The sequence below is a fragment of the Sprattus sprattus genome (genome assembly GCF_963457725.1).
Source record: "Sprattus sprattus genome assembly, chromosome: 1".
In the NCBI taxonomy this organism is placed as follows: Eukaryota; Metazoa; Chordata; class Actinopteri; order Clupeiformes; family Clupeidae; genus Sprattus; species Sprattus sprattus.
Genome location: NC_137920.1, coordinates 54,128,186 through 54,338,185, shown reverse-complemented (window position 1 = coordinate 54,338,185; position 210,000 = coordinate 54,128,186). Strand labels below are relative to the sequence as shown.

Sequence of the window (210,000 nt, the reverse complement as noted above, 5' to 3'; positions counted from 1 at the left end):
AATACAACACTTCAACCCACACACAGCTCTTGCTAATGGTCTGGGAGCCTAAAGTCCATTATGGAACTGGTTTACAGAATGCCTTGCTCTGTGAGCCGTGGATGGGGTCACACTTTACCTGCAATGCCTCTCCCTTTTTCATCTCATATTCTCAGGAAAGTGAGAATGTGTGTGTGTTTGTCTGATTATGCGCCACACTCTTAACCCTTGTATTGAAAACACGACCCACATACCGAAACAACACACAGATGATGTAAACAAACATGTTGTTACCTAGGAGTGACAGTACAATGTCAGACACAGTGCTGGGGTAGGCACAGAAAGTCTGCCACCACACATCTCCCTAAGTCTTGCATGGGAGACCAAACCCTGCCATACATCTCCTCAGAAAATGCCAACTCAACAGTCTCACCCAAAGATTGACAGAGGAATGACAGAAAGACAGAGAAAAAGATGAAATGAATAGAAGTGAGAGAGTGAAAAGAGAATGGAGGGCAGAATGGTCACTGACAGATGCTACAACGCTGTGGCCACACTTGACGATTGGTATGTAGCGAGGACACACACACACACACACACATCTCCACAGAGACTGACTTTAAATCCTGTAATTAGTTCAGACGCACAGAGTGAGTAAAATATAGATAAGGTTGCGCAGACGCAGCACAGGCTCCCACAGCAACGCTTCAGAGCAGCGGCGGATCTCTCCCCATCCTGTCACAGTACACCCACAGTCTGACCACACGCACCACTGTCAGTGCTACTATACACACTCTGTCAGCCTCGCACTGCTCCTACACCCTGCCTTCCATCCCCTAATAGGGCCTGACACAGAGTTATCGCCATCCAGAACTAGGCCATTTACTACGGTGGCACAAAATCAAACAGCACGAGCCCAAAAATAACAGTGGAAAGAGGGTGTTACTCATTCATGAGTTCAACCGTCTTTTCTACATCACTCGGAGGGCTGAGCACGGTGGTGCGTTTTTCCCTTCATGGACTTGGACTGTGTGATAGTCCAGAAATAACAGCATGAAAAACAATGAATGTACAGCTTCAGTATGATGTTAAAGTTGGGAATTTAAAAGCCCTTTTGATCTGGGTAAAATAAAACACATACACTGAACAGCCTAAATACGTGCTGAATTTCTGAATGGTAAAGTGCGGAAATTAAAAATTCTTGAAGCATAAAATGCCACTAAGCAAAACATTTATGACAGTGCTGTTCTTACCTTTGCCTTCATTCCTGCTATTCTGGTGAACTCTGAGCTCCTCTGACTTGTAGAAGTCAATGCTGGCATAGGTGTTGATGCTGGAGCTTGCACTGCCCCCCACAGACCCTCCCCCAAGGACTGAGGAAAACAGAGAGTGGGTGGGAGTGGACCCGTCCAGGCCTGTCTGCGCACAGTCCTTGGTGGCTAGGTCCAGGTCTATGTAGTTGAGTCCTTGTTCAAGGGAGCCTGAAGGAGCCGGGGTAGAAGGTACAGTGCACACCCCAGTACTGACACACTGCGGGATGGTCGCCTGGCTCCCGCTCCACGGGGAGCCCTCCAATCCCACACAGTGAGATGGCACGACCTGGCTGCTCTCATAGTACGCGGAGGACAAGGAGAGGGGCAGCGAGGGAGATGCGATGAAGGTTTCGGAGCGGTGACGCCGCCTCCCAAGGGGGTCTGCCCTGACCAGCCTGGTCCCCTGGTCTGGACTAGAAAAGGGCTTGGCGGATAAGTTCAAAGCCTCGTCTTGGGACATGGATGACGATGACTGGGCAGTGTGTGTAAGGGGCTGGGATGTGTTGGTACACCTAGCTGAGGGATCAACGAAGACCATTTCAGAGTATTCTGCTGGTATCTCTGCCTGCACCAGGGCCAGAGGGCCAGTCTTTCGGTGGCCCAGCTCCACGTCCTGCACCACCTGGGGTGCAATGACACGATCCTCTCGGGCCTTGGGTGCCACAGCCGGCGTCAGGGCATGAGCCGGGGAGAAGGAGGAGAGGGGCGTGTGGGATAGAGGAGAAGGGGAGTTTCCCAGGTCCATGTTTACGTATTCGGAGGACACAGAGGAGGACAGGGGTGCCGAGAAACTGCGGGGGAGGTTGTTGGCGCTGCTTGGGCAGGGAGGTGGTCTGTGCAAGGGTCGCGGAGGTCCCGGGGCTACCGACAGTCCTGAGTCTTTCCTCCTCTGGCCTCTCCCTCTCCCACCACACTCTCTACCGTAGGCTATGCTCACATACTCCCCAGGGCTCTGGGGCACGGTTGGGAGAAGGTTCTCCCTCACCCTGGGCAGGGTGTTGGCTTTGGACATGTCCACAAAGAGGCTGGATGGACGACCCTTTCTCTGCTGAGAGTAACTCTGCTTCTGAGACCCTGGCCCTGCGCGCCTTTGATTTTGATGGTGGGTCACCTCTTTGGCACGTGCTCCCCCGACCGAGAATCCCCCTGCACCCCCCATTCTGGCCATCCTCCCACCCCCTGCCATGGACAACGACATGGGCCTGTCCTCCAAGCTCTCGCTGCTGGCCGAACTGGAGGAGAAGGAGGAGGAGGAGAGAGAGAGCTGGCAGCCTCCAGTATGTCCCACTGAAGCGTCCCCTTGGGTGCTGGGGTATCCCCTCCGCCCTCCTCTCCTTCCAGTCCCACAGTCTCCCCCATTACCACCCCCTACTCCCTCGGGTCTTTTCCCCTGGCCCAGGTCATCCTCGAAGCGGGTGGAGAGCGCGTGTTTGTAGGAGCGCGGCAGTGAGAAGTATGAGTACACCATCTTGGGTTGAAGCGGGTGCTGGTCGTGATGGGATGGGGGCGTGCTACAGGCCGAGCGGGCGCTGATTGGGGACATGTTCATGTAGTCACTGCCCGCCCTGCTCTCCATGCTGCCCCGGCTGCCCCACAGGCTGCTGCCTGCCAGGCCGTGCAGGTCAGGGGAACAGCTGCTGTTTGGAGACATCATCATGTAGCCCTCGGAGCTGGGCAGGCGGCCATGCTGTGGGGGTGAGATGCTGCTGTTGGGAGTCATGGCCATGTACTCGTCTGCTCCCACTCCATCGTTCCCCTTGGAGCTGGAGTCCGACATGGGAACAGAGAGCGACAGCAAAACTGGAGTGGCTTTGACTCCTGGCAACATCGACATGTAGCCACCCTCCAAAGATGCCTCGCTTTCGTCTTTGGCTCCGATTACCCCACTCTGGACTTTCACGGACAAAACATCACCTCCCTGCCCCATCAATGCTGTGGTCGTGCCTCCTGAACCTCGACGAGATGCAAACGACTCCCTGCTAACGCTCCGCGACATCACTGCATAGTCTTCGTCCTCATCTTCCTCTTCCTCTCTACGCCTCGGGACTAACCGGTCCTGGGTGTTGGAGGATGGGAGGGATGCCCTCTTGCTGAGTAGCCTTCGCTCGGCCTCGCACTCACGGCTGGAGGATCTTCGCAGCATCCTTCGCCCGTGCGAGCGGTGGCCAGAGCCAGATTTGCCGTCCCGGTGCCCCATGACAATGTAGCTTGCAGAGCCACCCTGGAGTCCCATACCCACCGCAGACATTGAAGGAAGTCCAGAGCTGAGCAGAGAATTCTCCCCCGGGCTGGAGCCGTACTCGTCCGAGGAGCCGTAATCGCTGGGAGAGCCCGACACAGAGACTCTCTGAGGGATGCGGGTGTAAGTGGACATGGCGACACTTCCAAATCCACCAGCAGCCGCAATGATGCCACATTCGGAGCCGTGCCCTGAGCTGGAGGATAGGCTGGGAGCTGGTGAGGGAGCAGGGTTGGGTGTGTACCTGGCCAGGCTGAGGGTGATCTTGGCTGGGGTGGGAGCTCGGGTGGGCTTGGGCCTCAGCGTGGGGGTTGTGGAACAGGAAGAACCATTCAGGCTTGGGCTGGTGCTAGTAACTGTGCTTCTTGCAATGCTCGACCCGCTGTCATCCATGCGAGCGCCAATGCTAGCTGTTCGCGAGCGTGAGATACCATGCCTGGGAGTAGGGGAGGTGTTGGTGCTGCTCAGTCCACTTGCCCCGGGGGTCTCCGTGCGGGCACGTCTGGAAAAGCCCACCTGGGACGGTGGCAGATTTGGGTGGTGCCGGCGGGAGGGGACACTGATTGGATTTGAGGCGGTGCCCCCGCCGGCAGTGGCCCCCACAGACTGGGTCTTGGTGCGCTGGCGAAACTCCTCGCTCAGAGCCTTCATGGCCTCAAGCAGGGTCTCATGCATGTTCTGTGCCACAACCGAGTCTTCCACCTGCATCCAGAACTCACCAGGGCCCGTCATGGCCGAACGGCCCACCTCGATGAAGAAGAAGTTCTCTGAGTGCCCACAGCGGCGCACGTTCATCAGCTGCAGGACCACGGCAGCCACGTCAGAGTTGAGCTTGACGAAGTTGACCGTCTTGTCAGTCAGGCAAAGGCGGTAGATACCCACCAAGTTCCTGGCCTGACCTAAGCCTTTAGGCCACACCTTTACCTGCCATACCTCCTTGAAAGCAGAACTTGGAGAGGGGAGGCTACACTCGCCCCCACTTCCACTGTCCTCTGGGGTCTTACCTAAGGAGAGGGGGGGTAAAAAACAGCTTCTGAGACCAGGGAAACTGGACTATTCACTGCAAACCAGAACCCCTTAATTTACACCTTAAATTATCCTTAAAATTAATCCTGATTTTTCAGTGGGAAAATTAAGTGGATTTGTGCACAGATTAAAAAAATGAAGAGGTTTTTGAAGGGGCAAAACCACTTAAAAATTATAAAAAACAGGGAAAGTTGAGTGCATAAATAACATCTGAAAAGGCTCTTCTTCTCTACCTTAATTTAAATATTGCATTACGGTACTCTTTTACATACTGTACAAAATTCCTTAATGTATAATATGCAGTGCAAGTTCACAGCTCCTGTTTTAAGCGTTTATATAGGTAAAACATACAAAACTTACTACTTTAAATGCATGTAAAAACCCTGCAAGTACTACCAACACCAAAGGTGGCACTGATAAAAGCTGACTAACTTGCTAACTGGAGTCATCAATTTCCAACCACACTCTTGCTCGAGTGTTCACTCTTATGTTTGTATAAATACATTTACATATTCAAAAACACGCACACACATATATACAGTATATATTCAAAACAAATGTCACACTTAGTAGGCAATGCATAGTCAACAAAGACATTTGGAGTAGGGCCTCAAAAAACATTTAACATTTAAGATATCGGTTGAAAGGATAAGGATCATTCAGAGATTGCCTTCAATCTGTTTACATGTAACTCCTTATTAATCCCTTGAGTTTTGATGAATTTAGTAAAAGACCTCAACAGTTGTATCACATATCTCTGGACATTGTTTTTAAGGCGTCACTAAGGGCTTGGCTAAATTCAAGGTAAAATTAAAGGAGCATGCTCACAAATTAAGAACCCCTTAATAAAAATGAGGACCTTTCGAGTAGTTTGAGGGGCAAAGCAAGGGGAGTGTAAGTGCATTTGAGTTTATAAACTATAATAATAAGTATAAATACAAAGTAAATACAAGTGAGATGCAAAAGTTTGTTAGATACTATGCAATCTGAGGATGCACTAGAAGGGGTGGAGAATATTGTGAGGTGAACACCATGTAAAGTGTTCTGTGTTGGTTTTAAAACTTATTTTACGTAGGCCTCTATTTCATTTTATTTTTTATTCAGGTATGTATTTATTTCACCAGGATAAATGTGTGGCGCAATAAACTGAATGGAAGAAACAAATAAAATCTAAATACTATCATAATATTTTATAAAGTAAATATATATACATATATATATATATATATATATATATTTACATATAAGCGTAATGAATGGGAGACGGCAGTCCCTCAGAAAAAAAATACTTAATGAAATAAAAACGCCATGCTGTGTTTAAAGCATTTGCTCAAAAAACTAGATGCCAAATATCACCAAACATGCTAAATGGGACGATGTCTTTAAAATTCTCAGTATTCCGTTAGGGACTGTACGTTCAGCAGCAAGCACTGCCTTCTTCAAGTGACCTCGCGGTTGTGCTTCCCTTCTAATTAACTGAAAGGGAAACGTGATGTTTGCATTGAAACTGCACATGTATGCTACGGTGGTCAGTTCGCAGGGCGGGGGCGCCAGTCATTACAAACTAAATAGGAAGGATCCAGCAACAAACCCGTTTTCCAATTAAAACACGCGGTCGCTGCAGCAGCGCTATAGCACAGAAATGTAGGTTACACGCACACAGCACGCACAAATGTGTAGAAAAACAAAAACAGAGTGCCGTGTGCTGCTGCTGCTGCAGACAGGCGCTGCACAATGCGCCACCCACGATAACGAGAAGCGTAGTAATACTGCCCAGCCACTATTAAACCCAGTAATAGGACTGTGCATTTCTCAAATCATCGATGTAAATGATTAAAATAGCCAAATAGCCTATATAGCCTATGATTTAGGCCAGTCATACAATTGTACATGCCTTACGCTGGCTCTGCAGCTCGGCTCATGCTGCAACACTCCATCCCATGTTGCTGTAGAATAGTGTACGCTGTTTCAAGCCGATGTGCATTAATCACTATTAGTGCACCACCCCAATAGTATTATTGTAAGCCTGTACAGCATTGCAATCATACATTTGGATGAATAATGCATTATCGTATAGTACACAGGCTTCATGTTTTTGGACCGAAGTAACCACGCCAGGTCTGTCAACCACATTGGGAGCACAGTGTAAATAACGGTAATGATGGTTTGCTTACTTCTGCACTGAAGGTCCAACATGGCCTGGTACCATTCGTTCTGAACCTCTTCAGTATCTGCTGCAATGGCAAAGCTCTCTCCGCGCGTATAGAGCACTATCATGTGCTTATTCTTGGAATCCGCCCGCTTGTTGATGTTGAAGCAAGACTCCAGGTTAACCATTTTTTTCGGGACGGGTGACTTGCTACGGAATTTCTTCTCATTCTCGTAATACTCAAGGCGGGCAGGGCCGTGGTCCGAATCCGCACGGAGAACGAAAAATCGCCGGTGCATAGATTTTTGCTTGCGGAGATACCCGCTTTTCCGGACGTCATCATAGCATTGATGTTCAACCACTGCCTGGGTCTCCATGGCTAGCCAGGTTTCTTATTCTTCCTCCTGTGCGTGCGATTATGGTGTGCACTTGATCATGTTAACATCCCGACCTCCTCTTGCTACCAAACGGAAACAAGTGCACCCTAACACAGACAAGCTAATTTCAACATAATTCTTGCAACCGAATCTGCCTCTCATATGCCCGCCTGCGTACACACACACACAGCCTTCCCCACACACGCTCTCTGGCGTTCTCCCCCACAGCCCCCCTTTTCTCTCTCTCTCTCTTTCTCTCTCTCTCACACACGCACACACACTTAGCTGATCAGACATCGAACTGTCGTAGTTGTAATTGCTAGAGTAGGCCTACCTCGAATATATTTACTCTGTATACAGATGCCCACCACCCGGCTTACCCCTATGTGCAAGTCAAACATAAAATGCCTTCAGTAGCCATGAGTCGACTATAAGGAACGATAACGACAGGAGTTCTGTGTACATGAACAGTGTTACAGGATAATGTTTAAAAGCAGTGCTTAGTAAAACATTATAATATTGTGGACAGACCTGCGTGAATTCTGAAACTGTCATTAAGAGACTATTAGCCATGTCAAATAAGGCCATTGCGTTTAATCCTTTCTGTTTGAGAGTGCAGGAACTGCAAACATGTTAGCCAAGGTGAAGGAAGCATATCTCTTTCTCTCACTGGGTGTCAGTATGTATGCGTGTGTGCAACACGCGTGTGTCCAGTATTTATTAATTATTAAATGCGGAATCCCCATATTGGATCCCCTTTCACGCCAATAGACTCCTTGTGACACCTGTTGGTCACGGGTTGCATGGATACTATGCCGTGTCTGCAGTTGCACCACAGAAGAAGAAATACAACGACAAAGAAATACAAACAGAATACAAATACAGTCCTTTTTTGAAAATGTATAATAATAATATACTAACTAATATCTTGATGCAATAAAAAAAAATCATGCAACGACTGCGATTCATACAATCAGTGTTTTCATACAATTATTTTCTTAAAGGTAAACAAAGATTATATACATGAATACAATGAATATTTTACTACTTAACGTCATGTCTTTTGTGAATTTATTTGAACTGGATTTATTGATTGGTTGGTTAAAGGGCCTCTCTTTGGCCTCCTGCTGTTTATTGAAGAACCACACGCAGGAAGTAACCAATTAGGAACTGAGACAGAAGGCAGGGAAGGCAGACCATCGACATATCTATATATGTCTATGAGGCATACAGTCTGACCCAACAAAGTGGGCAACTTTGCTAACAGAGAATCACATACACTCAATTGCGCATGGTACCCAGACTCAAAATGGAACATTAAGTACAGAATTAAACTACCATTCTAACGGGAACACACACACAGCATTATGGGGCAAACACATCACACACACACCAGGCCATGCACCACTCCCCTTACATGCTAGATAGCCCCCACAGAGCCGGTAAAATGTCCCCAGATTGCGGTTAAACCATTGCACAAGTCCATTAGTCTGTGGGTGCAACTGGGTAGCCTAGTCCGGATTTTTCTGATGGGGAATCTTCAGGCAATGCAATGATTTGTATTTGATGTTCTTACAACCAGAGCTACAGTGTTATGCTTAAGTCCATCACAATTCCGAAACAGCAAACATAGTCTAGAAGAGGGGTTTTATCGTTTTGTCCCAGGTACCACCATTCTGACATGAAAGTACCTGTGGCCGACTGAAATGCCTGCACCACGTGCGTGTTTGTAACAGCTGCCGTGACGCCCCCTCCCCCTGCACAGATATTCTGCCTGTAAAACGATATTTTCACGATATTCGAGAGTAATCTTGAAATGTGTTGAAATATTAAAGCAAATTTATATAAAAAAAAAATGAAATGGTGAAATTATCAACATAGGGTCATGTCACGCTATTCAATGCCGTCGCGGACCCCGGTTAAAAACCCCTGGTCTAGAGATCGAAACAATATTCTACCTTCTATCTTTCACCTGGGATATTTCCATTAACCTTGTGTTTGGACTTGTTTCGTACCCTCTTTGCATTAGGATCACTAACTTCACCATTGATCAATTTTTCTCTTTGCTTTCCAATTCCTAACCGCATTACCTCTGTCTCCCTGAGAGTTAGCTCCCAGCGTTTTCGCTATGTTTTCATTGTTATTCTGATTCAGCTTTTTAGAAATATATCCAGAATTAGCCAGTAATGAAACATATTTTTCCAATGTAATGCATACTGATTCCAGTGTATAACCATGATGTCAAAGCAGAAAAAAATCCACTGCTTTTCAGGTTGTACAGTTTTTGTTTTGTAACGTTAGCTTATCTTGTAACGTTAGCTTATCTTGTAACGCCACTAGGAGGCACTGCAGATAATGAAGTTTGTGATCTGTGTTAAGACGGGCTGAAGAAGAATATGATAACAAGATGGCCATGCATGCTGAAGCTTAATTTTCGCACTTCACAGTTAACAAGGTTAGTGTTTATTCATAATAATTAAGGATAATGTATTGTCCAGCGGTCATTATCCAAAAAGAAATCCAGACGGGACGAACAGGACCCCGACATGCAGCGGAGGGTCTTGTTATGTCCTGAAGGGATTTATTTTTGGATGATGGCCGACTGTTTATTGCCAAAACGATACAAGACATTCCTCCAAAATACTTACTGACTTCAAGTTACAATGACTATCTGTTACGTTAAATGACTGGACTATTGAGGAATTATATGGAAGATGTGAATTAGAAGCACAAAACCCATTGGCAATGACAGCAGTCATTAACTTTTCAAAGCGGGGAATATCAAGAAATGACAGACCTGCGAACGTTGGGGTGGCCCATTCAAATCAACTGAACTTTTAAGAACATTCTGAAGAGCCGTATAATAAAACTGCATATTTATAGGCTATATAAAAATCGACCTATTGTTTTTATGAATCCCTCTCCCATAGACTTTTGTTGAATGATGATGAATAGTGAATTTCAGGCTCTAGTCTAAAGCTACACCCTTCATAGGTGCCACCGGATACTGTGCATGAGAGCACAGGGTTGGCCGCTTTTTGGCCGTGCAGAACACTGGTGGACATACAGCCCCATGTCCTAGTGACAGTAAAAGCTGGACCAGAGCCAACAAAGCGTATTGGCCATTCCTGAGAGCCCATCCTGGATGGTGAAACAGGGCCACTGCAAGTGGAGTCATTGGATCCAGCACTAAGACAGCAGCCTGATGTGGTCGTGTAATAGTAGGAAGCAAGGACAGTGCTGTGCAGCGAGTAAACCTCACTCCCTGAAATCCTAAGAGATGTGCTAGTGACAGACACCCGTGGGTTTTAGCCTCCTTGCTAGCACGCCCTCCTTCCCTTCCCGAGGTTGCTAGTTTGAGTCCGGTGTGGGACTGCACTTGAGGCTTCGAGAGTGGCTAACATAAGCAATGAGTGACCTGCTTCCCCTGCTCCCCCTCTTGCGACAGCACTGGTATTGGTGTCCAGCCTGAGAGTCTGGGAATGCCAGCATGGGAACCGTAATGAACAGAGTCTGGAGTCGATCGAAGGCGGCAGGCCGGCAGCCCAGGCCTCCACTGGAACGGTTGTCCTTTCTGTGTCAGTCGCTGCAGAAACTTTGCAGTTTATCAGAACAGGTGAAGCTTCATTGGGTACAGCCAGCGAGAGCAGGGTGAATGGGGAGTTCATCTCCAGTGTTGATGTTGGACTGGATAAGGCTGGTGTGTGTGCGGTCTCCGTTTCTGGCTGCAAATATGTTGGTGAACTGCTCCAGGAGATCTCAACTGACGTCTCTGGCTCGACTCCAGCCACTCACAACTCCGCTGGCAGAGATCTTTGACGGCCTGTCTGGTCTTAGCTGTCGGTTGTGGTCTCGGCATGTTGGTCTCTGGCAGCTGTGCAGGTGATTCTCGATGTGGCAGCTGATGTCTATAAAGGTGGCTGCTGGGATCCGTTAGCAGGGCTCATTGGCGATAAGGTGGACTTTGTCTTGGCTGATGATAGTGGTGGTGTGAAGACCCTCTGGACTGGCGTGGAGGTGACGAGCTCTGGTTCTTGCGGCATGGCAAGCCCCTGAGCAGTTGGTAACAAAGTGACAGCTCCCCTCAGCTTGCAACATCTCCGGCGAGGCCAAGGCGATGGTTTCTCTCCAGCTGGCTACAGTTCTTCTTTGGTAGATGGTGCCAAAGCTCTCAGGATTGGCGACATGGTTGTGGCAGCCCCTCTGGTCTATGGGTGGTCTTCACCAGCAGCATGAAGGGCCACAGCTTCAGTGCTCAGGAGTAGTTGAGCTCTGGACACATCCACCGCAGCCCCCCACTTGGCCTGCTGATCCAGCCTAATGATGCATGGGTCCTGGATGCTGGCCAACCAGAACGGGTAAAGGACCGCTCAGCCAACGACAGTCACCTGCAGCGTTCTCTTCCCTTTCATCTGTGCCTGCTCTTCGGTAACGGTGGCAACAGGGAGCTTGGTGGCTGCCCAGCCTGGCACAATTTAGGGAATGAGACTACTTGGAATGAAGCTTTACAAGACGGAAAATAATAGAATTTATGAAAGATTCTAACCAGGGGCACCCTTAGTATTCTCGTCCATGATACACACACTCAAGAAAGTTGCACCACCACTGAGTGTGCCAAGCAGCTCATTTTTGGTAAACATAGAGAAACCATCCCGGGTATCGTTGACAGAAAATCGGCAAACAGAAAAAAAAAAAAAAACAGAAAAAAAACTCCGCTCTCCCGCAAATGTCGACTGAGGCTAATGTCTTTCTTGGTTGCTAGCTCATTGGGTGCAACAGTGACCCAATCCTGTTTTTATTACAAAGCCACGTTCTGTCTCTATGATACTTAAGTCTATCTGCCAACATTTTTGTTATTATGACCGCCGATTTTCTGTCAACGATTCCCGGGACACTGAAACACCGAGGTGCATGAAATTTGGTGGGCATGTAGGCCCACTAGATGAGCGTGGAACCTTTGATTTTCGTTTTGATCCGTTGCACCCCCGTCGGACTGGACCCGTTTTGGAGAGGGTGGGGTGATTCAGTTTTCTGTGAATAAGTCGAAAACCGTAGGGCTTAGGAGGACCACATTTTTTTTGTAGGTTGGTCTTAAGAGGCCACGTCAACCATTCCACTACCACTTATTTCATGTTTAGCGCCACCTACTTATAAATGAAAAAGCAAAAATTGAGTGTTGTAAAACATTTTAATTGTAAGTTGACAAGGTCAGAACTGCACGAAATCGGAGGTGTGGAATCATTATGACACCTTCTGACTGCACGTTAAGTTTTGTGGAATTCCGTTCACGGGGGGCATGCAATAAATTGATTTATATGGTTGTACACCAACTGGCCTGTAGGTGGCGCGACACAGTTTTCTTCGAATATCCCGAGAACCGTAGGGCCTTGGAGGGCAAAATTGTTCTTGTATGTTTGTGTTAAGGGGCCATGTCAACCCATACCATAACCAGTCATTACATGTATAGCGCCACCTAGATAAAAATTAAAAAGCAAAAATGAGGTGTTTTAATCGAATATATGACAAAGTGCTCGGAATTACCAAATTTGCCAGGGACATCAAGCATGTAACTGTCCATCTTCGGTAGGGTTTTTGTCCATGGATGAAGCAAAATGGCTCTGTAGCGCCCCCTAGAACATTGCAAAAAACCCTGCGCATTGGGGTTATTTTGGCGTAGCTTGACGGAATTCAGTACACGTCTACATCATGCTTGGACGCACCAAAAAGTCTCTTGACGCCATGGTGGCAGGTCCACAGGAAGTCGGCCATTTTGAGTGGAAGATGCATTTTGACGGCGTTTGCACACCTCGCATCTGATCGAACTCCTCCGACAGCTTTAATGGTAACGCCTTGAAATGTGGTCCGGCTACTCTTCAGCCATGGGCGACTAAAAGTTATATTGGATTTTCTCATTAGTCGGAAGGTGTGGGCGTGGCAGACCCTCAAACTTTGCCAACTTGTTAGTGCTTGCCACAAAACACAAAGTCTCTTATAACTCTTGCGAACATTGTTTGATCCAGAGAAAATGTCTTAGGCTAGCTTTACACGACAACGATCTGAACACAAACCGCAAATGGGCGTTGCGTTACCACTTTTAATTTCGCGTTTAGACGAGAGTCTTTGGGTGGAAATCTGCATGCAGACGGTGACGCAAAAGTGTGTGAAATTGAACTTAACCGATGCAGACGTGGAGGTACTGCAGGATGTATATGTGTCCGTTCTATTCCACTATGGCTATTTTAACGCGATTGGGTGCTTATTTATTTATTCCTTCACTTACATTTGCAGTGTCCGTGTACATTTACATTTAGTCATTTAGCAGACACCTTTGTCCAAAGCGACGTAGGCTACAAGGGATAGAACAGTCAAGCTACGAGACCTAGTGTAATTAATGCGCCTTCTCTGTTCTGTTTTATCTGTGATTACTTGGCTTATTTGCTGAAATGACTCCTGGATAGATATCAAGGCAGCTTGAATCTCCGACTGATGGAAATAATCCGACATGTTTGTTGTTGTTTGGCTGTACTGCACATGGATATGATGTCAACGCGTATGCAAGGATAGCCAGCGTGAGCAGCTTAGAGCACACTTTTGCGTTTACAGCCCTTTAGACAGGAACGCAATGGCGGAGCGTTTTTAAGATTTCCACTCTGTGACCTGTTATAACAAACTACATTGCAAAAGAAGAATATACCAAAACAATCCACAAAAAAGTAGTACACAAAACATTACATTACCAAATCATCAAAATCTATCACAAATAATTCCTTTAATACATAAAAAATAAACAAAAACCAATTTACACACACAAAACACATAAAAACACAAAAACACACTGACAACCATGACTCATTCTGTGTTAAAACCTACTGAACAGTTCGGCGGTCATATTTTGTAACGCTTTGCGTTACGTCTAGTTTTTTGTTACTGTTATATATTGATATAAATCTCAATATATTTATACAATATATACAATACAAAACACAGGAACACAGGCAGACTCAGGCTGTGGTTGGATAGTCCATGCTATCGTTTTTTCTGAACCCCTATTCCTTGACCTCGAAGGAAAACGTCATGAGGACACAAGGACAACCGTGGTGATGAGAAAATCCGACAGCACTTACACTAGATTATGCAAAAGCGGATGGGCCACAAGGAATTGTGGGGCGTTATTATCGCCTTGCCTGTTTTAAAGTATAGTCCAGTGTACCCCTTTGGTAAAGGAGATACGAAAGGAAGCTCTGAGGCTCCATTCCAAAGCATTTAGAGCACATGTGTCAAACTCAAGGCCCGGGGGCCTGATCAGACCCGACAAGCCATTTAATCTGGCCCGCCAGCTCCTCAGAATGTTGCAAAAAGTTCCATTGATTTGAATGAGCAACGGTGACATTTTATTTGGTTTGCCTAATTTTCCCTCAGGATTAATGAAGTATCCATCTTTTTATCTATCAGAGCTTGTCTGCCGCGGCCACTGGTATGTCGAACGCACCACAAATACTGTAAGTCCCACAATGCACTGTCCCCGCGTTGGTAGCATACGTTGATTTAGGGAGCGCTTGCCCTACTGTCTGGCCCTGGACTTACACCCATTTTTTTTACTTCGGCCCTCTGTGTTTTCAGTTTGACAACCCTGATTTAGAGAATTCGACCAGCTCTTATTATGGCTGCCAGTTTGATACAGGTTATTTCACTCAGTTAGAAACCCTTTCTAAGCTTCCTGAAGACTATTCAAATGGGGTCTGGAATATAACTCTTCAATGAGGTCTTCAGTCATTGCAGGCTCCATCCCAATTTTGACAGCAGTGTAGCAACAGAACAAACTGGAGAACCAGTTCATGTTCAACATTAACAATATATTCCAGTGGGAATTAGAACCATTGGATTAACATGTTTGAGAAAGGCAAAGAGGAGGGGGGGATTTCTCCCCCTTCATTCACTATTGACATCAGAGTAAGCCATTGCCCCATTGATTTCTTATTATTTCTCTTAGGATTGTTTAATGTCAATATGAAGCCATTTAACATGATCAACAAGTGGTTGTGATGGCTATGAACCCAACGCTGCCCTTTTTCGGTGAGCTGATTTTGAGAAAATAAACATCTTCAGGCTATGCAGCAAACAGTGTTTCCTGCATGCTATAGTGCCTGGTTATTATGCTGGCTAGCTAGCTAGCTAAGGACACTTATTAGGATAACTTTACATTGTTAAAGTGGCAGAGTTATAATGAAAATTATAAATTATAACTATTTATATAAATTACATTATAGTCTCCTCAATTTAACTAATAAAATGACAATAGGAAAAGGTAGAAACCCTAACTATACTTTGGGATTTAACCTGGGCCCTGTTTTTTAGTTTGTTCCAAATTAGTCAATCGAAGGGAGGTGCTCTCCTTTGAGTACCCACTCCATCACCACCTGGCAGCCCAATCGACTACAGGCACGTCATGGGGTGTAATGTCAGAGACCGGAAGAAGAGACGGGTGCAAACAGTCATTTTCTACATGTAAACAGAGGGGCATCTCTGCATCTCTTGCCATGATGTCAGACCCTTATAATAATATTTTATTTTGACATGCATGCTTGCTCCATAGGATTCCAATCTAAAGCGATTTGGCAGTTGCCCGATTTTAGCATTCTAACTCAAAACAGCACCAATTTCAATCTTTTTTTGTCCCTTGAAAGAATTTGGAACCAAAATTAACTACAAATTGGGCCCATCTGGCCCAGAATGAAAAATCCCTACGTTTCCCTTTAAGATGGTTCCATAAGATAGAGAAAATTCATAGGTAGGTTAACTGGCATGAGACCTCATGTTTCCACGAGGTGGAGGTTCTTGCACTGTAGCATCCCATTAAATACAGTCTGGTGGGAATACATGACACCCCTGACTTTATCATTATGGAATACTGATTAGGAATGAACATTTGTTATATATCCCGTGTTGTTTTTATCTGATACTTATATAGGTTTTTTTTCTTACATGAAAGAGGCTTTACTTGACTGAACATTTTTTTGGGGCAAAAAATGTCAGAATGCAGGGCTCATTGAAGTGAATGGTTTTGTAATGTCCAATTGAAGGTTCAAGGAGCTGTTAAAAATATAGTGTAAAAATACCCTACAAGATTAACTGATGGACAAGTGTGAAAGATTCACATCATATCATTTTTGTTAGTGTTTGAATTCAGCATCCAAGTGTCCACCTCTACAAATAGGCCAATAGCAATGACTTCAACTATTTTCAGTCAATTCCTTTTAAACATTGTTTTACAATAGGCCTCATACATTTTGTAATTTTATTAGTGTCCTGTGCTCAAGGGTCTTTTGACCCTGCTGCTCTGAGACAACCTCTGCTCTCGGAAAACCACCACATACACTAATCATCTTACAGTTCTTGTATTCACACACACTCCAATACGTTTCAGCAAAAACGTAAAATTTGCAAGCGCTATTTTCCCCTCTCCAGATTGATTTATATTTTCTCTAACTATATCAAAGCATAATTTATTAACTGTCAGGATATAGAAATATTTTCTTGTTTCCTGTGCTCTTGGTAAATGTATCCATTAATTGAATTGTACAGCATCCATTCAGTCTCCAAATGCCATGCGTCACTTCAGTAATTTCTATATTAAATACATTAATTTATGTTTCATTAAGGTGCCAATTACGTTTTTACTTAACAAGTCAATCTTTTATGTCTATGCTGTTTAATCTGTACCAAGTCAATCTAAATTAGACTATGAATGTATGGTTTGTTGTTCAATTACAAGCCTATGAGCAAGATTACCCCACAAGTAATTCGCCTATTACATTTTCAGAAATAGAAGCTGATAACATATGCATTAAAAACATTGAGTATGCACTGCAAATGGGTAATGCAGAAAGTTGAGAAAACTGTGCCATGTTGGTGGGACCCATGAATATATGTATTATACTAATTCACAACTGCTATGCAATAAACAGTTAGTAAAGGTTGTGTTTTTGATGAACCGGAGTGAATGAGGGGAAACAGACGAGGGTGTTGATTCTCAATTAATAGGACAATCCATACCTCAATGGGTAAAATAATCTGTTGTTAAATAATTTGTTACAGTCTGTATAAACAGATTTGACCACAGAAATACGTAGACTTATTTATCTGTATAAAGTTAACATTTTAGAGGCAAGAATTTCTGGGCCCTACTGAACCCAATTAATCATTATTTACGTAATTTGGGTCCTACCAACATGGCCGACATGGATCACAATTTGCCTAGAGACTTTCTATTTCTGGCTTAATTTTCAGACCAATGATATAGATGCACACATCCGGGCTTATCCTGAGTTCAGTGTTTAGCCTAAAAGATTCACACTTTTGAAGATGGGAGAAGTAGCCTATGTATTGAAGTTACTTTAGCTTTTGTCAAAAAAAAATATTTTTTACATTTTAAGGTTTAAGGTTAAACCAATTCTTTAACTCAGAGGACATACAGCAGAAACCAGTGTTTCCTAACATTCCTTTGCATTCTGTATGTGTTCTTGTGTCTCATTTCATCTCAATTTTCTGTTGCATTTGTTTATATTCTTGAGCCAATTACAAATGTAAAGATTGGCATGAGAAACATCTGAAACCAAGAGCCTAGATTCATAAAATGCCACAAAGACATTGAAAACGGCCACGGTTACATTACATTTCAGAGTTTTATTCGTACAGCAGAATTGTAATTCTTGACAACAACAACAAAAAAAAAATACTTGTGCTACACCGCGCCTTAGGGGCGGGTGCCTTCAAAAATGACAAGAATGACGAATTTGCGTAAACATTTTGGCCAAATGAAAGGTATTCCAGGGTTTTGGGAATAGAAATATGTGCACACAGCCATGTATACTTCATTTCTATATCCAATGAAGACATTACCGCGTAAACGTTTTTATGATGCCCAATATTAAAAACTGTTTCATAATGGTATTTCTAAAGGAATATTTTTACGAATTTGGAATGTATGCCAAGATGCCCGCTTTAATTGTCCCACTTGACAAACAGGAAGTCAGTTACCAGTCAACCAGCATCGGCACTGTAAACTTTCCTTAAAAACGTCAAAGGTATTTGTGGTAGTACATTAATGTCTTATTGAGCGAATAATTCTTGTTAAAATTGTCAACATTGATGAAGGAAAGCACTAACGTTTGACCGTTGACATAGATGAGAAGCGTCTGTGATATCTGACGCTATGTCCAGGTAGACAACGTTAGCTAACTTCTTACAACACGGTATCTATATTAGCTGCTAAATAACATTCGCTAACTCGATAAAGCTAGTTAGCACCAAGGAAATAGCTTAATCCAACAAACGCTAGCCGCGATACGCTATATATCATGGGTCACTGTGAAAACTGCTTTGGATACGTTATGATGTCGACCTAACCAAATAAAGAGTAAGAACTTCGTGTGACTGTGAGCTGGCTAGTTAGGCAACGTTAACGGTTTCACGTTAGTAGAGTAGCCAGCCTAGTAAACTACCTACGTGGCTTAGAAGCAGCAGTGCGCTTCCCAGCTGTGTATCAGTTGGGGTGAACGTTAGTTGAAGTTTGATCGTTTGGAAAAAACGATTATGACAAATATGTCAGCGAATGATGGTACCAGCTCCTCTCTAGTCGCAGAGCTGTCCTTCTCTTTTCAGGACGAGTTGACTGCAACCATTCAAAATGCACTTGGGGTGGCTGTGGAGATAGCTGTTGTAGAAATAACCAAACTGGTCAGCCAGGTGTTGAGAGGCGTGAGAGACCAAATGCACGAAACGTTAAGGGATAATAAATCCCTGAAGTTTAGATTACAGGCAGCAGAACTTGAACTCAGCACAGTGCAAGATCGCCTGGAGGAACATCGCCACACGGGTGGTGGGAGTAAAGGAGATGTCATTAGTTGTAGCATTGGCATCCAGCAGGTTCATGACCAACTCACTTCCTTAAGCACCGGTCGTGAACAAACAACAGTTAACATAAGAACACAGGACTGTGAGAGCAATGGAGAATTACTTTCTAATCAACGTGTCGACGGCCCATCTGATGTAAAGGAAATGTTTGGAATTCTGGATGACCCGCCCGAAACAAACCCCTACTCTGCTGAAACCTTTTGTGAGATCCGAGAGGATGGACGTGTGTGCACCCAAGACATTAAACATGACGTGTCCGAGGAGCCTCAGCTACAACATGAATCTCAGGAAAGGCCTGGTATGTTCTTCTTGTATTGTAAATCTATACTTTTATTTGCACAAAATATATTAAGTAGGGTAAGACATCATCTAGAAATCAACCCTGATCAAAAATGATTCTGATTTCTTCTGTTCACTAGTGACCAAGGAGGAGCAGTCCGGACTGCGTTCCTGTATCCAGGAAAAGACTTCACATTTCAATGATGAATGCTTAGCCCCAGCTCACAGTGTCGCACAGGCCTTGTCTGATGGCCAGAGCAAACTCTCTGAAGCTGAGGTGAAAGTCGAGGCATCAGCCCTTAACTGCAGCTCAAACACCGACGCTTATGGAGCACGGGGAGATGAGGACTTTGGAGCAGACAGTATGTCTCTCGCCCAGTCCCAACTTTTGGAGGACTGGCGGCCAGACCCTTTGCAGCTCCAGAGTTGTGATTCAGACACTTTCACTCCATCCACCAGCCATTCTCTAGGTAGGTGGGGTGAGGCAACATTGGGAGTGTTCTGTTTCCTGTATTTTCCCATATTTTAAGACGAATGGAATTAGCCTTTTCCATTAGTCATGCATTTCATGTGTGTTTGTCTTTATTTCTGTGTGTAAATAAATGCTGAAACATTTGCTGTGTTTGATTTCTAGCCGACTCGCCCATCTTCTCAGCAGACATCCCTGACCTGGCCCTGTTGCCTCCAGCTGGGTCAGGGCATTCTGTGCCTTTCTCCAAACCCTATCAGCACAGGAACCCTTTAGCCCCCCCGACGTCCAGCTCAGCCCAGAATCAACCATATCCCTCTCATTCGCGAAATAACCACGTATGCAAGGTGTGTGGCCAAACCTTCCGTCTGTCTGAGGAGCTGCGCCGGCACCGCAAAAACCACATCCGTAGCCCCAAGAAGAGCCTCTTCCCACCAGGCCGCAGCCCCTACCACTGCTCCCTGTGCGGCCGCGACTTCAACCGCATGGAGCACCTGAAGATCCATCAGCGCATCCACACGGGCGAGAGGCCCTACGGCTGCACCGTCTGCAACGCCCGCTTCCGCCACTCCTGGGCTCTAACGCGACACTTCCGCATCCACACGGGCGAGAAGCCGTACACCTGCGGCATCTGCGGAAAGACTTTTCGGAACTGCGGGGGTTTGCGCTTCCACCAGCGGTCTCATGGAGTAGGGGCCGTGGGTGGAGTTTCTTGATGGCAGACTGTTACTCTGAAGACTGGGAACCAGTCGTGGGATTCGAAGCTTTGTATTTGGACTTGAAGGGCAAATACTCCTCAGCTGGTAAAGTTGCTCCAGAGAAGACATTTTTCATTTAACAACTCTGTCGTATTACACACATGATCTTGTTTTCATGTGTGTAAAATGAAGACATGAAGACTTTTACTGGTTGACAGACAGGTTTTTGCGACTTGTTTAAAAAATTGCAGAATCTGTTGCCTACATGATGACTCAATAAAGGAACGTCTCCTAGTCAGCATCACAGAAGAAATCCAGCATACGGTCCAAACAGCTACTTTGAGAAGCTGTTCGTTTTGCAGTCATCCTACTGCGAAATCAGGAAGAGAAAAGAAAGTATATATTTTAGGCAAAGTGGATGCTGCTATTTTATTTTTACCACAGTCAAGAAAGGGCCCTATGACTATGTTATTGTTTTTTTAGCTAAAGCTGAATATTCCGCTTTTTTCCTTCAGGACCTTGAATCCCTTTTGGCTGCTGTGGGGTGCAGTCTTGTAAATGAGCCTGACTGTTTCATTTCAGGGCCACTACGCTTGGACAGTGGATGGCTTCATACCCAGCTGACACTGGACGTGTGTTAGTGTAACTTGTGTTACGTGACTGGCTGGTTGGCTTCAGACGGACAAGACTGTGGCCTTGTCGGTTTTAATAATGTGTTATGCCCCCTTGCCAGCCTCACATTTTAAAAAGATATGTTGAGGATCATGCTTTTAGTCTTTGTGACATTTGTGACATTTTTTGTAGTAAGTGTGAAGGGCCCAAACGTAATGATTCTGTCTGGATTATGTTTTTCTGAAGAGTTGTGAGCATTCTATACAGTTGTGTTAACCTAATTTCATACTTGACTATTTGTAACCATAGATTTCAGACCGTTAAACAGCTGGATCATGTCAGCATGTGCCTCCTTTGTTGTGTTGACAATTTTATGAAAATGGTACAATGAAGGCAGCTGGAAGCGTCATAATCATTTACATTTTTAAAATGTATTTATTTAACATTTAATCTGGAGAGTTGTTCATTGAGGTTACAAACGTCTGATGCCGAAGATATTTGCAGTATTCGTAGCAGGTCAATAAACCATAGTCAACAACTAAATGTATTAATATGATCATCAGTGCATAAGTCTGGTTGTGTTTAGACCAGTTTAGTCCTTTTGTGAAAAACTGCTACACAGGGCTTTACAGTAAGTGCCCCCTTGTTTATCATCAGCCAGATTGGTTATATAAATAGATCAGGAATGAAGCTTACTGGTAAGAGCAAGGTAATCTAAAAATGCTCATTTTGTGTTTCCATTGGAAATTAGAATGCTGTCCACGTTTTCCTCCCCCTTCTTGTAAAATGTAAGCCTTATTATAATTTATTTCTTCCCCACCAAAAACCAGTCGATTTTGGGATCTGGATACCTTGAAGAATTGTTTACATAATAACATCATGAAATCTACCCTGAGGTGTTTGCTTTCTCTCTCGGGGTTTCCCTATGCTGCACTAAGAATAAAAATACAGGTGGATTTCTATCACTGTTTGAATCATCATTAATAATAGCCCTGCATACCTGAATGTAAGAAAATCTTCGTTGAAGCACACGCTATACTGATTTAATATGGTTTCATATGGTGCAGTAGCAGGATTGATAGTCTCAGTGAAAGTGCTGCATATTGCCTGTTCAGGTTAGACTTTTACAGCAGTATTACCCTCTTTCATGGCATGTATGTGGAAGCAAAGTGAATACATCATACAACACACAGAGCCTTCTACATACATACAAACATACATGCATACATACATACATAAATCACTTTCTTGAGTGTTGGCATTTTCCATCTAGTAAGTTACCAACACACCCATCTTGTAATGTCACAATCAGATCTACGCCATGTTGATTTTAGGGAATGCAGCTAATTAGGTGCACAAGAAGTCATTCAATCTCATCCACAACTTGGAATGCGCTTTAGTCTGCTTGGGCAGCAGCGCTGTGTGTCTTGATGGTTTGGAGGAAAGAAACAAGAACACATACGTTTTAGAATTTTAGATTGATGATTAGATATGCTGAAGGCCAGAGCAAATGTCTGTTTATGTATAGATTATACACAACATGTGCGAATTGATTACTCTCTTCTGGTGGTGCTGCAGATATGAAAATAAATATTACTGCCACCTAGTGAACTATGAACTTCTGCTGGCATCCCCATAAAATGAAATCATCAGTATGAATATAAAAAAATGTCATAGCAGCTTGTGTTCTATAGCACAGGGGTTCTCAAACTTTATGGGGCCAGGGACCCTTTAAAGGGCAGAAAATATTCCGAGGACCCCCTCATAATAGCATCCCAAATTAAACCATATAGGCTTATAGCTATTTGTAATGTTATATGCTTTTGGACTCTTTTACTCTAAAATCGTATACTAATATCAGAAGAGTTTTAGATAGTCATTTAATTACATTTGGCATTATGTAGGATAGATTTTTAAATTATCTTTTTGTAAAATGTGCTAAATAATGTTTACCTTACATAAAACATATTGATGGAAACATTTTCTTTTTATCAAAGCAGATTGTAGGGTTTTCCAATACAACTCAGATTGTAGGGTTTTCCAACGGAGATGATTTATATTTAACAAAGACATTAACAAATAGGAAATATCCACCAAATGTTATCAAAAACGTGTATCCCCGACTCCATCTCCGTACAAATCTGTTTACAAAAAACATGATTAACTCTTATCTGTGGTGGTATGGTTAGTATTAGCATCCAGCAAGATATTAATGAAAACTACATGGTGACATCATAGAATTGATTATACACGTAGGCTATAGCCTTTTCTTTCTAGAGTTTAATTTTGACGGTGAACAGGGCTACGTTCTTGCAGCCAAACTGAAAGCTGGATCAACGTCTTAAACGAGAATACATGCAATATGGCCATCCGATATGCCTTCGGCAAACCTATCTTTAATAAAAGGGCCTTCTGCAACGATAAACACGACCCGTATTGATGGAAGAATAAATGCATCACTTGCCAGTTAACATTACTAGCGTGAAAATCCGCTTTAGTTATGTTAGCCATTGTAATACGCATCGTCAACATTCTGTGATGGGTAAAATCGCTTGTCGCTAAACTAAGGCAACTCCTGTTAGGCTGTATATGGGTGACCTTGGGGGTGTTCATGTTTATAATCACATTTGCTAACCTGTCGTTCTGAGAACTCTCTGAAAAGTTCATATGTCTGTTTGAGACGTGCTTAGCCATATTTTACGTGTTACCTCCCTTTGCCTGAGTGGCTTTGAAGGATGTTTTACAGACGGGTCTCTGTGTGTCGATAGACTTTCCTTCAGTCTGCTTCCTCCGAAGTACTTCCAGATCTCACTTTTTTTGTTGTTTTCAAAAAAGCAGAGGACGTCGGTAAGAGCTCCTGCACATGAGGCCATGTCTCCCCTGAGATGACTCGTTGTGAGTTGCATGTGTGAGAGCTGGGCAGCCCTTGCAGGCAAGACGTGCAGGCAGCACTGAGGGAGCGGAACAGTGAGGGCGCTCTGATTGCTTGCTACTACCTACACTGAAAATATGCAAAATCGTATCGTTTTTTACGTTAGGTTTCCGCGGTACATTTCTAGTACCGGTACATCGTGTAACAGTAGCCTATATGTTTGTATACTGTATCGCAATACATAAAAAAAAATTAAAAACTTTTTTTTTTTTTTTTTAAGCCTTTGGAAGCCAGACTTTTTCGCGGACCCCCAGGCAAGGCGTCGCGGACCGGCACCGGTCCGCGGCCCATAGTTTGAGAAACGCTGCTATAGCACATATTCTTTAAAACATTTAGTCTATGTAATTTTCAACACCAGATGAAACTAAGATGAAACTCAACAATCTATTATCTGGGTATTGAGGAGGGCTTACAAATCAACACCTCTCAAACTATTTGATAATATAGATTAATTTTACTGGCTTGTCTTCATTGAATCCGGCATATCAGTGGAGCAGTCAGTTGCTCCTCATGTACTTAACTGCTGTCTCCCAGCTGTAGGCTGAGAGCAGCTCAGGGCCCAGTATGAGCTCTTCTCCATGCACTTTGCCCCGTCACGCAAGCAGATGTAGCAGAAAGCATGGCAGCACTGCTGGCAGGTGACATACTTGCAGCCTGTGTGGTGCATGAGGAGACTGTGGCACTTGGGGCAAGCGCGGAACAATGGGCAACCCTTGACTTTGCTGTTAGGGTCGGTGATCAGCTCACAGTTAAGGAGGGTCCCCACCACTGCACACATGTTGTTGGCACAGTGGCCCTTACCAGCCTCTGGAGGACCGTGCCAGGGAGAGAGGCAGGTCCCACAGATGAAGGGGCGGACAGGGCAGATGAGGCATTGGGCCACTGGACTGGACTGGCTCTCTGTGCATTGGACGAGGTGAAGGACTGAGGAGCAGGTCAGGCACTAAGGAACAGAGATGGCGGGGTGAGTTAACTGTTTGCCTCCTGAGTAAAGTCCTTGCAGTGTTGAGTTTTGATATTTGTATTATTTAGTTGTGTGAGTTCAGAGAGGGTGAGTTACCCTGGTTTGCTTACTGGGAAAATAAAAAAAACTTAAGCTTAGATTAAATAATAATTTTTCAGCTTATGGAGTGATATGGATGAGACTGAGCTATTAACTGTCATTGCGGTCTCTTACGCTGCTTACCTTTTTGACATGAGCATCCCGCGCTATCAGTTTAATCTGCTCAGCTGGCTGTGTGTGACAAAGATTGATTCATTCATTCAGAGATATGCTTTTGTATTAATTTTAATTGGGGACATTTTTTATGTTTATTTGGCATTTTGATCTTTCATTTTTAAAGCCAACATCATTCCAATGTTTTAGTCATCAGAACTTTTTTTGAAATCAAGATTAGGCCTAAACTAAAATAAAGAGGTAGACATATTTTACACGTCTTTCAAATAGAAAATCCGCACATACAGTATTCTTGATTATTCTGACGAGAAGTGATGGCATCAATCTCCCTATAGGTTAGAAATGTAAATCTCTTGTTTATTAGCCTGGTTTACTTCATTATCCAAATCTGTTCCTAAACCTGACTTAGGCTGTCAATCCTGAAGAGAGGATGAGGGGTCTCCACGTCATGACACATTAATATTATTAGTATTAATTAATAATAATATATATATAGTGTTGCTTGTTGTAATATAAATCATATTAATAAATAGAAGTATCTTACCCACTGTAATTTGTCTTCTACTTTGCAGGGAGTTGCAATGAGCTCATTATTTGATTTGCTCTGACCTGTGAGTGAGGTCAATATTCAGTGCCTATAATAAGTCATATGAATGTAAACTTCTCCTAGAAAAGGGTACTTCCCAATTAGAGTGAAAGTGAAATTAGTTCAGTTGATTTGTTATGTTATTCTAGTTATAACATCGGAAACATTTGTTTTAGTGCAATGCCATGTACATGTTTTTAAACAGTATTAGACAATGTCAGATATAGACCGCAGATTAAAACAAACAGATTTACAACACGGTTACCAATCAATGAGTCGATTGTTCTTCGCAGCTACGTTACCTGTTCCCATGGCATCAATGAGTAACTTTTTGACAGCTGTTTGTGGTACCACCAGCCGAGTCTTCTCAAGTAAATTGTCTTCTATTCTTGCTCTCTGTCTTGTTAACATAACTTGTCTGTGCAAATATTCCACAAGACACTGTTAGAAAGCTTTTAGTGTATTGTTTGTAATGAAAGTGAAACCTGATTTGCTACAGGAATGCCCCTGTCCTCTCGGAAACTCCCTACCAGTGTGTGTTTGGGTGCAAATGATTGGGTGATTTATGTGTAATATGTCTTTGATGTTACCGTGGTTATAACCAGGTCCTCTGGCTGAGTCAGGTAATGATAAACAAAGCTGCAACTCCAGGTCATAGGTCATCATGTAACATGGACCGAATGAAAAAAGAGCTCCATCTGTCGACTTCATCACTTTTTTATCTTGCAGTTTCATTCTCATGACAGCCTCTCAGGTGGTAAAACATACAAAGTGTGGCTATTAAATAATGACACTAAAGCTGTTATTCAATTGTAAAGAATAAAACCTGTTATACTTGTCTAATTTATATATACTTGTATAAAAAATCTTGTTATTTAATAACCATACTTTGTACAATCCTGCCATCTTCAGGCTTCAGAAAGGTATAGTGCTGCAGTTTTGAACGCCATCGACAGGTCATCTAGAGTTCTATCCTGTTTGATTTGATTTTTTCGGTGACCAGAAAGAGACTTCACATTTAAATTATGAATGCTCAGCCACAGCTCACCGTGCAGCCTTGTCTGATGATGTGTCAGTGATGTGTTCCCACACTGTTTACTGTGCATCTTCCAAGCAGTTTTTGGGAGAATTTCATTGGTGATTTGATTGAAGTTCAATGCTATCACATTTGTCTTAATTTGCCTTCATTCAATAGATACAGGCAATACACAACCTAAGTGCAAATTAGTTACTATGTTTCAGAACTGTTCTGGACGATCACTGCCACCTAGAGATGGGAAACTATGAATTTGTATTGATATCCCCATGCCCATCTCAAAGAAATATTTTCTCAGAATGAAATCAATGCAGATATTGGACATTTGACAGTAGACTGTCTTCTTTACTGCTATTATTTACCAATAATTTGTCTTCAGTCTACTTGTATTTCATGATTTATCAGACGTGTTCCTTTACGTGTTCCTGCATTGTTATCAGGTCTTCTGGGTGGATATCTTGGAGGGCTAACAACTTAATACTTGTCTGGGAAGTCCCGCCCCTCTTCTTCCGGCAAATTAGATTTTGCCTGAGAAGTGGGTCTGGCAAAGTTTGCACAGCAGTTCATTACAGCATTCTCAGGATCTCTGGGACCAATCACAAACTGGCTTTTGGCTACCTTGCGCGCCATTGGCGGATTTAAAATAACCACGTCTACGTAACAAAAGCGAAAGCAAGGAGAAAAGCACAGCAAAACTATATACTGCTCTCGCGGCTGTCTTGGATGATTTCATAGGCAAGTTTTCTTTGAAAATAGAACAGAAACCTGCTCTGGAACAATTCATACAGAAAAAAGATGTGTTTGCTTTATTACCGATCGTTGTATCGTTGTATAGTATCGTTGGTCTGATTGGTTAAAGGCGTGTCCAATAACGTGACTGAAGTGGACCTCCATTTAGTACTTCGCCAGACTAACTGAGCAAATGAAATGCAGTGAAGGGGCGGGGAATACCCAGACAAACTTAATACCCCTCCAAAAAACAATCTGGTTATGTAGATTGATTGAACCTGCGTGTCCTGGTTTTACCCCGTGTTGCTGTTGTCCTTTAACTCTGGTAAACACTGTTTTGACTTGGGCTTCTGTAGCTGCCCTGAATCTGACTTCATGACATTCATTCATGTTGGGGCGGACTGATTTATCTTTTTCAAGAGGATGGATTCAAACAGTACCGTTGATGTGACCTGAGATGTGTGATGTAGGGATCTAGTTGATTATGCGCAGCTATACAACATACATGGGATCTATGTCATAGATATACAGTACTGTGCAAAAGTTTTAGGCAGGTGTGAAAAAATGCTATGAACTAAGAATGCTTTGAAAAATGTAAACAATAAATGTTTATTTTTTATCCATTTACATGGTAAGACTGAGCACAGCAACAAGACACAACGTAGTTATACTGCATCAGCAGGGTCTCTCCCAGACAAAGATTTCAAAGCAGACAGGGGTTTCAAAATGTGCAGTTCCAGCTCTTTTGAAGAAGACGTTGAGGATCGTAGACGCAGTGTTCAGCCAAGGAAACTTAATGCAGCTGATGAAAAACACATCAAGCTTATTTACCTTCGAAATCGGAAGATTTCAAGCAGTGGCATCAGCTCAGAACTGGCAGAAACCAGTGGTACCCAGGTACAGACATTTACTGTCCGGGGAAGTCTGGCCAGAAGTGGTCTTCATGGAAGAGTTGCAGCCAAAAAGCTCTACCCCGACAAGGAAACAAGGCCGAGTGACTGAACTAAGCACGTAAACATAGAAACTAGGGTGCAGAAACATGGCAGAAGGTGCTCTGGACTGATGAGTCAAAATTAGAAATATTTAGCTGTAGAAGAAGGCAGTTTGTTCGCTGGAGGCTGGAGAGAGGTACAATAATGAGAGTCTGCAGGCAACAGTGAAGCATGGTAGAGGTTCCTTTCCAGTTTGGGGCTGCATTTCTGCAAGTGGAGTTGGAGATTTGGTCAGGATCAATGGTGTCCTCAATGCTGAGAAATACAGGCAGATACTAATCCATCATGCAATACCATCAGGGAGGCGTATGATTGGCACCAAATGTATTCTCCAGCAGGAACATAACCCCAAACATGCAGCCAATGTCATTAACAACTATCTTCAGCTTAAAGAAGAACAGAAAGTCCTGCAAGTGATGGTATGACCCCCACAGAGCCCTAATCTCTACATCATCGAGTCTGTCTGGGTTTACATGAAGAGACAGAAGAATTTTAGGAAGCCTACATCCACAGAAGATCTGTGGTTAGTTCTCTAAGATGTTTGGAACAATTTACCAGCCGTGTTCCTTCAAAAACTGCGCAAGTGTATCTGGAAGAATTGATGCTATTTTGAAGGCAAAGGGTGGTCACACCAAATATTGATTTAATTTAGAATTTTCTTCTGTTCCTTCACTGCATTTTGTTAATTTATGAAGAATTGATGAAAATAAACTGTTAACACTTCCATTTTTCAAAGCATTCTTAGTTCATAGCATTTTTTCACACCTGCCTAAAACTTTTGCACAGTACTGTATGTGTGATCAGTATCCATCCGCTGGAGTAGATCTGAATGCTGTGTGTACTGTATTCCGAAGTTCAGTAAAGACCGTCAAAGATATACTTCTCCTCCAGTTCATTAACTTCACAAGATGCAGTCCTTTCTTAAGCTTGGTCTTAAGCTCAATGCTGTTTTCCACGATGGCCAGACGTCCCCGGATTTGATTATCTCTCCCCAGCTGGCCCTGTCCCTGGAAATACCCCCAGATTACCCTCTACAAAATGGGATTTTATTTAAATAAGAATACTCTTTCAGGCCTTCATTCAAGACATTTTCCATCTCTGAAGAAGACGGGGAATGTGTTTTACTCACTGCACAGCACTGTTATACTAGCAGGCAGTCGCAGAACTGTGCTTACTTATCTTCCTCAGAGTGCAGTGGCTATGGAATAGCCTTATGTTCTCTTTCGTCAAATCGGTCCACACAGACGTGACTATGGGAGTAGTCCTATTAACAACCCCCCGAATGCCCAGAGCCCTGTCAACATGGAAATATAGTTGAAACTACACAAAAAGCGTTCCCTTAAGGCTCAAATGGTGCACTGCAGTGCGTTTAACACCATTCAGTTTCCGTGTAGCCTGTACTTGCACGCAGTTGTGGCCACTCGATGGCAAGACGCTGGGCTGCACTGGTACAGACCGATAGTAACAGCTGAACAACAGTGTGAACCACAGAGTGTTGTTCCTTAGCGACTAAAGCAGAAGTGGAGGCTGGTGTGATCGCAGGCCACAATTTCGTTTATCTTTCTGTCCTCAGAGGATCCGTCCTGTGAGCCGGGACTGGTGTTGGCTGAGGAAGGGTCTTAGTCCCCCATCCATCGTCCTCAATCATAATAAGCTTGGAGAGCAGGGAGTCTGAGTAATCAGGAGACGGGGGTATGAGACTCAACCTGAAACTATCAAAGCGTTGCTGCAATATTCTGAGACCAAAACGAAAGCAGTCGGCACACCCCTGTGGGGTCTCCATAGCATTTAAGGAATGCTGGAGTCCCGGACAGAAGGTACAAACATGGTGAGTCCTTTCTGTTGATGGTGGGTCTGCACACATTGGGGCAAGGTTGTATCTTGAGATGTGTCATTGTGGGACGCACAGCTGGGGTGAAAGGGTTGAATACTGAGCTAGCTATCCAGTAGGCCAGATGGGTAAGGGCTAAACTGGGACTGTGTTCTGTGCACATAGCCTAAACAGTGGTCCCCGTTCGGTTTAGGGAATATTGGTTAACTTAGGAATACCTTGCAGCCTCCTTAATGTAGCCATCACTTATTACAATGGTAACGTTAACACCTTGAATGGTTGTTGTTAATTTTACAGTAGCTTACTGAAATAAATAGTAAAACTGATACCATCACACACAAAAAACTAATATTGAAATGTCTGTTACTTGTGGATGAATATGAATATGATTTGATTTTGAATATGATTTGAATTCACACAATGTACGCAATGACTGATATCTTGCTTGTCAACTTCTGGCGAACAGATAAACCGTTGTTCAGTTATTCCCCAGGTCCCTTTGAACTGAGCATGTTTGCCCCCTACAGTTGAAATCTTACTTAACATGGCTGAACGCTCTTTGCAATCTCTAGGCTATCCGAACGCAGCTTAGATGTTAGCTAGCGCAGATGGTAGCCAAACACAATAGCAGGTCAATATAGCTAATGAATGTATGAAACAACAACTACTTCCAATTTTCAACAAAACAAGTCAACCAACCTAGTTAGTTGGCTAACCTAGGAAAAACTACCTAACTAAGTAGGGTTGGCAGGAAACCATGGCTAGCCGAGGCGGCTGATGATCTGTAAAGGTCAAAACAACCTGGCTCACCTGGCCAATGTCGGGTCGTTGTTTTTGGGTTGTGTCCCGCACGGTTGGCACTGGTCTGACCCCTGTTCAGCCAGTTGAGCATGTTGAACCACCGGCGGAACGCGTCAGTGAGAAAGATCACTCTGGACTGATAAGTTCCTTCAACATGTGGAACTGAACAGGAAAGAGCCAAGCTAATTTTTTTATTATCATAAAATGAAAAATAATATTAAAAAATATCTATCTCCAGATCTCTTTGGGGAAGCCCCTTAAACCTGGTAGTTAGATCTCAAGTGGCTTCAACAAGACTTGAAGAGCAAAAATGCTCAAATTCACTCAAGCCGATCGAAAGAGAAGTTCTTTATGCCCAAAGTCCCTAAAAGTTGTGAGTGCTCCTGATCCAGAGATTGGAAAGTCCCTAAAAGTTGTGAGTGCTCCTGATCCAGAGATTAAATTATGTGTAAATGTTAGACACTGCAGGAGGTCATAGCCAGTTCTCTGCAATTGTACACATACTATATACTGTCCAAAGGTGAAAAAAGTAGTACTTTATCCGTCTATTTATTTCGCAGATCAACTCTCAACTCTCTCTCTCTCTCAACTCTCTCTCTCAAGGCCTCTTGTGAGAACAAATAAGTACATCTCTGTCTGTTCGTGGTGTTATCTTTTAGTGGTAGGCCTCAAATGAAACAGGTTGTGAAAGACATAGTTCTGCACGCACTGTTTGGTCAGCAGATTATGCTGCCATCTCCAGGCTTCAAACAGATATGGTAATATGGTCTCATGGTGCTCCAGTTTTGAAGCTAATCAGCGGTTTCACTAACATTGGATCACAAGGCGTGTGTCGTCCCTATAAGAACATTTAACTTTTTCTGAACACAGAAAAACTCAAGATTGAAGCAATTGTACAAAATCTTTAATGCAACCACAAGTTAACATTTTTAGATATTTGAAAACATAATAAAAAAAAGGTTTTAATAAATTCTAGACTAGAAGCAACAGCAGTCAATTTAAGTATTTATAAAACATTACAATACAAAGAGTAAAAAGATCATACAACAAATTATAAAGAGGACCTTTTTTTTCTCGCTCCAGCAGCATTTGCAATAGCCACAGGGTTTAGAGGCACCCAAGCCCACTCAACACATAGCCACCCCCAGTGCATCGAGCCGCACATCATTCACTAGTAATACTGCTGCCACGAACCCTCACTCAACCCACATCAGCATGTAAACAAGCAAAACACTGCCATCCCTTTCAAGAAGAAACATTAAAGCTAAAGTTTATCCTGTGCCCACTGCAAAAAAATAATGTGCACACTCTTTCACACTCAGGCATATTATTCCTTAAGTTAATAAAAAGCACAACATTACACACGTTCATTGTCGGAATCCTGTTATCTAGTGCCAATAAGTAACAGATCGAATTACTTGTCATTTGAACAATGTAGAAATTCTTTCAAGACAGTTTGTATCTTCAGCCCAAGGGAAAGCGATGTGCTCAGCATTGCCAAAGCTCCACCTCACTCTAGCCCAGCGAAACAGAGTTCTGTGCTGATGTGGTGCTCTTCTGCTGACGGAGGATCACACAGCGGATCAGTAGCTTTGAGGGCATCTCCAACACTGATGGAGGAAATACTCAGAGGGTTCTCTGAAAAGACATACATAACAACAATATTTTCATCTGCACAGATATTGAATTCATGTTAGTTTTGTGTCTTGTAAATATTGTATAATGATCAATAGTGAGTTTTTTTGTTTATGTCATTCACCTGCAATACTCTTAAGAAGTAACATCTGGACCCCCTTTGACTTAGTGGTTTTCTTGATGCTCTCTAAGCTCCTCTGGACAGGCAAACATCTTTTGGCAAAGGGGGCAGACTGACTCTGACCAGGAACTCCCAGCCACCTGCTGAAAGTCTGGACAGCCTGCCGGTGGGCCCTGAGGACGCTTCAACAGCGTCTCCTTTCCTGGGTGCAAACTGATCACAGATGGCCGAGTACCCTTCAGACCGAACCCGGATGACGTTTGATCTGTGTCTGAGCACGCCACTGGTCCAGAGTAATAATCTGTCGTCGCGGACAGTGACGGGCCCTGATCGAAAGAGCCTTTCAGAAGCCTTGTTTTTGTTCCGGTTGATGAAAGTATGTGTGGTGGAGCAGTTTTTTGTGGATTGTTTGAGGGTGCGTTAGGTCCTGGGTTCGATCGCTCTGCCAGGTCACCGGTGAGAGAAGGCATAGCCAAGCTCCCTTCCTGCTTGTGAGCTACGTCTGACGTGTCGCTTGGAGCTGTTTGCGTGGTCTGGTCCTCCCTCGCCGTGATGATCCGAGAGAGGTTCCCCACCACAGTCCTGGCCCTGCCGCCATCACCGCTCCTGGGCTGAGGTAGCGTGGAGCTCCAGCTCTCCAGAGGGGGCACGGACAGCTGCTGGATGCAGTGGTAGAGCGAGGGGTAATCCATGTACTTGAACTTGGGCGCCCTCTCCTTGGGGCCTTCTGGGGCGAGCCCAGGAGTGGGCCTGCCCATGCGGCAACCGGACAGCCAGCTGTCAAGCGGCGGTACGCTCATCTGCTGGATGCACTGGTGCAGAGAGGGAAAGTCCACGTACTGGAACCTGGGCACCTTGCATGGAACGCCAGACGCCTCGTCACGTCTCTCTCTGTCCGGCGTGGAGCTCACAGCATCACTCTGCTCCCTGGCCCTGACCCTCCGCCGCTCACGTTCCCGCTCTGGTTGGATGGTTGAGGGCGTGACCTTTGACCCTCTGCCTCCCTCTGGTTGGATGGTTGAGGGCGTGCGCTTCATTCCTCTGCCCCCATGCAGAGGGCACTGACTCTTCTCTTCCATGACCAAATACTGAGGCGATCAGCTTCTACAAACAAAAAGTGACATTGACATTTGTTACAGCTTTCTAGCCCAGTTGTAAAGAGGTCATCCCATGAACAGATAAACCAGTGCCCAAACGTGAAATACATAGCCTATGTAGCCTTACAAGGGAAAAACTGCCCCCCCACAATTCATCTCTTTTGAGCAGATGATCTTTCCCCTACTCAAGAGTTTGCAGACTTAGTTGAAATAGACAAATTGTTCTATTCCAACAGTCCCCCTCTCCTTTTCTGAGCAAGTACATAATATGACAGACCGGAATGGCCACTGAACGTATTCCTGCGAGGATTTCCATCTGCGTGAAAGGAAAAGGAGGCGATAGCCCAGGGTGGGTTTGGCCTCTCAGCGGACCATAATGGCTTGTTGATAATAAGGGGGAAACTGAGCCGAGCGTGAGATGCTGTGAGCTGCTCCCACAGCCCTGTGTCAGGGATATAAATAGTGTTGCAGGTATGAAGTAAAGAAGGAAAGTAGGTCAGAGCCCAACTGATTGCATTCACCAAGGGCCCCAAAACAAAATATCTGTCCCACTCCACAACCTATGATTAAGCAACACGTGACAAACTAAATTAAGGAAAATCTGAAATCACTCACCCAGAACCCCAAGCTCTGTCTACCTAGTGAATTCAAAATACTATGGATAAATTGAAAGAATATTTGAGAAGAGATCACAAGTTTTGCAATTTTAAGGTAAAGCCTTGTTAGTTAAAGCCTTTTAGCCTTGGGTGAAAGTAACTTCTAAAATTGTTTCAATATTTGATTAGGATATGTCAACATTGTGAGTAAGTACCTCAAACTTCAATGCCAACAGCAGATGAACTGAACACTCCTTGTTGAAAAAAAAATAGGTCACTTTGTAAATTTTTTTGACATATTGTGTTTAAAGGCCTGGTAGCTAGCAAAAGGGGAACTAAACTTTTTTTCAACTGTTAATCCCACCATAGAAAATAAAGTTATCTTGCAATGGTTTGACATAGACAGTGGCTATTAGTGGGTCACGGCTTTACATTTTTTTGAACCTTGTGAAGATTGCCTGACAGTGTTTAAACACCCACAAGAACTAACCCTGGAACAGCGCCGAGCTATGAAGAGGGGAGGGGGAAACTGCTCTACATTTACACTCGTTGTGTTGTGTATGAGGAATTGGGTCACGCGCGGTGGCCTACATTTCGAGGGTTTGTTGTCTTCGGTTTTCCCTCCCCACATTTATTTCGGCTGGCCCCGCCTTCGATGCTCGCACTGCGCGAACTGCGCGGTAGTAATGAGGATACTGCAACCAGCTCACAGTATTCTGCCAAGTGAACCCCTAGAATCAAAAGATCCAAAACTACATAATGCTCTAACCAATAATTTCAGAATCCCTTTGAAGCCTGATCACTGTCACAATCGTAGCCCTGGTCTGAAGAAGTTGAGAGCGCATACATTTTTTAACGCGCACGGACAGACAACAATTGCGTCTAGTAAAGCATTTATTATATGTCATGATAGTGAGGGACCTTGTCAAAAATATCAACTTTACAACTGAACAAATACCATAGATAGATCACCCGCACAAGATTACAAATATGTCAATATAAACATTCAAAACAATCTACAGCACCATCTAAACTAACCTTTCCACACAAATCATAGAATCTTTCGTCATTTATTTTATTGTGTTCAGAAACCTTACCTTATGCTATCGTTGTTCCTGGAAGTCCGTAGTGCACGTGATGGTTCTTGTCAGTGATAGTGATATGCTCTGCATCGTGTGAGATTCAAGTGCGAATAGTTAGTGTTAAATCAACTAGTGATAAGCCATACGCTTCCATTTAAGCATTGAAATGACAAATAAAGTAAACGTGAACACGAATACAATTGACAAGGCGCCTGGTTTCTGTACAAATCTCTGTTAGACTATTTAAAATATAATTTTATGGAGATAGCAGCATCATTGCAGTTTGTTAGTATGTTACTAGTCACTGCTCTACTTGCAAAAGAAACAGTTGCTTGATGTGTTAAATGTGGTTTAGCCCTGAAAGCCGCCACTCTAAGTGTGACTGACAGGAGCAAAGGCCAATCGCAATTTGGTCACGTTTCATACCACTCTAATAAAATCCGCCTTCTCACTAGACAACAATCCAATCATTGAGCTATCAGTGGGCATATGGGCGGAGCGTCCCTGCCCTACTTCCCCTGAAAATGCGATTCAGGTCGTTTGTAGTTTATCCTACGTATCTTATGGATCCCGACCAATCCCACTACACGTTACCAACTGTGGCCCAAATAATAAGGTGACAGCATTAAGGGAAGATTGATGATTTCAGTGGAGTCAGATATTACCTCAGGATAATTACACATATCCGTTAAAAATCACTCTTGCTGTACATTTACCCCATAAACCGATTGAACATCCCCCCAGTGACATCACCCAAATACATCCAATGTTTCCTCACACATAATCCACTTGCGACTTGCCTTTGGAGGAGGGGTGGGTACATCCTTTGGATTGAGTCCATGGTTCAGTCCACCATTTAAAACATCATGGTTGGTGACATATTATACCACTTCTGAATTAGTTTGTTTTTATTGCATTATTTTAATACATTTTACCTCGACATTGCCATATACTTACCTAGTAAACAGCAACCAACCATTTGAGAATGAAGGTGGGCTGAGCACATAAAGGCACCCAGTGCAACTTTCGAGGCTTAAAAATAAACATTCAATTTCTAGTCTTTTTTACACGTAGTAAGTTTCAATAACTCCATACCATTACATATCGACATTCAAGGAGCAAAGATGAGACGTCGTTGTGTGGTGAGAACTGATATAAAATCGTAAACAACAACAATCGCCGCCATTTTTTCCCCAAATCTTTATTTATTGGTGCCACCAATAAATAAAGCAGGATTCCAGTCAATGGAAAAATGGCCTCTCCCCACCGGCGATTGTTGTTGTGTACGATTTTCTATCAGTTCTCACCACACAACAACGTCTCATCTTTGCTCCTTGAATGTCGATATGTAATGGCATGGAGTTATTGAAACTTACTACGTGTAAAAAAGACTAGAAATTGAATGTTTATTTTTTGAGTCTCAAGCCTATAAAGTTGCACTGGGTGCCTTTAAAGGTGACACCAGTTAAAAACTGAAACCCCAAATTCAGCATCCATTCGACACATGAGCATGGGTCTAACAAACATAGCTGGGAAACGGTCACAGACTAAAACCAGAGAGCTATATAGCAGAACAGGTGGTTTGGGGTGATGGATGTAAGTTCATGGAGAAAAAAAATACATTGGGGCAGTTTCTGTGAGAATGTACAGTATGGACGCTTGACAGGCTGTGGTGGGACCCAGTTGGGAGCCAACACTTGGATCTATCTGGCTCTGATCTGAAAGATCCAGAATTGAATAGGACGAGACCCATTGTCAAGATCAGAAGATCAGTATCAACTAAGTATTAACCTTCTGTAATGTTTTGCGGAGCATTTCAATGGCATACTGCTTGGTGTGGGGGTGGGGAGCAGAGGAGATAGCAGACCATGGGTGAAACACTTGACTCAAGCTATTTATCAGTAAGAATCTCTCACTAGAACGAATAAGGGCTGTGTAATGCTCATATGTATTCCGTATTCCATGTCGGTGGGTGTTTTTGCAATGATTTATTAATTGTTTGTGGTCCTTTATTGTTAGTAGATATAATCAATAAGGAAGCAAAATCACACATTTTTACTAAACCAAATGTTTATTTACACAAGCACAGAAATGACACAACAATTTTAAACGGGGATGTAGTTAATACCAATCCAAGAAAATGCCCTTGTATATGAGGTCCAAGCAGGACAATCTCCTGAGATGCCTATGCTGTGCTGATGGTGCCCTGTGCAACAGGATAGACCTGGAACTTTAGCTCAAGGATATCAAAGACTTCAACACAATGTTGAATTGTATAGTTACACAGTTTAGTGGCAGCTATGCTTCACATCTTTCTGCCATTGTAACAGAAAAATGTGTTTTCCAACCTTTTGCTCTTAAAAAAATGAAGTTCATGTACATAAATGTATTAAACAAACCCATCTATAGCATGGTCAGCTAACACAATATTAACAAGAGGTGAGAGTAAACTGCATCAATTGACCTTTCTCGGCAGGACAAAAATAACACTTGTTTTAAAGTTTCACAAATGTCTTATAATGTATGATTGTGAAATGTATGCAAACATTTTTAGGTAATCAGGTGTGAGTTGTCTTGTAGTGGTCCACAGACAAGTTGACCTCTATAGACAATGTAATTAGCCATCACATAAAGGGATCTGGCATTCAAACAACTGCAATGCAAACGATGTTTCACTGCCCTCTGTGGAATTGTGTACACATGTATTGGGACTTAAAAGCGTTTAGGATTATGGTTAGATTGACGCAATTGGTTCATCTCGTCAATGTTCATTTTAAGGGCTGAAATAGGAGGGAGCAGAAAATGACTATTGCTGGTCCGAGACCAACTAAGTATTTCTACTATTTAATTTGAAGATACTAGTAAGCCTTTAAGACTACAACTGAAACACATTTCAGTATATATTTTTAAATGCAGCCTATACATGTTAACTTTATAACCTTGTTGTTTTCTATAAAAGCACTTTTTGGGTCATTTGATGGAGGATATATCTATGTCATGCCTAGAGAGTATCCAGAACTGCATGCAGTGTTTATCACAAAATATATGCACCCAGATGCCTCTCGTTTCTCCGCTTGCTCCGCAAGGAGTTTGTCTCAAGCAAAGTGTAGTTGATTGTATTTCAAAAGTCTTTGTGTAATCTCTATGAAACCCATCTGTCCGTGCTCTTCAGTCTCATCACGTTACATTGCTGGACCGTGCAATGCTTTCCTCTATTGTCTCGACTGCAGGTGTAATTCTGTTGTTGTCTGCAGTAGACTTAGACTGTTTTTGTGCGTCGAAAGAAAGAGAAAGAAAAAGATCAGTCAAGGGCCAGGGCAGCGGGGGCATTTCAGCAAAGCCCCATCAACCCCTCACTCCCAGGCGCCTCCTCTGTCCTACTTTCCCAGCAGCGGTCACTTCAGGAAGGAGGGCGCCACCACCTGGAGAAAGCACAGCACAACAAGAGCTCAAGCAGGTGTTCTTTCTGGGCCAATCAGATGTCAGTGTGGGGTGTCTTTGAACATTTGGATTGTTTCTTGGCTTTAGATGGTGTATATGTTTCAACTTCATAATGTTAAAGAAGGAAGTGGATAGAGAGAAATTACCCAGCTGGATTTTAGGTTTGTTTCTTCTGTCGGTCCAGGAACCTCTGCTTTCTTTCTGGTGGAAGCTCGTCTAGACTGATGCCGAGGTTAGTAGCCCTGGATGTACAAAAACAAACAGGAGCATTAAAGGATGTTCTGCTGAGGATGCAGTGTGTACAGTAGTTTATGCACACACAGAAAATGTTTCTGATATGAATGGAGGATGCATCTTTTACTCCATATCTACGCATTGAGAAGAGGTCTTTTGTTTAACTGTTTCAGGACCCCTTTAGAATTTTTATGTTTATTATATTATGTTAAGAATATTTAGTTTTACAGCAAACAGTGTTTGAACTCCATTTATGTGGAGTACTCAAATAGAAGCTTCCTTTCGGCAACCGTTACACACAAAGGACCCTTTGCCAGAAACAAGCAGAACATTTAAGCATTCTTCAGAGCTAAACTGCATTCCAGATAGATCTTTGAGGGGACAAAGGACTCTTTCATCCCATAAACGTATTCCTGAGCACAGTATTGCTGATTCCTGAAGGATGTTTAGCTTACCCTGGGTTGGTAAGGTCTGGAGGTATGGGCAGTGCCTTGGTGAAACTCTCTTTACCCATCAACCAGAATGTCTCTTCCACCCCTTTACCCTGAATGAGAAACCAGAGGAAATGGGGTCAGTGGAGCAAAAGGACAGAGGGAGAGAGAGAGAGAGAGAGAGAGAGAGAGAGAGATGATGTTGAAAGATGGAGGAGTGAATAAGTGCTTGTGCATATTTTGGCCATACCTTCAGTTCTGTCAAGCCTCTGGATTCTATTTTAAAGCCCATTTTCAAACTCAAGAGGAGGTCAACTGTGCTCCTATTGACATGGACTCTGTAAGCTATACAGGTGACATTACGAAAGGAAACAAACAAACCAAAGACAAGGATAAGTTCCATTTCAACCAGCTTCACACATAGGTTAATATAACAAACATTGATTACTGAATAAATTAATCACACACACACTCTATATCCCTGTCTCCCCTCTCTCCCCCCCCCCCCCCCCCCCTCTCTCTTTCTCACTCCATTGCCCTCTCCTTATAGCCTGGCCATTACCAGCCTGTGACTCCATTTCATTCCGTCTTTCAGTCTGGGCCAACCCAATGCATTTTGGTTTCCGAGATCGGCGGGTGCTTATCTTGAGGTTTAAAATCATTGGAGTTCCCTTAACCAATCAGCAACGTTTAGTAAGCATTCGGTAGATTAAACTCTTCCCAAAGCCAGTTGGGAGAAGAGCTACGACGTCCTTTCCAATCATAAAACTTACAAGAAAATACTCTTGTTCTCCTTTTAATTTTCTGATGTTCTCGAGAGTTGAGATAACTTTTCCGATAGCTTTTCGTGTCTTTTCCTCCAAGGCGAGTATTGCGTCACAGCTCTGAACTGTTCGCTGATTGGTCCTGCAAAATTTTGAGTTCTGGAGACGATTGTCAATGGGGTTGGGCCAGACTGAGTATGAGCTTGAAATCAATTCAGGCGGAAATACGTAGGCTGGTGTCACCAGGCTACTCTCCTTACCCCCCTAGACTTAGAATCGGAATGTATGAGGAGTTAAGCTATGTCATTACAAATTCTCAACACTAGATGGCAATGTTCCAAATCTCTTGTGTGTCAGGAAGTTGTTTCAAGTTAACTTAAAGGTACATGTATAGCAGGGGTCTCAAACTCAGGCCCAAGTGACTTTATCCGGCTCGCAAAGTTCCATTGATTTAAAAAAAAAAAAAAAAAAGTTCCATTGATTTAAAGGGCCACCCCAGCCTTAACCGTAAAATCTGGCCCCCCAATGACCAGACTGGACGCTCATCGGTCCCCGGGTAATTTTAGTTTGAAACCCCTGATTCGGTTTCTGTGGGGTTAGAACAATGTAAAGTCAAATAACCCATAATTGTTAAAAGGTTGAAGACAAGCTCTTTCTTACCCTTTTTAATGCAATTTGTTTACGATGACAAGTTTAAATGATGTCCTGGTTTATGTCAGAAATTAATGTAGCCTCATTTACATTTGTTTAAAAACAACTATTCAGTCCAACATCTTTATTCATTGCCGTTTTAGACTGAGGTGAGGTGAGAAGGGCCAAGTCTTGGAGGACGTTGGACATTAAACCTTGAGTTGTCTTACTAATTCTGCTGATAGCCTTAAAGGCTTATTGAACGCTGCTCACCTTAAAGCTCTCTAAGCCTCTCGCTACCATGCGCTCAGACACATGCATGCTTGACTTTCCATCGACACGCACGCAGGCAGACACGACACACATAAGGACGTACATACTGTGAACGCACTCAGAGCCTGAGAAATACACATATTAGCTCATCCCCACTACACAACACAAGGCCTCTAAATGACCATAACAGACGATAGATGGTGTGTTTTGTTTTTAATCAAATATCACAATATAGGTCCAGTCAGAAACTATTTTGTAATAAAAAGAACAGTCACATTTAGCTAAAACCATTCACTGATTTTTCCAGTTTGAAAGTCTTTTCGACTGAAGTTGTCTTGAAAAAGTAGAAATATTGAAATGTCCACATCACAATAGTTTGCATGTCCAAAGTCCATTTTAGATGTTAAGATGAAAGTTATCTATTGACTTTCCCAGAAATAATGCTGGAAATAACTATTACCTACTTAGATTTCACATTCATTTATGGAAGGCTATTTATTTTCAGAATGTCCACATCACAACCATTTATCTTCATCCATTCATTAAAATATGTGATGAATCATTTCTATGTCAAGCGTTATCTTTCTGAAATTAAAGTAGGCTAAGGTTTTATCAGTTACATTTGAATAAAAATAAAAAACCTTATCTATGGGGCTATACATTAAAGCAGTATATGCACAAACATGGAGTGTGATTTGGTTCTGTACTCACGCAACGATGTGGATTCCATTCGAGAGGCTGTGTTGACAGTGTCCCCGAATAGACAGTACCTAGGCATAGTGAGGCCTACCACTCCGGCGACGACAGGGCCTAACAAACACAACAACACACACATAGCTTTTTTTAAATATTGTCTTCTCGTCATAACAAGGTCTGAAAGATTCCCCTCAGTTCAACCCCATTGTGCACCTTAACATAATATGACAACCAGCATGTTTATAATGTATCTTTTACTTTATCTGTTATTATTATTGGAAAAGAAGTCTGTTCACCCCGAGAAAGATGTCCATTGCCTAAGTTAACGGTGAGTAATACTATAGCTTAGGGTAAAGTTAAAGATAAATATTTAAAGGGATGTATGGATATAAATTATGGAGAGTGTTCATCACACAGGTAAATAATATATGTCTATGCAAGAAAGTCAGAAATAGGTTGATGTGACCGAGCTGAGCGTCCATGAGACACTAGGACAAAAGGGGCCGCTGCCTGTAATTGAATAAGACGGGCTAATAGGATGATTGGAATATGCTTTAGGTTGACATCTCACTTCTTTTTGGAATGGCTACCCCGCACCAAGAGTCATAAGGGGTTATGGAAAATTGTTGTAAAAATAAAATGTTGTCATAGAAGTGAGTTAGAATCCATGCACTAAAATTAAATCATACTTGTCACTTGATGCAATCTCTGTCATCTGTACTTGTACTAATCGCCTGCGTTAAAGATTTGAACAGGGAAGGACTTTCCCAGGATTTTCTCTACTGTAATCTGGTTCAGGCTAGGCTGTTCAGCTTTTCTGTGTGCCCTAATGTTTCGGTAGTACACTGCGAACAAGAATCTGCATGTTATTTTAAACCTGCTATCGACCTGACAAAATTGCATTTCTTATTGGATATGCTGCTTTGTTTAAAAAGACTGATGCATTTCAACTGTTGTCTTTATTTTTTTAAATAAAGCAGCATATTGAAAAATAACTCATGGGAGTGCAATTATGCCAGTTTGGTGGCGGGTTTAAAGTATAGAGTGATCTTATTAAGCATTTAGCAGTCATTTGATTGGATGTTGAGCTCCATGTGAAGGTTTGAGACAACTGCCTTACCTGAATGCAGGCCAATGCGAATCTTGACCTTGACAGTAGGCATGTGTCTCATTTTGAAGGTCCCAATACTGTGTAGAATGTCCAGACACATGTTGCACATTTCAGATGCATGTCGGTTTTCATTGCGGTTGGGTACACCTGATGCCACCATGTAGGCATCACCAATGGTTTCGACCTGTGTAAACACATAAGCCAAAACACGCTAAGAAAAAGTCTTAAGGCACTAAACATACATTTGAACATCAAAGTCCTCTAATTGACAAAATGACACCCATACTTTTAGCATTTGACAGACTACTAGACTACTTTGATCAGTAAAAGCTCGCCCTATTCATTGCACATGGTTCATGAGGGTCGGTCACCTTGTACACATCGTGCATGGCGATGATGGCATCAAAGCATGTGTAAAGGTCATTGAGCAGGTCGACCACCTCGATAGGCTCGCTAATGGCCGAGATGGTGGTGAAGCCCACTATGTCACTGAAGTACAGCGTCACACAGGCAAAGTGCTCTGGTTTCACAGGCTTCCCTGTCTTCAGGGCCTGGGCTACAGACCTGAAGGCAGAGAGGGGAACACACAAGCAGAGAGAAGACAAAAAACACAATGGTGAGTGGCACTTGTTCTGATGGAAGGTAAACAGATAGATGGTAGCGGTGGAATCATTTGTTGATGATCATCAGTGCTAATGTCAGAGATGTGAATGAGAGGGACTCACTTGGGCAACATCTGAGCCAGGAGTAAATCTGTCTTCTGTCTCTCCACCTCCAGCTCTTCCGTTCGCTCTCTGATCAGATCCTCCAGGTTAGAGGAGTACTGCTCCAACATGCGCAGCATAGAGTCAATGATGTTTGTCTTCTTGCCTTTGCTCACGCTCTTAAACTGCAGGGGGGAGCCAATGAGTCACTGTCATTGGATGGCACTTTGGCAAGTAAACCATTGTCATGTGAAGGGCGAACTAGTGAGGATGGGAGGGGGTATTGGAAGGAGCCCTTACATGCCGGAAGATCTCCTCAAACGTTGGCCTCTTCTCTGGCTCCTCGCTCCAGGCCTGCTTCATGATCTGGAGGATCTCCAGGGGGGCCTCGTCCAAAGACACCTCAGGCCGACACAGTGGAGGGGGGGACTTCACCTTGCTTATAATCTCTGTTCATCAGACATAAATCCTTTGATTCATTCATTCATTTGGGTGATTGTTTTACTTCTGCTAAAATAATTGCAATAATTGGAGTATTTTGGGAGGTTTCACAAACACAATACCATTATGCATTTGGAAAAAACACTTGGAAAATTGTCCACACAGTTATTTCTGTCTTTTCTTCTATATTTGTCCCTCTCCCATCTTCTCCTACCTTTTGGAGGCATATCCAGCATGCAGAAGGGGGCGCAGCGGGAGATGACCTCCTGCATGATGATGGCAAAGCTGTAGACATCTCCCGGGTACGTCCCGGGGCACGCCAAGCTGGGGTCCCGCAAGATCTCTGGTGCAGTCCACAACTGCTCTGTAAGAACAAATAGATGGACAAAGAGAGCTATCAGTAAACCAGTATCAGTAATCAGTATAAGTTCTATTTGATATTGAAGTCATTTAGCAGTACATGGGGATTCAACCCATGACCTGGGTTCTTTGGGCACCTTACTCTATCAGATGAGCTGGTAGGAACACATTACAGAGTACAGTCACTGCCCGAACAGATTGAGATTCACAATGTTGTGGTGGCATCGCTGGAGCTGCAAATGCCATGTTAAGCCATCTGCCCTGATGGTCTCCTACTCACCCTCTGGTGACTCCTCGTCCAGCGTGACGCTCTGGCCCCTGAGGATTTCTGTGAAGCTGTAGTCTGTCACCTTTAGCACAAAGCGCCCATCCACAACACAGTTCCGAGACTTCAGCCGTCCATGGATGATGCAATGGTTGTGCAGATACTTCATCCCCTGTTGAAATGAAAACAGCGTGTGAGAAAGAAAGGGGTAGGAAAGATAAGAGACGGGTTGTCTAAAGGCTGTGTCTCCTTGTAATTATCTCTCTCTCTCTCTCTCTTTCTCTCTCTCTCTCTTTCTTACCCTGATAAGGTCCAACAGTAAGGAGGACTTGAACATCCAGTCCAGGCGCATCTCCTCACTGTTGATGAGGTCTTCCAGGCTTCCCCTGGTGCAGTGTTCTGTTACGATGCCAAAGATCCCACAATCCAAGAACAGCCCCAGGAATAGATTCAAGTTCTCATGCCTAATGTCCGTAAACTAAAACCAGAAACAGAGGGCAACTCAGGAAAAGAAGGCTCAGGCTAATGACGACACTATCAATTCTATATCATTAATATTCTCAAACATCTCAACAAATGCACAGAACTTACCCTTGAAAAAACACTCAGAGTACTATCACTAACACTAGACACTGGTCCAACACTGGGGCATTTTTTCAACCACACCCAGTCACCCTAGAAAGAAACAAGAAAATAAAGTTTTGACAAGTTTGTAACAATGTTCTTTCCGGTACAGAGTGAACAGGTGGAAAATATTTCTCTATTTCTTTGACAAAGCGTCAAGGTCCCACCACACATCTCACACATTAAAATGCATTCTAGTTCTTCTTCACTTAGCAATTTTTACCTGTACATTTCTACTGACAGCTTTTGTGTGAGTAACATTGTTTTTGTCTTTATCTACTGACGAACAAGGAAATAGACCTAGAGTGCTGGTGCTGTTGTTTGTCAGCATCGGTTATTTATTTCAAGTAAAGAAACCAAACCTATCCTCCTACTTATATCTCCAGCTACACCATTACACACACACACACACACACACGCATGCACGCACGCACGCACGCACGCACGCACGCACGCACGCACGCACGCACACACACACACACACACACACACAGGAAGAACACACTTGCCCACCTCTAAAACAGCTACATTGGAGCTGTCAGGGGTTGAGGTGATGTAGCTTCGGCCAGATACAGAGTGACGAGGAGTCTTTACATCCAGCTGACTCTTCACCATGCTGTCCTGGTTCAGGTTCTACGTAAGGAGATCATGGAGAGAAAGAGAAATGATGACACAAAGGATAGGAGGACCTGACACAGAGAGATATTTCGAGATGTGTTCATCAGTTCATAATGCGTGTTAGTGGAGATGGAGAGGAGATGGAATACTGTGAATGTGTTGATGTGTGTTTGAGCTATGTTGGAGTGTGTTTGTGTGTAGTGTGCTATGTGTGCCATTGAGGCTTTGTGTGGATATGTTTTGATGGGGATTGGGTGGAGGCGTAAAGACAGAGAGAGAAATCACTGACCCTTCGGCTGAGCCGTGTGTTGATGAAGACCAGGTCGTCCAGATTGAGAATTGTCTTTCCGTTTCCTCCGCCTCCACCAAAACCCAAGCCTGGAAACCCACCCCCTCTCCTGTAAAAACAACAACATGCGGACTTATCACGTCAGCTACATGCACTGCAGTACACACAAACACACCCTAACTTGTCTCCTAATCAACACATGGGTTTAGAGAAATGTTTTGAAAATATATTCAAAAAATCTTTCAGGTTTGAGTCTTTATTGTGCCTTACTTCACATAGGCAAATACTCCTCCTCCCACAGCAACCAGAAAGAGGAACAGGAATAAAACGGTTGCTCCGCTGATACCTGGTGGAGAAGGAGAGAGACTACGGTCAATCCTTTCACCCCTAGACACACGCAACACGCACGCATAGACATCCCTCGTCATGTCTCTTACCTCCTGTGCAGGTGATGTAGGGGCTGAACCAGCAGTTGGAGTCGCTGCTGGGGGTGGACCCGGCAAAGTGAATGGAGCGGCCCAGGGACTTCAGCCCGCCAAACTTGCCGGCGGTGTGCGATGCTTCCAGGATGTGCGTGGACTGCAGCTTGCCGCTTTTGCCGTCGGTGTCCAACACAACGTACTTCACCTGCATGCCTTCGCCCCCGGTGCCACCGTACACGGGCTGGTTGAAGCCGTCGAACTCAAAGCCACCCTCACCCTCCGACAACACGGTGCCCGACACCCAGCGCCCGGTAGCTTCCCTCTGCTGCTCGGCTGCCATGGCGGTGTAGTAGAGCATGTTGTAGATGGTGCCGAAGAAAGGAGAAATCTGATGATGGGAAAAGAGTTTCAGCTGAATGGGATGGAGTCTGAAACTCACAACCCCCAAAACACGCTTCTTCAAAACCAGACCTTTCAGATCATTTGTATATTTATTAAAGAGTATTAATGTATAATATTCATTATTCAACACAATCTGTTGCATAAAACCTCAATCTTTAACTGAGATGTTGCAAGCATTACATTGGCCATACTTTATAAATTCTCATTTGCAATTAGAGAGACAGTTTTGCCACCAGGTTTCATGTAATCAATTCTAAGATCCATGAAATTAGTAGCAGATGGATTAATTGGAGTGTTAGAATCTAAACGTAGCAGATCACTGTCTGGTCTGACACAGTCTGAAACAGTCTGTTTGATATCTATATGTATTGATGCCTGCAGTACTGACTGTAACTCACCTGTTCACCCTGTCATATGTATTGATCCCTGCAGAACTAAATGTAACTCACCTGTTCACCCTGTCATATGTATTGATCCCTGCAGAACTGACTGTAACTCACCTGTTCACCTTTTCATATGTATTGATGCCTGCAGAACTGACTGTAACTCACCTGTTCTGCTGGTGTGCTAGTCTTGACCTCGTTGTTGGTCTGGGCCTCTTTGAAGGCCTCAAAGAAGCTGTTCTCTCCCTGGTCCATGGTGATGGTGAGCACTCCATCATAGGCGCGCCGCAGCTTGACATCGTCGTTGAGGATGGGATACTCTGCGTTCTTATAGGGCAGAGAGTAGAGCAGGGTGTCGTAGGGGATGAAGATGTAGCCCCGGTCGATCAACCTCAAGTCCATCGCTGTGGTCAGCAGCTTGTACTGAGCATCCCCTCCGATCAGTACTGAATGCATGCACATGATGATCACTAGGTGAAGAGAGAGAGAAAGAGAGGGAAAGAAACACACATAAGACACATTTCCAGTGCCTTGACCATCTGATGAGTGTTGTTAAAGAAGAGAGAACTTCATAGACATTTTCCCGCTGCTGTAACTCTTGTTGTTTGAGGTAACATTGCATTTCCTTAGATTAGAATTAAACGTATGTTGTGTACAGACGGAGTATAGTAAGACATATACACGACAACAAACATTCTCTATTTTGGTGTCTGTTCTGTATTTTTGTCTCTGTTCAGACACACATACCTTTGGAGTGATCTGACTCTTTGATCTTCAGCAGTGCCCTGCGAGGGCCGTCCTGGTCAAGCTCCATGATGGACACAGTGCCCACTGGCAGGCCCAGGTCCCGTAGGGATGACGCCAGCTCATACCCCGTCGCCTCCCACAGATCCGTTTCCTCTGCGATGATGCTGACGTGCGCCCACTTGAAGAAGCGCAGGACTGAAAAGAGCACCTGAGACGTGAGGGGCATCGGGCGCAGGAAGCCGGGGTACGTCCCCTCGCTCATACCCGGCTTTAGACACCCCCACGACAGGATCCCCTTATCCCAGTTCTTTGTCATTAGGGCAGCCGATAAGCAGTAGCCGGGGTTTGCCGGACCCAGGAAGGCCGACCCTGAACCTTCCAGGTCAGCGAAGCGTGCTATTGCCCGCGATGTCTGGCAGTCTTCGTTCAACAGTGCGTAGTCGTACCAGTAGCCTTTGCTTAAATGTGGGTCCTTGTTGATACGGGTCATGGCCATGCGGGCAGCCAGGTCGGGCAGGGCTTTTGAGTACATGGGATCACATGTCCAAGGCCCCACCAGGGCTATCTTGAAAGTGGTGCCCCAGGCTTCACAGGGCAGGCAGGAGATCATTATCAGCGGCATCAGCAGCCAGGAGCTCCAAGAGCTGTGGCTGCGGATCGCCATGGTGGTTTGGGTTTCAATGGGATGGGAGTTGTTCGCATTCACTTTCACTTTTGCTTTCGGTCTGCCAGATCTGGTTTTGGTTCGGTGCCTCTGTGTCTTCTGTTCTCTGAATGGGTGTTCTGGTTGCCATCGTGGATGGTGTGAGAGACTGAACATGTGGCTAGAGTCTGTTTGGGTTGCCATTCAGCTCCCTATGGTTGCAGCTGTTGACAGACAAGGAGAAATAGGAGATGGAAGGGCAGAGGGAGTGAGGGGAGGCTCCGGGATGAGGAAAGAGTTTAACCGGCTGGAGGGTGACAAGCACCCTGATTCTTCCCTGGACACTGTTAGGGGCTCTAGCCCAAAGCCACCAGAGAATCCACCAATCCCCCAGCCATCACTACAGGAGGTCAGAGGTTGGAGAGGGATGGAACGCAAGGGAGATAAGGGGAAGGAAAAGTGGGTAAGGGTAAGAAAAAAAGCATTAAACAATTATTCATCAAAGAAAAAGATACTTGCAGCATGACTTTCTAGTATCTAAAGATGTTGTGTGAGGCCATCATAAATGCTGAGCAATAACTGTTAAACCCATGAACCCATGAACACCTGAGTCCGATCAACTTAAGGGGGGTTTAGATGCCCATTGGGTTCATCTGCCCATGGGGTCCAACCTCACCCAAACATGTCTGATGCCCGTCTGCCCATGGGGTCCAACCTCGCCCAAACATGCCTGATGCCCATCTGCCCATGGGGTCCAACCTCATCCAAATATGTCTGACTCATCCAAGAAGCTTGAGATCACATCACCAACAGACCAGAGAGCTCACGATTTCAAGGAAAAATCCAACCAGATTCAGTCAACAACTTCCCGGCAGAATCAGGTGATCCTCTCTGCCCATCTGTCGGTGTCCGCGGTGGTGAAGGTGCCATGGTATGACAGCGGTACATGCACCTTGGACAGGTTCCATGCTCCTGCTAGCTGGCTCCCACAGTGTACATTTGGAAAGCTGATTAGCAGGACTTAGCACGTTGGGTCAATTAACTTAATTAAATTAACATGAGGAGAAACCTTTTTTATCTGTCCTTCTCTTTTCTTTTTTTTTTTTAGCAATTCCCTCACTGTTTCTCACACTGTCTGACTCTGACTCAACCATTTGTTTCTCTGTGCTATGCGTTAATCAGGCCAGAGCGAATTTGTATAAATCATGGTTGTGCAGTAATCTTTATCATTGAGGAAAAATAAACTGCAAAGAAACGGTTACCTGTCCGTGTACCCCTCAACCACTAACTCTTTTGAAGTCTCTGATTGTTTCAGTAAACCAGTGGTGTTTTCCGTAAAGGTTTGTTTAGTCAGACTGTTTAGCCCACTGGGAAATAATTTAAGATTACCTCAAGGTTGGAAAGAACCATTTGCCCTAGCTGATATTCCCTTGAATGTATTGTTGGAATGAGGTACATTTTGTTCAACTCTATACATTAGGTCACACCTTTTAGCGAGGTCTTCATAGCCTTGTCTATTTTAATGTTGATCATTTTTTTATGTTTGCATTGCATGTTTTTTTTTTTTTTAAATAACTATTTTTGAATAGACATCTATGCCTATTCGTGTCAATTTTGGAGGCAGAATTGTCTCAGAATCTCAGAATCTCATTAGCCAATGGATTCACGGCTTCAGAAGCACAGTGTTAAAAGGTCAGTGCTCGGGCCGGGATTATACAGGTGCTAATGGTGGTTAGCACATTGTAACCTATTATATGACCTTGGACATTTGTCCTATTATATAACCTTGGACATTTGGCTTTTCATTAAATGTTCAGGTAAGTTGGTGATTGTATGAAATACTTTTGGAACAGAATTTTTTTTTTATTTCAAATTTAATTGCGTTTCATTTCATGTCAAGTGCTCTGTCATAAAAATGAACTTAATTGCATCAAAGAGACCATGGATTTAACTACACATATCGTACTTATTATATATGTATGCATACAAGGCTACAATTATAGTATATAATGTATTATGTATTTGCCATCATTTAATTTATGGCAGAATAACGATTTAAACTAAAAGGGAACATATTAAAACTTGTACCCATTAGTACAACACCCGTAAACCTTGTGAACTTGTAAACATCTAAATCATCTTGGCATTTCAGGTCTCTCATCCTGCTTGACCTCATGCATTGTCTTCAGTCAACATGCTAAACACATTTAGCCAGAGATGGCAAAGGTCATAGGGACCTTCTAACACCCCAAATATAAGATCTGACATGAAGATTTGAGTTACTGCGCTTATTCGTTGTAATGCAGTGTTTGAGTATTTTAGTTCCCATATCAAGATTGGTTGTATGTTTTGGGTAAGTGGAATATTATTCAGATGCTGTCTGCCTGTTTGATGTCTTACTGTGTTTATGAACACATGGTATTAGTGTTCACATTTAAACTGGATTAACCATAAGCATTTAATGACAGATATTGTTATCAACATAAATTGATAAACTATTCTGTCATTTAGGTGTAATAGAATATATGTCCCTGAACTTTAACAAATAAGATTATGGAAATTGCAGGACATCAGATTAAGTGACACACTGCCCTTCACATCTGGAGGTGTCCAAGTAGGCACATATCCTTCAGCTTATCATATTGTTGCATTATGTGGTACAATTTAGCTCATGTTACTTAGGTATACGAGTATTTGTCTTTGTAAATTTAAGAAACGATTTAAAACCATACCCCCAGCTCTCTACCCTGACCCAGTCTTGCAGGTTTATGAAACATATTTGGCCATTTGAAGCCCTCATGGTCTGAATATTAGATAGTCAGATTAATTTAAGTTGCGTATCAATTTAAGAAATCAATGTATGATCAACTATCTTTAAAAATACAACTATTCAACCTTTGAAAATATGACTTCCTATATGTTTTGATTAAGTGTAACAGTAACATACAGGCTGTGAAGAATTAATTTGTGGCCTATTTGACTACATACACTCTGGTAGGCAGGACAGCACTTAGCTTCTTCCTAACCTGTTTAGCACTCAGATGGTCTTGACATCATGGCTTTGGGGAAACTTTGCCCTGATAGGTCAAAGAAAGTTGACACTGAAGCTGCAGGGAGCATTAACAATACGTTCAGAAATGTGTATCAATTCCCCACAGCTCTCTATATCTAACTGATTAAAAGCTGTACAAACAACTAGTGATTTAGAGCATGTTTGTCCCTGTTGTGGAAAGACATCATCTCTAATCTTGAGAGTCTCAACCATGTGGTGTCTTCACCCACTCACAGTGCAAAACAAACCATTTCCTTTATTTTTGAGTGTAGTTATGGGGCTCTCTCATCTACAGTACGGCCTCAGTGCAAATAGGTAGTTTTGGATAATTACATGAATCACCTGTTATTTTACTCAACCTTGCTGTGTATACTGTACCTGTTGTGTCAGACCCAGTTTCCCATGAGGATGGTTGACTCAGCTGTACACCTGACTGCGTTTCTTGATAGCCTCTCTGTCCTTTGACTAGTGCACTTGTGTCTAGTGGACCACTATTGCACCACTATAGTCACAACTATGGTGCACTACCATAGTCTCAACTATACGGGACAACCATAGTCACAATTGTCCTGGACAACCACCAGAGGCAGGATACGTGTAGACTGAACCCAAAAGAAGGAGTTGTTTGGCCAGGTGCAGTTAGCATGTACAACAAATGCATGTACACAAAAACATTGTGGACTAATGGCAGTATGGACAGACATCTGCATGGCTCTTTGATGAAGCAATGCTCTCTCTGCTTCATAAACCACAGCATACTTTTTCCAAGATCTTTTGCTTACTGTGCCTTTGAAGTTGCATCCCATCATACCTCTCCTAACAGCGTGCCCCCTACGTAAATTCACAAGGGTGTTAGTTGCAAAACTGTCATAATCAGTGTTTAGACCTTTTTAGTTGTTAGGTATTCATAGTAATTTAAATAGTAAATGCAATTTACTTTTGAAGATTAGTAAGTATTCTGAAGATGTGCTTGGGATTAGGATTATCAATGAGAAGTAACATGTCCTTATAAGAGAAGTACATACTATTATGTGTTAGTTATTCTGGTATATTATAATGAGGACACTATAGAGCCGTATGTTTTAACTCTTTATAGTATGTTTTATCCAATGTGATTTTTATGTGGAGATATGGCCTCAGTGAGAGGAACATAATTTCTTCCTGTTACCTTACTTCCTCCCTCAACAAAAATAGCTTCTTCTTGCAGTCCAACCTCACTTTGTTAATGTACCATCCTAAGCCTGAGTAGACATTTATGTCTAGAGTGAGAAATTGTTTATTGTTAATGCTCACTTGTTAAAAGGGCAATGTGCTTATTATATGATGAATTTTACGGATTGTGTTTTGTGTGATAAACATTGTTAAAGTTTCATCTTGAATATGCTAACAAATATTTCCGTTTAAAGATATTCACTACAAATGGAAATCTGGAAAATGAAGTTTGTGTTCCTCTCAGAAGTCTATCCTATAGTTATATAGCAATTTTGCAGTCATGGGAATCATGTATCTCACTAGCCCTATGGAAGGTGAAAGTAGTCACAGGCCCAATACTGTCCTGATCGTCATCAGTCATGGGAATCATGTATCTCACTGGCTCATGGAAAGCAAAATAGTCACAGGCCCATTACAGTCGACATCGTCATCAGTCATGGGAATCATGTATCTCACTGGCTAATGGAAAGTGAAAGTAGTCACAGGCCCATTGCAGTCCTCATTGTCATCAGTCATGCTACACTGTTAGTCTGACATGTAATATCTTAAAAGCTAAACACACAGTAAGTTAACCAAACACCTTTTATCTCACCTTGGGAACTTTTGGTTGACCTTCATTGTGAAGACATCGTAGCTGGTCTAGATCAACAGCCTACATATGCAAGGCCTGAACTAACCATTCGAACTGAATGACAATTTAATATGTGTACACTAACCAGGCAAAATCTACTTAGCCTAACTCTTGATACCTGATCCCTTATCCTTTTGTGTAATGTACTCTGCAATAGTGTATGTGTGTATGTGTCTGCATTTCATTTTATGTAATAGGTTATTTTCTTATCTTATAATTGCCACAATACAAATGTGACAGTTTTTGCTAGTGGTTTTAAACATTTGAAGCATTGTGCATAGCAGGGCCATGAGGATTACTAGAGGACACGTCACCATGCATTAGGCAGGTAACACTGGAAAGGTCACATCAGAAAGAGATCATAAAAAGAACCAGATTCTCACCTGCATAGATCCAGTTGCTGTACCCAATTGAGCTCCAGATTATCCAGATTCCAGAATAAATACAGTATCAGAAGTAGAAAAAAATAAATATCCCAGATCCGTCCCCTTGGTACGTATGTCTTTGTAGCAGTTAAATAAAAAGGAAATGTACAGGTTTTCCAGTTGAGAAATTGCCGTGGTTCTGATTTTCTTTTGGTCCTAGGAGGTTTGTGGCCTTGTGATGGACTGGGACTTTCCCCAAACCAAGGCACCCAGATCTGAGGGAGGAAAACTGGAGAGAAAGGTGACCTCTCCAATGCTCTGATCTGCCAGGTGAAAGACAGCTTTTCGAACTGGAGGGAGGAGCTTCATGATAGGGGGGAGGAGAGAGGAGCTATGCGGGGGTGCGCCGACACCCAGGACCTGACCTGACTTCTCAACCTTCTTGAGCCTTTAATCCACACTCTCCTAACAGGGAGCCTAAGCAAGTGAGCGAGAGTGTGTGTGTGTGTGTGTGTGTGTGTGTGTGTGTGTGTTTGTGTGTGTGTGTGTGTGTGTGTGTGTGTGTGTGTGTGTGTGTGTGTGTGTGTGTGTGTGTGTGTGTATGTGTGTGTGTATATGAGGTGAGTGGGTGGGCTCTCGGGTGACAGAGTATGACACAACCAACCAAGTGCTTTGAAGCTCCAAGCACACATAATTCACCTGCTCTTCATCCCAAAGGCTTATGACAAAGAGTCTCTGAAGCCATTTATGAGGAAGATGGGAATACCAAATCTGGACTGACATATACTACAGGCTTCTATCATATTGGGCAGAGATGTCAAAATGGGCACGCAATGCCTCTCGGTACCGGGATAAAAACCTTTTTCTGGCAGCCGGGTGAGATTTGGTTTCCCAGGAATGGCTAAGCCCAACAGCCTTTGTCATTCACAACCACCTACATAACCAATTACTCTGAGCAGTTGGACAGTCGTGGCACAGTTCCTCCTGGAAGCCCAGTGCTTCAATGACAACCCATCATTGTTATGATACAGAGGCAAAATGAGAGAAAAAAAAAAGAGAAGAGGTCATAGTGGGTAGAATCACCACCAAAGCACAACGAAAGGAGGGAACATGAATACGCATACACATTCCCAGCACAAGTGCAGATGACCTACACAGCGTTATAGTTTGACCATGCAACTGAGCCACCCCAGCTTACATCAATGCCCTACTTGTGCCTACACACGCCACGGAGGTCGGCGATCCCTGGTGACAGATGATGCCCGCTGGAGACTGGAGCAGTAGTGGCAAGAGCCATGGCAGACACAGCAGGGGTGGCGAGGGCACAGAGGCTTACTGGGCACAGAGCAGGCTGCGCCTCACAGTAGTCCTATCGCATAGGTCCCACAGACACGCATACTCACACAAGCACACACGCAAGCCACATTTTACATTCACACATACAGAAGCATATGCACATGATCAGAAGTATATTCAGAAAGGCTTAATAACCCACATCACATAACTTTACATGTACTGTGCAATGTTATGATCTGTGTGTGTGTGGGGGGGGGGGGCTGGGTTGGTGTGTGTGTGTGTGTGTGGGTGCTTGTAGGTGTGTGAGTGTGTGTGTGGGGGTGCGTGAGAAAGAGTCTGATAAGAGGTTGAGCAAGCAAACCTATGTATATGTTTGATCAATCTTGTTGTCTTGCAATTGAGTCAGCCTAGTTGGACTAATCAGATTAGCGAGATGTGGCTAAACTGAGCGGCTACCTTCAAGCCTCTTTGCTCCATGAGTTGGGGAGTGGCAGCTTGGAAGCAGAGTGCAGATTCATGCTACCTGTGACAATGGTACACACAGGTTGGACTCAAGTTAGCCCAGTGAGCTTTACTGGGCCGGAGAGAATGGAATATTGGTGAGGAATCCAGAGTGATATAAGTCTAAAACATCAATTCGACAAGCACAACTTAACTGGCTAAACACAACTCTAAATAAACCGTTTGAGCACATTATACCGCCTGAGTGTTTGATAAAGAACTCTTTACAGACTTTCTTTCTGCTTCTCTCAGCATTCTGTGCTGTTTTCTTCTCCTGTCTTTCCTCCTTGTTCTGCCATACTGTTCATCAATCCCTAGCTTTCTTTCTTCTAGTCTTACTTTTAAGCTCCAAGTCAAAGTGAATTAGTTTCTGTGCACATCGCTAAGAAGTCCAGAGGGCAGTTAATGAAATCAGCTTTAAAAGGGGCCTGGCTTTCCCCCTCCATGGCTTCACCTGTATTAGTTGACTAAAGGAGCTGTAACCATGGACAACCTCCTAGCGAGTCCTCCCAGTGAGCTGTTCCCAACATAGAGCAGTGGCCTAGATGCACTCACTCGTGAATTTATTAGCATGCACAGCACAGTAGACAAAACGTGACAGAATAATTAGATGAACAAGGTAGTGATTAACCCTTAAAACTGACAGACAGACGGAAAGATAGCCTGGTTCCAAAATGGACAATAGAAGAATCAAAATAGCAGAACGCTGAATAGAGGCTGTGGATGCCGAGAAAGACGGATCTTTCTGTCAAACTGATGAAGGATCTACACGTTTTTACAGTTTGCCTGCTTAAGTTAACATGCACCCCAACACATTCATAGACCAACAACTTTTCTTCATAAGCCAATGAGCTGATGAACATTTTGCAAAACTATGCAGAATCACGTGTTGGGTACATCATTACATTTACATGGATATGAAAGTAGGCTAGCTAGCTAGATGCATAGCAAGTTAAAGAGATAGACAGATGGAGATCAGTAGTCAGAAGTATTAGGGTCATCATAAAGAGTGCATTGGGACAGTGGATATAAGTAGCGTGCCGAGGTTCCCCCAAAATAAGTCTGTTTCCTGAAATAGACGGTGGATTAGTGCAACTATCTTTAAACACAGCAGAAATAACCGTTTATAGTGATAGGGGTTGCCTTCTCTGGATCTGGCTGTCCACAGATTGTATAACACAACCCCCTTTGCTCTCCACCCCTCCCCGCTGGTGCCCTTAAGAGACCTGTGCAGGCAAACTCGGACACTGGAATGCATTGAATCCATCAGAAGTTCCAGGTACTGGGCCGCTGCTTCATGTACTGGGAAGACTGTGCATGTCAGTGAGCTTTGTAGGAGTTGCTATGTGTGGAAGGTTCACTGTAACAGACCACTGCTGGCCTTAGACAGTAATGCCAAGCAAAGATGTTGTTCTCTGCTCTTGGCTAATGATTCTCTGATCTACGTGGTTGTGTTTGCCTGTCATGGTGTCAGTTTGTCCAAGTAATTGCTATGGTATAATCTCTCCATAGCAGTTTGATTCAAGTGTTACGACTTGTGCCAGAAAGGGGAACCTGGAGATGCTTAGCAAGTAATCCTGCTGGCCTAGGAGATGGCGAGACATCTCTGGGCTAGGTCTATATTTACCACAGTTCTCCGTGCTCTCTGCTTACGTAAGGTGTGTGATCTCTCGCAGAGCTGAGACAGCGGCTGTGAGGGCTGACCGACTTTTACGTTGTGCTCGTTTTATCAGAGAGCAGAGGGTTCAAGGCTTTCATCAGCATGCTGTACAAAGATGCCTGAGTCAGGCGTTTTTTATTTCATTTTGGATCTCAGTAAGTCTTAATAAAAAGGGAGGATAATAAAATATACAAATCAGGTAAGATGGAAGAAGACAGGATATGTGATGTGATCACCAGGTTATAGTCCTTCTACAAATAATGAGATTCAGAGACACTCATCCTTTTTCCATGTTCAAAATTGTTAGATCGCTTGGGAAGCAAAACGATTTCACAAAAGGCACATTCTATTACTCTAACTCTATAACAGGCTCAGGACTGCTGCACTGTTATCAACTATGCCACAGGGGCCATCATCATCATCTTCATCATCATCATTAAGGCTAATGTCATATTCATACTCTTCCTCAGGATAGCACTCATCACGGAGGCAGCGGAAGCAGAAGCCCCTGGTGCAGTTGGGGCAGGTGATGTTACTGCACCCCACCCCGTCATGGGTGAGTAGGGCTTTGCAGCCGGGGCAGGCCCGGAAGAAGGGGCAGCCGAACGCGGCACTGTTGGGGTCCATGATTTTCTCCGCAGAGAGCAGGGCTGCGCGCAGGGCACACTGCGGGAGGGAGCAGCTGGGGCCCTGGGACAGGGAGCCCGTTCTGGGCCACTCGCGCCGGCAGGCCCAGCAGAACTGAAAGACCCGGCGCAGGGACTTGCTGCACAGGCAGCACACGGAGCGATGGCCCTCCACAACACGGCCGTCAGACTGGAGACAACGGGGGCACTAGGGATGAGGAAGGGGCAAGAGGAGAGGGATGATAAGAGGAAGTGAGGGTATATATATACACACACAAAAGCATACTAACACTGACAAAGCATCTCAAACTTGAATGAAAAGACTTCATGGAAAATAAGTCGAAGTGCAACCAAACAAATACTACATTTGCTTTTTTTTTATTATTATTTCGAAGCAATTTAAAGTATAAAGTATTTCTAAAGGATATGGATATCAAACTATAACCTACATACAACCTCAAATCATGACATGCTTAACAAAGCTTTTTTGATTTAATTCACTGCATCACATTCCCCTGCGGTCCATGTTCATTATACACTGTGAATTTGGGGCAATAATGGCACATTAGTGTCCCTCCGGCAATAGAACAAATAATGCATTTAACCTAGTCACTTCACACGGTAAATGCAGGACCAAATCGTCACTACGTAAGTCCCTCCAATGCTTCGGCTCTGACCCACTGCCTAAAATACCACCCGTGCGCCACTGCTGACGTCATTCCGGGTCGGTTGGTGACATCTTTTACCTGTATCTTCCTGGATGGGACACTAATTGTCTGTTTGTTTCCAGGCCAAGCGGAAGCCATGGCGTTGGGACCGGAAGGAGTGAAAAACTGAGGGATAAGACAGCACAGGAGAGACAGTCAGGTGAGGACAGAGAGGGGCGGAGAGCTGCTACAGTCACTTTCAGTTTAGCTAATGACTGAAGACCACAGTCCAGTTTCCTAATGTCAGGCTACTGATTGACAACTGATATTTTTTATTCCTAACGAGTTACACATGAGGAAATATGGTTAAAGAAAAATAATTCCACAATATTCAAGTGATTATCCATGGCCTCTACTTTCTATTAGTTCTTTTTTTTAACAATATATTTATTTACCTGAACATTGTTTAGTCAGTCAAATGTTCAATGAACTTTGAGATGAGGTGCTTTGAGGAATGAACAAATAAACAAAACTAAGTGAACCTCAGCTTGCCAACACCGTCCTGTTACCTTTCATAATTTAAAGTAATAATATATTAATTTCTTTTCACCAATGCAGCTTAGGGCACTGAAGAAACTAGAGCATCATAAGGTAAAAGCAATCACAGTGATTCAAAGTTCCATACTATGAAACTGGACACGTTAGAGCCTCCTTTTACCGCTTAGGCTGAAATATGATAACCTCGTGTTTTATGTTTCCTCGTTAAGATAGGTCTATCGTAATTCAGTTTTTCCGTACGTCTCATTGACATCATCAGTTGTCTTCATCAACGTGCTTGCGATAGTGTGCCATAAAGAATATCCAAACAGTTCATGGAGGCATTTAACTGAAAATGGGTTAATTGCTGTACAATCAGGACATATAGAAACTATGTATAATTGTGTGAATTTAGAATATGGTTCAGTGCTTCATGTATGACTAACTCAATTGCAAAATTGTGATGGGTTCTGTTCTCATCTGCTGTTCTGAATTAGTTTTGGCTGTATGAAGGTCCACGAACATGAGAACAGACTCATGGGAACTCACTAGGAACAACAAAGATTAACCAATCTACTTCCAGTCCATGAGTCATATGGTCGGATCAGCTTCATTTGATTGCAACTGTGTTGTCTCATGGGGACTTGGATCACTGTTTGGGTCATTCAGGGATTCTCTCATCTGAGCTTCCCTAACACTTGAGAACAATGCTGTTCCTCTGTTGATTATTGTAAGCGTGTGAATAAAGACACAACAAGTCACTCATTTTGCAGTCTATCTATTACCTTAAAGATTAGTCTTCAGTTGAATGTGTCTGTGACAAGGTGTGGTCCCCATGGATGTCTGAAGGCGACACCTTGAGCCTCATTGATGCATGCATTTCATGTATTTTTAGGACAAAATAGCTAGCCGACAAGAACAAATATGTATTCATGGTTATGAAATGACAAGGATCTTTGGTAAAGTTCAACAGCCCCACACAGATAAGTGAAGACAACACCTGAGATCCTAATCTGCGCAGCATTTTCTCTCTCACGTAGCTACCGTACATGCATAGTGTCTGGCTAGGAGTTTAAAGTGAAATTCGTTACCTTTTAGTCAGAAGATTCCTTTGAAAGAAGATCTTTCACTTAACCCTTTCTCTTTTAATTTCTTAACTAAAAGAGAAAGTTAATTTGTTGTTTGGTTTGGGGGAAATCCACACCAGTAATCGTTATATAGTTTCGTTATCTCTTATAAATTAATGTCACAATAAAAGCACAATAGCAAGTAAGACTTAGTGTGCCGTGTTGATTCAGAGAGCTGCAGTACTGTAGCGTTTGGTGCTTTTAGTGTGAATCTTAATGCAGTGGTGCTCAATTATCTTTAGCAGTATAAAACTAATTATTGTTGACAATTTTGTAGAGATGAGAATATCATTTCCCGTGGTAGATGTTCTTATACATGCCTACAAATAATTTAGTAACTAGCTCCCTCTGTTGGTTATTTTCATGTAGTGTTTCTTCTAGTTAAAGTCAAGGAGTCCAAGGCACTTTGGAGATACAGATGGCTGTTTGATTTTTATTGTTGTTGAGAGAATAGCAGAGATTACATACCCAAGATGCCATTCTCAAGGCATAATTGAATGGCAAATTTTATTATGACCGCCGCGCGACAGTCATATAGGTTTAGTCGGAGTTTTTTTTCTGGTTATTTTTTTAATTTTTTTTTCTGTTTGCAGATTTTCTGTCAACGATTCCCGATTCCCGGGACACTGAAACCCTTTTAAAGAGGGTGGTGCGATTCAGTTTTCTGTGAATAAGTCGAAAACCGTAGGGTTTAGGAGGACCACATTTTTTTTGTATGTTGGTCTTAAGAGGCCACGTCAACCATTCCACTACCACTTATTTCATGTATAGCGCCACCTAGTTACAAATGAAAAGGCAAAAATGGAGTGTTACATTTTAATGTTAAACATTTTAAAGGCACCCAGTGCAACTTCCGAGGCTTAAAAATAAACATTCAATTTCTAGTCTTTTTTACACGTAGTAAGTTTCAATAACTCCATACCATTACATACCGACATTCAAGCAGCAAAGATGACACGTCGTTGTGTGGTGAGAACTGATAGAAAATCGATAACAACAACAATCGCCGCCATTTTCTTTATTTTTTGTAACCTACAATAAATAAAGCAGGCTTCCAGTCAATGGAAAAATGGCTTCTCCCCACCGGCGATTGTTGTTGTTTACGATCAGTTCTCACCACACAACGACGTCTCATCTTTGCTCCTTGAATGTCGATATGTAATGGTATGGAGTTATTGAAACTTACTACGTGTAAAAAAGACTAGGAATTGAATGTTTATTTTTCATTGAATGTTTACATAAAGTTGCACTGGGTGCCTTTAATTGTAAGTTGACAAGGTCAGAACTGCACGAAATCGGAGGTGTGGGATCATTATGACACCTTCTGACTGCACGTTAAGTTTTGTGGAATTCCGTTCACGGGGAGGGCATGCAATACATTGATTTATATGATTGTACACCAACTGGCCTGTAGGTGGCGCGACACAGTTTTCTTCGAATATCCTGAGAACCGTGGGGCTTTGGAGGGCCAAATTGTTCTTGTATGTTTGTGTTAAGGGGCCATGCCAACCCATACTATAACCAGTCATTACATTTATAGCGCCACCTAGTTAAAAATTAAGAGGCAAAAATTTGGTGTTTTAATCGAATATGTCAAAGTGCTCGAAAAATTACCAAATTTGCCAGGGACATCAAGCATGTAACCGTCCATCTTCGGTAGAGTTTTTGGATGAAGCAAAATGGCTCTGTAGCGCCTCCTAGAACATTGCAAAAACCCCTGCACATTGGGGTTATTTTGGCGTACCTTGACGGAATTCGGTACACGTCTTCATCATGCTTGGACGCACCAAAAAGTCTCTTGATGCCATGGTGGCAGGTCCACAGGAAGTCGGCCATTTTGAGTGGAAGATGCGTTTTGACGCCTTTTGCCAGCTCGCATCTGATCGAACTCCTCCGACAGATTTAATGGTAACGCCTTGAAATGTGGTCAAAAATGACACACAAACCAATTTACACACACAAAACACATAAAAACACACAAACACACTGACAACCATGACTCATTCTGTGCCAAAACCTACTGAACAGTTCGGCGGTCATATTTTGTAACGCTTTGCGTTACATCTAGTTAATCTCATTGTTGATTCTTTCTGTAGTTTCTTAGAATATCCTCACTGATGTTGATCAAGAGAAATATCTTAATGGTTTGACAAAAAGAATGGCATATGCTCTCACCCTAATGGTACAAATATAATTATAAACTGAACAGAATACTAGTTATAATAAAATACAATATTGGCTACATGTGATTCTGCTAATTTCTTCAAAATGGCTGCATGACTGTTCATTTTCAATTGATTTAAGATGGTTGAACAATTGCATGTTTGGGCCCCTCTCCGAGGTCCCCAGGGGGCACGTGCAGCAGGGGGTCCCCAGCAGACATCCATACCTGCATATGTGAGCTTACACCACGAATGCTCCTGTGATCAGATGCTGGGACCTCGTTCATTTGATCAAAATGCTCTGGGCTGTGAGTGTAACAGGGATGGACACAAACTGACTACAGCAGGCATATTGAATGCTTGCATTTTATCTTCATTTAGTCTTACACCAGCACCTACACTGCTTGGACAAGAGAAGGGTAGGTGCCGGTATAAGACTACACAAATGCAGCGGTGTGTATTTCAGCAAGGTTTAAGCTTGTGTGCTAATGCGTTCTACTATGGCAACAGAAGGAAATCATCTCACTGCAGAACCAAGTATCAGTACCAGTCCCAAGCAACATAATTGATTCTAAGGACACAAATAATGCCTATGTATTATCAAGTGAAAAAAATTACATTTACATTACAATAACAAATAGTGGATATTATACAGTTATGATAATGTTCACATCTCTTTAAAGATTCAAACTGCAATGAGAAGTCCTTTTGTTGGCTTACAGATGCGAATGAATATCTCCACCTAGATAGACAGAGGTGTGTACTTTGGACACACTCTGAGTGGCACAGCAACATAAGATCACTACCGTGGTGTTTCATATAGGATCATGTATTTTCATTGCTATTCTAATATTAACATGTAGGTTTTTGCAATCCAATCTACTTCACCCATTTTTCCAAATGCCTTCAGTTCACTCCCACAACATCAAAAATCTGGAAGGACCACATTTTTCCTCAAATCCATCGCAATACTATTGAAGCTGTGCTCACTGGCACAGGATCAACATCCTTCCCGTCCCCACTACTTAGCTGTTTAGCCATGTACATTAAAACAAATCAATGATAACGTTATTGTCCTTTCCAGTCAACAGCGACTGACCTAAAACCCCTGTCAATGGGTGCATTCTTTCTAAATCACAGATCACATTCAAAAACTATGAGGGACTTTTTCTATTTGTTTGAAAGGCTTAACTGTACCCCCCCATAGGAGATTTCACATTTGATAAACCTGAAAGGTTTGTTTTACAGCAGAGCAACATTTTTTTTTGCCAGTATTGTTTTAATTCTTGATGTTAACTCCCCAGGGTGTAATGACCTTCTCACGCACTACCTTTGACAATGCAGAGATGTATGCACAGGCAGACAATTCATTGCAGCCCCTGTTGTGAGTGGGCATTATGTTGCCCCAGCCCTGATGTGTGTAAGAATAAAGGAAGTTTATTTTGTGATTGATGCAGCAATCTGTCTTTATTCCAGTAAAGTGCAGTAACGAAGCACGTTTAAATATGAATGGGCCAAAATTGTTATAGAACGTCATAGCATGAATCTTCTTTTAATCTGTCTGTGTGTGTGTTCCGTGTTTCAGCTCTGGCATATTGTGTATCTCTGTGTGTGTGTTCCATTCTGTGGGTTAGGGTGTGCACTCCAGTGGTGGTTATGCATATTTGTCTCTGGGGAAATCATTTCCCAAATTCCAGAGAAGTCACTCACTGATTCTCTCTTGGTCTTTCTTGTCCATTAGGTTGCTCCCTCTGTGGCCATTAGGGAGTCTTTGGACACGTCATTGGACTCATCACCCTTGCGTACACTGGCCATCTCCCAGTCTCAATATATAATTTATCATGGGGTCAGACTGTAATTTGATACTAGTGGTCATTAGGTAACTAAACAAAACTGAATTGAGTCAAACCTGTGCTTTGTGCTAGAGTCATGATTTGTTTAGTTTCTCCATCTATTATCTTGTGATCATGTGAGTTGCAATGCAGTCAGTAAATGTTTTATTTGGCCATGTGTTAAAAGTTGACCTTCGTATTGATCACTGGTATGCCTGGATGCATGTTGATTGTCCAAGTCATTACTCCTCCCTCTGAGATATAAGCATTTTATCACATTAAGAGTTCCCAATACATTTACTTGACTTCAATATTTCTTCATTTGGCAGGCACCTTTATCCAAAACAACCTACACATGAGGATCGGCAGTAAGTCAGGAGACCCGATGAGAGTAAACACAAAGTACTGCAGGGATCTGGCCCAGAAGAATGCGGACTGACGCAGAGATATCAGGTTCTAATGCGGTTCCTGAGCCCCCATACACCCCATAACTCCGGAAGTGCCATTTACAGGCCAAAGAACACACACGGAACCTGGAAACAGGATGCATGTCTGAGACTGATACGTTAACCTAAAACAGGCCTGGACTAAAGCCTCAAACAGTTATTCACAAAAGGGAAGGCACAATCAAATTTTTCCAAGATAGAAAGCTGAATTACCAAATGTAAATTACTTAATGTAATGTAAATGTAAACAGGCCCTCGCCCGCATGGCATGCTGGGAGCTGTCTTGCCCCCTCACCCACAGAGCTACAACCGCATTGCACACCACATACCCCTCAGTCGGTTACAGCGATGCAGAAGACCCCTGGGCTGTCAGTGGCAATGCTGCAGTCCTTCTGGCCGGCAACAACCATGCAGAGGACCCCCCTTCTTTGGGGACAACGCCATTGGTGGTGGGAAGTGGAAGACCAGGCCAGGCCCTCCAAGTTGTGCTCGATGGTCTGCTCTGCTCTAGTTCCTTTATCTCTCCATTCCTCATCCCACTTCTGACTTCTGAAGCAAGCTGGCCCAAAAGACTGCAGACTGCACCGCATGACTCCAGAAGTGCCATTTACTGGCTGAAGAACACACACAGAACCAGGAAACATGAAACAGGGCTAAACGAAGGCCTCAAACACCAATGAAACATGGATGAAATTCCAACAGTTACACACGCTAAGACAAAACACAAAAGCGAAGGCACAATATTATTATTCCAAGATAGCACGCTGAATTACCAAACACGCAGTTCCTTGTTTGCAGGGCATGCTGGGAGCTTTCCTGCCCACACACACATGGAGGCGTGCAGCCTCCCTTGCATGCTACAGTACTAATTATAATCAATCTGACAAATAGGCCTCATCAGGAGCAGAGAGAAGTTAGTGTGAGAGTATTAGAAGTGTTACGGGTGTTAGGAAGGAAGATGATCTCAGCAGAGATGAATAAATATCATCATCATCAATAAAATTCATCCAGCATTGATCTGTCCTTCATTTGCCCTTTAGGATAGACCACACAGCAGTGCCATGAAGGGGCGAGGATGATCGGGTCTGAAGGTGAACAGGAGTTCTCAATCATGTTTATAGAATTTAGAAGATGAACCTACTTTACTGTAAACATTTTTGCATTGACCAGAAATGACTCTATTGTAAACTGTCGTAAACTCTATTGTTCTCTAATAAATGGATCATTTTTTGCCTCCAATGCCTCTCCAATGCTTTTTTCTTTCTGGATCAATTAAGTATCTGTCTATCTATTTATCCTGAGTGCCTCCTGAGTGACATTTACTGCTTTGGGAGGAAACGCCCCTACTACAAAGCTGAGGCATCATTTTTGTGGTCACTGTTCTAACAGATGTAGCTGATATAACTAAACATTTACAGAACAACTTGTACTCATAATCATATAGGGATTTCTGATGCATGAGACTGCTCCGAGCGTTGGTGTGCGCTCTCATTTATGCACGAAGGAACATAATGTGCGCGCGTGCTTGATACACCAGGGACCCAGAGACCATGAGGAAATAATCCGACTACCATGATTGTAAACTTCCGTCATACACTTCTTGCCAACATACAGGCAAATGCTAGAAAAAAATGCCTTCAAAGGATATCTTGTTTAAAAGGGTAGTACACTCATTTCTAGTCAGTGAACGCGTTATCTGTTCCAGTCACTTGTGTGATTCGTAAATATCGGACTTCATAACTAAAGGCTGATATGGATGAATGTGTTGACTGTTAGTAATAATTTCAGCTGTCCGACTGGAACGTCATGGTACACAGATATGATGACACATGCATTTTAAAAACTGAGTGCACGTTGATGGTATTTATTGTTGATGATATAACATGTGAATTGAATAGTATGATTCAAGTACTTCACTGTTGACACGCAAGACATAACATACGTCAAAAAGAATCAAATGAGAAGGTGGCGTTATATTAGGCAACAGCAACCAATGAAAGAAAATGAGAAAGTTCTGAGGGGGCGGTGTTAGGTACAATTCAGTCACTAAACCCAACCCTCAGTCCACCTACCTCACCGTGTATTTAAGTGTTGATGTCACAAAGGACCAACACTTAAAAACACGGTCAGACACTATCCTTACAGACATGGATTTAACAGCCAACGTTGGGCTCTCAGTAGAGAGCTTGGTGCTCGTCGTCGGATATATCACGCTTTTGTATTACCTGTTGAACTGGTCGTGGAAATGTTGGTGCGGATTCAAGGTCTACATCCAATCAGAATTTTGGCAGGTTGACTTGAGAGCGTACGGACAGTGGGCTGGTAAGATTATATTGCTGAAATGCAAAAGTAACTCATTCATCACCAACACAATTGTGTTGTGTGGTAAGATAAATATATTGCTCTGACCTCAACAGTGACATTTTGAATAACTGAAGAAATTGATGAGTAGGTTACACACATAACAGACCAGACAGACAAGAAAAAAGTGAAGTCAAGCCAGCCTTTTGGCCATTATTTCCCCCCGCATATATTCTTTATGAATATGAGGCGTTTGCGTTTGTGAGGGAAAATATATCGGCTTACAAATGATCTGTTCCCTTTACATCAAAACAATGCTTTTCCTGCTGGATTAAATCACATACCCTAACCTTTGCAACAGCTATTTGGACATGCATCATCTTGGCCAGGGCTTTATGACCTCATACAAGTTTAGGTGATGTTTGAATGGAACATCAACTTCAGTAGAAACTGCATCAGTTGGGAGAATATCGCCTTGACACTGTGGTTCAATGTAAATGTAAATGTCGGGTTGTGTACGTTTTATGTCCACCATGAATGTTTTTTACGTTGGTTTTAAACTCACATCCGATGACAAAACATAGTGGGCTCCTGTTTTTGCGATGGTGTCCTCAATCCCTTCTATAGGCTCTGTTAACCTTGTTAAGCCCAAATATAGAAAAACATCGGCAAACCATTTGGTCACCTTCCAGATGTGGTTGTGCTCTGATACAGAAATCTCATAATAATATTAATAATAATAGTAAAAGGGATATTATTGTATTTACAAAACAGAATTTCATCTTAGTCCCAGTGTTCAGCCATATTCATCTGCATTGCCACAAAGACATACAGTTGCAGTTACAGTTATCATACAGTTACTGTTATTATACAGTTACAGTTACATGTATTATACAGTAACAGTTATCATACAGTGGCAGTTACAGTTACAGTTATTATACAGTTACAGATATCATACAGTTACAGTTACAGTTATCATACAGTTGCTACATAGTGTGTTGGTGTATTCATTTGCAATGACAATTTCCAGAGCTTGTTCCAATAACTTGTCAGAGCTTGCCTTCTGACAAAAACTCCTTGCATTACAACAGTGGTGTGTGGAGGGAAAAGGAATCATCAGTGTATTGTATTTGGACTGATATGATACTTTTTCAGCCAGTGATACCCGTCACATGGTGCGGTCTCAGCCAGTGATACCCGTCACAAGGTGTGGTCTCAGCCAGTGATACCCGTCACAAGGTGTGGTCTCAGCCAGTGATACCCGTCACATGGTGTGGTCTGCTTGTTTGTTTGGGGCCACATAATCACTGGGAAGTGGGTTGTTGGTTTATTTTGTCCACTTCACGGCCGCTTCAAGTGCCTCGTCATCACTTGCATCAGTATCATCAGATCTCCAGACCACTCTGCATCCATTTTAGATGGCATCAATCACATCTTGCACCCTGTATAGAAGACCTTTGCTGGTAGCATTCTGAAATGGAAAAGTATGAAATATTTTCCTGGTTTAATTATTTCAACACAAATTAATCCTATTTGCAGTTTTATTTGCTAACCTAATTCTAAATGTCCCTCAACAAAGCGATAACCATCCCCCAGAAAATTCCAGAACATTCTAAACCTGTTTCTGCCTGATGCAACAAGCAGCTAGAAGCCCATAAAAAAGCCCAGGATCAGTTAAAGGCATTTGTTTAACTGATAAGAAACAGTTTAAAATCCTGAAAAAAAATGTAATGGTCTCAACTCATACTTTTAACAGAGAAAACACATTTAGAACTTAGTTCCTAAAAAGACATCATCGGTTATATATAATAACATAATATTTCTATTCATATTTTTTTCCCTATGTGAACATGTGAGAAGTGCAATGACCCCATGTAATGTGGAAGGTGCACATGCTATTTGACTACCAACCCCACACAGGTGTTGTAACATTGCAACTCAGACATAACAAGCTTGAAATTGAATTGACTAAGTATCTACGAGTTCAAGGCATCATAATAATTTCTTGAGGCATTTTACTTACTTGAATCATTAAGCCAGTTGCATTGCGAGGGTGAACAATCGGACCCATTGTTTGTATAAATGTGGTCCTGAATTTAGTCTTTTTAGGATAGCTAAACGTGATTGTTGTAATTTTTCAACTGTGGGCCTTACAGGGTTAAGCAGCCTTCGGCATGTTGGGCCATTTTCAGCTTTGTACTATGTTATTCAATCTTGGAGTTTATCTATCATGTTGGCCAAGTGAGACTGTTGTTTATTCTGAGATAATTATTTCCTGTTCGTGTGGGAAAGAAAACGAGCAGCGCATCATTATACAATCAGTGCTCAGACATGATGTTGTTTCTGTGAGCTCTTGAGCTGCCTGAGGTAAATCTGTGGCTAAAAGTTCAGAGCTAATTACCTTTCCACTGTGCTGAGGACACCGACCTAAGGATCTCTTCAGGGGCAAGTCAGTTGACAAAATAAAAAAAATATTAAGCAGAAACCGCTGAAGTTGATCAATTATTGAACCTGGATTTGCACACATGCAGTAGGTCAGGGAGTGAATCTCTCAAACCTCTGGAATGGCAGGGTAAAAGACGGTAGTATGCCTGCAAAAAGCATGCAAACCAGCAAATGGTATAACGGCACATCCACTGATCACAGGGGCTTGTGCTATGGGCGAGGATGAGGAGGAGGAGGAGAATAGGGTTGATCATTTAGGGTGAAAATTCTGGAACAGTGTTATGATTCTACTTTACAGTACAACATATTTATTGATGAATTTTATATCATACCTTACAACACTGTGACATGTCTTCCATGTTGTTTGATTATTACAGTTGTTACCGGAGCCACTTCTGGAATTGGTCTAGCTTATGCCAACGAGGTGAGTTATTGATCAATAATCCATACAGACAATACTCATATACCCCAGCCAAAGCACTGTCTGCTTATTCATCAGTTATCTTAAACGTCACAATGTGTTCAAATACAAACATTGTCACCATAAGGATGGGAAAGATGGCTCATTTGATTGAACCACTCTAAATCATGATATCATACGGATAATGCGCAAGTCAGGGAATGGGTTCTGGGTGTGGAACTCTTTGGTGATCCTTATTGTATTTAAAATCACCTATTAAAGGTACTATTCAAATATATGACAGTTAAAAATTGAAAAAAATACTTGACTTGCACATGTGTGCTATGTATATGGTAGTCACTTATTATAGTAGTATTACTGTACAATTGAGAAGAGTGGGGTATTACAGTAGATCACCAAGACAGCTAGGCTACGGTCATAGGAATGAGCTTTACAGATATTGGCTATCATATCATTTTTTGGTTTTGCATTGTCAATGACACATTGAGAACTGATATTTCTGTGTCTGTGCACTTGTAGTTAGCAAGAAGAGGCTTGGACATTGTCCTGATTAGTCGGTCGATGAAGAAGCTTCAGAGTGTAGCAGCAGAAATAGGTGAGTTATTGAGATTTTATCCCCAAAGAATGAGTTTGTTATATAATGACATTTACCTGTATTTTGAATTTGAAAAAAATAATTGATTCTCAAAATTGTGTGTTAGTTTGTAAGATGTGTTTATTGTCTGATGTTTGATGGTGGATAAGACAGGCATATGATGAACATGATGACCTTCACATGGAAATTAGAGTTCAGTGGATGAGATTATTTGAGGTAATTTCCTGTGGTTGTGTTTCAGAGAGTCGGTTTGGCCGTCAGACCCGTGTCATTCAGACAGACTTCACAGAAGGTCACCAGATTTACCCGGCAATAGCAGAGGATCTGAAAGACTTGGAGATTGGCATTCTGGGTAACTTGAGTTATAACAGAAGATGTGTGCTGTCAAACACATTTTACCAGATGGTTATGCCTTGGTGTCTTTTTTAATTCCTGTTTATGGTCTTGTAGTGAACAATGTCGGCATGAACTATAGTGGAGTGTTGACCAACTTTTTGGACGTCCCTAACTGTGAACAGGTATGGTGTGCTAAAACTAACTCCCAGACTTACAATAAGAAACATATGAGCCCTGTGTTGCACTGTGCTTTGTCATCATTTGAGGCTTATTCTTTCTAGCTATTAACTCTGTGTTCACACCAACAAAAAAAAGTAATTTTAAACTTATCAATGCTATAATTACAATCCCTTCTACTGTGCTCCGATTTACTTTGTTTTTGGACTGTATATGAGGGCATTAAGGAGCAAGTAGACTTTTAATACAGGAAGTTTGTATGTCGTCCTTTTCTTGGACCTTAAAGGTAATCCTTATGCTTTGGCTTCCCTTTAGAGAATAACCAACATGATCAACTGCAATGTCCTCTCCGTCACTCAGGTCTCTGCACACATATTACCTCACTGATTGTCAGTCTGTCTGCATAAGCTGAAGAGAGACCCCACATTAGTTAGTGTCTGTGAATGTATGTTTTCAGTAGGGGAGAGCGGAGTAAGCGCTCACACTGGGGATTTCTCCCAAACTAGGGGCACAATCTCAAAATTGAAAAGTAAAGTCAAACTAGGATATTACATTTCTTAGAGTGTCCTAGTTGAGTTTAGGAAAGTGTCCTAGTTGAGTTTAGGAAAGAAATCGGGGCAACAAAGAATCAGGTTAAATATTTAATTATATTAAACCTACAAACGACTCGTCATCAGATGAGAACAAGTGTTTCGCATTGTCTTTGTGGAACTATTTTCAAACAGCCGGCCCAAGGAGGCTTGGGTTCACTGCGTGAAGGCCCATGCTGCATGTAGGCCACTTCAGGAGATGTCTTTTTTTTACTGATGGGGCATGATTCTGCATTTTTTTATTTTTTATAATAGGTTACTTTTATGTCCACTTTAACTGACAGCATGCAACATTTTGCCAAAGACGTAGGTCTTTCATTTGTAACAACATTTTCACCATTTTGATGCATTGTGAAAAAAGCTGAAAAGTTTGACAACATGCCCCATTCTCCCCTACACCATTTTAAAAAAGATCTTTATTTGCAAATTCAAATAAAACCATGCGGCATTACAGACCTTCTTGAGAATGACGGTGGTGGTGCCATGCAGGTTAAATGCTGTCAGGGTACATAGACAATAAATGCACACCCCAATAATGTGAGCATGTTGTTTTCAGTCACTCTTGTCGTCATTATAAAACTGTGATTACAGGGTGTCATTTATCAACCACTGTCTGAAAATCAATCAAAATTGTTCTATTATTCAAAATGAATCTACTCTTAATGTATTGGTGCAAATATCAGTTATTTGATATATATAATAACCATCCTCAATTCATTCCCTCCCCAGATGACCAGGATACTTCTGCCACGCATGGTTGAAAGGTTCGAGTCCTAATGATTTTGATAACAGGATTACACTTCAATACATACGAAAAAAAATCAGGTTCCTGTTAAAATTCATATGTATGTCTCTGTGTATGTTTCCCAGGAGGAAAGGACTTGTGATTAACATGTCCTCAGAAGCTGGCTTCCAGCCACAGCCCATGCTGACTTTGTACTCTTCTACTAAGGTGAGAGTGCATCAAACTCAGACACACTCATTACACATGTTGTGTTTACCTGTTGCGGTATCCAGTGTACTGGTAGGTCTAATGTCAAACATGCATAACTTGTTTACGTTCATATTTTGTCTTAAAAATAAGTTGTGTCCTTGAAACTCACTAAACATTGATTCCTACCTCATAAGATGCCTGCCAAGACTGTTATCATACGCTGTTAATGTCCAAAGGACAAAGACAACAGACATACACACCACCTGATAATGGTTACATAATGGTTACATCTCTCTACCCAGACCTAGTGGTCAAATCCAAATATGTGTGTGAGTAGTTTAGTTCATGCTCCTTTCATTTCCTTTCAGATTTTTGTGACCTATTTCTCAAGATGTCTAAATGCTGAGTACAGATCAAGCGGGATCACAGTTCAGGTAAATCCAAGATATAGTGCTTGTTGCTATTCCTTTAATATTTTCCTAAAGGATTTATTCCATAATCACTTGTTTCTAACTCCCTATTAATTTACTCATGTATGCATTGATTAATTCATGCACTCCCTTCTCTCTCTCTCTCAGTGTGTTGCTCCCTTCCTGGTGCACACAAACATGACTCGGCACATTGGTGTGAATCCTCTGGTGAAGAGCGCCCCAGAGTTTGCCCGTGAGGCCCTCAACACAGTTGGCTATTCCACATACACCAGTGGCTGCGTGGCACATGCTCTGCAGGTCAGATGCTCCCACTTCTCTTCACGCACGTATAGATAATAGTAATAAGACATAGTAATTATAAAAATTTATATTTTATATATTTTTTTTAAACACGGAGGACCTGTCTTGCAGCTAAGCTGCATTGTCAATAGGTACATGTAAGCTCGTTGTTGCCAAAAGGCCTCCATTCATAATCTAAAATTAATGCAAAACAGCATCATCCTTTAATCCTAACACACTTGTCCTATGAGATGGGGATGATTTGAGAGAAGGTCCTAAGGGTACGTGGATGAGTGCGTGCCCAAATGAGAGGTCACATGTCTGTTGCTCCTGCCGCCCGGTGGCGGTTTAGCAGACTCTCAATGTGGCAACGCTGACGGAGGACACGGCAGGTGTCGGCTCCGGCTGTGCCTGTCCTAATTGTGAGCTTTGAATGCCAGGACTGTTCTTTTAACCAATTAGCCACAGGCAGTGACATCACTGAAGCGCTGCCTCAACACTCAGTGCTTTCCCTACCTCTGCTGGCATATACCCACAGACCCACACACACACACACACATCTCAAGTGACCCGTGGCATATCCATGCGCAAACTGAGCTCAAATCCCATGACAATGACGTGCTTTTCTCTTCCCTTCAGCACATTGCTCTGTCTACCTTCTTTCCGGACTGGGTGCGTCTCTCCTCCTTCTGCGTGAGGCACCTAGAGGACTACGCGGTGGGTGTTCGCCAGCAGCTGAAGGAGGCCATGGCTGAGCACTCCTACAAGGACAACTAAAAGACAGAGGAGAACACGTGTGCAGAGGGACGTTCATTCAGTGCAACTCTGAACTACAGCAGGCTTTAAAGTTTGCGCTTGAGTTTGAAGGTGCTGTATGTACAGTGTGTGATTGTCTACGGGCTAAGCGCTGTGTAAAACATCAGTCACTACTGTTTGATTCTCTCCATAGGAAAAGCACAGCAAGGGGTTACTGCCAACTTCTGGCCTTACTGTTACATGAATCACTTTGCATAGGACAGTGTTTATGACATTTATACAAAGTATACGTCAGGTAATCACGTATGGCAACTGTGTGAGAATGTTCATTTAACATATGAAACCTGAGATGTTGTCTGACCTTGTGAGACTAATGTATGTACATTAACCAAAGCATAAAACTGACACATAGTGTATGAGATCGTCACTGGACTGTATGATCATATCATGACTGAACTCCAATGCACAATGTAGATTTATGTGATTTAATAGGATATTGAAATATTATATGTAAAATAAGATACATATTCTATCAAACATTTTCTCAGGATAATTTCAGAGACAAGTGAAGTTTAAACTAATATCCCTGTCTTGCTCTGCAATGTATACAGTTGTTCCTAGTTTCTCACAGTTCTGTCTCAGTTTTCAAATAAATTAAAACACCAAGTCACCATTGTACCTTATAAACCACATCATGACCAACTAAAAAAGATAAAGTATTATATTAACACTTTCTTTGCAGCTTAATGAAACTCAAACAAAAAAAGTATTTTACATTCCATGTAACATGCATTATATCAAAAGCTTACTTTAAACCTTTTTGCAAAAAAAATCTTTGGTCATAGTAACACTAACCTAGTAACAATAGTTATTTATCTCCATTTTCAAACTATCCATTTCATACTTTAGTACCACTCAATCAAAATATATTTCCATATTCCTTTAGCTTTCCTCTTTCTTGACAACGTCAAAATGCAGTAGTACGTTGGTCCCTGAAAGCCTGATTGTCACTGCCCACCCATTAGTTTTCTATTTCAAGCTCCTCTCTGACATGATCAAAGAAGGACAGGAGACGAGGGGAGAGGAGAGGAGAGGACAGAAGGGAGGAGAAGGGAGCAAGGAGCAGGTCATTTTAAACAGGTCTTTGGAAGCATATGCTTTTGTGGGTTGAAAATCATTTTCAATGCTTCAAAAACTTTACGTGGCCCAAAAATCCTAGAAATATCTCAAACTGTCTGCTCCAATCTGGATAATCTCTGTCTGTGTCACATTTAACAGCAAACACATCAATAGTTTTGTCAATGCATAGAACTGTTTTTAAAGCACAGTTACATTCCGTCATGTCTTCCTGAATGAGTAACGCATTAACAAAACAGTAAGAAACACTGACCTGTCATTTAAAGAGACACATTACAGTAGTTCAAAGGCTGTTCTCCAGGTCCCGGTTTTGTGAGTAAAAAGATAAGTAGCTCCTACTTATAATCACAGCGATTAGAATCTTTGTTTTTATATTGTTCAAATACATCCTTGCATGTACACAGGTGAACAGAAGTGAAAAAAGCAACACATGAACTGAGGAACTGACCATAAAAATATCAAGTACTATCATGACAAGCAAAATGACACCTCTAGTGCCGGAATGAACAAGTAAGTGCAAAGACGTAATGTACTCAGTGGCCAGTGAACTTTCTGACTGGCCATTGTAGAACTTTTGCAAACGGCAGCATGAATTGCAGCTTTGGTAAGATGCCTTTTGCCAACAGCACACATCATGACAACCACACTCACTGTATACATACACACACACAAACAAACAGGAAGAATATGGTAACTTCTCACAGTTCAGTGCATGTAACAGGTGTAACTCCGTGAATCATCAGTGTGGGGCCCAGGTCCCGGGAGAGGGTATCCAGCTGGGCCAGGTACTGCTGGTACTGCCCAGACGCAGGAGGTGGGCGCGGCAGGTAAAGGAAGCGCACCGCTGCCTCTGCGCTGTTCTCTTTCAGCAGGCTATTGACCGCAGACAGGAACTCTTGGGAAATGGGCTGCGGCGCCTTGGTCAGGCCATCCAGGTCCCCCAGTTGGCTCGGGCTGCTCCCTGAGCTCCCGGTCCCCCGAAGCCTCACCACCACGTCCCAGGCCACAATCTTGATGTTGGCGCGGATGCGCAGCTTGCGGAGAAGCTCACGGAAGCGCTCCTCCTTCTCCATCCAGCCCTGGTCCTCCGACTGGGCCTCGGCGCACAGGAAGATGCGCATGCGCGCACGGCGCCACCCGCTGGCCATGTTGAGCACACAGGCCATCTGCAGCAGGAAGAGGCTGCAAACGTCGGCATAGCTGCTGCTGCCGGAACGCAGCAAGTTCAGGGGCCACACGTCGATGGTGACCCCTGCGCCATCGCCGCGCAGACCCCGGACGTCGGCCGCATGCAGCTGGTGGAAGTAGCGGCCCAGGCACACATTCTTGTTCATCTTGATTGCGTCGGAGACGATGCCCACATATTCCTCGGGCGAGAGCGACCGCGGGCTCACCTCGTCTCGCACCGGGCCGAAGTGCGCCTGCAGGGATGGCAGGTCAACCCCAAAATCGTCGTTTTCGTTGCTGGGGGCGCCATTTGGGTCCGGGCAAAATTTAGGGTCCTGCAGGAAGTAGTCGTCAGGATAAGAGTTGTCATAGAAGCCCATGGCTAGGGTATTGGGCTTCATGCCACCTGGAACAGGTAAGAGAAAAAAATGATATATAGCATGAAATCAAACAAAAGAGTTGACAGCATAACACAAACAATATTCTAGGGTCTTCTAAGTGTATCAAATCGAGGAATTATCACACATGCAGTATTTCACTGTGATTCAAACTGTATCCAAAATGGTGTCCAAATGTCATGCATTGTTAAAGCCGTATACCACACATCTGGTCCAACAGGCCAGTCTTGCTCACCCAGTCCGGTAATGCGCAGTAAGTGCTGGGTCCCCTGCCGAACAGAGTGGGACAAGGTGAGATCCACAAAGGCCTTCACCCCCAACTTATCAACCAGACTCAGCCAGAAGTTGTACTGCTGTTGGACAGGGTCTGAAGGCAGGAGGTCTGTGGAGGCAGAGGATGGGAGGAGATGAGAAAAGGAAAAACTGAAAAAAAAGCAAGTTAGGAAACTAACTAGAGTAACTTTTGGTATCTGCAGGGAAGCAAATAGTACCTTACCCTCTGAATAATACTGTTACCTTCTGAACATTGGGATCTAGTATTTTAATACTTAATAGGGATCATCATTTGGAATATTTGAATAAAAGCGAAAAAGAAGGTAGCGACTGAGAATACTAAACTACTGTAAAGCCGTGGTGAGTGCCTCTCTGCCTAAGGTTCTTGTTTGTGATCAGGAAGAGATTTCAAGGAAATGTGGGAGCAAAACATCCCGTTGTCCATTCCCCTTTAAATCTAGTTACATCACAGATGCTGATTTCCACCTCTTGTTCTCATTACCCATACTAATACAGGTACATTTACAAACAACCTTCTACACCATCAAATCTCTACATATCCTTGGGGATGTTGCCGTGGACACAAATGCCTCCAGCATTACCCAGGTCCCCCAGCTGCACATGGCCCAGCACATACAGGCCACCCTTCTTCAGCTGGTTGACGAAGTTGATAAGCTGGCTGGACGAACGAGGGTTGGCCACCATCAGCAGCACCTGGGGCCGCCAGAACTTCACATGGTCTTTCCGTACATCCAGCATCAACAGATACTTGCGCACCTGATAAGGGAAAATTAATAAATGAATAAAAAATAAACTGTCTCAGATTAACATGTGTAAAGAGCACCAGTAATCCTGAAATTTGACCACAAATAGACAGAAAGTCAAACGAATACTTCAATCACCCAACCATGCATTGTGTGTGTGTGTGTGTGTGTGTTTGCATGTGTGTGTATGTGTGCTCACTGTGTTGTTTTGGATGTGTACCTGATGAAAGATCAGTGCTTGGCTGATGTAGCCCCAGCTACTGGTCGGGGAGCGGTAATGCAGGAACAGCAGCAGCAGCAGGAGCATGGCAATACTGGCTGAGGAGTACACTGGGTTTATCACAAACATCATCACCAGACAGCTGACTATGCCCAGCAGACAGCTGTGCCAGGAGAAGAACTGGAACGTGGGCCTGTGAAACAGAGGCGAGAAACAGATGACGAGGCTGGCAAACAGAAAGAACACATCCATTAGATTATCAGTACCTATAAAAAAGGAATAAGCTTGAACTTGGATACAAGGGGTAGTGTGAATAATGCATGCATGGAGTATCAGACTGATGTCAAATGGGAACAGTACCAACACGCATGCACTGCTAGGGTAAAACATAGTAGAAATCATAGCCTGAGCATTAGCCTGGGGTTATGGGTTACATAAGCACCTGAAATTAGGGGCAGAGGCCCACTCCAGAGCAAGACACGCCAGGTCCACTGCTGCGTAGGCCAGCAGGTAGAACACAGTCACCAGGCCTGCAATCACGTTCAGCTCAGCAGCAAAGACTGTGCACTGCAGTAAATACAAATGTTTAGTGCCCATCAAAATCAGCCACAGAAGGAAGTCACACACACTCAGAACTCAGTTGTGATCAAACATCATATTATCATTATTAAGACACTAAACATTATATGGGGCATGTCACCAAAAAATGAGTCCAGTGACGCAATATCTTTCTCAGATATAGCGATTTGAAATGAGAGTCTGTTGAAAGATGTTTATCTAACGAAATATCGTTGTTCTAATTGAGCTGTAAAGACATTCCTTAATATAATGTATCAGTCACCAAAATATTGGAGGGAGATAGCATGGAGGAATGCTCCACAGATACAGGACTCTCAGTTTTAAGGCCTCTAGGAGCCACATGATCATAGCTCATACTGATTCATTTGTGGAGTGGCGCTACCTAGTGAATAGTGTTCAAAGTAGAAAACTAGTGCCTCACTAGCCAATATCTTGTGACAAAGGTTCAAAGTTCATAGGGGCACCACAACTGACACATTTCAATATCTCATGAAGTCCAATTTTGTTACATTTTATCCAAAGAAGATGCTGCAACTGGCACATTTAAATATCTCAGGAACCGAATGATTAATGAATGAATGAATGAATGTCAGGATCAGTTGCTATGCATACATTTCAATTTACACCAAGAGTTCACGGTTTCCCCAAACTTAAATTTTATGTTAAGATGATGTTACCTTCAACATTTTTGTTAATATCTCTCGATTGGCTGCAACAACTTTTTCAAAAGACCCCTTATTTTAAGGAGGAGTCACTGTAGAATTAAAAAACTGAACTGATGTTTTTGGGTCACGCCTCATATTATTCATAAACACCTTACTGACTCAAATCATCTATTCAGAAGCACAAACACATCCATCCGATACACATGCAGGAAAGCACACACATGCAGACATTCATACCTGAACCAGCCCCCAGGTGTACAGCACAGACACCCAGGGGTTTCCTGAGCTGGATGTGATGGTGGCTGGGGCCAGAGGCAAACCTGCAACAGCACAAAAAACATTAGTCACACCACCCAATAAGTATTCCTCGCTCAAGAGATAGTTAGTATAGTTGCTGTCCCAGACTTCATATGGGTTAGAAAAATAATTAACTTTAAAAATAGTAAGAGAAAGATAGTCTCTCTTGCTCTCTGTCGCCCTTCATCTGCTTGTACTGACCGAAGAGCTGATCCAAGGCCAGTGCGTGAAGGATGCGTGACGCTCCAATCAGAGAGCACATGGCAGCCGAGAGGGAAGCGAAGTACACGCCGATGAGCACAAATGGAGGCCACAAATTAATGCGCTGGAAGAAGCCGTAGTCCCCAATTAACAAAGCTCTGAAACAAGAATGAAGAAGTTATTGCAGTCTGCCTTTCATAATGTAGACCTTAACGTTAATGCTTCATGTCAATGTCTTCATGTATGCACTCATGTCAGGTTACCTTTCACACGTTGAGCCGACCAGCAGGAAGAGGATAACATACACAACGAAGGTGTAGAGAACAGCCAGGATCGTGCCTTTCGGAATCGACACGCTTGGGTTCTTCAACTCGCCTAAATTGAGAAACAATGGAGGATCGTTCAAACAACATTAGAGGTGCTATGCTATTGTTTTAATTTACATACAAGTTTAAAATCTAGATGCGGTGTGTGTGTGCGAACAGCAATACATAGGAGTAGGAATGTTGACGGCTAGCAAGAGTTTAGTTATCATATAACTTTTGATTATCAAAAAGAGGAAGAGAGAAAAGCTGAAGTAAAAATAACGTACCCGACATGTTAGCACCTGCCATGATTCCTGTGCAGCTGGTGAACATGACGGCAAAAACAGTGGCGAACGACATCTCCTTGTTTGTACTATAGTCGATTGAGTAGCCTGCTGAAAAGAGGAAGCAAGGAGGGTTTTCACTTTTAGATGCAGATGAAAGTACAAGAGAAGCCTCCTTCCTGTAAAATTCACGTGCTAAACTTCTCTCGGTCTCTGCACACAGCCTGTGGCCTCTGGTCTGCACTCAAAAGTTATACATGTCTTCACTCCACAATATTAGCTAAAAAGCATTTCACACAAATTGACCATCCTAGCTATTGCAAATTTGGTCACGAATCCACTTACTTAAATTTCTTTCTACGCCCCCCCCCCAAACACACACACACTCACTCACAGGCCAGGTTGTTCTGTAGTGTGGTGGCATTGAAGCCAGTGTAGGTGACATTGAAGCTCAGTGTCTGGCTGTTGTTGTCGCTGCTGGGGTGGCTGATGAGGAAGGTGCGCGGCCCCACCACCAGCGGACTGATGAGGATGGAGATGAGGGCGCCGGTGACCACTATCAGGATGAGGAGGGCGGCACGTGAGAAGATGTTGGCGCCAACCATGCACACCACCAGGCACAGCAGCAACGCCACAGAGGCGTACAGCACCGTGAACCAGTAGCCCATCGGCAGCACGCGCAGACCACCCACCAGTCCAGAGGCTTAAGAGACACCAGGAAAACAGATATCAGGGTGTGAGACCGCCCTAACTTAGCTGCATGGAACATTCAATTAAGTGACAGTTTGGTGGAGAGGTTGGGTTTGTTTTAGATTATCACTAACCTGGATCCTTGCCAAAAACGGCAAGGATGGCCTCCACCAGTCCGAGCACATAGACCCCACAGGCACAGACTTTAGCCAAGAAGAACATGAGGCCGATGCTGCCACCAAACTCTGGACCCAGTGACCTGCTGATCATGACTGACATGCCTCAGTTAAGGTGAAGTTCTCAATCACTCTTCTCAGTGGCTACAGGAACAAACAGACAGGGCACTGTACAACCAGTGTATGGGGGGGAGGGGAGGGGGGTGTTGACAACTGCATCCTATTCACACACAGGAGATGGATAGACTTAAAGGTGCATTTATCGACCTTGGGGAAAGGTTGTTGATATTTGAGCTCAACATACAATGAAATACCCCACCCCAGACACGCATCTGAAGTAGTGGAGCATGAAGCTGGAATAATGTATTTGTTAGTTACAACCACTCTGTTTATTTCCCATTTACAGAGCCAGGACTGTGTCCAAACACTGGACAGAAACTAAGTAGACAGCTAAAGAAAAGTAAAAGTATACTGAAGGACTGCACCTTTAACAGTCCTTCAGGAGAATGCTGGTGAAGTGTTGCAGAGGCTAGGGATGGTGGTGAAACAATAATGTCATTATCAACAGCTGGAGCAAAGGATACAGTATGCTCCCCCTCCCTCGATTGCTCCATTGGTGGAGATTGCACAGATGGACAGGACTGTCAATGAGATGATGAAATAGGCCACACCCAGCATCAAGAGGCCTTGTAGGAGACCAGCATGGCCAACAACAAAACCTTGAAAACACAAGAGAATGATTATGGACAACCATGCAGAATACACTATTAAAACAGACTCTCTGACCTTTTCACTATACCATGTCAACTGTTCATGTTAACCAATGGAGTGATTTTATTCATCTGTACAGAATATCCAACCTTTTACAAATAATGGTTCACTGACTGCATCAATGCAGGTCTCTGTAATCTTTCATTACCAAATCAACTTCTTGTACTTTCACTGTTTAATTTTCAGTTCCTCTACATGTTTTTCAGAGCCTGTGAAGTCCTGAAAAGAAAGTATTTTTTATTCTAGTCTGCACAATTTACCATCTTGAACAACCTTTCGCCAGAATCGAGGTCTTGCAGTTAATATATTCTTTTGCACAATCAAGTTGTATTTCTATTTTGAAATGTCTTACAAAGACGTTCTTGATGCTGTAGTCAGGCCTCATGACATTGTCATCAGCTTCAAGTTTCTTATTCCAGCAACAGACTTTCGGGGAGGTGCATGGGTATCTTGTTCGCGCCACATAATGATCTTGTGAGCACAAGAAAACTTTTGTGTGCTCACAAGAAGTGCATTTTGTACGCACGAGACAGCTTTCGTGTGCGAACAAGTCAACAAATAGTGGGAACAAGATGATAAATTGTGTGCACTAGATACTCTCTTCGGGACTTCAGGGGCTCCGTCCATTACACCACCAGGCTCTTGTCTAACCCCCGTGCTCACTGTTTTGTTCACTTACCAGTTCTTAGAAAGAGCACAATACTGAACATAGAGAGAACAGTGGGCACCATCACGCCAAAGAAAGTGTTAAGTTTGCGGTGAGGGGCGTTGGGGGACTTTGCATTGATATCTCCTCGTGATGAACGGCGTGGTGCTTTCTCTCCATCGCCAACCACACTGTACACCCCATGGCCAAGGAGCGGGGAGTTCTCACTGGCCATGACCTGCAACAAGAAAGTTCACAACAGGTCACGTCTCCCCAGCTTCACAATTCCTAATCTCTGACTAACATAGCTAGTATCATCATACAGATCAAAACTAAACTTTTTCAAAAACAGCGCTTAGCATTCACACATGGTGTAAGAAATCATACTATGCGCAGTTTGTGTTCCACTCACACAAATCTTAAATAACAAGGTGCAAATAGCGGAAGCGTTCAGTAGCCTACAGTCATGGAGGCAATTCACGATGAAACTATTGAAAACTACATTGAAAATTAATCATGTCGGAGTCCATCTACCCTTGACTAGGCTAGGTCATATACAGTGAAACAAACTGGGCCATTGAGGGCTACAAGAACAGAAACTGGGTGACAATACCAAGCAACAAGGTTTTTTCTCATTGCATGCAATCAGACTACATGGTACACTTATTTCAGGCCACTATACTGCGACATGTCCCCTGTCTCTCCAGCACACCTGGACATCAAATCAGCCTCTGAAATAGCGCGTGCCCAAATAACAACATCTGCACGTGAACAAGGCATAACAATGTTTGCTGTTAACTTACATGCAGCGAGAAAATAACTGCAACCCACCCACAAGAACAGAAAAGTTTCACAGTTTCGTAGCCTAGTTTACTGCCGTGCTGACTTCAAATGGTCAAAACCCACCCGAAGAGTTAAAAAGACCTACCTGTCTCTTGTGGGTGTCGAGCAGAGAAGAGCAGAAAAGACTGCTTTGGATCGCAAGTTACTTCCGCTCAGTTCAGTCACATACACAAGCCAGCAAAGAGTGAGGTCTGCAGACCAATAAAGGAAAAGTGTCTTTTATGTGGCAGTTAAAGTTAGATATGGAGGAAGTTTGAAAGGTAGATATAATAAAGCGAGGAGATAACAACGTCAGAATCAAAATTCGACCAATAAACGCTTGTCGTGAATATATTAGCTACAGCCGGGTGTGACATTCCTTCCTCTTTCTGAATAAACAGATAGCATACATTGCCACAGGGTGGTCAATACCCTGTCTTTTCCCCGTGACATCTGCTTGTGTGTATTGGCATAGTTTACTTCTCATGCATCAAGAGCTCTAGTATTACAACATTAAACGCTATTTTGCTGTCCCAAGTCACGGGACAGTAGGTTATTACCCATGTGACTTCAAAAGGGGAGGGGAGTTTAAAACTGATGGCCGGGCAGCATTGTTCCCCAAAAGGTTGTAGGTTGTATACTCTCAATAACCCCCTGGAAAGGATGAGGCACGTACACTGTTGCTTACGTAAGGATCCTTATGCTGCGTGAATAATGAGTTGTCTAGAAGTTGTAAAGGTTTATTAGTAGCCCGCTAATATGCGGAAGGTACAATGTCCATGTTTAGGCCTGTATGAGTAAATTATACTGTACTGTGTACCGTACTTTTGGTTCAACTCACGAAACATATTTCAAAGCAACGTAGCCTATGCATGTAAAAATCTTTTTCAGGATCACATCAGTTGGGTGGGTAAAAGGAGTTTTGTTGTTCTTATGTTTATTGCAGACTATGTCAATGTCCAGTATTTAGGCTTTATACAGAAAGAAGTGATGTGTTGATGGTGAAACTTGTAAGTTGTGGTGACCAATATAATTTGTATTGTGCAAAGAAGCAAGAGAGTGAGTCAGATGTATTGACATTCATCCTCAACCTTCCAGTCTTGTTTGCTAGTGTAACACATCCGATTGTGATCTATGAAGCTCTACCTTGTGTTTGCATTTCTTTCCAATTTCCACTAGACACAAAATAACCAGTGGTGAGGAGTGCCCAAATCTCGCAGCTTCTGAATGACCAACTAGACTGTGTTCACATTTCAGTTGCTGTTTACTGAGCGCTGTAAAAGTCCAGATGTTTTATTTTATGTTAGAGCATTCATTTGAAATGATTCTCATATAAGGTTGAATAATGTAATGTAATTATTTATAAGGTTTTGTGAAATATTATGCACACATTTTTTTGTAAGAAAATAGCTAGCATAAATGGCCAGATTAATAGTCAATTTGTTAAAAAGAACAAAGGCCAGAATACTTTTATGCCTGAAAAATATTGAAATGCAATGTTTGTAGTCTTAAATTCAACCCCACTCTCTGAAAACTTAGTACAATAGAACATATCACACATAACTCTAATATTGTGCCTTTCATTTTGAATAATTTCTAACCAATATGATTTTGTTTTGAGGACCATGTGACAGATAAGAGCAATAAATATAAGCAAGAAGCCCAAAATATCTGCTGGAGAAGTACTATGTTTGATAAAACTACTGAATTCAGTCATGGACCATGGTACACTGTAAAAACTGTATTCCTGGAAGGCGATTGGTCAGCATAGCTTTGTTATTAATAACTGTACAAAAAAGTTATCATTCCTCTGCACTGGTAACATTCAATGCAGGTGCTGAAGTTTGCGCGGTTAAGTCTGGGTGAGAGAAGACATACAGTACATCCACTATTTGTACCTTGTTATTTACAATTTGTGTGAGTGTATATGGAAAACAAACTGTGCATACTATGATTTCTCACACCACATGTAAATGCTAAGTGCTGTTATACTGTACACTAGTTTTTGATCTGTAGGATGATACTAGCTCTATTAGTCAGAGATTAGGAATTGTGAAGCTGGGAAGAGGTGACCTGTTGTGAACTTCCTTGTTGTAGGTCATGGCCAGCGAGAACTCCCCGCTCCTTGGCCATGGGGTGTACAGTGTGGTTGGCGATGGAGAGAAAGCACCACGCCGTTCATCACGAGGAGCCCTCGAAGATGACAATGCAAAGTCCCCCACGCCCCTCACCGCAAACTTAACACTTTCTTTGGCGTGATGGTGCCCACTGTTCTCTCTATGTTCAGTATTGTGCTCTTTCTAAGAACTGGTAAGTGAACAAAACAGTAGCTTTGTTACTAATAACTGTACAAAAAAGTTATATATAATTCCTCTGCACTAACATTCCATGCAGGTGCTGAAGTTTGTGCAGTTAAGTCCGGGTGAGAGAAGACATACAGTCCAAAAACATTTGAATTCTCAGTGTATTTGTGTCACCTGTTGTTCATTCTCACTGATGAGACAGAGGTTGTCATTCAGTGTGTATGAGGGGACAAGGGTTTTGCTGTGTAAAACTAAATAAAGAGGGACTTTAACTAAGGACCAAGAACTTCTTCCAGCTGCAATGCAGCACTGCACATGTCTGTGGTAAGTTTCCCATATCTCATACTGTATGTCTCTCTCAAACTTTGGTTTCCTTAGTGGAATTTAGTGGCAATTGTGAAATGAGTGTTTGATGCCCAGTGCCACCACATCACTCGCTAAACAATGTGGATGTGGATGGGAGTGGACAGAGTGTACTTTACACTGTTTACACTGTAAACATGTATTTCCTTAATGTCAAGTACACACTTTAAAATATGTCTTCAGTCTTCAGTTGTGTTTTTATTTCAGTTAGCTTGGGCATCTGAGTATTGTGGAATGAAAGTATTGTACACAAGCTCATCAGATACAAAGTCGGTTTGTCGTGATGACCTTTACACCTGTAAACACTGTATGTTCGTTCACCAATGCTGCCAAGTTAACCATTAGATACCTGGTCTCACAATCCTCCCATCAGCCAAATATAAATTGCCTGAATAAAACAACTTTTGTACAATCAACAATTAGTTTATATGAGACATTTTTATACAATACAATCAACAATCAGTTTATATGAGACATTTTTATACAATACAATTAACAATCAGTTTATATTAGACATTTTTGGGCTTCATTTATATATATATATATATATATTTGCCATCTAATTTTGGTCTTCAGGCATTTATGGAATGAGCCTGCAGTCCTTCACTATCCTTTTGTATGTCAAACCACCAGGATGGCTGCAAATAAGTCTTAGTCCATCTTGTTTCATCCTAGTCATATACTTAACCATTGAAGAGACTCGAGCTAGAATACAAATAGGCCGCCTCAGTATGAAAATGTAACATCTGTTCAAGGAAGCCACGGTGCAGAGAACAGACACGCCCTCTAGTGTTTAAATCACCATTGATTTCAAATGGGCATTCCCACTCAGTGTTCGACATTTGAAATCCATTCGACAGTGGATGTCAAAATAAATCCCATTTTTCTGGATGACTCTATGTTGTACTCTTGCCATGAGGACAACTGAGAGAAAAGTGTGGTGATTTTGATGTCTGTCATTTTTCCTTAGGCTCACTGTCAACACTGATTAGAGACTAGTTAGGTAAACAAAATGGTTGGACTGACACCTATTTCAAGACAAGTATAAGTGTGACAGGAACTCTTCTGTGAGCTTAATCACATACCTCAACACACACACAGACTATGCATATCTATTCAACCAAAGGCCGGTACTGTAGTGTGCTGTAGTGATTAGTACAGACTGTGCTCCTTAACACATGTCAGTATAGTCTACTACTCTTCATATCCTTCCCTTCCCATACGGTGCCCGCTCTAGCCCCTGCATATTCTGTTGCTAAGCAACCCTTCCTCAGCTACTACAGTCCCTGATGGGGCTTAAAGACAGGGTAGGTGGAGCAAACCATTTTGCAGACTCTGTGCAGGGGAGGAAATGCTCACATGTACTGCTCATACAGTAGAGCTCACATGTTCAGGAAATGGGTCCCTATAAAGACCCTTACATGAATTGATTACTCCCATCTGCCAAAATATGAATTGCTTTAATACAAAAACTTTTGAGCTTTAAAATGTGCAAATATGCAATGTTGGATACAATCTTTCATGTACTGATGTGCTCATTCATGGAAGTCTCCATCTCCACGTTTCCTCCCGAGGGACACTGTAGGTTGCATTATAAAATATTTTTAGATGATCAGTTCACATTTTGAGCTTTATTTCTCACTTTTCTGTGTCACAATCCTCTTGGCTAATATAAACCTGTATAACTGTAATTACACAACTCATTATCAAAGGACATCCTCTGAGTATTGGTCTAAGTCTCAGAAGAACAAAAGCTCAATGCAATCAACCAAGTGTGAAGCTTTAATTACTACTGCTTCTAATAATGAATTAAATGGAATAGAACTAACGTTGATTGTTGTTGGTTGCACATCTAGTCAGATCATTGGTGGAGTTCAAAGAGAACATAGACCTATGCATTTCTTCTTCTCCAGAGGCATTTTCATAGACAAAAAATATCAGGCTATATAAGGAAGCGCATGTCGCAGATAGCTGGTAGTTGTAGTATGAGCAAATTCTTTCTTTTGGAATGGTCTAAGGTCATCAAATTAATTCGACTTTTCTACCATTTGTTATAGCACACTGTGACTTTGAATGACTGCTGCTCGAATGGCCTGCGGCAATGATAAGTCATGTGACACAGAAGTGAAAACAAACTAGACGCTATCTTTTTTCAACTTGTTTGAGGGCGTGGAAGTAGGCCGCTGCCAATGATATTTTGTTGAAAGTTGTTCACAAACACGACAACCATTTTATAGCAGCAGCGTAGCCCTATTGTGTTACAAATACATTCAGCTTGATTTTGACAAAATGTCCCTCCCATGGCCAACTCACCATTGCTCTCGTGAGATGTGTAGCCAACTGAAGAACTTTAGTTCAGATTTCAGGAAAATTGCGTTTATAAGGGGAGTTTTGAAATGGTACAGTCTCAGGCAAGATGGGTGTGGTTGGTCGTGCATATTTGATATTACGTTACCGTATGATTTCATTTGGGACAAAACTGACATTTAAATGTGTCATCGACAAAACTGTATTGTAATCATAGCTTCATCAATGACATGGTGATTTGACTCTTGGCATTGTGGCACCGATGGGTGGGTTTTGTTCTAATCCAACGAGATAACTAAGTCGTTTTGCGTTATCATATTTGATTTATCCTTCAAGCCTCAAACCCAGAGTGGCTCGGTTTACTTAATAATTCATTTTTGAAGAAGGAGGCGACGGTCATATTGCAACCATAGAACGGGTAAAGAGGGAGGAGGAAGAGACCGTCAAGCTAGGGAGGAAGGAAGCGAGGATCACGAAAGCACAACTAGAGAGAAACAAATGCCTCGACATTTATTAATCTTTGTCCAGCTCTTGGGTGAAAAAAGACTGAAATGAAGTGTCAATTTGCGATTGTTTAGATCGCCGGTTCTAATAGTCAGGCTGGTAAGGCTTATTTTTTTTTCTAAGACGAACCCAACCTGAGGAGGAGGAAACGGGAAAGGCTACATCAGAAGCAAATTCATCTCGAGAAGGCGTCCAGTCAATAGGAGCAATGGTGGCCCTGCACTTATATTTGATATATTTCTGACATTTGGAAAGAAGCTACCAGGAGGAAAACAAGATAGGAAACAGCCAGCGGGGAGCTCTGAATACATTGTAATTTAATCAGTCTTTGTTTTTGTCAAGAAGATCAAGGGGAGACTTCGCTCGTCCCGTCTAAACAATCCAGCCCATAGTCATTCGACGTGGGAAACAGCTGCCTCCCCAGCAAGATAAAAAATACAGGTATCCATCCATCCATCCCTTGCATGTGCCATCAGGATGTGCATGGTTTTCAGTTTAACCTACAGATATTTGTTAAGTTCTCTCTGTACAATTGACACAAATGGTGACATTTGAAGCACTGTGTTTGGCTACTTGTTGGATTTCGATTTTAGATCTAGTCAAAATACCACATTGGACAATCACCAGTTTTGCGGTTTATGGATCGCTTGCCTACTGCATTTTCATTTGGATTGAATGCGGGCTATAGCACGGCGAGGGATGAGATTACACGGTCTTTCTGATTCAGTCATGTTATAGACTGTAGGCCTGTATGCTGTAGAAACGCATTCGTGTAAGCATTAACACAGTTTTATATTAACATTTAATCAGAAGCGCTTATATACATTTGCGGTTTATTGTTACATTGGAATCGAGAGCGATGGCCTCCGATTGGTCATACTAACGAAGCCTTGCACATTGACCATTGTTGTTCGTTTTGATACCTTTTTCATTGTTAAAGGTTCATTGTTGTAAGGCTATTGGTTTAAAACACATAATCGTGAAGACCTTTAATTTTTTTTTGCCATGAATCCGTCTCGGTAATTCACCTAACCACAACCCTACCATATATTTGATCTAGGACTTAACGAAAATATGAAATATAAATCTGTAATAGCCTACTATCGAATACATAGTGTAGCATAGTGAAAATAGAACACAATGAACTGAACATCGAGACAGAAACTGCCAGGTCAGGAGGACTTTAACTGGTGTAGTTACATTGCAGTCTTGTCATCCCTCTAGCGATGGTAGATGGGGAGGCTCAGATTCACAGGGCCTAAATTGTCCATATATTACACACTTTCATTACAGTGTCAAATACATGGCCCCACAAGTCCATTTTTTCAGTTTTGCAAATCATCTCGCATGATTTATTGGACGAGTAAATGTGGTTGAAGTGGGCCATGACCACCATTACCCTGCCTTTTAAGCTATAGGCGGAGGGAGGAAGTGCCTTGTGGTTGTTGGTGGATTCCAAATGGCCTATAATGGCTGCATACAGCAGAACTGTTGTTGTAACCAGTAAATCAGCAATGTACATAATTAGTGTCATAACAGCTTTGCGTTGTCCTTTTGAAAGACTATGTTGCTTTACAACACATGACCATTAAACTTCTCAGGAATGTCATATGCTTGTTCATTTGGCAGACTTTTTCCCAAGGCATCCCATCTTTACAGCCCCAATAAGCAAACACAATTAAAATGGAATGGCAGCATATCATTGTCTCTCCAAGGTTTCTCTTCAGTTTTTGAAATGTGGTTAATTATTGTTAGTTCCAAGTGATGTCTCTTGATGTGTTACTGAAATACCCATTATCAGCCCACATCCCCTATGTTCTCGAGGTCCAGCGATCTCAACTGTGTTGATGTAAAATATTCAGTGGTTATATATGGACGTAACATGGAAACACAATAAGGAATCCCCTTTTCATTCCAGAGTGACTGACAATGCATGACCCAGGAACTGGGGAGGGGGCTTAGTTGCCTTACTGTAATTGGAGACGCAGTGACAGCGTAAATCTGAAGCATGATGCAAAGGAAGTGTGGTCCTCATCCACAGTAGGTGATGAGGTCCTGTGTGAGTCTTCATGGTATCAGTGGACTGGGTGACGCGTCCCCTCCTTCTGTCTCTCTATTGGTAAAGTGAGCAGCTGGGAAGTGAGACTGGGACCCAGTCATTTCCCCTTGTCGCCTCCCATTAGTGCAGTGCGATCCATCTGTGTTGAGTTTCCCCCAGGGAACAATGACCCAGCTAATTCCTAACCGCTCTCTCTCTCTCTCTCTCTCTCTGTGTGTGTGTGTGTGTGTGTGTGAGGGAGTGTGAGATAGGGGTGGGCGATATGGACTCATATTTATATCACAGTATTTTCAACTGTATGGATGCTATCGGTAGGTTACCTCACTGCATTTACCGTTTAAATCATACACCTAATAGTATTGTAGCGTGCTTCCACATGTGTGTGTATGTGATGTCGTGATCCTACAGTGCTGTGCAAATGTAGCGAGAATGTTAATTGGGTTCGATTTGGAATGTACTTGTGTCTTCCTTCCTGTGTTGCTGTTAGCGTGTATTTCTGTTACCATTTTTAAGTGATATGTATAGAGGCCTGTGTGTTCGACCCTGTGTAGTTGGGTGTGTGTTTGCCCACCCTTTACCCAATGTGTAATGTAGCGATTAGACCTCCCTCATGGGTTTTTCCATTCAGTATCAGCGTTCATCACAATAAATGGCAGAGAAGCCAGAGAAACCACTGCATTGTTCCTGCTCGACATTACAGTGGTGCTGGAGGCAGGATCTGGGTTGACCACGCTGGAAGACATTGAAGATCTCATTGACTAGTTGCAGCAGGGTGTAGCACAGCTGAAAGGCTATATATTCGAAGAGCCTTAATGAGGCTGAACCCGGCTGTGTCCCTGCTGTGAGGATGGCAGGAAGGAGCAGCTGATGGAGCAAACGCCCCCAGCCCTGGATGATGAGGGGGTAGCAGCTGAGGACCACCAATGAGACAACGGGGGCAACGATAAAGCTGCCCCGCTATAGTGCAGAAGGCCCACTCAAGACCTACCTTGTCTAAATTCAGCTGACTGCTGAATGGGGAGGGGGGGGGGGTCCAGGTTGCATTCACCTTAGAGGGCAGGGAGGTTCATGTCCTGATAGATTTTGGATTGGTTCTGCTGGCTCGATGGATGTGTCTGGAGCTAATCTACTTCTGGGTACTGAAGCAACCTGAGACTGAGCCCACCTCAGGTGAGACTGAGACTGAAGGCTGCCCACACACCGTCTCAGTCACAGAGGTTGTCGAAAGCTGAGGAGATCTACTGCCTTTGCCGCCGCCAGTCCACAAGTCCTCGCATCGCCACCATCAGCTGAGCCAGAGGCCACTGCACCGCCATGGCACCCTCCGGAGAAGCCCACACATCATAGAGGCACCGCACCACTGCCAGAACTGACCACACTGAGACCATTGGCAAGAGTGGAGACCAGACTGGCGGTCAATGACTTGTACCAGTGGAGCTGTGAGGGGCTGAAGACAAGCCAGAGAGACCAGCTGTGAGGGTCCCTGGAGCAATTCACCGGCATCTACGTGGTCACTACACACACTAGCCTGGTCCAGCACGACACTGGAGCCAAAACCCCACTCGCCTTTGTGTTTGTGAAGCTGAGCAGAAGATTCAAGAGATGGTGGAGACAGGAGCCATCGAGCATCAGTCCTAGTGAATATGAAAAATGGTACCTGGCAATTCTGTGTCGACTACTGCCACCTCAACAAAGTCACCTGCAAAGACTGCTACCTGCTGCCACATATCGATGATGACCTCGACTACGTTGTGGTACTACGTACACTGGTTCAGCTCCATCAATCTCTGCAGTGGCCACTGGCAGGTGGAGCTGACACCAGAGGCATGCCTAAGGAAAGGCTCTGGCAGTTCAGAGTGTCTCCTTTTGGGCTCTGCAGTGGACCAGCCATTTTTAAGTGCCTATTGGAGAGAGTCCTGGCTGGTGATCCTCGAAACCGCTGTGTGGTCTACCTAGATGACCTTCTTGTCCAAGCTGCAGACTTCAAGAACGCCATGGCTAACCTGAGTGAAGTCTTCTATACTATTTACCAAGCTGGTCTGCATCTGTACCTTAAGAAGTGTAATCTGTTCTGGCGAGAGACCGCAATCCTGGGCTATGTCATCAGCTCTGGAGGGGTAGCCACTGATCCAGCAAGAGTAGCAGTGGGCCTCGGGCCTCTGGCCTCTGGCCTCTCCCTGCAACAATGGAGAGCTGTGGAGCTTCCTGGGGCTGGTGTCATACTACCGACGCTTCATCAGAGACTTTTCATCATCGCCAGTCCACTGCACCAACTGACGCAGAAGCTTTCGGTGCCTGTGTGTTGGATCCTGTGTAGTTAGCATACTTGTCCACCCTTTACAGTGCATGTGTGTTGGATCCTGGGTAGATAGCGGATTTGTCCACCCTTTACCCACTGTGTTATGTTGCGATTAGACCTCCATCGTGTGTTTCTTGTGTCACAGTAGATGGCAGAGAAGTCAGGGAAACCTGGAGGTAATTCCTGCTCAACTTACACTATCTTATCTTTCAAGTAGCAAGTTTCCTTGGTCCATACTACACCTTTCCACCAAGTTTCATGAAAATCGGAGAGATCGTTTTTGCGTAATCCTGCTTACAGACAACACAAACGGCACCGAAAACATAACCTCTTTGGTGGAGGTAACAATAATGACGAGGCCCCTAATTACTAGAGCAATTTACTCTCTATGACTGAAATAACATAAACCAGAAAACTAAAACTTAAATAAAAAATTATAAAAATAGACATCGACCAGGAACACAAGCCTGTAGACATTTTCCAGCTTGATGTCTTGGGGTATGTTACGGCATTCACTTATTATTACTATTTAGGAGACATAGTTAGGCTACTGCGTGGGGGTGTTTTGCTAGGAATTTTATCGAGCTTCCCATTGTTTACAGACGGCAAACTCAGAACAGCATCAAAATTTTGGACATTGTTCTTAATTAATCAAATTATTTCAGTTTGATGGTTACCTAGCTATCTCACTTGGTAATTGGTGGTAGGAGATTTAAGAAGACTACCTACAACTGATGTGGAACTCTCTGACAGACGAAATTGTCGAAGAATTCGAATGCGTTAATTCACGCTTTTAAAAAATTTCCCGGTAGTGACATTATTGCGAAATGAATGCGGTGGCGTAATAATACAGACAACTATTAAACCGAAATACCGCCCACCTGTGTTTGTTTGTGTGTGTGTGTGTGTGTGTGTGTGTGTGTGTGTGTGTGTGTGTGTGTGTGTGCGTGTGTGTGTTAGAGAGAGAGAGAGAGAGAGAGTATAGGTTTGATAACTAAACATCCATTCCACATCCATTGCCATCTCTCGTGATGTAAGGTCCTGAGCAAGTACGACGTTTCCTCACAGGAGGCAGCCTCCAGGTGGTTTTAGTTTCACATTCCTCCTTCGTAAGAGGCCTCCTTATAGTTGCAAAGTCCCTATGCAAACTCGAATGCGACCTTCACTAGATATAACTGTCCAAGGGATGCAAATACCCACTGTCCGTGTCAGGGCAGCCTGTCATGGGTCTTAAATGAGGTTATGGCCTATTTGAATACGCCCACAAATGTGAAAAAAAAAATTCTATTTATGTAACACAATTTGAATGTGTTCTTTCCCTTCAACTAGCACTGCAGGGTTCTTCGTGGAGTTGTACAATACTTTAATGCTATCTACTCCGCCTTCATTTTTCCTAATTTGCTGTATTGCATTATGTTTATCTGCCTTTTTCTTTATTGCAATGATCTGAAAATCCTATTTCGACTCAGTGGAGATGATCATGTTCAATTAATGAGGTTTAAATAATGCATTCAAAAGACAAACACACACACACACACACACACACACACACACACACACGGAAGCCACAAGCAAAAACACCCTTTTGATTGCTACTTGCCATAATCCTAATCTTGTTTCTCTGTAAAGTGCAGTGGGTCATGGACCACAAAACCCATTACATGATGCTCTCCACCCAGATTACATGGTATTACAGATTATGTACCACAGATACTAAGACTAATACAATTTTCTGATGCATAATACAGATAGGAGCAATTTGAGACTGAAAACAGTATGGGCTGATCACATAATCTTATGTTTACTGTTGCTTAACTATTGTCTAAAATATTTGAAAGTATTTACCTACAAATGTTTTAGTTCACAGAATAGTGGAAAATAGGTTTGTTTGTCTTTGGGTAATTTGAAGAGAACGCAAAGAATAAGACAATAATAATAATAATAATAATAATATGTGGTTGAGTATGCTGACCTTTTCTGTGTCCTGCACTTGTGTGGGACTTTTGAACAATGAAGCGGCAGTGGCTTGCTATGAATGCAAGCATAAATAAGGCATTAGCTAAGCTCCCTGGAGTACTCCCTCATGCCTTCTGCTGTACATCAAGACCATAGCTCCTGCTCTCCAGCAAATTAGTCTGTTTCTGAGCTCATTGATTGAGGAACTGCCTACAATAAATGCTCATGAAATTAATATCAATTCTTAATATTCAAATAGTGGTCATTCAGTGAGGCGTGGTCGCTCAGGCTATCTTGTCTCGAGGTTCACTTTTATTGGTTCTCACCCTGAAGGTGATACTCAACCCAATGATGTTCGGCTGTGCATGTACTAGGCTGAGACAGAGAGAGAGAGAGAGGGTTCTCACTGGTGTGGTTGGTGTGTCGTGCTCTGTGTCTCTTGCAGGTGGCCGAGAGGCAGAGGGTGAGTGAGAGGGCCGGGGGAATCCACCATGAGCGAGCTGGAGCAGCTACGGCAGGAGGCAGAGCAACTGAGGAATCAGATCAGAGTGAGATGGCTGTGTTTATACATGTATTGACAGTGTATTTGTTTGTTTATTTCTTTCTTTTAACGGTATCTCTTAAAGTTAATTTGTGGTGTTGGACAGACACTAGGCACAAGCTGTCAATGTCTGAGGTTCTATTTTGATCTGTTTCTGTGTCAGGATGCAAGGAAAGCATGCGGAGACTCCACCCTTACTCAGGTAAGTTGCAGATATAGCACTGGAGCTCACATTCACCCTCCCCACACAGAACCCCCACCAATAAGGTTCTCACAAAGAAGAACTGTGCTTAAACTGTAAGGCCCAAAATAAATGTTTTTTTTTTTGTTACAAGGTCTAAATCTGATCCAGTTAGTCTGTTGATAGCCAGTTCCATCATTCTCATCCAGCACGTGGAAACCTGACTTCTCAGTTTAGAATGCATAATACCCAAATGTCAATCATGATCACACTATGCTTGATCTAATGTTGATCACTTAAGTACACTAATGACTTTGAGTGGTGTCAACTACACATTGACAAGATGCCCTCCCATCTGTCAGCAGTATATATTTGACTATCACGACATGGATGTATGGAGTTTTGAAAGCTATTAGCACCTTGAAGTGAGGTGGGATAGCCATCAGTGAAGCATCTCTCACTGCTAGTTGCTTTCCTCCTTTCCTTGTTGGTGTGTAGTGTAGTAACTATGACGATTGTTTGCTTGGTTACTGCTCAAGTAGTTTATGTGTGCATGCTTGTGTGTGTGTGTGTGCGCATCGCTTCGACAGATAACGGCAGGTCTGGACCCTGTTGGGCGCATTCAGATGCGGACGAGGCGTACTCTCCGTGGGCACCTGGCTAAGATCTATGCCATGCACTGGGGCACGGACTCAAGGTGAGCACACACAGGCTTCGACCTTCTTTTTTACGACGCTCTCGACTCAAAACAGGCTGTGCATGTATTTCTCTGAAAATGTGCAGCAAGGGTACTCCCCCTGTGTTAGTCATCCATATACACAGGCATACATGCATTTGTGTATATACTATGTGGATAACGAGTGGCAAGTAATATCCAGGCCTCGTATACAAATGTTTTATTTGAATGACTCACCGTAAATAAACAGACAATGTGTAGGCTCTGTTTGCAGTGTGTGTTATTAATGCAAATACATTTAGATTTGGAATTACAGTCAGGGTCATGTTAAAGTGTCGGTTAGATGATGGGTTGGCCTTGAGATTACATGTTTGTGTGATGGTTTGTCAATCATAGCGAATTATATATTTTTACCTATCCCAAATGGCCCATTCTTATGCTGGTAATTCTATCAACACATCTGTGTACCTCACAGATCTTTCCTACCAGATGTAAAATGTAGTTGTTGCTGTGGTTTCCTATCAGAATTAGGGCTTGATGTGAAGGTCCCTAATTGTTGTTTTTGTGGCTATGTTGCATGTTAGACCAATTTAGACCAGGAAGCATGTTTATAGTTCATGACATTTCTTTTTTATAGGTGCTGTGATGTGTAGGCCTGTGGTAATGTGCTCTGGTCAGTAATGTGACAATTCCTAAAAATGGCGGATAAGGCGTGTCAACCCTTATCCTGCCACTGATACTGTCTGCAAGACCTCTCAAATACAGAAAGCAGAGTTTAGGTCTGAAAAGGACACAACAACCTTCAGCTCCCTCTTCAGAAGCACATCCCCATTTTAGGTGTAACTGATATAATGGGAAGACATTGAAGCCATTGCATGTGCTTCATGTGGCCACTAGGGGGAGAGCTTGTCTTCACACGGCTGATGTAAATGTTTCCTCTGTCCCTAAGGCTCCTGGTCAGTGCATCTCAAGATGGCAAACTGATAATCTGGGACAGCTACACCACTAATAAGGTAATTTCATTCACTAGGAACACTGTGCTGTCCCAGCATTTGGAAAGTGAGTATTCTGAGATTTAAAAACCTAAGATTCTTTAAAAAAATAAACTAATTGTAAATATTGTATAATAAAATACTTACGCCCTACACATTTGGTGTATGATATGATGGCATGAGCAGTTTTCTAATTTCAATTTTCTATAGCTTCCTGTTCTCACACGTCCTATGGTCTATCAAAATCACCCTGTTGTAGAGTAACCTTTGCAGACTGCATATATTGTTGTGAAGTTGGAGAGTGGCAATTCATTAGAGCTGTCCTGTTGGCATCACTTTTGCCAATAACCTGAGATTATGGTGCCTGATCCCACTCCGCGTCTCCTTTATATGTGTATGGTCATCAAAGCTCTCACTCTCTCTCTCGTCGTCCCCCTCCTCCCTCAGATGCATGCCATCCCCCTGCGTTCCTCCTGGGTGATGACGTGCGCCTACGCTCCCTCTGGGAACTTCGTAGCTTGCGGGGGGCTGGACAACATCTGCTCCATCTACAGCCTGAAGACCCGTGAGGGCAATGTCCGCGTCAGCCGAGAACTACCCGGTCACACAGGTAACCTGCACCTGCATTATTGTCACTTATTGCCATCAAGAGTATAATCGGAACTTCTCGTCATCTTTTGTACAGTGCAGGGGGTTAGCGAAGCTTCCGCATTATGGAAGTGATGGACTGTGGGTAGCTCCCAGCATGCAGTGAACGTTGAACTGCATTAATTCTGTGTAAATGAGTAGCTCATGTCTCCCTTTTGTGTCTAATGTCAGCACATGTGCCTGTTGGCATCAGTTCCCTGTGTTAGTTTAGCATTATCTGTCACCATCTGTCAAATGTCAAAGACCTGCTCTTGCTTTCCCTATTAATCATTCATCAATCTGCCTGCCTTTGTTTCCAGGTTACCTATCCTGCTGTCGTTTCATTGATGACAATCAAATCATCACAAGTTCAGGAGATACAACCTGGTCAGTCCACTATTTTACCATAAACAACTCTCATATATCATATCATTATTTTATTGCTTTTTATATAAAACATGTATTACTTTGATAACACTTAAACCCAGTATCCATAAAGCATTATAAAGACTTTCATAAAGGGTTATGAGGTATTCATACTGTCACTTATTATACGGCTCTTCAGAACGTTCCAAAAAGCCCCGTTGATTTGAATGGGCCATCCCCAACGTTCGCAGGTACTTATTTTCATATAATGACCTGCATATAATGACCGCTGTGCTGTCAATGGCAACGGGTTTTGTGCTTCTGATATAGGTCTTTCGTATCATTCCGCAAGTATTCCACACTAACTTATCAATGGAGTTTCAGCGGACGGTTGAGCAGCTGTGTTCTAAAGAATGTTCAACGTCTTTGGCGAACTATTTCTCTGCTTTTTAACACTACGTATAGTAAATACATTGTAAAAAGACACACTGTGTTAAGTGTATTTGTTTTTTTGTTTTGTTGTGGCAAGTAACCGTATAATAAGCGGGATAATGTATAGAACCCAGGTCCTTATCGGAAAATAAGTCCCTTCAGGGCGAAGCAAGACACCTCCGCTTCGCGTCGGTGTCCGGTTCACCCTGTTGGGACTTATTTTCCGATAAGGACCTGCGTTCTATACATTATCCCTTACATAATGATTGACATAAGTAAGGGATAATGTATAGAACGCAGGTCATTGTCAGGAAAATAAGCCCTGACAGGGCGAACAGCATCCCGACGCGAGGCGGAGGGGTGTTGCTTCACCCTGAAGGGGCTTATTTTCCCGACAATGACCGGCGTTCTATACATTATCCCGCTTATTATAAGGCTACTTGCCAAAACAAAACAAAAACTTAACACAGTGTCTTTTTACAATGTATTTGTTACTATACGTAGTGTTAAAAAGCAGAGAAATAGTTCGCCAAAGACGTTGAACTTCAAAGACGTTGAACATTCTTTAGAACACAGCTGCTCGACCGTCCGCTGAAACTCCATTGATGGAGCATTCTACAGCATTAAAAAGAGCCGTGTAATAAACCCGTTACCATTGACAGCACAGCGGTCATTATATGCAGTTCATTATTTAAGCAATATAGCACGAGTGGGAGTGGGGTAGGTAAGGGATAATCCCACGGGTGGTGTTCGGCCGTAGCCACCGAGGCCGCCAGGCGTCGTCCCCCTCCTCCCATCCATGCCGTGGATTCCATCTACCCGTGTTATAATTCCATCTACCCGTGTTATAATTCCATCTACCCGTGTTATAATTTCATTTATAAAACAATTGGGTTCTAGCGCGTAATTTAGCTGTTTCTGATTGGACGAGAGACGTTCCATGCTATAGGTTATTCTTAGACTAAGATCAGTTCTGTGCGTAAGTACGTTTAATAAATGAGGCCCTTTGTGTGTAAGGGGCATGTTCCTCAGTTGTACCTGCTTCAATAGGCTTTTGGACTAAACACAGTGTTGTAAAGTATAAAGAGAAGGGTGTGTTTATATTTTCAATTAACGTATTTAGTAGTTACAATAGTCTGTTTGGAGTTTACTAATATCTGTCTTTAATGATTCCTTTTATTCTATTTATACTATAAAGGAAACTTACAAATGATATTCCTATACAATTAAATATCAATAGTAAAGGGATTCAATCAAATATAATAATATATAATGCACCCTTACTAATTCAACATGTAACTATATTAATAGCAATTAATACAGTATTTCATCACACACATTCTATATTCTCAATTCAAATTATGATTTTATTATTGAATGAAAATTGGGATGATGCTAGCTAATGAGTTCAATCAATTTCTAATTAACTCAATAAGCCCAACTGAGAGTACTATCAAGACAAGAATAGGAAAAAGTGGAAAAATCCAAATGTCTGACGTAACTAAAAAACTAAACTCCCAGCTTGGAAAAAGAATCACCATCTAATCTTAATGTTGTAAGGGCTCTTTGAAACATCTTTGAAGTCTCAAGTCTTTTTTTATAGAGCATAAGAAACCTGGTAAAAAAAAAAATCAATACATTAGTAAGGGTCCATAGGGGGTAGGATATTCTTGATTATTGATTCATTTATCTTTAGTTCTTGTGGTTCTATACTTATCTGAAATAACTGTGCGTTTTTGAGGAGATGGGAGAAACTTCCTGTTTACATTCAAATATGTATTAACAAATATTTGTTTGTTAATTTGTTTGCTGACTTTCAATACTTATCCAATGTAAAGTAATTGAAACATTTCAGTTGGTTACAACTCCATACAAGCTATCATAATCATGTTGTATGGGGCTTACTATATTATAACACTTTATAAGCAAAGTCATATCTATTTATAAAATATTATATAGACTTATGTCAGTCGCTACAATGCATTATGCATATTTCATAAACATTTCTATATTGTTTATAATGCGTTATGGATACTGGATTTAAAGTGTTACCATTACATCTGTATAAAAAAAGCATGGTGCCATACTTCTTTGAGAATAATCTACAACATACAATTTCTCATGAGTAAATCTTATTCCTGTGTGTATAAGATTAATGTGTAGTCGTGCTATAGATGTAACTATACTAACATGCGTGTGCAGCTAGAGACGTCTTCCTGATATGTGTTTTGCAGTGCATTGTGGGATATAGAGACAGGGCAGCAGACTACCGTGTTCTCCGGTCATAGCGGCGACGTCATGAGTCTGTCCCTGGCACCGGACTCCCGCTTGTTTATCTCGGGCGCATGCGATGCCTCCATCAAGCTCTGGGACATCCGGGACAGCATGTGCAGGCAGACGTTCACCGGCCACGAGTCTGACATCAACGCCGTCTGTGTGAGTGTGGCTGCCATCACCTTAGCACCTAAACACTTGAATGTAGAGATGCAAAAATGTGACTTAATCTGTGTTTGCCGATTGCCTACCTTTTTCCACTTATTTCTCTTGCTCTCTTTTAAAATCCCATCCATCTCTCTATCCCTTCCACTTCCTCTGGGTCTCCCAGTTCTTCCCGAGCGGCAGTGCGTTCGCCACAGGATCAGACGACGCCACCTGTCGTCTGTTCGACTTGCGGGCCGACCAGGAGCTCGGCCTCTACTCCCACGACAACATCATCTGCGGCATCACCTCGGTGGCCTTCTCCCGCTCCGGACGTCTGCTGCTTGCCGGCTACGACGATTTCAACTGCAACATCTGGGACGCGATGAAGGGCGACCGAGCAGGTTTGGTGGCGTCACTCAAAGAAAGAAGATTGAAATGATTTGAGCTTTTGTTAATCTTTTTTTTTTAGAAAGCTAAAGCTAAAGCTAATGCTAATCCAACCATATCTATTGTTCTCCCTGCCAGGTGTTTTGGCCGGTCACGACAATCGTGTCAGTTGTCTGGGTGTTACAGAAGATGGCATGGCGGTGAGCACTGGATCTTGGGATAGCTTCCTCAAGATTTGGAACTGACCACACACAAACTACACTCACAGACATAGACACAGACACACATTTACTATTTCACCCCGTCTGTCTCTCCATTTCTCTCTTTGTCCTTTCAACACCCACACACACACACACACACACGCCCGCATGCAAGTACACACACACCCCCTCTCAAAATTTTCCTTCAGTATTCATACTTAACACTTCAGTGCACACATTGCACTCTGTATGCACACTGTATTGTATATAAGGTGTACACACACATGCACACACACACAAACATACAGAAGGTCATTGTAAATATTAATTCCATTTAGGTATGAGTTTACATACCTGTTAGTATACATGTCATAAGCAATTCTTCTCCATACCAATCAGAATGTATGCAGGTTTGCCCACTTGAAGTATACAGAAGTGTTCACATATTAGTACTCTGTAAATGTCTATACTGACGACAACACTTTACAATGCATACTACATCTTACACTGCATACTACTTCTTACACTGAATCACAAAGTGACCAAAACAACTTCTTCATGAATGGAAGTATTTGGTTGGCTGGTAGATGCTTTACAAACTCCTGGTATGACCAGTATTTCTTTCTCTTTCTAGTTTGCGTTCTCTTTCTCTTTCTCTCACACACAAACACAGATATTCACACCCAAACACAGACACACACATACACACACACACACAAAACACCTGCTTGTTTAAAGGACACCATCTCGGAAGCTCGCCGAGACCTTGAGGGACTAGTTGACAGTCCCTCGTCATGTCTTGATTTTGTGGCATATCCCCACCACTATGTAAACACAGTGACCCGAAGCAAAGCGAGCAGGAGGATGGCAGGCGTCTACTGTCTCTACTGAAGCCGAGGGCAAAGGTCAAAAACACAAAAAACACTGCCAAATATGTCAGCCGGCTCACATGGCCATTTCTGTTGTAAACGTTTTTATAGATATGTACACCTGCATATATATAAGTAATATATGATAGTTTTGTTTCAATGTTTTTTTTTTTTTTTTTTTTTTTAAGCTTATTTTATTCATTTTCCTGTGTGCCTCATATACATTGTTAAGGTAAGAATGGTAACTAGAAAATAATTAAAACACCAAATATCTGAAGTAACGCAGAACCTTGTCACACTGACTGAATGGCATGGTAATAACATAAGAACTCCATGTACTGACACACATTTTTGGCAACCCAGTACAACCATTAATAGTTCATAATATATTGAATGTCACAGCTCTAAGGGAACTGTTGAAATGGTTGGCCATGTTATATTTCAGAATGTACTACATTTTCAAATTGTTTTCATTTGCAACACTTCAGTAACAATTCACTGCACTGTCTTTATTAAAAATGTATATCAATGGTCATTTCTTTGATATTTACAATTCACTGCTGAAAAGGCGTGCTTATAGCATATTTATATGCCCGACACCACTCCACTTAGACTGGATCTTGGCTCACTATCCAGGACTCCATTTCCCAAAAGCATTGCTCAGCAACCACTGTGGTAACCATGGAGAGGGTTCAAAATGAGAAAGAGACGATCATTTAATAATGGAAGTTGTTCAACAATGCTTTTGGGAAATGAACACCAGGTGTGTTTGCATAGGGTTAGGTAAATTGTAGTTTGGAACAAAAAACACATGACACTGAGGATGAACTAAGATCAAAGTATTTTTATTTTACCATCCAGTCCTGTGTTACGACACGATAAGACCCCAACACAATATTTTAAGACTTTAATCTCATCTGTTCGTGAAGTACAATCTGAAGTTCCCACTCTTTAAACATGAACACTAAAATACAGTTCAAACATCTACTTATCCAAAAAACTATTTTTTTATAAATGAAAATAAAACACAAAACATGAAATAAAAAGCTAAACGTAATGAACCCATCACAGAGGATATCAACTTAAACCGCTTCAGACTCCACCTCTCCTGGTTACCATGACAACACACTACCAAGTTAAAATTCTTCCAAACCTTGTGAATACTAAGTCCATGTATGGTAATGATTTATTTATCTTCTTTATTATAGAGGAAATGCTGTTTGCTAAGTACTGATTACAGCAGGTTAAATAGATCAATATCTAAAAACAGCAGTCAAAAGGCCTTCTTGATTAAGACGCATCACTAAAATTACCATCTTGACAATAATGACTTCTGGCAATCTGAGCCATGCTACTAAACATCCAATTCCACCATCTAGGTTTTTTTCCGCAAATATAAACATATTAATAAGCTCCACCATTGTTTTAATTTTTGTTCATTTTACAAGATCAGTACATTAAGACGGGGGTGACACAAAGAACAAAGGTTTTGCATGTGTACCCATGTGGGTGAGGAGCGCAGTGGATGGACATTCAGAAGGCCACAGAAGGCCACAATGACCCTTTACATTGGATCCAGTCACACTAACACAGGTACAAACATTGGGGCCAACAAGAGTTTAACAAAAGTTTATCAAGGCATACAATTGACACAATATTGCTCTGAAATGAAAGCAGTATTTGGACCTCGACTAAGTCAACATTTTATTGCAATGTGGTAATGACTACGACACACTGATAATAAACTGACTGGTGAAATTGTTGTTGTACATGTGAAACTGTGAGTGCAAACCAAGATGACGTTGAAATTAATTCAATAATTTTTACCTTTCTATAATGACAATTAAGACTTTGCTAAGGTTGCTGGCTTAGAAAGCCATGTTTGAGATATGCATCTAATTTTTCAGGGCAAAAAAACAAACAAAAAACATTTATTCAAACTTGTGAAGTGACCAAGATTTTTCATCGATTCAAACCACCTTTCTTTAAAGAAGAGTGCCAGGCCCCTTGTCCTCTGCCTACTACTCCAAAAAGAGGGAGTGCTTAGCGTGACACACCTTGATCGGAAAAAAAGCTCTTACACCTGCCAAAAGCTACGGACACACCCGCACACGTTATTTTAAAACGTTTTAAAACGCAAAAACAAAAGAAAGAAAGAGAAGAGAGAAGGGAACTCATTCTAAAGCTAAAAAAAAAAATTATATTGTGTATATAGCCACATGTACAGCTACAGTATCATATTGAAGTCAGAAATGTATTGTGCTTAGATTGCTAATATATTGGTAAAAATATGTTACAAAGAAATCTCTTCAGTGGAGGTACATTCGTTAAATTCTTTCAATATAATTTACATATCTATGTAATAAAAATATCCTCATCCTTATATGTGTTATATATTAATTTTCTCCCTGCCCCCTCCCCATTATAGCTAAATGATCTCTTAGTCCTCTCAAAAGTCTTTCCAAGTATTTCTTATAGTTTGCCTGAAATCAGATAAATCAGAACACAGTTTTTTAGTATCTCCTCTCAACTATGATCATCCTCTGGTTCACACAATCTGCAGTAATGTGTAAGAAGTTGATGGCTTCTCTTACTCTTGCTAATTTCACACACAAGTCTAAACAGAGTGGTGCAACATGGTGGTGGATCTCTCGGCTGGCCAGGATGCGGGAACAACAACAACAACAAAATAATCAGTCAGATCTGCATCGCAATGCAGCGAGCCAGTCCCCTCTCCATTGGCAACCAACTTCACCAGTGAGTGGCAAGCATGGAAGTTGGAGGAATACGTTCGCAGGCACTATGTTATCACAAACACACAGAGCTGGAATACTAGTGCCCACAATGAGAAAATACACGGTCAGCCATCCAACCCCATCCTCTCCCGCTTCACAGCTCTCTTCCCTGGCCAGATGGTTTGAGAAAGCACGGCCCATGCTCAGGTGAGGTGACATACATGCCAGGACACCGATGCCTTTTGCCTGACTAAAACAACCTTCCTAATTTCATGGCTTTATGTTTGAATGGGTTCAAAAGGTGGAAACCAAGGGGTCAGTTCTGGCTTTGAATGTTTTAAGTGCACTTTGCTGGCACATGACACCTTTTTTTAAGAACAAGGGGGTATGGGGGCTGCCATTTTATTTCAGTGTTTATCTGTAAGCCCTGATGTTCCTTGGCTGATGTGACAGAGGAGAGGTGCTCGGCTAAAGCACCGATTCAAAGACACCCCTGCCTCCCTCCCCATCTCTCTCTCTCTCTCTATCAGTCACACTTCTCTTTCAGTCACACACAAACACAGTCACACATGTACAGACCACCTATCCCACTCCAAGGCACGGCAATTGTGGTAAACATGGCAGTTTGGCTTCGTAAGCAAAAGACTGATTGTATCACTAATGAAGTTTGCCTGTCTATTTTTTCTATATTTGAATGTGATGGCAATGGCATTGTTGCTCATACGTGCCATACTTGTTTCAGGTCCAGGGTTGAAATGTAAAGATGTGCATTGTAAAGTCATTCAGACACAATATGTAATGGCTATCAATCAGGGCCACATTTTGGATGCACATTAATTAAAGCTACCTTGTATTTGTGACAGTCATAGTCATTTAATGATATGTAATCATACCATATGGAACAAAAGAATTTGGCTAATTCTGACTTGTCCATAAATTGGACCATTTCAGATATACAGGGCAATGTCATACTTTTACAATTTTAAATGAATGAATGAATTAAACTCTGAAGCAAAATAATACATAAATGCTTACATATCAGGGAGAGATCAAAGTGCTATATCATTTTGAAATATAATCTTCATTGCTCTGTGCTATCAGCAAGCTATGCATCGCTGTATATATACACATATCTTTAAACGTAATTATATAACTTCTAATTCAGTAAAAAAAATCATTATAATTTTGTTGAATAGCTTAGACATTTTCTTAGAACTGTTTCATATTCTTAAACTCTTTCCAGTTGCTTTTCTCACACACAAACATTCAAACCAGCAAAAACACACACACACACACACACACACTCACCCTAATATCACTGTTACAAGCCGAAAATAAGTACATCAAGAGTTCTGATCTGTTATTAAAATGGTCTGTAGTATGACCGATCTGACTGGTATTCCACATATCCTTCAAGCTCATTGTAAAGGATACATCTCCCATAAGTAATCGCATTATTCTATTCCAGATCCTCTGTAAATGCCCCCCCACCCCCACCCCAAAAGCCTCTCTCCCACTGTAAAAACTGAAGAGGTCCCCTCTAAGAACTTCAAACGAGAACGGCACTGGAACGGCACGTATTGCAATAGAACAGCAATAAAACAGTAGAGAATAAAAAGAGGAATAATATCAAGTACGGATACAGTACGGAGAATATCAAGTCGCTGTAGATATAGAGGAACTGAGGACACAGGGAAAAAATAAGAAAGACTGCCTTTAAAGAAAGAAAAAAGAAAAGGGAATTGGATCGACTGCTTCACTTTTACCCGGACAGACAAATTTGGAGTTTGGTAGGATTTGGTAATGCACAGCGGAGCGAGAAGCGAGGCAGAGGCCGAGCAGCAGTCTGGTGGCACAGTGGCGCTCCGCTGCGGTTAGCTTATCTGTGTTCAAACACCCATAGTGTGTTCACTAGCGCTCCACGAAGCGGATTCACTCAGAGTTCTGGTACTGCAAGGGCGTCTCCAATTAGAGGCCAACAGGTGAAAAGTATTGTCAGCATTCTTTAAAAGTGTTTTTTTTGTCTCCCCTCTTTTCCAAATGAAAATTCAACCACGAATGATTTTTTTTTCTTCACCTACATGAAAACAGTCTACTCTACAAGACTCCAAAGTGATGAATGGTAAATTACAGGCGTTGCAATGCCACTCCAAAACACAAGAGTGTGCTGTTGCAGTACATTTCAGGCAAAGAGCTCTGCAAAGGCGTTACCCCGACAGGAAGCTTAATACATTAGACAGGCCTGCCAGTCTTTAATATGCTAGCTCTGGTTAAATAATAATGACAGACTGCTTGTTATTTTTGTTTGTTTTTGCACACCGCGCCCCCCAAAAAATCTTTATCTTCACTATATTTCAAAATCAATTTCTATACAGTTGATCGTTATTTCTGTTGCTCAGGAGAGGAAGGAAGGAATGTTGTTCGACCCCAAAGTGGTGTGTTAATACAGGGCTATGTACAGAGGCCACTGGAGTCTGTTCTGGATAGTGAGTTTCTGGAGTGCACCATGGACGAGACGGGGTTGCCTCTCAGGAAAACCAAGGGGGAGAGAAGAAGGGAAAAACACCCAGATGCAACACCAGGGAATCTCACCATGGTGTGGATGCCAGAACAGAACTCCAACCAGTACCTCAGGTGCACGTGGCTGTGTGTGTGTGTGTGTGTGTGTGTGTACACTTCTATAAGAACTGTGAGGATACTGACAACATATTTTAGTTGGGTCTACATGTGGGTCTGTTAAACAGCAGTGGCTGCACCCATTGGTTTTGAGCATATGCAAGCAACATTGTTTAACATTATGTGTGTGTGTGTATAAAGGCGTATGAAAAGAGGGCTTGTTTAGGAGTATAGGATAACCTCGAGGTTAAACACAGACAGCAGAGGGGAATGGCAGCGTCAGCTCCTTCCTGTTCACCAGTTCATGATGCAGTTCCTGTTCAGGGTCATGAAGTACACCTGACTACTGCCCCCGGAGCGCACGGAGGCGAAAAACACCTAGGAGGAGGGGGCAAGAAGACCTGTCAGTCACTCACGTATCCAGCACAGATCAGTCATCCTAATGGAGTGTGGGGGTCTTGCGCTATATATTGTATACACTGAACATATATACACATACAGCAGTTCTGTTAATTTGGCTGTATGGGAGTAGAAGCGTGTGTGTACGTGTGTGTGTGTGTGTGTGTGTGTGTGTGTGTGTGTGTGTGTGTGGAACAGGTCTGTGTGTGTTAGGTGTACTCGGCTCACCTTGTCGTTCCTCTCGCACAGGAACTTGAGCCTCTGCGCTCGCTTGTGCATGAAGACCCCGTCGAGGTGGCCCGTCTCCACGGCGCGGATCTCGATGGCCTTCTCTCCCCAGCCCATAATCTGGTTGGAGCAGATGTGAGCTATGGGAAAGAAAGATGGGGAAAGTTGCTCAACTCATGCCCGCATGCGTATGTGAGTGTACGTGTGTGTTCGTGTGTGTGTGTGTGTGTGTGTGTGTGTGTAAGTGTGTGTGTGTGTGTGTGTGTGTGTGTGAGAACAGTTTGTGTGTGTGTGTGTGTGTGTGAAGGACTCACCCACTAAGGTGAGCATCTCTCCCCACTGCAGCACCACATCCTTGAAGATCCTGCCGTAGGTGTGTATGTGCGTGTGTGTACGGTGTGTGTGTGTGTGTGTGTGTACAGTCTGGGTGTGTGTACGGTGTGTGGGTGTGTAGGACTCACCCACAGAGGTGGGCATCTCTCCCCACTGCAGCACCACATCCTTGATGATCCTGCCGTAGGTGTTGACGTAGACGCCTTCGTCCTCGTAGCAGAGCAGCATCTCCATCCCGTCAGAGCTGGGCAGGAACACGATGGCGTGAGGAGTCACCTGACTCTGAATCTAAGGGAGAGAGAGAGAGAGAGAGAGAGAGAGAGAGAAGGAGGAGGAGGAGAGAGAGAGAAGAGGAGAGAGAGAGTGTGTGTTATGGTATGGAATGACACAACTGGGTTTACACATTCAGTCTTGGAAAAGAAACAACACAACATGTACTTAGATTTTCTAATAGTGATCCAGGAATGATCTGCAATTAAATAAAAAAGCCTTACTATGGAACCACTGCTAACCGTAACTATGGTTTACAGACTCCTAACAGTGACAAAGGGGTGCACATTGGCACTGCATGAAATGTGGGATTTACGACAATCTTCGACCCTGTGTATTGCCGTAGAAGCCCACATTGGTGTGAACCCCCCCCCCCCATACCACCATAAACATGTGCAGGGGCAGACTGGCCATCGGGAATACCGGGGACATCCCCGGTGGGCCGATGGCCCAAAACACCAGCCCATTATCATCATCAACCGGCCCACCGCCATCAGGCCCACTCTTAGCGCATATCAGTATTATATATTTAAGTTTATTAATTTAGTTTCCTCTAAAAAACATATATTTAAAGCAGCACTGACTGATATTTATAGTCCTACTTGCAATCTGTCTTCACACCTATGGTGACTATTTTTCTTTTTTTTTTTTACGTTACTTATGTGTTTTACGGACTTCGGAAGTTCAACGTAAGAACATATCTCTATGTTATTAATGAACACCTGAAAATTGGTTCTTACACAGCCGAAGTGTTCTCAGCTGTGCCGATTGAGGTAGGCCTAGAGGATTCTGGGATTCTTACATTTGGATTTGCATACATACAAGCAACACGCCCAGCCAGGGCAAGCAACCGTATTGACGTGTGCAGTCAGCCCTAGCCCTTAACACGGATGAGGCACAGCTTGCTGCTGCCTCTGTCAATCTCTTCCGTCAGTCTGATTTAGTTTGAGATGTTATTAAATGTCAATTACTCTAGCCTACATTTTATTTGGAAAACCACTGACTGGTGACATTGTGATAAGGTAAGATGTGGCGTTGACCTTGCCAAATGTTAGCTTGCTATTCACAGATGAGGTAACGTTCCCTACAGCAAGCCTAGCTAACGGTATGTCTTAAATTGAGACCGTTATGATCTGGTAAAATAAGCAAGCTGTTGTCAACATCGAGATTATCTATTTTAACATGTGAGCTGTAGTCACTTGTTTACAATCGATGAGCAAGCTATCCATGGTGGTAGTTGTAAATAGGGCAATCTTATCATTCCTAATACTGTAACTTGTGTCAAATAAGTTAACCAGCTAGTTTGTTATGCTAAAATCACTGTGTTACACCAACACTTACATTATAAACAATGTTATCTAGATTGTTAATATGTTATCTAAAGGTGTTGAATTGGCCAAGTAAAGCTTGCGTTTCACAACACTTACATTATAAACAATGTTAATATGTTATCTAGATAGATGATTCTGGAATAAAACATGGATAAATGGATACAAAATAAATGAAGGGACATTTATAATTGACAAAAAATTGCGATTAAATATTGTAATAGTTTGACAGCACTAATTTCAAGTATATTTATCTAATACGCTTTGAGTGTACTAACCAATAGGCTTTGTAGTTATACGTATAACCATCTGATCTGATAACCATCTGATCTGATCTGATACTATTCATCTTGCAAACTGTACCTTGGAGTGTTACAATAGCCAGTATCATTTTATTCCATGTGTCCATCCAGGCAAATTGGTGGATCCGAATGTTATTAAAAAACAAGCATATATGATGTAATTTCTTTGTAATTAACCAAAATAATGTTAAGTGTATGGGTATTTTTCCCAGTAGGCCACTGACCGATACGTGCGATCCATTGAGTGGGCAATGCGGTGTGTAGGCCTACTGAGTGGGCAGTGCGCTGTGTACTTAGTGGGCAGCGCGCCGTGTATTGAGTGGGCCGGTCTGACAGTAACTCCCGGGCCACTTTTTCCCCCCAGTCCGCCCCTGAACATGTGAGATAATTCGACAAGAGATATTGAAAGACAGCTAACTCACTGCTTCGTCAAATAAGACAGATCAACTATATCTGGAAACCACTTACAGATTCTGATTAGCTAAATTTGCGTCTGGATGGAAAGGTGTTATCTTTCCCCATCCCACCCATGCTAAGCCATTTCTAGCATAACCTGCGATCTACCGTGCTCCTTGAATGTCGATATGTAATAGTATGGTGTTATTAAAACTTATTACGTGTAAAAAAGACTAGAAATTGAACGTTTATTATTCGAGTCTAAAGTTTCTAATGTTGCCTAGGGCGCCTTTAAGTGAACATAGGCTAATTAAAACTTCACATAAGTCCACTAAACAATTCCGAATTCCCATGCTCCAGTAACAGAAGAGAAATACACCAGAGGAGGGAGGAATGATAAACCAGTTACTTGGTCGCACCGTTGACTTAAATCCTTACCAGCAACGTGGCTAAGCGGTTAGACACAGGTACACACTACCATTAACCTGAAGAGCGCAGGTTCGAAGCTCGCGCAAGATTTCAAAATCTACCTGAAAATACACAGGTTAGATATTCACGAGTGGCAAACATGTCCCAAGTTGCGAAATGACTATCTCAATATCAGAGTAAGCCCGACTCTGTATAATTACATGCCAAAAGTGAATCTCAAGAACATTACAAAGAGGAAGCTCCGGAATATGAGTGGAACAGCCTCGAAAGTGACATTGCAACTCTGAAAATGAAAGGCAAAGCAAAAATCGTGATAACCCCAAAATCAAAACCCTAAAGATAGAACTCTGAAAACGGAAGGCAAATCAAGAAATGGCATAACCCCGGAGCAAAACCCTAAAGACAGAATATTAATTAAATTATTATCTAGAACATTTTAATTTCGTTTTTATGGGGCAATAGCTGTAAATGGGAGGGGATACGTTTTGTAAGTTAAAAGCTGACCAATAGACAGAATCTCATTCCGTCTCATCACAAGACGTTTTAATTCAATTCCTTGTCGTTTTCAACCAATGGCTGCAGCAGGGTGTGTATGGCTAGACTGCTGACAGTCAATATGCTAATAAGAGCATTTCACACCTCTGGCAGCTCTCAGACTTCAGTGCAATTGAAAGAACATTTGTAGGAAAGTTCACTTCATACAGAAAGAGACAATAATATGTTATAAAATTAGAGATGGTGGCAAAAAAAGAAAGAAGAGGAGAGGCATTAGACTTGCTCTGAATCGGCCTTTAATTAGTTTAAGAGCTCCAGAACTTCATCACTGTGCTACTGTTCAATCGGTTGAGTCAGTTCAGTCAGCTCTTTATCAAGTTGAGTTTACCAGTTAACTCATGTGCAAACAAGATCTGTGATTCATCTGTCAAATTCCTTCACTGGGCGTAGAATCTCACTCTCACCACATTAAAAGTAGACACTAATAATCCAAATCAAAATATCATTAATGGGAAGGGAAACCCATAAATCTACTTTGTTACTATATTGCTTATTTAAATTGAAATGACTCCTCGTTTAACTGTTTCTAGATCAGATTGGACCTTTTTTGAAGGCTGAAGGGTGTGTGTTCGCATGTGCTGAAATTCATGACATTTCATCACATCAGGGCTAGTTAATGAGGGGTAAATTCAATCTGAAGGCCACCACCATTTTACCATCATGTTTAAGTGTACTTTGACGATGTGAGTGAAGACTTACATGCACAGGGATGTAAATGTCGTAGTTGTTCCCAGAGTCCACGTCGATGGCATGAAAGCCGGCAGTGGATCCGTAGATGACCTTAAGCCTCTGCCCCTCCTCCACAGTCAGGTCCACCAACACGGGTCTGTGGGGCAGGTCACCAAAAGACTGGAGGAAGATGAGGAGAAAGGGGGATAAAAGGAGGGGAGAGCGAGAGAGAGGTGGGCGGGATGGTCAGAAGGAGAAGGGGGTGAGAGAGAGAGATAGAGAGAGAGACAGAAGGAGAAATATTGAGAAATTGAGAGAGGGAGAAGGAGCGTGATCAAAGGAGAGAGTGAAAAAGAATTAAAAAGTGAGAGGATGGAAAGAAAGCGTGGATTAGGATTTTAGTGTTCAGTCAACTCTCTTTTAAAACTTGCCACTAAAACTATGAAATGAGCAAGCAGGTAACTCAAAACCATTCTGATGAAATGTATGCCACACAGAGCCAAGTGCAGACAGACAGGGTGAACATCATCAAAAGCAGAGACAGTTCGGGGTGAAACTCATCCCAACCTTGAAAGCCATGAATTTGTGATAAGGCTTGGGCGCCCAGGCGTACACCTCCACTGCATTCTTCATAGCGATGACCAGAAACTTGATTCGCTCATACTTCACTGTGGACAGAAGCACACAGGCACGTATCAGCTGTCATCTTCTACATTCCAACGCTCCTTCCAAACTTTAACGGCCACAAAGGCCACTTCTAAGCGTGTGGCAGAAAACCAGTGGGTAGAATAACACCCAGAAACAGATGCCCACTCAAGGGCAGGAGCAAGGGCAATAATAAATACTGGCATGTGTTATTGTTTAGTCTTGGAATAAATTCAATCATTTTACGGCATATATTTACAATACAGCACTTGTATGTTTTTCTAAGTTCACATTCAAAAATAAAAGGCAAGTAGAAGGGAATTAAAAAAAATACAACTCTTTGATGTGTTTGCATTAGAGTGGTGTTAAACTGTAAGGTGCTGGAGACCATATCCCTTTCCTTCCTCTCTCTCTCTCTCTCTCTCTCTCTCTCCATCGCCATCCCCTTCTCTCTCTCCATCGCCATCCCTTTCTCTCTCTCCATCGCCATCCCTTTCTCTCTCTCTCTCTCTCTGTCTCTGTCGCTATCCCACTCCTCGCCTCACTCACCGACTTTATAGTGCACACAGCCCTCCATCTCTCCAACAGTGGTCCAGCCCTGTTTCTTCTCCACCTCGGGGTCGTTGTGCAGGATCTTATTGCGGAGCCAGGCCAGGTAGTACACACGCACTTTATTCTTCTTCCCTGGGAGAGAGGAGAGTAAGGGGGGCATGTCATTCTCCTGAGCAGTGCGGCGAGAGGGAAGATGGCTACTTGCCAGTACTGCTTCCTGGTTATGACTGGAAATACAGAGGAAGACCTACCTAGATACCAAGGGTTTATACAACCAAGACAGTACGTTTGTGTGGGAAAAAAAGATCTTTAAAAAATATACAAAACTTCAATTTGTAATGTGCCTAGTGAAGGGATGCAGAGTTGAAGAGCAGAAACTTAGGTGAGCACTTATGCAGAGTTAGTGGAACGTTGTGACACTGCCAAGACGAAAATAACATACGCTGGCAAATTGTCCATCCTGTTGGTGAGTATGGTCAACACATGGCACAGTTGGGAGCAGATGCAAGAATGTGTTGTGTGTGTGAGTGTGTCTTAGTGCGATTGTGTGCTGATATGTGTGCGTGTGTGTGTGTGTGAGCGAGAGAGGCAAACAGCCAGATTGTGAAGTGGACCTGATATAGTGATGAGCAGGTTGAGTCCCTCCAGGACGTCCATCTGCTGGAACCTGCGCGAGTTGATGAGGGGGTAGACTTTGCCCTGACCGCTACGGTCCAACAGTTTCAGACCGTTCTCTGTGCCGACAAGCAGGTTCACACCTACAGCAAAACCCCAAAACACACACAGGGACACACACGTACACACGCACACGCACACGGAACCAGTTCAGTTACACACAATATAAGCACAATAAATAACCAAAGCTTCCGCACAGATACCTGGACCATGAAGTACATGCCAACTCACCCCACAGAGCAGCGCACAGGATCTCAGCGTTGAAGCGCTTCTTGTATTTGCGGATCTCTGGCGTGTCGCTGTGGGGTCGAGTGTTGGTCGGGTTCACGTTCACCATGGATCCCTTGCGCACCTCCGCCTTCAGCTGCTCGAACCTCGAGCCCAGGGCTGGAAGCACAGGGAGGTTTGTGGATTACAGGGTTCAGAAAACAAACATAAAAATACAAACACCCATATTGTCCTTTTAATACCCACAATCAATCAAAAAAGGACAGTAGGATTTTAACTAGAGAGGTATGACTTAATCCCCAGCAGATAATCTCATCCAATCATGACTATTGTCAGCTTTTTGGAACCTGACACGATGAGCTGCTACATAACCCTGCTCTTATCCGCCCAGATGAACAGTACTCACTTCCTGGGATGGACTCCCCCGACCCGGCTTGTGGATGGTACATTCCAAGATCCACAAAAGTAGTGAAGGAGGACTTCCCAGACGCCTTGACCAGGCCTCGTGACTGATACTAGAACACAAGACACAAGAATCACATCACTGGTTTATCACTACTATTTGTGTCTCGTCAAGGAGAAAAGTGCTATCTTGTGTGTAGCAAGTGCTCTTGGTTAGCCTCCATCTATTCATGTACCCTATATTTGTCACATGATTAAAAGGTAAAAGGTAGGCCAAGTATTTAGCACTTCCATCCAAAGTGACCTAACCTGCAGTGATCATAATCGAACCCCAGTCATCCGCTTACAGCGGTGACACTAACCACAGCACCACCACACCGTACAAGACTAATGATACAAACTACAGTCGAAAAAAATTAAGAGTGAGACACAAAAGTCCTCAGATGACGGAGAGTGGCTAGAGCTCGCTCCGCTAGGCTGGCGGAGAAGCGGGAGGACTCACGTCATAGGCCGAGTCCTTCCCCGGCGAGGAGTGGGACATGGAGTCGGTGGGGGAGTGGGAGGGCTGGACCACGTCGGGCAGGTTTGTGTAGCCGTTATGGCTACGCTTCTCAGGAGTCTGACACACAGAGGGACAAATATGCGGTCGGCACACATGTTCACGCCACCTGCTGGATCCAGCAGGACCAGAACTACCAAAGGACTGACCGTGACCACATGTCAGGTATGAGTCCGAGCTGTCATACTCAGGCTGAAATAGCTACAGTAGACAGACAACATAGAAAAGGCACGCACGCACGCACGCACACACACACAGAAACTGAAACTTACTCGCTGCACCAGCATGGTCTGGTCCCCGTATCCTCCGGCTCGCTCCTCCTCTCTCCCCTCACCCTCCTCCTCCTCGTGGACCACCATGGTGTTCACGGAGTCTGTGTCTGCATCCCGCGGGCTGGACAGGCAAATAGTAAACCAGGATGAGTGGGGTTAACACAGACAGATAGAACCTTGGATGGACAGTCAACATGGCTCTTTCTTGAAACACTTAGGGTTTAATTCTCTGTCCATAGCTACCAGCACACTCTAGTTTTCAGCCCCCCCCCCCTCTCTCTACCAGTTTTCAGACTCACTCTCTCTACTAGGTTTGAGATTCTCTCTTTCTCTCTACCAGCTTTCAGCCTCTCTGTCTCTACCAGTTTTCAGCCTCTCTCTTTCTCTCTACCAGTTTTCAGCCTCTCTCTTTCTCTCTACCAGTTTTTTTGTAGCCTCTCCCTTTCTCTCTCTACTAGTTTTTAGATTCTCTTTCTCGTTCTACCAGTTTTCAGCCTCTCTCTCTCTTTCTCTACCAGTTTGGTTTAGCCTTTCCCTCTCTCTACCAGTTTTCAGCCTCTTCTTCTCTCTACCAGTTTTCAGCCTCTCTCCCTCTACCTCTCTCTCTCTCTCTACCAGTTTTCAGCCTCTCTCCCTCTATCTCTCTCTACCATTTTTCAGCCTCTCTCCCTCTACCTCTCTCTACCAGTTCAGCCTCTCTCCTTCTCTCTACCAGTTTATAGCCCCTCTCTCTCTTTTTCTGTTTCTCTGGGTTCTTCCCCTCACCGGTCAGTTGGGCTCTCCTCCTCCTCGGGTCCCTCTCCGCTCTCGCTCTCCTCGCTGCTCTCGCTGCTCTCTGAGGAGGAGGAGTAGTCGTTGGCCTTCACTGGGGGTCTGGGTTGCTCATCAGCCCGCTCCTTAGCGTACAGCCCGTGGTCCTGACACACACATACACACACAGACACCCAAAACACACACAGACACACAAAACACACACACACAAAAGACACATCCAGTAAGAGCAATGTATGGATTCAAAGCTCCCAGAATTAAATGTCCGTGCAAAATAGAAAAGCCATCAGACAGGGGCTGACAGACATGCAAACAGGCCCAAGAGAGGGGATTTACACGGGATAATCTGATTTGCAGTGCATTCGGGGTCATTCGGGGTCGCAGAACGGGTGTTTTCAAACACCAAAGGACGTGGCATGCAGAGGCACAGCCACACACACACACACACACACACAAGGGCATGTGCCTGGACACACACTCACACAAAAGCTTGCGCTTGGACACACACACACACACATGAACGAGCATGTGCTTGGACCCACACTCACACACAAAAGAGCTTGCACTTGGACACACACACACACACACACACACACACACACACACACACACACACACACACACACACGTGCTTGCAAACACACTCACACGCAAGAGCTTGCATTTGGACACACACACACACACCGGACACAACTGGGTACTGACCTCTCCTATAGCTCGCTTATAACTCTGGGCATCACAGATGGGGAGTTTGGTACAGAGGTGGAGGGGGAGTAGGAGGGAGTTATTAAGAAAGGTGGGGGGTGTCAGTGAAGGTCAGGGCACAGAGGGAGCGGTGCAAATGACAGCAATCCCAAAAGAGAAAGAGAGCAAGAGAGAGAGAGAGAGAGGAGGGGAAGGAGGCAGAAGAGGAGGTTAGTGAAAGTGCGAAAAGGATAAAGAGTTTCACAGGCTACAGGGAAGTTGAGCCTGCAGTAGACTGACTATAGGGAACTGACAAAACCCCCAGACCATCTCTGTCATGTCTACATCTAGCACAGCTACAGAATGAGTTTGAAAAAGTACTGCAAAATATTGAACACTTTCTGATGCATATGTTTAGATTAATTTATCTAAAATAAAAGCAATAATGTAGTTACATGTATTAAAAAGAATTACTAAAAAACTATAAAAAAAAACTATTAAAAAAATCATTGAACAAACTGAAGTGCAATTTGAACAACCAAATGTTGCTAACTACAGCGGAGTGTCTAAAACCTGAGCGAAAAGCCCCATGGCAGGGAGGGATGGAGGGAGGTGCTCAAACATACCGCTGGGCGACTGGGGCGCGAGGAGGTGCGTGACTCCCCTGGCTTGTGCCGCCCGTCATGGTGGAGGATGGGAGACGAATCCATTTTAGAGGAGCCTGGAGGAGAAAAAAAAAATAAAAAATAAAATCTCATAAACATACACAACAACAACAGCATGATACCCCTAGGCACACAAACACTCACACACAAACACGCACACGCACACGCACACACACACACACACACACACACACACACACACACACACACACACCTCAGCTGCCTGATCTGTACACATGCACAAACACACAAACACACAGACACACACAAGCCTCACCTGCCTGATCTGTACACATGCACAAACACACATACACACACTGACCGAGGATGTGGTGTCGCTCCAGGGAGCCTGTCTGTGGCAGGTTGGCCACCACACTCATGCTGTCTCCCCTCTCCCAGCGGTCATTACGGCTCAGGTCCGGGTTACTGCCAAACAGGAAGCCCAATTAGCTCAGCATCGTGTCACAGCAACAATCAATAATCTGGACAAGCAATTACCTCAGCCATTACACATGATACATGCGTCACATATTAATCTCATATACTGTACACTCAGATGACCTACTTGACATCAGTTATAATTATATCTACCCCATCTGTCAGAGATTGTGTGTGTGTGTGTGTGTGTGTGTGTGTGTGTGTGTGTGTGTGTGTGTGTGTGTGTGTGTGCGTGCGGTCTTCAACTGTGGCTCACCTTGCACGGACTGGGTGTCTGATCCCGGAGGAGAGGTTGGTGTTCAGTGCCGTGGCGATGGAGGAAGTCCGCTGGGGGATCTGAGTCCGGAGGAGTGAAGACAAGGAGGAGAAAGAGAGAAAGAGAGGGGATAAAAAGGAGGAGGAGGAAGAGGAACAGACAGATGGCCTTAGTGTGTGGAACATAACCAGTTATGAATAAGCTTGAGAGACTCTCTCCAATGACCAGAGGCAAATGATGAAGACTGTTTGTCTGTCTGTTTGTGGAGGTGTGTTTCTGGGCCACAGTAGACCTACGGCCTGTTTTTGGTACAGAGCTTGTTTAACAGCACTTAGACACTCAAACATATGGTCATGCATGAATGCAGTCAAATGTGTACAAAAGCATTTCATGTATTTGTTTCAGATTTGTTTAAGGGACAGAGTGCCACCTGTTTGCTTCTAAATACTTGAATCATTAAGTACTTAAGCACACTCACTTCCTCTAATTCATTTGCAAGAACCCAGCAATGACTGTGAGTAAATGAGATCTAGTTGGCAGTGGCCACTACATTTCAAAGTGAAAATTCGTACTTTTTACTCCATTACATTTAGTAAAGCCCCTCGTTCCTTTTTTACCAAAGCGAATCAAATAATGAGAGGTCAAAGTGAGTTCACAATCACACCAATCAGGGATTAGCGCTATTTGCTCTGAAGTCCTTTCGGTTTTGTCAGTTTCGTTCGTTCGTTGAGCGTGAGCTACGTTGAATTCTGCAGCATTTTGAGGCTGTTTTATGCTCAAGCTTAGCCTACGTAACGCTACATAAATGATGGAAGAAACATACACAATCAACGGAGTTTCTGCTCAGGCTCACATTTAAAAATGCTTGCCTTTTATAAGGGCACAAGAAACTTTTATCATGTAGTTCTTGACAAACTCCCTCGGTAAAGGTATCACTACATACTTCTTTACAGTCTTTGGTGCAGACTGGTATGCTCTGTAGTTTTGTGCAATTTATGCAAAGACTAGTTCCTCTTATGACATTTTTTTTCTTCACGTTTGATCTGAGGTCAAGTGTTTTGTTTTTGTACGGGTTGTGTAGGGAATATACACTAGTCTTCAGCACAAACTAGTATAACTAGTTCAAGTGTTGTTGTTTTTGTACCTATAGTTGTGTAGGGAATATCACTGCTATTACTAGTATTCAGCACAAACTATTACAACACCACATGCATTCTCTGATTTTGTGGAACTAGTTCCTGTAATGGTATTTATTATTCAAACATAAAACAGGAATTATGAGTTTAAGGGTAACACAGACAGACAGATGTGATATAGTAAAGGAGCTTATGTTTAACTCCACATTTTTTATAACTAAATGTGCAACGAAGTTACAAATAAATGTAAAATTAAATAATTGTTCTCTTGTATTTCATAACCACTTTGTCTTACCTAATGGCAATAGATAGCTTTCAATGTTTTGTGCTTATACACTTTTAAATAGACAAATGTAAGACACTATTTAAAGATTGGCATTAGTATTTTCATCTTATATCAGTTGATTGAGCCCGAGCTTTGATGTGAAAATGATAAAAGCCCATTAAAACCATAATTTATTAAGGTACTTTTACTTTTAATACTTAAGTATATTTGAAGGCAAATACTTTTATACTTCTACTTAAGTGGAAATTCAAAGTGCATACTTCTACTTTTACTGGAGTAATATTTTACACCAGGTATCTATACTTTCACTTAAGTACGTAGTTAGTGTACTTCATCCACCACTGCTAGTTGGTTAGTAAGAGGACTGCCTGGCTTGTGTTAATTAATGTTTAGATAAACATAGTCTAATCAAAAGCACACAGCCCAATAATACTGCGCTCAGATTTGTCTGTTAATGATTGATCTGTATATTTACTTTAACACGGCCGTCCTTGGTGTGTTATATATTTTAGGGTGTGAGTGATTTTCATTTTCGCTGGTGGAGAAACAACTCATAGTGCTAGCACCACCACCACCACCATCATCATTATCATCATCATCGCCATCATTTCACGCTCACTTTTGGTGGCTGCTCAATCTCTGGGAGGCGGATCCAGGGCCCGCGGTCTTCCCTCATTGGCCTCGGCTGTGGGGCGGGGCTCTCGGAGGTGGGGTCGGAGTTTTGGCGCACAAGCTCCCTGGGGTGTAGGGGGCGGGGGGTGGGGGAGGGGGAGGGCTCCTGTGTGGGGAAGGCGGACATGGTCTTAGTGGGCTGGTCGCACAGGGACTGGGATCGAGGCACGGGGGCCGCGTACGGCTTCAGGGGCACCAGGTGGGCCATCTGGAACTGGGGGTGGGACCAGGAGAGCAATCACCAAGGTTAGGAGGGGTTGAGGCGTCACAAGGTGATTAAAGGGGAAGGGAGAATTAGGGGGAGAATTTCAGGATGAGTGGATGTTATTGGTTTTGATTGGAGGGAATAGGGAATAGTTATTTTGGTGGAAAAATCATCAAGGGTAACAAAGAGATTAGGTTAATCATTTGGGTTTGTTTTGTTTGATTGTTGATCGGTTTAGATCATGTCCATTTTTTATTTTTCATTTGTGGAGGTATGAGCACAGGATGGGAGTCGAGGCCCAGGCCGGCAGCAGTGGATCCGCGTGTCGCAAGCAGCACAGGATAGCATTTCCCCACACACCAGAGGAAGTTGAGACATGCAGGAGAAAGGGCAGAGACAGAAAACCAACACGAAGAAGAGAAGAGAAAAGAAGAGAAGCACTTTAGAGACAGATTTAGATCTATGCATCTGAAGGAAAGGAAGGTTAGTAAAAGAAAGAACAAGAAGCCGACTAGGCACTTTTACATAATCAGTTTGATGTGGATGAAAAAGCTAAGTGAACTGTAAATATAGTGCAACTGCTCATAATGTTGTGGTTCATCAGATTCATTTGACAGCCGCTCATTTGGCCATATTGAAACCCACAAAGTCGACTTGTCGTGACTGTGCCTTCCCCGTCTCCCTGACCACATATTGCTCTCCATATGGACAGCATCAGGCAGGAGGAATATATATAAATATAAAAAATATTAAAAAAAAGGAAAAAAATAAAAATACAAACCTTGCCCTGTCCCCCCTGTGGTTCGACCGGACGCTGCATGGGCGGGGTCTGGGCAGCTTGTGCCGCCCCTGATAGGTTGATGGAGTCAGAGCGTGATTGGATGTTGGTGTCGGACACAGTGCCGCAGATTTTAGGAGAGCCCTGCCTGTTCAGCTTGCTCCGTTCCTCCACCTGAGAACCAGGAGAAGGGTGGGGGGAACAGGTGGAGAAGGGTGGGGGGACAGGTGGAGGAAGGGGAGGTTGATGGTGTAAACAGACAGACACAACACAGGAAAGAAAAGAAAAGAAATGCACATAAGGACACTTAAGAGAGAGAGAGAGAGAGAGAGAGAGAGAGAGAGAGAGAGAAAAAAAAAAGATCCGGAACAAATCCAGCACACTCTGTCCTCTCTCCATCCGCCCCCCTCGTGTGAGTGTTGGCATGTAGGCGCTCCCACGCTCCCACTCACTTCTCGGGCCCACGCAGGCTTGTTGTTGGCCTCCAGGTTCTTGCTGTAGTGGTAGAGCTGGGGCTTCTTCTCCTGCTGCTGTTGCTGCTGTTGCTGCTGCTGCAGGGACACCAGGTAGGCGTGCTCCTGCTGCAGCTGCCTCTGCAGACGCTCAGACTGCCGCTGCTCCTCCAGCTGCTTGCGCTTGTACTCCTGCAGACAGACAGACGGACGCAGACAGGAAACGTCAGCGGAGAACGCGCATGTGGGCAGGGCAAATTGATCAGGACATATGGCGTCTACACAGGGGATTGTGCGGGGGGCTTGCATGCTCGGGGCAGACTATTCGTCCAGGTCATGGGCAGGTGAGAACTGGTGTTTATGGGAGTAGTTTTGCTGAGGCCTGTACAGCCTTTGAGGTCTTTGAAGCTTCACACAATAAACACACACACACACACACACACACACGCACACTCACACACAAAGGGACATGCAGACACTTGCTTCTAGCATGACAACGTGAGCATAATCTTGAGTGTTCCGTACCAGAACACTTGATAAACACCAGAAAAAATGTATATATAAAAAACAAAATCCCAGATCATGCTAGAAGCTCTGTTTTGTTTATCACCTTAGGAGGTAAGGAGACAGGTAAGGAGACAGCATATGAGTTAAATCATATCTGCCAGCCCACTTTAAACTTCCTGGAGCCGGAGGAAGGACAAGCAGAGGGAGGGGAAAAACAGGGAAGGGGGGGAATAAAAGAGATGGAGAGAGCAAGAGCAGCAGAGAGGGAACACAGAGTTACCATGAGCAGGGCCTGCTCCTGAAGCAGCTGCTGCTGGAGGATTTCTAACTGTCGTTGTTCCTCCTCTAACTTATGCCTTATGAACTCCTGAAGAGAGAGAGAGAGGGGGGGGGGGGGGGGGGAGAGAGAGAGAGAGAGAGAGAAAGAAAGAGAGCGAAAAAGAAAAGTGGAAAGTAGCATGAGGACTGCAGAAAAAGACTGGAAAAGAGACAGAGAGATAGTAACGTCACCATGTTAAAGAGACTAGACTGAGAGGGGAATGTGCTGGTACTCTGGCACGCCCTTCTTCTGGCTGAGCCAGCAGCCAGGGAGTGTGGAGTAGCTTAATGCAAAGTCTCTTAGCAACACTGACACTGGCATTTTTTGTCTCTGATGTTGCACTTGGAAACGGGTCAAAATATTTCTTAAATTCCTGGAATGTTTGTTCAGTTCCTACACAGCTGATCTGCTGACAAAGCGAGTGTATGTAACGTATAGGTTTGGTGCTGGTGGTGGATGTTGTGCCTGTGAAGCAGGTGCCACTCTGAATCCCAGTGACAGGGAGAGCAGCAGAGCGCGAGGCTTTGGGCTCACCCACCGAGCTCTGCAAACAACACTCTCACAAGCTACCTCTCTCCCTGAGACACACACACACACACACACACACACACACACACACACACACACACACACACACACACACACACACACACACACACACACACACACACACACACACACACACACACACACACACACACACTGCTGCATTGTGAAACCTGCTGCCATAGCAACCCCCGTCACAGACATTCCAGGGCCAGAGAGGTTTCACAGTGGAGTTCGAGGAGGCTGGGAGAAGGCCACGCCTTTGGCGCGTCTCGATTGGCCGACTGCAATGCAGCGGTAAAGGCGATTGGTTACCTGCTCTCGCTCGGCCATCCTCCGGTCCTCCTCCCTCCTCATGTCATCCAGCCGGCGGTGGGGGCCCTTCTCCTGCTGTCGCACCATCTCTCGTTCTTTTCTCTGTTGCTAAGAGAGAGCGCGCGCGCGCACACGCCAAAGAGGGAGTGAGAGAGTTAGGTGAGAGGAGGAGAGGAGAGGAGAGGAGAGGGATGAGAGGAGAGAAGGCGCAGAGAGAAAGAAAATACTGGGATGTGAGTCACTTGTACCTACTTGGATGAACAAATACATGCCTTGATGCTGCTAAAACCATGTAACATTTCCAAGTGTGGATTGGGTAAAAGACAGGGGGGGGGGGGGGGGGGGGGAGAGGGGAGATTGTGAGTCACTGGACTGCAACACTGCTATTTTTTCCTGCTCCCTTCTTTTTGTAATTCAATCAAACATTAATAGGATTTGTATTTCCATTATTCAGCTCAGCACTCGGTTCCACCGTTCAAAAAGTCATACATCCCAACTCTGGCCTTCTGCGCGTCACACTTGGACAAATGCAACACTATCTTCCCTCTGGGACCGGGCCAAACCCAGTAGATTAAATCCATATTGTGCCGAGAGACTCCGGCCCGCAGAGCCCCGTTCTCCTGCCTACGAGGTGGCCAATGGCGTGTTTCACCATGTTCCTGTGTGGTTCTAAGGCAGGGCGTGTTTCACCTTGTTCCTGTGTGGTTCTAAGGGCGTGTTTCACCATGTTCCTGTGTGGTTCTAAGCGCGTGTTTCACCATGTTCCTGTGTGGTTCTAAGCGCGTGTTTCACCATGTTCCTGTGTGGTTCTAAGGCGTGTTACACCCTTAGAACCACACAGGAACATGGTGAAACACGCCTTAGAACCACAGAGGAACATGGTGAGTTTCAACATGTTCCTGTGTGGTTCTAAGGCGTGTTTCACCATGTTCCTGTGTGGTTCTAAGGCGTGTTTCACCATGTTCCTGTGTGGTTCTAAGGCATGGCCTGTTTCACCATGTTCCTGTGTGGTTCTAAGGCATGGTGTGTTTCACCATGTTCCTGTGTGGTTCTAAGGGCGTGTTTCAACATGTTCCTGTGTGGTTCTAAGGCATGGCCTGTTTCACCATGTTCCTGTGTGGTTCTAAGGCATGGTGTGTTTCACCATGTTCCTGTGTGGTTCTAAGGGCGTGTTTCAACATGTTCCTGTGTGGTTCTAAGGGCGTGTTTCAACATGTTCCTGTGAGGTTCCAAGGCCCCTTTTCAAAGAAATTAATTGAATTAGTGCCGGGCGACCAAGTGTGAGCGCTGCCTTTGAAAAGACTCCACCAACAGACCCCCTTTCCCATTCGGACAACTGTCCTTTGAGAGACTTTATTTTGGCTCTCCTGTGTGGCACAAAAGGCAGAAGATAAATATAACTATCTAATGATGCTTATTACATTACGGACGTGCGTCTCCGCTTTTGTTGTCGCCAATTAATGCTTAGCCATCTTCCAGGGAAGAGAGAAACGTCCTCCCCCCCCCCTTTTATGACATACACAATCAATTCTGATCTGTGCACACCATTTATTGACAGGAATAGGCTGATGAATGACTGATTCAGAAACAGCCTTTCATCTCAAGATGAAGCAACACTGGCACACTTAATTTAAACAGAAACACAGCTCACGGTGAGGGATGAGTGCTGTCAAGCCACTGTTTACTGGAGGCTGCAAGAACAGTGAACAAGAGAACAAGAACAGTGTTGGTCCATTCTGAAGGCAGTAGACTTTCTCTTAGCTGTGTCATCAACTTCTGCCTCACCCACCCTCCCTCTTGTTCGCTCACATCTGAGCTCTTATGAAGTGGAATCAAAAGGTACACACAGAGATCGGTGCAGTAAAATGAATATGGCCACGCTAGCAGACACCTATACAACTCCACTCTTGAGCATAGGGGTAGATATATACAGGCGACAGCAGCAGGTATTTTTAACCATAGTGGGCGGAAAGTGTCAGCAAAAGGCTGGTGTTGGTCACTTATATGTTTTCACAAGGCGTCAATTCATCTAATGTGGTGGTTTAGGTTCACCCTTTTTCAAGAACATCCATTTTCAGTGTTGCCTACAGCGTCGTAATAACGACTTAACAGACCCGAGTGCAAACCAGCCATCTGAGGCCCCCTTACCGTCGTATCGTTAGGTGAAACTAATGATTTTGAGACTTTGAGAGGCACAGGCAAATGTACTTATGATGTACAATACACATTAAGGGTTGCTACAATATGTTGTCATGAAAATACCAATGAACACAGTATTTCATCGATCAAACTGATTTTGGAGAAACAGTGTATAATGAGCAGATGGGACAACACATGGGAAAACATTAATACAACTTCTTCAGGGGGTTATCAAACTTCTTCAGGGGGTTATCAAACATCCTATGCGCAAAGTAACTTATTCTTTTAACGACATTGAAGCGAAAAAATACATTTCAAGTACCACTTGGCGTATAAAAAAACTTAACATGCATGACGTTTGGAATGGCATCCTACGAGCCTTGCGTTGAGCAAAATTATCAACAATTTCAGAAATGTTCAACTCCTGGCCCGGATGCTTTCGATGGACAGGGTAGCTAATCCACTCAGTATCTACTGCCCAATACTGCTCTTAAGTAGGTCTTAATCATCTTTTGTTCAGAAAATGATCGCTATGCCGTGGTTACGGTCACAGGTACGGTAAGAAACAATAGCAGAGCCGTGCACACCTCGCCAAATGCTGAGTGGTTATCAACAATCTGAGTTTTTGCTATCTGTTGCACTCATGACTGCTGAGAAATCGCTGCTTTAAAAGCAGGGCGTGAACTATAGGAGTTGCGCTGGAAATGTGGGCGCAATGTCCCTGTCATAGTGGTCAGACAAAAGCGGGCCCCCTTTCGCCACGGGCCCTAGTGCAGCTGCACTCCCTATAGTTATGCCACTGGTTGCCTATTGCATTTGGGAGAAAAACATTTATGTATCTTGGTTATAGGGTTTAGGCATGTCAGAGCGGTTGTTTGTATGGCTTTGGTCCTTGAACAGAAGTATTGAAAACACTTGAAAGATGCACAGAATAAACAAGAAGAGTGAGGAACCTTTTCTTTGTATTATTCCTGTTTTTCTTTTGACTGGTTAAGTATTAAACTGCTAAAAAATACAATGGAGAGATCTGATCCACATACATGCGACTCAAAAACTGTGAATGTGTGGAACTTCAGTGTGGCACTCTCGACCCATACGGACCAGAAATGAAGATGAACTTCAGGAGGAAGTGACCTCCGTTTGAAATAAATCAAAAAAGCCTGTGTAGTACTGACTGGCAGATTTGGACATTGTCAATAAAAGGACAGACCATACTGGCCATGGTACAGACAATTGCCTGGCTATCATTTCCACCATCACTGCTGCTGCTACTGCTGTTGTTGTGATGGTGACACTGGCAGCAGCAGCAGTGGTGGTGGTGTTAGGGGTGAGGGGTTTTGGGGGGGGGGGGGGGGGGGGGGGGGATGCCACGCGCCCTACCTCCTCGAGGCGGCGTCTCTGCTCCTTCTGCTCCTCGATGCGTTTCTGGCGGTCGTGCAGCAGCTGCCGCTTGTGTTCCTCGGGATCGCGGCGCTGCGCGGCCAGCTGGGCCTGCTGGCGCTTCAGGGCCTCCGAGCGCTCCTTGTTCTCCTGCTGCAGCCGCAGGAAGTCCCGCCGCAGGGTCGACTCCCCCGGCACGTTCAGGATGGAGCTGAGCCGCACACGAACGGGACGCACGGGGGAGGACAGACGAGAAGAAAGAAAGAGAGAGAAAGAGAGAAAAAGAGAGCATTGTTAGCGTTAGCAATAGACACACAGACAATAGAAAAAAACAAGGCATTGGGGATAATGAGTAGACACAAGAATGAAAGACAAAGAGAAAACAAAGACGGCAAGGTCGACAAACGGACCAGGCCAAAATTATGCACAGGAGAGAGTAACTAAAGGCCTGAAGCGCAAACACAGAGAGCACACTCGCATCGTGAGAAAGGACGCCCGCACTCCAAACAGCAGGCCCGGACATGTTTCGGCAGGTCTGTCATAGCAGGTACCAGACCCACGGGGGGCAGTCCAACCTGTAGAACCAGCACCAGTGCCAGTCCTGGTTAAATGACACCTTTCTCAGCGCATCAGCTCAATGGAGCAAAGGAGCTTATTAGTGGAAGCTGCTGGCACGCTGCATGGGTTGAGTGTTAGGGGAGTGGGATTAAGAGCAGTGATCCTTCAGTAAGTGCGTTAGTGTCTCTGCTGGTTACCTGGACTCTCGGTCATCCCCACGGTTCTCATCCTCGTCATCACTGCCACTATACTCATACTCAGTCTCCTCTGAGAGAGAGAGAGAGAGAGAGAGAGAGAGAGAGAGAGAGAGAGAAGTAAAGGACAGAAAAAAGAAAGAACATAAAGGAGAAAAAGTAATTTCTTGTTCCACACTTTTTAACTTTACACATTTAGACATCAAAAGGTAGTCACAGTTATTGAACACCAAATGCATAACTCCTAACAAGTTCGACGAGCCCACACAAACAGCCACCCTCACAGACCCTCCCTAGCCGTAGGGAAAACACTGCTAGAGTGGTTGCAGATGAACAGACCGGATTGGAGGGGTACTGCGCTGGGACTCACCTTTATCGCTGCGCTTCTTCCGGGTGCGGTCGATGTGGTCCTTGAGCTGGATGCGCACCTGCCGCTCGGTGGGCTGGTCCCGGATGAAGGAGTGCTTGAGCAGCTGCTCGGTGGACGGCCGGCTGGTGTATGTCTTCACCAGGCAACCCTCGATGAAGTCGATGAACTTTTTGGACCTGAGCACACAGGGGCGGGTTGGACAGAGAGAAAGAGAGAGAGAGAATATGATGACGGACAGCACATCAGTGTTACAGTTTGAAGCTCCGGACGCAACCACAAAGGGCAAACTTTGTAATTGATTAACTTGAGCTGCAATTGTGTGTCCATATAAGTATTACTTCAACAGCAAAACGATTCTTTTAAGCCATTTTTGTATTTAGTCTTAAAACCATTCTTGTTAGGCCATTTGGGTTGAAAGATGTTTTTGAGGTCTCATTTATGTCTAATTTGGAAACAGATAGCAGAAAATGTCCGACTGGAGAACATCAGCACGACTTGAGTGGACCCCAGTAAAAGACCCCATTAAAGCCAGGAGGTCACAGGTCCCCTTGCTGGTGAGTGTGCTGGTATGTGCATGTGTTGTTTACACCCAGGACAAGATGCTCTGAATGACACTCATAGCGCTGACACAGACACTCATGACAGGGTCACATCCACAGTCTGGGTAATGGATTTAGGAAGGAGCCGTCTAGCCAACAAACATGAACTTAGCCCAGCTTTAGGCTTGGATTCTTTGGCTGAAGCCTGTGTGGATGTTGTGTCTCTTCTAACTCCTGTCAACAAACTTAAAATATTCGAAAGATTAGCTTTAGGCTTGAAGTAGGGATGAACGATATTGAATTTTAGCCGATATCCGATATGCCGATATTTACCAGCTCATTTTGGCCGATTGCCGATGCCGATGCCGATATATACACCTCAGATTTTTAATTATTGAAAAGTCTCTCCTGTACTACAATTAATCTGTTATTATGCTAGGGTATTGCTGTAAATACAGGACATTACAGACTTGATTTGTATAATTTTAGAAATAGACATTCACTCATGAAACTGAAATGGTTTCAAATATGGCAGATTTATTTAGATTTTCACGTCACAATTTTCATACTTAAACAGTACCTCTTTGAACTTGAACAACTACACTCTGGAAATGCAGCTTGGCTTACTTGGCAAGCTATCGCTTCAAATGAGGCATCAAATGAGGCATCATCAACTTCTCTGGTGTCACGTAGCATGCTTGGCTAACTTTGCAAGCTAACCTTGGTTAACTGACTTACAGTTTAATAACGTCCCTTCTAGGATTTCTAGACTAATCTATGTAACGTTATTGCCAAGTTAGCTGTATAAATTCCATAAATGCAAAAGTGAGCCATGTACAGATAGCGTGGGCTTGTGATATAACGTTTCACATCCCGTGAAATGAGGTATCATCAACTTCTCTGGTGTCATGTAGCATGCAAGCTAACAAGCTAGTGTTGTCTAGCTAACTCCGTTACTTATTAACGTCTATTAGCGTGACAGGTAATGTTGTAAAGCGTGGCAAGCGGGTGGTCTGATTTATGTATGCAACCTACGTTATGGCCCAGCTGCATCTCCTCCTCCTTCTCCTGAAAAGTTTTCTGACAAATAGGCATTTTGTCATCATCCTCTGATACTGTGAAGTAGGCTACTGCCACACAGCCGAATCTCATAAACATTTGCTTTGCGTGCGCATAATTTACACGTCACCTTATCGGCCAGGTATATCGGCAGACATTTTTCATATCTGCAGATACCGATAATTAAGTTTTGAAGCCGATATCTGCCGATACCGATGTCTTGCCGATATTATCGTGCATCCCTAGCTTGAAGGCGTTTACTGAAGCCTGTATGGATGTTGTTCTCTTGTAACTTCTGTAAACAAAGCTTGTAATATGTAGACAACCCTGGGCTATTAGACAGGGGTCATAGGAGTGTCATGATTGTGACAGAGGAACACCAAACTGGGCTGAGAGCAGGAACAAGGAGTTGTCAGGCCATGGTTTGGGGCCATCCTGAACCAACTTTGTAGTTGTTGTTTTTATTCCATGTAATTTATTCTTGCCCCTGTGCCATGCTAATGCTCTTCACCCTAGCCTGACTCTTACGGCTTCAAAGTATGGCTAATGGCTTCACTGCCAGCTGCAAGCGGTCGCTCCTCTCATCTCCTCTGCCCAGCCCCTGCGGAGCAGCCCACACATACACACACAGAGCCGTCCGTGCCAGGCGGGCCGCACGTGAAACAGAACACTGCATCCGTTCAGCGCTCTCTCTCTCTCTCTCTCTCTCTCTCTCTCTCTCTCTCTCTCTCTCTCTCTCTCTCTCTCTCTCTCTCTCTCTCTCTCTCTCTCTCTCTCTCTCTCTCTCTCTCCTCTCTCTCTCTCTCTCTCTCTCTCTCTCTCTCTCTCTCTCTCTCTCTCTCTCTCTCTCTCTCTCTCTCTCTCTCTCTCTCTCTCTCTCTCTCTCTCTCTCTCTCTCTCTCTCTCTCTCTCTCGCACAGTTGTTGCGGGCACTGGGTGGTGACTAGAGCAAAGAGCTGACTCCACTGAAATCTCACTCACTCACTCACTCACTCACTCACTCACTCACTCACTCACTCACTCACTCACTCACTCACTCACTCACTCACTCACTCACTCACTCACTCACTCACTCACTCACTCACTCACTCACTCACTCACTCACTCACTCACTCACTCACCTCACTCACCTCACTCACTCACTCACCTCACTCACCTCACTCACCTCACTCACTCACCTCACTCACCTCAATCAACTCACTCACTCACCTCAATCAACTCACTCACTCACCTCAATCAACTCACTCACTCCCTGCCTGCCTGCCTGCCTTTCAGAATACAAACACCGCCCAGGCTGCTGTGGCTCACAGAGCCATTTGACAAAGTAAACAAAGACCAGAAAAAAATAATGAAACTCACAAACTGAGGTGTGGATGAAGGGGGAAAAGATGCACAGAGAGCAAAGCAAGATGGAGACAAAAACAAAAAACACACCATGCCTGAGCAAAAAGCCAGGGCCCTTCTATTACATAATGCCAAACTAAAATAAGCCAGCGGGACTGGGGCTGCCTGACACACAGCTGCTCGCTCCGGCTTCAGCCCCTTCTGATGTTCTCCAGGGCTGCGTGTAGTCCGAGCGAGAGCGAGAGTGAGAGCGAGCACTGCAAGCCTGCAGGGAAATGACTGTGGTGACAACTTTCCTCTGGATCTCCCCACAACTGCCACCAAGGCAGGGATACTCTCCCAGGGCTTCAAAAACCCTGTAATCAACCCATCTCCAAATACACAGCAGGGCTACAGTGCAAGGGGATGGGGGGAAGAGAGTAGGAGGAGGGAGAGAGGGGTAGGGGGAGAGAGCACATGGGGAATCAAAAGGAGGTGGACTGGAGGGAGAGCAGGGTGGGGGAGAGAAGAGACAGAGGAAGGAGGAGAGATACTGGGCGAAAAATAGCTCTGGGCCCAAAATAAAGCACAAGTATTGGAGGAGAAGCAGAACTGAGGGGAGAGGGAGAGAGAGAGAGCGAGAGAGAGAGAGAGAGAGAGGGGGGGGGGGAGAGTGAGTGGAACGGCAGAGAGAGAAAGAGTGGGTGAGAGAGAGAGGGAGAGTGCTCACCATTTCTTTGACTTGAGTTTGGGCGGAGGGTTCCTGGGGATGAGGAAGAGGGCCCGCATGGGATGCATGTCACACAGAGCTGCAGCCCAGGAAGTGACACGACGCAGCAACAGAGGAAGAGACAGACAGTTATTCATATTACGTATTATTATATGGCAACGACAGTACGAGCATTCTGATTGGCTAAGGGGTAGTCATGCCAGCCGCGTATCGACGTTCTAGCCGGTCCGCGGTCTGATAAGTATTCTTATTGCACACCCCATCAATCTTAAAAATGAGTGATACCATGTACTAAGTACTACACATTACATCCTTAAAAATTAGCGATATATCAACAGCCATTAGCATGTATTGATAGAATCAGGACTCCTATTATGAAATTATCTGAGAACAGGAAACCAGTTGAATGTCGTGGTACCATGACAGTTGATGACATTTGAAGAATAAAGACTGAAGAATTCGCGAACATTTTGATATCGGGTAATACTTTATAGGACTTCAGAAGCAGCGAAAATGTGTTATTGAAAGTGATGATGAAGACTTGACTACTATAGTTTGAAAACCTTGTGTTTAACTAAATTAAAGCCATTTAAGCTGAGCCCTGTTGTCCGTTTTCTATTGATCATTGTAACTTGAAGTTAGCAAGTCATTGTTTGCTAGGCAACACCTGAAACACTGTGTCGTGAGAAGACTTGAGAGCTGAACAAAACGACATGATTTCTATTTACAATTACCATTTATTTTCAAAATGAAAAGAGCTTAAATGGCATATAATAAACAACTTACTAACCTCGACCGTTCGGTCATGCAGGTAAATCAGACTTCGGCCCCGCAGCATCAACCTCGCTATCGCTCGGTCGATACCTTACGGCCTCTGTCTGATATTTACCTGCATGACCTCACTCTCGGCCAGTAAGTAGTTAATATTATCTAATATATCTAATATTGCCATGGCGCATAGTATTTACATGTTAATCTAATTATCAGACATCATACTACTAGTCATATATTTACATACCTAAACACCTTTCATAATTTTAATTATTGCTATGAATAATTCAAGTAATTAAAGTAATTACAGTAATCAAATAAACAATACCACATCAAATAATAAATATTGCAGACAGAGCACAGAGTTAAATTAATATGTATTGTTAGTAGTCCAATTTTAATGAACGTCAGCTCCTAAAGCCTATTGAGAGAATGATCTACCGCAGCAATGTAGCCTGATGCCAAGAACAGCCACCTGAGACGCAGATCAATAGCCATCACAATTTATCTTAGGCCAAGCCCTTTGAGTGACCTATTGCCATTTAAACCACCAACACCACATAACAACGTTTATATCAACAAACTCAAGGAATCAAACGTTCTAGGATAAGACCATCTTAAAAAAATCAATATGTCAGAGAGAGAGAAAGTGAGAGTGAGAGTGTGTGTGTGTGTGTGTGTGTGTGTGTGTTTACAGTGTATGTGTTGCACTTACGAGGTGCTCCTTCTGCCATTTCTATGGCTGTGATCCCAAGGGACCAGATATCACTCTGCAGGAAAAATAAACAAAACCAGCACACAAACATAAATACATCTACACACCAAAGCACACACACACACTGAGGTAGTACTGAACCCTGACCCTTCACGATGTCCTGATCCTGTAAAAGTGTGCACTTACCCTGTAGTCATATGTGGAGTCTGGGTTTTCGTCACAGGCGATGACCTCGGGGGCCATCCAGTAAGGAGTACCGATGAACGTGTTCCTCCTTCCCACGGTACGGTCCAGCTGAGCACTCACACCAAAGTCCACTGTGGGGGAGGGGGGGGGGGGGGGGGGGGGATGACACCAAGGTGAGGGCTTGGATTGAGGGGGTGTGTTTCTGATCTCACAGACACACACATACTGCTGTCACACTAACAGTTCATCCAACCAATCATGGACTACATCATATTTAAGGTCATCCTAGTGACCCTCTGTACTTTTCAGCTTATGTTTCAGTGCAGTGCCATAGGGCCAGGCAGTCATGCTGTCCTGTACATGAGGGGGGAAGGAAGATCTTTGTACAAGCACCCTTTCTATTTTCTACACTCTCTCACTCACACACACACACACACACACACACACACACACACACACACACACACACACACACACACACACACACACACACACACACACACACACACACACACACACACACACACACACACACACACACACACACACACACACACAGTGTTGACAGCCCTGTGGTGAAATATGCTGACAACCATGTCAAGACTTGATTAGCATAAGAGATTGCCTGGAAGGGATCCAAAACTGTGTTCTAATTGTTAAATGGTGGATGTTAAATTGGGTGTCTTGAGAAAGGAACTAGGCCACAAGAAACCCAAAACTCCAGGCCCCATTTGCTAGGGAGCCTTAACAGCATTTTGGGTTTGATTTCTCACAGTCAAACAGGGACAATGCTCTGTGTGCATTAGCTGAACAAGTCCAGAGAACACACAGACAAACACACACACACACACACACACAAGCAGACACACTAGCACTCATGCATGCAAAGATTCACAATGTTTTCCAGTTAAAATGGGTTCACTTTTGTTCCTAGCACATACCCAGTTTGACCTCGGCGTTCTCAGTGAGTAGAACATTCTGACCCTTGATATCTCTGTGGATGACTTTGTGGGCGTGGAGGTGAGACAGGCCCTGTGTGAGCAGACAGACAGACAAAACACCCTTTCTGTTATCTCAGTGGAGATCTGGGGTGGATTTCAATCTTGAATAAAAAAAAAACACACTGTTTTGACACTCTGGCACTTAGTGTGCATGTTTGTATGTTTATGTGTGAGTGGGGGTGTGAGTATGTATGAGTGTGAGACTCACACGCAGGATCTCTCTGCAGATGTAGGCAATCCAGTCTTCCTTCAGTGAGTTTCCCTTGGTGTTTTTCACCAGGTCCGTCACTGAGCCCGCCCCACAAAACTCCATCACCAGCTACAGAGAGAACAGGTATTTAATGTAAAGACAAACACACAGACACGTGCACATACCGTACACACACGCACGCAATACTTGTAAACATTGGTGAACAGTAACACACACCCAGAGTTGGTCATCGTGTCCCGGGGGGCTCTTCTTGACGAAGGCGCCGTAGTAGGTGGCAATGTTGCGGTGGTGGCTGTACTTCTTCAGCATGTTGATCTCCGCCTTGATCTCCTCTTCCTCCTCCTCCGTCACATCCATCACCTTGATGGCTGCCAGCTGTCCTGTCTTCACATGACGCCCCTGAGAGAGGGAGAAAGACAGAGAGGAAAGAGAGAGAGAGGAAGGGAAAGGGAGAGAGAGCAAGAGAGGGAAAGGGAGCGAGAGAGAGATAGAGAGAGACAGAGAAAAAGAGAGAGGATCACCCGTTCGTCTTACCCTCGTCCATCACACACACTCAATTCTGTAAGCACAGCAGATGTTGCCACCAAAAATAGCTGAAAAAGTCAAATAACTCCCATAACCATTTCATGTCTCCCTGATACTTTCACATTGGCCCCCTGAAAGAGTTCATAGGCCTACTTCAACCCCTTCCAGTCTTTCACCATCCATCCATCCACCCACTCACCCTCTCTCTCTCTCTCTCTCTCTCTCTCTCTCTCTCTCTGTGTGTTTCCCTCTCCCTCCCACCATACCTACCTGTCACCTACACACATTTATCCCCCAGTGTAACACTCCCGCTTTCTCTGCTCCTCTGGCTGCCACTGCCTCACACTAATCCCACAGTAATCCCAGACTTATCACACTGCACTGAAAGCTTCAAAACATTAGATACTTAGGTATCCTCAACTGGAGCTCTTATCTTCCACTCAATCCCCCCACTTCCTCCTGCCATCCATCCACTTCTCTATTTTACTCACCTTGTACACCTGTCCATAGGTACCATTGCCAACAACCTCCACCAGCTCAAAGATCCCTGCTGGGTCCTGGATGAATGACAAGAATAACAGCGTGATGATAAAATAGTGTGTGCAGGGTGGCATCGAGCACCGATAGAACCGCATTCTGATCTGTCCAAGTGCATCATGGTACAGAGACACGAGCCTTGGAACAGAAATCCAAAAAACACTCAGCTCACATTCAATTCCATTCCCTTTCGCTGTTTTCCATACTCCAAATCCCACATGCATCTTTTATTTCATGTGCTGTCGGAAAGGAGAAAATGTCTGTTAAGGCTAAACTTCACTTAGATTGAGAAGATTTAGGGTATATGCTTCTCTGCAGTGCATTAAAAAAGCTAAATCGATGGCCAGACATCTTCTTGGTGTATAGTAATTGAGACTCAGACGCAGGCTGGATGTGAAGCGGCTACCTGTCTTTAAGCTTTACTTAAAAGGCCTTCATTAACAAAGCTCAGCCGACAGAGACCAAACATAACAGAGATTAGGTAAGAACAGAGGGTGAACAGATGCACAGACGGGTTATGGAAGAAACAGATCGAGATATATAGAGAGGGAGACAGGGGAGAGAGAGAGAGAGAGGGGTAAAGGAAGCTCCACGCTCACACTGTGATTCAATATGGCCTATGTGTGGAGGTGTGGGCGTTAAGGGCTTGTGCTGAGGGGCTCAATCGTACAGCGTGACTATTTCTCTCTCTCATCTGCCTCCAGAAATACATCTCTCTCCATCTTCTCTTTTCCTCCTTTTCTGTGACGGAAGAAAACATACACAGCTAATTCCTAACAAGTGTAATTACCTAAGAGTGTAGCCAGATTGAACCGATAAAAAGAAAGGGGAATGTTTCGGCTTGATGTGACAATGGATGTGGACAGTGAAACACATGCAGATTATCAAGGAGACATGACGGCTAGCATCAGGGCCTACACTGTATAAGGCCGCCTCACACACAAAACCCCTCTGTGTCTACAGCGGTTCAGCCAGAAACGTCAGGAAGTAGTGAAGACAACTGCCTTCTGGGGAGTGCAGAGTCAGGGACCAGCTCAAAGTGGGACATGGGGCATGTTAGACAAATATAGAGGCGAAGGTTGGGATGCAGGCTCTGGTAGCGCCCCAGAACAGAAATGGCAAACAAGGAAAAAAAAGTGGATGAGCTAGCAGATGTGAGAGAGGTAATGGGTTGAGCAGACCCACTAGGAAGCATCAGGCTTGGAATGCACTGAGGTGAGAATATGTGTGAAGGAGGACCAGTCACCCTAAAGAGAGAAACACATGAGAGAGAGAGAGAGACGGGAGAGATAGAGAGATCTGGCTCGGAGGATGCTAACGAAATTATCTCATGGGTGAAGAAAAGGGAGACATTGCAGAGTCGCCCCCACATTGTGCACCAAGAGTGGGAAGAGGATGAAGAAACAGATGAAGGGAGGGATGGGAAGAATGGAGGAGCGCAGAGGAAGAAAGGGATGAAAGGAGGGATGGGTAGAATTGAGGAGCGCAGAGGTAGAAGAGTCTGGGGAGTGGTGACGTCAACAAACTCTTATGTTGTTAGAAAGGAGGAAAAAAATCACTCTTGAGGGAGAAAAACATCAAATCCACAGCGCTCACTAGAGTGCATGGATACAGCAGATCGACTAGGGAACAGAGTGGTAAATGACTCATTTCCGACCTGGCAATGGTAGCCAGTGAAATACGTTGCATCATAATCAGTGTTGCTAAGCTGAGGCATGTTGAAAACCAGGTAAGTCTTCTCTCTGAGAAGAGTGAACACCACAGATGTGGATGTGGATAACAATGAAGTTCTTCATTCAGTCTGGAACAAAATCACTGGTTTCTACTTAGTGATGTTAGAAAATGAAAATGAAAATGTTGAGGGTGAATAGGGCTTAAGCAAACAGAAAGAACAAAGAGAATAGGGGGTATAACTAACAAAACAAAAAAAACATTTACTACACCGTAATTTTAATGTATTTGAGTGGGAGGATAAGGCATTATTTATTCCTTTTGCATTCAGATTTTGTAAGGTTTTCACTCAAAACGGTGCCCTCTTTCTCAAACAGCCCCCGCTTACGCGAAAATTTGCTCTGTTCCTGCTCAAAATGGCTTGTCTTAACTCGGGTATACTGTTGCTTGCACACATGTCCTGTGCTTCCATTTGAGTCCAGGCTGCTTCTCAGTGCTTGTAAACTGCTGCTCACAGATTTCGGCACTCTCTCTTGGATTGTTTTAAAAATGAACAACCAAAAGAATATCAGGAATGACCAACCAATTCAATTGTCACTGCTTCCTTTGTGTTTGTGTGTGTGTGTTTGCTTTACTTCTTACAGCGTCCCCTGTGGGCGGTCTCTCCCAGATAGTAACATAGTAATCATTGAAATAATTGAAAATCAACATTCTGCTGTCAACATTAATTTCATTGAATCATTGATGTTGATTTATCATTACTTACTTGCTCAGTTAATACTGAAACAACATTGAAATCAACAGAATTTCAGTGGTATCTCAACCGATTTCAAACCACTGTTTTAAACCACCATTTTAACCCACAGCAAATGACCGAAAGGGAGACTTCAGGATTTTCAGCTTGGGCACAGTTCTTAGATTGTTTTGGTCCAATTTTCTACTATGGGACAAAAAAAGATCAAGATCGGTCCAGTATTTTAAATGCTTAAACCAGCAACCGCAAAATGGCAATTCAGTATCAAAATGATAACACTCAATTCAATTTCACACTCCATAACCACTCTCCTCCATCTTGTCTGCTCCTTTGCAAATTACTTCAACACGCTCTTCAGCCATCATGTTTAAAGTCACATGTTATGCTTGGCTTGCTGTAGTCCCGCCCTGCCTGGCTGATTGACAGGAGGAAGGCTGTGAAAATGAAAATGCAATCGACTCCGAATGCATTTTCACAATCACATCTGAGGTAGTCTGTTAGCTCAAACTATGTTAATAAACAAATGTATGAATGTCATTTGACTTGATATTACATAATTATTCTAGATTTGGTTTGCTTTCTTATGGTATTGTGCTATAAACTCTGATGGTATTCAATAGGACAAAAAGTAATAGGCCATCATCCTCAAAAAAAGCTAGTCATGAACTGCGGCACAGAATTTCACGCACGTTCGAATTGCAGAGTGCCACACTGAGCACCTTCTAATGTGACTGGTAAGGAGGTAAAAGTAAAGTATCATTACCAAAACAACATCTGATTTTATAGCACAACATCCAAGTGTTATCAGCGATAGGATAACTTTGCCATCATAAAACCAAAGAATATAATTGTAAGGAAAGGTACTACCCTTCTGGGCAGGTTCTGGGTAATGGCAACATTAATTTGTTCAGATTTTGAGTTTTCTAAGAAATATAGGAGGAGAGAGAGAAAGGCAAGCATAGGTCATCTCCTGCTGTTACCCTAATGTTAGCTAATGTTATAGGCTACTGGCTGGTTATGTTAGCGGGCTAACATTAGGCTAACAGATCGTAGATACTAATCTTTCTCAATCTTTTTTTGAGCAGGAGCAAAGCAGCTGCACATGAACAGGCCTATTTGAGTGAGCGGGCAGGTTGAGGGAAAACATTACAAAATTTGAATGTGAAATGAATAAATAATGCTTTCAAATTAAAAGACCACACCCTTGATTAAAGAAAGTAAACAAATCCATACTTTTGAGATCTAGTCTCTGAATGTGTTCTGTGAACAGCTGCCCCAAAACTAGTAGCCTCTTGTACAGGTCAACCAGGATTAATTTTTGGTTTGGTCTTGGCTGTCTGCTTACCACAAATACTGCAATGTCATTTGAAATGTATTCAATGGGCATTCTGGGTTTGAAGAACCATGCTGCAACCGCTAACGCTGAATTGCCACATAGAGTACTATAATTATGAAATGTCTTTCTTTTCTTCACCAAACCAAATAGAAGATCTGTTGACTACAACTCAATTGCAACAGCAGCTGATGAGGACCTACAGGCTTTCAGGAGCAGATATGAGAAACTCATGTTTTACTCAGCACATGTTTGTTCCTCAGGTTTATTCTCATAAAGTAAGCTGTTCACCTTCAGAATTCATTGGTGAAAAAATGGGAATATGATTTATTTTTCTAATGGTAAGGCCCAATCTCAATACTTCCCCTTACCCCTTATCTTACCCCTTACCCTTGAAATTGCGCGTTCATGTGAGAGCTAGTGGTGTCTCAATACCCAACTTGATCAAGATTAAGGGGTAAGGTTAAGGGGTGTATGGCCCTCGTTTTTGAGATGATCGGAGGGCTACCTTAACTCCAAGGGCTATCCCAGAGCACACCGCGAAACCAGCTCGGGAATTTTCAAAAAAACATGGCTGCTTGAAGCGAGGAATATTTTACATGAATAAAGCTATCTACACAACTTTTTATATGTTTATAATGACTCGGTTTGATCTGAAATGTGCTACTCGAACGATGTATAGTATTTTAGGTCTTAACTGAAGCTTTCAAACGGTAGTTTTAGGATACATTTAGCGTGTATACCACCACTCCATTGGCTTATATGGTAGCTTGCCAGCTATCATGCTAAATACACTACATGTAAGTATTTTTGGCTTATAATTAATTTAAAAATGACGACAGTCTTGTTTCGTGCTCTACACAGTTGTATACATATATATTTGCAACCATGTTATTCATTAAGGCCGAATTATGCTCTGTTTTAGACGTAACGCCTAAGCACGTAATTTACACAAGGAACTTGTTTTAGACAAGTTTTGATTTAAGGTTCGTTTTAGACGCAGAGCGTGTTGCAAGGCTTGTGTTGCGTGTTGCAAAGCAAATTGACGCCAGAACTGTAGATTTATTTTGAGTTAAGTAAGCCTATTTATTGCAGCAGGACAAAGGAAAAAAACTTACCGGAGCATGAAAGTGTAGTGGGCGAAAGGCTTGATGTTATGAATACATGTGTTACACAAAATACAAATGTTGGCAATTCAGTACCAGTGGCGAAAAAGACATGACGCAAAAGTTCGTTTATTGACATCTTTTAATGACTGCGACAGGCTTTAAAACGATGTGTTTATGAGTTACATTATTTAAGATGAGGTGGTAAACGGTGAGAGAATCTCATCATGTTGTCAATGCTTGTAACTACAATGGTGCTGGCCATCAGTTAAGCCCACGTTAATGTTAACTTTTGTATATGAGCAGACCGGGCTCATTCTATCAAAATCGCGGGTGCAATTGATTGATTCACGTCAATATGAACTCAATGAATGATACCACCATGACTCACAAGTGGTGGAAAATGAATATGAAAGTATTTGTTCGTGAATTAGCACATTTTCTCCTAACAATCGCGGGTGAGAATGGGATATTCTCTAAGGTAACGGCAGGTTACTGTTAACTTTTATATATGAGCAGACCGGGCTCATTCTATCAATCTCGCTGGTGCAATTGATGATTCACGTCAATATGAACTCAATGAAAGATATCACCATGACTCACAAGTGGCGGAAAATGAATATGAAAGTACCTATTTGTTCGTGAATGACCACATTCTCTCCAAACAATCGCGGGTGAGAATGGGATATTCTCTCCATAAATTCGCGGTAATTTAAGCATTCTATAAGTGTTTCAAGAGGATTTGTAAAGGAGTTCATGTCTTTGGACCTCTTCTGTTATGTTTGTTCCTAATCCATAAGAAAAGGCTTGTGAGACGGTCTGCAGGGTATTCATGATTTTTAAAAAATGTCTGGGTCTAAAAAAGGCTGTAGTAGGCTATGCTATTAACCCGGAAACGTGAGACTCTGTGAAAGGTTGTGGTAGCCGGCCAATCACAGCCTTTGCGAGCTGTGTAGGGCCGTAGTGTTTTAGTCGCATAGTCAGGAATTTTGGGCGACGCACTTAAGCACGTAAGGGGGGATATTTTACCCCGCAAGGGGGGGTTATGTATCTTACGTGCGTACGCGTTACGTCTAAAACAGAGCATAATTTGGCCTTTAGACTTTTTTTTAAATCGCTAGTTTCATAGCTCATACAGTCACGCATGACGTACCTGAAACCTAGTGGCGTCTCATTTCATAGGGGAAAGATCTCAGCCCTTGGCCCTTACACTTGCAAGTGCTAGGGTTAAGACTAAGTCAAGATTAAGCAAAAGGGGCAAGGAGAAGAATCGAGATTCGGCCTAAGACTGGGTAGTTGTATTATGGTTATATCTATGCACAATAAACAAACCCCATGACTATATATTTAATCACCCAACAACAATGTAAAGCCTTTCTAGAGACTGGATTTAGGCCTATTTGTTTTGCTGAAGTTTGACAAATAAAATATAACATTATTTTTTATGAGGAGTCTGCCTGCCCTGTGTCAATATATTATTTCTGTTGTAAGCTACATTTTGTGGGTAATGGTTAGTCTAGTACTGTATTGGAGGTTTACTCACAATGTCATAGTCATATTCTATCTGTGCAACAACTAGCACCTTTTCTGGTCCATTTGCATTACATGGAGATGTCTTGCTATTATACGCTTTGTGGTAGAAGGCCGTTTGTAAGCTCTCCAGAGCCGGAAAGAAAAATGTTTTCCCTCGAGGCCATTATTTACTACAAAAAACATAACGCTACTATATATGACAGTGTGGTTTTGCTTGTTGCAATAGTTGAAAAATGACAAAAAGTGAGTCATTTCAAAGTATGAGAAAGATTGAGAGAACACAGTATGATGGAGTTACTAGTGAGTCCAACCGGTCATAGCCTTAACATTGACAACTTTAGAACTTACAAAACAAAACACAGCCATGGGTTTCATAATGGAACATTAGCCTTTTTGAGAGTAGTGTGAACTAATCTTGATAACAATTCAGAATCTGATAACAAAAAATATTTTCCACCTGTTAAGTTAAGTATACACATACCTTAGGTTAATCTGTTAAATTATTTCATTGTATTATGCCAACATTTACACACTGTTATGTTCAGAAGTAGGTTACAGGCCTGATTACTCATTATTAATTATTAAGAACTAATTTGGCCTACATAAACCACACGACAAGCTTAAAGATAAAGTATATTTGTTTTCAAGTGCACACAAGGAAACTGGATGAAGTGCTTTAGTGTAGGATTCCTCAAGTGTTCTCTGTTAATAGCATGGGGATCATTTTTATGCTGGCTGGGAACTCAGCTTCACAACTGCATCCTTTTTATTCAGTTACAGTGGTTTAACTGATAGTAGGATGACCAACCCGCACCAGTAAACGCTGTGGGTCTGTGTGTATCTAGTCATTAGTGTGTGTGTGCAGCAAGAGAGTGGGTGCTATATAGGACAGCTATCAAACAATGAGCTCAAGTGAATCATCCTCTCTAAGCGCATTCTCCCTCCCTCCCTCCCTCCATCCATCTCTAACGGCGAATAAAACTGCGCAGCCGAGAAACCGAGTGCGAGGTCTGTAACTCACTGTACCAGAGCACCACTGGGGATGAATAACTCTTCGTCTCTCTACTGACCGAGTGGGTCAACATGACCACTACAACCTGCAAACGCATGAAATAAATCCTTGTTGGAAGAAGAGGGTGACCCAGAAGCTTACTCGGTTTCATTCACCCAATGCCCTTCGGCGTGCAATCCAACAGGTTTTCAAGCTTGGTTTGAAAACAAGTAACGCTAGAAGAATCCAGTGGAACAACGTCCAGGTTTTTTCCCAGCAGACTGGTCCAAACTAGTAGTGGGAGTTGTTTGCTTTATACAGGGTACCCAATAAAAACAAGACACAGGCCGAATTCAAGTACAAACTACTGTTAATGTAAAGCTCACAGTCGATGTTAGAAGGCAAGCAAACTTGAAAGTATACAAATAAAAACACAAACTTAATGTCAGAAATCTACCATACAGTGATTTTGTAAATGGTCAGTAATGGTGAAAGTGCACACGACAGGCTGCTGTGACAGTAGACTGCAGCCTACCAAGCCCCATGCAAGCTGTTTCGTGCCCACGCACTTGACAGGTGAACAGGCCCAGCACCTCACCATGTAGGAAATAACTGTTCGCTTTATGACGAGCTTGGTGGTGCACATCGAGCCGAGTTGTAAGCCAGAGCTGTAAGCTAATGAGACTGCAGCCGGTGATACTGAGTTTAGCCACCAATAAATAAAACCAAAGAGAAATTAGATAGGCTAACGCATCTCTACTTCTTTTGTCTGAACAACTATGGAAAATGATCTGATTGTATTGTCCAGGCGTAAATCCGTGTCACTCAAAGTAAACAGGTGCTGTTAATGACATGCTTTTTTGATAACAAAGATAATATAACTGGGTAAAATACTTACCCGCAGGGCTGCGAGGTCGATGTCATCTAGACTTCGTGTGGGTGCGTTTTCTGTCATCGTGGCCCAAAATTCTGACTCAAGTTACCGTTCGCTAGTTGAAAAAAACAGGATGCCTGTTATTTGTTTTACAAAGAAACGAAACGATACTTCGGGCCAAAAAATATGACACCCAGGTAAACACAACCAGTCTGTACTCAAACTGTGAAAACTAGCTGGCTAGCAAGCTGAATAGAGTAGGACATTAAATATAGTAGACTGAGAAGAAATGTTCTTCCTGCACAACTAGATACAAACGTTATGACAATGTGGTTATGTCAAAGACTAATTTGATTTCTAATTAAAAGCGTGTCATCATCCACAGTCATCGGATTGAATAGATATTTTGATCCGGCGCGTTAGCTCTGCAGCTGGTTGCTATACCTTAATCTTCAAGATTGATCTGCAACGTTATAGTAGCTTGAAGTGACACTCCAATAGCTTGAAAACAGAGACCCGATATTATCTGTTGTGGTGCTCCCCTTATCTGCGTTCATTTTAGCAACACTGCGTAGGCAAAATGCCTCTCTGGACTAAGAAAGTCAAACGTAACGGAAACGGCCTGCTTTTACTAAATAGCAACCTTTAAGATTGTAGCTTACATTTTGATGCGTTGCAAAAAGTTGTGGCTAAGTAACCCGCTAACTGCCTAGCCAAGCTAATAAACAAGAGCGCCTGTGGCGAATATCCGCATCAACCTCGACAGGCTGCCATAACATTAGCGTTACCAAGCTACCCACGCATACGTCTAACATATTCCTTGCGTTAGGTGTTCCTACTTCGTTTACCTTCATCTACGAATTTGAATGCAGTCACAAGTATTTTTGTAGAGGCCACCAGCACAAGTTATATCCCACGCCCAGCCATACAGAATGCTTGCGTCGAATATTCCCTCTTCACAAACTTTCACTCCGTTTGCAATCAGTGTCGCCTTGGGTTGTGCCTTCACTGATTCGTCGAAGCAAATGGAGAAGAAAATAGAAAAATAAATAAAAAAATAAACAATCAAATGTATCGTCACCACCTGGGCCTTATTTAATGTTTCTAGCGAAGCATTCAAGGAAACAAATAACGCTCTAATACGTTCACGACAAATACAAAAACATATACGCTTTCAATCCACGTCTAGTACATCCGATACGACGCGTCAAGTGTAGCGAACTTATTTCTGTTTTGGTATGATCCTGTTTTTTCCCGGCGGGTTGTGACGTTTCTCCTCTGTAAGTAGCATACAACACTCTCTTCTCGTTACCCCCTCACTTCCAGTTCCACTCTTCCTGGACTGTTGAGTGTTCTACGGTACTGCAATAGGGACAAACTACCTGAGACAAAGTAATGACAGCAGGTAGGTTGATTCAAAATGTTTTAATTGAATTAGTCGACGAGACGACGGGTGACATGTTAACTGTTTATGCCAGTGTTACAGAATTTTTTTTTTAAAAACGTTTAAAAATGTAGTCATGAAAAAGACAGTATACATTTTCTCATGCAAGTCATTATTTTCAGTAATGACATGATAGGCTACTGTATAATAGATTTGATAATTCTGCACTACTGTTATGACATTTTCATGTTAAAAGACACTTTAGAAGTTTCAAAAGGAGTAACAATTGCCAATAACACTAGTAGTACTATTAGTACTTTTAGCATTATAAAAACATAAAACTGTTGCATAAGACAATGTCATGCACATCTGCAATTTTAGTATGTCGTTTTCTGATTGGAATGTGACAGGACTACATTGTACCTGATACTGTGCAACTACACTACAAAGTTTCACACTAACAAGTTTGAACAATGACACACTGTTGATGGCCTCCTCAGAATGTACTCATAGTACATTTGATCACAAGCATTAGTTGTTGCTTATATGTTTTTGGGGGGGGATCATGATGACATGGCACATCTGTAATCAAGCTGAATTACGCCCTTCTGTCCACGATATCTATAACAGTGGCTCCCCCCTCTCATAACGTGGAATCTTCTAAACCACTGACAACATGATTACATAACAATTATTCACTTGGTTGCTATGGTGATAGCAAGACACCCTATGATTAATGTATGCTAAGACCGAATGATTCCAACCATTAACAGGATGCACACCTCTTGTGTCTGCATTTGGTATTGACCCCATTCCTAAAACGGCCCCCATTCCTCCCGACTATCAACCTCTCTCTCTCATAAAAAAAGAAAAAGAGCAAATAGTATCCACATGATGCCTTTTTTCATTCCCTTCATTTCCTCATCCTGTCCTTCTTCTACACCCACTGTAATTTGGTTGCCTCTCATCTGCAGGGGTCTGCGTTCATCTGTTTTACTCCTCCTGCATTCCTGCTATATCTCTTTCCATCTCGTTCTCTCTCTCTCTCTCTCTGTCTCTCTGACTAAATAGCCACAATCCAGTCAGCTCTTTATACCCGTCTCCATAACAACCACAAATGTTCAGACAGATTCTCTGGCACTGCATGGAGAGGTGTAGTGATCGAGAGGCAGAGAGAGAGGGAAGCATTAAAGAGCGATTGAGAGAGGCTATCCGCCCACACTCGCACAACAATAAATGTACATTCTGTTCCACATTCATCAGAGACACTCGACTTCTGATCTTGAAACTGGATTTTCATGCATCTGATGCAAGGGATTTGCTGTGAACAGTTACACAGATACACAGCTCACTGGCAGCCATTTTAAACTGATCAGAGAGATGAGAGAAGTATGACTTACATCATTGTAAAGTGAAAGTGCACCCAAAGTTCTGAGCTGTAGACCTTCTCCTTCAATCAATTCTGCATCAAATATGGAGTGGAAATCACAATTGTTTCGCCAAAAGGCTTTTTAGTGGCGAGGATTGTCACAATCATCGGCAAGGCCGGCATTAAAGATGCCCAGGAATCACCAGCTGGGGTACAATCTATCATCCAAGACCTGTAGACATTCTCCTTAAATCAGTTCTGGATCAGATATGGAGTGGTTTGCCCTGAACATTAAAATATATCTCTAAACATTAAACTCTAATGTTAAAATATATACGTAACATATACAGCCGCGGAAAAAATTAAGAGACCACTTCAAAATTATCAGTTTCTCTGGTTTTACTATTTATTGGTATGTGTTAAAGTAAAATGTACATTTTAGTTTTATTCTATAACCTACTGGCAACATTCCTACCAAATTTCAAATAAAAATATTGTCATTTAGATCATTTATTTGCAGAAAAATGACAATTGGTCAAAATAGCAAAATTGATGCAGTGTCTTCAGATCTCGAATAATGCAAAGAAAACAAGCTCATATTCATTTTTAAACTACACAATACTAATGCTTACACTTAGGAAGAGTTCAGAAATCAATATTTGGTGGAATAACCTTGATTTAAAATCACAACTTTCATGTGTCTTGGCATGCTCTCCACCAGTCTTTCACATTGCCGTTGGGTGACTTTATGCTACTCCTGGCGCAAGAATTCAAGCAGCTCGGCTTCTTTTCATGGCTTGTGACCATCCATCTTCCTCTTGATCACATTTCAGAGTTTTTTTTATGGGATTCAGGTCTCGAAATTGGGCTGGCAATGACAGGGTCCTGATCTGGTGATACTCCATCCACACCTTTACTGGCCTGGCTGTGTGGCATGGAGCATTGCCCTGCTGGAAAAAACACTTCTCAGAGTTGGGGAACATTGTCAGAGCAAAAGGAAGCAAGTTTTTCTTCCGGGACAACGTTGTACTTTGCCTGGCTGAGGTTTGTAAAAGACCATAAGGATTGAACCAAAGCCGACTGGAGGGTCTCCTAGTTCGTCTTCTCTGATGAGTCCAATTTCACAGTAGGTGCAAGACTCTGTGGCTTGTAGGCCTCTCCAGGTCTCCGTCTAACCATCAGACGACCATGTGTTGGGCAAAGCTGAAAATTGGACTCATCAGAGAAGACGAACTAGGAGACCCTCCAGTCCGCTTTTTTCAATCCTTAAATCCTAAAGCATTAGTATTGTGTAGTTTAAAAATGAATATGAGCTTGTTTTCTTTGCATTATTCGAGATCTGAAGACACTGCATCTTTTTTGCTATTTTGACCAATTGTCATTTTTCTGCAAATAAATGATCTAAATGACAATATTTTTATTTGAAATTTGGTAGGAATGTTGCCAGTAGGTTATAGAATAAAACTAAAATGTACATTTTACTTTAACACATACCAATAAATAGTAAAACCAGAGAAACTGATAATTTTGAAGTGGTCTCTTAATTTTTTCCGCGGCTGTATATACATGTGCCAGCTAAGTGAAATCACAATTGTTTCGCCACAAGGCTTTTTAGTGGTGAGGATCGTCACAATCATCGGCAAGGCCAGCATTAAAGATACCCAAGAAGCACCAGCTGTGATACAATCTATCAACCAAATGCCATCTCTGGGGAATACATGGATTACAGAGAATAACACATCTGGTAAACATGATCGTAGTGGACAAATGCACTGTAAACAGCGGATACTCTAAAAAAGAAAAAGAAAGTATTCCTTGGATCGTCTGCATAGAATTAGCTTTCCAGGTAATGCTCGGAGAAAGGCCCCAATAAGAGATAGTGCTTTGAACCATTTCTTCATAGGATCTTCCTCATAAAAAAAGGATATATGTGAAGACCTTTGAAGTCATGCTTTTTTAAAACCTCTTTTGGGCAAAACATTTTGCTCTATTGTATGTTGATTAAACAGTTCCTCATACAGTTAGGACAAATTGTTTCTGAATACGTACCTGTTTAAAATATATAAAGTTGGGGAGTTAAAAAGATTGTAAAAATGCTCCCACAAGGTAAAAGCACCAATAGTGAAGTAATAAAATAACCACTTTCATATTTTAAACTTCTAACATACTGGATAGTTATGAGTCCTAACTATGTATTATTCCAGTTTAGTCATGCACTTGCATGTTGGCCCTGCACATAGAAATTAGTCTTATTATTTGATGCTGATCCCAATGAATTCACTTTTGCCTCTCTGGTGGTATGGGTGCCTGTGGGTTCCTGCTTGCACCAGAAGCACTCACGCCCATCTCCAGTGGCCCTAAAGGCGGGCCTCCCCTCGCTCCTCTCTCCCTTGCTAAGTCCACACTTCCACGGGTACAATGCCCTCTTTGCTGCTGAGCGGGGGGAGCAGGTACTCATCGCACAGGAAATGCATGGGGAAGTGGACCAGGATGCCGCGGGTGGCCTTCAGCTCTTCCACCGCTGCTTCGGGGTCGGTCTCATTCAGGCCCCCCGTGGTGGCGTGCGCGGAGAGGGCAGCCATGCTGCGGATGGAGTCTGAGGGCAGACAGCGGAAAACCTGGAGGGTGACGAGACAAGGAAGAGAATGCCAGGATGAGGCAAGAGGAAGGAAATTGAGAGAGGGCAAAGGGGAACAGGCCAATCAGTTTTACATTTGTTTGGTTGTGTGTGTGTGTGTGTGTGTGTGTGTGTGTACACATTTGTGTTTTTTCTGACTTAATAACCCTTTTACCTTTTCATAGGTAGCTGCATTCGTCTTAGCAATGCTGTTCCACACCTCATTGAAGAAATGGTCGCTGACTGGATCGTCAATGTCGATGGATGGCTCAGACTCTGCCCCCAGAAGAACCCTGCGGACCAAAAGGAAGTGAAAGTCCTGGGTGTGGTGACAGCACACTTTGGCCAGATTTAAGCCACATGCTGGTCTGACAGGCCTCGCCAAAAAACACATTTACCCTAATCAGGCAGCAGTGACCACTGAGGTGGCTCAGGAACCCAAGGTCACCATCCACCCCCAAAAAAACCAAAATAGCCTCTCCTTCACACAGACATATTGGAGTAGCCCAGTGCTGCACTTACAGTCCTGTTCGGTTACCTTGGAAACAGAAATAAAAACGAATATACAAGGGTGGCTGGCAGTATGGCACATGGCCTGTGCCGACACAAATTACTCATCTCGCACTCTTGACAGGAAATCTCGCCGAGGAACAGTATGCTCACGTGTCAGTGACAGAGAAAGCCATCTGCCCACGCAAAGTGACTGGTTGCAGTGCGACTCGAAAGATGCCCACAGTGCAAACGCTCCAAACCGCACTAAGGGAATTCACTGACTTGACTTGGAGACAGTTATCTGAGGGGGGGGCATATCAGGACAATCTCACAGAAGGGGAAATGAAAGAGAGCACCTGCACACTGCTGAATGTTTAAATATGGATTCTGTTTGTCTGTTTATGCCATAAACAAATAAACAACCACAGCCATTTTGTGTTCCGGAGTAGAATTTCCTGCATAATTTGAATGTATTCCTTGGAGCTTCAATAATCCAACTCAAATCCCGACTCAGAAAGAGAGGGCTGGATATGATTTAAAATGAGAGTGATTTATCCCCTGAATGTGAAGGATCTCCGTGGGAGTGATTTATCCTCTGAATGTGAATGGTCTCCGTGGGAGTGTTAAGCCCTTTATATCCTAAACACACAGTAAATCACTACGGCCTTGTTGTTTCCCCATCCTTTAATTCAGGTGTACCCATCAGTCATCCACCAAAATTCTGTCTACATTTTGTATTAGTGACACTTATTTTAGAGCGATTTATAATAGACGTAACAAATTAAGAGTACAAGTGATACAAATCACTTCAGGACTTTACAGCAGGGAAAGTCCCAAGACTTCATGGTACAGATAAATCCTACATTGAAACGACTTACAAATGACTAACACCAGCTGCACAGCAGCCCATGTGAGGTTCATTATACCACCACGATCAGGTCAAAACACTCAAAAATCCTTATGCTCAGCAGTCGACTAAACAGGGGAGTGACGACTCGTCAACATCAAGTCTCTATAAAGAGTATGACACGTACACACTGCAATAGGACCCCACAGCAATGTGCTAAAATAAGGGTATAGGAGTCGAATGTATACAGTATAACATACAGAAGATAAGTTTGACTCACAGTGTCCAATTTAGTGTTATACTGTAAATTACACGGACACCAGACTATGTCATTTACTGTTGTCCTCTCTAATAATCTTTAACCAAAAATCAATACATTTTGTTTTTAAAAGTGTTTAACATCTGACACAGTACAATAGCGGAGTAGCACATGGATACTGTATGCATCCGTACTAGTCTACATCCACAGGGTCCTTATAACAACTTTAGAGGAGATTCATTAGTGATTGGCTTAAAGGCTTGACTGGAGCTGGTCTACAGCCTCTTGTCCCACCTGAAGCACTCTTTGCGTAGGGCCAAGGTCAAAGGACCTGCCTCGTACTCCTCTCCACCCATGACTGAAGGCACTCGTTCCTCATCCTCCACCAGTATGGCCAGCTCACTGTCACGACTACCCAGCATACTCCTGTCGTTGATGTTGGCTGATCCTGCATGTGAGTGAGGAAGAGAGAGAGGAGGAGGAGGAAGAGCAGGAGGATTACAATATGGGGAGAGAGGAGGAGGAGAAGGATTACAATATAGGGAGAGAGGAGGAACACTGTGAGGAAGACAAGTGACCGGTCAGATCAAAGGTCGTAGCCGTTAGAAACTAATGAGCACGCCAAATAAGAATGGGCCGGAAAATGGAGACAGGATTTTTGGAGTTTATTTCAGCGTGGAAACACCATCTAAACGTGTCGCTGAAAGAATGGCCTACTTGACAGTAATGAGGTGTTGGAATTTATACCATTCAGTGATTTCAGTCAGGTAGTAGAATACAGGGGGAGTGGTGATAAGACCACATTCTATAGGGTGTGGTCCTAAGGTTATGGCAGGAAAGGGGCACGGGGGGTTTCACCTGTTGGGTATTGGGAAGGGTGAGAACAGGGGACACGAAGGGGGTTTCACCTGTGGGGTACTGGTGAGCGTGAGAACAGGGGACACAAGGTGAAAGGGAGGGGGTGATTCTTAGCAGGAAGAAGGCTATCTGGGGGGAAGGAGTTTAAATGCTACATGAGAACCTGAACTCCCACATAAGCCATGTGAATGCTAATGAGTCAGGTCTCAGCTATTTGCTCTCACTAGCCCCTTATACATGTGTCAATGAGATCCGATCACATTGCGTGTGATCCGATACAAACTCGCGATGCGGTTACAATTGCCTCATGTAGCACACGCCTAGATGTGATCCGGTCGTTTTTCCGCCGATGTCTGAGCCTCTCGAGAGAGGTGGTTTACCCCGATCGTTCAGCTCAGAAAAGGGCGTGTCAAATAAGGCCGATGTGCCATGGGGGAGGCGGTGACAGGAGGCTAGAAAGTTAGAGGCTAGAAAGTTCTTGCCTGTTCTTGAAAGGAGACTGATCCAATAGGCTAGTAGGCCTACAATTTTTTATCATTAATAAAACGCAATTTGGTACACCATTTTAATATGGTAATATAGCCTACTGTTTTTTGCAAAATGAAAGAAAGCATATTAAGGAAACGCCTACTCGAGCCTATTAATTCCGAAATTTCACCACATTGTAGGCTATATACTGTAACAACCCCAACACTTGCCTGCTTCCCTTGCAAATCAAAGTTTTCCGGCTATTTTTCTTACCTTCTTTCTTAGCTGTTGATGTTACTGAGCTTGAAGTTTAACTTGTTCTGAACATCTCGCGCTGCCAATGCCCAATGTCACTTCTGAGTCAAATCACTCCATCATCTCTTTGAAATTCCTTATTCCACGAGTGATAGGCTATATTAGTTATATTTTAAAACAGCCAAACGAAACAAAATAACCCAGGCAGTTTCATCTACGAGACATTAAGGCTTCTTCCAATACTGACAGCTGACTCATAGCTTGCAGGTTTGCGGCGCTGCAAGGAGACGCGACATTTGAGGGATCGTCACTTAAGTTTGCTTCCATTAGTGTGTGTGTGTGTGTGTGTGTGTGATGGAGACAGAGAGGACTCAGTAAAACATTGGAAAACACCGTGTCTCGTAAGCCTTAAGCTATCAATCACCCTCACAATGAAATATGCCATTACAGTCGCAACAAACTTCTTGGCATTGTGGTGCGCCCAAAACGCAAGCTATAAACGTAGCCATCCTAATGTAACCAAAATATACCTCTGCTGATATGCCTGACCTTCGTTCTATTTATAATTTGTCTTAGCACTATGCAGGAATAAAATAGCATCTATGTGTCAGGATTCAGGCGAGAGCGCCTGGCTTCTATAACGTGCCTGCTGCACTGAAGGAGCGCTCACTCACAGCACTTGTTGCTGGAACGCATAGAATTCGTTTTGCAAGGTGCTGTAGTCGTGGGAACTACTGGCCTTGTTTCTCCCAAAAGGAAAGTAGATTTTCCTCTGCTGATCCCGCGTCTATATGGAAGTTTGTAGAGAGATTGCGGGGGAGTAAAATGCTCCGCTGCCGAAGTAGATTAGGCTACATGTTTTTAACTTTAATTCCCTTAACGTTAATTCCCTTTCCTTTACGTCTGCTGCTGGCTAGTAAATACAGACAGCCTGAAAGGTTAATAAACGGAATGAAATAGCTACACATTACACACGCTATGTTTAATAAAACCCACATTACTCACATACTGGTTAACACTGTTTGTTACAGCACATAAATGTTTGTCGCTACATACAAACTATGCATCACCTTTGTCCCTCCCTGTATGTGCTCCAGCCGCACCATTTTACTTGCAATGTGAATCATTTCATTTAAATATGCTTATTGGCATTTGTTGCACCTTAATCATTTTCTACAAACATGATATGCTATGTATGGTGTAGTAGACTGAGACTCTATTCACTACTGCACAAAAACTAGACACGTTTGCAAAACTAGACGTTTGCAATGAAGAAGGTAAAACAACTTTCGCCAATATCTCCTAAGGGAGATGGGTTATGTGCTCAAATTTCCTGGGATCAAAGAAGACGTTAGTATTCATGTGCAAACTAAAAAATCGTCTCAGGATTGCTGCGCATGCAAGTTATTTCGGGTGTATCAACTGTACCCATGTCTCAACTGTACTAATACCACTGTCATATAATTATGAGTTCAGTAAAAGACGGAGCAAACACAGTTTTCTACCGTTGTTGAAACACATCCGCGCGTAGACTCGTTTTCTTTCCGTCCGAGAGTGATTATTCAAAGAAAATATTAAGAACTATATGCTGATAGAAAGAAGGGAACTTTAAGCCACTACACTGCCTGTGCACGATGCGGATCCACGTTGATGTTGTTAGTAAACAAACCAGGTGGGAGCACATCTCCGTCGTCTTTGCGCATGCCCGAGGCAAGGTAACCGGATCACATTTTGCACATGTAGACACGTAACGACAAGAGCCGATTCCCTTAAAAATGTTCACACCTACACGCGAATACGATACGATAAACTGATCGGATCACATTGACACATGCATATGGGCCTAATGAGACAAAGACATGAGTACATAGCCAGGGATAAGGGTTACAGGGTAGGATGATACAAAATAATGTAAGCACTTAGTTCATGTCTGACACAACCGGAAAACAACAACATTCGCTTCCATGATATCTTAAAAAGGTAAGAAGAGGAACTCCTCAATCAGGTCATGACACTATGACCACTTGTGTGAATGTAACAAGACACCTGTAAATTCACTCCCAGTGTATGACAACAGGGAGCAAGATCCTTACATTACTTAGCATGCATGTAAAATAGGTCTCCATTAAAGCAGCACTACCGAGTTTTTGGCTTGGAGCTCCCCCTAGCGGCTACACCTAGCGAAACCTGTTGAAATTTGCTTTCCTCGTTTATGACAAACTAGCGAGGCAAAACCTTTGCAAACACAGTCAAGAAAAGATGGCTAGCTCTGAATCGAACTTGTATCAAAATGTGTCTTTCAGCTCTCGACAACGAGACTACCCGATCCTAGTCGCGCATGCTCAGACACAAAGGTCCAGGCAGCTCCAGAAATCTTACAGAGCGCAGTCATTTCCCTACAGACCCCTGATGGCAATGGCGGAGAGGCCATTCTCAATGTTAAAAGTTGTTGTAGCGGCACACATTTTCCAAGCGGTTATTTTAAGGTAGAATTGTTACATAATGTTTCTTTAAAGTGCTGCCGCTTATTAACTACTTCATTGAATGCACACCTGTGGTAATGGTCAAAGACATGTCCCCAAAATGGCATTGTTAATTTCATGGGAAAACCTTATTGGTCTCTGGCACCGTTTTGCTGATATTTTAGCAGTAGCTATAACTCGAGACTTAGTGTAACAATCAAATATTAAAATGCAGCTCCATCTTGTGGAGCAAGGAATATGAGGAGTTGGAAAACCATAGTAAAAAATAAAATAAACACTGCGATTGATAAATGTACTTATATCATACAACATGGTTTAACTTGAAACAAAATACAACATAGCTAAATTAACAAGTGACATATGGGTACTAGATCTTTATGAATGCATCTTCTATAGTACTGTTTTTTATGTACATAAAAGTACAGACTAGATGAAAGAGAATTTCTCTCTCTTTTTTCTCAAAATATGTTACAGCGTCTGGTTAAATATGCTAGCTCGTTATGGGTAGAACATCTTACTGCCCCAAGTCATAGTGAGCTCAAGTCAAGTGCTCAAGTGACTCATTCTCACGGACGACTTGTCTTGACTCTGACCACGCCAGTGACTCACCGATAATGTAGCGCCGGTCATCAGCGATCAGGGCCTTGCTGTGGACATAGATGAGCTCTGTGATGGAAGACTCGCACAGTTTGTCATGGGTGCGCAGGCCACATAGAGAGATGTACTGGGTCCACTCGCCCTGCACTGTGGGGGGGTTAATGCTTTCAGTTATTACCCCGAAATTAAGGCGTTCCTCATGACAGTCTTATTAATTAGAAAATAAGTGAATTATAAATGCTTCAAAACATTAAGACAACAAAGTGCACTGTCAAATACGACGGAAGATGAAATAAATAAATTACTTTGTTCTTTCAGTCTGGCCAGAATGGAATGCTCTCCACGGTTCATGGTCCTGAAAAACAGTCAATTGTTCGAGCATTTAATCACAAAACGAAACCTAAAACTCTGCTTGTGTGTGTGTGTGCGTATGTCAAATGTGCGTGTGTCAAATGTGCTTTGTTCACCTGTATGTATAATGAAGAATGGCCTGGATGGCGTTGCCACCGCCCTGGGTAATGTCTCCTACAAAGCCTGGTAGGATGGGCAACACTATAAACACCCGGTACTTCTTCTGCTCTCTAATGGGGCAAAACACACAAACACACCCATGAGTACCACCACACTTATTTGTGGGAACATGGTAGACACTTAGTAGGGCTGAGTCATTGGTTCTTATGAAAGGCCTGGTTACTAATGTAGCTTTGACCAAACCAGGACTAGATTAGAGTGGCAGACACACTCATGCAACCCCACAGACGAAAACACAACCCTTCAAATAAAAAAGAAAACAGGAAAAATAACAAAAGGAGTGCCTTGCTCCCTCTTCCACAAACACAACACAACACACACACACACACACACAATAATCATAATACTTGCACACAAAAACACAGCTTGCCACCAACAGATCTTACAGAGAGCACAGCCACTAAGAAAAAAGAAAATTTCATACGCACTTGTGTGCCTGAAGAATTCGCTCAACAATGGCATCACCTATGCCATTGTGTACACTCTTCCCGTCCGCACAGCTGATGAAAAACTGATTCTGTGGACGACAAAAGATATACATTACAACCCATAGGTTGCATATATTAGGTGAGGAACAAGACTGTGGATTTACTGGTGGGCAGCCAGAGTAAAGTGCCTTTCCAAGTAAGTGCTCTAGGAGTGGCCTTGATACTGCACAGAAGAATCCCATACATGCATTAAGGAGCCGCACAAATGCCCTCGTTAGTATGTAATGAAAATGATGGACACCTAGAGGACTGAAGGCCCTATTCAGAATGTGGGCTTCAATTCCATAACAGCATCATAACAGCAATACTATTGTTAATACACAAAAACCCCTGTTGCAAAATGCTCAATTGAAATGTTATCCATGACATTCCATGTCCCTCGTGCATGTCCCTACAAAACGTTACACGGCTGCAGTCTGTGTGTTGTGATCGGTACCTCGATGTAGATGTAGTGCTGGCTGTTCTTGATGGTGTCCACGTACGCGTTCATGATTGAACACTCACAGGCCCCGACTGACCAGCGGTCCGCGGAGCGAAGCACCTGCAGGTGGAGTTTCATAACTTTTGAGACAGCTTAATCCCACTTCAAAGGTAGAGTCTTTAAGAAAGCCTCTTGAAGGTATATGAAAGTATGTGTGTCATGTGATCATGAAGGGGAGGCAGAGAGAGAGTGCGAGAGAGAGAGAGTGTATGTGAGAGAGAGAGGGAGGGTGTGTGTGTGTGTGTGTGTGTGTGTGTGTGTGTGTGTGTGTGTGTGTGTGTGTGTGTGCGTGCTCACCTGCACTGAGGCTTTGGCTGATCCAGGTACTGTAAAAGGAAGGCTGTCTGCAGTGCTGTGGGATTTGGGCAGCAGGTAAGGGTAGAAGTCATCCTTGTGCTTGTTATATATCTGAAATAGAAAGATGACAGGTCAAGGGGATTCACAAAACCATTAAGTCCCAGTGAAAACGTGTTTAAAATCACTTTTGAAACTCTGGGTGCTACATTAATGATAGCAATTTGTCATAAAAAAAATGTTCATAGAGCTGATCAGTATTGAGTTCAGACGTGTCTTAAAACCTTTGTGAAGTTCCAGCGCTGGACAAAGTGACGTGCCAGATCTCTGGCAGGTTTCCCATGATGCACTGCACCCAGGTCACGCCAAGGGACACGGGGAACCTGGCTCCGATCAACATTGTCTGTGATAACAAAGATTACATACAGTACTAGTCAAAAGTTTGGACACACCTTTAATTTTTAAAGTGTTTTCTTTACTTTTATTATTTTCTTTTTATATTCTTAATACTGAAGAAATTACAATACAAAAGAACACATATGGAATAATGTTCTAAACAAAAAAAAGTGTTCATTATGTCTACCATGAAGAAAATAATAAAGTAAAGAAAAAAAACTGGTACTAGTACTGTACATCTCCAAATCATTGACAGTAATGGGCTCAACATGCGTGTGCGTGCTTCTATGTCCACCCCAAACTACCGTCAAATGGGCAATCCAGCTCGGTCCAGTCCTTCTTGTAAAAGTTGCTGTAGTCTTTGCCAAGCCAATAGTTTGTGTTGTCCTTCAGGTTCTGCTGCCCCTCAGGCACTGGTTCCGGCTCTTTCGTGAGATGGACGGTAGATTCGTCAGTCCCATCAACATCCGTCTGAAAAAAAAAAACACAGGAGAGAGGATAACATTCCACTCCAGGGGTGAAGAAACATCAGCATCTGATCCTGAGCAATCGGATCAACAGAATTATATAATGGGACATCTGCCATATGAAAAAAATATACCGTCATTAAAATACTACATAACATTCACCAAGTTCATGATGTCCAGGTGACTATGGCCTTGAAGCAGTAATTTCAGCATGTCACAGACCCACACCACCCGTCATGCAATGTTGTTTATATTAATTCTTTTTCAAAATACATACATATAGTATGAGTGTACCTAAATATTAAGAATTAGGCAAATGCTGCAAACAAACATAACTTTTGACATCTATTTATATGCTTAAAGTTAACAGCTACCTTAAGATTGGAACACGAAACATGTTTGGTATAAAGTGTGCATTCCTGCTGAAAGTACGAGTTTTCGCTCATCTCTTCACCTCTGCGTTGCCATCTGTAGTGTCATTGGCCACTGGGGGAGAGTGGAGATCTGTGAGCCTATAGCAGCTGTCGTCCCATCTCCCGAAGCAGAGGTCAATTCCACCCATGAAGGCGACTGACTGGTCGACGGTGACCATCTTCTCATGATGAGCCCACAGGAACACCACAGATGCCACGTGGTCTGGATGCCTCATCACCTAGGTGACAGAAAAATCAAACAAAACCTTGACACACTTGAGCATGGTATGTCACAGAGAGAAACAGCATCACAGGGATCAAAAGGGTCTCATTTGATTTCCAATATGATTTTTACTACGACAATCACTTAGGTTGATTAAAGTGTATTGACTATTTCAATGAATCTACAGAATGCTGGTGAAATTTAACTTAATAATCAACATTTGCATTCTTTACAGATCCTACTTTGCTGCCTGTGTATATGAAGCCCAAATTCATAGGCTTTTGTGCAGCGAAAGACCTCCCAGGCTTGTGCCATCACCATATCTGGCAAACATCTCTGTGTGCACTCCGGCTTTGTACTGGTTGGTTTTCGTAAGTGCTGCACTCATACTGATCTTTAGAAAGCCTTTCAGGGCCTTGTAATGCACTACAGCTCTCGTCAAAAACTCTCCAAGGTTGTGCAGTACTGCCATCTGATGTCCAATGCAGTAACTAAGTACCACTGATGGGAATGATGTCAATGCTGCAATGCTAAGGTGATGTTTCTTGAAGGCCATAAGTTCAGATTTTTGTTTTTTCTTCATGTCGTCGACATGGACATTTGTCATCAAATTCAGTTGGGGTTTTAACGATGGGTGTGAGGAAAGATCTTGATTTCCACTCTATTCGCATTTTGTTGGGAAGAAGTTAAGAGTGCATACCTGTGTGTGTGTGTGGGCGCGCACACACACACACACACACACACACACACACACACACACACGCACACACACACGCACCTTGATGTTTGGATGCAAGCTCATCAGTGTTCTTTTGCTGTAGCCACTGTTGATGTTCAAGGCCATTTCCACCTCTTTGTACAGCAGCACACACACTTTCACTCCTTGCTCCTATAAGCAGACAAAACAGGTAGATATTTAAGAGAATATATACATCTATAGAGAGAAAGTTAAAATAATTAAAGGCAAATTAAGCTATGAAACTGAACCTTCAGTCAAGCATCACAGTTATTGTAGAATTAATCAATATCAACAGGAAAGCTATGGAATGCTTTAAATTCATCCATAGGTTAAAGGCATCAGTCACAGCAAGGTCAACACAGACGTGCCAGCTAAACCCAGGTGTTCACCACACAGTCCAAGTGCTTCATTATTAATGGCAGGTATTCAGGCTGTTGCTGTATCTCCTTTCACTCTTCATCTACAGGCCCACAGGGCAGCTCCCAAAGGAAGTCATTTGATGCCACACGTGATGTGGAGTTCTGCACTGGCAGAAACCACCACTTCCAACCCCTCGTCTGCCCCGGCTTCTCATGGGACCGGTCCCGGGGAGCGAGTGCTACACATCTCATCAGATTACACCCCTCGCTTGTTTTATATCAGGGAGAGGCAAAAGGTTCTAGAGCCTTCATAATTCATGCTGTTCTAAGCCCTACAGCAGTCAGAGTTTCATTCGGGGTGCACCCTGCATCTGGCGGTGACTGTCATAATAACACAGACTGGCAAGATAGTAGAGCTATATCATATATATTATGTATATACACCTTCTCATATATCATTAGGGAAATTTGGTTTATGTGGGTGTTAAAATAATTGAGGAACCCTTAGTAAACTAGGCATCAAAAGCTAGAACAAATCAATATGGTGAGGGTCCACTGATACTTCTGGAGTTGTAAATCAATAAATGCATTTCATACTGGGCAATCTGGCTGAAGTACTCATCTTTATTCACAGCCTCTAAAGGAATATAAAAAAACTTAGCAAATATGGCTTCTAGCAGTACTTTTAAATATCTATGTTGCAAAAAAGGGAAGGGATAGATAGAAAAAAGAGGAGGAGAAGGACTGAAAAGGTGAGAGTGGAAGAGCAGCAGGAGATAAAGATCTTAAGGCTAGAGAAACTAATCTTCTGTTCTGCAGTCTACAGCCTCTTCTGAACTAGGAGAACTTGGAAATGAATGTGAGTACGTGACAGCGTGAGGTATGACGGGGCTGTTGGTCTTACTGCTTTTCGCTTGAGGATGGTATCCAGGCGCCAGTAGTCATCAGTAGCAGGACGCTTCAGGTAGACCTCAGGACTGAGCCTGGATAGAAACAACAAACATGAACAAAAAGAGCTATCAACAAGGGCATACGTCAAGAGGAATGTTCACTTACGACTGAAGTACCAATAATCTAAGCTTCTTATTTACATGTGTTCCTAATGATGTTACCATGGAAACAGCCACAGCAGATCTCCTTACCACCAGTCAGTGATGAAGATCTCCTCCTTCGCCTGTTCTAGAGCATCTGCTAAATCAGAAAAGTACTGGCTCCCATTGACGTACCTGTAATGAATGACAAAACGAAACAGAAAAAGAGGAAATTGTCGTTGTAATTTCAACCATTCTAATAACTAAACATGTGTATGGTGAGCGTCTCTTGATATTTGGCGGCATGTGAAATGCAGGCAGCATCACAGGAACGCGTACCACTTGGTGAGCGTGTTGGGGCGCGGTGGTGCAAAGCTCTGGAAGCGGTGCAGCTGGAGGAAGTCGCTGGCCTCGGACAACCGCTTGATCTCGTGGCTCCACCACTGGGCTTGTCTGTATGTGTTGCACTTAATGATCAGCTTCCTGGAAAACACACACAAACATAAAGCTCAGTTTAACCAAAGTCATATTTACAGTGAGACAACATTCATGGCATTCCTAAGTGTTGTTCTTTTAAGATTTCTGCTGATAACACTGTTATGGTTTTACATTCCTGTCTGAAATCAACAATCATCAACTGTAATAGTACTCCATTTAAAGCAAGGAACAAACGAATAATGCAGCATTTAAAAAGGTCATCAATAAAAGATCCTCTTAGATGCTCCGCCATCTTGCACCTAGCAGACCAAATCAAAGCCCATCAGCGAGACGCTCTAGAGCTCCTGCGTTGTTATTTTGCTTGCAAAGTGCTGGCACTCACTCACCAGAACCATCCTTGTCAACACTAAACATTTTGTGTCCATTTTAATACATTCTTATTTCCCCTTAAGCACCACTTGCCTGGTGAAGGTCTCGATGCATACGCCATGCTGAATCTCTGTGTAGGAGCGGCCCACGTTGACCCTTAGCTCAGGGTCGACCAGAAGCACAAAAGAGATGTTCCCAGAGTCACGCTTCATGTAGAGGAGGAAGGAGTCCTTGACCACTAGCCAGCGGCGGGACCAGCGGAAGCACACTTGATGATGGCCGATGCAGTTCAGGCCCTGGATCCGGTGACCTCCTGACCTCTTGTGAATGAAGCCCTCCCTGTGTTGGCACAGCAAAGCACAACATGAACATGATGGCAAACCAACACTATGCTGAGGCATGGGCTCTAAGCAAACACATGGGTATATCTGGAAAAAGAAAACTTCAAAATACCAACTATCACAGACATGACAGTTTAACTTTAGAGACCCTTACCATAAATTGAAACATAAATAATATAAATAACTAATCTTAATCTAATTACGGCCCAACTAAGTAACATCTGACAATGGTTATACAAAGAGAAACTGACATAGTGAAATGGAAAGAACAAAGGCTTCAAATAACAGCAATTACAATATATTTGCAAGTAATGTTAAGGAAGTGCATTTCAAGGTCCTTTATCTCACTTGTGTATCAAAGACACTCATGTTGTCAGAAGAGGAATTCCATGTCTTTGTTACAAAAAGCTGCTTTCATGAATGACTAGTTAATCACCTCCGGATAACCTAGATCTAGATGGAACATATCTAGACATGCAGAGGGGTCTTGAAGGCATTTAAAACTTACTGACACAATAAAGTAAATTCCAAAAGATAAGAAGGCCAGGCAATGTGGAATTCTAAGTGCTGTTGCAATGTGTTCCTTCATTCTGGTGTGTGTTACTGTTCTGGCTACAGGACACATTTGTGGCAAAGCTCCTCAGCAAGTCAAACTAAAGGGAATAATGGTAATACAACTGGGTCGACTCAAAAAAACATATCAGAGTACCAAGTGCAATGGACCACAGAGATAGTTCATGTGTAATTGCACGTGTCTGTGTTTGAGAATGCTGTCAATACATTTATGATGATAATGATGGAGAGGAGGATCTTATATCTACCTTCATATATTTTCATATATTTTCTCTGTGGATGGATTATGATTGGCTATTAAAAGCTCTTTAATCTACCACCAAAAATGTGCTTAGCTAAAGGGAGTTGGAACAACCCCAACAAGCAGGGAGCTCATACAACATAGTCAAGTAGGGAGCTCATGTAACCTAGCTATTTATAGAACAGTCCTAGTATCAAATGGGTTTTTAACGCAATACTTATATTATATGGATACTTCTGTAGCCCTGAGCTATATTTTCTTTGTTTTCTTAAATGTTAAAGTATTTTCAAATGTTTCAAAAATGTTTTCAATTTGTATGCTTTAATGTTTTTCGGTTTTTGGAAAGCCTGTATTTTATTTTCATTTGAATATTTCATTCTTGTAATGTAATTGGTTGTGTGAGAAGTTGACCCTTGAACTGAGGCTGTGGTAACGGAAGCTGGGGGGGACACGAGGAGAACGAGAGAGAGCAGCAAAGATAGCAGCCAGCTAGTTTTGAGCTCTAGATTTGGAGATTGACACTGTACAATAACGTACACTTTACACACTGGTAACGTCTACACCTAGGCTATAGGGTGAGACGAATGGTGAATAAGTTCCTCGGCCAGACGACACACCGGGTTTCCACACCGGGTTTTCCACACTGAGTTTTCCACACCGGACTTTCCATCGTCCTTCAACCACGTTTTCCCAACGCCTTGAGGGAAAGGTTAAATCATCTGCTAGCCCCTTTTTTGTTTGCTCCTAAGCGAAGCGGCCGTTCGTTTGTGGTCCCACCGCCCACAAGCTACAGACAGATCTGCAACGGTTGGGGGGTAATGAAAAGGTTATGCCGGCATAGCATAGGACTGTATAGGATTGTGTGCTGTTTTTTGTTTGATGTGATTTGAAGTGACTGTTTCTACTAAAGTATATATGTATGACGTGCTTTTACAATATTTTAGCGTGCCATTGGTAATAGTGTATATAGTTGTGTATACCACGTTGGGCTAACGGTAGGTGCCTTGTAACCTTAGCTTTTATAGTTCAAAGCTACCTAGCTTTGGAATAGCGTGACCTACGGTTAAGCGGAGTACGTTACATAAGTAAATATTTCTGATTTTACTTACAAAGAGGATATTGTGTGTTTCATTATTGATTGCTATACTGAAGGATTAGTGTATTTAGGATTTGGAAATAATATGTATATTAATAGGGAAATTACGATTGCTTAATGGTGGTGAAAAGAGTTTATGCAAGGAACATTATAAGATTAAAACAAACACTGTAAGGGTTTATCACTCATATAGTGTACGTCATTGTTTTAGAGAACTTGGGGAGCGCCCACTGTAAAAGGTTAGTTTAATTACAAGGTCATGCCATTGTCAAGGGCGCTACACTTCAACAAGATCACACACACACACACACACACACACACACACACACACACACACACACACACACACACACACACACACACACACACACACACACACACACACACACACACACACACACACACACACACACAGTATGACTTACAGGCCTTTAAGCCCAAGATCTTTGACGAAGGACAGTTGACTGACCGCAAGAAACTCCAACTGCAAGAAAAGAAAAGAACAGTTCTGAGTGTATGTGTACAAACTGACTACTGGTAAGTGTATGTGTGTGTGGGTGTTTGTGGGGTGTGTGTGTGTGTGAAGAGCGCTTTGTTCACGTGGGTACCTACCATACCGTGATAGTTCTTACAGAAACCATTTTCTAGAAGGCCGTTCAGGTAGTCCTCCAAATATTTCTGGAAAAAAAGGTATTTCAAAACCACTTTTAGTTGTTGCGCTGCAACAGAAACAATCCAAGGCAACATTACCTCAGAATAATACTTCATTATAAGTAGGTGTGTTGTTAGTGGTAATTAACTACATCAGCCTACAAATAGGGTGATAACTAGGGCTGGGGGTAAACGATTATTTTCTAAACGATTAATCTGGCGATTAATTTATCGATTAGTCGACTAATCTAACGACTAATTGGACGATTAGTCTAACGATTATTTTTCTGTTGCTCGATTAAAACCATAATGTATCTCAAATAAATACCCCCAAAAAATCTTCATAATATACTTTATTGAGCACCGTTTTGCACAGCAAAAGTCCATCAATGCATTTCATGTTTATCTAGAGGCACAGTAAAAATGTTTGGTACTCAAATGAGCCCTATCACACTTGGATGGGGTGCTCATTAATTTGAATGTTTTCAGTGCTCATAAAAACATTAATTCATTCATGAGCACTGCGCACCACCTTATGTGCAGCCCTGGTCTGGACATTGCTTGGCAGCATTAGTTGACATTGGCAATCTAACGTAGTGAATCATGATACATACTATAAGCTGGCCAACGTTAGTCTAATGTTATGTGTTTGACTCGTAAATGACCACAGCATGAGTCAGCTCTCTGTGCCGTTTGTTCGTGCCTGGTTGCCGTGTTCTGCAGCCGTAAGTTAACGTTAACTAAACTGACACAGCTGTCTAGCCGCTAGCTAACGTTAACTAATAGCAACCAAGCACGAACAAACTGCACGGAGAGCTAAGAAGATAGTTAGCTAGCACCACCGAAGTGCGCAGAGCTCAAGCTACACAACACACTGAACAAACGTTAAGTACAAGAGACAATGGGGTGCGTTGGAGAATGGAGATAGAAACGCACCCCACTGTCTCTCGTGAAGGGGACAATACGTAACGTTGGTTACATTAATTTAATGTTTGTTCAGTGTGTTGTGTAGCTTGAGCTCTGCGCACTTCGGTGGCGCTAGCTAACTATCTTCTTAGCTCTCCGTGCAGTTTGTTTGTGCTTGGTTGCTAGTAGTTAACGTTACGGCTGCAGTGTTGGCCAGCTTATAGTATGTATCATGATTCACTACGTTAGATCGCCAATGTCAACTAATGGTGCCAAGCAATTCACTGGGTTTTTGCTCTCTCAGTCCTTGCGCAATGTTTGTTTCTGTTTGGGTCAACCACGTGTATGTGGCGAAGCGTCGACGTAAAAATATGACGTTGACGTAATTTTCAAATCGACGCGTCGACATCATCGACGCATCGCTACAGCACTAGTGATAACATAAGAACATCTATGTATAGCTGTGCAGACCAGAAACCACACAGCATAGTCCAATACTGTAATGCAGTGCTGTACAATATTGGTACAATACTACAATCCTGCTATGGATGTATACAGGCAATCAAAATTATTACTCAAGGACAAAAAAAAGGTCCTAGTAATAGCCTAGTATTAGCCAATCAAACGTATAGTGTTTTCCGTTCGGGTCAGGTAACTGGTCTTAACCAATCATTACATAGAATTACTTCCGGTTACCACCCATGGTCTACTGACAGATACTATGGAGTTGAACTGATACCGGTTTGCTGGAGGCTCTTCTCCTTTCTGTTCCATGTAGTGTGGGCATCTCCTCCGTCATGTTCTCCAACTGCTGTCTCTGAATCGCAAACCTTGGTAACAAAAACAAACCATATGTGGTCAGATATAATCTTGAAGTGCACCAGCACTTTAAATGATGAATGAGGAGAGGAAAATTGAGTGTACTGATATTAAACCGGAATTGAAGAAGTTACAGTGTAACGGTGAACTGAACTAAATCAGGTCAATGGCATGCAGGGGCGCAATCAAATCACAATGCATTCAAATGGCCTGGATTTTACTATGGATTTGCATGTGTTTGTGTGCGTGTGTATGTGTCTGTGTGTGTGCGTGGGTGCGTGGGTGCACGCATGGGTGTGTGTGTGTGTGTGTGTGTGTGTGTGTGCGCATGTGTGCGTGTGTGTGTGTGTGTCTGTGTCTGTGTTTGCATGTGTTCGTGTGTGCGCATATGTATGTATGTGTGTCTGTGCGTGCCCATATGTATGTGTGCCCATATGTATGTATGTGTGTGTGTGTGTGTGTGTGTGTGTGTGTGTGTGTGTGTGTGTGTGTGTGTGTGTGTGTGTGTGTGTGTGTGCGCGTGCGCAGGTGTGTATGTGCAAATGAGGGCATGAACACGTTGCCAGCTCACCTCCCAAGGGGTAGGAATTGTAGCATCATCTTATGCTTGTAGAGGTCGCGGTGGAGCTCCTGAAAGTGTTTGTACTTCCTCTTCACTGTCCATGTGAAGTCCCCATGTGTCAGCTTAACAGTGTACAGTGTGCACACACGTACCTGACCCACAACACACATCACATTTACTTAATCACAAAGCAAGAGCTAGCTGTGCATATAAAACTCTGTGTTTATGTACGGCATTATGGGCAGTATATTCACAGTATTAACTGCATTCCTTCATGTCAATGTAAACACACCCACACACACACACACCCACACACACCCACACACACCCACACACACACACACCCACACACAGACACGTGTGAAGGCATGTGTATGCATACACACCTTTGAGCGTGTGGTGTATCTCTCTGTATTGTCAACCCTGCAAGTGATGGGGTTGCTGTGCAACAGAGGGGAGACATCTCCCTCCTTCAGGGCGGGAAGATAATGAATTGCCAGAAAAGGACGCAACTCTGGGGGATTTGGGGGAGGGGACACATTAGAAAAACAAACCGAAGCACCAACCCTGCACTGGCAGTCATACACACAGGAATGTACATGTCAGACATAACTACTGCCCTTAAAGTGACTGTTACAAGACAGACAATTTGGCATGGGGATGACCAAGTCACACAGTATGTCAAAGAACAAGACATCATTCTTTTTCCGAGCTTAAACTGATGAGGTCCCCCAATTGATGGTTCCCACTTATCTATGGCATACAACAGAGATGTTACTAAGGCAATATGAGTGAGTGAGTGAGTGAGTGAGTTCTCACCGCTATTGTTCTTTATAGATTCAAGTAGTTCCTCTGACAGCTCTTTAGAGGAATCTTGGGAAAGCAGCCACCTCAGCGTGCCAGGTTCCCCAGGCCTTGCCATGGTATGTGTCGTGACTCCACCCTCAGTCCTTTATCTGACACGGAAAAAAGACGGAGAAAAAGAACGACACAAACACACCATCAGACACTTTTGAGAAGATATGGAGCAGAACAGACCCTTTAGAACACAACAGACTTCTTTCAGGTTTGTGTTTGAGGGTCTGACATGGTGCAATATTCTCTTTGGGGACATTCTGCATGAGCCCTTTTCAAATGCAGAGTTCTGTGTAAACAAGTCATCCATGGAACACAGTTCTAAGAAAGAAATCAATCTGAATTTTTTTTGGAGAGGATGCATGAAGCCATCTGTGGTCTCATTCATCCATCCGCCGCAAGAGACTGAGAAGAACCTTTGCAAGATCAAGGGTCATGGAGCCTTGCCTCGCTACCCCGAGCTGAACTTTCACAAACGGAACACAAACTCCCTGCTGGGTGTTTTAGGACTGCTTCAACTCAACAATGAGCTCAGTGAGCAGGACAGAACTCATTGTCCGGCACAGATAATTACTACTCTCAAAAATGACCTCTTTAACTATTAGGGGATTTGGAGACACAGAAGTATGTCGCAAACAGCTGCAGAGAGAGCATACCACCAACACAGCAGTCTGGACAGCCACAATCTATTACAATATACTTCTAGTACTTTACAACTGACTTATATGTATGTTTATCAGTAAAGTTGTGTAGGCCATGATTAAGATTGGGTGCGCCATTGGCATCTTGATAAGTGCGAGTGTATTGTTTCAGGTTGAACACAGAGATCACAGTGGATACGGCCTGTCGAGATGGAGAGCATCTCTCCTCTGTTTATATTGTCTCTTCCTTCTCTGACCCTCACTTCATACTGATCACATCCAGCTGCAGATCCAGCTGCAAATGGACGATCAACAACAAGAGAAAAACCAGATTGACAAGTGAGTGTTTTCTGAAGTCATCCACAATATGTTTCAGATAGCTGTGCTAACAATGGCGATTTCTCTGCCCTGCGGTCTCTGTTCCTCGTGCTGCACCATAAGCGGTAATGGTGACAACGATATAGTGATAAAGCTCTGTTCTGGATGTAGACGGTGGAACCCATGGCTTGAAATCTACTGTTCAACAACACAAGGCAGCCCATGTCACTTATACACACGCTTTTCCTTTCGAGGAGTAAGCCTGTTTTGCCCTACTATGTGCAGAGGAAGTGAGAGGTGTGAATGGCCTCCAGAGGCAACGCTGCCCAAAGCAGGGTCATATAATCAGCACACACCAGATGAAGGCCTTTTCCCTCTTAACCCAGGGCCATGTGTATGCGCCTTCATTCCGTGTACAGATCTCAACCACAGGTGGGGCCTAGGTGCATACTGGGAGACAATGGCTTTTTCTACAATACTCTTTTCTGCCGATTGATTTGGTACAGAAACTGGTCCTTTACTGATCCTCAACTTAGAAAAGCAGTTGAAATGAGAAATGATACATGAGAGAAATGAAACATGAGAAATGAGACATGAGAGAAATGAAACATGAGAAATGAAACATGAGAGAAATGAAACATGAGAAATTAAACATGAGAAATGAAACGTAAGAGAAATGAGACATGAGAGAAATGAGGAGAGAAATTAATGACCTGAGGCAGAGCCACAGCATGGCTTACTCTTCTTTCCTTGTTTCCATTTAGCCACAGAATCATTGTGACATAAAGCATCATAGTAACTGGAGCATGGCATTCATTATATTTTCTTTATCAAATATTTCATAAACCAGTTGCTTTCTGAATATTGTAAGAACAGGCAACTCCATATGGCACACCCAGGCCAGCATACTGCCAAAAACAGTTAACTTAACCAAAACCTCACTTTACTGAGTTTCAGAAGGATGTGTTCCCAATCCTGTTTAATAACCTTCTAACTATGAAGTATAACTCAACAGGAAACCAAGATAACGCTACAGAGGAAAAGGGTGTGTAAGTATGTGTAAGTATGTGTGTGTATGTGTGTGTATGTGTGTGTGTGTGTGTGTGTGTGTGTGCGTGTGTGTAAGGGAACAGAGTGGCAATTCTCTATTCTCACTGTTACCAGGGGAACCAGGTTCCACATGGAACATCATCTGGAGAGCAGGAGGAAGCGGTAGGGGAGTAGGCTATGACAGCGTGTGGACCAGAGAAGGCTAGATAATTAACTGAACTGATGCCTCCTCAGGGTCGACTGTTATCCTTTTTGTGTCCAAATATTTGTAATGGTGTGTTACACTTACAAAATATGCCAAAACATGAACAGCACTTAGGTCTATAAATGCAGGATGAGAATAGCAGTGGAACAGAGGGATGAAAAAGATCACAATGAAGAACAACAAATCACACCTCTCTCTCTCCACCTCCTTACAACTGTTATTTTACTACAGCCTATAGTAGGGGTGATTGATGGCCTGAGGTAGCAGGAGATGAGTTTTACAGCTGTCGTTACAAGCATCTGCAGTTCAAGCCTTTGAGTGATTATGCAGAAAGTCTGGGGTACATCTGTTTAAGATCATTGAAAATTGCAAGTCAGCTCTATCTGATAACATGGGCCTTAGTGCAGTCATCCACACCTCAGTATCAAGGGCTTACCAACCAAAGAGCCCACTTCTTCACCAAGCTGAAAAAGGTGCACTCTCCCCTGGACAGCAACTTAGCTTTCGACTAAGCAACGTCTCCCAATGCCTTCAGAATTTGCAGAGAATCCCTCAGTAGTGTAAAGGAAAACAACATGCAATTACAGATCTTAAGCGTAATCAATTTATTTTATTTGGGTGTAATCATAGATATTTCTCCTGGCCCAACACTTGAGAAATGGCTAGAAGGGATATTGACCCTAGTAATACTTAAAAAGTGTGCATTGTAAAGCTACAATAGTTAAAATAAATCTTTCTTATTGGTTTGATCAACCAAGAATATGTCATGTCACTCACAACAGTAGCCTACCTTGTGGGCAACTTTTGGTGTCCCTCTCAGAAATACATTCATGTAACCTATTCCTAGCACGGAACAGAGTACTGTGCTGTGTAAAGTTTGGAAATATTCTATTCAAACTGAAAGTGAGAGTACAACAAACCTGACCCAGCACCTGAGAGAAAGCATACAGTGGAATAGGACTATCATGAATATGACATGGACCACAGAACCAGTCGGGCCATGGCCTTGTCTATTTTGAAATGCGATCACGTCATACACTGCTTCCCATTCTCAGAGTGTGGGAACAGACAGACAGTGAGGGGCGAGACTAGATTTTATCTATTCACGTTTAGGGAATGTCAGACACATCAGCCATTCAAATATGTACATCCTCTCACTTTTGGTTTGTTTATGTAATGTGACGGAAATGCTTTGCTAGCAATCTGAGGACAGGGTATGTTGGTCTAGTTCACTTGGCTGGGAACAGCTCTGCTCGGCCAGAACACATTTAGCTGCTGTTGACAATACACGTTTTGGACATCACCATCCAGCAAATGAATTGCAAAGATCTTGAAATAGTCGTTTAAAGTCCCGCCAATTGACCAACTGTTGCAGAACTACTCCAGAATTACTTCATACAGTCCGTTCCAAAGTTTTGAAATAATAAATAAAACCACACGTTAGTGATCTTTAGTAGCCTACGCAGTATCGACACCTTTTGTAAGTACGTGTCACACAAAACTCACAATAGACGGACAGGATGAGAGAATAGGGCACTGCTCTAGTCAGCTCGAACAGAAGCAATTAACATTCTTGTCAAGTCCATAACTGACTGCAGCTGAACAAAAGGCTGCCCATCCGATCAAAATGGCTTAAGAAATGTAACTTGTAGTACATTTGATAATTGCAAATTTTATTCTGTGTAAGTATATCTTGAGTTTACGGGTAAGCGAAAAATGAAAACCAACTGAAAGAGTAGTAGCCAAAGCCAGTAATTCATTGCAGTTTGTTCATTCGACGGCAAAAAATATATCGTGACCAACAAGTAGAGTGCATTTATGGATGATGATATGGAGCAGTACTTACGTACAAACGCTGGCAACCATTGAAGTAGTGATACAGTGCATCTTCTTGGTTATGCCTCTTCCGATGAAAATGCTTTTGGGACAACTTTGGGATTTTCCCTTCCACGGCCCCCCGCCCAACAACAAGATTTACGGCAGCAAGGGCTTCTTTTCAATTCGCTCCAAAAAGGTTGGGGTTACCGTAAGTTCCTTGAATCGCATCCGGTGTAATTGGGTGTCTCCGTTACTCTATCATTTACAACTGAAAACCAAGCAATTCTCTAGAACTATCCTATTTTTAAGTATGACACGTAGATGAGCCCAGCTGTTGTACGTATGTTTGTACAATGCTATAGGCTATGACGAAGGGTACAGCATGGGAGTATTTTGAAGGCGCCGTTCTCCGCAAAGTTGTTCAGCTTTTCCTTTCACGGTCATCACATGGGATCTGTGTGCAGAATGGACCCATTATTCTCATTCGTCCTTCCGATTTAATACTGTCTCGTAGAGGAAATCACGTAAACCTAGCCTCCGTTGATGCGTCACGTGTTTGGATCACTGGAGTAGACGTTTTTACCTGCGTTGCCACTATGCATCGGTCATATGAGGTAGGCAGGAAAGTTTAAGGAAGATCAGATCTGGCAAGATTGGTGAGAGTACGGTTGTACCTAATGAAAACACACACATAGAAGTCCACCCCCAAACCCACGCATGGAATATTTCACTACGCAAATTCACTGCAATATCACTTGGATTAAAAAGAAAGCAACTCAACATCAGGTAAAGTGGTCAAAGTGGTCATGGGAAAACATTTGCGGACTGTATGACAATTTGAGCGAAGGGCATGTCTAAACACTGTCCATTGTAGGCAAGTCTCAACAATCCTGAGACTAAAAAAAGGAATGTGAGAAAGCTTTGCTCAGTAATGCCCCCTGCGGAGACGACATGCATTTACCATTCAGTGTCTTGCAGCAGATTCGCAGGTCAGAAGATAGGGCCAGTACTACACCACATTTCCGTTAGGCTGGGGCGTTTCAGAGTTCGCCCTTCTTTCTTTCTTTAGCTTTTAAATGAGTTATTGTATACATGTACTTATGACAATAATGCCACTGTTAATCTCTAACAGCGTGACAACCAAGTTAGCAGGCCTACTTTTATTTTCTGTGCAAAAGCACATTTGTTCAATCTTAGATTTAATGTGAATTTTGGAAAGTAGACTTTCTAGAGTCTAGACTTTCTTTCCTCAGACTTTGACTCCAGTCATTCTGAGAGGGAGGATCTGTTATTTCCATACAGTCTGTACCTTCTATACCCCTAAGGACAGACATGGAATAGCAGTACCTGTTTTGTGCATCACTGCATTAAGCATTTAGACTCATGAGACAGTTGAATAGAAAATGTCTGTTATTATTCTCATAGTATCTTATTATAGCATATTCAGCAACAGTCATCTTTAGTATTCACACAGATACAGATTGCTCTCCATGTTGTTGGGCATTATTTCATTTACATGGTAAAGTTATTTCAAGAGATTTCAAGTAAGACAGTAATTATGTCCTGTAACAGTAAACAGCACTTTTTATGTTCAAAATTGAGACTAATGGCTTAAACCTTCTGAATACTGTATTACTGAAATTACACAATATCCTCCGTACAGTGTCACATGGTCACATAGCACAAGTTTTAAACGGCTGTATACTTTAGGAAATGAACAGAGTTCACTTGCCTCAAAGCTAAGTTTCATTTGTAAGAGAACATATCGTACCAATGAATCATCAGGGGGAACCAGATTAACTAGTAAACACCTTTCCCAAAAGTTATTGTAAATGCAGATATTTCAAGGTTGAAATGCAAAAAAAATGCAATATAACAACAGAACACTTAACCAATGACATATACATACATAAAATGAAAGAACGACAAAAGAAGAACAATGTAAGATGCATCGTTAAAAAAAGAAAAAAGGACATTAAAAGGATAAACATCACATCAATGCAACACTTGCATCCTCCATTGGGCACTAGCTGATAGTTATTCATACAAATAGAATAGGTAAATGATGTGCCAAGAGTACGGTTCCATACCTTTCTAAAAATCATAATGTTATTACGCTACCTTGTTCTTAACCACATGTGAAAGTGAATGTTGAGAGATGGGGAGAGAGCATTTGATTAAGAGGGAGAGTATGCTTTGTTTTCTCCAGGGAAAGGAAATTCAGGAGCCTGGTTGAAGTGTCCCGTGAGGAAGATGGCAACGGTTCCCAGAGTGAAGAGCAGAAGGGCGACCCAGAAGCACACCTTATCAATCATCTTCCCAATCAAAACCCAGCTCTCCACTTCCTGAAGGTGGAATGAGGTAAGAGAGAGGGAGGTAGATAGGGTAAGGCTAAAGGGCATTTTCAGTCATAGTGTGGATATAGATATAGGTGATTTTCTATACATATCTACATGTCAAATCAATGTTAAAACTGCTGTAAGTAGTGTATTTCTTAAATGTCATCTGGCTTTGCAACAGGCTGCAGTAAAAAAGATGCTTTGGGAAAAACTGTCTGAAACACTCCAGCAACTATACTTTCTACAAGGGCCAATGCATTTACCAATCAGAAAAGAGATCCCTGCTCGTCAGTTATGTTGCATTTGACTGCAGTGGTCCTATGGTGCAAGCATATTTAATGTGAATCACAGCAGCTTTAAAAAAAAAAAGAGAGAGAAACGTAAACATAATATTCTTGACACAAAAGTTTCACATACGGATCCAACGTCATTTTGTTGCTTGGTGCTTTCTGTGATGAAGTTACAGGCATCCACACATTCTTTAATCTCTGGTGCTGCATCAGCGAGGCTCTTGTAAAGGGTGGCTGTGGTGCTCACATCAATATCGTCCACTAGGGGGAGCCAATGACACACAAATAACACATCATCCCTGTTGTTCCATTTATAACTGTGGCTTGAGGCAGTCATCATTGCATAAACCGCAAAGTATTTCTTTAAGTCTATAAATAATCTAAAGTCTAAACTTGAGCTCAGTTGAATCTTTTTCTATTTTAGCTGGTGCTGCTACCATCCAGTTAAGTAATCCAGTAAACAACATCAAGGTGTGCACTCCGGTGAAAGTTTGTTGATATCTGAGCTCAACAGCCCATTAAATGACACCCCTACCTTCCGCACATGTTGATCGGCTGGAACGGAGTATGGCTATGTCCACTTATTTTGTTTGGCATTAAGAGCGCCGGTGTTCGAATATCACAGTTTTTTTGAACGCGCACAGTGAGCAGACAGCAAGATTACTTTGGCCAGCAATTAGCTGAATTTGCACAACATTATTGGATTGGATTAGAATCGCAGACTGCCCCTTTAATGAGTGTGCTTTAATCATTTCATGTCCTGGTTTTGATAAGTCATTTCCAGACAATGATCTCTTCAGTTCTAGTCTTAAATGTATCACCAGCCCCTCAGCTATAGAAATAGGTTTTTCCCTGTCATTTTCACTGAGTTCCACTCAGGTGTTTTAAGTATGAGATGCTTAACGGTCTGACTTGTCATAGACCTAAATCTGTTTTCTGTTGAGTAGAGAAGATTAGTAATATTATTACTAACCAGTTAGAGTAATAGCTGACTGTAATATTCCATGACCCCGAGGCAGGCTTGACTTACCGAAGGAGCGAGTCAGGCCGTGGCGCTCCCGCTGCCGGTCGAACATCATCTCGCTGCGCGGCTGCTTCAGCACGTACTCCTCCGCCCGCTGCATCAGGCCGAACGAGCTGCGCCGTCGCTCCCTCGCCGCCTCCCCACCCATCTCTCTGTCCCCCTCTCCATCATCCACCAGAGCGTTCATGCCCAGGAAGCGAGGGACAACCTGGAGGAAGAGCTGATGGAGAGAAAGAGAGAGAGAGGAGAGCTAAGGCTTGATAGTAGTCGATAGGGGAAATGTACAGATAGAGGGAGACCACTTTACTTCTTTTCATTATACAGCAATTTATACATTTAGCCAATCCATTATCAAACACACATAAACACTCTCACACACACACACACACACACACACACACACACACATCCAATTACATTAAACGACCAATACTGACATTCACCTTCACACACACACACATGGATAAATATTTGTGTGTCTGAACGTACATGTCTGATGGAGCGAGACATGGTGTGGGTACTGGGCGTGCGGAGGGAGAAGTTGAGCACAATAATCATATTTGTGACAATGATAGTGGTCACCGACATTACGAAGATCACGTACCTAAAAGGACAGAGCAAGGTCAGCTAGCATAAAAAAGGATGAATCATTCGGCTGCATGTTTGCTAACAGAAGCATATTACTAGTGACAGAGCGACACACATACAGTCACTCATACTCACTTTCCAATCAGAGGGACAGACAATGATGTCTCTGGAATCCTCCCACCAATAAGGATGAGGAACACAGTCTGGGCCAGCAGCACAGAGATGGATACGGTCAACTTCTGTCCACCAGCTGTGTGTGTGTGTGTGTGTGTGTGTGTGTGTGTGGTGTGTGTGTGTGTGTGTGTGTGTGTGTGTGTGTGTGTGTGTGGGGTGCATGCATATGTGCGTGTGCATGCAAAGAGAGAGTTAGAATTTACAATGAATGCACTCTTGGTGCAGTCTTGAATAATATCAGTAAAGCGTGTTTTACAGATAGCTTATAATGCAATGATGTCATCGAAATACACACCAGGCCCTTATTTTTAGAAACACAGAACCCTCCATACAAACACACACACACACACACACACACACACACACACACACACACACACACACACACACACACACACACACACATACCTTGGGCTGGAAGGAAGAAGGCCAGCAGGACCAAAGAGGAGATGAGCGAGCAAGGCAGGATAATATTGATGACGTAGAAAAGTGGTTTCCTTTGGATGATCAGATAGAAAAATATCTCCTCGTATTCCAGGTCGTCTGGAGTATACCTGGGGTTTATTATCTTTCGGGCTGGCCTATGTTTGATTGCCCACTCTCCATTCTCTGTATAAAAAAAAAAAAAAAGAGCAGATTGACAAAATAGAGTCAAGAGGTGCGAAGAGCAGATGTAGCGCCCCCTATTGTTGAGACTGTTGTATCTTGATGACATTGTACATGTATGTTAATATCACTGTCAGAATAGGAGGAGGGAGATTCTATTGAATCACTGTGGAAAATGTGGAACATGTTTTTTTTTGTAAATCAGTAAGCTGTTCCTCTGCTTTGATGGGGCTGTTTTTGCGAAGCGTCATGTTTATATTGTTTGTTGATGTGGTTTTGTGTTTAAAGGGGCAACATGTTCACCTGGAGGAGGTGTTTGACAATGTTATGTATGCATCCTAGGGATCGTATGTTACCAGTGAAAGCTTCGGGGTCAATGACCACCCACTCAATGGGTTTGGAAGTTTCTTCATCAATAGCCAGCTTGAGTTCGACCTCATTAGCGCTGTAGGTTTGAGACCTGAGGACAAAGCAATGATGAAGTCATAGGCATGAGATCATTACTGAGCAGTCTTGGTAAAATATCACATTGTGACATAGGCCCTTCCCTTCCAAACTGATTGATCTCTGGGAATTCTAGCATTCCAAGTCTCTCCAGGAATGCCATAGCACAACAATCCAAGCATGGATCCATCACATACTTCAAAATAGTAGGCATGATGAAAGTCCTTTGAAAGATTCTAGTTTACTTGTGTATATTTATGAAATTGTGCCAAGGCCTTAATGATAAAGGGCCTTAATAATAAAGTTGTTGTTGAAGGCTGTATCTGGGGCTAATATGGTCCCCTCAGCATCGGCCTTGTGTGTGGAGGCCCAGAGGAGTGCGCACTGAACTCTGCCATGTCCTCACTGAGTACCTCATGAAGGGTCCCAACACAAACAAAAGACCCAGTTCTCTGACTGCTCACCAGACAGCCAAATATGGATTAAGTGTACTGTTCCACAACACGGGTGTTGTAACAATACCCAGGTTGGTGCAACATTGTTGGTGGCGAGACAAGTCCCCTATAATTCACATGTGGTCTTATTTGTCTTGAAAATGTCAATTGAATGTAAAAGCAGAAACACACAAACATTCTCACCCCCCCCCCCCCCCCCCCCCCCCCACACACACACACACACACACACACACACACACACACATACACCACACACATACACACACACAAACACATAAACACATCCAATCCTGACCTGAAGACCATTGTGCAGTTCTGGTAATCAAAGGGGAAGAAGGCAATCTCAATGGCGCAGGTGCTTCGGTAGATGGCGGGGGGAAGCCAGTACACGTATCCACTCGAGTAGATGAGGACATTAGCGTAGTAGGCTACATCAAACTTTCCATCAATGCTGCAGAGAGAGGAGGGGAAAAGGCCCTTTTATAAATGGTGGTGTACTGTGCCTCTCTTTTTCTATGTCTCTTAAGACATTGTTTTGGAACCGAGAGAGGTAACTGGAGAGGGTGGGCTGTGTCCTGGGACAAGAATGTAAAACTCCCAACTCACTCTGAAAAGGCCAATAAAACGGCACCTTGTATGTTTGCTATCTTCTGTTGTACTGTGCCTCTTTATTTCTATGTCTCTTAAGATATTCCTTGTGTTGTTCACACATCAGATACAGAAACAAAACAGTGAAACAAATACAGTGGCTGTATTTAATGTTAATTAAACACCACTATAATATACTGACATTATATTATTATCAGCCACAAAGTACTTCAAACACCAATCCAAGAATAGAAACACCCAAGGGAAGTGGATAGTGATATGTTAGTAGACTAAAAGAAATGGGAGTAAAGAGAAAGCGCTCTTCTGAGCCTCACTTGTTCTCCAGGCCGATGTCAGGAAGCCAGACCATGTTGGAGGGCACGCGGATCACCTCCATGTTGTGGGTGCCTTCGTCCCATGACAAACGATAATCTGTCCATTGCTGGGAGGCAGCAGAGAAAGACCATAAAGGATTGCAAGCAAAAAGAAAAAAGAAAGAAAGAAAGAGTGTTTAATAATCATGAGGAAAATGCAAAATAAAATAAAAAATGGGAAAAGAGAAGGCAAAACGCTGAACAAATACAGGAATATGTCTGAAAAGAGTTTAATGTGAAAAGAGAGAAAACTCACTAGTTCAAGCCAAACACTGGTAGTGAGGGTCTCCTCCTTTTCATTCTGAATGACAGAGTGACAGATTTCTGTGATTACTGTAAAGTAGGAATATTTAAGCTGTTAAGCCTAGTGTGTAAAATGAGAGAGCTAGAAAGGTCAACACAAGTTTGTACAGAACTTTTGATGTTTTTGAATATGTTATACAGCCGCGGAAAAAATTAAGAGACCACTTCAAAATTATCAGTTTCTCTGGTTTTACTATTTATTGGTATGTGTTAAAGTAAAATGTACATTTTAGTTTTATTCTATAACCTACTGGCAACATTCCTACCAAATTTCAAATAACAATATTGTCATTTAGATCATTTATTTGCAGAAAAATGACAATTGGTCAAAATAGCAAAAAAGATGCAGTGTCTTCAGATCTCGAATAATGCAAAGAAAACAAGCTCATATTCATTTTTAATCTACACAATACCAATGCTTTAACTTAGGAAGAGTTCAGAAATCAATATTTGGTGGAATAACCTTGATTTAAAATCACAACTTTCATGTGTCTTGGCATGCTCTCCACCAGTCTTTCACATTGCCGTTGGGTGACTTTATGCTACTCCTGGCGCAAGAATTCAAGCAGCTCAGCTTCTTTTCATGGCTTGTGACCATCCATCTTCCTCTTGATCACATTTCAGAGTTTTTTTTATGGGATTCAGGTCTCGAAATTGGGCTGGCCATGACAGGGTCCTGATCTGGTGATACTCCATCCACACCTTTACTGGCCTGGCTGTGTGGCATGGAGCATTGCCCTGCTGGAAAAAACACTTCTCAGAGTTGGGGAACATTGTCAGAGCAAAAGGAAGCAAGTTTTTCTTCCGGGACAACGTTGTACTTTGCCTGGCTGAGGTTTGTAAAAGACCATAAGGATTGAACCAAAGCGGACTGGAGGGTCTCCTAGTTCGTCTTCTCTGATGAGTCCAATTTCACAGTAGGTGCAAGACTCTGTGGCTTGTAGGCCTCTCCAGGTCTCCATCTAACCATCAGACGACCATGTGTTGGGCAAAGCTGAAAATTGGACTCATCAGAGAAGACGAACTAGGAGACCCTCCAGTCCGCTTTGGTTCAATCCTTATGGTCTTTTACAAACCTCAGCCAGGCAAAGTACAACGTTGTCCCGGAAGAAAAACTTGCTTCCTTTTGCTCTGACAATGTTCCCCAACTCTGAGAAGTGTTTTTTCCAGCAGGGCAATGCTCCATGCCACACAGCCAGGCCAGTAAAGGTGTGGATGGAGTATCACCAGATCAGGACCCTGTCATGGCCAGCCCAATTTCGAGACCTGAATCCCATTAAAAAAACTCTGAAATGTGATCAAGAGGAAGATGGATGGTCACAAGCCATGAAAAGAAGCCGAGCTGCTTGAATTCTTGCGCCAGGAGTAGCATAAAGTCACCCAACGGCAATGTGAAAGACTGGTGGAGAGCATGCCAAGACACATGAAAGTTGTGATTTTAAATCAAGGTTATTCCACCAAATATTGATTTCTGAACTCTTCCTAAGTTAAAGCATTAGTATTGTGTAGTTTAAAAATGAATATGAGCTTGTTTTCTTTGCAATATTCGAGATCTGAAGACACTGCATCTTTTTTGCTATTTTGACCAATTGTCATTTTTCTGCAAATAAATGATCTAAATGACAATATTTTTATTTGAAATTTGGTAGGAATGTTGCCAGTAGATTATAGAATAAAACTAAAATGTACATTTTACTTTAACACATACCAATAAATAGTAAAACCAGAGAAACTAATAATTTTGAAGTGGTCTCTTAATTTTTTCCGCGGCTGTATATACTTAACAGGAACCTTTTTAAATGTAATAATCCAGTTCACAATACATTTAAATAGTTGTCTTTAGAGCACATGTAATGCATACCAAGGAGATGAGGTTGGTAAGGGTCAGCTTCACCTGCACCTCAACCTTGTCTGTGGCGTTCGCTGCTGGCCGGATGTTCTTATTGTAGTTTTTAAAGATTTCTTTGATGATGTCTAGTTCTGCATTCCCTCCCACAACTGATAGAGAGAAAGAGAGAGAGAGAGAGAGAGAGAGAGACAGACAGACAGAGACAGACAGAGAGAGAGAGAGACAGAGAGACAGAGAGGGAGATAGAGAGAGAAAATAGAGAGAGCCAGAGAGGGAGACAGAGAGAGAGAGAGATAGAAAGATATAGAGAAGGAGAGGGTGACGGAGAGAGTGAGAGTTAGAGGGTGGTGGGGAAGGTGCGGCTGAGAAACAGTTTTTGACATTTCCTTGTTATGGATGACATACACACAGACAAACACACAGACAAACACACAGGCAAAGACACAAACAGGCAGACACACAGGCACACAGGCACACAGATGAGACACACACTAAAGAACAGTGCACACAGTGCCAAAGACCATCTGATGCATATTGTTCATAAAGCTCGAAACACAGGAGGTTTGCCTGTTGCCAAGTCCTAATCTCCCCATGGTGTTGAGCACAGAATTGTGTATGCACCTCCAAGTAAAGACACGTGAATAGATTTTTGTATCCATGTGGATTAAATAAACAATCCTGTAGAGCCAGTTAGTATTTAGCCAGTTAAATCAAAGCAGTCGCCAGCTTGATGAAACTAAAATGCAGCATTTAAAAAATAAGCTTGGGCAAGAAACATCATATATATTTTATAATTGGACAATCAGCTATATTCATACTATAATGAGCTAAACTGAACTCTATTCTGTACTCATATAGTACCATGATTGTTAATCTGCGGTCCCATTCAAAACTAAGAGTCCATGGCAAAGTTGAAGTACGATGTGGGCCAGACGTTATGTCAACAGTTGACATGCTTTGCAGGACAACACTGAACAACATTGAGGAGCAGGACTTAGTCTAACAACGAAGAAGACTTTCTGTGTGCTTTAAAAATAACTGGAGTTTTGGCGTTTTCAATTGAATTCAAGGAAGCAATGTGTACTGAGGTAGTTTCCATCATCTATACAAAAAAATGACTGATCAAGGTGGACTTTCTGTGTATAAAATCTGGAAAAGAAAATATTTTTTTTGTTTTCACTGTAAATCCTACAAAATCCAAGTGCTTATCTGTTGTACATAGCCACATTTTTCAGAGCAGTGCCTGGCTTGGCATAATACAAAATAGTTTCAGCAGATCAACATTAAACTTCAAGGCACTGTTGACTTGAAGGAGACTTTCAAGGCCTTACAGGACTGGCTGGTAAAATCAGTAATGAGCATTACCCGAGAGAGGTAACTGGAGAAGGTGGGCTGTGTCCTGGGACAAGAATGTAAAACTCAATCTGAAAAGGTCAATGAAACGACACCTTGTATAAAAACTATACAGTGATTTCAGAAAATTGCTCTTACAATAGCATATTAGTTGTATCATGGTGACATAAATGCTGTTTCTGTTTGGTATTGTGTACACTTTATTTAAGAACAGTGCTAAATGCTAAATATCTTAGCCCACTGCATATTCCTGTTCAAATACACAAGCACATGCACACCTTCTAAGACATATTCTGACAGTGTGCACAGCCCAGTTTTGAACAGCCTCATCTTCAACAAGGAACAACAGAATCAATCAGCAATCAATGCAAATACATCTCAGAAACTGCACCCCAGGGCATGTTTGTAGTACCAGCTGTGAAGACCCTGCCATACGTGCCTTTCAGACAAAGGCTTTCAGATGATCGGGCTCATTTAATTTTTAGGGGCCGCATTGCACTCACAAAACAATGAACCTTACCAAGCTTAAAGTTGTCTTTTGTCATTGTGCCATATAAAAGTTTTTTGACAAATCGGATATCTTAGGGCTCTGATTAATACAATCTAAAAGCACAAAAGATTTTTGCTGAATAATTATCAACTTGCTTCAACTCAACACCCTTAACTAACCAAGCAATTACTGCCAAATAAAACATCATCTGCCGATGGCATTATAGTATACTTAAATCTTTTTCACAGTGTATTTGCGGGTGTCACCAGGCACAGGAAACGGAACAAAGAAGCAAAGGACAAGTGCTTGGTTCACACCTCACAGTTCAGCCTTCATGTTCAAAGCCACCCTACCTTGTCTGGAGAACAGAGCAATGGCCACAGCAGCCACGCACGTCCAAACGGACAGGGCTGCCATCTCCACGTCGTTTGTTCCTTACAAACCGTCTCCTCAGCGTCTGGCTAAGAGTTCGAAAGAAAGAGAAAGCGAGAAGTTATTTCCGAGTTGCTCCTCTCCCCTTATCCCACTGGCTCTCGCCTCGCTCCTCCAGCTGTCGCTGTCCGCAGCTCGGGTTACATGGCGTCCAGGCGGCGCTAAACTTGGTCTTAAAGCCATACTCAGGTGGCACATAATAATCATCATTATCATTATGGTACTTGTAGTGATGACAATCACAGAGATGACAATGTCAGTTCTTCAACTAGATGTGTCAAGAAAACACCATGGAAAAGTCCTGCCGACAGCACGGAATGCGTCTATCTCACTCACTCACACACTGACGATGGCTTAGGCCGACACGCGTCTGTGGATAAACTGGTCAAAATAAATAAGCAATGAGACAAGCTTGGGAGTGCGTTTTTTTTCTACTTTAAGATGCAAAACAACCAACATCTGGCCCTTGAGTGCATAGTTAAGCACCAATGTGTCTATAGCAACAATGTGGCGTATTTTTGAATAAATGATAATACACAATGACATGATTCCCCATTGGGGAGTCGAGTACGGACCTGCATAGTCTCTAAGCAAGGTGAACAGGTGGAGCTGAGGCCTGTCTCGAAGGCCAGCACTTTGCCCTCGCTCCCCGCACCAAGGGTATAAATAACCCCATGGGCTGCTCTGTCTGCTGGGCCAAGCCCCTCACTGGGTCAATGTCGGGGGATGTTGTGTGTGTGGGTGTGGGTGTGGGTGAGTGTGAGTGTGAGTGTGTGTGTGTGTGGGGGGGGGGGAGGGTTTTTGGGGTGTGTGTGTAAGTGTGTGTGTGGGGGGGGTGTGGGTGTGTGTGGGGGTGGGGATTGTGTGGTGTGTGTGTGTGTATGCGTTTGTGTGTGTGTGGGGGTGTGGAGTGTGTGGTGTGAGAGGGCGAGAGGGTAAAAGAGAGAGGCAGAGAGAGAGAAGATCAGGGCTTTGGCAGGATCTGGACAGATGACATTGGCTAAAAATGCATTGGGTGCCTGTGCCTGTGCATGCCTTTGTGTGGGATGAATTATGCGCTGGCTTTTGAGATACAAAACAAACTTGGGTGTACAGCTGAGGGTCATAATATATCCTCAGTGAGTGTTAAGTGTCAACTCTGCTAAAAAAAGAAGAAGGTAAGTTGTGAAACGTGAATATGAGAAGTGCATATTGTCAGCAAACAAATATACTGTATTATGTGCTGTGAACAAATGAACAAGCCTCTGTGAGAGCCCACCAGAGCTGCTAGTTACATCAATATCCAGCCACTCCAATGACAAATATCTCTGTGGGAAGACCACTTCCATGCAGTTGATGAAATAATGTTAAAGATTGTGTCACTAAGAGAGGTGGGCCTGTGAAGCAGTGTGTCTCCTGCCCAGTGGACGGGCTGTTGAGCAGTGTGTCTCCTGCTGTTGAGCAGTGTGTCTCCTGCTGTTGAGCAGTGTGTCTCCTGCCCAGTGGAAGGGCTGTTGAGCAGTGTGTCTCCTGCCCAGTGGAAGGGCTGTTGAGCAGTGTGTCTCCTGCTGTTGAGCAGTGTGTCTCCTGCCCAGTGGAAGGGCTGTTGAGCAGTGTGTCTCCTGCTGTTGAGCAGTGTGTCTCCTGCCCAGTGGAAGGGCTGTTGAGCAGTGTGTCTCCTGCCCAGTGGAAGGGCTGTTGCTGCAGTGTGTCTCCTGCCCAGTGGAAGGGCTGTTGCTGCTTAAGTTTGCTCTTCACTGCCCCTCAGCTGAAGTGTCATTGGATTTCACTGCAAATGAGCCAGGCTTATTTGAGTGGCGTGAGAATTCTTGGCTCCTTGGTGTACTATTAATATGCCATGTAACAGAGCTGTTTCCCTCAGGGGTAACCGGAAACTGTGCATCCGTGTGTGAGTGTGTGGGTGTGTGTGTGTGCGTGTTTGTGTGTCAAGTCGCACGTGAAAAATCATGAGGGACTCAGGCGAACCGGCAAGAGACTTTATCACACTCAAAATCCCAATCTCCTCCCCTCCAGTGGTAAACTGCACATGCAAGTCTCTGGAAGTGTTTGGAAACACGTTGCATGGTTGGAAGAAACCACTGTCCAGACCAACAACATAACTGGGAGTGGGCCAAGGTTTCTGTGTGTTCGTCTCTCTGTGCTTTGCTGAAATATAATATTTTTATTTCAGGACATTGTATTGGTAAACTTAATGAATCTGACTCCACTCAATTTAGGAACTCAGCCTAAGTCCCTGTTCTTTTAATGCTATATTGTTAGGCTGACCTAGGGCTATTTCTTTGGATCCCTACAAACTGTTTTGACAAATACCCCTCTTACTTTTTAGAAACAGGTTTCTTCTAGGAATAGTGTTGCTCAGAATATTGCTGTGGCCGTCTTCTTAATTTTGGCATATCCCACGGACACAACCTTTTACTAGTTCTGGAGAATAGCTCAGAGACAAATGGAGGGGTGTGTCACCTCGAGAGGGGAATTTCCTGCGAACCCACAGATACCAGAACTCACATGATCTACGTTAAAAGGAATCAGCCGTGGGACTGCTGTACCACTCACACTGAGAACATTTAAAGGAACCCAAACATGACAAGGAAATCATTTTATAATGCAATACCACACTTAACCCCTTAATTACCCTTAATTCCATTTCCCTGCCCTTAGTTTGACCCTGGTGCGGAAAAGCAGGGAGAGAACCAGAAACAGAGTGAAGAGGCATGACCATCATCAGGGGTGTGGGTAAGTCAACCTAGTAGAACAATGCACTTCTCTATATTTCCATATTTATGGGATTAGACCTAAGGTATCCACAACCAGTACAACGGTGAGAATTGTTAGGTTGGGTTTATTGCTTTGGAAAGTTTGGACAACTACATGAGCACTAGGGTCCAAATCTTAAACAATGTTACTTTGTGTGTGTACCTACGTGCGTGTACGCACGGGTGTGTGTGTGTGTGTGTGTGTGTGTGTGTGTGTGTGTGTGTGTGCTTACGTTCGTGTATGCACAAGTGTGTGTGTGTGTGTGTGTGTGTGTGTGTGTGTGTGTGTGTGTGTGTGTGTGCTTACTGCGTGTAAGCACAAGTGTGTGTGTGTGTGTGTGTGTGTGTGTGTGTGTGTGTGTGTGTGTGTGTGTGTGTGTGTGTGTTCTTCGGTGTGTATAGATGCACATGATCACGAGTTAAAGATATAACTAGATAAGATCACATTCCTATGTCCAGAGTCTAGAGTCTTTGTGAGCAATCCAAAAGCTCTAAGGAAGAGCGAGAGCGAGAGTGACCAACTGAATCATTGAAGATGAGGAAAAAAGAAGGCTGTTCCTCTTTTACACTTATAATAATGACTTATTTTCCATGGTATCTAGACAGACATTGAGGGGGAGGGGCGCTGACCTCAAAGAGAGGGGAGTAACTCAGATGGCACAGGCACAGTTCCAATAACCTACACATGAAATGGGCACTTAGAGTTAAGCAAGAGAGATCAAGTCAACATCAGGTCAGAAATCCAAAGTATTTTTGGAATACCCAACAACACGACCTCCATACACGTATCTTTGATGGGCTTCCATCCAATTCAGAAACAAATTAATTATTTACTCACACAAAAAACAAGCCCCACTTGATGTTTACATGGTAAGCAGGCTCTCTGATCTTTTGTCAGTGTCAACTCACTCTATGTCAATTCACCTTTTTCTCCATTCCCAGAAAAAAAACATGCTTTTGGAATCAACACTTTTGAATACTGCGGAATTATTCCACACAAACACTCCTCAGTCTTATGCATAAAGAACCACAACTGCCGAAGGCTTTCTCTCCATACCAGAAAAAAAACATGCTTTTAGAATCAAAACTTTAGAATACTGAGAAATAATTCCACATAAAAGCTCCTCAGTCTTATACATAAAGGACCATAACTGCAGATGGGCCTGGTGAACATTCCGGAGGTTACCACAGGGCAGAGTGCCTATGAATGCCTAATCACAGCACCAGCAGCTAAGCTAGAGTTAACCTCTGGACTCTCCCATTGAACAACAGAGCCATAGTCATACACGGAACAGCATATCAGCAAGAAAATTGGCCAATAGACAAGAAGCAGGGAGTCACACAACAGAAATAAGGGAAGAGAAGAGGACAGCTGGACAACGAGCGGGAGAAAAGGAAGTTGGGATAGAAGTCTTGAGTTATCCTGAAAGGGCTTCTCAGCACAGTGAGAAAAGTAACACAACCGCCACTGGCATCTAGCACTGGTGAAACCTGTAAAGAAAGCAGGAACAGGAAGATCATGAGAAAGAGTGAGTGAGTAAGAGAGGGATTGGGTGAGTAGAGAAAGAGGAAGGCAAGACTAGCATTCAAACAAACAAGAGAGCATGAAACGGTAGCCTCTGGTGAGAGAAGACATTTCTTGCTTAAGGAAGGAGCTGAGGAGGTGGAGGAGGTGGACACCGATGAGGAGGAGAAGAATGGGAGTGAAGTGCAGGGCGGCGCTGGCCATCGTGTTTATCCTGCTCCTGCTCGGGTTGCTCTGGCTACGTGAGTATGCCGGGCTGACCACATGTGGTCACACACACATGACGCATGGCACATGACAAGATGCATTAACTTCATGTTGTTTTACACGGATTAATACCTACATATGTGTCATCTGATTTATACAGACATGGAAAAGTATTTACACACGTACACATGTTTTTAATAAATATCAAGGCAAGGGAGGTTTGAAAGGGCAGTTATCATTTACAAATAGTGAATATTATACTCAGGATTACTGAAAGAGTTTGAAATGTTAAGGCTATTACATATTATACACTATTAAATATATAGCTATAAAAGTTTTCATGTCATTGAGCTTTAATGTAACCTTTACACAGTTTAATGAAAATGTCAGCCATTATGAATGAAACTGTTTGGAATGTTGTCTGTATTTGGAATGAATCTCCTATTTAAATGTAGATCTGAAGCCCTTATAGCCTTCCTAGAAGGTACGTCACCAGTTTTACTACAAATCCATGCTTGGTTATGCTAACTCACAAAAAAGGAAGTCTGAAAGCCGCTGTAAGTTATCTTACCGTTTAAAACAAATCGCTACAGAGCAACTGTTTTCAGTTGTAAACAGAACGCATTACGGCTATTTTTCACTGTCTTTGAAGAGCAAAGAAAAATGGTGATTTATGATGAATGAACATTCAGTGAGGTGTCACTGAAACATATTTCACTGCTGTTGAATGTCATCATTATGTGTCATCTGAAAAAAAATTCTGCCCCTAGTTCTATATTAGTCTATCAGCCATTGTTCGTCAGTGTGACTGGCAGAAATACAATCATATACTCATCACCTATCTCCTATCACTTATCCTCCCCCAGATGGAAACTTGAACAGTCCCTGGGAGTCCTGCCTGAAGGTCTACAATCAACAAGATAAGGTACTGGCTGAACAAGCAAATGCTGTGGTCATTTTCTCTCTCCCCTGTAGTAATCTTAACTATGATAAAAAAACGTCTGTTTTCCAAAAAAAGCCCCTCTTCTTGGCCCATAACAAAATAGGGCTCTTCAGCTAACGTCTTTCTCTATGTCATTATTCTCCGTCAAATGCAGACTGTGTTTCACAGAAATGAGAGTAGTCAGGGGGACTCTGATTCGCTGGAGTTGTGCCCTGGCCAGACATTCCAAATCTCCCTGCTGTATTCTCACCTGCGCGGCGCTCCCGTGGGGACCGATGACGTTCTCCTTCAGCCATACCTCTCCAGCTGGGATGAACTTATCAAGTGAGTGCTGTGGAGAAAGCGTGATAAGAGCCATCTAGATGCCAGAACCTAATGGATATCAGGATATCAGCTTCCAAACCAGAAGATTTACAGGATCATTTTGTGACATTTTGTCTACAGAAAATCAAATGTCATATAAAAGCTACAATTCAAACATTTGAATGTGATATGACAATGATAACAATAACATTGGTACTTCATGCTTTATTATTAAGCTGATAATAAGCATATTCCAGACAGACTATCCTTGAGCTTTGGTTAGTTACCAAATAACATTTCTGAGACTTCTGCCCAGAACTACTTTTTTATTGCCACATTTACCCAACTTTTCACATTTATCATTCTAATATTCCTGCCATCTTTCTTCCCCTTAGGTTCTTATCTGCTATGGGCCCTCTAGTTGGTGCCATTTCCACAGAGATTGAGACAAAAACCTCCATCATTCGTGAGTTGGCAAAGCAGGAAGAAGAGCGATCGAGAATTAAGCGCAGGAGTGGGACGAGAGCAGAGGGGAAAAACTCTGACACGCCGAACGCCATCATGGTCCCGTCTTCTTCCGTGGAATCTAACTCGCCGGGGGCCTACGACTCAGTCCGCTCCATGATCTCGACGGAGCTGAGCCGAGACCTGGTGAACTTTGAGGGGCACACGGACTCTGGCTGCCGCACCCTGCTGAGGCTCCACCGGGCCCTCGAGTGGCTGAAGCTGTTCATGCAGAGGCTTGGCGAGGGCCCGGAGCCGCTTTCGGGGCGGATGCGGAAGCCCTCTGACCTTTGCCGGGAGGCCTACCAAAAAACCCTGGCTCACCATCACCCCTGGTGGATTCGCCATATGGCTGAACTGGCTTTCATTGCCCTGCCAGAAAGGACATTTTTTTACAGACTAATATGCGTGCAAAACCAGGAGGAGGCCTCTGCAATACTTGACAAAGTGGTCCATGCCGCTGAAGTGGTGTACAACAGCACCCAAAGGGCTCTGGAAGAGCACAACATGCTGGACTTGCCGTGAGGGGCGAGGAATTTATGCCTTGTTTGAAAGGTCACAGTGACTGTGTTATCTGTGTGACTGTGCAAATATCATGATCATCTCATTCTGAGTTTGATCCACCAGTGCCATTCAATCTTCTGACTAGTTTCCTCCCACTCACAGACATGGCCAAAAAACATGCACACATATGGACTACAAGTGCAGAACACACACATTTCAGTGTTGCTCATTGGGAATACATTTCATGACATGTTCTAATTGTCTGTTTATTCATTTAACAAATGACTGCATCAGCAGTAAAGACAATAAAGAAGTATAAAAGCTTTGTGGATGAACACAGCATCTTTTCATCAAAGAAGGGCCAAATCCCAAAAACAACTCATTACATATCCAACAAAGAACACATTTTTGAGAGACTCAGACAGCATGGGTTGTGGACTCCCCTGGATTGGATGAAACCATATTTGTGGGGATGATGCCCGGATTTAAAATTGCTTTGGTCCGCTACTGACCAAAGCTACAACCACTATTTTACCCCCATTATACAGAATGCTAGTTCCAACTTGTCCAAACTCAGGTATCAAAAGGCCCGTGGACCCACTGCCAGCCCACTGCCGGCCCACTGTCAGCCCACTGCCGGCCCACTGTCGGCCCACTGCCGGCCCACTGCCAGCCCACTGACGGCCCACTGCCAGCCCACTGCCAGCCCACTGCCAGCCCACTACCGGCCCACTATCTGCCCACTGCCGGCCCACTGTCGGCCCACTGCCGGCCCACTGTCGGCCCACTGCCAGCCCACTGTCAGCCCACTGCCGGCCCACTGACGGCCCACTGCCAGCCCACTGCCAGCCCACTGCCGGCCCACTGCCAGCCCACTACCGGCCCACTATCTGCCCACTGCCGGCCCACTGTCGGCCCACTGCCAGCCCACTGTCGGCCCACTGCCAGCCCACTGCCAGCCCACTGTCGGCCCACTGCCAGCCCACTGCCAGCCCACTGCCAGCCCACTGCCGGCCCACTGCCAGCCCACTGACGGCCCACTGCCAGTCCACTGTCGTCCCACTGTCGGCCCACTGGGGCAGAGCTGCAGTCTGCTGGCCTTTTACTCATCAGTGTTCAGGCGATCTGCTGGTTACAGTTACAGTCAGTCATTTCGCCACTCGGTTTCAAGACATTTTTGAAAAAATTTCAATCAGAAAAAGTTGGGAGGGTATAAAAAAGAAAGCAGTGTTTTATAAAGTACCTTGACTTGTATTTAATTGCAGACACTATGAACAGTATGAATGAGGTAGAATAATGAAATAATGATGTGATTTGGTACAAAAGCAGCATCCAGGAACGGCCTAGTCCTTCAGAAGATGGGCCGAGGATCTTCAGTTTGCCAACAAATGCGTGAGCAAATAATTTAATTAATTGAACACAATGTTTCTCAAATAAAGACAGGAAGGATATTTGACCCTCCACAGTGCATAACATAATTAAAAGATTTGAGGAATCTCAAATTGGAGGAATTTCAGTTTGTAAAAGGCAAGGGAACAAGCCTAAGCTGAATAACCATGATCTCCGATCCCTCAGACGGCACTGCACTACACTGCAAGAACCGTCATTCATCCATTCAACTTTAAGTGATATAACCACATGGACCCACGATTACTTTGGCAAACCTTTGTGAAGTTGTACAATACGTCGTTACATCCACAAATGCCAGTTAAAACTTTACTGTGCCAAAAAGAAACCTTATGTTAACTGTGTCCAGAAGTGTCACCGACTTCTCTGGGCTTGGAGGCATCGGGGAGGCAGTGGAAACGTGTATTGTGGTCAAATGTTTCGGTATTTCAGGTCTATTTGGAAGAAACGGACCATCCAGCTTGGGACCAAAGCAGAAAAAGACCATCCAGACTGTTTCCAGCAACAAGTCCAAAAGCCAGGGTCTGTTGTGGTATGGGGATGAGTCAGTGCCCTTTGCAAAGGTAACATACAGTTCTGTGATGATACAGCACCATTAATGCCGAAAAGTATGTAGAGATTTGGCTTCCTTAAAGACGACATCCTTTCCAGGGAAGCCAATGCATATTTCAATGCAAAACCACATTCTGCACACATTTCAAAGGCATCGCTGGGGAAAAAGGGTGTGCGGGTGCTGGACTGGCCTGCCTTCAGTCCTAACTTGTTCCCCATAGAGAATAGAGAGCAAAAGGTGACAACGAAGACCCCTGTACAGTTGCACACCTTAAGACTTGTTTGCAGGAAGAATGGGACAAAGTTACACCTGAAACACTTTGTCACTTGGTGTCTTTAGTTCCTAAACATCTTTTAAGTGTTTTTGAAAAGGAAAGGCAACTTTACAAAGTGATAAATGCTTCACTGTCCTAACCTTTTTTGAAATGTGTTGCAAGAATCAAAATGTTATTTAGCGTGTTTTTTTAATTTTTTAAACAATAAAATTCATGAGGTAAAACATCAAATAATGTGCTGTTGTATTGTTTCAATGTCAAACAGGTCATGTCACACAGGTCAAATATAATTTACAATTAATTTACACTGTTTTCAGTTTTTATTTAAATTAAACATACCGTCCCAACTTTTTCTGATTTGGGGTTGTTCTTTTTCAGCAATTTTCATCAAACTTTTATAGATTACCAGTGCATACCAGTAACATTAGTATTCAATTGACCAAGTCATCTTTCATCTTGAGAACCTTCTAGTAGGCAATGACCGTCTTCAGTTTTTCTCAACTTCAAAGGTGCCCCAGTCGGGAGAAAGGTACTTGATAGATAAACAAATAAAACAGACAATACAGGTAAAATCAATTTACATTTGCTGCCTCGAACTGGATTGCAAAGTAATACTGAACTTCAAGAGGAACTGTAAGGCTCAGCTGCATAACACTGGCAACACTGGCTCTTAGTGACATCAGTGTAAAACTGATGCTCTGATTTAGTGGAGAAGGATTATTTTACAGATGAGTGGTCGCTGTCGACATTATCACAACCTTATCATCTTGCCGCTGCTTTCTGAGATACGACGGTTTCCCATCAAAGTGTGTTTCATAGACTAACAAACATTCTAAATTGTCCACCCAAAGTAACAACTGATTGTCAGTGAATCATTAACCATGAGAGGAACTCCCACACAATGTGGCAACTTCACTCCAACTGCCTGGTCAAGTGATAATGAGGGACTTTCTGGACCAGTCATAAACTGAAGGCTAGCGGTCGAGATAACCCAAGTCGTCATAGATGAAAGATCCTACCAGAGATTAAGTAACTCGTTGGTATAAAGTTCATACTGTATAAAATTTAGTTGTAAATGTTATCTTAAATGAGGCAATTGACACATAAATGTTTTACTGAAATGGTGTAGCTTCTCCAATGTTGGAAAAATCATGACAGGTATACATGTAATGGTACATTATTAAACATTAACATTAAATAGTTCTAGGTTTAGTTGTCAATGTTTTCATTATATTTTTTTTTATATTTGACAATTTAATCATCTCTTATGTCTTAAGACCAACTAGACAGGGCAACAAAGTAGTATTCGTCAAGTTCAAAGTAGTATTAGCCTACTACAAAACTGCCACTTTGTTTGTTGTGGCTCATATAAACTCAAGTACACACCTACAGGGGGGTCATTGCAAGGGCACCGTATACAAAGCCGAGGCAAAGAAGGAAAGTGCATTGGAATCACACTGTATCTAGGAAGTACAGCCAACTATGAAGGACTCTTGTCTGACAAGATGGAAACTGTTCCACTAGAGGTCGCAGTGCACGGTGTTCTCAGTAAATCACTTGAATCTATTTAAAGTAAGTTGGTTAAGTGCTAATTTAAGTGACGTAAGAACACAAGTCTGAGTACCTTCGTCAGAGCTCTAGCAACACACAAGGTGTTACCAATAGAGGATCAGAAAGAGGATATGACCAATTGAACACAGTTCCATATGACTGGAAGACTAAATCGCTGTGTAAGGGAAGCATTTAAGGAATCACTACATCCAATCCTCCCAATTACCTATTTCATCTGCTATATTTTGAAGTTATAGTATACTATTGCCACATAGAACAATATAACACCTTCCACATATCATTTTAGAATGTATATTCATTTATTCATTAAGGAAGATAAGGTACAGATATTGTGTTAAGTATTTATGTGTGTGAGAGAGAGAGAGCGAGATAGAGAGATAGACTCTGGCTGCATCAGTCACTTGAGTTACACTTGATAGGACTATTTTAAACTCACAAATACCCTAATACTTTGTAATCCCTCTACCCTCCCAACCCCCCCCCCCCCCCCCCCCCCCCCCCCTCCCCCAGCACACACACACCACCTATCTCCACTGAATGAAGCAGGACAGGAGAGGAGAAAGTCAAGTAAGGGCGTGACTGACTGACTGAAGGTCAGGGGGAGGTTGCACCAGCACTGAAAGTGATCTTGAACTGATCAAATCCCACAAGCACTTTCACATTGAACAGTCGAACAGAGGGATGGCATATGCCACAATCAAGCTGTATGCTGGCCTGAACATGCTCTGTGTTAAACAGAATGATACATGTGTTTAGGTTTAGTACGTGACATTAGTGGGATTCATCCAGCCTTCTAAGCATTCATCTTTTCAAGGCATAACCTTATTTTTAGGTTGTGTGGTAGGTGGGCTGCCAGCTAGGTGAAAAAGAAAGGCGAACAGAAAATAAAAGCATTGGGAGGATTACCCAGCCTGGGATTATACTGACCCACCTGACAGTCTCTCTTTCTCTTTCTCTTTCTCTCTCTCTCTCTCTCACTCTCTCTCTCTCACTCCTCTCACCAGCCCCTCACCTTTACTACAGCCCTCCTTCCAAGAAGAGACGAATGAGGAGTGCTATATTTGGGTCAAGCTTTCATTTAGAGGAACAGTAGGCTGGCCCTCCTGGCAGGCAGTGAGACTCTGACCCTGGAGATGTGACAGAGCAGCAAGCGTCACTTTTAATCAATTTATTTCTGCTCGGCCTGACAGAGGAGATTCCTCTTATGCAAAGCAGACAGGCCGGCAGCAGTTATGTCACACCCTGTAACACCCCCTCCCGCTCTTCATCCATCTTCTCTGTGGGATCTTGCCAAACATTTTTAAAGAAGGAAAAACATGAGTGTACACCCCAAAATGGGGGGGAATCGACAATAAAAGCCACTATAACAATGCAACAGATTGGAATTTACTATCTAATTGATTTGGGATAAAATATATGCTTTGTAATAATTCACTGGAGAAATGTTGTGTAGGGTTAGATTTATTAGACTCTCTGCTGTCCATACACATTAGAGTTCACAACAACATACATGAAATAAAATAATGTTGACAGATCCTTCAAAAATACATTTTAACCCATTAGCATCCATTTGCAGAGGATGTAGGTGTGTCCATTGCTAATTAGCTCAGTTCTGTTATGGTACAGCAGTTATGTGAAAAAGCAGGTATTTACTGGGACTCAACACACCAGGTAATGTCCACAAGCAGACCGTATGATTATCAGTATTGCCATGTTAATGCCATTGGTTTAAACATATATTCTAGAAACCTACATACATAACTAGTATCCATAGAGTATTAACCATTGCATAATTGAGAAAGTTTTAGCACAACGAAAAGAAATGAAACTAAAGATATTTCTGAGATTTATATTTACTATGTCTTTCAAGTACTCATTACTTACAGTTCTTTAAAAATAGAAATGTCTGTCTTTTTACAATCCATGTGAGTGTAAAATGATCCTCTTAGGAGTAACATATTTATCTTCCACTAATCTTGTCATCAAATATTCTTGTGGTATTATCTTGTGGACACAGTGTCAAACACATTTGTTCTATAATGTAGTTTAACATGTTTTAACAGCCATTCCAAAGATAAATATAAATACAGTGTGTACATTCACAAAAACAGTTGCTTTCTGAGCCTCACATCTCCATAAAAAAGCTAATATATTCATTAAGAGATCACATGTGTACTCTGTGTGCTGTGTTGTAAACCCAGTGACTCTTCTGAGTTGAAAGGAGGAGGAACATAGTTTCTCCACCAGGAGGCACTATTCTGTGTGGGTAAACCTATTGCTTCAAAGCCATTCGTCCTTGAGATGGGCACAGCATTTTAACAGCATTAACCCCCCCTCCCCCCCCCCCCCCCCCCCCCCCCCCCCCCCCCGCCTTGTTGTCAGACCCTCGCGACTGTCACTGTCAGGCCTTGAACTTGGCGCAACGAGAAACAAAATGCTGGTTATATCATGCAAACATTCTTTTGTTCAAGGCGGAACGCAGGTTTCGCATTCACGTGCATGTATAGCAAAGACAAAGTTTGCATTTGTACGTCTGTGCAGCACCGAGATACCTTTTATACATTATGCGGAATTTCAGGGTTTCTTTGTTTGAAACAAATATCTTAAAGTCCTAAAAAAACATGTCATATTATGATTGGAATTACAGTTGAGAGAGATGAGAGAAGCACCATAGAATTTCTAAGTGCCAAAAACATACGTTGGGTTAAAATGTTAATGAAAGAAGTAGGCTACATTTTGTGTTTTGTGAAAGAAAATTGCAAGAGAGCAAAATAATGAATGGAGGGTGAAATGCTAGAGACGACGGAGAGTGGAGAAATAAAATAGGATACCTTTCGGGATTATCCAATCAGATTAAGAGATTATGGCGTTGAATAGTGAGCGGTGGAGGGGAGGAAGTACGATCAACTCGGACGCCCTATAGCCGGTAGAATGTAATAACTTTAGTAAGTGTACTTTAGAAAGTCTTTCCAAAGTCATATCCTGAATATTAAATTGCATGTGCTAACTGCAAACATTTTATCATTTGCAGCTAATGATATATTACAGCGGCTATATATTCAACATAAAATACTCTATTTTTGACTTCACTGGGGTCTACACCAGTGGTGTAGTCCAGGGTAAACGCAGGTATACGGTACACCCACTTATTTTTCTGTCAGTATTGCGTTAACCCACTTCTCAAAACAGGGTGTTTATCCTGTGCAGTATGGGCTGCTTAAAAAAATTCAAAATTAGGAGTATACGCACTTCTCCAGGGACCACTACACCATTGGTCTACACCTGGATAAATTGTAAAAGTCTTGGGAGACAATTGATACAGGGACTACCCAGAGGTCAGTGACAAGGACATAATGTTGTAAACCTGCTCTGGGGGTGTAAGACAAGCCATGTGTGGACCTTTCACATGTATGCATGGCTGTTTAGTGAATATGGATGATCTTGGCTCGACAGTGAACTGCAGACACAGCACATTCAGTGTATTCAGACATCAAAGTGAAGCAGAGCAGGCTGTCTTTGTGCTGACTTGGTCGGTGAAATGGAAGCATATTTTTTAGCAGTGTTGCTATGGCCCATGTCCTGGACTGAAACAAAATAATTCCAAAGTAATTCGGGCTCTGTCAGACCGGCATAATAGCAAGTGGGGACAATCAGGAATGCCATAAATACATCACAATCTGTTTTTGGATTGTGATGTATTTGATTATGAGTAAAGAAAATGCCTCTTTACGTAATTGTGTATTTGTTTAAAACTCTAGCAACTAGAAGTATTTGTAGTAACATAAAGAAAAAATATGAGCCATGATGTTTATTTGATTTTATTGACTCATCCAAGTGTTTGAGTGGTGACTACAGGTTTGAAAAGGCCTTTTCCACTGAGGCCTAATGCCCAGCAAGTGTGTACAATTATCAGTATAATCTAAATTATCAGTGTAATCTAAACGGCCTTCGTAATATAGTCGAGTGTACGTAGACTAGGTATGTACATAAATGTATGAGAGAAACAGAAATTTCAACATAAATTTCACAACCAAATGAAAAGAAAAATAGCACACATACATTCGCACCCACACAAGCAAACACTCTCACTCTCTCTTACACTCACACTTATACATTCAATCCCGACATTTTCTCTTCAGATTGACTGTATCAAGCTTTCAATTTACGTCTTTTCACAACACACAATCCAAGTGCAAATCAATACAAAATTAAAACAGCATCTTTTTCTTACTTGCACGGATGTACATGAAGAATAGATGCAAAAAGTACAAGGGAGAGAAAAAAAGGACCAGACAAAAACAACGAAAGAAACCAAAACAAATTGTTTATACATGTCATATAAACAAACGTACACATGTCTCATATGGTAAAGATATGTTTCTGAAGATGTTTGGAATGGTTGTGTGTGTGTATGGTTGTTTAACGTATATAAAATAAATGTTTTCTTCATGTTGTACATATACATACACTGTTCAGTGAGGATAGGATAAGCCCCATCATCAACAGCATACTCAACCATAAGTGCCATGAACTCCACTCTCTAGGGTGGATGTCATCCTTTTTATTGAGTGAATGAGTGTGAGCGGGTGTACATGAATGTGTGTGAATGTGTTCATGCGTACCTACCTACGTGTGTGTGTGTGTGTGTGTGAGCAGGGGAGGTCAGGTGTGGGGGGGGGGGGGGGGGGATATGATGCCTGTTGCAGTGTTGTCCAGTTACACTTGGTGAAATAAATGAGCCTCATGTATAATGCACGCATATAACAGAACTGAGAGGAGTCACCCTACAATGCACTCCTCCCAACATGGAGACGACACACACACGGACAGAAACGTCCCTCCGTCTGCTCTCTCCATTAAAAAAAAAAGGTCTGGCTGCATGAAGCTGTACAAAGACAGCCACTATGTTTTTAAATGCCTTGGTAGATCTGTACAATGTTTTGTTGTTTTGCTCAGTATCGCAAAGCTGGCTTGAGTTATCTGATGGGAACGATCATAGCAAAAACCCTGTTACTAATTTCAATTATACAGGCGTTTGTCTTATAGTTTCCTCTACTTGGTCATGCAGTATAGATAGACTCCGTATTAGTATACTGAAAATAGTTATATTCTTCCAAAGCCAACACACAGACACCAAACTCAGTACTGGCACCTGGATCTCCTCTCCATATAACACAGCTCTGGTCAGGAGCTGGAGGGGTCCAGTGGGGACTTCCTAGCTCTGGAAAGTGGAAGGTGTAAACCTGGTCTCACAGTAGGTGCTAGTACTGGTCTGTGACTCTGCATGGGCGTGTTGCATGGTGTTTCGCGGTGTGAGCTGTGCTGCTGTGTTTTCTGTGAGGTGTGGGGAACTGGGTGGGCATGTGTTGGTAAAATGACTGACTTTGCCATTAGTTTCTGCTGTTAACCCTTAGCCTGAATATCACCTTGAGGCCAAACTTATCCTTCACGTTGACCGCATTGATGCCCGGAGCGGTGACCTTGCACTCGATGTTGATGTCTGTGTTGGTGGTAAGGTTGAGGAACTTAATAGCCACCAGAGGCTGGGAGTAGTTCACCTGTGAGAGGGTGGGAAAATATGTTAGGCCTGGTAACTCCAGCATTCTCTAAAAGGGAAACGATCCTTAGTACAGAATATAACACATCTATTGAGAGTTTGGAAAATACTTTGACCTGGCAAAAGAGTAGTCAGACACTTTACCTGTTCTTTCTTGCCGTAGTATGGATAGTACATGAGGTTAAAGGTGCCATTGGGAGGGAAGTACATCAGCTGACCCATCTTGTCAGCGTCCTCCTCCTGATGTAAGCAGAACAGGTTGGAGGATTAGGCACTAGCAGATGTCATGCTGGCAACTGACACCGTACAGAGACTCGTCAGAGGATGGAACGAACTGAAGGGTTAACACTGAACCCTACCTACATACGTTTAGATGCTAAATGCTAAATGGCTAAATGTAAATGTTAAATAGATGCTACACTAAGCAAAGTCTGGTTCTAGTAAAGCATTATGTCATACTACAGGTTTGTTACTCTTTTTAAGGACTCAAACACTTATTTCCAGCTTCAGAGTTTTCCTTACCGTCTCTTCATCCTCACTAACTTTGTATATCTGAAGACCAATGATGGGAAAAGAGGCAGTGACAGTGACATAAGTCATAGAAAAATCAGACATAACACATAGAAAAGGCAGACAAGAGACCAGAAGAGACAGACAAGGGTGATGCCAAGACATGTGAAATTATATTTGCATAATGGCCCCTTGACAGACTTTAAAACAGAGAGACAACACAGTGATGGGAAGATTAAAAAAGAGCTGAGGAAAACAAGACAGACTTGGAATGAAGAAAATAAATAGTTTTCCATTACTTGACCCTATAGTTCCTTCTGTGCCCATTAAATTCTCAAAATTTGCCTGAGGAGCTATAACTACTGTGACCGACACCAAATATAACGGGTCTTACACCGGCATTAGTAAAACAGTAGTACTGTATAACATTACAATGCCCATACGGTTGGTTGTGAGAAGTCCTATTCATGCTATGCAGTTGGGCTTGTACTCATATGCTCTCACACATTCCAGCCATTGGTAGTCCATTCCCCTCTGTATTTTTAAAATCTTTTCTTTTTTTTGCTGGTGGACTATGCTCGGAATTTGCCATTTTATTCTACCTGCATTGCTGTCAGGCGTGGCGTAGCATTACTCAGGACCAATGAGAAGTGCGTTCTCTGTTTGGTTAGTGGAACACAACATGACAACATGACTCCCATATCTGGGGAAGAGCAGCAGGCTTTCCCTTTATCTCATACTCAATAGTCTCCCATAGATTTGCACTGAATTTATTCTCAAAAATATGAAACAAAGTGCATCCCATATGAGTTCAATATGGAACATGTTTTTTAGTTCTCAATTATGGGATGATTCTGTATTTTAAGGACAGTTGGCAATCCTTCCCACCAATGACCAGTGTCTACTGGCCACCATGACTACTAGCCACCATGGATGGGGCCATGTAAATTTAATCTGAAATGGATCCCTGTTTGCACTTTAATCCATTCAGCGACTGGGGATGTGAGAAGAGAGGAGCAGGGAGACAGACAGGCACTCACCTTGGGTGCACAGGTGACGAATGGAGCCTCCCCATCCTTTCCACCTGGCAACATCCCAATCACCTGGAGGAGGGAGAGAGACATGAGAGAGAACAAAAAGAAAGAAAATGGAATGAGATAAAAGGTAAAGAGGGGGAAAAATAAAACAAAATGGAAAGATAGAGAGATAGAAAGAAAGTTGTGAGATGGAGAGATAAAGGTGAGAACAAAGAAGACAGAAACAGAGGGAACGAGAGAGAGAGAGAGAGAGAGGGAGAGAGACGGGTCAAGTTTACTGGCTTTCAGACACAAAACTGATACTCATTAATAATAGACTGCGTTGAGTGTGGTGCCTCTCTGCCTCCCAGGTCGTTTTGGATTCCCTACTCTCATGAGCCAGTGTCATGGCAACAGAGCAAACAACCACGACAGAACAGATAGAAGCAATGCTTGTAGTGGCACAGTGAAAGACGTTGATGAAAAAAGCTTATGCCTGGGGTGCATGTCAGTTCCTAAAGAGCATCTTATGATATTGAATGCAGATCACACACAACTCACCCCCAACCCCCCCCCCCCCCCACCTCCTATTCTTTCCCCCTCCCCATTAGTGCGTGTCACTGTCTCACAATTCCTATTGCAGATTCATACCCGATTGAGTTTGACGATGATGCAGGGTTGGCCATCACCGTAACCATAGGTACGGTCTGTCAAGCCAGAGCACTCTCCCAAAATGGAGCGGTGGAACTGGCAGGAACGTTTGGGGTAGTTCTTCACACTTCCGCTGTCCGACTGGAAGAAGTACTTGTCAGACACACACTCGTAGTTCTTCTTGGCCTGCTCAGAGTCATTGTAGGCTAAAGGAAAGAAAGACAAGAAGAAGGCGTTCTTCATTATTTTCCTTTTTTTGTGTGAATGTACATGTGTGGATGTTTTAAAGGAACTGAATGCTATAGATGCTAACAATAACTGGAATTATATCCAAATGTGTTCTTTTTTTTTTATATACAATCAGCCTGTCCATCTCCCACAAGTACTTACGCGAGAGGAACTCGTCTAAGGCGTGAACATACATATCCCAGCTCTCAGTCTCCTCCATCATGTAGTCGATCTCCAGAAAAGGGTTACCACTTCTAGGCCTCATCATCAAGCCTGTGGCAAGAAAATGAGCAAAAGGCAGAGAGAAATTACACATAGATGTATGCTGAGAGCGCCCACACATTAAAGCTATACGGTAGCCTCAGCTATATATAGCTATACGGGCGCTATAGATATACTTTGTTTGTGTCTGGACATACAAACATAGTTTGTTATAATATAAATAATGTTTGAAGTGTACAATTGTGCATGCACACTCTAGAGTGGTATATGTGCATTTATATGTGCATCTGTGAGTTTGGCATGTTGATGTGTGTACCTGGTACAACCAGCCTGTCCTGGTGTTTCGGCCTATTGTCCTCCAGCGTCATCAGCAATGCGTACATCGTGAGGCAGAAGAAAGCTGCCAGGAAGATGTAGAAGGCCACGTAGAAGAGGATGATGAGCCCTGCAGAAAACAATACCACAAGCACATAGGGTCATGAATAAAAGAGAGGAATGTAAACCGACTTTCTTCACCTTTGTTCACAGAAAAACAGTTCAATTCTTAGAGTCAAAAGACATGATATAGCAATACAAAACAAACTCACAAACATACACACACACATACACACAGAGAAACACACACATCTACAAAAGTTGTTGATATCAGGAGAACATAGACTGTGGAGGTGTAACATGAAGCTGACACAGAAAACGTGTCAAAAAAAGAACACTGAATGAATGAAACAAAAGAGTGTAAAACTCAAGGAAGGGGCAGGCTGGGCTGTAGTTATAAGATCTGACTTTCATGGGCTTCATTCGATCAGCAGGAACTTATTTATGGGACATTCGGTACCTTAAAGGGATCGGGTTTCCCCTCTTCTGCCTGTTTGAGAGACACCTTTAGAGCAGTTAACAGGCGGACGGGGCATGGGCCAGGTTTTTTATTCCCATATGACCAACACTGTGGTCGATTGGCCGGAAGTCATGTAATGTTAAACAGGAGCCTTGGAACTTTATTCAAAGGCCAGAAGGATGTTTTGGTTCAGTTCCAAGTTCGTCTCAAGTTCTTAGTCCACGTGAGTCCAGGAACTATTAGTATTTCCATATTAATTTGCTTTGCGAGCCAATGATTTATGGTGACTGAAAAATTCAATAATACATGCCAAGATTAATAAGGCAAAACATGAGAGTAATGTAACAGATGCCATGTTTTATGCTGCTGCTGAATCCTGCATTATAACATGTAGTGTTGACTGCATCAGGTTCAACAGGAGTGATTTTAGTTTTGACATTGTTGCATTCCTACATTTAGTCTGTGTACACAAGCAGCCCAATCAAGGCATATGAAAGATATATTCATCTGGTTTCGTTGTTCAGAGCTACCATCACGTGAAGCTTATCAATGCACCAAATGCCAAAGGCAGCACACTGAACCGCACAAAAGCAATGTGGCGTATCAGGCCATGTGTGGAGCCCGTTTGTGCCCCTGACGGCTAGGTGACTGAAAGGCATCAGTAAGGCCTAATCCTCTTTGCTGCTTAGTTAGAGGTGGAATCTCCACCTCACTCCCCCATAACGCCAATGTCAACGCTGCTAGGCAAAACCTGCCGAACATATGGTATAGTTAACCAAACCTCTAAGGCAGATTGCTATTGCACACACACACCCACACGCTCACAAGCACACACACACACCCACACGCTCACAAGCACACACACACACACACACACACACACACACACACACACACACACACACACACACACACACACACACACACACACACACACACACACACACACACACACACCCAAACACTTTATTGAAAATCTGCACATGAACAGGCCAACACTCCTAATGATAACTGATTCATCCTGGCTTGAATGGCTGTTCTTTGTCCAGATTAATTACCACAGACAAGTGCACGTGAACAGACAAGTGTGTCGAAGAGAGAGGGACGGTGAGACACGAGAGGGAGAGGGACCCATAGAGATTAGGGTTAAGGGGGTCAATGGATTTGAGGGTCACTTATGGCCAGAGGCACGAGTTCTTCACCACGGCACTGGAACCACTAGACGCTGTTTCAGCTACAAATGATACAGCACATGATACTAATTAAACTCAATACTGTCTAAAATTCAAGAAATAGATTTTTGACTTGGTGCCATTCAGCTCAAATACTCAATTTGCATTTTGCACACTTTTATTTTAGGGTCTATCATAACTTTTTATAACATGCGCATTCTTTATACATTTGTCTAACATACGACACATGCAGCTAATAAATAGCTTCTGATAGCACTTTCCTGCCAAAGGCTACTCAGCTTGCATGCGGTTGTACAGCAACCCTGCACTCGTCTGGAACTGCCGATGATTCTGCACTCACTGCAGTGCTGATCTCCTCAATGCAGAGCTGATGCAAGACGAGCCCTGCCAAGAGCTGGATCTGAAGCTCACTGAGGACCTGAGGATAGGCCTTTGGCAACTGAAGCCGGAAACATTCTGTCCAGCCAGCCAGTCTGGCTTAAGTAGGTTCTGTACATCGGTGCTACAAGGTACAGACTAGGCAGCAGTGTGTGTGTGTGTTTGGCACACGTGTGCATGTCTTCATGTGTCGTTGTGAGTACATGCATTCATAGGTGCATGCTATGTGTTCATATAGGTGTTTCTGAATGTATGTTATCCATACACCCAGGCCCGTTTTTTCTCCCCATAAAATCTATATATCACTCAGTGGCATGTGGGGCAGGTTGAGGAAGGCCTTAGCAGGACCACAAGCTTTTTGCTGACTGACTGTGTATACATTTTTCTTAATGTGGCTATGCGTGAACATGTGCATGTGTGTGTATCGGGATGACCAGAAGAGACATAAGGGGTTAAATAGTGAGAGCATGTGTGTGTGTGTGTGTGTGTGTGTGTGTGTGTGTGTGTGTGTGTGTGTGTGTGTGTGTGTGTGTGTGTGTGTGTGTGTGTGTGTGTGTGTGTGTGTGTGTGTGTGTGTGTGGAGACAGAGTCACTGTCTGATAGTGTCACTCTCTCTCTGCCATGTCTTTCCGCTGGCTTGGATCTCGGGTCACTCTTACTGTGTTTGACCATTTATGGAAGGAGGAATGATGCACATGTGTGCACAAATCTGCACACGCATTTCAAGTGAAAACATAAAATCGGAGTGATATCCATTTGGCACTTTTAAATATACTTGTATTTTCCATCTTTTGTGGTCTTGTTTCTTTTCATTTTTTCAACTAAGGCATTATGGCACAGCTTTGGTTATGCTATTTAAATAAACATGATTTGACTTCACCATTTAGTCCATCATAGGTAATAAACTGCTCATGTGGCTCACATTCAGTATACTGTTGTACACTTTTTAGGTTTTGATGTTTATTTTCAACCACAGAGCCCCTCCACCACTTGTTCTTTCTCTCTTTGTTTCTCTGACGGCCATGTTGTGAGAAGAAAAGTGCAAAGGTTACGATTGAAGTCAGCCGACTCTGACGCACAAAGAGACCTGCTCTCAGCTCATTAACATGCTGCTTTCAAAGCAGACACCTCTCAGCTACATCAAAAACACACATTCATCTATTTTTACATCAGTGACTACTGCTAGGTAACAGAACCGTGAAAATAGGCCTTTGGAGTTCCGCAGTCATATGGTGAACAAAAGAACCATTCATAAACAAAGTCTGCAATAGCCAGGCAGCAACATACTGCAAAAGACAATTCTTTTTTTAAATAGGAAAAACTCTTGCTATATTGGTTCATCAATTAAGCATTGTGAGGGAGTGGTTCCTATGAACAGGAGCTTTATTAGTTCACGTCCACAGAAAGAGATGTCCTCTGGGGAGCAGGGCATGGCCAAAACGCCCGCAGTGGAGACAGTTAATTAATTTATTCACCTGACCACAATGGCTCAATAGGAGAATTGTGCTGTGAATTATTTAAGTGGATATTTAATCCCCCTTTGGGAGCAGCTCCCGTGGCTACCTGGCGCTGAAAGCCCTCTGTCCACTGGTATCCACTCTTCTGAAGTCTGTTGTCTCATTTGTCACTGCACCACACTGCTGGGACCTCTCTCTTTCTCTCTTCCTCTCTCTTCCTCTCTCTCTCTCTCTCTCTCTCTCTCTCTCTCTCTCCTTCACATAGCATTTGTAGGTGTGCTACAACTGACCTTCCGAAGAAGCTCAGGTAAAAAGGATGAACGGGGTGGCAATATACCCTGGTTTGAGGGAGGCTACAGAAATAGCCTTATTAACACGCCTTAGAGAGCACGGCTTACCGAGGCCATCAGTCCTCAGGGCACCCAGGTCGTGCTGAGCTGGCTGAGCAAGTGCATTGTGGGATAGATTTTTGCACAGGCTGTCATGCTGTCAGTCATCCATCAGCAAGCTCTGGCCAAACACTATTTTAGCTATCATGGAGAAGAAGTCGCCATTTTATTTTTTTCTGAGTATTCCGATTTTTTGTAAAGACATAAGATACTTATCCAATTATAATATATACAATATACTTTTAGACAGAGAAATACTTCTGCGACTATCCAATCACACCTCTGTTTTTTTTTTTAAACCAGCCCACTGTCAGTCAAATCTGATCATCAATAATTTACAGTAGCTCTCCTTCTCTCTTTCACCAACATTCATATATACACACAGTTCGCATACTAGTTACAAAGGGATTGAGTTGAGTTGAGTTAGAGGAAGTCTTGGTGGTCTATCAAAGGGCACCTCCTAAATTCTTTAATACCACTGGATTTGACCTGTTCAAGTGAAGGGATACTCATCCTTGCTGTCAATGTGGTCATTCGCGATTAGGATTACCTCTCACACTAATTAACACAATTGAGGGCCTGTTTCCGTGGAAGATGAGGGGAGAGGGGAGGGGCTGAAAACGGAACTCTGCCTTCGGCTTTACCCGGATTAAAACAACTCAATGGCATTGTAGTGGTAGACATAACTCTAAATTCCTTTCATTTTTCCACATTATTTTATCTTCCGTCTTCAATTATTCTCGTTACTCTAGTTATAGTTATTAGTATAGTATGCTATGTCCATGGCGCAGTTCTACCTCAGGCGGATTATATGCTTACATTCTCGCATTTTAACGCGCAGTAGCGCTAAAATCCCCGGAAACGTCACAGGCACGTAAAAGCTTGCAGCAGACTTTACGTACGCTGTGAAGTTCCAGTGAAGTAGTCGAAAAGGCACCCTCGACTCTAAACTCCAGCACACACATATTTAATGATGTCTTCCTGTGAATTGACGCACATTTTCGAACGAACTACAATGGTTCACGCAAATATCAATGTGGATTTAGCCATAATTAGCTGCTTTGGTTATTAACAAGCCTTCTAACAAGAAAACAAGTATACGGTAGATATGGTCTGCAGTTACACAGCTAGTTATTATCACATCTATACTTATTTCGTGGTGGAAAATATGTCATATTAAACTAAAAATAGTGTAGACTTCACCACATTGAAAACGATTAAAGCGATCGCATCCTGCAAGATACTGCAGCAGCGTAATTGCCTTTTCAGCACCAACAGCACAGGACAGCAACCGACATCAATAAGGACCTGTGTCTGTTGCTGTACTCAATTCGTGTGGCTTTCAAACTATGGTTCACTTGCTGCATGCACTAATGACTTTCATACGAGTTTGGCTTGATAGAGCATACCCATGAAGCCGCTAAAAGTCAAAACTCTCCACTTACTTACCCCAACTGCTTGCCGTCCGGCCGATAAACTCCCCGGTCCTCGGGTTCCAAATTGACTCCTTCCAAGAAACCTTTCCGTCATCTTTGGCCATTTTTTAAAAAGTCTTGATACCAGGAAGGTGCACTCAACAGTTATAAATGTAATTAAGCAAATTACGTTTTAGCCTGTGACACAGGTTGGAAAGCCGATGGTTTACTCTTTTTTAAACCAAACCAATAATAAAGTATATGTACAAGCTCCCAAAACAAAGTTTAGAAGGAGATGTAAGCGCAAAAAGTGAGCACGAGTGGGTAGGTTGCCGGTTTTCTTCTATCTCATTACAGAAGAGCGTTCACTAAACTCTTGCTGATGTCAGTAAGCTAACCCAAGCCTTCCCAATGAAGCAGTCGGCCTGCCGCAGGGTTTTGATGAGTGATGCAGAACAGTGGCAATACTGCGGTAAACCAGCTGACTATCTCTTGCAGCCTCTCTGTCGCGCCCCCCTCCCTCCCCCGTCCTCTCAGTGCCAGTTCGCGCCACTAAACCCGCCTCTTTGGCCCGGCCACGCGCCTTCACCTCAGCCAATGATAGAGCTATGCAGCTCACGTGGCGCTCACCTTCCAGCAGCAGTTTCGCTTGCTTCTGCATCAAAGCCAAAGCTACCAAAAGCTGTTTGACTGACAGACGACCAAACCAATCCTGAATCGGAAACTGAAGGGAATCCTTCACGCAACTGTGTCCTTACGCACTAAAGCTTGCGCTCCATATGTGCCTTGACGTGTGGGTCGTATCACGGAAAGACTGTTTTTAGCCAGGCCATGTGGCCAGACTGGCGAGCTTT

General features: G+C 43.1%; 11 protein-coding genes across 18 annotated transcripts; 4 read left to right on the top strand and 7 right to left on the bottom strand.

Annotated features, from left to right (window-relative positions):
• Positions 1 to 1,170: 1,170 nt before the first annotated feature.
• Positions 1,171 to 7,083, bottom strand: LOC308377515 (insulin receptor substrate 1-B; the record flags this gene model as incomplete). Its single annotated transcript, XM_080854204.1, has 2 exons — positions 1,171 to 4,535; positions 6,732 to 7,083. The coding sequence occupies 2 exons, from the start codon at positions 7,081 to 7,083 to the stop codon at positions 1,171 to 1,173; spliced, it is 3,717 nt and encodes a 1,238-aa protein (XP_080710330.1).
• Positions 7,084 to 19,140: 12,057 nt separating this feature from the next.
• Positions 19,141 to 20,978, top strand: LOC308370360 (uncharacterized protein; the record flags this gene model as incomplete). Its single annotated transcript, XM_080845014.1, has 3 exons — positions 19,141 to 19,294; positions 19,416 to 19,745; positions 19,910 to 20,978. The coding sequence occupies 3 exons, from the start codon at positions 19,141 to 19,143 to the stop codon at positions 20,458 to 20,460; spliced, it is 1,035 nt and encodes a 344-aa protein (XP_080701140.1). The 3' UTR covers positions 20,461 to 20,978.
• Positions 20,979 to 39,267: 18,289 nt separating this feature from the next.
• On the bottom strand, positions 39,268 to 49,351 carry gucy2d (guanylate cyclase 2D, retinal; the record flags this gene model as incomplete). Its single annotated transcript, XM_080845457.1, has 18 exons — positions 39,268 to 39,352; positions 39,800 to 39,888; positions 40,026 to 40,120; positions 42,154 to 42,252; positions 43,259 to 43,433; positions 43,621 to 43,813; positions 43,975 to 44,138; positions 44,254 to 44,402; positions 44,609 to 44,758; positions 45,035 to 45,191; positions 45,321 to 45,497; positions 45,611 to 45,694; positions 46,157 to 46,276; positions 46,551 to 46,656; positions 46,821 to 46,896; positions 46,988 to 47,360; positions 47,926 to 48,227; positions 48,505 to 49,351. The coding sequence occupies 18 exons, from the start codon at positions 49,349 to 49,351 to the stop codon at positions 39,268 to 39,270; spliced, it is 3,441 nt and encodes a 1,146-aa protein (XP_080701583.1).
• Positions 49,352 to 65,504: 16,153 nt separating this feature from the next.
• On the top strand, positions 65,505 to 74,527 carry hsd20b2 (hydroxysteroid (20-beta) dehydrogenase 2; the record flags this gene model as incomplete). Its single annotated transcript, XM_080845002.1, has 12 exons — positions 65,505 to 65,736; positions 67,372 to 67,563; positions 70,365 to 70,411; positions 70,928 to 71,003; positions 71,245 to 71,355; positions 71,454 to 71,521; positions 71,832 to 71,876; positions 72,836 to 72,870; positions 72,977 to 73,058; positions 73,409 to 73,474; positions 73,619 to 73,768; positions 74,390 to 74,527. The coding sequence occupies 12 exons, from the start codon at positions 65,505 to 65,507 to the stop codon at positions 74,525 to 74,527; spliced, it is 1,242 nt and encodes a 413-aa protein (XP_080701128.1).
• A 1,814-nt stretch (positions 74,528 to 76,341) lies between these two features.
• slc12a9 (solute carrier family 12 member 9) lies at positions 76,342 to 83,314 on the bottom strand (the record flags this gene model as incomplete). The annotated part of the gene is made up of 13 exons (XM_080839660.1): positions 76,342 to 77,216; positions 77,444 to 77,590; positions 78,084 to 78,258; positions 78,466 to 78,658; positions 78,908 to 79,032; positions 79,947 to 80,029; positions 80,208 to 80,365; positions 80,471 to 80,582; positions 80,800 to 80,907; positions 81,191 to 81,499; positions 81,621 to 81,758; positions 82,247 to 82,381; positions 83,113 to 83,314. 13 exons carry the CDS (start codon positions 83,312 to 83,314, stop codon positions 76,342 to 76,344), a joined length of 2,760 nt encoding a protein of 919 aa, XP_080695786.1.
• A 5,842-nt stretch (positions 83,315 to 89,156) lies between these two features.
• On the top strand, positions 89,157 to 103,844 carry gnb2 (guanine nucleotide binding protein (G protein), beta polypeptide 2). 2 transcript variants are annotated; one of them, XM_080839178.1, is made up of 10 exons: positions 89,157 to 89,819; positions 96,138 to 96,240; positions 96,397 to 96,435; positions 97,005 to 97,111; positions 98,040 to 98,103; positions 98,530 to 98,692; positions 99,030 to 99,096; positions 101,742 to 101,943; positions 102,113 to 102,329; positions 102,454 to 103,844. In XM_080839178.1, the coding sequence occupies exons 2-10, from the start codon at positions 96,184 to 96,186 to the stop codon at positions 102,558 to 102,560; spliced, it is 1,023 nt and encodes a 340-aa protein (XP_080695304.1). In that variant the 5' UTR covers positions 89,157 to 89,819; positions 96,138 to 96,183; the 3' UTR covers positions 102,561 to 103,844. The 2 variants fall into 2 exon arrangements, with proteins under 2 accessions (XP_080695304.1, XP_080695305.1); XM_080839179.1 differs by lacking the exon at positions 89,157 to 89,819 and adding an exon at positions 91,726 to 91,748.
• A 3,791-nt stretch (positions 103,845 to 107,635) lies between these two features.
• mink1 (misshapen-like kinase 1) lies at positions 107,636 to 146,685 on the bottom strand. Of its 6 annotated transcripts, none has more exons than XM_080838774.1 (33): positions 146,356 to 146,685; positions 145,532 to 145,622; positions 137,200 to 137,265; positions 136,400 to 136,582; positions 136,181 to 136,291; positions 135,913 to 136,003; positions 134,972 to 135,102; positions 134,786 to 134,840; positions 133,300 to 133,378; positions 129,649 to 129,824; positions 129,282 to 129,351; positions 128,527 to 128,737; positions 125,008 to 125,115; positions 124,108 to 124,194; positions 123,321 to 123,512; positions 122,872 to 123,042; positions 121,833 to 122,099; positions 119,792 to 119,871; positions 119,420 to 119,523; positions 119,059 to 119,153; positions 118,454 to 118,477; positions 117,743 to 117,894; positions 116,978 to 117,098; positions 116,649 to 116,765; positions 116,151 to 116,259; positions 115,748 to 115,903; positions 115,456 to 115,599; positions 114,839 to 114,973; positions 114,212 to 114,312; positions 113,675 to 113,824; positions 109,824 to 109,983; positions 109,363 to 109,502; positions 107,636 to 109,113 (listed from the first exon to the last, which is right to left on the bottom strand). In XM_080838774.1, the coding sequence occupies exons 2-33, from the start codon at positions 145,586 to 145,588 to the stop codon at positions 109,030 to 109,032; spliced, it is 3,927 nt and encodes a 1,308-aa protein (XP_080694900.1). In that variant the 5' UTR covers positions 145,589 to 145,622; positions 146,356 to 146,685; the 3' UTR covers positions 107,636 to 109,029. The 6 variants fall into 6 exon arrangements, 5 of the variants coding, with proteins under 5 accessions (XP_080694900.1, XP_080694901.1, XP_080694902.1 ...); XM_080838775.1 differs by having other exon boundaries at positions 117,743 to 117,873; XM_080838776.1 differs by lacking the exon at positions 118,454 to 118,477.
• A 3,116-nt stretch (positions 146,686 to 149,801) lies between these two features.
• pld2 (phospholipase D2) lies at positions 149,802 to 173,577 on the bottom strand. Its single transcript, XM_080838466.1, has 24 exons — positions 173,470 to 173,577; positions 169,374 to 169,510; positions 168,941 to 169,068; positions 168,564 to 168,706; positions 167,913 to 168,003; positions 166,229 to 166,294; positions 166,042 to 166,100; positions 163,455 to 163,704; positions 162,898 to 163,037; positions 162,670 to 162,753; positions 162,432 to 162,510; positions 161,208 to 161,318; positions 160,248 to 160,445; positions 159,632 to 159,797; positions 159,215 to 159,333; positions 158,934 to 159,044; positions 158,592 to 158,696; positions 158,096 to 158,184; positions 157,604 to 157,717; positions 157,442 to 157,491; positions 157,149 to 157,283; positions 152,770 to 152,923; positions 151,053 to 151,170; positions 149,802 to 150,878 (listed from the first exon to the last, which is right to left on the bottom strand). Exons 2-24 carry the CDS (start codon positions 169,474 to 169,476, stop codon positions 150,654 to 150,656), a joined length of 2,838 nt encoding a protein of 945 aa, XP_080694592.1. The 5' UTR covers positions 169,477 to 169,510; positions 173,470 to 173,577; the 3' UTR covers positions 149,802 to 150,653.
• A 1,256-nt stretch (positions 173,578 to 174,833) lies between these two features.
• On the bottom strand, positions 174,834 to 184,830 carry chrne (cholinergic receptor, nicotinic, epsilon). Of its 2 annotated transcripts, XM_080855121.1 has the most exons (12): positions 184,672 to 184,830; positions 182,488 to 182,624; positions 180,580 to 180,624; positions 180,285 to 180,391; positions 179,657 to 179,812; positions 178,819 to 178,922; positions 178,265 to 178,465; positions 177,818 to 177,932; positions 177,584 to 177,698; positions 177,101 to 177,314; positions 176,198 to 176,331; positions 174,834 to 175,786 (listed from the first exon to the last, which is right to left on the bottom strand). In XM_080855121.1, the coding sequence occupies exons 1-12, from the start codon at positions 184,733 to 184,735 to the stop codon at positions 175,619 to 175,621; spliced, it is 1,560 nt and encodes a 519-aa protein (XP_080711247.1). In that variant the 5' UTR covers positions 184,736 to 184,830; the 3' UTR covers positions 174,834 to 175,618. The 2 variants fall into 2 exon arrangements, with proteins under 2 accessions (XP_080711247.1, XP_080711248.1); XM_080855122.1 differs by lacking the exon at positions 184,672 to 184,830 and having other exon boundaries at positions 180,580 to 180,656; positions 182,488 to 182,622.
• Positions 184,831 to 189,200: 4,370 nt separating this feature from the next.
• gltpd2b (glycolipid transfer protein domain containing 2b) lies at positions 189,201 to 191,510 on the top strand (the record flags this gene model as incomplete). Its single annotated transcript, XM_080844992.1, has 4 exons — positions 189,201 to 189,270; positions 190,102 to 190,160; positions 190,333 to 190,502; positions 190,877 to 191,510. The coding sequence occupies 4 exons, from the start codon at positions 189,201 to 189,203 to the stop codon at positions 191,508 to 191,510; spliced, it is 933 nt and encodes a 310-aa protein (XP_080701118.1).
• A 9,175-nt stretch (positions 191,511 to 200,685) lies between these two features.
• On the bottom strand, positions 200,686 to 209,271 carry atp1b2b (ATPase Na+/K+ transporting subunit beta 2b; the record flags this gene model as incomplete). Its single annotated transcript, XM_080835102.1, has 8 exons — positions 200,686 to 200,853; positions 200,997 to 201,092; positions 201,375 to 201,404; positions 202,403 to 202,465; positions 203,030 to 203,235; positions 203,420 to 203,530; positions 203,796 to 203,924; positions 209,181 to 209,271. The coding sequence occupies 8 exons, from the start codon at positions 209,269 to 209,271 to the stop codon at positions 200,686 to 200,688; spliced, it is 894 nt and encodes a 297-aa protein (XP_080691228.1).
• Positions 209,272 to 210,000: the final 729 nt, after the last annotated feature.

Excerpts from the sequence above, each read along its gene's own strand:
- mink1 (XM_080838774.1), bottom strand. The coding sequence starts at position 145,588 with ATGACAGAAAACGCACCCACACGAAGTCTAGATGACATCGACCTCGCA. Across the intron at positions 129,825-133,299 it reads AAACTCAAGTCAAAGAAATG|GTCCAAAAAGTTCATCGACT; the intron begins GTGAGCACTCTC and ends CTGTGTGCTCAG. Across the intron at positions 114,313-114,838 it reads CTGTGTGCACTATAAAGTCG|TGAAGTATGAGCGAATCAAG; the intron begins GTGAGTGAGGCG and ends TTCTGTCCACAG.
- chrne (XM_080855121.1), bottom strand. The coding sequence starts at position 184,735 with ATGGCAGCCCTGTCCGTTTGGACGTGCGTGGCTGCTGTGGCCATTGCT. Across the intron at positions 178,923-179,656 it reads AACTGCACAATGGTCTTCAG|GTCTCAAACCTACAGCGCTA; the intron begins GTCAGGATTGGA and ends CTTTGTCCTCAG. Across the intron at positions 177,699-177,817 it reads TCTGTCCCTCTGATTGGAAA|GTACGTGATCTTCGTAATGT; the intron begins GTGAGTATGAGT and ends CTGTCCTTTTAG.
- gnb2 (XM_080839178.1), top strand. The coding sequence starts at position 96,184 with ATGAGCGAGCTGGAGCAGCTACGGCAGGAGGCAGAGCAACTGAGGAAT. Across the intron at positions 96,436-97,004 it reads GAGACTCCACCCTTACTCAG|ATAACGGCAGGTCTGGACCC; the intron begins GTAAGTTGCAGA and ends TCGCTTCGACAG. Across the intron at positions 98,693-99,029 it reads AGAACTACCCGGTCACACAG|GTTACCTATCCTGCTGTCGT; the intron begins GTAACCTGCACC and ends CTTTGTTTCCAG.
- pld2 (XM_080838466.1), bottom strand. The coding sequence starts at position 169,476 with ATGGCAAGGCCTGGGGAACCTGGCACGCTGAGGTGGCTGCTTTCCCAA. Across the intron at positions 166,295-167,912 it reads GAAGAGCCTCCAGCAAACCG|AAATATTTGGAGGACTACCT; the intron begins GTATCAGTTCAA and ends CTTTTTTTCCAG. Across the intron at positions 163,038-163,454 it reads TCGAGACCTTCACCAGGCAA|CTGATCATTAAGTGCAACAC; the intron begins GTGGTGCTTAAG and ends TTTTCCAGGAAG.